General features: G+C 41.7%; 2 long non-coding RNA genes across 4 annotated transcripts; one reads left to right on the plus strand and one right to left on the minus strand.

The window, feature by feature from the left end:
• The first annotated feature begins 16,640 nt into the window (after positions 1–16,640).
• On the plus strand, positions 16,641–27,474 carry LOC118611424. 3 transcript variants are annotated; one of them, XR_004954389.1, is made up of 5 exons: positions 16,641–16,770; positions 20,184–20,281; positions 21,968–22,097; positions 26,321–26,363; positions 26,713–27,474. It is a non-coding gene; the product is annotated as an uncharacterized LOC118611424 (long non-coding RNA). The 3 variants fall into 3 exon arrangements; XR_004954390.1 differs by lacking the exon at positions 16,641–16,770 and adding an exon at positions 17,307–17,525; XR_004954391.1 differs by lacking the exon at positions 26,321–26,363.
• A 9,673-nt stretch (positions 27,475–37,147) lies between these two features.
• Positions 37,148–216,924, minus strand: LOC107511921. The gene is made up of 3 exons (XR_001597173.2): positions 216,104–216,924; positions 197,565–197,827; positions 37,148–37,761 (listed from the first exon to the last, which is right to left on the minus strand). It is a non-coding gene; the product is annotated as an uncharacterized LOC107511921 (long non-coding RNA).
• Positions 216,925–288,358: the final 71,434 nt, after the last annotated feature.

A 288,358-nucleotide genomic window follows, 5' to 3' on the forward strand; every position in this document is an offset into this window, starting at 1 on the left:
ATATAGGGCAGCACTTCCTAACTGGTATCCCATGGCATGCCGGTAGAGTGCAAATGGGTCCCGGTGTGGGAAATAATGGAGAACTCAGGCCACTTGCTAATCTGCCCCCACCCCTATGCCCAGGCTACCTCCTACCTCAGCCACTCTGCACATGGGCTTTTGTGACCTAGGACTCTAATATTTTGGAAAGTATTGATACAGAGTAGGAATTACAAATATGTCCTCTCTAGCCGAACCAGCTGGATATGAATGTCAGTGCCACCATTTACCAGCTAGTGGGATCTTGGAGAAGTGACTTCTAGCTGATAAATAAATTAATACATGTAAGTGCTTAGAACAATGAGAGGTACATGAGAAGTAATAAAAATATTAATTATTATTATCCTTGTATATACATCCACACACTTTTTTACTATTTCAAAGCTGGAATAGTTTCCGATTAGAAGATAGAATGTTACATTTGGGATCTGGAAACTTTCATGTCTCTGTGTGGTCTAGGACAGGGGTCTCCAACCTCCAGGCCCTGGACCAGTACCAGTCTGTAGCCTGTTAGGAACCAGCCCGCAGAGCAGGCAGGAGGTGAGTGGTGGGCCAGCGAGCATCACTTTATCAGCATTTGCAGCCGCTCCCCAGCACTAGCATCACCGCCTCAGCTCCACCTCAGATCATCAGGCATTAGATTCTAACTGAAACACTGTTTCCTGGTGCCAAAAAGGTTGGGGACCACTGGTCTAAGGCACAGTGTCCCAAACAATGTGATGAGACAGTGACTCTTTTGCCCTCAAGATGGTATGGCAATGCCTGAGGGATCAGAGCCCCTGGGCTGACAGCATCTAGTCTTTGATTACTCCAGTCTGCTGAACAAATAGAATCATTTTTTGTTGTGTGCAAAGACTTGTAAAAGGTTGGGAAGCATGGTCATAAGCTTCATGTTTATTTCAGAATTCAGTCAAAGGTACCCTGCCTTTGCAAATTTTGCTTTCCTCCTCTTTTCCCTCAACTCTAAGAACCAATTATTTGGCAAACAATCACATTTAAGCACACTCTTAGCCTGACCTCTGTGTGTAAGAAGAAAGATCGGTTTTCAATAGTAATTTTCTGATGTAACTTCAATAGCATATTGCAATCTAATATGATAATTACCACTTTTTAGAGAAAGAAAAACAAGTTAATAATCCTTTACCTACATATCATGTGACTCTTTTGTTTTCTAATACTTGGCTAGTTCCTGCAGCTTGGGGACATTTGAGGGGTGAATGTGTGATATTGAAAATCATGTGCTGCTAAAACCTGAACGGATATTTAAAACACTGGGGACATTTTTCTGTCTTTAATTTCAGTTGCTATTTCTCCTAGTCTTTAGGTTTCAAAGTTTATAGCCTTCTCCTTTGTGGGTCTGGGTCCCATTTTTGCTCCAGTTTAGCGCAGATACATGTATCAAATTCTGGCTGAAAATCAGCTGTCTTCTCAGTTTTCAGAAGATGGCTCTCCTATTCCTTCCATAAGCTCCTTGAGTCTTTGTTCTTTGGTCCAATCTGTAAGCCATCTGCACCCTTCATTATTAAGAACATATTTACCGAGATTTCACAACTGTTTAATAGATATGTATCTTATTACATGTTTGATACACCTCATTAAACATACGATTCAATTGATATTTATTTAACATTCAGTAAACACTGAGACCCCCTCAGCCTAGACGGGGCCATGGGGGAAGGGGAGGACCCCAGCTCAGCATCAGTGCTTCCCTTTGTCCTGTAGGAGCTGCTCCCGCTGCAGTCTTGTTCTTCGTCTTTAACCCTTCAACACGCCAGCTCAGATGGGCTCGGGCAAAGGATCAAAGTTGGGACTAAAGCCTAAACTGTAGCTTCCAGCTCGAGCTTCCACGGGGGCTACCAGTCTGGACGCAGTCCATGCTCCCCGGTGCCATCTCAGCAACAATGCTAAGTGTGAGCTCTGGGGGAGACTGTCTTTCCAGATCAACAAGTGTGACTGTGATTTTTTTTTTTTAAGTGACTTATGGTGTGACCATCAATACAACTCAACAGGAGGAGGATGCCAAAAACCTCCCAGCTGCTCTCCCAACCCAGACCAGATGCATCAGAAGCTCTATTAAATGAACTCAGGGAACATCAGGATGCTCTGAGTCTATCAGGCTACTTCATCCGTTACTCGCTTCATCTCCGAGAGCCTTGGTTCATGGCGCAGACTGCGCTTCACAGAACCCAGCTCTTTGAGTCTACTTCTCATACACTAAAGCTGCCTTATCTGTTTCAGAAAAATAACGATATATCTGAGTCCTGCACAGGCGGTGGCCAAAGGTAGAAAATGTGGCCAAACACCCAGTTTTTCTTTAAATGGAACTTTTCAGGCATGAGCTTCTCATCCCTGCCAACTTCACTTTCTCTTAAAGCACAGGTTTAGAGAAACATTACTTCATTTAAACATTTGAGGCTTTTATCTTTTTTCAGTTTTCAGGATTCATATATGAAGAAATTCAAAGAAGCTGCAGCAACTCCTCTGTAAGAAAAGTTTTCCTTTAAGAAGGCCACATGTCCTAGCCAAACAACTGATTACAAACTGTAGGACTGAAATGCTTTCTGTGAGGGGGGCAGGAGGCAATTTAGTTCTTAGTTCTTTGCCATAAATAACGGATTAAAAAGCTTAGCTGATGCTATAAATTAAAAATGTGAAACTAATTATACCAGCCCCATAAAAGCGAAACAATCAATTCATAACCCAAGTATGTGATGTGACAGCATCTACCGGGTATACGACAAGAGAAGCAGAGAAGACCCAGTAACCCTACAAGAACCTGTCCTCTAGTCCAGAACCACAGGCCACTTCCATGTTGCAAAGCAAAAACGGTAGTAGCTCTGTTGTTCTCTCTACCCATTTTTCATGACAAGTTTCATCCTCTCTTCCCTTTCCCCACCCCTTCCATGCAGTCCCATTACTCAAATAAAGCCTCACCCATACCAACGAGCACAGCTGCAGCTTTGCCAATTCAAACCAGATGGGTCTGGAAGGCAGCTGCTGCCAAGACTATAATTCAGCCGGGAATTCCTAAATGTTTCAACCAACCATTTAATAATGTTCTAGCTAGAGTTTTCTCCCTGTTCTAAATAAATGGGTGAGGCCAACTTGGCTGGACTATGCACGTTTCGAAAAGTTCTCTGTGCTGCTCAGTGGACTGTTGGCTTCTGCTTTAGATGGACCTACCCAACATATCATAAGCTGCCTATGGTTTCACCATTCCCAGCTAGTCCTTTTTTTGGTGGAGTGGAATAAATCACTGTTTGCAGTTCTTCATGCGCTCTATGTATTAGAATCATACATTTATACCTCTGCCTTGTGATTTTGTGGTCCTTCCACTAAAAGTAGAGTTTATTTCCTCATTGAATTGATGTGTGATCAACCATGTACTTGATTTGGTTAACAGTTGAGTGTGTGTGTATGTGTGTGTGCACGTGTGTATCTATGTGTGTGTGTGTGTGTGTGTGTGTGTGCGCGCGCACGTGCATGTGCATGCTAGCTCAGGGTTGAGGCCTGGAGAGGCACAGCATCTTTCTGTTCCTACTCTTACACTCTGTTGATCTACCATGAGAATGATATGCCCTGGATAGTGACTGGTCTAAGAAGAATGAAAAAACACTTGAAACTGACTTGAACCCATTTCGCAACCTAGAGCTAAGTCTAGCTGATCCCAGCACAAGCACAGCAGAGCTACAGCTGGCCTATAAAAGGGAAAAATAAATGTTTGCCGTTTTAAGATACTGCATTTTGGGAAGGTTTGTTACACAGCAGTACTGTGGCAATAGCTGACTGATATAACTGCCGCCTGAGTTAGCATGTGATTATGTTACACTCTTGCTTTCTGGTTCCTTGCAACTTACAGGGCAAGTCCCAACTCTTTACCATGGCCTTCAGGACCTCCCCCAATCCAGTTCTGGCTTAAGCATCAGTCTCTCTGCAAAAACCCTCCTGAACTGAGTTGATACCTTCTTTTGGGTTTCTAGAGCACTCTCATGATCTGCTACAACAGTACTCATTGTACTGGAGATCACTAGTATTATATCTATCTCCCCAGGAAACTGCAAACTCCAGAGTCAAGAGTTAACCCATCGTCTTTGTAACCCCAACACTAGTGTACAGTAAACAAATTGGATTTGCTTAGCAATGATTACAGCCTGCCTGATTTTGACAGGAAACACCGACAGACCATTTGCTTAGAACAGACTCAAATGTTATCGAACATTTTCAAAAAAGTAACTTAACATTCCCCAGTTTCCTAGTTCGGGAGTCTAGGATTACACAATGATCTGGATTTCGGTAGGGGACAGACAGTGGCGCAAATATCATTGAAAGTCATAAAGATATGAGCCAAAAGCAGGGCCAGGGCCCACTTAAGTTCTCCCTTGGGATTTCAGCCTGATCCTTGTTCTAATGTTGACCCATGGCCATTTCCCAAATAGAGGGAGCTGAAAGCAGGCCGGAGTTTGATTTTCCCAGTTGATTTGGTCACAGTTTTGCCCATAATAATTCTGCTGTTTTCCCTGGGCTGACTGTTGCAGACAAGTCAGATGGAGCTGAGCTATCGCCCTGGGATAGATCAATGCTATCGATCCTCAAGGCACCGTGTCATTTCCAGGGGATTTGCTAAAGAAGCTACTTATGTTCCTTTTTCATTTTCACCAACTCATTACCAGCTGCTGCTGCCTTTGTACATCTCAGCAACACCTGGAGGAGTGGAACATGACCGTCCAATTGGGGTTCGGACACCTTCCTTCAAAATTAAACACAAGACAACACGCGACCCACCAAAACCTGAGCCACAAGAGGAAGTCAGGTCACACTGGCCCACAGGGGTTTGGTATTTTTTGTTTTGTTTTAAAAAGGGCAGCCTGGCCCTACACTAAGCAATTGATCCCCGGGCTTAACTTTTAAATTAAGACCATTGTAAATTTGGGAACTTGAGAGGACAGAGAGAGGACACCCATAATACTTTGCAAATGTCAAGTGCCTCTTGATGTTGGTTACTTTTCAAAGGTAGCTAGGTTACAATGTACTGTGGTAATGAAAAAACCCCGTCAGGCCCACTCTACGGGGTTTTAGTCAATATACATAATATTATTGGGCTTTGCAAGGATTAAAGGTTGTTTCTCTCACAGCCTCACAATAGGGCTGTTTTCGCCACTGAAGGCACAAAGGAAATCTCCCTGTTTACAGAGGAGCCCAGGACATTTTGGGGCCCTAAGGCGGTCCCCCTGCTGGTGGCTTTGTAGTTAACCTAAAAAATCTAATTTCTTTTAACCTATAGATTCCGGGTCTTATAAAAAATGATTTATTGGTGATTTATGTTGGCGTTGAGTCATTTCTAGAGGACAGAAGTTATGGATTCCTCTAGTTTTATTCTGAGAGTGAAAGGCTTTGTGTCACGCCATTCTCCCTTCGACTCTCATGTCTCTTCGATTTTCTCGTATTTAGTGTAGTTTTGGAATCACTCATCCTGCAGAATAGAATGTTCAGGATGAAGTATAACACAGGTATGGCCTTACCTATATTTATAGACATTAGGAGAATAGAGATAGTGCACGAGAAAATTCTGTAATATATCACAACCGTGCCTAAATAAGAGAAAGAAAACTATTCGGTATGCTTGGCCTGCATGATTAAAAGGAATTCCAATTCTAAAACCTCACAACAGAGATGCAGTGACTAATGTGGCCAATGAAACTTTTAGGAAGAGGATTATGAAGAATAATCCTGGGCTGGCTTCAGAGAATGACCCAACTTATTCTTTTAAGCATCTCTACAGTGCCCAGAACTGTCTTAGAATTAGTCTGATTTAAAAAAGTTTTTGTAGTAAAAGCTCATAACATAATATTATTTTAATCATTTTAAAGTATACAATTCAGTGTACTTGTCATTTACAATGTTGTACAACCATCACTACTATCTAATTCCAGAACTTTCTCATCACCCCAAATGGAAAGCCTGTTCTCCCTAGCTCTTGGCAACCGCAAATCTGGTTTTTGTATTTATGGATTTGTCTATTCTGGATGTTTCATAAAAATGAAATTACACAATCGGTGGCCCTTTGTGTCTGGCTTCTTCTACTTAAAGTAGTATCTTCAAGGTTCCTTCATATTGTAGCATATATCAGTATTTCATTCCTTTTTATGGCTGAATAATATTCCATTGTATGGATATACCATGCACTGTTTAGGCATTCTTCTGCTGATGGACATTTTGATTCTTAGATCTGATTTTTGCTTTTCTTCACGGTAACAGAAATTCATATAAACAATGTACATATCTAATGTTGTTGTTATGGTTGTTTTTAACAAGTCACATTAATAACATACTTTATTTGCAGTCAACATGTACCAGCCCTAGAGGCGCTCGATCAATATAGTTTGATAAGTTCTTGTCCTTGTCTCCAAGAGCTCTGATTGGGTAGACCAGAAATAATGAAATAATTAGGGGGTGCTACAGGTAGTCTATGGATGTGCCACACTACAGAACAGGAAGGAGTTGAGACTGGGTATGAGCCACTGACTTTGGCAGAACAGGTACCCAAGACATCCCCAGCTGATAGCCAAGGGCTTGTAAGGCTATTTGTATGAAGGATATTGTGATTTCCTATCACTTTTTAAATAAATGGATGGTGATAAGAGATGCTGAAATAAAGGGACTGGCTCACAAGACAGCGCAGAGAGCGTTGTGGTGGACTGGCCCCGTCCAGAACTTCAGGTTGGTGAGAGCCTGAAGGCTGCCTTCTCCAGTCAGTAGTGTCTGAGGAAATTGGGTAACATTTCCGTTGCAAAATATATTTGGGGGAAAGCTAGGCGAACTATAAACCATTTTTTTTTATTTTAAATGTGGTCTTTGTTGACAAATAGGCCTGAGAATTGTGGTCAAAGGTTAGGTTAAAGGAAGTTAAGTAGGTCCTGGTATCCAGAGCCTTTAAATATACTCATGTATATTCTAAAGTTCCCAGAGGCCAGACACAATATGCAGTATTTTCTAAAATTTTTTGATTATTGTATCTTCAATGTAGCTGTGTTTATTGTGTGGTTTTTGTTTTATACAAAGGTACCTACTGAAGGGAGCTACTGGGAACTGAAATGTATGGGCCTTACACTCCACTTGCCAAATCGAGGGTCTGTGGGGCTGTGCTCACCCAGAAGGGTTGCGTTCTTGTGTTTGTTTGCTTGTTTGTCTTCCCAGAAGAGTCTCCATTTTCCAAATTTCATAAGGATGCTCTGTTGGTAGCAGAATCCTTGAACCCTTTTTGGTGGAGCACTGGGGATGGATGTGTTTATGTGTGTGAAGAATGCAGGGAATAAGAATGCTCTAGGGCATCGCTGGGCATACCTTATATAGGGCAAGGCTGTAGCCCTGAGATGGAGCACTGTCACCAAGAGCAAGGTATTTGTTTTGACTGAATGTTGGTGGCCCCCCAAGTGCATATGCTGAAACCTAAATCCCTTTATGATAGTATCAGAAGATGGTGGCTTTGGAAGGTGCTAGGTAATGAGAGTGGAGTCCTCATGAATGAGATTAGTGCCCTTATAAATGAGACCCCAGAGAGCTCACTTTCTCCTTTTGCCACATGAGGACAGAGTGAAATGAAGACGTCTATGAACCAAGAAGTGGGCCCTGACCAGACACTGAATCTGCCAGTGCCTTGAACTTAGACTTCCCAGCCTCCAGAACTATGAAAGATAAATTTCTGTTGCTATAAGCCACACAGTCCACAGAATTTTGTTATAGCAGCCTGAATAGATGAAGACAGGGGCTCACAGATTTACCCGTGGGGCCACTGCAGCTTAGAATTCACCAGGTGCAAGGATTCTCAGGAAGCACGGCAGGACCCTACTATAACTGAGCCACCATATCTGATGTCCTGGATTTGACTTAATTCTGACCTTCCTAGAAAACTGGGCTTTCCTCCTTGGTCAGGATGAGGGGCCTTGGGGAGTTCAAGATGAGGGTCTAGGAGCCCAGGGGCGGAAAAGAAGCTGACAGAATACGAAAAGATGAGGTAAATACTCTAAAAGCCTAGGAACTCAGAGAGGGATGGATGAACCAAAAAGTCTTCAGGGAAAAGTTGAGCTGGGCATTGAACCGGACACACCTATTAGTGCTCACCTCTGTGTTTTCTCCTTTCAGAGGTCATTGATATTCAAAACAAAAAGACTATTGGGGCTCTAAGGGATGATGAGATTCCCTTTGGATCAATTCAGGAGGATTAAATTATTTTTGATATTGCTTAGCTTCATATATCTATAGTAGAAGTCTCTGAAAACTGGTATTCCATGTGGAATACTTCTCAGAAGACTTGACTAACTGCAACATCCCAAACCACGGCCATGAGCATAACTGAAAATAGGGTTTACTAGATAAACATGAATCTATGATTACAAAATTGGTATCATAAAAGCCAAATGGCACATACATAAAAGTAATTCTGTATGTCAAGTTGATATCTGTTTCTTGCCTTATAATAAACACATACATATATTTATATATCATGTGTTATTTTTTCCTGCTTATAAAAGACATGTGACCATTGTAGAAAATTTGGAAAAAACAAAAAAAGCAAGAAAATAAGGAACACTGTAATACCTGTTTACAGTTATAATTTTGGTATATATATTTTATAGATCTTTATATATAAGTATATATTACATATAAGTATGTAAATAAAATGAGTATACATTTTATTTTAAAAAGTTGCATCTTTTTATATATTAAAAAAATAAAATTTGGATCTCCTATCTATGCTATTTTTTAACTTGTTTTTTAAGAATCATGTATCAATGTATTGTATATACTTTCCATATCTTTAAATATCACTTCACAATATGGCTGCACAGAATATCACTGTATGGACAAACTATATTTTATTTAATATAATAATTGAATATTTAAACATTTTTCTCTATTATATATAACACGGTGATGAATTCTTTTTTATTTCACGTCTGATTTTTTCCCAGAAAGCTCTCACATCTTTTTCTTATATTTCTGTAATACTACAAACTCCAAAATGGTCACCACTGGTGATAATTATTCTCTGAAGATGAACAAGATACTTATCAGGTGTGAATAATATCTCCTCATATGAGTGTCATATACCAAGATCAACAATGCAAAATGGCATGTTGAAAATACTTGGGTTTAAAGTATTTAATTTCTCTTACAACATAAGAAAATATAATATAAAAAGTGGATTTAGCAGCACAATATGTACATGAAATACTGGGAAATTTTTTCTTGTTCAAATCAGCCACATATAGAGCTTCTATATCACTTTTCTGTGGTTGTATGGATTTTCTTGACGTGGAACTTTCCAATGGACAGTCATGGACAGCAGGCCAAGCTCACTTAGGCAAGGCAAATAAGCAGTAGTCCTCAAGTGCTATTTCTAAGTGCTGTACACCGTATTTCTAGGTGTGGCCTATGACGAAGGAAGAGCTTTTGCAGAACTGTGGCCCAAAATCTTATTTATAGGAAAAAGGATTCCACGCTGGCAGACTGATGAGAGGTTGCACCAGCCACCTAGAATTGTTTGCTAAATAGAGGTCTCTCAGGTGTCTTTTTTAAGCCAGGCCTGTAAATGGAAGCCCTAATGCTTCGGTCACATGAACAAAGACAGTAAGGCACAGAAGACAGGCACGAAATCAAGAAGGTGACTTGCTTCACATGAACACAGACTACCTAAGACTTCCAGAATCTTCTGCTCGAAAAGTTTGAATGGTAGAGTGGCTGAATTGTAGAATACTAGAACTCTGAAACCGCTCTTAGAGCTTCAGCTGGCTTTCCTAAACTTCAGTCAATTGACTGTCACCTTCATGACTTTGTCCTACCCCTGTACAACCTGCATTGCGACTTACTATTTTTCTTCCAATAGACTCACAATTTTACTTAAATAGGTTTAGCCTCATCCTAAGAGAAAATATCCATGAAATCATGGTATAAAGTGCTGTTTATATTTTTATATATGCCCAAATGTTAAACTTAAAAAGAATGTTAGTGTACCTTCAAACATGGTCTTCCATATCACTGCGAACATGCATTCCACAAGTTAGCAGATGTGGGTTTCAGAAGAGCTCTTTTAGGACAAATACAGAAACAGGACTGTCTATAATAGAGAGTAAACATTTGAGACTTGCTTTTTTGAATGCCCTTATAGGCTATAAATGAAGCCAGGTTTAAGAAGATTTGAATAAATGTCTGGAGGTCAGAGCCACAACAAGCTGTTCAATTAGGGGTATTCAAAATACTAAGTTGACTCCCTGTGTCAGATGGACCCATTAACCCTGGATTCTACATCGAACAATCCTAGCACAGATTGAATATTGGCTCCCGTGGATCTTTGCTCTGACCCAACACTGCATTTTTTTTTTTTTTTTGTCTCTGGGCTCACCTTTCTGTTTATGGAGTAGAAACTCCTTAAGCATCCTTCCCTAACTGGTCGGACTGACAGTCCCTCTCCATTCTCTTTGGGAGCCCTGCTGCCTGATGCCTGCAGCATCATGTGGTCCCAGGCAATAGCTTACACCCTGGAGCACCTGAACAGTCCTGACCCCACCAGCTGAGCTGTATTCTCCCTAAGAGTCAGATATGTTTGTCCCCAAATCTCTTTATGGAAAGTATTCTTGGAAATGTAATTCATAACTTAATTAGAATGAATAAAAAGCAGAGATAAATGGGTATAAAAAGAGTTGTTTTTATGACAACTCAACTAACTCTGTGGAAACACTCAGGTGAGTTGCTAAAAATTGCCCAGTGGGTAGGGCAACTAGAACTGAAAGATTTTGCACTCTGATGGCCTTCCGGGTGCCTGAAATTCTCCCTTCACTTCAAAGACTGGACAAGCAACATGTCAGTGGTTAATGTGAAAAGATGTAAGCTGTTTTAAGTTTAAAATGCTTAAAGTACATGGCATTATATATATATATTTCTGTGCCCCTTGCTTCAGCCAACTTTTAACATTAACCGACCAACTACTAATCTATTAGAGTTTTCTTGCAGGCATGCGTGATAGCTGTTTTCACTGCTGGGCCTGAAATACTGTTAGTTGTATGTGTCTTGGCTTCGGTGTGTCTCAGGAGGTGTGAGCTTCCCAAGGACAAGGACTCGGTCTTAGCTACCTTTGCTCATTACATGGAGTTAAGGCCTTATAGCTATTGATCAGTATCAGAATTGAAATACAATGCTTATGTTCTCATTAATTTGAATTCCTTCAAGTTGACTATACTTCCAACCCTGATCCTGAGTTATTTTTCTTTATGGCCAAATAACTTCATGTGTCTGAGATGAAGAAGCGCCTGTCATTGAGCTGTCTATTCTGCCAGGATTGGCCAATAAGGAAAAAGCAAAGGAGGCAACTTCTGGCAGTCTGAGCATGACTGAGGTATGGTTTGGCCAATTAAGAACTTCATGCTAGAACATTCCACCAATGCTATAGGATGGTGAAGTAATTCATCACATATATTTAAAGTTGCATTTACCGATATTTTATGGTATTGGATATTATTTCTATTAACATTTTATGCTGAAATTACAGAATGATTCGTGAGTACTGAATTTTTGATTGCTTTTACACTTGCTGGGACACTATTAAACTTGATTTACGTTAATAGCACTGTAAGAAGATATTAACAATGAAATTTCCAAAAGCACTTAGCATCTCATAATTGGAGTTAAATGACAAAGAAAAAATGAGGAGATAATAAAGTAAAGAGAGAAAAGGAGAGAGAAAGTTTTGACAATATTCTTTTCAACCTGTGGTTCTTAATAAGATTTTTGCAAAATTGTTTTAGGTTAGGAAAGAATCAAATCTCCAATCAGGAGAGGTGATGCTGATTTATTAGAGGAGTTTTATAATATGAAATAAAGACCTAACTTAAGGTAGGGAGTACAGAATTTACTACTTCTAAGAGAGAAATTTTCTGATTTCCAGAATAGGGAGGAAACTTCAATTACCACCTTTTTCTCCTGTCCAAGGTGACAAGAAGATAATCTAATTTTTTAAATAAAAGTGATTTAGTCATAGCTTCTGGATTACAGAGAGACAGACATTTAAAGCAAAGACATCAAAGCTAAAACAATAGTATTAATAACAATTATTATAACACATTTAGTTGAGCCCTCATTATATGCAGGCTCTATGCTAAGCGATCTACATCTATAATCTCATTTAATCTCCATAGCGCCCTATGCATCAGGTAGTATTACTAGCTCCATTTTATAGCTAAGAAAAGTGAGATTCAGAGAAATTAGATGACTTTAGCAAGTGGTGGCACCAGGACTTGAATGCACACAATCTGGCTTGTTAACCACCGTGCTCTCTTGAGCAAAAGGACTAAGTTATAGGTAATCTGATTAATGTCAGAGCCACATTATGCATGGCTTGCATTGGCCTGGGTGCTTTTGCTTTTTATAGATCCCTTCCTCCCTTAAAAAAAAAAATCAAACTACTATTTTATGATTCTATTGACATAAAATGAATATATTAACATTACATATTAAAACATCTTCTTTGATCAAAAAGTGTACTTTTTATATGATTTTAATAGAAATTAAAACACTTTTGTGGGCCTCTAAAATTGTTATGGCCCCTACACACTGCACTGAGTCCACTGTGCCTAATGGAGAGGTCAGCCCTGGTTAGCATGACTAAAGAGCCAAGACTAGAACATAGGATCATGTCATCTCATTTCTGATTTACAATCAAATCCAGCAAACTCTGGTGATGGAATGAATGGAAATAACATGAGAATAGGAATGAGGTGGTTTCCAGCTCACTTGTTTTTCTGGAGGACACATGGTTCAGGTCCTTGCAACTCCAGGACTGATGAGGTTTTTACAGACTTTACCTTAATCAATATACTTATGTTTAGGGTTTTTTTTTTTTTTTTCAAAGAACAACTTGAATCTTTAACTGATAATACTGCCTACATTCTAACAAGATACTAGAGATGGCTAGCAACATTACAAACAAGATTAGCTGCTTAGGATTCTGCCTTGGGCTACTACTGTTTGGGAAGCAATTCTCTGAAAACATAGAAAAAACCCCCAGCAAATTTCCCAGTCCTCTCTCATAGCAATAAACTATAGTTTCTTTCCCAATCAGAAATGAGATTCATACATTAACACTTCTCCCCAACACACTAATGTTTTGTTGGATCCATTTTCTTTGGAGCTAAAAAACTAGGGGTTACTCTGAGAAGGTGCTAGATCCTACGTTTGGCCCAGACTTTAATATATTCCAGATAAAAGTAATGAGGAAAGAAAACATGTTTTAGTTTCCAAATTCCTACTCAACCCCAACCTGGATGCAGGGTGAGTCAAAACATATATAATTTCATTACCATTTTAGGGTTTAGTAGTTGTTTTGCTTTATGATAAAAGTAATCTCAAGTTAGGTCCGGGTGAACTGAATCACTTGTATAAAGGTTTCTCAGATATAAGAGCCTGAATGAGATTTAGGTGTAGATGCTTTCTAAAATTCCCCACTTTTAAATCCATGATTTAAAAGGGAGTAAGAATGCACTTTTATTTACAAGGAAAAAGTTCTAGGAGTTTAGAATAAAATATTTTCCTTGTAGTTTTTAATTCATTGAAAATCATGTGATTTTACAGACTTGTTTTGTTTACAAGACTCTTAAACTGGAGAACAGATAACCAGGTATATAGCATTTATAGACTTTATTTGGAATTTGGACATTATTTACCTTAAAAATGATTGAGAATGTGAATTAGGGATTCTGTTAAGATCACAGCTAACAAAAGGCACAAATTAAAAAAAAATAACTGATAAGTAAATAATAGATGACTGAATGGATAGATGCATGAATAGATTAATGAATAGATAGAAAAATAGATAGATGAATAACACAGATGAATGAATTAATAGAGACACAAATGGATAGACAAGTAGATGACAGATAATAGAAAGATATTCATAGATCAATACATGGTTAGAAAATGGATAGCTAGACACACATGGATTAATAGATGACTGGGAAGCAGAATAAATAGTTGATATATAAATGAATATAGCTAGATGAATGGATAGGTAGATGCTAGAGATTAATGTACGTAAGGATAAATTTAGAATGAAATTGTAGATAGATGAAAAGGTACAACAATATCATGAGTGTACCCAAATGAAATGGAATACCAATGAAGATAATGACATTTCTATTCACGGAGCTATTTTAAATAGTTTAACTATTTTGGGGGAGGTATAGGCTGGAGGTAGAAAATTAGTCTCTAAGAGCTCTGAAGTTTCATAATGTCTTAATGATAGGAAGAAAATACATGGGCGTGCCACAATTGAGCCGCTTCTGAATCCTCCATTCTACTCGATTCTGGCCCACTCAGCCTCTTTGATACACACAAGAACAATGAGAGATACGTAGGGTGGAGGATGCACAGAACAGCCTTTGTGAATCCACTATGATTCACAAAAGTCATCCCTTTTTGCCTCTTTAATTCTGAAATTCATGTACACCCTCACCAGTAGACCTACTCGGGAAGGCCTGGTCCTGTAATTAATCCATGTCACAGGAAGATGTAGTATCAGCAAAATTTATGAGTGAGTTTGAGCTGCTGTGATGAGTAGGGGCACCTCAGTCTGTGTGACATAAATTCCTCTGCTAATTGGATTGCTGGAGCTAATCAGAAGCCAGAAAGGGAATAAAAAATCCGCGTTCCTCCTGCTGCTGCTGCTGCCGGCTGATAAAGCGGACAGCTCCTTTCAAGACAGGGGTGCTGGGATTGAATCCTCACGAGGAGGTCTTCCTCTAGATGACTATCTCAAAGGTGACGCATGCCTTCTGTCACCACGCCAGCAGGAGATAGATGGAGCAATGGGAGAAAAGAGTAGAGTGATTCCAAAGAGATTTTACTACCGAATCTCCAAAACAGAGTGAATAGTGGAAAGAAAAACATTTATTAGGCAAAGGGAAGGGGGCCATCCAATGGCCTGAGAGAACTAGAAGCTTTTTTTCTGAAATGAGGAGCCACGCTCTGGGACATGTGAGCATGTCTGACATCCACTTGGGGGCATAACTTTAGGGGGCCTCATCTCCACAGCCAGAACTCGGAGCAGGCAGGAGAAATCCATCTGCAGCTTGTCATTTAACTTAGGACACCCTTGTGCCCACTTCCCTGAAGGTGAACGAGCCACAGGGAGGGTATAAATTCCATTCAGCACTAGGGCAAGAGCAATTCAGGAAATTCAGTTGAACTGCTCGAGCTGTAGGGCACGTGAGGAAAAAAGACCAAGGTGTGAAACTTTTCGCCTGCTGGAAAACCATCTGCGGATAGCAGCCGAGAGCAAACGCCCATCGGCTACCACCTGTTTTTTAGGTTTTAGTTGAGGGCAGAAAAAGCAAGTGTGTGTTCAATGTCCTATGTCCCTTTGCCTTCAAGGATAAACAGTTCGTTCAATCCAGCCCAGAGTGCGAAATGTGCACGCAAGAGTACACCAGGGCACGGGTTAGACGCTGGTGGTCTTTCTCTCCTCTTTGCTTGTCTGAGGTCCTACCACTTCTCCGTAGAGGAAAATGTATCTCAATTGGTTCCACCAAGCTGAGTGCCCTGTAGTTATCTTTAAATTCCTCTTTTTGTCTGTCCGGTGTCCTTTTCTCTCTGTGATTACCACTTCTTTGCCCGTATTTCTTCTGGAGCCCTCTACACACGCTAAATCCTTAGCCATGATGAGTAGGCAGCAAGCCCCTCTCGTACACAACAAAGACTTCTATTTTTTTTTTTCTTTCTTTCTATCTTTTGGGCGACACGATAAAAAATAACCCTGTATTTATGCAAATTGCAAAGTAGCGTGTGATAATGAAAACAAAACAGTGCTGGCCCGCAGCCAAGACATGGCACTGACGGGGGCTCCCGACCATTTGGCTCTTGATTCTTCAGGGAAAGCAGCTGTAGAGAAAGGAGAATGCAGAACACCCTCGTCACACGCGCGCTCCCACGCGCATACCCTCATTCCCACGCATTCCGGTACCGTCACCTCGGAGCCAGCAAGACCTGGGATCCAAATGAAGTTCTGCTTCCGACCGCCGCCAGCCCTTCAGCGTCGTCCCCCACGAGCCTCCCTGCCCCCTGCTCCTGATTCCCTTTCAGGAATTTACAAACATTTTCCGCAGATCAATATCTGTATTGATTATTCATTGTGAGTGAGTCGTGTGTCTTTGGTGATCCAGCTTGCAGAGGTTGCAGCCAAAGCCTGCTGCAGGGGGGTGGGGGGGGGAATAACCGAAGGCGAGAGGGACCCAGCTTCTGCTGGGTCTGAGGCTGTCGGCAACACAGAAAGGAAGAGAAAAAGAGGAAAACGCTGGAAAACGAAGGAACGGACACGGGTGGAAGAGAAAGAGGGAGCAATAGCAAGAAAGACGAGGCGATGGCCGGACATCTCGTCCCAGGGACCTTGGTGGCTTGGAGGGAAGCCTCATCTTGGGTCTGCTGTTCTGTGTAACATGCAAGTGGACTCACTCTGCTCTCGGAGTGAGAAGTGACTCACAGTTTTGGTATCTCCTACGTAAGAGCTTTGGGGGGATTCCTTGGCTTGCTGACAAGGGAAGGCAGAAAGCAGCAGCAGTGAGGTAAAACACCATTGCTTCCAACTGCCTTGCGGAGGATATGCAGTCGCTTGGTTTGCCTGGAACAGCTTGCAGCTCTCTGATGGCACGCGGAGGGAGAATAATTAAAAAGGCCAGCATCACTTACTAAGTGAGTAAACACAAAGCCGTTCCAAACGTGCTCTCCAGCTAATGAGAAGCTGTAATTTCTTATACTTCAAGGCAAAACAAGACAGTGATGGGGCTCAGTGGAGTGTGTGTCTGCGTGGATATGGGAGTGGGGGTGGAGATAAATCGACTAATTGTTGGCAATGTTTAAAAAAGGGATTACTGGAAAAGACAGTGAAATGATGACAGGAAAACATCTTGGATCAGAGCCAAAAAAAAAAAAAAAAATCGAGGCAAATCAAGTCTGCAGCTCCGAGAAACACCCGTCGTTTCTGACGGAGACTCGGATAGGAATTGCCCGGTGCTCCTCAGCTGAATGTGGAATATTGCGTGGGCACCAGGGGATGGGACCAGGGACCACCAGGGTGTCCAGAGGAAGGAACCACGGCATGCCAGGGGACACAGTTATGTCATACTTTGAGAAAACAAAACAAAATAATAAAACCAATCTGTCCTTTCTTTTTAATTGGAGCTCCTGCTCGCTCAAAATTGCTTCGGTCTATTAAATGCAACCCCTAAATGTGCCTTCTGATAATAGGAGCTGCTGATTCTCTGTCTGTTTCCAGGAAGCTACTGCAATGTTACAAAAATGTGCTGGAAGAGAAGGTTGAGGAAATTCAGTTTCCTGTCCATTGGGCTTTGGGCAAAATGTACCAAGTGATTTTGTCTTTGCCATTTGGACCGCCAGGTGGGAGCTAGTTTGGGATTCCGCTTCTGTTGTCACCCAGCTGTGGCTTGGTGAGTCCAAAACCAACCATGAATAGGACTCTTTTAATACAAACGTGCACAATAAGAAATAAAATGAATTGGATCTTCCTTCTTTCTGGGTGTTAATTGAACTATCTGGTTTTCTTTCACATGGATGGAGTTGGGGCATTTTTTTTTTTCCCCCTGGGACTGGAAGGTCAATAGATGAGATGTCTTCCTTTTGACTAAGGTTTTGCTCTTCATTTTTGCTTCTTTATTTCGGATTCCCCAGTACATTGCAAGTTTCCTGAGCAGGAGAAATGTATCTTGCAGATGTGTGCCTTGGAGACTCGGAGGAGGAGGAATTAAGCTAGTCGTGGACGACTTGGGCACCTTACATTGCATTTCTTCAGCATTCACAGAGACCTATGTCTGGAGAGAGAGTGAGAGCGAGAGCAAGCGAGAGAGAGGGAGAGAGAGAGTGAGTGTGAGAGAGTGTGTGTGTGTGTGTGTGTGTGTGTTAGCATTATGTGGAGTGTGTGCTTGCATGTGTGTGGCTCTGTGTCTGTGTGTCTCTCTGAGAGGGAGAAAAAGAGAATGAAGTCAGAGCAGACGGAATGTTTGGGCATTTATGTGATTCATGCAGAGAATGTTCAGTGCTGCAAGGCAGACAGCCACCCATCCCTGGACTCTGCTGCTCTGGAGGGCCTGTACAGACCTGATCTGAATGTTAAATGCAGGAGACGAAATTAGCATACTAACCAAGGATGTCAACCCCTCCTTGCAATCAGTAAATGGCCGTCTCCTCACTTTAAAGCCGGCATTGCCATGTGCGCCAGCCACTTAACCATGTCCTCTGTCAGGTCCTTTTTTGTGTTTGTTTTTTTGTTTTTGTTTTTTGATGAAAGACTGGAAATTCATTAATGAGGAGGGAAGGAAGGGCTTCAAGGGGCTGTAATGAAAACAAATGATCCTCTTTAAACCTCATGACGGCCAAACCCGGGAGGTGGGGGTTGGTTTCTGCTTTGGGGCTGGAGAATAGGAAATTCCACAGACAACAGACCACTTGACTAGAGCCCAAGAATGCATTGCTTGGGAATTTCTTCAATGTGGTGAAGACACGCCATGGCCAGTATGTCTGTGTTAATAAAACTTAGAATGAGCTTTATCTTCCTAACTCTAAAGTGCGGTCAACCAGATGTTTTTCCATTCCATCACAGGTTATCAAAGTTTCTTGACCTTGTGAGGGTAGGAAGAGCCTTCTGGAATCTTTTAGTCAATTGCCCCAGCTTTTGAAGCAATACAAATTTTTCTTTTGGGCTATGCATTAGGTTTCTCCCAAAGGAAGTAGTTGCTTTTATTTTAATCTTTAGCATACAAAGAGACACACAAAGGAAAAGAGTTGACTTCCACTTCTGTAGAGCCAGCCCCACGCTAAAATAGACGGAATGCTGCCTCGGATTTCAGAATCAAGCACTCCACCCCAAGTACCTGGGCTGAAGAACATTTGTTTGCTTTTTCTTTATCTTAGCCACTCTATCTTCAGAAACAAACTTCTTCTCTTCCATTGTATTGTACGGTTTGGCTTTAAACCAGGGGTCATACACTTTGAAATCTCCAGGGACCTGGAGGCACCATGGTGAGAAGGTAATAGGGAGGAGTGGGGCATGGGATGAACTGGAGACGGAGCCACTCAGGGGAATAAAAGCAGTGCTTTGTGTTTCCTGATCTTCTAATGTTCTAAGAGGTGACAGAAATTGCTGTGTTTAAATATATCAATTTTGAAATATTGGCTCATAGTGTTTTTTTTTTTTTTAATAACAATGTATAGGTCAAACAAGAGATATTTGTGAGGAGAATCATAGCCCACAGCATGCCAGTTTGCAATCTTTCTTTTAGTCTAAAATATCTAGCAGAAGTGTTTTTGTTGTTATTTTTAAATCCCGGTCTTTCTGTAAAACATTTTACTTTATTTTAATTAAAAATATAGATATTAGCAACTGCATGGCATACATCACATGTGCTTTGTTGGACCAAGAGGGAAGTGCTAATTTAAAACAATGAAGAGGGGAAGGAAATGGATGTCTGTATGGCCTGCTTGCCTTGTGGTCTCTGGCATCTTAGCACGGCACGGTGCAATATCACCTTTATCTAAGGGAGTGATCGCCACGAAGGTTTTCCCAAAGGTCAAACCTGGGAAGATTAAATATCTAGAAAGAAATATGTTTGGATATTTTTCACATGTATCTCCATCAATTTTTAAAATACGTAATAATTAGTGCTATTTTAACATTTTTAAAGAATTAATTTTTTTCTTATTCATCCACAAAACTCTGTATCTCAAGTGGGTAGGAAAAAAAAATGAGAAACCCCAAGGAGAGATCCTGCTTGCAGTTTGGAAGAACATTTTCCCATAGCACTTGAACTAACTTCCACAGGAAAAGGCACCTCAGCAAATGGCAAAGGGCGGCAAGAAAGCCCTTCTCACACAACGGTACAGGGCTTTCCGATTGCCAAGGTGCTCTTTGCGAACATCGCCCTGTTTAAATCTCACCACAACCAGGCAATACAGATAGTATTCTGCTTATTTTACAGATTAGGACACTCAGGATCAAAGAGGTGATGAAATTACCTAAAGCTGAAAGCTAGTAAGAGGCATTCGCAGGTTTTCTGAATTTTAATCTGATGCCATTTTATTATTCTTTGTAGGTTCTCAGAAAAATATCCTCTACAGCAGGGGTCTCTAACCCCCAGACCACGGATGGAGGACCGGTCTTCCTGTTAGGAACCAGCCCGCACGGCAGGAGGTGAGCAGTGGCCCGGCAAGTGAAGCTTCATAGTGTTTGCCGCAGCTCCCCAATGCATCGCCACCTCGGCTCCACCTCAGATCATCAAGCATTAAATTCTCTTTGGAGCACCAGTCCCTGGTGCCAAAAAAGGTTGGAGACCGCTGCTCTACAGTATCCCTGACCCAAGGCTTCCTCTATTCTCGATCATCTCTCATCTCCCACTGTACTTTCCCACTACGAGGTAGTCATCTTGTAGTGTGTGCAATCCGTAGTCACGTGCAATTTGAAAGTGCTCCCAGTATCCTGCCAGCAATTAAGAACCACCACTCAATTCCAAATGGCAGTGGCGGAAGCCCCCCTTAGCTTTCCATTCCCCACTATTTGCTCCAATCTCCCTCCTTCTGTTGAAAGTCGCATTTATCCACAGGCTGGTCTACATGTGCACGGTCTTTACTTCTTCACCCCCTTTTGCATCTCTGTACAAAGCACTCTGCTTTCACTTCTATTTCCCCATTAAACCTGCTCCAGGTTATTAATGGCCAATTAAATTATGCTTTCCTTCCCTGCATGACCGGATTCCATTGACCACTCCCTCCTCCATGACACTCTTCTCTGTCATATTTGAAACTATTCTGTGTTAGATTTTCTCCTTCACTTACTGGCTGCGTCATCTCAGGCTTTACCTCAGACTTGTCTTCCTTTCACAATTCCTTAAACATTAGTGTTTCTGAAGAGAGTTTCTATTCTCAGCTGTACATAGTTCACTTTACGTAAACACAAACCTTCGACTTCAGTAGTCACCTGTAAACTGATTATCAAATTATCATCTCCGACACAAACTACTTTCCCAAACTCAGCCTCGGGTATCTGGCTGCCTGCTGACCTCTTCTCGGAATGGTCCACGGCACCCCCAACTCAATAAACCCCAAACCGAATTCATCATCATCTGAAAACCTGCTCCTCCTTCCACATCCTTTATCACTCTTCCCTCTTACTGCCAACTACTTTTCAAGCTTTTTTTTTTTTCATTTCTACCTCCCTCATTCCGTGCTAGCCTCTCTCTTTCACTATATTCCTGTTGTTCCTCTTTTGGTTAATTTCCTCAGTGGCTTTCTAACAGCTCAACTGTTCTCTTCACTCTCAGATGCACCCCTAATTGAGCTATAGAAAGTGCAGATATGCTTAGTTTGCTTACCTCTGTGAAATCCTTCAGTGGATTCCATCTCCCTAACTTGGCCTTCAAGGCTCCTCATAGCCTGGGTCTTGCCTCCCCCCAGCCTTCTCTCTTGAAACTCTTCCATTCCCCACTCTTCCCTCTAGGTCATTTTCCATGGCTCTAGGGTTTTACTTGATGTTCCCGCCTCCTGGAATGTTCAACTCTACTATTTTTACTTGGTCAACTTCTTCTCCGTCTTCAAGATGCTGTTCCAGTAAGAAGTATTGCCTACCCCTTAAACCTTCCACTCTGGGTTATGTGCTGCCATAGGCCCTCTACTGCTGCTTCCCTGTCTCGCAGCATTTAGTCCACTTTTACGATAATCAGGTTCTCCAATTTCATTATAAGACACTTAAAGGCTAAGACCTTGCTTTTATCCTTGTGTTCCCAGAACCTGGCGCAGGTTCTGGTATAGACTGGGTGCTTAATCAATTAATATTACTATCTTTATTATGAATATAAGAAATACAATTATTTTTTTTTTTTAGCTAGAAGATTACAGCTGCCTCCTTCCCAACCAAACTGAGGGAAATACAGCAACCATTTCCCACAGTGAAAAAAAAAAAGATTTCCTACAGTGCAATTCTCACTTACATCAGTTTTTTTGACTTCTGTCAGGTGAGAAATGAACACTGGGGTGGTCTTTAGGTGTTTGCTGATGTGGTAGAAACTTTGGAGTTAATTAGAAGCTCTGGCTAAAGCTGAACTTCCTTTGCAGAGTTCCTGGGAGGAAACACTAAATTAACAGTTCAAGGTTACTATTAGAAAAATAGCCTGTTACCCTTAGGTTATGCCTCAGGGAGCTTGTTCTCCCTGCCATTCCTAAGATGTTTCTACTCTCCTTTTGACGTGCCTACATCTGCCACCTTAAGCCTCGCCTTTCCAACAAAGGTGAAATCTCCTGAGCTCAGAGACTACTAAATGCTTCTTTTGCATAAATCCCAGCAGCAGTAGATTCTGGATCACTCAATTAATACTGGTTGAATGAAGTAGTGAGAAAATCTGCCCACCATAGAAGAAAGAATGAGGATGGTTTTGTAAGTCCCCATCTTCATGAAGCAGAACGTGCCATATAGCTCCCTGGCAGTACCAAGAAATATTTCAAGATATCATTAGGAATTCCTAAATTTATAAAAAACAGTTGGTTCTCATCATTCATGATCGTTATACTCTATAAAGTCACCATAGACTCTGAATTGGCAAATAGCGAGCCATTGCTCCTAGGGGAATTACAGAGTTAGGTTCCTTTAAGCCTCTGGTGACAATATTTTTGTCAACTGATAAATACGAAACCTTTTGTGTGTGTGTGTTTCTATTTAAACACACCTTATTTAATATCTATTGTTAATTTATTAGCATTTAACTCATCGCCAACAGCACTGTAAGTCACGCCTGATGGAAACCTCTCTAATGCACGTGTTTTTTCCACAAGGCACAACATCGCCACCTTTGCGAGTTTAAGAACACTCGACGGCACTTTAGCACTGTGCTTGGGAGGCATTTTAAACAGATGAAATGTGAAAAAAATGGCACTAAACAGGCAGTGATGAGAAAGAAAACTTGTTTACAGTGTGAGAGATAAAAAAAAAAAAAGGTATAATGTTGTCTTATTCGATGTCAGCTGGAAATGTGCACATTGGATGACTCAAAATTCTAGCCTTTTTGTACATGTCCACAAATGACCATGAAAGCACTGCCAAGAATTGCTTTTGGGGTTACAAATAAATTTTAAGTGAGTAGGAGGATTTGCAAATGCAAAATCTGTGAATATTGAAGACTATTATAATATATTGATAAAAGAGTAGAACTTTCGCTTATTTCCAAATAGAGACTATGATGACCTTGTTCACGGCACAATTCTGACTTTGAAGTCTGTTCTTTCATTTATACGAAACTTCTTCCTGGCAAAGGATCACTTTCACTTACTTAGACCTCTTTGCATAAGTGACTGCCACTCATTAGAAGTTGTTTGATCGTTGGGTGTCGGGTGGTGCATTTTTCTCAGAGAAACGAAGAGGGCTTGCTGTGATAAGACGCAAAGGCTGGGTGATCAGTTAGACTCCACCACCAGCTGGGAGAAGTCCCTCGCTGCCGGCTCTCCAATGTTTACGATTCGAAGGTGGCCTTGGCAAAATGACAGATGACTCATGTTTCGCATCTTTGCTCACATGAAGAGGATTTTACATGACTGTCTTAAAAGTTATTTTTTCTTTCCGAGCTAAATCTTGCTCTCTTTGAGTCATATCTTCACTTGTACTTCATATTGCAAGTGTTGCTCAGAAATTCACTTTCACTCTTATTGATTCCCATCTGGTGGCAAAGAATGAATGCAGAGCTCTAATACACTATGCTATCCTCTTCGCATAAGCCAAAGACACAGACACACGTGCAGCTTGAAAGTCAGGAAAAATAGGTAAGTCAGAAATTTAGAATGTAAACAAAGGAGAAGCACGGCAAGATTTCGGGCAACGAGAGTGACGAGAGGAGGCTCCGGAAGGTCTTACTATACCTCACTACAAGTGAGTTCAGAGTCGGCGCCAGTAGAACTGGAGTCTATCTGTTATTTATTCACACTGTGAATCTAACACATTGGGTAACCTCTCTGAGAACTGGTCCCTCTTCTGTGAAATGGAGACCATGACACCGCCCTCCAGGAATGACTGTGAGGATTAAATGAGATAATTTTTGGAAAGTGATGAGCTTGAAGTCTGGCAGAAAAGGACTGTGAAAATGGAAGTTGGTAATTAATTATTGCTTTGCTATAATTTTCTAGATTGCTAACTAGCCATCTGCCCTGACTTCTGTAATGCATATTCATGGAAACGCAGAAAATTAGAGCTGAAAGATCTGTTCTAGGTCAACTTCCTCATCGTGTAGAGGAGAAAACTGAGTGGAATTCAACCAGCTTAGCATCGCATAGCTAGTCAGGGCAGAATCAAAAGGAGAACCAGCTCCCTGGAGCTCATTTCACAACTGTGCAGCAAAAGCCCAGATTTCCCTGCTACATCCTCCTTCCTCTCCTGTCAACTGTCTCTCAGCCTCACCTCCCCCACCCCAACAGCCTGGTCACCACTGCTCTGTGGGTTACTATCTTCTTTGGTAGAAAAAGCTAGTGCTAAAAGCATCAACCAAGTAGAATATTTTAGGTCAGAAACCACAGAACAAGAGTTCTCTATGTTTTTTGATGGTAAATATAAATAGCAAGGGCAGATAATATTCACAGCACAATAATGTCAGACAAAGCGAAAAGGATCATAGAAGCTATAGAAGGAATTTTCTTTTTAAGAGCAATCAATTATTTCTGCAGTTCTCTGTAGCAATTTGCAATATACCGCCTTGGAAATGCCCACAGGAAAACGCCACTGGATATGTAAACCCCAAAGCTTATAACTAACTGATCACGCAATGATGGGACAGGAGAGCTGAGCTGGTCGAATGGGATGGAGCTGCTTAATTCACACCAAGCCTGTCTTACTGAGTGGAGCACAGGCTGAAAGCGCGCTGCTCCAGGAGGCAGCAACCATCCCATCAGTGTGGAGGTGTGGCAAGGTGGTCCTGCGGCCCTTGCAGGAACTGGGTGGTGCTATGGGAAGGTGGATTATGTGGCATTCAAGCAAAAAGTTACATCCAGCAGGACAGTGGCAACAGCAAAACAAGCTACGATGTGCACGTGAGTCCCGAAGGTGAAGCTGAAGTCAGGGTCTGGAGTGTGTTGTCAGATGAGAGAGGGGTCTACTACTGTGGTGTTCAGCTAAGGCAGCTGGGTGCCCCGGCTGGCTGCAGAGGCAGCCAGGTCGAGCCAGCATCGCGGCTCCGGCTGCCCAGCCCCTCCCCCGCTGACTTGGGTTAGCTGAAGCAGGTATCACGATTAGGAAGTGGTTAGGCAGGCCTGGTGGGGTCAGGGGACTTTTACCCATTTCATCACCTAAGAGAGAAATGTTTGCCACAAATTGTTTATATTTATCTTTGAGCAGATAACAGCATTTCATAATCAGTCTTGGGAGGCAAATCCTCCTTTTTCTCCTTGGCCGTGCCCCCTCACTCTTATTCCTCACCCATTTTTGTCCTCATTCTACTCGCATCCAATTGAACTGATGAACCACAAAAGCTGATATAAGATGTAACTTCATTAGAATATCCTCCTTGCACAAGATCTGGAACTGTATTTAATCTGCCAAGGTAATAGGTTTAAGTGAAACACAGCTGACACATCCAGCCCACTGAGCTATTATATTTGCATTTTATATTGAGCATGCCTGCAATATTCTTTTGGGTAGATGGAATTGACATTTCCATATGATGGCAAATGCTAAATTGTGAATAGCTTTCATCAGGGTTTTGCTTCAGCAATTCCATTATCCTATAGGCATAGAAAAATACCACAATAAATACGCGTAAGCATCCGACGCATTGTGCTTTTATGGTACGATCTCTTTTGTGGCCTAATTTGGATATATGCAACATCTCACTTATCCAGAATCCACCTATTTAGCAATTACCTGACTTATCTGCAATTAATTAAAAAGAAAAGCTCTATAAAAGCCAGAAAACTTGTCACTGAAGTGACAGGCATGGAAGTTCAGGGATGTTAGAGAGACTTTTAACTTCAGTTTCAGTTGGATGCAGGGCTCCCTTCCGATCCCCTTCCAAGCATCGGGTTTGCATGCTAGGCTGATGGCCAGGACCTCCTGGAGGAAACTGCACCATGCGAGGCTCCCTTCCAACCCCCTTCCTTACTCCTGAGGGTTAATGGGTAGGTCTGTCCCTGTGGGGAATGGGAAGTTAACCATGGGCCCAATAAACGTTGTTGCTCCTGCATCTAATTTTTTTTTTTTTTTTAGTTTCTGAGGACCCTTCCTAATTCAGCTGCCATTTCTTTAGAGGGTACGTGAGAATATATTAATTGAGATGTGAAGGACAAAGTGCTGAAGGAACCCAAAGAATGCCAGGAAATGTTGCCTGTCACACCAACGGAGCTCTAAGATTTAACGGAGGCATCCGCAGGGATTTCCACATCTCTAAGAATGGCTGAAGAGCTGTGGAAAGATCAGCCGGGAGTGTTTCTGAGTGGCAGATGATAGAATCTTTTAGAAAATTATTTGTATTGAGGAGAGGGTCAGGCATATACACTAAAGAAAAATGACATGGTAATCAAAGGGGTGGGAAGATTTGGGGCACAAGGCGCTTTCAACCATGAGGATGATCCTTTTCTCCTCCTTCTTCCTTCCTCCAGGCATACAGGTCTGAGTCCTGGTGACAAGTGAAAGGCTCCGGAACTAGTTTCACACAGAGCTTCTTTAGTAGTGGGACATGACAGCCAGGAGCACTTTGGAACCAAGGCAAGTGAACATGGAACAGAAATTCAGAGAAGAGAGTCTTTCCCTGCAGAGCAGGTGGCGATGGGAAAGGATGAGAGTGGGAAAGAAGTGGGAAATTTCGACCTGAAGGAGACACGGGACTCATGGCCACATCAGCCCCAGCTCTAGCAGGCAGCCCGTAGTGGCTGGCATGGTGACATGGGATATTACCAGCTTTGGCATCAGGGACAAGCTGGAAGGCAGCAATGCCACCAGCTCTGGGAATGACGGGAGGCAGTGCTTTTGCACGGAGAGCGGCCAGGTGCCCCCCACAGCAGCTGTGACGGTGCTGAGGCACATGCACAAAGATCGATGAGTGGCAGAGGACTCAGATCAGTGGGGGCTGAGAGGACTTGAACGAGCACACATGACACCCCCTCTGCGGGTTACCTCCCAGAGCCCCTGGGGAAGATGCTGAGTGAGAACGGAGGTCAGAGATGCTCACATTAAGAAGGCCCTAGTTCCATGCTGCTGCGACCTGGAGAAATCGGTTATCTCAGCAACTCATACCTAAAAACCCTGTGACAAAAGGATGGGTGTCAGGAACGCTACACTGCAGGTGGTCATGCTCTACTCACACGGACACGAAAACTTAATCAGAAGCTTCCATCTCCATTTTCCCCAAAGCTACTAGTAGTTACCTCATTGTTCTTTATTTGCTTGATGTACTTATCTGTATCTTCTCCTGGACTGTAAGCTCCTTGAGGAAAGGAACTATATTTAATTCACCTTTAGATTCCCACTTCTGAACATTGTGCCAGACAAACAGCCGACACTCAAATGTTTGTTGGGTGAATAGATAAATAAACCAAGAGATGTCACAAATGAGAAGGTCGTCTGTGGTGAGGTTATACACATTAATGAAGATTGTGTCCATGTGTCCGGAAAGAAGTGGAAGACCCCACTCGGAGCTCTGCAAGGGCCGAAGGGAGTTGGGGGAATACGTACAGTCCGAAGCTTGCCCCTACATGGGCTCTTTCAGAATCTTCTGGAACCTCACTGGATTGTAGCCCCTAGTGATTATCTAGGTGTTCTAAAACAGGTCCCCATGACTCTGTGAGGAGCAGAGAGGTTGGCATTCCCATACCCCAAATACTTTAAGGACTTGATAATTGAAAAAGTGAAAGAGTAAGAAAAGTAAGGGTCTTGCAAGGTGAGAGGAAATGACTGACAAACTTCTGCTGCCTCTTTAGATCTGTGAGCTTCGAGAGGGCTGAATCCTTGGGCTTAGACCATGACTGGATATACTTTAGTGGGATGCGGGCCTCAGGCAGCTGTGGGGTGGCAGACAGCAGTCAGAGCACGAGGCCGCTCCCTTGTCTCCTCCAAGCACGTACTGAGAAGGCCTGCTCCCCTGTGGGCAGTCCAAGGCTTCCGAGTCAAGGGTCCTGGGTGAAAGTCCTGGTGAGGGTGGTACTTTGGCCAGGTGAGCATCAATGGCTGACAGGTGGTCATTTGTCTCCTGATTCCAAACCCCAGAATTTTGTATTCTATGAGAGCGCTGGTCCATGGTGGTCCACGGAAGCCAGAAGTAAAGTGCTCTGAATACCAGGCCCTACTGGCCGCATTTGGTGACCGCTGGGGTATGGCTTCCTCCTCATGGCCATGTGCCTGGGGGAATAAGGCGTGGGCAGTAAAGGGCTCCTAAGTCACAGGATTGTGGGCCTGTATTCCCAAGAAAGATCTCCCATCTAGGTTGGGAACTGTGAGCACAAGGCCTAGGATAAGAAGTATGGAAGTAAATGAACTGGGAATACAGAATCTAGGCTGACTGGGTCCCTGTGTAACCATCTGGCTCACTGCAACCACTGAGCCCAAAGGTGCTGGAGCCAGGCTTTAGGAAGCAGTTTGAGTAAGCCTCTCATGGAAGGCAGGGTCTTTCCCAGCTAAATGGCTCTCTTGATTAATCTACACTTATTGTTAATTCCATCTTATTTGTTTGATAGTGGGGGTGGATGATGCTTGTATCTTAAAGTAAGTCTATTTATTCTTCAGGTATGACATCCTTAAAGTAAGCAATACTTTGAGGTACATTATTACACTCTTAAAACTTGCAACTGCCCTCAGTTCCTAAAAAAATAAGTTTTACACAAACTAGCAATTCTAAAACGGTTCCTTCATTCTTAACTGGTTGAGAAACTGAGGGTTATAGACTTGTTTGTGATATAACATTTAGTGTTTTCAGAATGGAAGATATGTAGCTTTATACTAAATTGACGTACATGCATCAAGTTTTTCAGGCATAAAGTATGAGTGTGTTGTGCATGTATACGTGTGTATTTAATATGCCTGTGTGTATATGTGCATGTGTATGTATACACACATGTATGTATGCATACACTGCATATGTGTCTGTGTGTACGTTTGTATGCAGGAGGTGTGTGTGTGTGTGTGGAGGTAAACTATGAAAGGTGTCTGTACTACATGTTCAATATGCACTAGAATGAAGTGTCTACTTTTCTGAACCACCCAAGATCAAAGATGTTACAGTCCATCCTTATGTCAAAATAAAATTAAAAAAAAAATTTTATTGAAAACTACATTTTTATTCCAAAAGACTGAGTAGGATGGTACTTTAAAAATAATTCTAGTCATTTAAATTTAAAGCCCTGAAAAAGTCCCATCCATGGTCCAAATCTATTCTCTGGCCCAGAGCCCAAAGTGTTTTCATTAGATTGAGAATTGGATACAATTTCATTCACTTTAAGCTTTTGCTGCTCAGAATTTTGTTCTTCAGAGACAAGCTAACAAGTGTCGATGGCCATGTTGGCCTCAATAATAGGTCTCTTTTCTTTGAATGATCTATTTCAGTTGCATTATTACCATTTAAAGACAGCCTTGTGCTTACAGACACATTTTCACTGAACGTATAAAGAATGCTGATATTTCCTCTACATGGTTTCGTCACTACAGCTAGTAACTTGTTTGGAGAAAAAGTCCTTAATTTATTTTCTATGAATCCATTTGCAAAAGAGAGGCTATCTAAAGAATTCTCTTCTGTACCTTATTCTTGCTATTACTAAAGGAGATTTTGTCCAACTATATAAGATTTAAGTTTTAAAACTAATTAATGAGAATTTTACTTTGGTCTTTTCAGTAAGTAGCAGTGAAATATCAGGAATAAAAAGACAGGTAACCCACCGAAAAATGGGCCAAAGACGAAACTAGGCATATCATAAAAATAGAAATCCAATGGCTAATCAATACTCAAATTCATTGGAAATGTAAATTAAAACCACGATGAGAGACAAATTCCACACCCACTCCTTGGCAAAAATTAAAAAGTATGACAATAACAAATGGTGGCATGGGTGTAAGAGAACAGGACATTCATACACTGTTGGCAGGAGTGTAAAGGCACTACTTTGGAAAATGGTTTTGCATTGCTTTGTAAAGTTAAAAGATGTGTGCCCCTTGCCCCAACAAATCCCTTCCTGTAACTTAAAGCAGTGGTTCTCAAAGTGTGGCCCCCACTCTTGGCTAGCGGCAATTAAGCACCACTTGGGAACTTGTTAGAAATATAAACTCTTTGATTCTACCTCAATTCCACTGAATCAGACACTGAGGGTAGGGACCCTGCCATCTGTGGACCCTCTGGTGATGGAAATGAGCTCTCAAGTAGGAGAGGCACCATCCCAGAGAAATCTGTGTGCATGTGCACAGGAGGCATGATAGTTCACAGGAGCAACTATATATCCATCGACAAGAACACTTTCTATTTGTACAGTGGAATATTACATTGTAATGAAAAATGAATGTAGTTCATGGATAAATCTTACAGTTAGTATATTGAGAGAAAGAAAGCCACAAATAAAAAAAAAATTCCTGAGAAAAAGCATGGAAATGATCATCATAAAATCCAGGAAAATGGTTACATCTATTAGAGAAGGAAGTTATGATCAAGGAGGAAGTCACAATGAGGGCTGGGGTTTCTCAGGTCTGGCAATGTTCCATGCTTTGACCTCAGAGACGATTACACACTCATTTACTTTATGACTATACTTTAAACTGTATATGTATATTTTTTCAAATACGTGTTTCATTTTACATTAAAAACAAACTATACGTATACATATGTTCTTTCAAATATGTTTTGTTTTACATTAAAAACAAACTATAGTATCCGCCAAAGCTTTTCAATGTTGCTACCCAAATCAAAGTTAGCTGAATTATAACCTACCTACCTTCATAAGTCTACTTAATTCTTCCCACTATAACAAGCTGTTCTTAACTCTTGTTTCTCTGCCAACTGGGGAAAAAGAGGAACAGACTCTAAGATGAGTCTGTTCCTATCAGCCAGAGTCTTTGTCCCTCCCTCTCCCTAAATATGTGGGAGCCCAAAAGCAATCAGACCGCTGCATAAGTTCTCAGTGTGTGTGCTTGATGCTGCGTATGTGATTCACATTTCTGCTGCCACTTGCAAGTGACTTTGTTGTTTATTTGCAACTTTCTTTAGTGCTCATTGTTAGATTGATTCATGAAAAGTTAAATGGGGAAAAAACCAACATATTGGTTCTTTTAGGCGTAACAGTGACAATACAGGAGCTGGTTGGCTCATACTTCAGTTGTCTACGTTTAAAGCAGAAGGTACTTTTCAAACAATTTTAAAGCCAGTCCCTGATTTTTCTTTTCTTTCAATTAAGACTTTGTCCACAGGTCTATGGTGATTGCACTGATAGCCATTTATCTGTTCATGTACGATATCGTTTTTTTCATCAACAGTAATAAACACTTTAGTACTAATATATATAAAAAATGCAGCTACATATTATGACACAGTGTGCCAAGCGCAGTGCTTGTACACAGTCGGTACTCAATGAACATTAAGCTGACATAAGCAGATCTGCCACATAAAAAAATTCTGACCTAAAAATATTATTATGAATTGTTATACTTCTTAGCTGTCCAGTTTTTTTGGTGTTTGCCTTTACTATATTTTTTAATGTGTAAAAAGATATGTAATGTAAAATTTGCCATTTTAACCATTTTTAAGTACACAATTAAGTGGCATTAATCATATTCAGTGTTGTGCAAACATCTAGCTGTCCAGGTTTGACCCTCATAGTGATGTCTTTGTTAGAATCAACTTTTATATTTCATATTGCTTCTTAAAAAACAAAACTTCTGTAATATAGCACCTCCTTCTTCCTACATTTTCTCTTTTGCCATCTTTGTCAGGGAGTTGGTCTCATTTACTATCTGACTTGTGAGGAGGACCAGAGATTTTTTCTTATCTCGTGTGGGGGACCTGAGATTTCCCTGTCAACAGGACTTTCTTTCCTTCTTCAGTGCAGTTTATAGTCGTCCAGTAGTAGAAGCTGCTGCATTAAATGATGAAGAGTTAAAACTAAAAAAAAAAAAAAAAGTCCATTCTTACTAAGAAAAAATGTAGACTCTTGCTTTCATGATCCTTTGGGACCCATCATGGGTTATCTAAAGTACCAAAAATTATTAGCCTGATGTCTTAGTGGAAGTACTCAGGATATTAATTCACCAGTTGTGTATAATTCCCAAGTTAGTCTCTTGTGCCAAACATTGAATAATTAAGCTGTAGATAATGTCATGCTGCAAGCGTGATGAAACAATAACGATGATGATAATAACAATAGCTAACGCTGATCACTGTTAGGGGCCCAGCATGGCTCTAAACCTGTTATGTGCATTACTTTATTTAGTCATCATAATGATTCCATGGCGTATGTGTATGTTTATATATATACAGATATATATACAGATATATATAAATATAATTATATATCTATAAATATATATAAATATAATTATAAATATACAGATATATATATACAGATATCTATATGTATATATATATAAAATTATTAGCCTGTTTTATAGATGAAGAAACCAAGGCGCAGAGGGATAACTCACATATCCAAGGTTACAGGACTCAACCCAGGCAGAAGAATCCCACAGCCTTGCTCTTAGTCGCCACGCTATTTACGAGCGGAACCCAACAGAATGCTCTGCTTTCACATCCTTTATGGGAGACTGGTTACTCCAGATGAAAACATACAGGAGTAGGTTAGGAACAAGAATAAAATGCCGCACCAACACACACACCTTTATTCTTTTGGGGGGTCAGAGCAGAGGTTGTGGAGGAGGGAGCTGGGAGAATTAGACAGTTAGTAATCAGTTGGTAATAATTGCTAAAAGAAAGACATTTAGAAAAAAAATATCATGCAGTTTAGTTGGGAGGAGATTATTTTTAGTTACTGGGCAGGAAGGAGTTGAGTACACAATGTAGAGCCATCAAAGGGTTTTCAGCACAAAAGGGACATAATGAAAGCTATGCTTTTAGGAAAATAAAACTTCCATCAGTGCCTATTATGGCCTGGAAGGAGAAAAGACTCAAGGTGGAAAGGCCAATTTAGAGGTGTCTATAGAAACACACAGGACAGGTAGTGGGGGCTGGAGGCAGGGCAGTGACTGTGGGCACGGAGAGTCTGGGAGAGACGGTGGAGGAAGGATGGACGGCAATGCCTACAAAGGGTCAAGCTGACAGCAAGAGCCCAGCCTGAATGCCTGGCAGAATGGGGTCTCATTAAGAGAAATAGAAAAGCTGGGAGGAGAAGAGGGTATGGGCAGAAAGTGCAGGCATGGAATTTGAAGCTTTGGCAAGGCACATGGAGAAAGTGTCCAAGAATTTAAGTTCGAGAGGGGAGTTAGAGTTGGGATCTGGAACTTCTGCAGAGCACTGAGAGTCAAAATCATGAAAATGGGTGAGAATGTGGAGTCGAGGCAAGAGTGATGAAGACGGAATCTTGGGGGAGCATTTCTATTTAGAGGTAATGAGAAAAGCAATCGGAAAAGCTACGATTAGAAATTCAGGAAGAAAGGCGAGAGCAGCGCAACCTGGAAGCCAAGAAAGGAGAAAATGTGGAGAGTGGAGAGGTGACAGACAAGACAAAAGGCCCCAGAAGGTGAGACTCACGATGAGGCGCTGGGTTCAGCAGTACAGACCCATGAGGAAGAGTTCGGCTGGGCAGTGGGGGATGATGTGGGATAAGAATATGAGTGTCCAGTAAGAAGTGGGAGGACACAGCAAGTGTAGAAACATCTTTCAAGTGGTTTTGATGATGACGAAAGGTGAGTATATGAGGATAGCTCAAAGGGGTAGAAGGATCCGGGAAAGTTTGGTTGACGATAAAGGAGCCAATATTCAGAGACCAAGGGGAAGACTCCCCTGGAACGGAGTGAAAGAAAATGCACGAGAAAGAGATGGATGACTAATGTAACCAAAGTAGGTGGGTGGACAGGAAGCAAGTGAGAGTCCAAGGAAGGGCGGGGGGAGGGGGCACTGGAAAGAAGTATCTTTCTTTCTCCAACACTTAAATAGAGGAGGAGATGAAGACAGTACAGATGTGGAGAGGGGGAGAGGAGGAGTGCTCAGGGAGTTCACGTGGGACGGCCATCCAGAAATCAGTGACGATGTGACAGCGTAGAAGGACTTGATGGAGGTAGCGCAGTAACATTTCTTATTGCAATAAACGCAGTAAGAAATGCCACACAGACTCGACAGCAGGAAAGTGAAAGATTACTGAGGCATGGTGAGGGTCGCCTGATGTTGGACGGCGCACACATCGTGGTGGATCTCTTGGCTCTGTTCTATGACTTTCTTTAAGCTGTACTAGGTAGGCAGGGAGCTGATATACAGAAGAAGCAAAGGGTGGAATTCACTCTGGTTTGGGAGTTGGAATAAGAGCCTAACAGAGAGACAAGGGGTCAAGGTTACTAAAGAACTGGATAAAAAGGCAAGAAGACAGAGAAACACATGGCCTGGTATGGTAGCCTAGGATGTATACTGCTCAGCTCTTCCTTTAAGAGAACCATGCTCTGGGAGCCTAGCTGATGGATGACCTCCAGCTGTCTTTGAACATTTGGGTTCACCCAATATTCACTCAAGGCCAGGCTGCTCTCAGGCTGTTCCGGTGATGACCAAGCATGGTTGTGGGGCGGGGGAGATGACTGGGCCATCCTCTCCCATATGGGACTCCTCTAACAGGAAATGTTAGCTCAGGGACTCCTCATTGGCTTGGTTGAGATTTTCTGATGGTGTGCAGTCTGAAGCTCTTTCTACCCAATCCCTCCTCCCCCCTCCGCTTTCACAGGTATTAGAACTACCTGGCACTTCGAGGACTCTCCCCCCAACCCTCCTACCTGCCTCGCACTTTATGCTTCCCAGGCATTTCCCCCAATATGCTCTTTTGCATGTCTAATTCTGATTTGGCTTATGCTTTTTTGGATGCCCTGAAGTGACACACTTCGACTTGCTATTATTAATGGAGGGCCTAGTAACTGGAAGATGTAGGCAGTTAGGTGACTACAAAGATATGAAGGGTGAAGTTCATATGGTTATTTTTTGAGGTAGTTATAGACTCGCAGAAAGCTGCAAAAATAGCAGAGACTCCCCTATACCCTTCATCCCACTTCCTCCAGTATAATTCCTTCTTATGTAATTAAAACCAAGAAATTGACATTGATATAATATTGTTAACAAGTTCACATGACTTTCTGTAATCGGTTTCTCATTATGTTTCTGTCCACCTCATAGATATATTGATCCCATCTTCATCGCAAAAAGCCACTTAAGCAACAGTTCCCTTCTATGTCAGCCAGCTCTTTAACCACAAGGTTTATAAGATGCATAAACAAAACTGTGGGTAGAGGGACAAATAGGAAATGACAGGTGTCCACTGATAAGAGAGCTCTTTATCCATTTATCTATCCATCCGTCCGTCCGTCCGTCCGTCCTTCCGTCCATCTGTCCATCCACCCGTGTTTGCTAAGATTTCCAAAGTGTCAGGAACTATACACTGAGTCTCTTGCATTGGGATACTGACATCAAAATGGTAGAAGCAACTACCACACCTCTATTTGGGCTCGGATGCAATGAGGAACCAGGATATGTGGTTGTGTAGGGCACAAGATATCTGGATCTCTCCTGTGATCACTTCTACATAGGCAATAATTCAACTGGCAGCAACCTTATGCTCAACAGCCAGGATCATGCTTTTTTATGAGTCATTGTAAAGGTCCAAGTGCACTGACATATACTTCATAAATGCTAAATAATAACAAGTCAGTGAACCTAGAAGTATTGGATTCCATATTCGACATTAAATTCACGTTATGCTGTTCTAGAAGCAAGAGAAACAAATAAATCAACCCCCAAATCAAATAAAGCCCACATCCACCCCCGGCCAGCAGTGGGTGTTGTCTGGAACGCTCTTTATGGGTGAGTGGTTCTCTCGTGATGGGGCACTTGTTAGTATTTTACCTGACACATCACACACGATGCCTTGCCTGTGATTTGAAAGGAGAATTTTATATCTGACCCACAGCAGACAACAGCGACACTATGTTCTTAAAGCTCCAATTCTCTTTATTTGATGCCAGAAAATAATATCTGCTGAGGCTCTGGAGAAGAGCAACCGTCACCCCACTGAGCAATTAGACTGATCCTGGCAAGGAGTCTCTGTAGGCAGTGCTGGGAGACCCTGTTTGTATTTCAAAGCCAGGATTTAGTTTTCCTTTAAGATGTAAGTCTCTTTATGGGTGCTTATGATTCCTTGAGGGTTTAGGTACACAATCCTGAAAGCCCAAAATGCCACATATCCTGTATTGGCAAGTGACTACAGCATGGTCTGAACGCTTTTCTGATTCACAGTCCAGACCTCTGAACACTCATCTGGGATCTCTGTACATAGACCCTTCTCTCTCTCAGTCTGCCATCTTGGTTCCTAATACAAACATGGTTTATCTCCAACTACATCCCTTTAGTCATTTTAAGGTGATGATACCCTTGGGAACAAAACCTAACCCTCCATAGCAAAAGACTGACAGCAAAGTCTATTGCACATGAGGAGGTGATGACCATGACATCTCTGGTAGAGACACAGACTGACAAGATTGCAGTCTGAATAGAATCAGAGGAGACTCAATCCTTCAATGACTATTTCCAAAAGGATTTTACCCTCATTCAATTGCAGCCAAGGGGAGGACAGCCAAGGAGCCCAAGCAAGACACCTACATCTGGCCAATGAAATGTTGAGTGCAGGATGGAGTCAAAGGGGAAGTGTGGAACCAAGAAACCAACGATAAAACAGCCACCAGATGCCGACTTTTAAAATTTTTCTATGAATACAAGTGATTCTGGCCAGTTTTCGCCTGGTCCAGACCTAGCTCATCACATTGTACAGAATTGAAAGTACACATGAATAGAATGATGCTTTCAATGCTTAGGGCAATGGTTCTCAAACATTAAAGTGCATCTAATTCACCTGAGGAGTTGGTTAAAAAGGCAGATTTCTGCTCTTCAGCCTCACAGATTCTGACTCGTTAGATCTGGGAAGGAGCTTGGGAAGGTACAGTTTTAGCAGTAACAGAAGCAGATGGATTGCCCATCATACTTCAGAAGGCATTGCTTTAAATCAATGTCTTTCAATCTTTATGTGAGCTGAATATTAAAGAGTTTAGGGAAGTACATTCAAAATAATCCAGTCAAATTTCTCATTTTGCAGATGAAGAAATTGAGGAGTCAAGTAACTTCCCCAAGGTCACTTAGCCAGTTGTAATCAGAAAGTTAGGACTAGGAACAAAGTCTAGTCACGGTGTCTTTTATATTTACTACACCATTTGGTTTGGTGAATCTCCTCTCCTTTCAGTCCTGTGGGACATATATGCACATTAGTAGAAACTAGAATATGTCTGGATTATTTTAATATATTTTTTCTATATCCTTTGAAACAACTGGCGAGAGTTTCAATGTTGTCAAAGCAAGTACTAGAAAAAATGATTTCAGAAAGAAGCGGTACTCACCCTCTCTAAAATCGATGGTGAAGAAAGTAGCAGGGACTCCAAGATATCCTCCAAAAACACCTCAATGTCTGGGTTCCCCAAACCAGTGCCTAGGATAAAGGAAAAAGGAAAAAGTTACAAGGAATTGTATGCATTCCAGGTGCTGTATTAAAAGAACAATAAATGCTTTCCACAAGCTGTGCTAGAAACAAATGGTGAGATTTACGCGTTATAGTTATGCTCATCATCGTTAGGTCAGTTCTTCACTTTACTTTGTGTGGCTGCTTCAGTTTAAGTTGAAAAATTCTGTGCCTTAGCAAATTCTAGAGGTGTCTTGATAAAGGACATTGGAAGATTAGCTCGTCGTCGCTAGAGAACCCCTCTGAGACGGGCTACAAGGCTCTGAGAACTTCTGAGTTGCTGTTTTTGGTTCCTTATATAAGAAAGTGAAAAGAAAATAGGCCCTCATTTCAGGTGAATGAGAAATCAGGGCAGTCATGCCAAGAATAATGACTAGATCTTCATGATTTAAGAGGTTGCGCTCATTCATTAATTGATTGACTAATTCACTCATTCATTCAAGAAATATTTATGAAGACCTTCTATATTCTAGGCAGCTGTTCTGCTCAGTATCATATTAAGTTTTACCCAGTGTAAAGCTGATTGGCTACAGGGTGGATAAATACCCACCACCAATTACTCTAGTTATGAAGTAGAAAGGCCATGGCCTAACAACCTTAGGAGTTATAGGGGTAAGAGCACTGAAATGGGGGTCTTGCAGCTTCTGCTCTCACTCTCTTGGACGCGGCCATTTCAAAAGGCTTAGGCTAGCCTGTGGGAGGACGAGAGGCTGCTTGGAGCAGAGACGTGACATCCCAGTGGAGGCCCTGTGAGATCAACCTGTTGGCTGTCAGACAAGTGAGTGAGACGCTGCCCCTAGATCACCCAGTTCCAGCCATGCCACCAGCACACCACAGAAACTGAGTTGGTCCAGAGCAGAAGAGCTGCCCTAGCTGTCCAGCAATTTCATGGAATCATGAGCTAAATAACAAATGCTCGATGTTCTATGTTGCTAGGTTTCGGAGTGGTGTTTCATATAGCAAAAACTAACTGGCAACAAACCCGATGATGGCCACACTTATAATCCATCTCTAGGATACCTGGGGTGATCGACTCGTCACCTAGATTGACTGTGGCTCCCACCCATGTGTTGCATGGTCCATGTCCCTCTGCTTCCTGGAATGTCCCCTGCCACTGCCTGGCACCCTATCAAGGGGGCAAGGGGGAGGAAGATCCATGTCTTCCAGAGCCACAGACCACAGTTCTGCAGCAACAGCAAGAGAGATCGATTGGCACAGGGCCCGGGGGACTTCAGGCTACGGGGCCCTCCTGTCCCACCTCTTCCTTCATGGAGTCTAGACCCCTGTTACTGGCTATGCGAATGTGCTATTGTTAAATTATTTCTGTAGGAATAAGGGGAAGAGGCTTAGCTGGCACTGGGTGGGAGGTGCTGGGCACCAGTGGAAGTATATCCTGTAAAAATGAGAGCCAGGGAGTGGTTTTCTTTTGTCACATGATCTCAAGTTTTTACTCAGCATCACCCTTTCCCCCCCCATTTCCCTTTTACTTGACTTTCCTTAATAGTTCCACACACGCCACCCCCCGCCCCGTATCCCCATTTCCATTTCCAGAAATAAACTAAGGGTTTCTTGGTTCTCATGAAATTTTATGCTTGTATCCTCCATCCGTTCCCCTTCTTTTCACCTTTAGGCATCTTTTCATTGTTTTCCTTTTACAATTTTCCTTACTGCCCTCATATAGGTTATTCTAGGAATACTAGGCTCCTCACCAAGTCCCTGGGTCCTGCAAATCAGAATCTTAGAGAGTCTTGGCACCTCTGCTACTAGGAGGCCAAGCGCCCATGGCAAAGGAAGAACCTGGCTTTGCGGCAAGGGCAGAATCAGTTGAGGACCCGACAATCACAAGAGGAGGAGAGGCCCAGGAGAGAACATAGGCTGGAGTCAGCTTGGCTGCTGGTCCCTCCTCGCCAAGGCTAGTTCCCTTCCTCCCAGGGTGGTGGTTGCAGCTTTCTGCAGAATTCCATCATCCTTGAGCCACACGACAGTTTTATGTGATGGCATTTCTTCACAGGACTCTTGGAATAAATGGAGGTGCTCTGACCATGCAGGCTGGAGAAGTGGTGACAGCCACTCCCTGTGGGGTATTTGGTACTTTTGAGAAGTAATTTAGAAGAGAGATGCGGAAATCTCTGTGTTATTACCCTGGAAACTCTGGTCTGTAACCTCACCAGCCCTACTGGAATTTCCCTGGTCAGTTTTCTGTTCCAAATGGAGATCATCCACTTTTAATTGAAGTTTCAGGGCATTTGTCTAGAAATGGTTGTGGTGATTTGCAGCATTCTGACTGGCCACCAAAGTAGGTAGTTCTGATTCTGTTCCTCATGGGACTTGATGTTTGCTGGCCAAAGCACAAAAAGGCCTGAAGAGGAAAGCAAGAGTCCTCAAGGGCAATAATGAAAATGCAAATAGCCTCAGGGCCAGGTGTCACATGAGCTACACCATCTTCCAGCAGGAAATTCCCAAACCTGACTGCTTTCTCAATTGCTAACAGAGCAGAGGAAATGTGGCAATTGAGCAGTCAAATTTGAAAACAAACTGCTTACTCTATACAGCAAAGAGACTGAAGTTTTTCAAGAGAAAGATCTAGCTATTCTTCAATTTATCAAAATGTGACAGGGCAGTGATTACAAATGCAAATGCAACCTTTAGGTGCTATAAGCAAAGACAATGTTCAGACTAAACTTGTTTGCCTATGGCCAGTCTGCATCCAGTAGGCAGTTCAAGCAGGGTTCTCTTCCGAATTCCAGTGTGTTTATAAGCCTATTAAAATTTTTGCGTTTTGTGTATGTGTGTGTGTGTGTGTTTAGGAAAAATATAACTACTACTCCTTTTAAAGAATGACTGCATTTCCCTTTCAGAAGCAAGCATACATACGTAATAATATTTACACTTTCCTCTTTGAGTTCAAGAAATATATGAACAGCTATGAGGTGCCAGGCATCACAAGGGGTGTTATTATTACCTTCAATTTTCGCAACGCTTCTGTGAAGGAGAAATACTCATCAGTGTGTTCCCATTTTATCGATGCAAAGACAGACTCCAAGGACGTAAGGGGCCTGGCCATGATTACTTGGTTATTGAGAGCCAGAAAAGAGTCTTGAACTCAAGTGTCTTGAGTCCAATCCCCATATACTTCCGGGACACTTTTGCAGTTGAGTGCATAGTAATGAAAAAAACAAAAACATGATTTGTGGCTTGATTGTATTCTTGTGAGGGACTCAAGAGCATGATGGAGTTGAAGAGGGAACAAATATGCATGGCAGAGGTGCTAATTGGGAAGAGGAGAAAGGAAGAGGAAGGAGAAGGGATTTTGACTGCATCAAGAAACACTTGATTTAATTACCATCTCCCCCTCAACTTCTCATGAAATACCCATTCTTTCTCTGGCACTTTCCCCTCCAGCCAGTAGTTGGGGAAGCGTTGTCTTGCGTCCAGGGGCACGGGATATGAGGGGGTCAACTTGCTTAATTAGGAAACACATGGCTTCAATAAGATCACCCCCTACTGCGATGGGGCAGCTAGGTATCAGTGGGGAGAATAATTCTGACTAGGTTTTTGGGAGAAATAAGGTTTGAGTGTATATAGTAGTCCTTGGTGATAACTAACCAGGCTTAGATTCTGTATTTATCTAGGATACCAACCTTGAAATGGGACATTCACTAAAATATGGAGCTTTCTCATATAAAGCAGATAAGCCCAGATGACATCAGAAGGTGGCTTTGTTGTTACAGGATGCTTTACCCCTCCTGAGCTCTGACCACCTGCCATGACACCTCAGCATTTGGCATCCATCTGCCTGACAAAGTCTCCATCAGACATCTTGGTCCATCCTGGGACAGCTTTGAGGGGTGGCTAGGCTAGACTCTTAGGAGCAGACCTGGTTTACCCTGGTAGATTCTGAAAGACTCAGCACTGCTGTTTCCATTTATCTTTAAGCATATTTTGAGTGAATTTTTCTCTTATTTTGTTTGTTTGTTTTTTTTTCTTCAGAGTTTTATTTTTAACTGTAGGAGAAGTAATTAAGAACCACAAGGAAGGATATTTATTTTTCCGATTCCTGATAGCCCCTCATCACTACCCTGGAGTGTATCTGTCAGTAAAAATGGACAGTGGTATTGGCTCTATTTATTGACTTCTATTACTATACTTGAAAGATTTCAGAAGATTTGGTTTATTGGGTATTTTTTATCTCTATACATCTATAGAGACTGTAAGGAAGCCAAGAAGGAACATAAAGAAGTAGGACACACACAAAATTTTTCCACAATAAATGACACTGAAATCTGTCATTTTTCCTAGACTTGCATTTTTGAAGAAGCCTGGTGTATAAGTTAAACTTGGCCTACAGCTGGCTTTGCTTGTGCGCAGTCATTCTCTTACAGAGGAAATTCCACATACTGCAGAGTTTGGGGGGAGATGCCTTAGAATGTACACATTACTTCCCTAACTTTCTATAAGTATGAAGAATAGCACTGAATACAAGTGCTGAGTGTACTGCAGGGGAGGAAGAAGGGTGTGCGGTTGCCCAGCTACCCAAGCAGAATCATGTGGGAGTCTAGGCTCACTGCCCCCTACCCTACCCACAGGAGACTGACATGCAGACAGACGCGTTCTCAGCCGCCGGCGCAGCGCCCGACGCAGGGCACGGCTCTGAATGGCTTTGGCATCTGTTTTGTCTTGCCTCATGCCCACATACTGGGGCTGCTTGTTTTCATCCAATAGCAATTAGCACCGTGGTAAATGCCGTGTGCCCTGCGTTAATTCAGAAGAATAAGCGTGTCACACTCTGCCAAGAATTATAGCTAATCACAGAGGGCTCTGGGCACACCTGCCGTTTCATTAGGCTTTTGTTTTAAAATGAGAGGTTGGTGTAACCCAAAACATTGCATTCTCCCCTTGGTTAGGGATAACCGTGGAGACCAATGGGAAGCCTGGAGGGTGGCCTGGTTGCTGGCCCAAAGACACGCGTCCTTACAAACAAGGACAGATTGCAGCAGAGAACCCAGGTAGCTACTCCCAGTGGGGTAACTGCCAACAGGGTGGGCCCAGGGAATTCTCCCAGAATGTGGAGAAGCACAGCCTTGAGCAGTGCCCGATCCTGCAGACTGTTCAGAACCAGAATCCACCGCGAACACAATCTATGGCATCGAGTGGAACGGGCCCAGGGTTGAGCCACTAACGACCAAGTCTAGGCTACACACAACACATAAAAATCCTGGGCCTCTCGTCATTCTAAGCAGCAACCACTTCAACCAAATGGGTCGTTTCATTTCCCTCCAAACCAGTCTTCTTGCTTGTAGTTCCCCCCTCTTTCATTGTGCCCCATATGCCATTGTCTTTCTATGCCACCCCCTTGGGTTGGTCACACCTCTGCTCACTCCTCCCTGCTAGCTTTTCCTGGTCTACTAGATAAATTCCGGAGTGCTCCGTAGGACAGCATGACACTGTCAAGAGCGCAGGGCAGACACCTGGGCCTACAATGTAGCCTGGGTTTTGAGTCAGAAGGAACTGGATCAGAATCCCACCTGTGCCACCAACCAGCTTTGGGATGTTGCATTTCAGTTTCTTCGTCTATAAAATGGGAGTGACACCTGGAACAGCCGCAAAGCTTTTGAATGGCGACCAAATGACATGATTATAAAGCACCTGATACAGGCCTGGTACATGGCGAGCACCTGACAGAGGGCAGCGTTCCATCCTAGCCGTCTTAGACCTGCGCACCTTGTAGCCCAGCCTCCCTGCACCTGCCCGCACCCCACCGCACCACCTCCCGTCTCTGACAGCGCCTTTAGGCCTCTCATCCTCCACGTTACTTGTGGGGCATTTTCCCATTACGTGCTTCTCCTCCCAGTTAAACGCTGAGTTCTTCGAGGGCAGAAACGGGGTCTTATGCTTCCTATTACTACTCTCTGTAGTGACAGTTCCGAGACAACAATGTTATTGTCTACAATGATAACAATAGCTCACATTTACTGAATGCTTACTATGTACCCGGCACTGGTAGGCCATTCACATCTGTTACCTCATTTAACCTTCCTAATAACCCCAGAGTCGGTACTATTATTTCCCTGTTTTACGGCCAAGCAACTTGAACCTCAGGAAGGATGCGTAATTGGCCAAGGTCACACAGCCCATGGGATAACATTCGTCTCTGAGGGAACTTTCACCAGAGGCAAACATGAGGAAAAAGGAGTGCTAACTGTATTTACTTAAAGAGTTGGCTTTTATTGAGATTATAGCCTCATTTTTCTTGTTTTGTTTTGATGTTAAATGCCTTTTTGTTAATGGCATGGTAGTAAAAGTAGATTATAGGGATGTGTGTGTGTGCGGATAATTTTTTTGGAGTATGTTTTTTTTTTATCTTTCAATTAGAGCTGACATTCTATATTATTTTATATTTGTTTCAAGTGTACAACATAGTGATTAGACATTTATATAATTTATGAAGTGATCCCCCTGATCACTCTAGTCTCACTTAAAAGATGTTTTTAAATGACTTTATATTACAAAATAAAATATTGGGTATCCTATATTTGTCTTTACCAATTGTTTGGTGAAATGTTATTGGTCTGTGAAGAAGTCTGAGATCCATTACTCTAAAGAAAAGCCATTTATAAAAAGATGTACAATACATATTTGTTAAATCAATAAATATGACACTTCATCATCTAATGCAAACATGTTGCCAGTGGAAGGAAGGAAGAGAAAGTTCATCAGCTTCTAATTTAATTTCTTCCACCACTAGTTATTGAGCTTCTAATTTGTGCTAAGCACTGTGCTGGAGTCTGAAGAAGAACATTAGTCTGAGGAAGAACATAAAACAAATAAAACACAATCACTGCCCACTATGAGCTTAACGCCATTTCCACCAGTTAGTTTGGGGAAAGCAAAAAACAAAATAAAACATATCTGTTAGATGTATTAAGATCATCAGTAAGTTACCAAAATATTCAATCAATATTTGTTATTCCTTTGACCCCCAGGGGAAAACAATCCCACTGGACAGCACACAATATTCCTGTTCCATATCAATACTCCAGCTCCTTGTGAGTCTAAATTGATAAGCGTGTCCTAACATTCACTTGGTCATCTTCTTGGGGTTCACATGCTACAAGGACATAGTGTAGACAGCAATAGATGTAGCAGTTACGAACCACTTGAAAAATATTTATTAAAATACAAAAAACATGAGTTACTATTTAAACCTACTATTTAAATAACCCCTGTTGGAAATGAAAATATAAAGAATTTTATCATAAGATTAGAAAATTCAACTTAAAATAGGAAGACATAAAAATGCGTTTTTGTTCCTCTCAGCAGGCTATTCCCATGTACCTGTTTCAGAGACATTTTCCATGGATATGCAATTGAAATCTATATATAAAATGTACATGATACAGTATACTTAATCCATCCATCTTTTTTGTTTTCACTTAAAGGACTCACACTAAGCCAGATTCCTTTGCACTTTGTTTTTCACTTGACAGTATTATCTTAGGGATGATTCCTTACTGGCCATTCAATCCACCCCCTTTTCAAAAAGACTATCTAGTATTCCATCAAAGGTTATACCATATGTCTTTTAACCTGCTCTCCATTTGGTAGATATTTAGTTTTTTTTTTTTTTTTCTATTTAGAAACAATGCTTCAATGACTGTCTTTGTATATATATTTTGGGGCACTTTTGGGGCTATCCGCAAACTCCGGTAAGTGCAATACAGAATAAAAGAATATATGTATTTAAACACTTTATAGTTATTATCAAGTTATCTCCCAAGTAGTTGCACAAATTTATATTCCTACAAAGAATGGTGTTATACTCTCTTGCTTGGAATTTTTCCCCAAGTGTTTGCATTTTTGCCGCTTCGATAGTTGACTTGATATCACACTGATACTCTACATTGCTTAATTTTGTACTGAGTTGTCCAGCTTTTCTTTACTGGTTTGTAATAGTTAACTTTATCAGTCTTTTCACTCATGGCTTCTAGTCTTAATCCTTTTAGAAAGTGTTCCCACTTCAGGATAATAAGTTCACCTATGCCCTCTTCTGTAACTTTCATGCTTTTGTTATTTGCAAGCCTTTGATCCACCTGAAATATATTGGGTTTATTGAGATCACTTAATTTTTTTGCTCAAATGATTAGCCAGGTGACCCACACTCATCATTAACAATTAGTCTATTCTTTATAGACTTGATATATTATCCTTATTTCATGTTTAGATATATTTCTGGATTCTACCTGAATTCTACCCATCTGTCTATTTCTTAACTACACCAAATTACCTTAATTATTATTGCTTCTTAATCTGTTTTGACGATCTCATAGGGATTATGCACTCCATTATTATTTTACCCTCTTCCTGAAATATCCTAGCTGGCATATATATGTATGTATGTGTGTATATGTATGTGTGTGTATATACATATATATATGTGTGTATGTGTGTGTATATATATATATACATATATATGTGTGTATCCCCACCCCAAATAATCACTAGTATTATTTTCTTAATTTTCTCTACATTCTCCAAATAAAATGACTCAAATGGGAATGCTGTTAAGTATGTTTGATGTATTTTTGATAGATACCCTTTACTGAGCTAGGAAAATGTCCTAGGCATAAGAATTCTTATGCTTAGGTTGCTAAGAATTTTTAAAGTGAATAAAAGTGAATATGAATTTATTTAATTGAACTGATCATATGGTGTTATTCCTTTCATCTGTTAATACTGTAGTTTACATTATTTCATTTTCTGAGTTTGAACCATTTCTATATTCCTAAAATGAACTTTTATTAATATGAATTTTTTATATTTTATATACTACTGAATTTAGTTTGCTAGTTTTTGTTTACTTGCTTGCTTATTTGGGACTCTTGTACTCTTAAGTTTGGTTTCTAATTTTCTTGTTTTGATCTTGATAGATTTTGGGATTATACTAGCTTCTAATATAAATTGGGCAACATTCCTCTTTTATCATTCTTTAAAATACATTGTTAGGGAGTTTTTTTGGTTCCTTAAAGTCTGGTAAAAATTTGTAAAACTTTTCGAATTCAGTGTCTTCTGTGCTATGAGATCTGATTATACACTCAATTTTTAAATTGTTATAATTTCTGTTCTCTCTGGAGACAATGCACTTTATAATTTCTCTTGATAAATATAAATTTCTTCTCAGTTTCAAATTACTGGCATAAAATCATGATTATTAAATATTTTTTAAATTGAATATTTTGGATGGACTATTTTTTTCTAACACAATAGTTTGCATGATATGTATTCTCTGATCTAGTTGGTTGTGCTCTTTGATTTAGAAAACCCAGCACTGGGGCAGTAATTGTTTTTCAATGGCTATGTTTCTTACAGTATGATTACTTACATATTACAGGTTTACATAATATTGCAATCAATAAAATGTAAGGAAATAATACCATCCCTCATTTCTTTCTTTTTCTTTCTTTCTTTTTTTTCCCCAAAGGTTTTATACTCTCACAGGGGAACTAAGAAAAATGCCGAAATTTCCAGACATGTGGGGAAACCTTTGTCTACACAAAGGGAAAGCATGTTTTTGAGATGGCACAAACGTTCCACCTTTATGGACTAAGTCAAGACTTTCCGAAACTGGGACGTCCTTCGGGCAATTCTCTCTCACTCTCCTCTCTCCCCACTTTCCAAGGTTTAGGAGGAATTTCTAATGATTAAAATAAGTCAGATATGTACAAAATACAAAGTGTCTTAATGGAAAGTTTCTTTTCTATAGAAACTAAGAAATTGGTAAAATTACAGAATACATTTTGTTTTTATAAAACATACTGGTCTGATCCTTAAGTGAGTGATTATGCCTCACATTTTTTTTGTTTGTTTTTGTTTTTCTCAAAAAAACTTGCTAACGGCTTGACAAACACTTAAGTTGACTTAGGAAACACGGTTGGTACAATCTCAGCATTTTAATCATGATAAATCTAAGGGCTGACAAATTGCATGTTGATGTCCTTGTTTTCTGTCTAATGAAAATATTTAATTTTCAGAATGAACTGCAAGTCACCCCGGATTTACTTAATACCAACCTCGCCTAACATGATGAATCATTCTCAAGGGCAGCACTGTGGCTCCAGAGTCCCTGAGGAAAGCCACTCTCTGCTTTTAGCTCTAGGTGGCATCCTATTTGTCTTTCTTACTGGGTATATGAAATCTTTATTAAAATCCAAAAGTATGATAATGTTTTCCTAAGGGCCCACCATTTATAGAGGAAAATAACTCCCCAAATTATGAGATGAATTAAATTTTCATGACCTTATTCACTCTGCAGTTGTCGCCCCATGAAAGCATTTCTGTCTGTAGGACACCAATGTGCCTAATAAAAGCTGGGAGAACGAGCCCTGAAGATTTTCTGATTCACTCTCCTTTAAATCCATCTTCCATGCTTACAAGGAAAGAGAGATGTGTCTTTTAATTTTTGTGTCCAAAAGGAACATTCTTGGATGCTTTATTCTTTTCCATTAATTTGATAAATGATCATTTAAACCCAAGAAAGAAGTTTCTCAAAATGAATCATGATAAAAGTATGCATCTTGATATTCTATTCAGTTAAAATAAGGTGTTTGTTATTGTTGGAAATCTCCTGTTAAGCAACTTTGTCATTATCATGTTGTAATTATAGTCTCGTACAGTCAAAATAGTGAGTCAATCCCCGCATGGTTGTTTTTTGGCAAAATGTTCATATTGATGGAGGAAGAAAGATGTGATTGCTTGCTCAGAGCCTGCCTTCAAAGAATTTTCACCTCTTCTACTTTTTTCCTACTGCTAAGTGTGTGTATGAGGGGTGGGGGGCAACCCCACACTTCTCAGTTGATAACACAACTTCCTTTGCTGTCTTAACTCTCTGGTCTGTACATAGTATTTATAATCAAATTAAGATGTGAGTCATTTTACTTCACAGATTTTTTTTTTTTGCCCGCCTTAGAGTTAATTCATTTTGCACAATTTTTAAACTAGGAGAGAAGTCATAACTCCAATGAACCAGTCAAAGGTATTGGTTTTTCCTTTGAAGGAGTTTTTAGAGAACTGAGTCCCAGATAGTAATCACGTTCTTGTTACCAGACATCAAAAGATGTGTATGTGTCTGCCATAAATAAACCTATTGGGTGTTTTATTCTGCTTGGGGTCAGTAGTACACAATGTATTTATACTTTATCACATATTAGTGATCTGGAAGTGATAAACTATAAGAAAGAAAAGAAGAGCTCATAGTCAATGGAACATTGTGTCTTTTACATTGAGAAAATAATTTTAAGACAACGGTGAGGAGCCCAATGGAAACTTGCTACTGAACTTTCTAAGGTATCAGTACTGAGTAATTCCTTTGTTGCTACACCTATTATATGACATAGTAAAAGCCGCCAGATCTTTTAATTCATGTTGTGGGATCTTCTCAACAATGGCATCATACCTTGTAGTTAGAAACTTGGCAGGCACTGGAAGCCATCTCTCCAGCAGTACATGCTCCAGGCATGAGGGCTGGAGTGTAAAGGGGGTGGCATGAAATATTAACCCTACTCCTCTCAGAACAGGGTCCTGCAGCTGAGTCGAAGGAGCAGTCACCAGCGCCACGTATAAGACACTGCAACTAATTAAAAAGTAACTAAGAGGCTCCTGTAAAATGCTGACGATGGCTACGCATGTTAGAAAGCTTGTGGAACAGGTAATCAGAGAATATGAACAGCAGGGCACCAGGAATTTCGAGAGGCAGCTTACCTGGTTAACTGGCCTGATGTAGGACCAGACCTGGAGAAGCCAGCTTTGGAGACAACTGAATGAGAACCCATTGGGCTCCCAACACAATGATGTGTCAAAGAAATTCAAAGACATGCCGAAATGGAACAATACGAACAAAAACCTAATTTTAATTCTAAAGAAAATTTCTGAAGTCCGTAGATTTTGTGTATGTTTTATTTTTCTAAATATATGTTCGTAAACGATAACTAATTAAACTTTCCTTTGTAGTTTTTTTTCCCCTATCCTAGAGTCACATTTTTTCCCTCCAGTACTGAGCAAACATTATCCCATGTCTACTTCAATGAGCGTCACTTTGGCAAAGTCAAAAGGCCTGTCCGATTCCCACTCTATCCTTTTTGCTGGCGACTTGCACTTTAGAGTTTAGAAAAATCTAACATATTTTTGTTTTCAAGATTAAAAATGTAACCAGCATATAACTCAGGGTTAGTATTTCTCTACTAATCTGTAATTTACTTTTTATTTGCAATGTTGTTATTTCTTTATTTTAAGGATTTCTTTTGGCTACTGTATCTTTGAAAAAAAATCATTTATGATGTTCAGAAGCACTGCCCTCACATTGATTACATTTTCTCTTATTCATCTTTTTTCCCCTCTGCACTCACAATGATTAATTTAAGCTTTTTCTTTATAGCAAATTTTATTTTAGCTAGTCATATTTTTGGCTATGCAATTCTAATTTACCTATGAGTTGTATAATCGTATTTTTGTCCTCGACTTCTTTAACTTTGTGGCCTCCCTTCTCTTCTTGTTTTATGTTCTTCGGGCTCCTTTAAAAAACATTTGTATCATGTTCCTTAACAACGTGATACGGTTGCATAGGATTGTCTTCTTTTACTTGGCTTATATTTTCCTCCAGATTAAGTCCTTCATTTGTCATTTGTCATTTTTATGCTGTTTCATTTCTTCGATATTAATTTACTAAGTATCTACTGTTCTTGAAGCTAGAGAGAGAACCATTAGGAAACCAAGTTCTCTGCCTTCATGTTCCAGACAGATAAGTTAGACGATGAATTCCAAATACATAATGAAACATTATGTAAAACTTTCTCTGTAAAGAGCCAGTGAGTAAATAATTTGGGGTTTGTGGGCCATATGATCTCTGTCTCATCTTCTTAACTCTGCCGCTGTAGCTCGAAAACATTCTCATAGACAATATGTAAATGAGCGCTGCTGTGTTCCAATAAAACTTTGCAGATACCTGGTTCAGGGCAACTCTACCAATGCCATTCTCATCCTCTCTCTGGTATTGCTTCCTTGAGGGCATTCTACCTATTTTATGGAAGTGAAGTATAAAGTCATGGGTGGGGCAAGTGAAGAGACAAAAGGTTAATGGCCACCCAGCAAGAAGGAAAGGAAAAAGCGCTAAGAGTGATTCTACGTGGGTTGAGCCCAGTCTCCTTACTCACGAGTATTTCAAGACCAAGGGGAAAGACTCATTTGAGTCACTTCTGGCCAAGGTCCATTTCTGGTTGCCAATGTGATAGGTCTTACAGTTTCGCACTTGTTACTGGTTTCTCCCTGTATCTCTCCAGGCCTGGTCCTGGGGGTGACTACCAAATATGGGGTGGTCAGAGGATAAGAATATGGACACCCACTAATAAATGTTGCCTAAAGGAGTACAAGGATGGAAGATGGATTGCAATGACATCTGCTCGCTTAGTATTTCTTCTGCCTGATTTTTATTTTATGTACAGTAGACCTTAAGCACTTAACCATTGGCTTATTTTCCCATACAGCTAAAATACTTTTAAATATATATTTTATCCTTTATATTAAAAATGTTTTTATTCATTACAGGAACAAATGCAGATAGCCAAAGAAAGTAAAAAATGATGTCAAATTCCTCCTCCAGAGAGAGCCAATGTTAACATTTTGAGGTTTGTTCTTTCAAATATTTTCTATGAGTATGTATGTGTCAAATATAAATATATATTAAATGTACAGGAATTTTATACTGTTATTATATAAAAAATTAAAATGGGCTCATATTGAATATTTAGCACTCTGTGGCCTTCAATAACTAATACATGATGGCAATAACATATGTAATAGAATACAGAATGCTCTTAAATTGGTCTGTTTTGTAACCTGCTTTTTCATTTACTAATACATCATGAAACTTTTCCATGACTCTAAATATTCTTTTTGATGGCTGCATAGTATTCCATTGGATATATGAACATAGCTCATTTAAGGACTCTCTCATTGTTGGAAATTTACTTTGCTGCTATATTTCCAGTATTATAAAGAACACTGGAATGAACATTCTTTCATCTAAATATATGTACATATTATTTTTTCCAGTATGTACTTTGCAGTAGAATTCTTTATAAATATATTTTACCTTGTCTGAACACTTGCCTTTTTTTGTGTGTTAGAAATCTAACTTGCGAACTTCTTGTCCCTTTTGCTAGTTTTGGTTGGTTGGGTGGGTAGAAATAGAAGCAGGCTGCAGGAGCACATGAGAGACATTGTTTACCCATCAACCCCGGATTAGGATTAGGATACTGACGCCCTGTGAGGCAGTACCCACAAGGAGATGCGAGATGAAGGGACCCCCGTAGAGAGTAATTGTGAGAGCCAGAAATCCCACTGTGACCATTTCTACCTAACACCAGGAGAGCGCCATTAAACCATTAAATACTAAAACTGGGCCTGAAAAAAAAAATCCAAAGGGCGTCTCCAACTGACAAAGGGCACAAAATTCATAGTCTGGGTTGACATTTAGCCCTTAACACACCATGACAGCATAAGGCTCCATGGGGTATGTCAGAGCGGGGGATCTGATGGAACTCTTTCCCCTCTTGCCATCTGTAACTTTGCTTCATGTAATAGTACAGACCATAAAATGCTTATTTTTTTGACATACGAAGCCAGGGCTGGTCACGTCCATCAGGGAAATATATACTAAGATGGGTGGGACTTTCCCACCTTATTCATATTTATACTTTTTATTTAAGCCCCCTGCTATTTTCCTGAGAGTCTAGGTTACAGCAGGCTCCTGGGAAATAACTATTGTGAAGCTGGCAGGTAGAAGGGGATTTTGGCTGCTGTTTTTCAAACATATTACACATATTTTTACATTATTAAAAACACACGCACACGCACAACATCATTTCCCCAGAAGCCTCTTCGGCTGACTAGTGTCAAGCCTAGTGATTTATAAGATTGTTTGCATATATTACATTTTAAAACACATATTGCTTTTGTAAAATGTGTATTTATTATACATTTTGGAATTCATAATATGTTCTGGAAAAGCTGCCTCTGCCTCCCTGGATCTGAGATGGTCTGTCATGCACACACATTTCTGGAAGGGGCTGCCATGCACACGCGTCAGACTGAGCCGGCCAATTCTTCCCTTTTCGCAGCACCCGTGCGTGTGCGATCTCCCCCCACTTCTCTCTCTCTCCCTCTCACACACACACCCTTTTTCTCCCTCCTCCTAGATGTCACATCCATACAAATAAATGATAAAAACAGCAGTGAAACAATAGCCCCAGAGGAATGCTCTGGTAGGAATAAACCCGATTTTCCAAGCTGCACAAAAGTCATTAGGCAAAGTAACCTCATGAAAAGCAGCAATACAGAATTCTATAGATTGGGCTGCTGCAAATTAAGGAAATGGCTCTGGGAATCATCCCTGTGAGGTCTGACCCTCAGATAGATTTACTAAGCTGTGACTCTGAGGACAAAAGGCAAATGTGAAATCAAACTGTGTGGTTGGTTTATAGGAGGAGTGGTCCAAACCTTGATCACTTTAATGTATGTGTGTGTAAGCACCAGGTTCATTCAAAGCCCAGAAAAACAAATACCCACATTTGCTAGGAACCCTACTCTGAGGAGCCTTGCTATCCCTTGCCGGTCTCACCCTCTTACACGCAGGACCGAGAACACCCCGCTGAGCACCTGGGCCAGGCAGAGAGGGACTACCTGTGTCCCCACTAATGCTGACCCTGCATGTTTTCTCTTAGATGTTCAATCTCAGCAGGGAGCACAGGAGAAAGATGTGGGTCCAGCTCTTTCATCAGCCTTGCTGCCCACATCTCCTGCCTGCCACCTCATGGAGGGAGAGATGGGGAGCTGGCAATCATGGGGTTAGGGGTGCAGAGGCCAGGAGGGCCTTTGAAAGCATCTAGATTCATTTCCCAATGCAAATCCAACCAGGGGAACACAGGCCTCCCAGGCCCAGACAGAAGCCCGGCTCAGCATCCCTCCACGTGATTCTGTTTCTCCATCCCATCCCGTTAGCGTGGAAAGGAAAAATGAGCCCAGGCGCCCAGACTTCCTTGCTGTTACACACTGCCAGCTCTTTAAAGCTGACACAGAATCCCATAGATCTGCTCCTTCACTGACTGCTGAGGATGCTTTTCTTCACCTACGGAAAATGGATACCAGCTTGAAAAACACAAAGGTGCTGCTGGGTCCAGGAGGCTCTGTGACTCGGTCCTATTTAAAGCTGCTGGCCAGATGTGCCTACTTCGATACTCTGCCTGCTGTCCATAGCAGAGGTAAGTTTCTTTAGCCTTCACGTTATCAAGCCCCCATACTTTGTCACCCACTAGCTCTGTTGCCCCACGGACGTCTGGGTCCACTGCATCTGAGGCTTGCAGCAGCCGCTGCAGCCACGGCCATACACAAAAGGTGGCTCCGGAGCCAAGATTATGTCTCCGGTGCATTACGGGCACATGCAGTGCATATATCTTCGGTAAATAACTGTCCATTTTCACATGGATTATTTAGAATTTCTGATGAAACTGCAGAAATGTCAACGCGGGGTATAAGCCTCCAATCAGAGAGCAGCTCCGTGACCCCTCTCTTCCTCAGTCCGACTGCTATTATCTTCAAGGGGGGGAAAAAAACCCTCCTTGTCTCTTGTTATACCTTTTTTATGATCTAGGATGCTGTTAATAACGACTTTGTGTTACATAAAACAGATCCATTAATGTCACCAGGTCCCCAAAGTACTGAATCAACCCTGCTCCTTCGAAAAGGCAGGCACGCAGTGGGTGGACGGATGGCGAGAGCTGACGTGGCCCCTCGCCTGAGTGGGCCGCAGGGCCGAGGAGGACGATGATGCCCGTGCCTGGCTGAGCACCCCTCCGAAGGGCACACGTGTTCAGTTTTAGTTGGCGCTTAAAGCTTCTTAACCCTAGTATGCACGTATGGTGGCCTCATCAGCAGTTACACAGCCCTTTGGGTGGGAATGTAAGCGGTGATTCGAAACATCTTCAGGAAAACCCAGCTGTTTGATTTCAATGTGGACAAAGCCACGACCCGGCTTCGCCCTCTGTACGCTGTGCCCCAAACGTTCATCTCTAACAAGGCAGGGATGAGGCCATTGGAGCATTTCTTGCAGCTCAGAGGCAGGGCTCTCCCATCCACAGCAAGCGCCATCCCCAGGCTGTGGGTTGGACATGCAGGAGCCACATCTGTCCTTTCCTACTTGCTCTAGAGTTGCCCAGTAAAGCCAGGGTGGCCAGTCTCAGTCTTATGTGTCCATGGGGCTAAAGAGACAATGAGCTACTTACTGGTCATCCTGGGGAGGGTCAGGGGGAACCAAAGAACTTCGCAGGTGAATCAATATGTGGACATATTCCAGGAATAAGGGAGGCAATGTGACAGAGAGGGGCTATACAGAAAGCCTTAGCACCAAGACCTCTGTGCAAAATTATTCAGGATGCTTTGGGGGTGGCCCCTTCTTTGGTTCAGAACTGCTGAGGAAAGGTAGTTTCTGGGCATCAGTTATAGTATAAAGATTACAAAGAAGAAGCTATAGGTATTAATTAGAGTATAAATCATACCTGCACATACACACATACATATAACTATATATGAACGAAAAATATAAGCTCATTTCTGTAAATCATGAGGGTTCCGCAATTATTTATTAAGTGCCTACTGTATGACAGGCACTGTACTAGGCCCAGAGAGAACCAAGGATGAGCCCAAGCAGATTCTATGCCTGCCCTAAAAGAGATTATGGTTCGGTGAAGGAGACAGCCTCTAACCAAAAGATGAAGTGAGTGTAGAATTGCAGAGTGGTTAGCACCATGAGAACCTGAGAAGGAGACTGGTCCTCATCTGAGCTGACAGGAAAGGTTCTCTAAAGAAATGTGATAAAGCTGAGATATAAAAGATGAGTCGGCGTGAAGCAGGTAAAAGGATATTCCAAGCCGAGGGAAGATCCTCTGCAAAGGGCCTGTGGTGGGTAGGAACCTGACGAATACAGTGGGCCCTCTGTATCCGTGGGTGCTCCATCCACAGGTTCAACCAACAACCAGGGATCAGAAATGTTCAAAAAATAATAATTTGCATTGTTGCTGATATGTACTATGCAGTTAGGCCTACAATGGTTGTATCTGTACTGAATATGTACAGACTTTTTTTTTGTAATTATTCTCTAAACAATATGGAATCATGACTATTTACCCAGGACTTACATTGTATTAGGTATTATAAGCAATCTAGAGATGATTTAATTATATGGGAGGGCATACAGGATGTTATATGTAAATACTGTGCCGTTTTATGTTTAGGACTTGAGCATCTGTGGATTTTGGTGTCTGCGGGGGGTCCTGGAACCAATCCACCTGCCGATACTGAGGGATGACTATACACAGGAACAGGGACGCCATGGGGCTCCATGTCAGCTAAAATGTCCAAATCTAAAACAGAAGTTGAGCGTCAGTGCCAAGAGGAAAGGCATCTGCAGTGCTAAAAACCAACTGTCAAGGAAGGTTTCCAGAAGGAATAGAAGTGGACAGGGAAGAAAAGCACACAGGAGCCCCAGCTGGGCACGGGCTCAGAGCGGGGCCAATGGTGACGCTGGGTTTCTTCTAACACGTGACCCATCGCAACAACAGTGCCCAGTGTCCCACTGCTCTAGGGCACTGTCCCCTCCTCCCTGTGCTCTCCAGGTGTCGGGGTGGGTAGAGGAGGTAGGAGAGACCAAATGGCTTCACAGAGCCACTAGCCTCTTTGCCTCTGCTGCCCCGAGTTCCCAGATAGCCTTGGAGCTTAGCTGTGTGCTTGGGAGGAGAGTTAAGGGACCCCGGTTAGTGGAATAAAACACTATTCAAAGCAAACCCAGGAGAACATCATGTATGAGCAAATGGGAACCCAGAATGGAAAGAGCAAGCAGCAGCAATGTGGCATTCGGGAGCAGCCCCCTGGAGAACGACCGACCAGGGCTGAATGACTTCCACAGCTGACTGGGAGAGTGTGAAGGTGTAACACCACCTGCAGGCAATCAGGCTGACCTCTCCCGACACAGCTTACCACACCTGACCAAACCCCACAGCCCAAACGGGCAGCTCATACAACCAGGGGCCACTGCTCTCCAGGCCCTGTAGGGTTACCCCACTCTCCTTCTGACGGTGCCCAGGGTTTCTGCTTCCCAATGTTCAGACCCCAAGGCCCTAGTGTGGTCCACATTAGCCTACATTGGGCTGTACCCCATCTTCCTCCCCACTGATTTCATGGGCTCCCTACTGCAAACCTGGCTCATAGCCGCCACTGAAGGGCAGGCAGGAGACTATAGGCTGGAGTGAGAGCCCCCACCCCAAATGGGAGCAGCTCCCGACATGGAACACAAAAGAGTTTGGGCAGATGCCAGCAAAAGCAAGCTTTCTGAGTTTTCTAGGAGTTAAATTTTCTTCCGAATGAAGGTTTATTGGCTCCTTGCTGGTTATGAGATTATACCCCAGTCCTCCAGGGATAGGTGTGAAGGATAATGCAAATCCTACATTTTGGCAGAAACAGAAAAACACTAATTTTTACATTAGTGACATCTCAACATGGAGTGGTTCAGGAGAGCATCTGCTCATCCCTGATTAGAAAGTCTGAAATGTGGACAGCATCTGCTTGTCTTACCTCTCCCTTTCTCTCTATGATCAGCCCCGCTAAGAGCGTCTGAGCACCTGGTGAGCAGGTGTGTTGACCTTCAAGGAATAGGCAGGTGTCTTTAACTATTCGCATTCTGGAACCAGAATCTATCAAGAGCTATCATGGCCATTTCGTGAAAGCTTGACATACTCTTGTGAAAATGCTTTTTATCGCTCCATCAGAGCTCTGCATGACTCAGCCAAGGTTGACTGGGCTGGGTTGGGTGCTAGTCATTTGTCAAGGTTCTTGCTTTCAGATTTGTTTAATGTTTTATCTACCTATGCAGAAATCATCTTTATAGTGTCCTCTAAACTTTCCTTCTGATCAGGAGAGGGGATGCCTGGAACTGCAGCTAAGTATTGACATAACAAAGGTTCAGAGATGTTGCTTAAGACCCAAGTTTAAGTTTAAGATGCTACTTACTTTACAGATAGTTGTACAAGTTGGGGAGAAAACTAAAAACAAAAATAAATAAAATAAAATAAAAAAACAAATGTAAACATTGCCCACCACCGACTGTAAATCTAGAAGGAGGAGGAAATTTATTATTAATAGCAGAAAGAAGTGGAATCAGCACAGGGTAATAACCTTAGCTGTGATTACCACACGTTACTGAGTACGACACAGGATGCGATCTTTGGGTACAGACATGTCTTGAGGGAGACGCTAAGATGACTCAGACCTGCAGTAGTGGGATTCAGATCCTGCACAGAAGTTCCAGCCTTCCCTATGCCAGGGTAATGGGGCATTGCAGCGTTGGCCACTTGAATTTCTAGCCCAAATCTCAAAAACTTTGCCATTTGTGAATTATAGATATGCCAGTCTTCACTTTAATAGGATGCTTCTAAAATAAAAACTCGAAATATTTAAATTCTGGAGGGAGCAGGGAAGTAATCCAAAAGGGATCATCTTTTATGGCCATCGATTCCTTCCAACTCTACCTTAAGCATCTGAGAGGATCTGCTTGGCTCTTCATTACTTCTGTTGTATGCCTGTGTGTGTTTGTGTGGGGTACACATAAGAAGATGGGCACCCGAGAGGTCACTAGGGAGAATCTGAGGCCATGGGTGGGGCTGGCCACCTAAGCCCAGATTGCTCTGATCCCAAGACACATGAGAGTCATCCTTGTCTGTGCATGGGTTAAAAATAGAAGATATTCCTTCTACTGAACATTTTGGTATATTCAATAGGGGACTGAATTTTGAAAGAGGAAGACACAATAGTCTGTGAGAATTTAAGGAGAACAATTTAAGCTAAAACAATGTAGCTGGAAAGCAGGGATGGTGTCTGACTACCACTGAAGTATGTGATCTCCAGAGAGAAGTCATTTTAACTACCTTGAACAAAAGAGAGACACCAAGTATTGCCTACAAATTAGCCTTAAAAACTAGCTGGTGTTTGTAAACCTACAGAGGTAGACCTATAGAGAGTAAGAACACAGGTTTGGGGAGGGGAGGTGGGGGCAAAGTTAGAATCTTTGAGAAAGAATTCTTGGGTAATATCAGGAGTCATGGCTGGACAGAAGTTTGGCAAATAGTCTATGAAAGACTCAATCCCACTTGGCCTGGAGCCAACTTCTAGAGCCCTTAATTAGGCATGCAATGCCATAGGGTCAAGATAAACTGATTTCCAGGAAGAGACTACTCACATCTTCAGAAAGGAGATTAAGAATGGAAATGAAAGCCTGGCATTACTATACATAGTACTTTTCAGATTTTGGTGCCTGTAATATCCCTATAGTTTAATTAACTACATTCTCTTCTACTCTATTTTCTGCTACTGGTGCCTAAAGGCAACAGTGAGACAATCCCCCAAGAATTTGGAAATGAGGGAAACGAATTAAAGGAATGTGGATTTTAAAGTTTAACTCTTCGTGGGTGGTCCTTTCAAAGAGACAGACTGACACCCAGACCAGCCTGACCGTGCCTACTGGATGTGCCACTGTATGTGGGGGAGGAGAACATTTACCAGAAGCAGCGCTGGTCAGCTGCAGCAGCACTGAGTGAGGAGACTGTCAAGGAGATGAACACGCAATGTCTAGTAAAAGCCATTCATGGGCGCTGGAGTGATGTTAGAGTTTTACTGGCAAAGCCAGTGTGGATACAGGTCCAGTGAGTTTTGTCCAACAGACGTCACACGTGTAGGCTCTTTAGCAAGACCACACATGGCACATTTGCTTAAACTGTCTCACTTTGCTCAGATTCAATGCCCACTAGAAAGTCTTCAAATTACTCCTTGGCTTTCTAAGTAAGTACCTCTATAAGAATGAGGCTCAGCATTTACCACTCTGCAAATTCTGGGACCGTTATTTCTCACTGCATATCAATTATTTCAGTGACAGAAAGAACTGGTTGTGTTGGGATATTTAGTACAATGCATTACATATATTTTTATTGTAAGTTTGTAAACTGTCCTTATTTCACAAATTTGTTTAAGGGAGCTTGTCCCTGGGAGGAGAAGGACCTGTTCCTGGAATGCGGGTAGCATGAGTCCTAGCCCATAAGGTTGAGAACCACATCCGGGAAGGTGACAAAATTGCCCATGATAGATGCCATACCACGAGCCTCAAAGCCTCTTCCCAGATAAGCAGTTTTCCTCCCTACAGTGTTGACATGCTGATCATTCTTATATGTTCTACAAACATCAGCAAGGATTCTTAAAACTAGAAAGGGGGAAGCTGGTTGTGTGCTTCATTTGGAGGATGTAGAATACAGAGAGAAATCACTAAGTAGCATGCTGATTTGCAGTAGGCCTGGGAGCAACAAACCCAAACAGAGCTGTGTTAGCCATGGACGAGGCAGGAGCATGAATCCCTCTGGTTTTCCTTTGTGGATGGGTATTAGTCTAAACATCGCCATGCTCCTCTAGGATGGCTAACTCTCCATTGTCCTGGGATTGAGTCAGCTTGGGGACCACTAAGAAGCTTTGCTTCTCTCTCTTCTAGTATCTAGCTTCCTCACTATTTATCACGTAAGCTAAAGTATGATTGAGAAATGGGCAGAAGACAAAATTCTCCTGTGTCTTGGGTGTCTGCTGTCAACCTGTAGCAGAAGTTTGGAGAAATTATCCAAAGAAAGGTGTGAATTTCTAAAGACTTAACTTGTACACTTATCAAATCCTTTTTTCATGGGTTCTGAGAATTAAGCTCCAACTAAACAACTGAGTTTCAGTATATTTTCTGAATTTCCACAACCTTTTTGCACAGTGTCTGAAATTCTCTCCGAGTAATGTGCCACATTCTTAGGGCTGCCCATTTTCCATTTCCAGAACTAGGTAACAACATTTAGGATATCAGCAAATCCATTTGCTTCTCAGTTAATAGCACAGATGGGAGGCTGCTGTGAAGTGGCCGATGAAGGGTGACTGGGAGGAAATGAGGAGGCTGGGCCTGGATTGGGCAGGGACTGGATGATAAAGCAGTGGCTGCTCTTTCGCACCTGGCCAAAGGCCTGAGGAGTGGTGGGGGCGGGGAGAGAGGTTGGTGGGAGGGAGCAGATGCATAAGCAAGAAGGGTGGGAGGCAGAGGGAGGCAAAAGCCCTGGCTGGGATTCACCCATCAGGGACCTTCTTGGCAGAAACTAGCTTTTTCCAAGCATGGTAGCTGCCTGCAGTTCTTTTCCAGTTTTGTATTGCTCCAGCAGCAGGAATGGCATCCCAGCCACCCTTGTGACTCCCTGAATGGGGTTCTCTGGTTCAGCCACAGTTCATGCATTATTCTCAGAGAGGTTCACAGTTCTAGCCCTTTCATTACAATCCCATGTGTGTGTATGTGTGTGTGTGTGTGTGTGTGTGTGTGTGTTTCAAACCATGGTATCTTGACCTCTGCACATTCTGTTTGGAAATAACTCAGGCAATTGGTTCATATTACCATCTAAATGCTTATGAAATTTCATTTTAAGAGATGTAACTGAAAAAGCATAAAAATGTCCAAATTCTCTCATTTAAAAACATCACTACAAGCCAAGACCTTATATGATAATGTGTAAGTGCAATGTTACAACTGAATTATGAAGACTGCGGAAATAAAGTCCGGGAAGAATCAGAGAACTTTAATGGGCCTTCCATACTCTCAATGTGGGAAATTAATACTAAATGGCCACGTTTCTAAGGCTCACTCTGAAAATACATCCGAGGACAGACAGTACCGTTCTAATGTGAAGATAATATATATGAGCACAATTAGATAATTACTCTCATTTACCATGTTCAAGATTGACTTGTGCATTGGGAGAGCTAACAAATTTACCAAACAATAATTCTGTTAATGGTTTCCTTCTTGCTTCCTACTCCTTTATTTCTCAGTCCATACACAGAGAGATGTACAAATAGAATCCATGCCTTTGATCGGTTACCCAAGATAAACTGTGATGTCCTAGGTCTTGGTTATGGTAGATTCTTTCCATTGGTTTGCCTAGGATACAACACTGCTGATAATGATATAGGCCATGATAATAATAAATACCTATTGAGCACCTACGATGGACTATGCACAATTCAAAATGCTTTATATACATCACCTCATTTACTAGTTTAATAGCCATGTGAAGCAGAAATTGTTATAATCATATTTTAGACCAGGAAACTGAGATTAAGAAAGGCTAGGTAACTACCAAGGTTACTGAGCTAGCAAGCAGTGGAGTCAGGATGCAAACCCAGGTCTTAAAGCCTGAGTGTTTAGTGATGTAGGTATCATCAATTCTAGAGCAAATCCAGGTGAGTGAAAAGAGGCACTGTCATTCCCCAGACAACTGGTATCTTTGGGCAAGTTACGAAACCTCTCTGAGCCTCAGTTCCTTTCTCTGAATAGTGTCTATAATGTAGTGCTGTTCAGAAGAATAAATAAGATGAAATAGCCCTTAACATAATGCCTGGCACGTAGTGAGAACTTAATTAATATTAGACTTTATTTATGTTGTTTCCTACTCCTTCAATCAACAATTTTAAGACAGACTATTGCTGACTGTTATAGCAGACAATTAGGTAGAAAGCTCACAGGATATATTTTAGACTGCTGGGCCTTATCACGTGATTGAAATGGCCAGCTGTGATGTTATTAAACACCAATGCCAATGGATAGAAGCCGGGCTAAGCAAAATCAGCTGACAGGTTTTTATTGAGGACAATCACTCCGATAGGCATGGGGTGGGCAAGCGAGATGCACCAGGTGGAGAAGAAAATAACAATTGGTGAGTGCCCACCACATGCCAGTCACACAGCAAAAATTTGTTTCATTACTTTATTATTATGCCTGAAATAAGACAAGGTCTCCATTTTGCAGAGCTTCAGGTATGACTGGGAATTCACTTTAGTTTGTAAGTGCACAAAAATTAAGACTGGGTATATTTTTAATATCTCAAACAACATCGGTGTCTGTGCAGTCAGGCAGAACTACAAGGAGATAAAGGTCCAGAAAGGAGTGCTATTTTTTTAATACCAGAAAGTCTCAAAAGTGATGAATTTCCCCACAAATATAAATTATGATTATTATTATTTTATAGGCTGGGATCCCTTAGCTAGCCTCTAGGGTCAAATACAGCATCTGGGCCCAAATACTCCAGTCCTTAGACAATCTGGTATGACCTATATACCTTTAAATATATGTTCCTTAATTTATTATTCCAACCAGAAAACAAAATAAATCCCAGTATCAGAATGCTGCTGTTCAATCCCCTGAAGAGAAAGGGTGTTTTCCAGGGACATTTTGCCGGGAGTTCCAGAGATAGAGAGGTACATAACAATAGATTCTCCACCCTCAGCCACCTCCTGACTAGGCAGTTCTACCTCAAACATCAAAGCTGCCACATTAAAATTTAATTTGAATTCAAAATCCCTGACAGGGACCAACACTGGGAAAGCAGGGGTTAACCATGGCGATAATGAGGCTGCTGCTGCCACCGCTGATTCTGTTGACAGTATTGTATCACCTAATGAATGTGGCGATATAAATCTTGATGAGGGGCAGGCTAGAGTCTCGGGGAAAGGTAATGATAATAAGGGGCCAGAGCCCACGCTGCAGATGAAGAAGAAAGCCAATAAAATACCTCAGCCCAGGAGAAGCGGGCTGAGGTTGGGCCTGGAAAGTGTCAACCATTTGGTCCTATGGATGCAGGTTGCCCCATATTCCACCAGGCACATTCTAGGGACTACCAGATTTGTGGGAGCTGAAGGAAGCAAAGGCAAAGTGATAGGCATTCTGTGCTTCTAAATCAGGTCTCCACAGGCCCAACAAAGAATAGAACTATGATAATTACCAAGAATTGGGGTGATCTAATCTCAATCTCTCCCCCAACTCCCAGCACCAGAAGAAAACCGTTTTACAAATCTTAGTTATCTGAAAACTCTGCTTTATTTCGACGATGATGAACCACCATGAATTGCTTTGCCTTTTTGGTTAATGACTTTGGTGTGATTCCTTTGCTATTGTCCCTTCCCAAATATGTCCCAGAGGCCACTGGGTAAGACAAAGGAATGCTCCAAAAGCCTAGAAAACAAAGACTCCAGGAGGCCATTATGGAGGCAAGGTCCTCTGTGTTCCAAGCAGCACACGAGCATTTGAGCAGGCCCCTCTGGACTCCGCCTGGAGAGCACGGAGGGCCAAAGGTAACCTTGGAATGGGCTGCACCACCTCTGGGCCCCAGGGCATGGGGGCTCTAATAGCTGAGAGTTCCCTGCTTTCTCAGACCAAAGATCCAGGTTTTCCCAATTCGGGATGATGAGCCATTAGGAAGAGTTCAACCCAAGCATCCTGGAGCAGAACATGAATCTTAGGCGGAGAAACAAACCATAGGGCTGGAGCACCTGGTAAGACGGAACCCACTGCTCTGCGCAGTGTCAGCCTGGTGGACCGTCCTCCCATTCTAGAACTCGGAAAATAGATTTCTGATTAAAAAGCAATCTTTACGTGCTTTAACATTTGACAGCGTGTTGATGAGACCACCTAACTTTTTCTAGGAGTCTCAAAGCTGGTTGTATATAAGAGTCACCTGGATAAATTTTCAAAATATTGAATTTCGGGCCCCATCCCAGAGAAGTTAGTTTACGATGACTTGAGTGAGTGTGGCCTGAACAAAAAAGCACCCTTGTCTTTCCTTTTTAATTCTCTAGAGGTGACTATCCAGAGGAAATGTCTTAGGTAAAAGTGGGAAGCAAATAAGAGAGAAAAAGTGGGAAATCGTACTTTTTCACAGCTTAGAGTGGGGTCTCCCAACTTTGGCTGTGTTGACATTTCAGCTCAGATCATTCTTTGTTGTGAGGGGCTGACCTGTGCATTGTAGAGTGTTTAGCAGCATCCTTGACCTCTACCCGCTAAATGCCAGTAGCATGCCCCAGTCATGACAATCAAAAAAGTCTCCAGACAATGCTAAATGTCCTCTGGATGGGGATGGAGAGTGCAAAATTGTCCCCATTTGAGAACCACTGGCCTAGAAGGACCCAGAGGACATGTTTTTTTGCAGCCTGGGCATCTTAAGAGGTCTAGGTACTGAATGACAGAGAAAAATCATTGCCAAGTCCCTGATGGCTTATTGCAATGAGCCCATCTTTCACTTTGTGATTATAGTCCCTAGAAATTACATTCTAGTCTTTTTAGTATTTTTTTTTTTTTGTCATTGTTAAGAAGCACTCTTTTAAGATGGGTGGTAGCTCTGAAAGAGTCCTGCAATTTGCATCAGCCTTTCTCATAGCTTTAGTGCGCTCTGGCAAGAGCATTCACAGCCACGGTCCCTCATTTGCAGAGGAGCAGAGATAAAACCAAATGCCTACCAAGGCTCTCCACCAGTGTCGAACTCAAACACGTGCGCCAGTTACACACGTGCACACCCTCTGCTCGTTTCAGTTGGTGCTGACCAGAAAATTAGAAATGCCCTTTCATTAACAAAGGGAGAGCTGAGACTGGAGAAGCACAAAGGTGAAAATCCTTCAAGATTTTTATTAGCAGGAGAAAGTTCCCTTTCTTCCTTCTCTTTTCTTTTCTTTCTTCCCTCTCCCTTTGCCATTGCTCCTCTCTTTCCTCTCTCCCTTCTCTCTTTCTCTCTCATCCCTTCCATCCTCTCTCTTTCCCCCTCTCTCTCTCATTTTGTTCGATTGGCTTGCTAGGAACCTTACAGAAACTTCTCTCAAGAGCAGGCCTATTGAGCCTGGCTCTCAAATTGCCCCCAGAGCCCACTGGATATTCCTTCAGATGTCTAACAAGCGTTGAACACAACTGAGGTTTAGAGAGACACAGAAATCAATACTGCGGCTTCCACCAGTCACGCTGAGGGATTAGTTGTCCCAAGGAAAAGCACAGACGGTTGAATAAGAGAATCATGACTCCGAATACCCTAACAGGTTTATGAACTAGAAAGCAGCCTCTGGCCTTGATAACCTCCAGTTGGCCTAGAGAAAAAGGAGACTGTGAAAACATTCATTTAGCTTTCTCCCCTTTCGTATTAATGAGGTCAAGCGCTGGACCTCAGGGGGTCAACAGTGGTTCTCAGAGGAACGACTGTTCAGGCCAGTGGGCAAGGATGACCATCTGAGCAGTGGTGCTCAGAGGCTCAGAGCATCCTCTTGGATTTGGTAAAGTCAGTGGTCACATCCCTGAGGATAAAGCTTGCGAGGAGGCTGGATCTGGAAGCCAAGTAGAAAAATAACAGTGTGTTGTACTATCTGCTGTGAGCGGGCAGCATTAAACAGTGGCAGGGACTTATATTTTAAAAATCATGGATGGAGAGATGAAGAGAGTATGCAAATGGATATGGGGAGACTAAATGGGCAGGATTCTAAGGGAGCAAAAAGCAACGGATAAATTTCAATAGTTTCTCCACTTTGCCAAGAATATAACTCGAGGAAGCTCATCTCAATAAGTTTAAAAGCTCTCATGTTCCCACTTCCTATAGTTCACATTCTAGAGGTCAACCTTATGAACTAAAATGGACATCCCAAACACCTCACGTATACGGGACCCCTGGTTGGGAGGAACATTTAAAAACAGGTGGCATCAAAGATCTAAATGATGCCAGTTTTAATAGAGAGTCACTTTTTAACTGGACTTACTAGCTTGAATGAAGTGAAGAATTAAGGCTATTATCTGTATAATTCAAACCAAAACCTACCTTTCTGTGAATTTATAGGACAATTTAGGTCCTAGCTGAATAATTCAGAAAAAGATAATCACCTCAATAATTTAGATGACCATCTCATCCCCTTATATATTCCATCTCTCTAACTCAGATGAGGAAAGTTGACAGCAATTAAATCTCTTCACCAAGCCGCCCACAGGAGGCCACAGATTTGGACTATAAATGTTGTGCCCCAGAAACATGAGCAGTAGAAACTGACCCAGATACGCAAATTCATATTGAAGACACTCGTTCTGAATCTGTAAGTGGTGCTTGATCTGATAGAGGTTCCAAAACCCTGGACCCAGGAAAAGGCATGGAGGTCACCGCCCTCTGGCCAGTGTTCTCCTGGCCATGCGTGGACCTCACTGACTCGGGAGAGCAGGACCCAGTGCCCTGCAGCAGCCACCCATCGGTCTCAGCCCCACTGGGCTTGCAGAAGAGCCACTTTTCTGGGCTGTGTCTGGGTGCAGGACATTGACCAGGAATTTATGCATCTGAGGCTGGTTAGCAAGCAGCATGGGGAATGACACTATTTCCATTGGGCTGATGGAGAGCCTGCGAGATTCCTGATCTAGTCAGCAGAGGTTGAGGGGAGAACAGTCCCTCCCATAGGTGACTCCAGTACAATGGGGAGATTAAAATGGTTAGCCTGGCTTCGGCTATTTCTGTCTGGGTGGCGCCTCCAGGTCCCCATGGGTCTGTGTGCTCGTGTGCACGTGGCTGTATGTGTGCAGATGCAGGGTGTCTGCTGTGTCCAGGATGGTGGGTTCGGCATTCCTCTGTGCAAATGTTAATCTTCTCGGTCCTATCCCCCACCCTTCCCCTGCACATTAACCTAAAGCATCGGCGCACACTCTGGTCTTGCCCGTGCCGGCTGCTCCTGTGCCCGCCGTGTCCCTGCCCCCTTCCTCTAGCCCTCTTATCTAAAACAGCATGTCACTGCAATTTTATGGTCAACATTACAGACTCGAGCCCTGCTTTGAACCAATCAAATGGCGCTGAATATGTTAAGGGAATCCAGGCTTTCTGGAAGGAGCCCGCGTCCTGAGCCGCACCGCCTGACCTCTCCAAGAGCAGCCCCCATAAATCTGCCTCACGTGATGTGAGATGGGCTTTTCAGGATCTCTCCGGGTGCTTTGAGGTAGCACTTCTATGAACTCCTTGCCACAATAAATAATGTTACCTGCAATATGTCTTTGGGAGTGTGTCAGCAGCTGCTGTCTTGCCATGAATTTTTATTCTTGTGCCGTCTGGAAGATAGATTCCAGATTCAGCATTTCCCCGCACTTAGTGTCAGATCTCTTTACCCCTTTGCCCCAGCAGAATGACAGAGACCACAAATAAAATAAAAAAATAATAATAATAATTAAAAAAAAGCAGCCTAGCAAAATGGCCCAAGACCAGTGGGAAGGAGCCACGCTCACTCACTACAGCAGAGAAAGCCCCCAGTGTGATAGCAGCGAGCGGTGGGGAGGGGAGGAATAAGCCAGACAATTCGGTGTCCTTGAGAGGAAGCAATTCACCTGGGGTGGCTGGAGAAAGGGGTTTTCTACCAGGGAAAGCTGCTGGATGACAGGAAAGCCCATTCTGAGTCGATAATCCATTATAAGGGAGAGCAACGGAAATCCTTTTTCAAACCTAGTTAGGTGGTCATTGCACTGGTCAGATTCTAGGCAATTGGTCCATGAAAAGAGGACAATGGATTCCGAAATAGCCTAGACATGACATCCAAGGTGAGTTGCTGTGCTCTGAAAGCTAAACATGAGGAAGAAAGGCACGACTATAGCTTGGGAATAACAATCAGTGGATTCCCAAATTTCAGTGACGCGCATGTCTCTGTCTATCTAGAATTGAGCATCCACATGGCTGGGGATATTTTACTAGCTTCTGTTTCTGTAACTTCAGACCTCTCAGCAGTATTGAAGCCAAAACTCACCACTGAGATGCCCAAGCATTTCCCCTTCTTTGAAATGTCCCAAGTCCCAGGAAGTTTCTGCATTACTAACCTGCCAGCCATATTCATTATGGTGGGAGAGAGCACAGGAAAGGAAGAAAACATGGCTTTGATATGTTAACATCTCACAATGGCAAATTACTTGGCTTTATATGCTGTTTCCTCTTCAGAGAGGGTAAAATTCGGTTGGAGTCTTGGCAGGAACGACGTACAGGGCTAGCTTCTGAGTTCTACACAATCTCAGTCTGATAATTGAACCCACAACATCGACCAACTTCAAAATCAAAATTCTGTCAACTGTGAAGTGCACGGGAATTACTTGGGGCTCTTAAAATGTGGATTCTCATTCACCAAGTCAGGGGCAGCGCCCGAGAGTCTGTATTTATAAGAGGTTCTCAGTTACTGCTGACTCTGTAGGACCACATGCTGGCAAGCAAGGCTTTAGGTTTTTACCAGGTTTCTAAGTGCACAATACTGCTCTCCTTCTCTAAACTTTGTTATGTGGGCCCCCCACTTAACACAGGAGAGCTCCCTCTGTTTCTTTGTTCCCATTTTTTCTGTTCTCACTCACTTTATGTGTATATTTATACACATACACAAATATTAAAATAAAGTTTCAAAATTTGTGGTAGTGTGAATACTCACACTTAACACATGAATACTTCTAATTTCTCAAAATGGAATATATCATCTCAATTAGAGATAATGAAACGAGTCCATATTTGAGACTCTGTGGGTGTTAAGATCTGGGCCAGTTGATTTTTAGGTCCAGCAGTGATAGGCTGCTAGGGCCAACCCAAAGGGAATCTGTTTATGCAGAATGTCAACCTTAAATGCTGGCCTCCTAAATACCGTCCTCTCCTGAGTCAATGCCACATTATCATCTCTACCCTCCCAAGGCAGTATGATCAATTTCCCAGCTTGGACAGTACTGCGAGAAGGGTGTAGAGTTAGGTGAAGACTCAATGGAAACCTTTGCTGGTTAAGTTGCCAAGAGCCGACTGATAAATGGGACCATGGGTTCATTCGATATAGCCCACCTCCTCTCTAATACAACAGGAACAGCAAGATCACAAAATTGTCAACCTAAAATGGAGGTGGCCAACAAGGGCATTGACGAATAGATTTTTTAAATGAGAAATTAAAGTTTCTTGTAGTTAACACAGTCTTTGATGTAACAAGTGTGGAAGCCTCTCATATATCCCAACATGTTTAAATAAAATAGCTAAGAATATAGCAGTCCTTGTCAGTCAAGTCACCTGAGGCCAAACATGATCACTCATTTGTAAACTGGGCTTTCTGCCTGCTGAATACCTTTCAAAAACAGAAGCTCTCTCCTAATTGCCTGGGTTGACCTATATTTAGAAACCTGAAATGTGCCGGTATAGTGGAGAAGCCAGAAAAATGTTGGAGTTAATCACTAAATCAATCTGGGCTGACCCCAAGAGGACAGTAAGCACAGAAGGTTGTTGGTCAAGGAGCTTTCGGAGGCTGGACTTAAAAGAACTCTCCTGTTTCTCTGAAACTGGAAAATCTGCTTCTTTCTGCAAAAACATATTCTCGGAATAGAATTTGGTCTGCTCTAGGACAGCCGTTTGAATCTCTCCTGCCAGTAAGCAAGTCAAGGTTAATGTACTCTCTGGGCTCTCCTATGACTGTCAATGGCAATGGGTACCACAGAAGGATAGACAAGAGCAATATGCTCATTCTCAAGAGAAACCTAAGTGTAAAATCTTCCTTTTCTTCCCTTATCACCTTGGCCATCTTTCCTCCTCTTATAGAATACGTTTTTGGTTCTTAGTGTTTCAGATGGTTAAAATTCAGAGTTTAAATTTTCCTTAAACATTTTCATCCCTAGCATGATGAGTGATAATTTCCTATAAGTTCAGAATTTGAAAAATTAAGGGAAACCAAAAGAAGTCCTGGGTATTATTTTCAGTTAAAACAAACTGTGGGATGACATTTAGACATAGGTACAAAGTATCTATAATAGTAGGTACCTACTGGTTAGTTATTACCTTTACAGGAACATGAAACAAAATTTAGAAGGTTCTTGATGCTACAGAGCCGTCATTCATCCTCCTGATTTTTGTAGCTTATGCTAGATGGTGACTTGGCTGTGAATGCTGAAGGATATGAACAGATAAAGGGGTGAGGGTGGTACCTAGAACTATTGCAGATAGTTAGCAATCACTTGATTCCTACAGAAAATACCTGTCAGATAGATGAGTGATAGAAAAATCTGGTACTTTCCCAAGATTTAGGTTTAGATGCCTAAATAGTTAATTTTAAGGTTAAATGAAGATAACTGAATGATACTAACATATTTTTTAATATTTGCATTGAATTTTATAGAGCCAAGCTAGAAAATGAGAAAGTTCAGTAATGTTGAAACAGAAAAACTTATCATCCACTATTTATTGAATATTTACAGACTAATTTTTGAGAAGATATGCAAGTATAAGAGATCTTTGCCTTCAAGAAATTTATATTCTAATTGTCAATATGGGACTAAGTTACAAAAACAATTAGAAATACATAGATCTGTAAATTAAGCACCAAAGGATATGACATATGTTATGAAACAGATCACATTATAAAAATAAGAGTTGAGAGAAGCAGAATATCAATGAGAGATTTGGAATCAAAGAAAGGCTTCCTGTGGGTAGGTTTTGTATAGGAAACAGGAAGGGCATTCCAGGAAATTGTGCAACATACTCGAAGCCAGGAAGTCCAGTGCGTGCTCATGGGGCGGGAAGGAGTTCGGTCTAATGCAGTAGAGGTGGCCTGTCAGGGGATTGTAGGAAATTGAGTTTGATGATCTGGGAAGGGACAGGTTTGTGTTCACACTTGTTAGCAGGAAATGAAGGCAGTGAAAATTGTTTATAAACAAAAAAAGTATTATAATGGAAATATATTTTGGCAAACTAGGGACGGTACCCCAGATCCTCAAGCACATGGTCCCAGAAACCTGGGCGATAACACACCCTAAGAAAAGAAGGAGTTAGACTCCTTGAACTGGATCCAGTAAGGAAATAGTACTTAACAGAGAAACAAGATGATTGTGATTATAGCCGCTCTCTCCTGGCCCTGTCTCCAATAGGTCTGAGATCTGTGAGGATCAGGAAAATAGTGATCAAAAGGACAGATAAAACTCACCCAGAGGGTTTTTGTTAAAATTCTATTAAATTTTGGGGAGCATAAACAGTGTGCTTTGGGGCTTTCTCTGAAAGGGACAATGGTAAACCCATTTGTGGCTACTGGTGGTGGTAGCAGAATTGTACCCTGGCAGGAAGGAGAGAATTTTATTATTGACCTTGTTGGCACATGATGAAAATAGAAAGCAGACCAATTTTTAGTTGGTGTTTTTAAAAGCTCTACTGACAATGTATTCCCTTACTCTCTGCATTTGGGATAGACTGCTCCCACTGTCCTCCTTCCCCTGGACACATTTTAGAGAAAAGATGCCCACTGAAACATTATAACAGCAAAATATTGAAAATAATCTTCATTTAAACAATAGAAGAATGATTAAAGAAATTATAGAACATCCATTTGTCTGTAGGATGTATTTCACAGTCAAGTTTTCGAATATAATTTAACATGTAGGAAATTGCTCACAGTATAATATTAATGGAAAATAATCCAAACTGCATATACAATGCAATCCCAATTTTATAATGAAAAATGCATGTACACACCCATATAAACAAAAAATGCAAGAAACAGGAATGGGAAGAAGTCATCAAAATGCCAGCAATGGTTATCTGTAGATGGTGAGAAATAAACAATATTTACTCTTTGTTTTGCACTTTCTGCATTTCCCAAACATCTTAAAATAAGCACACAAATTAGTTTTCTAATGAAAATATAATTGTTCTGTCAAAATATCTCAGTAGTTTGAAACACAAGCCTAACTTAACAAGATGAAATATAACTGGCCTATGAGACATTTACACATAGGTTCAAAATTTCAACTGTCAAAAGCAGGAGGAAGAGCATTTTGCTTATAACCAGTCCATGCAAAAAGGGTATGAGTCAATTCAAGCTCAAAATAAAACAGAAGAAGCCAGATAGGGTTGCTAAATAGTCACTCCAAACCTAGGATACCTTAATAAATTAATATTATACCAGGAGAGGGTAGATAGCAGTTCTCTGTGGAGCAAGCCTGTCCATCTGGAGTGCTGAATGTAGTCCATATGACAAATTTTAAGACGACCATTGAAAACCTGGAGTAGGTCCAGAGGAATCAATATAGTCAGGGGTTTGGGAATTGTGTTATGTGACAAAAGGGCGAAAGAGTTAGAGATGTTTAGTCTGGTGACAAAAATTCTTAGGAGAGAAGTGAGTGCTGTCTTTAAATATTTGGTGGGCTGTCATATGGAAAAGGGACAAATGTGCTCTGCATGGGCCGAGACCACAGAGCTAGCACTAACCACTGATATTAGCTGATAACTTATCTTCTTTCACTTAATTCCTAAACAAAAAGAGAAAACTTCTAAATGTAAGAGTTGTCCAAAAATGGGGTGGCTAACTTGGGACGTCATATGGTCCTCATCGCTAACTTCACGACAGTGTGTGAGGGTTGCAGACAGAGAGCCGACGGGGAGCTGAGAAAGTGAGAGAGCAGTGTTGCTACCAATGCATATCTGGTGCCTAGTGCTCGAAGTATGAACGAATGCACAGCAGCCAACTTTCGCCGAGTGCTTTCTGTGGGCCATGGGCCAGGAATGGTGCCAAGAGCCTCACATGCTCTGTCTAATTTGTTCTTTGCAGTCACTTCGTGAGGAAGTGCTATCATTTATCAACCCCATTTCCCAGATGAGGAAATGCAGATTTGGGGAAGTTGAGGACCTTGCCTAAACCAACAGCTACTCACTGTATCAGATTCTCTACTAATGCTAATAATAGTAACACTCATTATCATAATAACTGTAGTAGAAAACACTTGTATAATACTTACTATGCATCAAACATAGTTCAAAATGCTATACCGATATCCTCATTTTATAGATGAGGAAATGTCGACTTTGGAAGGTTAAAGACACTGTTCGAGATCACGCATCTCATAAATGGTAGAGCCAGGTTTTGAAAACTGGTATATCAGACTCCATAATGGTATCAGTAACAGTGGTACTAATAATTTTCATGGTCAGTACTGTCATTGTAGTAATTGCATAAACACTTATATAGCCATACAATGCATCCGGCAAACATGACAGCCCTAGGAAGTAGTGTGCTGCTTAATTTTATGATTTTGGATGAGATTAACATTTAAATCAGCAGTCTTTGAGTAAAGCATAATGTGGGTGGGCCTCGCCCAGTCAATTGTAGGCCTAAATTGAACAAAAAGACCAGCCTCCCTAAGCAAGAGGGAATTCTCCAGCAGACTGCTTTCGGATTTTACCTGCACCTTCAGCTCTACCTGCTGGCCTTTGGACTGGAGCTGCACTCACCTCTCCCGGGTCCCAAGCTTAGTGGACTACACTGCAGATTTTGGACTCATTAGCATCAGTAATCATGTGAGCCAATTCCTCACATACAGTAAATATATATACATCCTATTGGTTCCGTTTCTCTGACCGATGCAGGTAGGTACATTTATTATCCTCATTTTAAACATGAGAAAACTGAGACTTAGAGACATCAAATGACTTTCTGAAAGCCACATGACTAACAAATGGCTGAGCCAAGATGAAAACTCTGACCACCTGGTTATATAGTCTGAGCTTTCATGTGGAGTTCTCTGGAGCTCTTTGCTCCCTCAACCGCTGCAAGTTTTACCAACGAGGCGATGTGAACTTAGAAGACTAACAGAGATAAGCTCTTAAAGCAGGAAAAGTTGCTGGCTGGAGAGAAAAGATCACCAAATGGCTGTTTTACTTCCTCAGACAGCCCCTATCGCTTCAGGACACTTCTCAATATTTGACAGGCCAAAGGCAAGAACACCCAATATCTTTGTTTCTCCTGTTATTGTTCAATTCAAGTAAAAAAAGAATTTACCGAACACTGATTTTCACTTTTCAATAAATCAGAGGAAACTGTATTGCTGTCTCCATTCTCCACCTTCATAGGATAATGTGTGTTTCGAATACAGAATATTTAAAGTAATTTGACCACATGAAATTTCTTGGCTTCCACCTGATGCAAAAGCAAAAATGCATGCACTGTTATTTTTTCAATTTTTTAAGTCTTCCCTGAGTTCAGCAATTCCTATGATAAGGTTTCTACCTTTTGGTTTACTGAACACTTCACTGAGAAGAAAAACACTCTTAATAATTTAAATTTCACTTTTGCCAGATTTCTGTTAATAGCAGCATCTCTCTGGACCATCCAAACTGTATTCTCTTTTGGTGGCTCGTCTTTCACAAAATTTCCAAACAAAAAGACAACACAGACAAAAGCAGCACAAAAACATGCCATGGGATCAGGTATTGAAAAAAAAAATGCATTGAAAGAGACCAAAACAGAAATACAATGGTTTTATTATATGAGCCTTCAGCAGTAAAGAAGAAAGAAAAAAGCAAGGTTAGCAAAAGAGGGAAGAAAAGCAAAATGACTAACAAACGCAAAGTGCCTAAGGAAATGGTATTTTCTTTGTATGCATCAACGTATGCTCACGGAATATTTCCCTATGAGAATGTCATTGCCCACTCACTTCCCCTGTGCAGTTATGTGTAAGAGAAGCTTTTAAATCCATTTACAGTCCCCCTGGGAGTTGCAAGGAGGAAGGTGTTGCTGCTAAAGTAGGAGATGCTAAGCCTGAAAGTCAAAGATATGCGAGACACAACCTCATCACCGTCCACAACCCCTGCCCAGACTGTCCCTGTGAGACCCAGCCTCAGGGAGGGCCATAAACAGCCAGCCCACAGTGGACAGTGTACTGTGAGAGGCTCTCGGAAGACAGTCTACTCTTTTCTTGGATGTTTCATTACAAAGAAGGTGGATGCCAAGAGGAAAACAAATTCAGGAGCTTCTAGTCTCAACAAAAATATCAGTGTTTTTATCTGAGACAGCAGTTTCTCACCCAAGGGGAAATTTCCCATTGTGAACTTATTTCCCATGGCTTTATAACCCTGAGCATCAGCAAACGTCACTGAGGATAGCCAAACTGAATATGGAGAAAAAGCGAGGTCTTAAGCACTAAAATCAAAAGGCAGCAGGACACTGGGCTTTTTATAAAGGCACATGCTGTCTCTTTCTTGCAGTACCAGCCCCTCCATTTCTAGCTTCCTATATCAACCCCCACACTCCACCCCCAACACCCTTTACTATCTACCTACCTCAAGGGTCATTGCTGGCACTGGGTAGTCCTCAGCCCCCAAGGACCAGTCCTTTATCTGACCTCAGAGGGCTCACATAGTCTCTACCACTCAACTCCATACTCAGGAGATGCTATTTGGTATTCCTCTCAAATGATTTTATACATATAGGGTCCATATAATACTCTATGTGCCTTAAAGGAAAGGACCTTGTCATATACTGGTTGGAGATTCCCCACCCTTAGCAGGTCTAATACTTTGGTGATCTGATAAATTCTTGCTGATAAACTGCTTAATTTGTATCACTTCCATGTACCTTCAAACAGTGCTACGTATAGGCCTCCACATTCATGCTGCCTTCCCGACCAATAAATAAAAACACCCAAAGCATAAACTTGCATAAAAATTTGATCTAGGTGGAGAAAGAAACTGTCATTGCTAAATGTTCTTCATTTATATTTTGGTCTAAGAGTTGGGAAAAGCTTGCAAGGATCTTCTGGCTGATGTGGGTATTGGGCTGTTGGCCCTTTTGTCAGAAGAGCACAGACATTTCGTTCAATCTGTGAGAATTTTTGACACAGAAAGAGGAACCTTGACAATAGCCAGGCCTCTTTTAAATAAACACAGTGCAGTTGTGAGATGAGCAGGTCCAGGGTGATGAGAAGAGGTGATACTGAATTTCATTTCTCAGCTACATGCTATGGAATGAAGTGTATTCTTGGGGTGTGTGTGGGGGGGTGCACCCTGGAAACAACATCCAACTACATTGATGGGGGGTCTGATTGTTTAATACTGCTGAGGTTCAATAAGATCCCAAGGTGAGATTTCTAGGTTTCAGGGTTGTTATCCCTTTAAACAGAAGCCAGGAGGTATTGCTCTGGTTTCAGCATTAATCATGCTTCCTTTCCACATGCACCTGCCCACGCTACCTGGCAGAGTCATAGCCATTGCCCAGCCCCCTTCCCCCCTCCAAGTTTATTTATTATGGCTATTTTACCAGCTATTGGCTCAACACACTCCACTCGAATATTCATCATTTAGCTCTCTGGGTAAATCGTATTTAATCAGCACAGGAGAGAAAATAGCATAATTATAGATGCCGGATGCCATTACACTCAGAAGAAATTAAACCCTGTCTCAAGCCTACCAGCGGCTGCTGTGATTGCATCACCACTGGGGTTACAGAGAGGTTAGTGGCCTTTCGGGGCCAGCGCTACCTTGTAGGACCCCTGATCCAGATGAACCGTAAGGGGACACACCCATGTGCACGCATGTCCTCGGCATCAAAAACTCATCAAACTGCAGCCAGTAAATTAATCTTTTATTGTTCTGAGAGTGTGATGAATGAGAGCATAATAAAGCAGGGTGCATGCAGGGAGGTGTAAGGATGGTAAATAAATGGGTTCCGAGAATTCCAGTCCTACAAGCGTTTGGAGGGATTTCCCATTTCCAGTCTTCTCCAGGGTACTTTCTGCCAGGTAGCCAGAGTGATACTGACAATTAAAGGAAAGGAACCTTTTCAGCGAAGGAAAAGCATCCACTGGGGGCATGTGAGTCATAACTGGAAATCCTCACATCTGTGGAAGGTGGAAAAGAAAAAGCCAAACCAGAACTGCATGAGCCATGGTCCTCACCATAAGAAGATTTTTTTCTCATGTGCAAAAGTTTCCATGCTCAGTATTGCTAATGAGGTGTTTTGTTTGGGCAAACGAATAAGGGGGAAAGTTTTTTTTTTTTTTTTTTTTTTTTTAAACAAACCGATACTATAACATCAGAGCCCTACCTGCTTTCCACCTGCTGAAAGTGCCTCCAGGAAAAGGCCAGAAACTTGGAGTCAGCTTCCTGCTAGCCGTTCACGCCAAGCCTCTTCCCATACAAATCCAGGGCCACTTGAGCTTGTCCAAGTTACACAATAAGATTCGCCTTTAATCTTACAAGGCTTTCTCTCCCCTGGACCTAAACCCTGGGTCAGCAGCCCATCCACTTTGGAGCACTGTTTGTACAAATTCAAAACGTTCGAAGATGCAATTAGGCTTTACTTATTACTATTGGGTGACTGTTTTTGCTTCCCCTGCCCCCCTCCGTTATTCTATTTTCTTTTGGCTAATAATGCTTCTGAGGTTTGGATAAGTAACTAAGAGGAAGGAGATCTCCTTCTAGTCCATCCTGCTGCCGACAATTAAGAAACCTCAAAGTAATTTTTGAAAATGTCAGCGTCTCATTTAGCAAAAGGATAAATAATAAATGAAGCATAATCACTGTCCTGTGCTGGTGGTACAGCTTCGCGGTGTCATTAGTAAACTAACGGTATAATATCTTTGTGTCACAGTTTAATTATATCTTGTAATTAGTTTCAGCAATGGATTGCATAGAGTCAGGCCCCCTGAGCTAAACAAAAGGTAATAGAACTTTCAGCGCCCCTGCATAAATCAATTATGAAAGTGTCCTGTGTTATTTGAAGCTTGTTTGCTATAATGTTATGCACAAAGCTGAACTGGTCCTTCTTGCCCATGAAGGGCAGCTCACCCCACCCAAACCTCGCCTGCAGCTCAGCCTTTGGTTGGGCCTGCACATAGCCTGGACTGCCCAGTGCATTTGTCCCTACATGCTCAGCAGTAAAAGCCACGGAAGGGGCGGAAGGGACGAGGGATAGAAGGGGAGGGGAGTTTTGGAGGGTGGCGGGTAGGGGAGGCACAAGGACCTGAGCAGGTAATAGATGCGCATGCACAAGAGAGCAGGGGATAAAATGGGAAAAGATGTGAGGCCCTGGAAGAATGATTCTTTATGCTTCCCCGAACAAAGATGAGAAGGTTAGGAGCATCAAAGGCCAAGCAACGCTGATGAATATGGGCAGGCAGACGCGACACATGTCCCTTTATCATTTGTCCTTTCAACATTCCTGCTCTCCCCACGCGGTTGGAATTGGAACCAGCACAGGATATCTGGCAATAGGAAACAGGGAAGGAGAATCCACGTCTTTAATTGGGTCTAATTCAGGTCCTACTGAGCTCAGAAACTGCAAAGGGCTGCCGAGTGTAGTTGAGGGCTTAGCTGTGGTCACCAGGCCCATGCAGGAGAGTCACGGAGTCCCTGCTGGGGGAAGCTAAGAAGAAACTCGGGGGCGGGGGGTTGGTTAAGTCCAAATGCCACCAATATGTGTGATCGTCCCTTTTTTGATCAAACTGCAAGGCATGGCAGAGAGTGGGGGTGGGGTCCACATTCAAAGTCCTCATCAAGTCGTCTTTGAAAGTAAGTCTAGTGCCACGCTGGCCTTTCTGTTTATACAACAATTTACAGGTTTAAACGAAACCCTGCTTGAAAAAGCAGACTGAATCTTCCTATTGTGAGCACTTCAGCAAATTTAACAAAAGAAAGAGCCCAGGCGAGGGAGAGAGAGAGAGAGGGTGAAAAAAAAAGGTCCAGTCCTCAGACTGGTGTGCTGCAATCTGGCTGGTTGCTATGGTGACGTGATGGCTTGTTCACATGGCAACATACCTTAGGTCCACTATTAAAATGATGAGAATGAACTCGGTTGCATTAAGGAGAGCATGCTGTATGCTAAAGCAAGTCTTTATCTCCAGAGAGAGCTGGACAGAGACTAGCAACCAGTACAAATAAGGGAGAAAAGGAAGAGGAGGAAAAGGTTGGAGGTCTGGAAAAGAGAAAAACTGCAGGGATACAATAAATATGAAAAGAAAGATCTTCAGCTCTATGTCTAAATTGAGGGGCTGAGACTCAGAAGATGGACAATGATTTTTTTATATATATATGGAATTTATTATCCAAATTGGCCCATCCGGTGAATGGCCCCTTATGCAAAAAACACCTCCTAAATGAACTTGCTGAACCTTGGCTGCAGAAAACAGCAACAGTGAACTAAACCAAACCCACGAGCTGCTGCCATGACGAATAGCCCAGCTACTGCTACTTTAATAAAATACCCTGATAATGATGAAGGTGGCAAATTACACAGCATTTATTTATTGAATATAAAAGTCCACTGACAGCCACAGATCCACATCATATTGAATCAGAGCGGGTGAGGAGCGTTTTCCTTGGAAACCTGGTTTCATGTTTCCTTTAACATAGTGACAGTTTTCCCCACACTGACATTGAGGGGGTGGTGATAATTCTGCAGATATTATCCCAACAACCCTTCCTACCCACCCATGCTTGATTTCTCTCTGCTGTTTAGCAAGCACTGCTGTGGCATACACATAAGAGACGGCCAGGAATTATGGAGCTACATAATCCTGCTGCGGGCTCCGAGGAAGATCATAAACCATCTGTGGGATGCCTGAGCCCCCAAATTCCTGTGTCCCTCACTTACTCTGCCCCCTTCCCACCTCTCTATGGCTGGCCGTGCTCTACTTAAAAATCATATTATCGTAAAGTGAAGGCCTCACAAGCCACAAAGGTCTCCAGCTTTGGCGACGAGACATGGCAGAACATGACTTGTGCATTGTCACATTTTTTTGATGACAAGTGCACTATATAGTTTGAGGGCTCAGCTCCAAATGTCAGCCACTGACGGGCACCTACTTTATGGCCATGCTCTAGATGCATGGTGCCAACAGAGGGGACGTGGGACCCAGAAGCACTCGTCTTGGCAGAGAAGTGGTGACATGGAGCTCTGAAACCAGCAGACGGGGCTGAGCACCAGGACGGAGGGCAAAGCCAAATGCCACTCACGAATTTCCTTTTCTCCATTCTGAATGCCATGTTTCTCCTGAGTCGTAGGCCAAGAACACTGTTCTCTAATATTTCCTAGGATTCTAGAACACGCTTTGGCTACCTCATAAATCTCTACAGACAATGCAAGGAGACAGGACGGCCAGTCACTGTCTAGCTGGATGACCTCTCGAAGCCTCAGTTTTCTCATCTGAAAAGCGGGGGGATAACAGTACCTGATCTCCTCAGACTGTTGGGAGAATTTAAATTAGGAAATAGTTGTGCCTGGATATGCTCAATCTAGGGCATTTGCATTTTGTTAATTATTGTTATTTCCTGTTGACCTAGCAATCTGTGCTAAGCAGTGTTATTTCCATTGCTATTTTGATAACAGAGAAAAGCATGATTTTCAGATGATAAGCTCTTGAACAATAGGCCAATTGCCTTTTTTTTTTTTTTTTTACTTGTTTTGGAAGATTCCAGTGTAGGACACAACTTGGACATATTTGTTCTAGAATTATTATTTTCTTCCCTAGACGCCCCCTGAGAGGCAGTTCCACTTGCCTTCCTCTGTTAGATGCCTTTCTTTTGGTTTCATATTTTGACTACTGACAAAGTACCAGCTTTGTCCCTCTCCCCCAAATGGTGAGTGAACATCTCCTCATAAGCATGATAAACTGTATGCAGAAAAAAAAAAGAGAGAGAGAGAGAGAGAGAGAGAGAGAGAGAGGGAAACCTTCTGGTGTCTATCAACCGTCCATGACAGCTGCACTCATGTTCCCTCCTGAGGACCAAAATAACTACAAAGTGTACGAAATCGTTAAGCACATAAAATTCCCGGAGGTAGAGGCTGGGAATAAAACTTGTGATTTCCCAACCAAAAGGCATCAAAGCCCAGCCCTCACGGCTCATTTGCTTCCCTCCGCGCGGCGCAGGCAGGTCTGACTCCGCTCGGCAAAGCAGGCAGCGTTGGCGGTGCGCGCGCGCGCGCAGCAGCTCGAGCGGGAGGAAGGCTGCTGACCTGCTGGTTGACCAGCCCAGTGCGCATAATAAAGACATGGAGGTGCAAGGGGAGCCAGACACAGACGAAATCTGTCAGAAAGCACTGGAAAGAGGGCAGGCATCTGAATCCTCATGACTGTTTTTTCGCAGCTTATGATATACTTTTCACACATTTAATGGCGAGGCAGCTAGGTTTAGAGAAACTTTCCCATTTAAATGTGCCATAACAGAATAATAAGGTTATGTAGCATGTCTTGATGTATGGTCCCATCAGGTAGAATGGTGATAGGGAGATGCTGCAATATCGAAATCTGAATAGGAAATTTGGAAAGAGATGTCCCTCTGCCACTGCAGAGCAAGCCCAGGAAAGTGGTGTGGCTTCTTGTCGTGTAGGAAGTCTTGTTCTCGGTTTCCCATCTTCTCCAACAGCCTTTGATTTGGGAAGTGTTTTCAGAAAGAATTGCAACATAAGATATTGAAGGTACTCTGGGAGCTCTGCTGGGAGCTGCCAGTATGCGGCACCTGACCATACAGACCATAGGAAGGCCTGTCTCCACCCCTCAGGATACTCATTCACCCCGTGCTCAACACCTACCCATGCCTACAGGATCTCACTACTGCATTTCAAAGTCCTAAGAGGTAGGAGAAACTGTCTACCTCAAAGGAGTTAAGAATTTGGTGGGAAAATAAGATGTTCATTTGTGAAAAGTAACAAGTTACTTAAAAGAGTAAGGCTAGAAATGGCCTACATCAGAGGTTGGTAAATTACAACCTACGGGCCCAAACTGGATTTTCACCTGTTTTTGTAAATAAAGTTTTAGTGAAACATGGCCATGCCCTTTCATTTATATCTTCTTTATGGATGCTTTCTCCCTACGATGGCAGAGATGAGTTGTGGTGAGAGAGATCACATGGCCTGCCTAAAATATTTACCGTCTGGTCCTTTACTAAAAGAGTTTGCTGACCGCTGATCTCGATGTTCTAGGTTCAGAAGGAGAGTATGTGAAAGGATTCAGGGAAAGAATGGCCCTTTGCAGGGCTTGGTGGGATCTGAACAGCCTTAGAGGAGTAGAGAAGACATTCTTGGTGGCAGGAATGACAGCAAGGGCAAAAATACAGAGGAAAAAAAAAATCAGCATTGCTGTTTGAAGGACAGAAGAAGAACCATTTAGGCAGGCTGGCCAGTTTCATTCCAGAGTAGTCAGCAGGAAGGATGGTCAGAGCAGCAGGGAAGTATGTCAGCAGAATGTGGGGTTCCCAAAGCCAAGGAGGAAGTGGATTTGTGAGAAGTGAAAGAGCAGGAGAAGCAAAGAGGACCCAGTCTATCACTCAGCAGAATAAGAGTGTGAGAAGCAGAAAAGGAAAATAGAGAGCTAGAAGTGGTGAAAACAGACTACTTGCTTGGGAAATTTGACCCCCCCCCCCCCGCAAATGATAGAGGACACAGGTTGACAACTTGAGTAAATGGCAAAGTTGAGTGCAGAATTTGCCAGGGTGGGAGAGACTATGAATACCTTAAGATAAAGGAGGAAGCAGTGTATAGAGGGTCTGAGGAGTTAGGAACTAGGAAAAAAAGAGGAGAAAGAAGTGGGAGGGGTGGGTAAGCCGGGCCATGCTCCCAGTGGTCTCACTCATGTCTGGCATGCCGTCAAGAGGATGAGGAAAGTGAACACAGTATCTGTTCGGGAGCTACAAAGTTCCTTTAAAGTGTCATAGCATCCCTCTGAGGGAGGCCACACCCACTTGGCCGGATGACTTTCCTTAGCAGGGATCTGTGGTTTGGGTCCAAGTAAGTGGTAGAGGCGAATCAGGTTAATGCTAAACCAGGAGAAAGTCCAATGGATGGTTACATGTAACATGAATGAAAAGGGACTAGAGTGTCTGACAAGAGCTTTGGATTGGGCAAGGAGCCAAGTGTCTAGACTGGACCTAATGGAACTGGTGAACAGGAGGTGATTAATATTCACAATAGCAATTGAGTCACAGAGATTCTGAAATTCACCGAGGGATCAGGGTGTGATATTGCTGGATTCATTTTACCCACTAAAGCATTCTCAGAGGGGAAGAGGCTCAGTCAGGGACCAGTTTTTAATCACCATGGATAAATTGACAGTGGTTTGCTTTCCGTTGTAGGTTTGTAATATTGATCTTTGAGTGTGTTCGGCATTACTATAATTTACCAATATTCATTCTCCTCCACTACTGGGCACTTGAAGGGTTGTACTCCTCACCTGCCTTAAAGTAAGGCATGCCCATATGATATGGTTTGGCCAATAAAATGAGAATGAACGTGACTCATGCCACTTCTTGGCTAGATCATTTAATTTCCACTGTGAGACACTCAAGAACTCTCTAACCACGGTGTGGTAATCATGGAAGAGAACATCTCATGCAATGGTAAGAACATGGATTTTTAAGAATAGAGGGCAACAGCCCTGGATTGTTACCTGGACTCTCAGCAGATTTTGGATGAGGGAGATATATTGGCAGAATTGTGTTGTCAAAATTCATGTGTTGAAGTCCTTACCCCGACACCTCAGAGTTTGACCGTACTTGGAGATAGGGCCTTAAAGAAGTGATTAATTTAAAGTGAGGCTGCTTGAGTGAGCCCTAACCCCATGCGACTGGTCTCCTTACAAGGAAAGGGGATTCGGACACATAAAGAGATACCAGAGATGTGCGTGCACAGGGCAAAGACCATGTGAGAAGACAGATATCGGCAAGCCAAGCAGAGAGGTCTCAGGAGAAACCAAACTTGTTGACACCTTGACCCATGACATCCAGCTACAGACTATGAGAAAATAAATTTCTGTTGTTTAAGCCACCTAGTCTGGGATATTTTGTTATGGCAGCCATATTAAAATGATATAGGAGAGAAACTTTTTTTTCCCCCACTAAACCACTAAGATATTGGGGCTGCTTGTTACCACAGCAAAATCTCACTCAGCCTAATATAGTGGGATATTTAGGTTGGGTGGCAGAAACAGGCTCCCTGAGGAGATGATATTTAATCTGAGAACTGAATGGCAAGCAAGAGAGAGCTGTGGGAGAGTCTGGAAGAAGAACGTTCCATACAAAAGGAGCAGACAGTACAAAGCCCTGGCTTTGCCTGTGGCAGGGAAGAGAAGTAAAACATAAGGTGGAGGCCAAGGCCAGACCATGTAGAGGTCACAGGCTAGGTCAGGGAGTCTGGACTCGATTCTGTTTGCTCTGGGGAAACTATGTGTGATTTTAAGCAAGGAAGTGATAAGATCTGATTCATTTTTTGTTTGTTTTAGGATCATTAGAATCCTGTGTGGAGAACGAGCTATAGAAGGGAAGAACAGAACCAGGAAGGCGTTTGCAGTAGTCCCGGTAAGAGATATGATGGTGCCTTAATTTAGGATGGAGAGAAATGGAAGGATTTGGGCATTTTGATTCTAGCAGCTTCTTTTTTGGGAAGCTATAAATGTTGAAGTCTCCATATACTGGCAATTTCGTACTTCTATTTACAGTGTTTATCATGGGAAGATGCCAACATTTTCAGCAGGAGAAAGAATAAGGTCAGTTTTGTGGGAAGATTATGGATGGAATAAGTTTTATGGTAGCTTCCCCAAAGGAAACAGGATAAATCAAGAGGGCCTCGGAGCTTTCTCGTAGCATAATAGAGACAGAGAGAAGAGAATGCAACGGTGAAGGTGGGTGGAAGGAAACTGTCCTACTGGTTTCAGGATGGGAATGACATAAACTGCTACTCTCAAAGTTACACGCAGTAGGGAAGGCCATTGGTAGAAGGTGGAGACATGAGCGAGGCTTCACCTGAACTCTGTGGTTTCAGGGCCCCTGGCAGGGATTATAGAATTTTCAGAACAGATACCCATGGATACTGCAAGGATGACAGGAGAATTTCCAGGCTCCGGGTGTGAAGCACAAGGCCCGAGAAAACAATCATGCTCCCTGCAGTTCTCAGTCTGTTTTGTGACAGCCCAGAATGCTTCCAATTATCTCAGGGGATCCAACACTTACCCTTTCTCTTGATCACTTTTATTCTAAAAATCAAAATCAGACAGGCATAAAATTAAACAATTAAAACACTATATGTGTGTATTGCTATCAGAATTTGCAAATCTCTTTCATGTATATTAGGTCTCATTTGCAACCTTCACAACCTCTGGCTTCTGGCTGGGGCAGGGGTTGTATATAGGAAGGACGAGGGAAAAGAAACTTGGAGTAGTCTAGGCAAGAGGTAATATGGTTGTCCAGTCTAGGATGGTGACAAGAGGTTGGAAAGAGGTAATTTGAGGTCAATTCTCTCAAATTAATTAATTTGTAAGTTTAATAAACATTTATGGGGATCTACTGTGGCCCTGACATGTGACAGATTTGAGGTGCTGTCTATTAAGATTGCCTAAGGTTTGGTGTGGGAGGTGCTGAGGCAGATATGGAAACAAATTATTATGGCACAATAAGATAATGACTAAACGAAGTATGAATTAAGTGCCCTAGGATCTGGGGGTGAGTCTGATAATTGCCTGGGGAATTTAGAGGCATTTCCATAGGGGAATGGGATGTCTGAGGAGGGTCTAGGAGAATGAGAAGAGATTTTTCCGGGGAATAAAAAGGCAGGAGGGCATGCCAGGTGAGGGGAGCAGCATACACAGAGGTGTATGTATGGTGGAATTAGGGAGTTAGGTCCAACACTACAGACGCACAGAAAAGATGGTGCTGAAAAGGTGAGCTGAGACCAAATGGTGGTAACCTTATATGACCCTTCTAAGAAGTCAGCATTTGGCTCTCGAGCTGTGGGGTGCTGGTGGAGGGTAGAGGACTGGGAGAGGCTTGGGCACTTTAAAGATGAGACAAGCTGAGAGGCTGAGTGACATGCCCATGGTCTGCAGCGGGAGGAGCAGCAGGAAGGTGCAGATCACCTCGCTCCTGGCTCAGACCTTGTTCTTGTCCATGCCCAGCTCCTTAAAGTCTTATTACATTTATACAATGTGTATTTATTTTTTCTGAAAGCAATTTTCCATGAAAAAAAAAAAGTTCACAAAATCCAGAATACTGAGACTAGCCAATGTAATCACTTTTTACAAAACATTTTTTTTCTTTGATGACACCTTATATTTCCTACCACAGATATATTATATATATATAAAAAATAACATCTCATATCCTATGCATGGGTCATTCGAGAATTTCGGAATCCAGAAAGAATCTAAACGGCAGACCAGAAAATAAATGAACTGCATATCCAAAGTCCAATAATAGGCTAATGTCCAAAAGTCAGTGGGACAAATACATTTTGACCTCATGTTCCAGCTTTCTGTGCAATGGACAGTGTGTGCATATGAGTTTTAAAACTGAAACTATATAAGTACAAAGCACTGATACATGTGAAATGTGGATGAACCTTGAAAATGTTATGCTAAGTGGAAGAAACCATTCGATAAAGATCACATACTGTATGATTCCGTTTATAGGAAATATCTAGAATAGATAAAGCCATTGAGACAAAAAAAAAAATAGATTAGTGATTTTCAAAGGCTGGGGGAGAGGACAGAACAGGGAGTGACTGCCTCATTTCGAGGCGGTAAAATAGTCTCAACTTAGATGGTGGTAATGGTTGCACAACTCTGCAAATTCACTAAACGTTCTAGATCACATACTTGAAACGGGTGAATTTTATGGTATATGAATTATATTCAGTTAAAAAACTGAAGTTAGTCTCCATTTGAGTGTTTCACCTTAAGTAACCTATTAAAACACCTAACACCGACCTACCTTGGAGACGTTGCAATTGATTTCTTTGTCAAATTCACAGAACTCTGTATTTTGACATCTGAAATAGTCCTCAATATATGTTAGTGGTTCTAAAGAACTACAGTGGGATTTCAATACTCTCAGGGAAAGAAGACGACCCACTCCTGAGAAGACCACATATCCCAAAGGTTCTTTCAAAGGCTTTGTCTAAATAACACGGAACAGAATATTTGGCTGGAAAGAAGCTTGAACAAATGGTCATGAGTCTTAATGCTCAAACTATTTTTGGTTTTCACTTGTTAGCAGAGCAGTGTTCGGATAAGCCTTTTGGCTTACTTGTTCTTGAGTTCTGTGTATGTCTCATATTCCTCTTATCCACTTGAAACAGGATGAAGCAATCCATGGCACGCAAACTGGTTTTAAGACCCACACAGACTATTTTCTAGGGCTATTCCTACCTATCACTGCAGTGACTGCTGTTTAATGTCTCGATTACTCCATGAGATCAAGCAAGTATGGTGACTCATTCCCTAACTCCATTCCTACCCCTCAAAGAATCAGTGGTCAAACACACAACCCTCTTCTTTCTCTTCCCCAACTTCCCCAGAAGGAAACCAGGGCCCACCATTTTGAAAACATTGACTGGATTAAAATACTGGTCCCTTCTCCTAGGATAGCCATATTTACTAAAATGCTTCCTTCCAAAGGTGGCACCTGGCAGATGGATGAATGATTCTCCAAGGAGAACCTAGACTGTCTTCTCTTTGTTGAAAATCCGAAAGAGAATAATGAGATTCACCAAGTATCTTATTACTCAAGAATCCTTTATGTCAGCCTTAGATCTGGCAGGCTGGTATGTCAACTGTTGAACAACCCTGAAATAGAATCCTTATGATTGATCACTACTGCAATCTCACACACTGTCCATGTGTGCTTAACTAAATTCTGTGCACCATGGACAGTTTTCTTTCTGTCATTTGCCCCTGGGGGACTCTTAGTGCCCTGATGATCTTGCTGGCATGGAATGCCCCTATCTTCCTTGGATTTTATAAGACCCAAAGAACGCATTGTGCAAGGACAGAGTGAGCATAGATACTAGCATTTAATTTTTTTTTCCTGGTCAGCAACCTTTTAGCTCAGAATAAGGGAGGGACACCATCAAGAATGCTAAGCCTATTTTTACCATTTTAATACGCTTTTTTCTTTTTAAAAGACAGAGTGCCTCAGGGTCTTTTTAACAATGGTGGCTTAATAAATTATTTAAAAAAGAAAGTTGGGCTCCAGGTCCATTTGTAGTACATATTATTATCAATTGAAGGTACTAGATCTTCGATGGGAAGTAGAAATGGAATAGACACTGGAGAGGTGGTGGTCACATTGTAATCTATTTTAAAGGCCTTTTTAAAATCCACACTTTAGGTGAGGTAAATGTGTAGGTAAATCTAGTCAATTATAGGAAACAAGTATTCCCTGTATTTGGTCACTGAAACACAACACTTGACAAGACCACACTCCACAAAATATTAATAGTAGCCGTTGTTTTTGAGAGTCTACTGCATGTGTTAAGGATTTGGTGTGGATTGACTCGATCTTCTTAAATCATCGGTGAGTTAAGTATTATTTTTATCCCCACTTCAGAGATGGGGAAAAGGAAATTTAGACAAGTCCCATAACTTGCCTTCATTCTAGAAAAGAATGAAGCTGGTATAAGCGTCTAGATGCATCTGAATCCTGAGTCCTCACTATCAGTCATTATTCTATCCTGCTTCCCAATGAAACATACGAGCAAACCAAATAATAAGTGGAAACTTACAACAGAATTAAAGATAAGTGCTCAGAAGAATAAAAGTGGGGGTTACTGTTGTAATTGCTATTCTTTATGAAAATATTCCATTTGTTTCCTTTTTGAAATAGACTAATAAAGGGTAGGCTGCAAGCAAACAAGAGCTGGCAGAGACTTTATCCTTCTGATCTACCTGAAGCCCTTCCCAAGTGGACAGTGTGTGAACCATGCTGCTTTTTCCTTCTCCTCCTCCTCAGCCAATTAGTACTCTGACGGACCACTCTGGTCTTCTGATGTTTGCAAAGCTACATTAGCTTGTTCGTTTCCTCGAGGACTCTTGGTAACAGTTACATTCAGACTTCACTACCCACCTCTCATTTGCATCCTCCCTTCTTGAAATCCACCGCATCAGAAACTTGTGAGCAAGTGTAGAGTTAAAACAAAACCTTTTCAAAGGGCAGAAGAGTAGGTTTTGCTCTGCTGTTTTGATTTCTAAATTTAAGGGTGAAGAACTAGATTCACCTGTGAATTTCATTGTGGATTCCACAATTCATCACACTTTTAGCAAGTGGTTGTGCTTCACACAGGGGGATTTCAAGGATTTTAGGTAGAGTGGGCGGTGTTGATGAAACAGCTTCCCACCCTTTCCACCCTCTTGCTTGTGTCGACTATATTTTCGAGATTCACTCAATGATGGAGTTGTTTCTTAGCGTCCTGTGCGCTTAGCCATTTAATTAAAGCAATCCATATTGAATTCATGTCCAGATGCCTTGACCGGCAGAGCCAGATCCTCATTGGCATGCCAGCTGCTCAAAGAGGAACACGGCCCCTTGCATACTAATCAGGAGAGGAGGCAGTGATTCATCAGCCCATGATACTGCTCCAGCATCTACAAGCACTTATGACATGTAATTGGTGGTGCATAAGCAAGCCAGGCCACATTAAAAACCCTACAGATAGTCAGAGATAAAAATTAATGACTTTTGCTTTGTGTAATCCTGCATGCATTGGTGGGAAAGGGAGGGGGGTTAGGATTAATGGGCAAATCTAAGTAGGCACCAAGGAACAAAGGCTTCCCTGGCCTTGTTTACATATCGAACAATAAAAAACACAAGTGACAAGTTATGGGAAAGGCGAGTGTGAATTTTCGGCACGAGTGAGTTGAAAGACTGCTTGCAGTTTATTACAGATTCCAAATTTCCATATTCATTATTCCAAAACAAACGTCCTTAGTGGGCTCTTCTGGGACTGGCTAGAGCAGTTGTTATTATTCATCTTTCACTGGGGCTGAGGTTGTCACGATTAGGGCTGGGCAATGCTCACTCTTCGTGGCATGCCCCAGCTACTCAGGGACACAATGCAAACCTTTGACTAGCCCAGAGGAATGTAACAGGGATCAAGTAGGGTCATCCTAAGCAGCCGCTCTAAGAGCACAAGCACACATTTAGGGCAGGAAGGGGGAAGAGAGAGGAGAGAGTCTTGAGCCACCTACTGATGGACAAGGAAATAGCCCAGGTGGTAGCTAACAACCAGGAAGGAGGAAAGGAAAGTGGAAGAGTGGAAGAATAGGACTTCATAATTAATCTGGGCAGGTTAAATCATACAGGTATTGGAGGGATGCCATTCAGGGTCTGGTTAATATAAATATTAGAAAGGGGACTGATTACAGGTGTGGTGAAGGGTAAAGCATCTGCTAGTAGACAATGCAAAGTGGAGGCATCGTACGTATATGTTGGGAAATGGTCTATTATATTGACTGTCACATGGAGAATGTGATAGAGACAAACGTCAGTGTCTCGTAGTCATGAACTGCTTTGGTTGTTATTTAAGGACTTTCTCTAAGACACAGATGGCCTGGCTGAATTCTGAAAATGGGCTCGAGCAGGGAAGAGCTTGCAGGCTCATGGGTGGATGTGGATACATTTAGGTGATTTGATCACAGAATAAAGGAGTGGCGAGGGCTTGCTGGTGTCAGAGAGGATGAGTCAGTATTAAATATTAATGACTGTGATTTGGTGAAGAGGAGAGAGATAACTAAAAGACAGATACCAACACAATAGGCTTAAGACACCGTGGTTTTCCTCATTGTCTATTGTTTGATGATATTCTTCTGAAAGGAAGAGCACCATCAGACTCATACTCATTTGTGCTTCCTTTTTCTTCACTTTGGTCTTATTCTTAGGAATTCTTACACTTCTATTTTCCTGGCTGACCACAGATTATCTCAGCTATCCTTGCTGGGAAAGCCATGGGCAGCATTTATAGAAAGAGCATTGCAAGAACAGAAAATGTGCGCACGAGATGACTGGAAAGTTGTGTCTGGCACGCCCCGGTGTGGCAGGAGCCGGCCTCTGATTTGAGCCATCGCCTGGAGTCCTTTGTTCTTCTTTTGCCATAGAATAAAACCACTCTACCTGGTCTGGACGGGGTGGGGAGGCACATCTACAGCTTTAGTCTCACGGGGGTCATGATCTACCTGCGAGATGCGGTTAAGAGGCGTGAACTCTTCAACTCATTTCAGAATACCTAGAAGTCTTGGCACTTTCTGTGGAAGGACAGAGACTGTTGATGTAACATTTTAGAATAACGAATATACACATTTTGCTACATTTACAGTGACTGGAACTTGAGGCTAGCACAGAGAAGATGTCAAAATTTAAGAACAATGTGTGTGAAGGTGTAGATTTGAAGTCATGACATTTCAATAACTTGTGTTTGGGAGTTGGGAAAAGACTTCCATAACTAAATCTCAGCAGTGGTACCCTTGATATGAAAGAGAGAAACCAGGGTCACATGGGAGTGGAGTCTGGGAATCAGTAGTTAAAGGTGCTGTATCAAATACCAGCAGAAAAAGCAATAAAACCTGAAATGCCCTTATCCGCATACAACTCTGTGTCTTTTGGTAAGTGGTTTAGAACAACAGGCATTTTATAGAGTCCTTCTCAGAGAAGGGCTGGCTAGGAGATACTTCTGGTATCCTGAAAAAGTTGGCTATGCAATCAAGTCAGATGATAAAAATCAAATTTGGGGAAAATTGGAGCAATTAAATAAGTAGAAAGTCATTTGTAGGAGGTAGGGAATGTAAACGGAGACATAAATTATATAACCCACTCTATCTGTTATCAAGGGGTAGGAAAGAGCCTGTTCACGAGTGAGTAAGTCACCGAGATAACAGTGCAGAGCCCTAAGCCGCCTTTTCTCCCCACGAGGATGAACCAGGAAACTTGGCTTGCCTATTTCTACTGGCTGCAAATGCTCTGGAGTATCTGAAGTCACAAAGGATTGTGTATCTTCCCCGTAACACAGACCTTTGGTTAAACTACTACCCAGAAAAAAACCTACTAATTGTCTTTTTGCCTCTTTCAACTTTATTTACCAAACACACTTTTGAAGTTCTCTCAAAACTTTTATCTGGTTAGGAAGAGAAACTAAATCTTCTGCTGGTGTTTAAGAATATAACTCTACAGGAGGGAAGTAGATCATTTGGAAAGCAAACGCGTTTTTGACCTGAGACTAATCAAAACACACAACAGTGATGAGGCACTGGTATTAACAAGCGCATAACTGACTCTTTCCATGAAGGGTTTGTGGAGCCCTCGAGGTTGTCAACGAAGAATATATTCTATGCAACAACAGTGGTGATAAGATTTTCACAATTTTCAAGAGGGAAACTGAGGTATAGGGAAGGTCAGTAATTTTTCTAGAGGTCAAATTAATAACAAATACAGAAATAAATCTATGGTTGGTGACTTGTAGTTCCTTCTTTTCTTCCTTCCTTCCTTTTTTCTTTGCTTCCTCCCTCCCTAGTCATCCACCCATCCGTCCATCCTCCCATCCTCCCCTCCCCTTTTATTTACTACATACTTTTAGGGGAGAAAGAGATTAAATATATGTACATGATGGCTACTGCTGTCCTAATCACGGCCTTATTTTAGGAGTATTCATTTGATGGGGGTAGGGGGCATAGGATGAGTTGACAAGAAGCAATAAAGAAGGTGTATGTGTGGGGGAAGACATTGGAAAGTATTTGAATTTTCCAGGGGTAATGATGGCTTTGAACTAAGAGTAAAGGGCAAAGGGAATGCAAAAGGAGAGAATGAGAGAGAGATGCTTAAAACGGAAGCAGGGGGACTCGTCAACAAATTAGATGTGGGATGAGAATGAACAGGAGGTCAGAGGAGGTTTTTATTCCAAGTGACCAAAAAACAGGGTACCTTTATAAGAAAAAAGGTACACAAGAAGAGGGATAGGTTAAGGGCAGGCTGCTACCTTCCCACTTTTATCTAGCAAGTTTAATGTCCTGACACTCATACAGGTGAAATGTTTAGAAGGTGAAGTCTCAACTATATTAAAGCTGGAAATGCTGATTTGAAAATAGATGATGCACACAGAAGTGAACGGGGTAGAATGTCCAGGACGAAACCAGAATGAGAAGCCAAAAGGGCCAAGGACGTGTCTTTGGGGAAGAGCGGATGCTCTGAAAGGAGGAGGAGACAGAGGAGAGGAGCTAACACGAGAGGCAGCAGCACCAGGAAGGCAGTCTCGAGAGCCGAGAGCCGGAGCAGGAGAGGCTGCGGAGAAAGCAGCAGGCCGGGGAGCGTCGTCCTCTTCATCTCTGCCTGTGCCGAGGATAAGCCGCACAGGCTAAGAAGGGAGGAGAGGCTGTTGAGTTTGTTGACCTATGGTGGGGACAGAGGGCAGACTGCAGGGGGTTATGGAGGGAGGGGATGGTAAAGGCAGAAAGACAGCAAGGGCAAAAAACTCATTAACTATCCTCAGTGCTGAGGACAGATAGAATAAAACTTATAAGCAAGAATGGAGTACAGTCTTGCCTACAGGAGACCACTTCAGTTCTCAGAAGGAAATGGGGCTCAGTGCCTTCACTGCTGTCAACTTCCTGTCCCCTTCAGGCCCAGGGGGTGGCAGAGAGCCCATTGTTTCGCCTGCTCCTCAAAGGACTGCTGGCTGAGTGGCCACTCACAGTCGCTCTCCTTTGTGCTTGGAGAGATTAGAAACAAGTTGCTGCCAGCTCAAGAGGCTCTGAGACAGAAGCCAGGGGCAAGTGGCAAGGTTCAGAGTTGTCGCCAAGTTTGAGTCTGGCCCCTCCTCCTCACAGTCCTATGATCTCCCATTAAATTGGATAAGGGGATCCCTTTTCCTCCTTTTCTTTCTTATTCCTTTTTGGAAAATGAAAGCTTTCTGAATCTGCTTGACATAATAACTCTCTTTGTTCCACCCTAATGTTGATGGCTTGTTTTGTTCTTGAGTTTCCCTGCTTCTCACAAAGAAATAAACCTAAACTGAACTAAACTTGGCAGCTCTATTCACAATAAAGTTTAAAACATTTAAAGGTAAATTCAATTAGCAAATGTGGAACCAATATTATGTGACAAAACTATGGTTTTAAATATCCCAAATGCGATTATTTTTTCAGGAAAACCAAGGAATACATTATGCGTTTCATTTTTTCTAGGTTAATAAGGTAAATTTAAGTAAGAAAAGCTGCCAAACTATTATAGTGATAACAGTAATAATAATAATATTTACCAAGTGTCATGTGCTAGGTTCTGTGTTTTCTCCCAGGAAACAAAGGAATCAAATACATGAAGGCAAGTTTCTTTTCCTGATAACTTCAAATGTTCCAAAATTTTAAAACTCTGAATTCAAAGAACACTGGACTAAATTGGAGATGAAAAGATAAAGTGGTAAAGAACTCCACACAGGACTTATTTTTTATTCTGTATAACTCTTTTGAATCTATCTAATATTACCAGTAGCAAAGTTTCAGCCATGGAATATTTTTATCCTTTAATTGATGTAACCATCTATACCTGTATAGTTAAAACTATCAAAACAAACTCAAATACAATTCTGATAGCTATTTCTACTGTTGGTTGCCAATGAAGACTCAAGATCAGGGTACTGACTGCATTTGTTCTGGCTAAATTTCATGCACTTACGATGATGCCCCTAAATATACCAAAGGTTTTGCCATTTGATTCTCTCAATAGCTGGGCTCAATATCATCAGCTTTTGCAACTGTCTTGAAATGCCTGGGTCACATTTCTACAAACTGCACATTATAGATTCCTTTTCTTCTAACTCAATGCCCAATTCTGCCTCTAGCTATTTGTAGCAGAGGCTGTGTTTTCAGTTGTTTTAACAGCTGGAGATGGATCTATACTGATCCACACCCTGACTCCCACTAGTCCTGTGGGGTCCACCTGCATGCATCTGGAGAAGTTGGAGGTGATGGAAGGTAGTGGAAAGGGAGAGAACTAACCCTATCCACCTACTAAGCCAAGGGTCTGTAATTATCTCATGGGTGGTAGCTATCTCACTTAACCTTCCTAACAAATTCGGGGTCCAAATTCTCTGGCATCTTGGTGACCTCATCTCCTCTGCTAAAGGTTTATTAGCCCTTACCAAATGTACAATGGCGCCAGGTTCCTTTCCATCCTCCTGTCATTCCCCCCGCCCCAAGCTTCCTCCGTTCCTCCTTAAAAGCTCCCTACCTAGCTATAACGTCACTAACAGAAAGCTTTCAGGCAGGCCCACAGCATTTCTTGGCCTCCGGTCTCATCACTGTTTCCCATCACCACCGCCTGCCTGAGGGCTCTCCCAAGAATGAGGGGTAACTCAGAACGTTCCCTTAAAAGACAATAAGGCTCAATACCGCCATGTTTTACATCCCTCTTTACCTCAGTTTACTTATAAGTCCAAGACTCCAAGTTATCCATATATTCCCAGATGCTCCTCCCCATGGCTGTGCACTCCTAATCTGACCCAATCCTCTGTTCTTCCCTAACCCCACCCCCACATTTTTATGCCACATTTCTGGAACCCATGGTCTCTTAGGATCAAAGTCCTCTACCACCTGAACCTCTCCCCTGAACGTGTCCTTCACCGTCGTGCGTCAGCACTCTCCTGAGGCCACTGCTTCTTCAGCAGTCCCCTTAAGTGGTGACCTTTTTCTTCCCACATCCCTGGTGCCACAGAACCAGAAGGTTGATGGATTTCTTCAATGCCCCTCATTGTTGCTTCTGGGCTACTTTTATTTTCTCCTCCAAAACTTCCTTCGAGACGCATGCCATCACACTGTGCCACCCAATACCCACCTCAGGGCAGGCGCGGTCACCTTGCCCGGCACATCTGCTGATTCACGGGATGTTTTCATGCCTGGCTTACTGCCTTTGTCTTCATCAGTCCCTGTCACTATTCTTGATGGCATCGCTATCCACCTGAACAACCCATCTGACACGCCTGGCCTCTCGGTTGCTCGGCCCTCTCGCTTCTAACACGCTTTGCCCTGCCCCACTGTGTCATCACTCTCGTGGTCATACCCGAGGCCTTGTCATTGCCAGCAACTTCATCGCCAATAAAATTCTGTTTGGAGCAGCCCATTCCTTTTACCGTCCACCTTCCCGCCTCGCTCTAGGATTCCAGCTTCAACGGTCTCCGATCTCTTTTGGGGCTCCTCGCCCCTCTTCCGTACCCTTCATCTGCCTTGTGCGTCACTTCCCTCCTCACTCATTTTAGATTCCGAGGTTTAGAACTAAGGCCACTCTCTTGTGTGTATCCTCGCCCTCCCTGCAACCTTCTTATCATCCACTGTCCTTGCTTGTCACAACCCTACTCTGCTTAAACCTAAATATTTAACATCCTAACCTGCAGGTGAGCAGTAGAATGTAAAGAAAACGACATAGCCAGGCAGGCTGACTGATTTCACTTTAAAATTATTGCCATGAGTGTCACGTGGATCTCAGCACTACCCAGCAATCCCACCACGCTTTGCTAATCAGTTCACTAGCCCGTTCTCCAAGATGACAGCTTCGTATTCCCTGCTCTCTCCTGGAACTTCTGGCACCGGCTCCTCCATCCTAATTCGCACTTTACCTCTTATTTAAGAAAATAAAAACAATAAGAACTTCCTTATCCTCCTACTGCGCAATCAATGAATTCTGCATCTCCATCCTTCACTCTGTATCCCCATTAAATGGACAAAAAGCCCAAGGTCCTACGTTGGCCTAACATCTCCTCTTGTGCTTTCGACCTCACCTCCCTCCCCATCAACATGTTCTCCCTCATTTTGATCATTCTTAGACTCCACGTCCAACCCACCCCCCAACAAATACCATTCTCTTTTTCTGTTCCTCTTTATTGAAAATGTCCTAAAAAGATTGGTCTATATTTTCTATTTTCATTTCTTACCTTCCATTCTCTCCTCAGATCCCCCTCCCATCACCAGCTCCACTACAGCACTGAAGCTGTCTGGCAAAGTCATCAATGTCTCCTCCTTGCTAATTTTCTTGTCAATTCTCTGTCCTCATCATATGTGACCTCTCGGCAGCACTGACACAGCTGGTCATCCCCTCTTCTCTGAAATGTTTTTTTGCATGGCTTCCTGGTAACCACACTCTTCTTTTTCTCTTCTCTTACTGGCCCCTCCTTTCAAGTCTCCTTTTCTCATTCTTCCTTCTCTTTGTTGCTTGTAAACACTGACCTTCACAGAGCTTAGTTATCAAACTCCTCCTTTCCTCTGTCTACCCCAGCGTCTAAGTGTTTCATTAAGGTTCAGTGCTTTCAATGCAGCTATAAATTGGTGACTCCCAAATTTAGACCTCTTTTTTGAGGCCCTGTGCCCCACTGACTGCTCATTCTCTTTATTTTGATGTCTTCTGGGCGTACCAAATTCTCAATTCCAAATCAGAAACCTTGATTTTCTATGCAAAGTCTACTCCGTCCTCTGACTTGGAAATGGCGGTCACCCCTTTATTCCTTATTCCTGTGTCTCATTCCTTGACAACTTCTGTTGGCTCTGTGTTAAAGTTTATTCAGACTCTGACCACTTCTCACCACCCCCACCACATCAGTTCTCTTCCTTTCTTATACCCTTTCTGCAGAGGAGACAGATAAACTTTAAAAAGTCATCTCTCCAAACTCAAAACCCAGCACGCTTGAAATAAAACCAAACTCCTTGCGATGAATGGTCTTGCCTCGCCCCTCTATCACACGTCTTACTGGTTGCCCCATTTCTCTCATTCGGTCCAGCCATCCTGGCTTTATAGCTGATCCTCAAATGCTCCGTGCTGGTACTCAGCACAAGGCATCTGTACTTGCTGTTCTTTCTCCCTGGGACTCCCTTCCTTCAGGTCTTCCCATGCTTCCTCCCTGACGTCATTCAAATCTCTGCTCCAATGTCACCTTCTCCAACAGCCCTTCTCTGAGTATCCTCTGGGAACGCAATCTCCCCACCCTCCCCAGGTCGCTTACCACTCTCTGCCATCATGTATTAATTTATTGCCTCTCTCTTTGCATTAGAGATGGCGCCCGTCTTGTCCTTTGCTGTGTCTCCAGCTCCTGGAACATGGTTCATCTCACGACTGGTGCTCAGGAAATACTTGTGGAATGAATGAATGAATAGATGGGGCTCACTGGGAGCCTCCCAGTTCTGAGTGGGCATCTTAGAGACTTTCAGTTGGCCTTGTCTCCCTTGCCTTTACTTTGATCCAGTCACAATCCCTGGGGTCAATTCCCTTTCTGCAATGGCTCTCACTTCCATCCTTTCTACGGACTAGCATATCTATGCTTTAGCCCCTGAGTGGTCTTCTTCCCCACAGTGCACCCTGCTTCCAGCCCACCATGCACATTTCTGCCTCAATTATCTTTCTGAAACATGGCTCTGTTTTCTGAGCTCCCCAACCAGAAAGGCTGGGCACATCACAGGGATTTCACAGATATTTAATAAATAAGTAATTAAATGAATCTCACTAAATAAAAGTCAAATTCTTTATCTTCAACTTGGTCTCCCGTACAGGATCTTGTACCTCCTCTAAATTAGTGTATTAATTCTACTAGATCTGCGACCAGGCTACAGCGTCCTTACACGTGACGTGATACCTTGGATCGTAGGCACTTGCCAGTGTGTGACCGCTTTGACCTACGAAATGATCACTTCATATGATTCAATTCAGTATATGTCTCTGCTTCTGTTTTCTTCTGCATTCTCATAGCACATTGCGACCCTCCTTTTTCTCATTTGTTCCTGTTTGCCTTGTAATGACACAGTTTGTGCTTCTCTCTCTCTCCTCCCACTCTCTCCTTCAGTTATGAGTGAACTCCTGGAGGGCAGGATCTTGTCTTATTCATCTCTGAGTCCTTCACGGGTTCTACTACAATGCTTTTCACAGAGTGGCCGCTCACCAGATATTTGTCGAATAGACTCAAATAGTGGTTAACTGTCCCTAGCAAATAACCTTAATTTCTACCTTATAACAGTAGGAAAAAAAAAAAAAAACAGGTTTACAAAAGTCTGCAACTATTTCTTCAAAAAAAAAATAGATAGTTAGCAAATATAAATATATTTTCCAATTAGATATTTTGCTACAATGCCAAGAGTAGAAAAAAAAAATTCATTTGGGGTGGGGGTGGAGGGCTGCTTTTCCAACCCTTGCAAGATATATCGACTCTTCAACCAGGGTGAGTAGGTGGTATGTGATGATAATCTTTCTCCTGGCCCATGTGACATCTTTAAGACATGAACTGACCTACGAGGGCTTATGCTTTGGATTTTCCACAGATAAAGTCTCTGTTCTGAGCATCAGCAGCTACTTCATTTGCTCTAAACAATAGGTGAAAGAAGGAAAGTAGCTGATGCTTCAGCTGATGATGATGATGACAAAAATGATAATGGCATTTACATGATTCTGCAGTGCTTGACAAACTCAGCAAATTACTTGTAAAGTCGGCAGTCAGGGCTGTCAATGAGAGAGAGTCACCTCTGGGCCTTAAAGCAGCAACCACATTTGCATAAAAGTAGAGAGCTTATAGCACCTGACAACTCCGAGGGAGGTGTACAAGGATAGCTCCGTGTGCACAGGAACTCAGAAGAAAGGGGCTTAAGTTGTAGTAGCACAGATTGAAGCACAGATACAAGGAAGGACTTCCTGAAGGCTAAGGTCTTAGCGAAAGAACAGATCCCCGAGGTTGTTGCAATTGCTCAAAAGGAATAAAACAGCATGGCTAAATTGATGGCCAAAGAAACAGACCAGTGGAAGAGAATAGAAAGTATGGGAAGAGACCCACGCACGTGTGAAAATTTAGAATATCTTAAATATAAAAGTGGCATTGGAAAGCACTGGGGTTCAGACGATCTTTTTAACAAGTGGTGCTAGGACAAGTGGGTAGCCATTTAGTAAAGATGGACTCCTATTTCCAGCCGCACTCAAGAACATACTCTGAAATGGATCAGAGAGATATATGAAAAAAATGAACTCTGCAAGTACTGAAGAAAAAGTGGGAGTATTTCTGGATGTAGAAAAGGAATTTCTAACTTGAATCAATATCCAGAGACAATAAAAGAAAAGATTGATAAATTTGATTAAATAAAAAAATTTAAACTTTGCATGAAAAAAAAAATACCATAAGTAAAATCAAAAGACAAATGGGAGAAAATGGTTGTAATATGTATCACAGATAAAAAGCTAATTTTTGCAATATAAAATGGCCTCTTAAAAACTGAGGTGAACAACCCAACAACCCAATAGAAAAAAGGGCAAAGCACATGAATAGGTAATTTGAAGAAATATATAAAAATAGCCTTAACAAATTAGAAAAAAGTTCAATTTTACTCATAAGTGAAAGGCAAATTAAAACCATATTAGAAATTCTGGTAGTTTCTCAAACAATTAAACAGAGTGCTCATGTGACCTAGCAATTCTATTCTTAGGTATATAACCCAAGAGAAGTAAAATCATATTTTCATACACAAAATAACATGCAAATGTTTATAGTAGAATTTTTCTTAATAGTCAAATGATGGAAATAACCCAAATGACCATTACCAGGTGAATAGGTAAACAAAATGAAATATAATTTGGCCATACAATGAAGTCTTATTTGGTCATAAAAAGGAATGAAGTTCTGATAATGTAATAACATGTGTGAACCTTAAAAACGTGCTAAGTGAAAGAAGCCAGTCACCAAACGCCACATAATGTATGATACCATTCATACAGAATGTCCGGAATGGGCAAATCTATAGACAGAAAGTAGATTAGTGGTTGCTTGGGGCTGGGGGATAGAGTAGAAGAAGAGTAAAGCTAAAGGATAAAGCTAAAATGACCTTGGTGATGGTTGCAGATACCAGTGAATATACTAAAAGTGGGTGAACTGTAATGGTATATGAACAAGATCCGAATAAAGCTGTTTTAAAAATGACATTAAAATATTATTTCTCACCTATCACTAGGCTGTGGAAAAACAGGTCCTTTCATAGCTGGTTAGAGGGACTACAAATTGGAAGAAAAGTTAAGGAGGGGGATTTTGCAATATCTAACAAAAAGTATATATTTGTATACCCAGTGATCCAGCAGTCTCACTTCTAGAAATTCGCTCTGAAGATAAGTGCCCAACTCTATGAACATAAATATATACAAGGTTATATACTGAAGCACTGTTTTAACTACAAGATGCTGCAAACAATCTCGATGTCCACAAATAGGTGACTGGTTGGATAAACTGTGGTACAATCCCACAATGCAGTATCATTCAGCGAGAGAGAGAGAGAGAGAGAGAGAGAGAGAGAGAGAGAGAGAGAGAGAGAGGGAGGGAGGGAGGGAGGGAGGGAGGGAGGGAGGGAGGGAAGAGCTCTATGAGCTGATAGGGAGTGATTTTTAGGAAGCATTGTTAAAGGAAAAGAGCCAAGTGCAAAATGTAATTTATAGTATGTTCTCTTTTCCATAAGAAATAAGAGGAAATAAACTGTACATGTATGTACTTATTTTAGAAAACCATGTTGGGAAGAAACCCAGAAATAAATGACACTACCTGCAAGGGGTGGGTGGCCACAAAGAGGAAGGGTTGGGGGGGGGGTGTTGGACACTTCTCTGAATAAGCTTTTTTTAGTTTTGAGATACGTGTATGTCAAATACATATATATTTGACGTGTGTGTGCGTGTGTGTGTGCGTGCGTGCGTGTGTGTGTGTGTGTGTGTGTGTGTGTAACCCCACAAGGATGGGAAGAAAGCCCCTAATGGAAACAAATGAATCAAACTTTATTTCAATGAATAGCATAACCACACTGAACAAGGGGTGGAGGGAGAACTCTTTCGAGTAACTTTTGAAGGCAGTGTTTGGATTACGCACTGTCATCTCAGGACAAAAAGAGGTATAGAGAAATATTAAACTCTAGTTAATAGTTTTGTTTTTCATAATGGTATGTGTGAACAATTAGAAAACTACTTCTTATGTATTTTAGGATTGAGCAAAGAATAAATATATTGAGAAAAATGGAGCTAGATGTCTCGCTATTGGGGAAGTAGGGCCTTTTTCCCCCCAGAATATACAAAAAAGGTAACCTCAGAATGCTGTAGGATTAGAATTGAGAGCATCACTATATTTTAAAATTAGATACAGATTCTAGCTCTCGCCATGGAGAGACTCTAGAAAAAAATGAGACCCCAGTAGCCCTCATGCCCAGAACTTGATGCCCGGATCTTGATTTTTAAATTCCTTTCTCCACAAAGACATTCAGCACCTCTTGCAGAGACGGCTGATTACAGGGCAGGTAAGGTACAGCATAAGCCTGAACATCAATAAACGAACAGGACATCTCAAAAGGACAGAAAGGACTCCCATTGTCCAACTCTGGGACAATTTAAATGTGACAAAATATAGCAATAGTAATGGATTACAACACATTGTATAATGTATAACAATATTTTGAATTCATACTGATACAAATGAATGAACAAATAGATAAATGTGGAGTAGGGAAGGTGCTTCATTGCAGTTCAATTGAACTAATACATGTAGGAAAATGATGGAATCAGAAAAATCACCATTTGGCAAATATAGTAATAACTGATTCAGGAAAGAATGATCAATGGACGCTAAAATGAGCAGGTGAAAGTTTGATGAGAATTGGATAGTTACATAACCTCAGAATACCTCCTTATCATTTCCTTATTAACCACAATGGGAAAGATAACGATGGATAGTGGGGGAAGCTGACACATACCACCTTGGCCGAATGATCAAAGATAACATCGCCAACAGTGGCACCAGCGGAACGTTGCATCCCTCTGGCTGGATGCAGCAAGGAAGACGCGACATTACTTCTGGGATGTTTCTGCCAAAAATTCATCACCCAGATCTAATCACGAGGAAACATCAGACAAACCCAAATCGAGTAAACTTCTACAAAATAAATGGCCTGTACTCTTCAAAAATGTCAAGGTTAAAGAAAGAAAAAGATCAGTTGAAGATAAAGAATGACTAGAACTATCCTAGTTCAAAAGAAACAAAAGAGATGTGACAACAAAAGGCAAGACATGTCCCCAGGTAAAGCACGTTAATGGAAAAATGGACAAAATTTGAAATCAAACTGTGGATCAGTTGATGATTTTGTATAAATATTTAATTTTCTAATCTAGATAATTGTACTATAATAATATAAAATAGTGTCCTTGTTCTTAAGAACGATACACTGCAGTGTTTAGGGATAAGGGGGCACAATGTCAGCAAATTACTCTCAAATGATTGAGAAAAATGACAGATATATATATATATATATATATACACATCATATGCCACATCTCAATTTAAACATTTCCTCAGAAACCTGGGTCGCTTGAATCTTTGTTTTCCAAGCTAGACCAACATGCCATTATTCCCCATCTTGTTTGTGGAACTACTCAGCCCTACTCTTAGCTTAAAAAGTGCAAACGTGATCTGTTTGGGAAAAAAACTCCATTCTCGGTTAACATTATTTTTTTTTAAAGTCATGGATTTAAATCCTTTTAATTGAAAAAAAAAAGCATATTATCCAATTAGACTCAGCTATTTTCAAATATGATGTTAATCTGTGAGTGACAAGTGCCCAAAGCTACTCCAAAGCTGCTGTACCCTCCACGACTCCAGCTGGGGTCCCTGCCTCCCTTCTGGGTACAGAGAGGCTGCAGCCTTGGAGGCTACTGGGATTTGGAACATCTTGGTGCTGAGCCATAAAGAAAATGGGATTCTCTACTGAGCCCTCCTGTGTTCTGGGGAGGTCTCCTAGGCCAGGACGAAGGTGTTGTAACTCTGTCACAGATCCTCTCACCCTAGTTTCTTTCCCAGAGGGTTCAGCGACCCTGCAGCACCCAGTTATTACTAATTGGTGGACCTTCTGCCTGCCTTTTGGAACTTTACTAGTCTTCAGGTAAACACTGTTATAGCACAGGGCACTGGCCCCTGGCTTTTAAATCTTCACACGCCTTAGACCCTCTGGCTTCTCCTGCCATCTGCCACCTTGCCCTCGCTGTATGCACATGTCCCATGTCTGGAAGAGCTCAAAGAGGATACAGACCGCTTCCATTGACTTAGCCAAGCCCTATGATATCTGTGGCAGAGAGAACCCACTGATTGGCTGAACGGCTATGGAGAGTGACAAAGCCATGGAACCGGCCACCTTGGTTATGAACTTGAGCTTAGAAATGGGAACCATAGCCCTAGCCAAAGAGACCCATAGCTTAAAGAGCCCAAGCAGAGATAGGGGCCTCTCCTCTCCCCCATCCCAGATCATGAAATTAAACATTTACTAGCCATTATGATTAATAATAATAATAATAATTATTATTATTACTATTGTAAGTAATTATTATTTAAGAATGATGATGACAATGACGATGATTCCAATTTACCCTCATGCTCATAAACTGCAAGGAGGTACCAACAATCCCATCTTATAGGGGAAGAAAACAGAAGCTCCATGGGGTGTAATAACCGGCACCAAGTCACACAGCTGTTAGATGCAAAAACCTGGTTTTAAATCTGCGTCTTTGTGATACCAGTTATTTAAAAGAGACCTACTCAAATCCATGTTTGCTCTTTCAAACGACTGCAAAGTCCAAGTTTACCAGTTAAGTATGCAATTCATATCACTCCAAACTTCTTCCAACCTACTTCCTGACACACTAAGACTCACAACTGCCATCACTCCTCTCCTGGAACAACTTCAACTCCAAGGGAACCACCTCCTTTTCCATACTTGACTCCCATCCCCGCTTCAGGCCTCGATACCCAGAATCGAGTATTTCTGAAACTTGGAATGGCCTCAAAGTAGAATACCAGTGCACACTGGTACATCAGCATCTGCTCCACGTGAAAACACTAAGGAGTCAGACTTTCTCACGTGCACTGTCCTTGCTCAGTGGGTGTTTCTGTGCCATCCTCACTCTTCTCAGAGCTGGGTACCAGCTACCAAGGATTCAGGGGCTCAGACAGAGAGAGTCCTCTGCAGGTGGCTGAGCCAACTTAGAGGTATTGGCTGTGTTTAAGCATGAGTGCTGTGGTAAAACATTTGCTCTGAGAACTGCACTATTTATCTGCTACAGTAGTTAATTTCATCTGTTTTTCAGAAATATTTACTAAGGGTGAGTGACGGAGGCAGGGAGCTGGGGCTGCATCCACTGTAACCATATGGTTTATCTACAACCAGGACTCCATGGTGCAGAGATAGCTCAAAGAGGATTAAATTATACTTTGTAGATTAAAGTCTTGAACACTATAAAACTCATAAGCCTTTGTATGTTAAGCAAGAACTTTTACTCCCTTCGGGTTTTAAGCTGATATTTTGCACGCACAGAAAAGAGTGAAAACTTTTGATATTTAAGTATTTTCTCAAAAAGCTGGCAGAATATCAAGCTTGTTCCTTAGGCAGTAGACTGGTTAAGAAGGGGACAGGGAGCAGCTTCACAAACACCTTTTAAAGGACCAGTGTGGCTGGTTTCAATCTCACTATAAACAAGGACTCTCCATCTCTGTTTACTAATCTCCTTGAACTTGGGCAGGCTGCCTGCTTAAAAGGAAACTGCCCCCGACCTGCCAAAGCCATGGTTTATTTTCCGCTGGCAGCCAAGGCATACCCCATGTAATTACACCTCAAGCACTCACTACTCCAAGTTTACTTGAAGTTGGTTAGAAAATAGGTCTGAAGGAGAAGCTCAACATTGTTCCATTCTTCCATGGAACTGGGATCAGCTCAGTAAGTTCCTGCAACGGGTTGTTAATCACCTCTCTGGAAGGGTCCTTCACCCTCAGGGTGTGCCACCCTCCCCCCCAACCCCAAGCCCCAACCCCAGCCTCCATCCTCTTCAGACCCTGAAAGAATTCGGTTCAATTTAGCCTTCTCCTTGATCTTTAAAGTTCTGCTCTCAGTCACTTTCCACTTGAAGCCGCGTTTGATGTTTCCACGAGCATTTCTACTGATGGGCTTCACCCAGAGTGCTTTGTGGTTGACTTTGAGAGTCTGGCGTTCAGAGGACGGACTGATCTTTGCAGGTGTTATTTTCTGCACACAGTGCAATTAGCCACACAAACCAAATTGGCACAAGCAATGCACTCAAATGTCTTCTCATCGAACCCATGGTGCTCATTGGGAGGCTCCTGTGGGATCCACATTCCCAGGGAAGGATAGGAAAATCCCTGTGGATGACCAGCCAAGTCATCTACCAGAACTCCAGGGAATTCTCTATCACTGATGCAAGGCCGACGTGTTTATGTAGGAAGAATCAGAGATCTTGTGGCAATAAAATTCGATCGGTAGAGAAGCAATGACTTCATTAAAACGCAGTGGGAAAATACATGTTTTTAAAAATATGGAGCAAGAATGGGAGTGGTTTCATGATCCTGTCAGGATCTTGCATTTCTTGGCTTTCCTTTTAGAGCATCAATAACAGAGATCAAAGCAAAATTGATTCTCAGGGAGTAGTTTTAATCTTTTACAGCCAGGGATCCCCTCAAGGTTGCTCCCAAGGCTCGCCAGTGCCTCTACATCTTCATTCTGCCACAGCAATGGCATGGGAAATCTTACAATCTGGGAAGGATGCAGAGGAAGGCTGGGAGGCTCCGCTGTCATTGCTGCTAACACACTTTCTTGGAATTCCCCCAGAAGCTCTTTACACACCTTTCGCCTCTCCTTTACCCTGGAGTCACACTGGAATCCTGACACCTGATCTAACTGATCAGAAGAATTACCTTGAGCCAAGTGCACAGTCATCATCAGACAGAATCTGTGAGATCCTGTACAGTGGTTAGTGTTGTCCTGTAGGAGGTTTGATTAGCAGCTGTGTTAATAAAAGGTGATTGCATCGTATCTTTCAAGCACAGGATCTTGTTTAATTTCCACAATCATTTCAAGAGATAAGGAGCACAGATGTTATCAATCACTTTGTGTATGTGAGGAAGCTTGGGTAGAGAGCGAGTTTATCTCTCTTCCTACATCTTTCCTCTCCCCCTCCCTTTTTCCTTCCTCCCTCCCTTCTTTATATTTTTTTCCTTTCTTCCCTCCTCCCTCCCTCTCTCCCTTCCTGCCTTCCCGCCTTCCTTTCCTTCCTCCCTCCCTTCCTTTCCTTTCCCTTTTCCTTTCTTTCCTTCCTACCTTCCTCTCTCTCCCTTTATCCCACTTTCTCTCCCCTCCTCTCACACCCCTTTTCTTCTCCTCCCCTGTTCCAGTAGATTACTGAGAGTTCAGGCCTGATCCCTATCCATGGCTTCTGTCTTCTCCACTATTCATCTCAGAAGCCATCTTGCCTTTCTCCACACACACAAAAAGACTATTTTCTTTTAAGCATACAGTTAGAAGGGGATGCTGAGTCCCCATCAGCCCAGATTCCAATTATAAGGGACCTATAGCTGCACTGATATCACATCTGATTTATTCAAACCCTTTCCCCTGATGATTACCTTCTCCATTTGGGACAAGAATATCTGCTCTTTCTGGGTGAAGGAGCAGCCTGATTATAGCTTCATTAGAAAATGGGGCCGCTCGCTCTTGCAGTCTAATTGGTTGACAGGGTTTGGAAGACGGAAATGTAAATCACTGACAGTATGCATGGCCCTACTTTTATCACAGTGAAATCCTCAGCTGTCAAAGTGAGTGGATATGTGGAGCGGTTAATTTTATGTGTCATTAAAGGAACCATAATTGCGGCAATAAGTCTTTCCTGGATTCTTTCAAGAGGTGTGTGCGGGATTCCCTGGGCTTCTCAATGTCTTCCTGACACCCCACACCGCTTCAGGTGTGGTGGCGGTTGTTGCAGTTCCTGGTAGCGAAGACTCAACCAAGAGAGTTGGCCCCATGCGGGGTTTCCCAGACCTCTCATGGGCATCCTCTTCAGTCCCATGTCTCCTGCATCCTAACCCTTCCATCGAAGGCTGCAATGCTCCAGAGGCCTGGAGGCAGCTGCTGTCTATGGTCCTAGTGGCCAGGTGGTGCTCTCACTCAGGGGACTTTGGTTGGTGAGCAGGTTTGAGTGTTTTCAAGCCAACGACTACATCTTGGGAGTGATTACTTTGGAAGGAACCGGAGTGTTTAAGGGGAAGTTTGTGTTACCCCTTTGGGTCTGCGTTCTGCTTCTGGCGAAGTGACCTGCAGGCTTGCATACCATGAGCTCCTCAAGAACACACAGCCTGGCTCTCCTGGATCTCAACCCATTTACTGCTATAACCAGTGACCTGAAAAATGCAGGTGTCAGCATCAGATGACCTTCCCCACGTAGGAAAAGGAAGTGACACTGGTGGCATTAAGCGTTAACTGTCTGAGAATACATAAGGATGGCAAGTTAAACAGTAATCACTAGGTAACCATCTCAGACAGATAGAAAGAGAGGGGAAAAAAACCAAGAGTAGCTATCTTTAAAGAGAACAAGCAGATCTGAGTAATCCAATTTAGGGAAGATAAGAGCCTGCTGCTAGTACTGTCCTTTAACTGGACAAACGCCTTCGTTCAAGTGTCAACCCCAATCCGGAAGAGGTCACCGCACTAGGCCTGCTGCCTAATATACTCCTGAATTGGCTGAGTGGCTTTCCGAACAAACACACTGGTCCAACAGAATTGATTTTCAACAGGCCGTATTGGTCCCTAACGTAATTATCCAGCAGTGAGTCAGTTCACAGCAGCCCCTGCATTTAAACGCTGCTGGTCAGCCCTGGATCAGGTACGGCTAGCACTGAGGTGCCTTCTCCAAATACCACTTGGGAAACCATTTTTTCCCCAGATGCTTTTCTCCTACATTCCTAAATAATTTAACAAGCATAAGGATTTTGCTCGGCTCCATCTTAAGTGGGCATTGTCCTGTTCCTGTTGAGGGGTTGCTGCAGAAACATTGGTCTCATGTGCCAATGAACATCAAGTCCTGGCTGTTTGATTGGTGAATTCAATTTACCAAAAAGAATCAAATGGAATCCTTTAAAAATATTACCATGCTTAACCACTTCCCTTCTCCAAAGGCTTCTCGGAAGCACAGTTCCAGTGACCTCTGTGTGTCAAGCTAGCAAGGCGCATTCCATGGGTGTGACCTCCCAGTACAGTGCACTCCCCCAAAAGACTCTCACTCAGGTCACACTAGGTCCAGGTTCTAGTTCATTAAACTTAGCATGACCTTTGAACTTCCAGTTGAATATTATAAAATCTAACCCTCGAGGAGTCCCCAAAGCTGGGAGGCCTGCTCTGTGCTGTATGATAACTTTTACACCCCTGCCAGGGTATTCAAGCAAAATGCCTTCTCCCTTGCTGCAGGAATAGTATCAAGCCCAAAAGACCACAATTTTTCTCTCCACTCGCTACTGCCTCATCGCTTGAGAAACTTACATATTTTGCTGGGTCTGGAGAACCATGATACTGCTACGATCTATCTTACACACTTTTCTTTAGTCTGTGCCTCTAGCTCACAGAGAGGGCAGGAATGGAGCCTGAGGTGTCCTTGAGCACCGAGCACCTAGTGCACTGAATTCTCTAAAGTAGTACTAGGCAACTGTTGTGGAGTCCCATTCACATGATCTGTAATGATAAAAGGATCATCCACTTGCTGTGTGAGGTTGGGCAATAGCTTAACCTCTCTGAACCCGTAGTTCTTCATCTGTGTGCTGCAGAGGACAATAGTTCCTGTCGCATCAAGTTGTTATGAAGATAAATGGAGTTAATATTTGTTAAGCTTTTGGAACTGGGCGTGGCACCTGTAAAAACGTTAAGTAAAGGACATGATCGCCTGGGCTACTTAGGGGTAGGTACAAGGAGAGAACAATAGTATCGGCCCACCTGAATCTTTCCTCATCTGGGACCTCATCTACTGTAAAATCCACAGCCCACTGATCAGTTAGAAGTGCTCTCCGGCCTGGCCTCCCTAGACTGGCTTGGTCAGGACAAGCGTTCCCAGCCTGTGTGCGTGCCTGAGTTTGGCTGTTTCCCCAGAAGCTGTGTGGTCCAAAGTTGAAGCCGGGCACCAAAGAGATGGTCCCACCTGCCCTGACCTCATTCCAGGGAGGAATCCACACAGGCTGTGGCAAGGGGGTCACAGTAGCAGTGGACGTCAGAGAAATAGATCATCTAAGTTCTCAAGAAACACTGTTCATTCACAATCGACCTGCTGGGAGCCTCTGCTCTGGCAAAGGCTCACTTAGAGCTGGTCTGCGAGAGACACGGAAAATGTTCTCATTTGGTTCAAACACTGAAACCACCCAGGGGCTCATCTCCCCAAAGGCATTCTGGTTTCTACTTCTGTCTGAGCTCCTCTGGCTGGACTGGAACTGTGAAAACCAAAACGAGGACCTGCACCCATTGACTCACTCCCTCGGACGAACCAGCATCCAGCTTGGCTCAAGTGACCGGACTGAAATGAACATTTCCCACATTATTTCCAGGGGAATCCACACTAACACACAAGTGTTATTAGTAATAATAGTAATGATATGCTGGCCACTATTTGAAGTGCCCCCCTTACGTGGCTTCCTTTAATTGGCATGCCACATTACTGCTGTTTCGTATAACGAAACTGAGGCATGAACAAGTTAAAGATCACGGCCGGGACTACAGAATTAGCATCTTGAGCCAACTCATGGCCACATATCCATCCTTTCTCTCTTCTAGGGGGAAGATGGACAGAGATGCTGTAGTTTACAAAATAACATGAATGCTGTTAGTAGAGACCCAACTTGCAGTGAAAAACGGAAGGAATTTGGGGGAAAAAAGAGGCAAGAGGAGAATGAGAAGAAGGAAAGAGGTTGGAGATAAGGGATAAGAGGAGATAGAAAAAAGGGAAATAAATGCATTATTAACATTTAACATTATTATGTTCGTTTGTCAAATAAATCCTGTTCGCTAGAGTCACAGGTAACATTCACAGAGAACATAAAATGTACCAGGCACTGCATTGTCTGAAGTGCTATGTATTCACTTATTTCATTTATTTGCACAATGAAACAATCAGTTACCACTGTGAGACTCATTCAAAGAGAAGGAAACTGAGATGCAGAGTTCTAACTCAGTAAGAAGGGGTAAAAATCGAACCACAATACGGCTGTGGGATTTAGTAAGTAAAAATACAGGATGGCCAGTTAAATTTGAATTTCAAAGAAATACTAAATCATTTGGGACATACTTATACTAAAGCAACAAATAATTTAGGATATACTTGTCCTAAAAATATTATTTGTTTATCGGAAATTCATATTGAACTAGGCATCCTGTATTTTATCTGGCAACCCTAAATGGAGGCACTATTAGGTTGTCTCAAGTCTATAGTTTTAAGCTGGAATAAACTTTTAATTTAAGGTCCCAAGTGTATTCTCATGGTCAGATTCTCAGGGCATCTGTACAGATGCCAGCGCAATCCGAATTCTTGATGGGCTTCAAATTCTTGATGGGATTCTGCCTGAGGAGAATCTCAGGGGTGCACAATGACCAGTTCTGTGGTTTGGAGCATATATGGGGTCATGTCACAGGACTCCCTTCCATACCCTGGTCACCTGCAGACTTTCACCCTGACTTCCTGACCACTTGCATTCTGCCTCTTGCCCAGCTCAGCATTCGTTTGCAATCAAGCCTTTTCTGCCCCAAACAGGATGCCAAGGCTTTCTCCACTTCAAGTGTGCACAGCTGCCTGGCAGATAAAGATAGCACGCGCATTCACCCTTCCTCCTGCCTGTCCTTCCTCTAAAGTACTCCTGAATAGGGTCAGCTTCTGGCTGCATTTTTCAGTCTCTAATTAGCAGATTCCAATTCATCACCCTGAGTATCTCCTGGCATCAGCCCTGAGATTCCCTCCTCTCGCCTGGTGAATCGGTCTTCATTTAAAACCCTCTCTCTTAGCCCTAAATGGAAATCAATTCTGCAAGTTTAGCAAATAGTTAATTACTCCACAAAGGGGATTGATTGGCCTTTGATCACCAGAAAGCTCTGCAGTGCTATTAGTCTCTTTCATCTGTGATTAAACCACAGAGAGAAAGAAACAAAAACTAAATTAGGCTTCTCCTGTTATCCTACAAATATTTAATGACGGGCTAATCTCCTAGAGGTGTGTTCAGGGGATATGCGTTCCATCAGGAGCCGGTTTCCATTCAACCTTGAACCCAGATTCCATCTTTGTGGAGAGCACAGCAAAGAACTTTACAGAGGAACAGAGCTGGGCTCAAAGAAACCCTTTGTAGGACACACTCTTGTCTGCCTTTTCTTCTCTCTTCTTCTAATGTATGTTTTAATGCAGATAAAGATTTTCCCAGTGGACTCCTGGCATGAATAATAATAATAAAAAGGAAGCCTGGCCTAAAAAAAAATTTCCTTTTGGGTTTTGCTAACTCTCCAGCCAGAACCCAAGAGTGTCCCATTGATCTACAGCTGCTGATGAGCCTCAAGTGATAGACACCTTCACTTGGTGCAAAAGAGGTTCAGTGCTGGAGTGTTCTGGGGTTACTGCTTCCTAAACAGGGGTGCTGAACAGCAGGGCAGGAGATGGGGTACTATGCTTTATCCAACGGTCTCCATTAATGTGTACAGAAAATTATACTTTTAAAAAGGCACTCTGTATACATTTGATATGATAGTCCTCTTAAGCACATACAGAAATTGAGGCACAGCAAGGGAGTAAAGAGTGAGGATGCTGGATTCGGACAGAACTGAGTTCCAGTGCTTCTCTGCTTGATAGCTAGGTGGCCTTGGGCAAGCTGTTTAATGTCTCAGACTTCTGTGCAAAGGGCATGTCTACTTTACATGACCTTTGCATTGATCAACTGTAATAGATCATGAAGTTGCCAAGGACAGCGCATGACACATGGCAGGGGTGTTAGATGTTAAGTGCGCTCCTCCCTCTCTTACTCAGGGTCATGTAGCTAGTTAGGGAGAGAGCCAAGCCTGGAGCCACGGTCCTTCTCAAGTCCAGTGGATTTTCTCCTCCATACCTACATCGCCTCTGCAGCTACCTTTCTGTTCCATGGTTGCCATTCTGTTTAGAATCTGCTCTAGAGATTTTTGAAATAACATCCTTGCCCCAAATAAAAGAAGAGATTATGGCCCAGAATAGATACAAACAAAGAATCAACCAGCTGTTACTAGAGTGGCCCTTTCTGAATGGTAGATTCCCCCCATAACCAATGAGATAAGGTAGTTTGTCTCCAGAACCAAAGATGAGATAATGCCTAATGGATTAGTTTTCAATCTGGTATTTTTGGTTAGATAGAGACAGTCGGTATATGCTTTTTATCACGCTCATTTGTTCTTCCAGGACTCTTGTGTACACCTTTAGAAGTCATTCTGGGGTTTTCTTGATCAGAATTTTATCAAACAAACCCTGCTATAATTGGGCTGACCCAGAGCAAGATGATGATGTTGGCCAAGTCAGTTCTCTGTATTACACCTTCCACCTTTCTCCCCAATTTGTCTCCACAGCTGAGGCAGGACCTCTCATTTTGGTGACACATTCCTTGCTTTTCAGTCTAAAGATCAATGGACTCAGCACCGATGACCTGGTGGGAGCCCCAGCTCTGGCCTTTACAAACTGAACAACATTGGAGAATACAGCGGCAGCACTAACAAGTTTAATTAACATTCATCGAGCACCTTCATGTGTTAAGGCCTGAGCTAACATACCTGTGAGGATGAAAACGACTGATTATATACAGGTATTTTAGCTATTACTTTACCTTAGGTTTTTAAAAATAATTTAAAAAATTTTTGTCCATTATAGTTGACATACAATAGTATTTTGGTTTTGGGTGTACAACATAGTGTTTAGACATTTATATAACTTACAAAGTGATCACCCCAATCAATCTAGTACCCATGTGACAGCCTACACAGTTATTACAATATTATCAACTATGTTCCCTATGCTATACTTTACACCCTCATGATAATTTTGCAACTGCCAATTTGTACTTCTCGATCCCTTCCCCCTTTTCACCCAACCCCCAAGCCCCTCTCATCTGTCAACCATCAAGATGTTCTCTGTATCTCTGACACCATACCTAGTTATTATATGTGCATCCATACGTTCATTGACTATTATTTACAATAGCCAAGTTATGGAGGCAACCTGGGTGTCCATCAATGGATGAATGTATAAAGAAGAGGTGGTACATATATACAATGGAGTATTAGTCAGCCATAAAAAAGAATGAAATTTTGGTCATCTGCAACAACATAGTTGTACCTAGAGGGTACTGTGTTGAGAGGAGTAAGTCTGACATAGAAAGACAAATGCTATATTACATTAGGTTTTGTTAAGCTCTACTCATATCCTCTCAATACACCCTGCACATGAAGGCTGCTGGCTGAAAAGACCTGTCATCCCCTCCTGGGGGCTTTCTTTTCTGGCGATGGGACTCCCCAGCCTGTGCTGGGACATGCCAAAGAGCCAAGAGGGCAGGAATCAGTCAAGCATCGGCGAACCAGGGTGGGACAAGTCTGAATGTCTGTTCTGCACCATGTCTTGCAGTGGCCCAGCAGGTTGAAGGTCCAGCTTTTCACAGTGAAAATATCCTCAGTAATATACACATTATGGGCTCCTTTCCCTTCCCCACTGGAATGGATCTAATGTTTCCTGGAATTACCTCCCAAATAGGTAATTTCTCTGATTCTATTCTGAGAAAACTGAAACTAAGGAATAAGAGTTGATGACAATCATGCTAAACACTGTGAGAGAGGGTGAGGGTGAGGGACGGGGAGAGTGACAGAATGAGAACGAGAACACGGGGAACAGATCCACGGAGGCCCACGTGTGGAGCACACACGCAGGCCTATGCTGATGGGCCACCTCCATGTCAGCGTGGTTCTACCAGGAAACAAGAGGATTTGCCCTTTTTGTCTAAAAGATTTTAAAAGAGCTAAGGATGACAGTTTCGCCCAGCAGACAGAAGGGTGGAGAGAATCAAATCACACCTGGCAGGAACTTTTTAGTACTTCAGAATTTGGACAGTCCTTTGCCTTGGACAGTGAATTGGTTGAGTGTATTTTTCATCCAAATTATATCCCAAATTCATCACAGCTTTTGCTCTTCTGCTATAATAGCTTCCACCACCCCTCCCCCCCCCCCGCCCCACACCCGCCACCTGTCACCCACCCTCTTCCACTCCTGTCTTCTCTAAGGCATTCTCCATTCCCATGTCCCGCTTTGTAAAACCCTTCAGGGACTTCTCACTGGTCTCTGGAGGATGATTGTGGACCTCCCCGCAGGGCCTGCCCCAGCTTCATCTTGGGTCCCTTTCCCCCGTAACTTCACACTTGAGTCTCATGGAGTGTCTTGCTGTTCCTTGATCCAGCTTACCTCCTTCCAGGGCCTCCCACAATCTCTTGCCTCTGTCTTTCCCCACCTCATGCATACAACTTGACCAACTCTTATTCATCCATTTGGGGTTAGGCTGCTTTTATGGACTGTGGTAGACAGATTATGAAATGGCTTCTAGTAATTTCCACCTCCTCGTATTCATACCCCTGTGTGATCAACTCCTCTAGAGTAGGGCTGGACCTAGTGACCTGCTTCTCGTGAATGCACTAGGGTAAAGTGATGGGACATCACTTCTAGGATTAGGTTACAAAGACTGGGACTTCTGTCTCATTTGCACTCTTCTTTCTCGGGCATGCTTTGATGAAGGAAATTGTGAGCTGCACTATGAAGAGGCTAAAAGGCGAGGCACTGAGGGCAGTCTCTAGTCGAGTCCTTGAGTAAGTGAATCTTGCCAATGACCTGGTATGTGAGGTTGAAGCGAATCTTCCCCAGTCAAGCCTTGAGATGACGGACACTTTGCAGGCTTAGGAGGGACCCAGAACCAGAGGCCCCTGGCCAAGTTCTGGCAGGATTTCTGACCCATAGAAGCTAAGATGATAAATATTATTTTACGCCACTAGATTTTAGGGTTATTTGCTACAGAGCAACAGAGAAACAAACCCAGATTATATTTCATCATTATAAGTGGTCACTCCATAGAGTCAATGACAATGTATACTTTAGAGAACAATTTCACAACAGGTATTGATTATAAACAACTCTGTGTTTAGCTAAAGGAGGTCTAGTGGCTAAGAACACACCCTCTGGTCAGACTACCAGGATTTAAATTCTGGCTTCACTGAGAGCCACCTAGATGACTTGGTGTCAGATATCTGACCTCTGAGCTTGGTTCTTCGCTTGTGAATCGGAGGTAATAATGAGCCATCTTATAAAGCAGCTGTTAAGATTAAACAAGATAACACTTAAATTGCTTAAAACACTACCTGGTACTTAGTAAGCACTTAATAAATGCTATTATTATTCTTACTAAGATTATGAAAGAAGATATAAAACAATTTTTGGAAACTGAGGTCCTTGCTTTCTGCCTGGGGAGATACCAGAGCTCATGAAGGAAGACAATAGAAGGTAATAGACAGTTAAATGCTAAATCATGTTCTTTAGACTTGAAGAACTAAAAGTTTAGAAGAGGTAAATAAAAAAAAAAATGGGTGGACTCTTCTGGACTGTTTCATGGGGAAACTTTAATAAGGCATAAAAGATTATTAGACTCCAAGCGGGCATAAATGGAAGATGTAGGGAATTGTAGCAAGGAACCCTGGCGAAAGCACGGAGTGAGAAGTTCGGGCAATAGGAGACTAGGAGAGCAAGGGGCTGGGATGGAGGATGAGCACTGGGAAGTAAATGACATGAATTGATACAGAAATCTCTACAGCTGTGACAAGTATAAGACTCCATCCTGTGGGATAAAGGAAAACTTTGTGGCTTGCTAAGTGTTTGTGAAAAATGCTGAGGACAGGAGGGTTTAGAGAGGGGAGAACTGTAAGGCTGAGAGGCCTCCTATTATTATGACGCGGTTTAGGATAAGTGGAGACCAGAGGCCTTCTGGACGTGTACTGTGTACCCAGAGACATTCGGAGACACCCCAGGTCTTGGGAGAAGGGAAGGGAAGGCCTTGGGGTGGGGGCCATGATTGCTGGGCTCCCTGGGGGCTGTGGTGGCATGGTTTATCCAGAGCTGCATTCTCACTGGGCTGAAGTGCATGTGTCTGAGAGTGGCTCCCGCTACCCACGGAAGCCCCGAGGCATGAGTATTTGCAAGTTGGTACGTGTTTAAGGTCAAGAGAACATTGATTTCTGCCCTGGGTTGTGGTGGAAGCTGCTAATTTGATAAGACAGAGCATTAAAGATTCAGCGTGGATGGGTATTGATCATGGGGCAGGTCTTGTTAGATGGGATTTTTTCTTTTTAATGATCAAACAACTATTGGTAGAAAACTAAACAAGGATCACTCACCAGAACCTACCTTGTTTGAGGGGCTGCAAACCTGAGTAAGATATCATGTAGTGATTGAGTGCATAGCTTTGAAGTCAGAGAGAATCCTTGTCCTGTCAGGTTTGAATACTGGGTTTACCACATAATAGCTGTGTGGCTTAGAATGAGTTTCTCAACTTCTCTGTGCCTCAGTTTCCTGATAGGTATACGGAGAGAGATAATCTCTGCAACATGAGGTCAGTAGGAGAACTGAGCAGGTGATGATGATGATAACCACCACCACATTGGATAATTTTACTTGAACTATTGAACTAATTTAATCCTCACAACCCCTCAGTGAGGAAACTGAGGCACAGAAGCTTGCCAAAGGTTACAATGTGTGTAGCCAACATCTGATACCAGGTGGTCTCTGTCCAGAGCTGGCACTGTTAACCCCTGAGATTATGGCTTTAGTGTATGCACAGCAGTGTTTGGTGTGTAGGTGCTGAATAACAGAGCCATGTCATTGATGGAGGGCCCTTCAAACAAGTGGAAAAGAAAGGAAGAGGCAGTGGAAAAGCAAGTATAAGAGCAAATGAGGAAATGTGGGCAGTTTGGGCAGTTTGAATTTGAGATCTAGGAAAGATCACTAGAGCTTGGAAACTGCCACATAACGTGCCCTGTGCCCAAGAGAATCTTGTGGTCTGGAATAACTGAAGGACTACTGTAGGCTGTTACACTGGGGGCCACCAATGAGCCACACCTCCTGGGATTCATGCCATTGTTTGGCCCACCCACACTGACTCCACTGATGTCAGATCACAACTCTGGCTAATGAGACAATAGTGCTCCATGAAAGTAGAGGCTTAATAAGTGCTTGCACTTGGGCTTGTCCCCTTAGAAGCCAGCCACCATCCTGCAAAGAAGCGTTAACTTGAGTGAAGAAAGAATGTGAACAGAGACCCTGGAGCTCTGGCTTAGCTGATGGTTCAGTGAAGCCACGTGATGATCCCAGCTATCACACAAGGAGTAGAAGTGCCCATATGGCACTGTGAGAAAGAACACATTGTTACGGTTGTGCGCCACTGAGTCTTGAGGAGATAGACAGCAGAAGTGACTTTCCTTATTTTCTCTTCCAAATTTAATTGCATGATATATGTATATACAGTAATCTGTTCATTTTTTTAAAGAATAGAATACCACAGATAAAGCTGAAATTCATTTTGATTATCATCCTTAATTCTGGGCTCCTTCCCTTTTTGTAGAAGTAAGCAATTTAGGGTTTTGGTATCCATCCATCAAAAAAAAAGTTTTTCTTTAATTTTTACATATACAGATACATACTCATAGATAATACATTCATTTCTGGGACTACTTTCTCCTGCAGTACTTTGAGGCAGTAGTAAAGTGATGATATTTTTTATCTGAAGATGAGGGTGACAATTCTCCCCCATAACGAATGTCAATAGCTCAGCCAATGGGAGAGATTTCTCTTCTTTAATACTGACTCGGAAAGAAAATTAACTTGCTTCTAACCATGTCACCCATCCCTCTGCTGCTGTGCTTGTAACTAACCGTAACCCTTGTGTTGATTCCCTTTCTAATCATCCTCAGAGAAGGCTGTGCTTCCAGAGGGCCTTAGTAGCAACTTTCATTTATTTATATCCTCATGGAGGAGAAACCCCTCCCAGATAACTTGTTTCAGCATGATTTAGGAGAATGAGGGCAGCCAAACGGTTTGGCTTTCCATCCTGGACTACATGCTTCCTTGTCTTCCTTGGCTTCCCAGGACTTCCGTTCCCTACCACACTCCCCATTTAAGATAGATTTCCATCTGAGGAAAGGAATCAGCAGAAGCTCAGATCTCTGAGATTACCGTGTTTTGTCAGTTTGCAAGCAGGACGCAGAAGCTGCCACAGTTCCCTACTGTTACCTGCTTTGGAATCTCCTTCTCCTTGGGCAGCTGAGGTCAGGCTTGCTGCCTAGAAACTTGGTCTGACTTGGGATGGCCCGGGAACAGAGTCAGGAGGCCAGATGAACAGTCAAAAGTGTGTCTATCTAATTCACACCTTGGCACCAGCTCACGGGGCTGGAGCGTCCAATTTAAAGCAGGAATGTCTAATGGGTGTCAGGCCTCACCAGACACACATAGCACACTTCATAGAGTATTCAGAAGGATCACTGCATACCCTCCAAATGAGTCACAAAGAAACATCCAGAACCACAGATGAGTTCATCAAATATTTCAGTATCTGGAATATGACCAAGACATGTGGCTTGATGCAAGATGTTGCAGGGCAAACAGGGCCTCAACCACCAGCCAGTGGTACTGCCCACACGAGTTCATGGCGATGAAGCCATTTTGGCCTCCTAGAGGCAAAGATGAACAACAGCATTACCCTAGTGTGGGCTCAGAGGGAGAGCAGACAGGCTGTCAAAATTAAGAAATCTGAAGTAGTTAACGAAGAATTGCCAAATAAAATCCTGGCAGCTCTGTACCTCTTTAAGTATCACGCTTAGTTTACATACAAGTGAGAACTACTAAAGTAAGACATTAAGCCTTAAACAATGTTCTGGTAAATACGTGTGGAAACCCAAAGATATTGAAAGAAGGGTCTCAAAGAGATATTTGCACACCCAGGTTTACGGCAGCATTGTTCACAATAGCCAAACCATGCAAGCAACCCAAGTATCCATTTGAAGGGTGAATAATAAGCAAAACGTGATATATACATAAAACAGAATATTACTCAGCCTTAAAAACAGAGGAAATTCTCACACATTATACAACATGAATGAACCTTGAGGACGTTATGCTAAGTGAAATAAGTCGCCAAAAAAAGACGAAGTATGATTACACTTACATAAGATGCTTAGAGTAGTCAAAATCCTAGAGACAGAAAGTAGAATGGTGGTTGCCAGGGACTGGGGGGAGGGGAGTTACTGTTCAGTGGGCATAGGCTTCAATTTTAAGAGATGAATTCTGGAGATGGATGGTGATGATGGCTGCATAACACTCTGAATGTACTTAATGCCAGTGGAAAGTACACTTAAAAATGGTTAAGATAGTAAATTTTATGTTACGTGAATGTTGTCACAATAAGAAATATATATTGTGGTAGATTAAAAAAGAAAAAACAACAATCACAATACTTCGTATCTCATTCTATCAAGATGTGAAGTCTATTTCTCCACCACTTGGATTGAATCTGGCTTTGTGCCTTTCTTTGACCAAAACAATGCAGCAGAGTTATATTGTGTGAGTTCCAGTGGCTAGGCTTTAAGAGACCATGCAGCCTCTATTTTCAAGCTCTTGGAGCCCTGAGACCTCCATGTGAGCAAGTCTCAGCTAGCCTACTGAAGAATGAGGCCATGTGGAACAGAACTGGGGCATTCCATCTGAGAGTGAGCCAGCCAGCCCCCCTAGCCAAACCAGCAGCTCACTGCAGATGCTGGAATGAGCCCCAGCCCAGATCGGTTGAGCCTGACCCACTTTCGCAGAATTGCCCAGATGAGATCAGATAATTTGCTGACCCAGAGAATCACAAATTTAAAAAAATGGTTGTTTTAAAATACAAAGTTTTGGGGTGGTTTGTTATGCAGCAGAAGCTAACTGCTACATATTTTAAAAATTGCTCTAAATTCTATTAACTTGTTTAGCCAACATATTTTCAATATTTTAAAATCCATGTAGATATTGAGAACTATCTTTTCTTCCATTATACTTAATCTTGTGAAAAGCATGAAGTATGCACTTAATAAATATTTGTTGAGTAAAAAATAGTGTTCAATGATCTTATCTTGGTGGTGCCTCAATTTTTTTTTTCCTCTAAATGAGGCAGGGAATGATAAATGCAAGATAAATAAAATACAAAGAAAAAACACAGACTATGTCTTAATTATCCAATATTCTTAATTAATGGGGCATGGATTGATGAATTTTAAAGCATCTGCCGGCTCCTTCTATCCACCCTTTAACAAATATTTATTTAGTACATAATTTGTGCTATGTACTATGCTAACCTCTAGGATACAATAGATAAACAAGACGGATAGCATCCCTGGCCTCAAAGAGCTGTAGAAATTTATACCATTAATTTGGTGTAACACAGAAAATAATTTCAGTTTACAACTGTAAGGTAGAAATTACAAGTAAGGTTGTGGATAGGTATAGCCATAATAAATGCAATCTCATCCTGGTACAAGGTGTTTTCTTTCTTGTAAGTTGATTTTTGTTGGCTTATTTATTCATATTCATTTACATTTTATAATTCATTCATCCACTCAACAAATATTTATGTGTGCTCTGTGCCCAGTAGTGGGTATATTTAAGATGAACTAGACCAAAGTAGTCTCTGATCTCATAAAGCTTTCAGTCTGGTCAGGGAGATTATGTAAGAAACTATATGTATAATCATGCTAATACACAAGTAATTACAATTAGCCAAGTGTCATCAAGGAAAAGCTCAGGGTGCAATCACAGGGGTGTATGACCTAGTCTGGGTGGGGGATGACTGGGGAACTCCTGGGCATGTCAAGCAGCCTGGCACAGCATCATTAAAACGAGCTGGGGAGTTGTAGGACATTCTTGATCTGTGTAGATTTAGATTTGGGACTGAGTTTTAAGGAGTTTATGAACATTAGCTTATGAGCACTCTGAGTCTATGTGGTTTTATCTCCCTCTTGCTCTGTCTCACACTTGCCATAGGGTAGGCATTTTTCCATTTACAGGAGCACCACAGACAAAGCACAGCTAGACCCTAAGACTGCAGATGTGTGAATGAGCCCCAGACGAAATTAACTGAGCCTGACCCAGGTCAGCAGAACTCTTCGGATGAGCCCAGACCAGAAAAAGGTCCTGAGTGTGTTCCCTGTGCCCCCCTGGCAGCAGGTGAGCCACTGAAATCCCCTCGGGTTGCCTTTCCACCTGTAGAATAAGGACAGGCACTTCCTTCGCCCTCACCTTCCTTTCTCATCATCCACCCTCCTTTACCATGTGCCTACAGGGCATGTGGCGAGCTACGCTGCACTTTCACTCCTCACATGCGTGTGACAATCCCTGAGATGATGTCTATGGAGAGCCATGCCACATGTTCCAAGAAGAGAGACAGACACTCTCCCAAAAGAACAGGAGGGATCATAATTATTATTGTGCCTCTGTAGAGAGGCCACGGGGACTTGGCATGGTGCCACCACCTTCCTTAGAGACAGCTGCTGGCTGGCCGTGTGCGCACTTACAATCTCAGATGTTTTTGCTTCATATTGAGGTGGCCCTGGACTGTAGCAGGCGCTGCCTGTTCATCTGCCCAGCTGTGAGGAGCAAGGACACAGATGAGGGCCACTGCCTACATCTTGGAGTTATCAGTCAATGTTTATTCATTTAGCAAATATTTATTGAGTTTCTACTCTGAGCCAAACATCAGGCTAGACATTGCTGGGTGATGAAGGCTTGTAACAGAGGAGAGAGACCACTTATGAAATACAAGCTGTGGGGATCAGCACCAGGCCAAATAATATCTCATTAATCCTTTTCAGATGAAGAAACCAGTGTTTAGCAACGTATATAGGGTCACGGAGTTAGTAAATGGCAAAGCTGAGACTAGATTCAATATCAGCCCAATTCTAAACACCAGTATACTCTTTCAAGTACACTGCCTGCTTCGGGAACTTACAAAGATTCCCACAATCTCCATCTCTCCAGAGACTGATATCCTTAACCATGGGCACAAAGCCACATCAGCCCTTTAGCCCCAGCTTACTGTAATATACCGTCCTCACAGGAAGTCACATTTTCCCCCTTCCTAGCCTGGAGTCATTTTGTTAGGCAATGTCTCTTCTCAGTCCAATGCTTGGTAGAAACTCCCACATGCAGGTAGGAGGGAAGACTATTCCAGGCAGAGGAACTGGCTCATGCAAATGTGTGGAGGCAAGAGATATTTAGATAAGGAGAACCTGGGCATCCCTGGTGAAAGGGAAAAATGAAAAGTACAAGAGAATAAAAGGAATAACTGATGGTGGAATGATGAGATGGAATCAAGCATCCAGTAGAATAGGTACAGATGAGAGGCACTGCTTCCTGGTCAGGCAGGAAGAACAGATTCAAGTACACACACATCAAGGAAATGAAAATGATGACCACCATGACACTTTGAGAGAATGAAAAAAGTTTGGCAGCTTAGGTGAGGAATGGGAAATGCTGGTGGTAAACTGTTCGCTGAAATGTTAGTTAAATTAGCCCCAAATTGGAAGCTGTTTCAGTATCCAACAACGAGGGAATGCTTAAGAAAATTCCGAGACTAATACTGGATGGACTATCTTGTAGCTGTTGAAAATGATTATTGGAAGATTTCGTATCAACATGGAAAAGGGATTAAAATATAACTAAAAAAAAAAAAAAAAAACAAACAAACAGAAAGTAAAATCTTGCCTTGTTTTGACTCCTTAAGTGGAACAAGTGACAAAAGGAGATAGATGGAAAAAGAAAGACATTTGCCTTGGAGACTTGAGACAGGAAAGACTTATACAGAGCAGTAGTTCTAAAGGGCAACACACAGGTTTCACGAGTTACTTAATATTGCTTACAAAACTGTGTGTGTGTACTGCATGTGTAAATTTTTTTTCTGGGATGAGGTGAGGGCTCCAAGATTCCATTATTTCTTACGTCAAGACTACAGAGTTCAAATTACTGTATCTCAAACTACCTTCCGGTTGGGACTATCCTTTTGGTTGGGATTCTAAAGTTCTTTGATGTAACTGAAAAGATTCTCATCTAACATCTTTCTCCCAACGTTCTGAGGACCCAGCTGGGAACCCTCATTATGGATAATTTGCATGCAGGGGCCATGTCTTCCCTCTGCCAGTGAATAATTTTCATCCAGTCTCCCAGGCCCCAAGGATCTCACCAGGGAACAATTCTGAGGGGCAGAGATTTTTTTTTCACTAAAATCATTTCTGTGACCTTGCATGGTTTTACAAAATATTAAGTTCCCTTCCAGTGAACGGTCACTGGGAGAATCGAACTCCATGGCTTCGGAGTCAAGTCTGAGACACGTAAGACAGAAAGGGAATCTGTGAGAGTGTTGAACCAAGATGGCTAACTGCCCAGAAGACCACACGCCCTTAAATCAAGCTGGCGCATTTCATGGTGTGGAGGAGGAAGAACAATGTCCAATAAAGAAAAGAAAAATGGCCACTTAGAAAAACAAATGTTTCACAGCTTTTGAATAATTCAAAACAATGGTGCATTTGACTGGATCATGTGTTCAAATCAGTTCATGTGGTCATTAAAACATTCTGGTGTTCTTCTGATCCAGCTCACACTCCTTCATTCACTAAATATTTACTGACCACCTTCCTTATGCCTGACCTCGTCCTCCTCAACAAAGAGCACAAAGAACATGTGTCTGTGGGAGTGCAAAGAATGAGAGGATCTTAAGAAGTATGGGTTCTGGCCAGCCCACCCTGAGTCTGAATCTCCTTCCATGAAGCGAATTAGTTCTACCCACTGAGCCCCTCATCTGTATAATGTGGGTCGTATTATGTCATGCAGATTGTATGATACAGGCCTCTGGTGGGCATATATGGAAGAGATAATTTAAGATGGCCTTAATGCCACCACCTCCCCTTTCTACTACTTAGGTTGTCAGGTGGCTCAAGTATGTCAGGTGTATGAAGTATAGAATAACTGCAAAAAAAAAAAAAAAAAGGTGAAATGTTATAGGATATCATAAATAGGAGTAAAGCCCGTAGCCTATGCCTTTTCCTCTTCTGGCTGTGAAGCTGCCTGGTTTCCCCAAATGTCAGAGGCTCTCCATTTTACTTATGGTTTTTTCTCATCTCTGAGAGCATGTGACTTCAGTTGCTCTAGTCAGCTTTTTTTCTAGGCTCTAGCTGAGCTTTGGATGAGCTTTTACTACACTGAGGGTCAATGTGTCCCCAGACAGAATAGTATTTTAATTCAACAGCATTCAGTAGTTATTAAACTATGATAAATGCTAAAGTGGGAAAGATTACACTTAGACATAAGAAGTGTCACTTGAATCACTTAAAAATATTATAATGTATGGCTAATTGCACCTTGACTATATTATCCAGATCTATGAAAACACTTCAGATCCTTAAGTAAGGTACCATTTAAATACCTATTTCAATATGTAACGGGTAATATTCTTGAGTGCAAAGGTTGTTGAAAGCCCCAACATTCACTGAGTATTTGTTATGTGCTCGGCACTTTGTCCGTATTAACTCATTTAATCCTCAAAACAATTCTCTGAAGCAATTATCATCACCCCCATTTCACTGGCTGAGAAATTAAAATTCAGAGATGTCAAGTAACTTGCCAAAGGTCACACAGCTAATAGGGGAGAGAGAGCTGAGATTTGAGTTCAGAATCCAGTGTCGTCACTGACATTTACAATCATATTCAACATGATCTCTGCTTTTATACTTAACTTCTCTGTGCCTCAGATTCCTCATTTATCAATGGTGACAATAATTAAACCATGTTGTTATATGGATTTAGTGATATGATTTATGAAGAGCTCACAACACGGTGCTTGGTAAATGGCAATATTATTATACATTGTTATTACTATCTCTTAAGTTGCCATTCTAGCACAGTTAAGCTAACAACTCTAGAGCTGGGATTCACATGGAGAGAAACACTCCCTATTTCCCAGCACAAACTTAATAGTTGAAGCAACACAGTGTAGTGGTCCACACAACGGTACCGGCTGCATGCCTTGCGTGGCCCAGTGCAAAATGAAAACGTGCCCTTGTTCAAAACTTATTAAGAATTTCAAGATGGCATCCGCAGAGCTTTAAACCAAGCAGGGGCCCCTACATGCCAGATCCCATGCAAGCGCGCAGGTTGTGTGTCCACGCAGACGGTGCCAGCGGCGGGAGCCCAGGCTGCTCATCAGCTCTGTGGCCTTGAGCAAAGCACCGGCACTTTTTGACTCTCTCTCTGATTTCTCACCAATAAAATGGAGACCGTCCCTGCCTCACAGGTTGTAGGGAGAACCAAGTGATACGACGGGTGAAAACGTCCTGGCTTAACTGCGAAGTACCTTGTCAGTGACCCTCGGTCATGACCGCGCAGCAGAACCGCCTGTGAGCCGCTAAACGGGCAGAAGAAATGCAGATGCTGGCAGTTCCTGAAGATTCAGACCCAGGAGAAGAAATGCAGATGCTGGCAGTTCCTGAAGATTCAGACCCAGGAGCTCTGCTCTGTGCATCTCATTAACAAGCTGCAGGCGATTTGGAGGCATGGCCAGGATCGAGCAGCAACGCACTATCAAGCAAAGGATAATATTTAGTATGGCAACATCCAGGTTAGCTTCTTAGCATCAGGACGGTCCTTTCTTAGTGTTGAGATTATAGTCATGGCATATCTGAGGCTTCAAGTCCCTCAAAGCTCACTCTACGAAATCATTTCAATATGTCATTTGGTCAATCTGTCAGTGATAATGGCTCTAGGCTACACGCAAGATTCTTTGTATGTCACTAAGCAAGGAATTATTCCCCACTTGAAACTATAACTTTAAGGCCAAAGTTCCCACACTGAGCTCCCAGCTTCCCACCCCAACCTCCTGGCTTCTCCTGTCATGTAACTGGAAAAGACCATTGCCAGTGAGAACGGATGTGCGACAGCAGCCTTTCTTTGGAGATGCTTCGAATCCAGGCAGAAAGGTGATCGTATGGTGATAGCTTTCATGCCACCTGGCACGCGTCCATGTAACTTAGCTGAATTCTCACCTGAGTGACTGCTTTAAGGAATGACAGAAAGGCTACATTTGACAAGTCTCATGCATCCTCTCATCAAAGCTATTTGATTTTTTTTTCTTAAACAGATTGTGTTCTGCCTGAATGGGAGTATTAATTAAAGTTCCATTATATGGGAAGGCAGGTTGGAGGTACTTAAGAACTGCAGGGTAGTGGTGACATGGCTAAGCCAGTGCATGTGTGCAGCCATTAATGGAGTGTTAATTGGGTGGTACATGTACATAAATAGGAAGCTCAAAGGTGCCTGGTGTTGTTAGCTGGTACACAGGAAAGCCCACGTGCTAACTCCGTAACATGATGCAGGCTCAACTTAAATTTCCTGTAATTCTCCCTCACATACACACACATATTGAGGCCAGGGCTCTCGACGTGACTGCCACGTTATTAGGGTCAACTGGAAGAGGGTTCCATCCCAGCGCAGCCCTGCACAGCACAGCCACGCCAAGTCAAGGGGCGATCTTGGGCTGGGATGGAGACTGCTGGCTTTTCTCCTGGTACTAACTGCTGTGAAGCTCAATGTCTAGATGCCTCACCAGCCACAGGAAAGCCTAAGTCTTTCTCTTTCTTTGTCTAGCCATCTCAGAGCTAATGGGCCCCTTCCGTGTTTTTTGCACAGTCTGGAGTGGATGCATGGGTAGCTGGCTGCCCAGAACTCAGGCAAGATGCCCGAGAATGAAGAAAGGATAACAAGCTCTTCGGAATAATGTTCTATGTATTAGAATCCTTTGAGGAAGTCCAGCTCTTCCCTCTTGTATACCATTGTTGAATTGTAGAATGTTACATCTGCCAAGGTTCTTGAGGTCAGCCATCACAATCATCTACTCCGTGGGTGAAGAAATTGAAGCCTGGAGAAGTTATATGAGTTGCCCAAGGTCACATAATGTGAAGTGCCAAAAGAGAGACTGGAAGCTCCATCTGCCAGCAGAAACCAGTGTGCTTTCTGCAACCCCGCATCACCCATCTTGGTGTGTGTAGCAGACACTAGCGAGGCCCACAGTCTCTCTTAAAAAGTAGTTATCCTTTATCGTGCTTCCTTTAAATATGATTTCTTCACTCTCATGCTGAGCCCACTTTCCATACTTTGCTCCAGTTCTTGAATTATTGCTGTCTGGTTAGGGGCTCTGAAGTCAATGTCACTGGCAAATAGTTCAAAGTCTCCCTTGCTGATCTTGATGCCCTTTCCCTCCCATCCAAAGTCTCAGTCCAGCCCCTCCAGCGAGCAGTTAAGATTTTCAGTGGCTACGAACCCCCTTCCCAGACCTCTTCACTCTTTTTCAAGCCTAAACATCAGTGCCGCGTTCACATGCACGTGTCACACAAATTTTTCTACTCTTTCCACTTCCAACATAGCTTCTATTTCCAAGGAGTCAAAGGGCTTTTCAGAGTCCATAAAAGTCTATGTACACAATGGCATTTTATACTCAGCAGTCTTCCCTGGGACTTTTTCATTTTCTGCAGGTGATCCTGAGTTGAGAAATGACTTCTAAATCCTCCCTACTCTGGTGGCTGATTAAAGTCGAGAAGTCCCTGTAGTCTGCCCACCAGTACTTTTGTGAAGATTTTGCATAACTACTGAAAACAGTTTAAAAGATCATGTCTATGATCTATTAAACGAGATTTTTTTAAAGGGAGATAAAGGGTTTTAAAGAACACATAAAACAGAAATGGCTGGATTCTGCTTATTATATGTTAGAAATTATAAGAATAACCCACTTACTGCTAATTAAGGGAGTCGTTTATCATGAAGCATTTGCCAAAAAAATATGTCTGAATTCCCCAAAATTCAAATAAAGAATTAATGAGTAAATAATTTACGGTCAAGTAATTATTTGCAAGACTAAATTTAAACTAGAATTTAGTGAAAGTAATTCAGAGATTTTACTCCTTGCATCATGTAATTAAGTTGTTGTTTAATTAGAATGACAACTTGCTCCTCTAGGTAAAAGGGAAGGGAAATGGGAAATTCAGAGGTGATTCTCTCTGGCTGCTCAGAATGATCCAGTCAAAATGGTTCTGAGGAAGGATGGTGCTTCGGATGATTCCAATAACATAGGAGAGAAGCACACCATTTCTAGATGAATCAGACTCAGGGGCCTGGGGGCACTTTTTCAGTAGGAACAACACAAAACAAAAATAGTAATAAAACTCTCAGAAAAACTCACACCCATCCCTAACACACACAAACTCATGACACCTACATCTAAAACATACACCCTCACATGCAGACACCTTCACACACACCTCTTCCTGGCTAAAATAAGTAACAGTGCCAATCCCACCCCTAATGACAAAACACGTCCGAGATGCTGTCAGATTGCTTTCACAGAGTTTAATGAGTTGAGCATCCAGAGACAGACTTGTACTTGCTGCCTGTCCTTAGGCTTCTAACTTTTCCAGTGTGAAGAATTAGAGACCCTTGGGCCTGGGGACTTAAATATGTGGGACTGGGAGGTTTCCAAAGTCTCCAGATTCATTTTCTTTAATTTAAGAGAGAGAAATTGTCAAATTGCGTCTCAGCTTCCATTTCTCACCAGTTGGGCGACTATTTATTCTAAGGACCCTTGGCTTAGCTGTATCGTCTTTTACGAAGCATAGGTCTCGGGTCAGGAATTTTGAGTGAGATGGATTACATGAGCAGAATCCAACTATATCCTAGGAACCAAAGAGGCCCTTACTGGGCAGTATGGAAGAGCCTTTTATCTTAATATTGTCTTGTACAAGAGAGATTCCTTCAGGGGTGATACCCAAGAGTCTTAGGGAACCAGGATGTGGAAACAACATGGGGTCTGATCGTTTTTACCCCTCTGATTCATTCTTGTTAGCCAGAAAATCAAGCCACTACCAGCTCAACTAAACGGCTGATGGCAAAACTAAAGCAAAAAGTGTGGATTCTGCTGAGGATGAGGACACAAGATTATTCAAGCTCAAAGAACAAAACGAGGCAGCACATGGTGAAATTTTCCTTCTGTGCCTCAAGCCATGCCTCTGAATATTTCTGTGGTCTAGAAATTTATAAAGAGAGCTTCACGAACTTCAATCTCTGTCACTACTACAATATGAGATTTCCCTATATAATAAAGTACAACTGAAAAATTTAAGTTAATCCTTCAGACTATTAATGATTGTGTAAACTTTGGACAACAATGACTTACAAAGCTACTGAAAGAAATTATGCTGCTCAAATAAACCCTACTTTACATAATATTACTGCACATGAGATTGATAGGATCTGAAAAATCAAAGCTATGCAGTATATGCACTCTTGGGATGAGAATGGGGCTGGAACGTGGCATGTACAGGGCAAGCTGGGGGAGAGCAGGTTAGCCGGATCCTCTAGCCCTTCTGACAGTCCATCAGAATTGCTTATGGTAGCAGAAACAAAGAAAACAGTTAACAGAGCCTGCAATGGGCAAAATGTGTAGCATGAGAAGGTGGGGTAGGCTAATTCTTAAAGAATAATGTGTTTTGAATTGTAATATATATCATATGAGATTATGTAAATTATGTATTTAAAAAATTTTATTACGGAAAATACGTCTATCAGGTAGCTTCAACAACGATCACCTTATGGCCAGTCTTGGTTCACCTGTCAACCCCACTCCCTCCTACCTTGTTATTTTGAAGCCAATCTCAGACACATCATTTCACCTGTAACTATTTCAGCATGCATCTCTAAAAGATAATGAGGTATGCTAAAAATACAACAATAATACCATTATCTCACTCAAAAATATTTCCTTAATGTCAGCAGACTGAATAGTTAGTATCTAAGTTTCCCTGTCTTACAGATTTTACTTTTTAAAAGTCTGAAGCAGGATCCCATAAGCTCCATACCATGGTGGATAGGTCTCTGAAGTCTTTTTAATCAATGAGGTTCTCTTTCAATATCTTTTTTGTCCTTGGTAGTTTATTGTTGTTGCTGCTGAGGAAATTGACTTATGGGTTCTGCAGAGTTTCAAACGGTCTGGATTTTGCTGATTGCATTCTCGTGGTGGTGCGCACATGTTCTCCCGTCCTCTTTATCTCTGGGGAACCGGCATGTGGATCCAGAGGCTTCATTAGATTCACTTCTTTGGAAAGACTTCTTCATAGGCAGTGCTGTTTTTTGTCTCTTTCGAGGGTGTTTAATGTCTAATTAGCTCTCTTTCCCAGATAGGAACAGCCAGTGATGATCATGGCCTCGATCTATTATTTCTTCAAGGATTACAAAATGAAGATTTTTTAATTGTAATTCCAACTTCTTCTTCCTTCTTTTTAAAATAAAGCTGGAATACTTCTATAGTGATGAATTTTTCCTCATTTGGTTTCCCTGATTTTTATTTTTTCTGTTTGTTTGCCTGTTTGTTGTGAATCATTATGAACTCATGAATCTAAACCTATTTGATTTATTGTATTTCAATACATTGAAATTCATTGCGGTTTGTATTATATTGCTAATACATTGGGTCATCTTCAAGTTGGCTTGTGAGTCTTTGCTTTCTGCTGGGACAAAATGTTCCAGGCTTATCATATATATTTCCTGCCCAGACATGACAATAGCCATTTCTCCAAGGAGCCCTGGATCCTTCTAGTGAGAAGTAATATTTAAAGCCTACAATCTAGATGCTAGGGTTAGTCACTGCTAATGGGTTAATCACTGTTTTTCAGCCTTTCCAGTGAACACAGCAAGAAAACACACACATATACACACATTATATAAGCATACATGTTATATAAAGACACATACATTATATAATATATAAAATTATGTAAAATATATAAGCATGTATATATAAGATAAAATGCATTATAAGTTAATACTGATACTCTGCTCAAGTCCTGAATTATAAGATTTTAATTTAACTTCATTGATCTTTCAGGTCTATCTCCTATTTTCCACGCTAAAAATCTCAATGGCACTAATCTAAATACTTATTTGCTTTCTCCTATACTATACACCTACTAGTCCCAGAATAACAATGACACTAAAACTGTCCACAATATTATTACTGAAAACAGCTCAATATTTTTTGCAGTTCTCTTTGTCCTTAATGATGTAGGTCAAATTATTAAATCCTTTAGAAAAGTCCTTCTCTGTGGTCATGCCACCCATTGGAAGCATAGCTGAATCCATTTATTTCATTTTGATTTTTAAGAATGGCTTTTTAAATTTTACTTTTGTTTTACAGTTATACAAAAATTTACACAGTTTAAAGTCTAATGTACAAAACAAGGTATGTTCCAAGAAGTGTAACTCCTGGCACTCATCAGAGTCCTCTTCACTGTGTCCCCTCCCCTCCTTCCCAGTATAGGTAACTTAAAAAAAAAAAAAGTCATGGTTGATACTTCATTTGGATTCTTTTTAAAGATAACATGCAGCTTCCCTTTAACCTTACACTTCACATAATTTTTTAGACAGACCCAATGAATTAACTATGCTCTTGCTGGATCGTAATTACTGAAGGTACAGTTTTAAATAGTAGAACAGTTCAAATTTAAGAGGGTCATTACTGACTTGTTGTAATTCTTTAATATTGTAGAAAACTCCTGAAAAATTATTTTAGGTCTTGGACCATTTTCTCTCCCTGACCTTCAATCAGCTCTTCTGTAGAATGTTTCAGCTATGTCAGCAAGGCTTTCACCACCTTCTTGTTAAATTTTAATTCATTTCGTTTTCATGGCAGGAAGAAAACCCTTTGGAATCATTTATTAGCTCTCCTAAAAAAGCGCGAGCATTTGGGATTTCTTAATGTTTGTTGCACGAGCAGCAGTGTTGTGCTTCTCTCGCCACTGGCTTTGCGTTGATGTTGAAGTCTTAATTCATGGTGTTCATAATGGCAGCGACTGCACAAAGTGATTCACACTTTCTGGAAAACGTGGTTGAGAGACTGATGGAATGTAGTAGTGGGGGAGGAATATGTGCTTCCTTTGTACCTAGACACATAAATGGAGGACATGGTGGGCGACCCAGGGGACACAGAGTTTTAAATTCAGATTCCTGCTCAGCAACAGATCTCCTTGATTATAAAACTGGTCCAAAATCTAAGATATTGTATGAATCTGTCAATCTATGGTATAAGAAGTTCTAAATAGTGCCTTTTAATATCATGGGCTACGTAGAGCATTAGAGTGACTTTGATATTTTTCAGAAACATTTTCACTGCCACCTCTACTTTCGGCTACTGCAACAGTGTTCAATTGGTCTCCTGCATGAACTTTGTCCTTCACCCAAAATTCTTCTCCACTTAGGCAGCCAGTCAGGGGAATTAGACCTATCAGGCGTTAAGATTTGTTATAAAGCTATAGTGATTAAGACAGTGTGGTATCAGCATTAAGACAGATGAATAGGCCAATGGAACAGAAGAGACAGCCCAGAGACAGACTCTTGCAAACTTAGATTGCTTTATGACTTAGGTAGTCCTAGAAACCAAAAGGAAGGTATGAACACACTGTCTCATAATCATCTTTTCATCTCAGCTGCTATTTAAAGACATCATTTTTAATAACTGCAGGGTATTCCATTGTATGAACATATCATCAATGTACCATCAAGTATGTTACCAATCCCCTAACATTTCATTTGCTCCTATTTTTTGTTATTATAAACAGTGTGGTAATGGAGATTTTGGCATCTAAAATTTTAAACATAGACTTATTATTTCCTTATGATTAATTCTTCAGATGGAGATACTAGGTCAAAGTGTTTGGATATTTTAAGAATCTTGGTCCACGTTTCTAAATTCTTCCTTAAAATGTCTTATATGCCCAATAACAGCATATGAAAGAGTCAAGGTCACTTCCTCTGATAACACTGAATATCATACTTTAAAATCTTTTTCCATTCAAGGGGTGAAAAAGGGTATTTTATAGTTGTTTTAATTTGCATTTACTTAACGAAGGAAGCTAACTATATTTTTCAAGTGCTTATTGGTCCTTTAAAGTTTTTCTTCTATGAAATGGTTTTGTTCTTGTGCTCTTGTGCCAGTTACTAATCTCTCTCTCTCCCTCCCTCCCTTGCTCTCCCCTCCCTCTTCTCTCTCTCTTACCATTCTAACCCACCATAACCCACAGAACCATTGTGAAATTAGTGTCTCTAAGCCACTATTATGAACCTGTTACCTCTGTTTTACTACCTTTAAATGCTCCTTGCTGCCCACAAGGTCCAAAATCTTTAACCAGAGCATGATCTGAACCAAAATAGTTCCTGCCTTACTGTCCATTATAATTCCTCTCATGCAAACCCTTATCCCTGACCTACTTAGTCTTCCCCCTGCCCTTTCATGATGCGATATAGCCCCCTCTTCATGCTTTGGTTCTCATTGCTTTCATTTTATAATTTCCTTCTCACTTTCTGAGTTTCTTATCTCCCTTTAGCCTAGCTCAAGTGCATTATCTCCTGAAATCTTTCCTTGGAAGAACATTTCTGACCTCCTGAGACACTTACTATGCTATCTACCTTTTAAAAATGCTTCCTTTGGGAGCACGTGTCCTAATGGTGGTGTAAACTCTCAAGGAGGACAACAGTACACCTTGCAGTTCTTTACACCAGTGTCTCTACATTCCCAAGAACCAGTGTGTGGAAGATTTCCATGAGCCTGTGGAGGGTCTGTCAATGGCAAATTGGGAAAGATCAGATTTTTTATATTCTTATGTCTATGTAACCTTCAAACCTTGTTATGAAAGATTTTTACTGAACTTTCAGATGTTTAACAATAATATCTGATTTCTAAGCCATGGAGGAGTACAGGTGCTAAGCTCAAGTAAAGGTTATAGTGGTATGACTCATTGCCAGTGGTGAAGTTGGTAAAACAGCCATCATCGGGTTACTTTGAATCACTTCCACTTTCTGACTCTATCACCGCAGCCCCAATCTCAACACAGGAGGCGAGGGACTAGTGGACTTTGGAGAGGAGGAAAGCAGTGTATGGAGTAAAACAAAATGAAAGCTAAGTTTCATCTTTGTATAAACATGAGAAAAAATAAAATCAGGCATGTCCAGGACTATAAGGGACAAAGGGCTGGGACTGTGTTTGGAAGCTATTATTAAAAGACTTATCCTCCTTGGTAAAGCACTAATTGAAGTGCCATTTTAGGGGTGAACTAGTATGGAAAGAGCAGAATGTGTGGGCAATGCTTGCTTCTGACTGAACTCAGCATCCAGTGTTACTGAGACACACTGCAAACAACCACCGCAGGTGTGAGGGTCTCAAAACACATCACTATAGTAACTTCTGGAGAGAGGCGAGAGTGATAGTTACATTATTTGGCACTACAATGAGAAACTGAGACAGAAGAGTTAAAACGGAAAGTAGAAAAAGAGCAACCAGGCAAAAAAGCATATAAAAGTAGCAATATGGGTTTCAGAAAAGGTGGACTTTAAGGTTAAAGGTACAGAACAGAATGAAAATAACAATATGAAAAAGCACAATTTATAAAGGAGATAAACCTGTATGCACCATACAACACAACGGCTAAATATATAAAGAAAAAGGCCATTAAACATAAAAAACTTTTGTTCAATGAGTTGGAGATATCCATATATATATATATATCTCATAATCGAATATATCTAAGAGACAAAAATTGAGTAAGAACAGAGGAAATTTAACAAAAAAAAACTCAATAGAATAGATAAGTTGCTAAAGTTAACATTATCTAAGGAACTAGTAAGTGCACTGAGGCAGGAAAATGAAATCACTGATATCAATATTGAGAAAACTAGATAAAATTATCTCTTTTGTGCTGATATGTTTAAATACCTAGAAAAACCAAGAGACTCTAATGAAACACTAGTCAAATAAATGAGACAATTTAGTAAAGATAGTAAAGATAAATATACAAAAATCAATAGTTTCACTCTCTAATAGCAATAAGCACCTAGAAATGAGAATGGGAAAAATGACAATAGGGATAAAAAAAAACAACTATAAAAAGATATAAGAACAAATTTAACATCAAAGGAATGTGGACCCCAGCTATATTTTCCTGTGGTGGCTACACCCTCTCCAGTGATGTCTGAATTTCAGCCTTGCATTCTGGTGGGGGTGGAAGTAGGGGCGTGGGGTCCCTCTTCCAAGTTCTTTGTTCAATCCTTGTGTTCTTTCCTTCAGCCCAGGAATAGTAGCTGCTTCCTGCATTTGATATTTTTGTATTCCTTAGAGTCTTCTTTTAACCCTTTTAGAAGTTAACTACCTTTCACTAGTTAATTAATCTTTATAAATATTCCATGTTCAAATTACTGGCATGGTTTCTTGGTTTCCGTCTCTGACCAGACCTTGACTAATACAGATCTATATGAATAAAATGATAAAATCTTATTAAAAGACCACAAATAAAAACTAAAAAGATAGAAAGATATTTTCTTAGATAGGAAGACAATATTATAAGAATAGCCATTCTTCCTAAAATACATATATAAACTTAATGTAATCCTAATTAAAATTCCAATGAAGTTTTCCTTTTTGGGGAAATAGATAAATATCTTAAGTTATAATGGAAGGGTAATCATATGAGGACAGACACAAAAAGCATAAAAAATAAGAATTATGAGGAGGGACATGCCCTGCCAGATAGAATGTCACAGTAATCAAATCTAAGTGGTATTGGCAGAGAGACAGACAAAAAGATCAGTGGAACAGAATGAAAACTTCAGGAAAAGATCCTAAGATACATTAGAATTTCATATATGACAAAGGCAGAATTCTATTTCAGAGAGCAGATAATGGTTTATTTAACAAATCATGCTGGAACAAACGGTTAGCCATCTAAAGCAAGAGTGGTCAAATTTTTCTGTAAAGATTAAGATATTAAATATTTTAGGTTTTGTGGCCCTTATCGTCTTTGCCACAACAACACAGTCTGGCCATTATAGTTCAAGAGCAGCCATAGACTACATGTAAATGAGTAGCTATGGCTATGTTCTAATAAAACGTTACTTACAAACACAGGCACTTAGCCTGTGGGCCATAGTTTGCCAACCTCTGGTCTAGAGGAAAATAAAGTTAGCTCCTTTGTCTCTGACTGAATACAAAAAGATATTCTAATGGACTAAAGACTTAAATAAAAATATAAATCATGAAAAACTCTTAGAAGAAAAACTCAGATGGACTACAGGTATGAACATGTGAAGAAGGGAATCCATCTTAATCAAGAAACCGAGAAGCCATAAAAGAAAAGTTGGACATAACTGACTATATAAAAATGTAAAATTTTATATGACAAACAATGCCATAAACAAAGTCTAAAGACAAAATGATAGATTCAAGAAAAATGCACCAGAGAGGACTGATAATTCATCTATGAAGTGTTCTTACTAATTTGCAAGAAAAAAGACCAAAAACTCCATAGAAAAAAAAAAGGAAAGGGTATGGATTTTAGTTTAAGTACAACTGGAAGCCTTTGGTTTCTCTGGAGGTTTTGAGCAGGAGAGAGACAGGATCTGTGTTTTAAAAAGACCACTCAGGCTGCTATGTTGAGGGTGGACTGCAGGGGACCAGGGGCAATCATGTAACCATGGGATGGGATGTTTTTACAGACTCCCTGGAGAAGGCTTAATAGGTGTTCAATAAACGTGGGCTGTTTTTTCGTAAAAACATCTGTGCCATGCTGCCCATGACATCTAGGCCAAGGGGTCCTGAGCTAACTCCTGGATCCTTTCTTTGAGGGAAGGTGAGGTTCAGAATGTAGTATGACTCTTTTCAGCTTTTCCAGGTAAGTAAATGTCCGTCCAGGGTGATCCTGGAGGTGATCCTGCCTTCCTGGCTCACCTGATTCTGGCTGTCCTTTTTTAGCTCTGGTTATGGGGAGGGGAGGATAGACAGGACTTGTTACAATCCTGGGGAATTGGTGAATTCTTGTCCTAATCAGTCCAGGTGTGGGAGGAAGGGGATGAGACTGAGAAGGAAGCAGGAAGATTGACAAGGGACTGAACATGTGCCTGCAACCCGTCTGGGTCAAGACTGCACCAAATAATTTCTTTTCTGCTCTTGAGGTGTGGATACTCAACAACCTGGTTATGAGTCATTTTTTCCACATGTGAAGCCAAGAGTTTTCATCTGATAAGTGGTCAGAGTGAAATAACAACATGCTTTACAGCCAGGAAGTGGGTTAGACCCACCTAGCAGCAGGACGGCCTGCTGAAGTGACAGCTCAAAGGAGTGTCTGCCCTCCCTGTGCAAGGTTTAGGGAGCCTGAGACAAAAATACGAGGCTGCCCAGCAGTGTTGGGCCTGGAGCCTGTAACTCAGGCTCTGTGCAGTGCCTCTGCTTTTTCAAATGTAAAATAAAAAAACATCCTGGACAGAAAGGATCTCTAGTGAAAAATGAAAGAATGCATACAGAAGTGAGCTGCTGCAGGAGAGGCGGTGGAACTGACATTTGCTGCAAAAGGAAGAGAATAGCATCTCCTCAGAGGGACCCTGCAGCCAGTGACAGAGCTCTGTGTGGCTTATCTTTGTGTTGGCCTCTCTGTTGCACTCAGTCCCTTGTGGAGGAAGCAAAGGAAAGTGGATCTGAAGGAACTGAGGGATGGGGGTGGACATTATCAGCTCTTCTGCAAATCTGCATCTCACAGCCACCTATGCGCACATAGAGATGTTCTATTCTCCGTAACTGACCCTGTGTCTGGTTCCCCAAGGAGATGGGCACAAAGCATCACACTTGTCAAACATGTTGGTCTTTGACAAAACAGCTGTGCCTTGCACTGTGCACAAGCACACATTTCTGGACACTGGGAAGAGTGCGTGCCTTCTGGAGAGTACCGCCACATTGTAGGCACTCAGGAAGTTCTGAATCCCTTCAATCATTTTTGCATTGTTGAAAACGTCTCCCAAATAGTGTAGCAACACATAAATGAATGAGATTATTTTCGAGTCCTGTTTTAATAATCCATCTGGATATGTAAACGCAAAACAGGGATGAAAACCAGGGGACTTTGATCCCTGACATGAAGTCTGATCCTCTAGGCAAGAAACTGGCTAACTACAGACAGAAGACCAAATCTGGCCTAAAGCCTATTTTTGTAAATAAAGCTTTATTGGAACACAGCCACACCATTTTGTATGGGTCCCTTTTGAACACCAATAGCAGATAGACTTGATTAGTTACAACAGAGATAAATGTCCTGCAAAGCTGAAATATTTAGTCTCTGGCCCTTTATAGAAAAATTTGCCAGTCCATGTGCTAGGCCACTTCCTAGATTCAGCAGGTCTGAGACACGGTCGAGGATTCCAAGTTTCTAAGAGACTTCCAGGTGATGCAGATGCTAATCTGTGAGCCACTCTTTGAATAGCAAGGTTCTAGAACACTCTTTTCCCAAACAAAAGTACGATGAACTAGTAAACATCAAGGACCAACCATGTACAAGGCATGTATTTGGCTCTGCATATAACCTGAGCATATCGCAATCAAAAAAAGTCTTGGGCATCCATTTTCCTTGCTTCACTGGCTTTGCTTACTGATGCAAGCCTAGTAACATACACCAAAGACAGGTACTAGAACATATCACTTAGTTCATCCACATGTTTGCAGCTAGTCAAAAAGCTGCTGTGGATATTTATTGCCTTTCGATCCTGAGCATCAATTCTTCCTTTTCCTGAGGGCAGCCATTTTGAGATACACCTTTCCTTCCATTTCTGTACACTTGGTTTGGGTGGGGCTAACTCCAGGGATACAGGCCTAACCCAGTCAGCATGCTGCATTCCCCCTGGGTCACCATAATTGACTGAGGGATGGGCATGTGACCCAGTAGGTTCCCATAGGACTCTTGCAAGGACTTCTGTGAAAAAGATGTTTCTGCTTTCCCAGAGCATGTGTAGTAAGAGAACATAGGATCTGGGCTGTTGTGACCATTTCATGACACTGAGAGGAAATTAGTATGGAGGAGACAGCTCCAAGTGACAGGGGGAGAGAAGAAGCTGGTGACCTGGTTTGAGACTCTAATCAAACTCTACGTCTGACTTGCCTACCTATCTAAGTGGACCTTCCCATGGGTTTTTCAGTTACATGAACCCAAACATCCCCTTTTGCTTCTGCCATTTGGAGTGGGGTTATCTGTGCCTTGCAATTGGAGAAAAAAAATGTATTCTGATGGGAAAAGTTACCAAACCTGTGCTTTTGGCTATGGTTGAACATCTAGATCAGAGTGTACTCTGTCCACACATACATGGTGCCTTCCTTGAAACTACATGTTTTAACACACTTTGGCACATCTTCAGAAGAACATATAAAAACAGTTGTTCATCTCGAAGCTGGGCCACCGGCTATGCTGGCCATTACCAAGATTGCCACTGCTTTTAGACTCTGGCAGCTCAATCTCTCCAACTATAAAACAGCTCATGTCACAACATTCCCTCAGTTTCCAGAAGGTGGATCCTAGGCAAAGGCCTCAGGAATCCTGACTCAAGTTAACTGAGCAAAGAACTATCTAAGGGCAAGTCACCCTAGGCAAAACTACATCAGATAATATTTTCTTCAGTACCATTCCATGTTCAAATAACATCTTTGCAATCTTAAATTAATGTGTTCATTTTCTCTCCCTTTTCCCTCTTTTTTCTCCTCTCTTATCAAAATGGCTTTCAGCTAGTAAACAATTGGAAAGGGTCTTCTTATATAACCCATGGGAATCAGGGTTATCAGTTTTCAAATCGTCTAGATCTGGATTTGAACCCCAAGCCCGCCACTTACCAGGAGTGTGAGTATGAATAAAAAGTTCGAACTTTCTAAATCTCTGCTTTCTTATTTTTAACATATTTTCTTTGTGTTGTTATAGCACAGGGAAATGAGATAATGCATATAGTGATTATCTGTAAGATTATAACTAAAAAGTAAAAATGTTACAGTTGTAATATTAATATTGTTTTAGCTTCTCAGAGGTATTTACATTTTCATAAGGAACAATTCCTTCTTAAAGTCCAATTTATCCAATCAATATTAGGGACTCTGTAAGAATTTTGGTTACAGCAATAGAGCTTGTTCCTAAGTTTAGTCTGGAAGGTGTTCACTTAATGAAGGTACACAAGAGGAGTGCAAGGTCCTTGTGCAATGGTTTTGAGAATTAGAAACACAGGCCACATACGTGGAAGTCAAAAGAGGAATGTCAGAGATTGGAGTGGCCATTGGGTGACACTCAGCCCTTAAAATATCTAGTTTGGGGAGGTCATCATCATTGAATTCTGATGAACTGCCCTGGAATTGGTAGTTCTATTTGGTCAAAGATGGCATCATCTAGTGAGTGACTCAAAAAGATCTCCTTCACATAAACTAGGAATAACCACAGAATCAATTTTTCCAGTAGCCAGGAGGAAGAGCCCACTAGCAAAGAGAAGTAGTTTTTTTAACTCCAAGAACAGTCATCCCAAGACTCTTGCTTAACTAACAGAAGAGAGGGAACTTCAGGCAGTCAGCACCTTCCTGGTATTTCCATTACATATGACAGCATATTACACGAGATTGTGTGAATCCCGCTTCTTTGGTATACTAATAATCCATGGTACATGCATTATTTGAGCAAATGACAGGTCCTGAAGTTAAGACTCATTAACGCTGAGTGTGGTACCCAGTGGATTCGTGCAATGCAAGCAAATCCTTATCATTTCCCATTTTGGAAATTTCCCATTACATTCTGCTTCGTGAATTCAACAGCTCCATGGTAATATAGGTTAACATTTTGAAAAAAATAACAAATAATATTCTGCTTGGGGGAATTTTAGGCATTAGGCTTCTGATAAGAAAAGAAGGCTAATGTTGAAGAATTCAGGAAAACATATTATCTTGGAGAATAAAAAGCCTTTCATTATTCTCATTCCCCAAGACTGTGAAAATTATTTAAAGATTATTTTCATAACTTTGAGTACAATTAATTTCTATAAAACCCATGGACAATTTTCCTATTTTTAATGATTTCTCTCCTCATCTTTTCCCCCAAGAGCCTTTGAACTGGACAAAATTTTTCTTTTCAATTAAAAAAAAAAAAATTGAATGGATGTGCCTCAAGAGGGCTGGCAGTATTTTCCAGAGCCAGTAATAATGTATTCAGGTCCATATATAGTAATATATCTTTACACACATTTCACAGAAACAGGCTGCATACACCCACTGCTCTCTGGTGTGGTACTGTTCCTTGGTGGGAACACACAGGAAACTTCAATATATCACAGATCACTTATGACAGCCCTATCTTCTGTGTAAAAGGTCATCTCCCAGCAAAAGAATAGCTCGCCTAGTTAAAGGGACGCCAATTTTTAAGCGCTCTGCCAAGCTGGAGACGGAGGGAATGAGTGAGAGAGGAAGATGTCGGATTTCAAATGCAGAGCACGCTCATTGCCCGCTCGGGTGCTGAGCTGGTAGGAGGGAGAAGAAAAGCCTCTATTTAGTGATGATTGGAGAAAAAATCAGCCCTACACAGCACGCTTCAGGAGGAAGCTGGGGAGCCGTTCTGCGCCTCACTTCAGAAGCGACAAAATGGCCGCCGTGGGAACCGGAAGCAGCAGCAAATGGCGGCGGCGGCGCTTCCGGAGGAGGTGTGTGTACACCCCGAGTCCCGCACAGGGGCTAGCAGGCTCTTAAAGTGCAGTTGGGAAAAAGGGATGCAGGTGGAAGGGCGGTCAGCAAGGTAAGTGGTGAGAGAACAGCAAAGGGCAATGATCTGGCAGCAGCGAACCACCTGGAAAGTATGTTGACGCCAAGAAACAGGATTTGCAACTGTTTTAACCCCTTGAACTATAACCATGCCAAGATGATCAAGGACCCCAGAATGTCCTAGTCTCTGCAAATGCTCCTCGGCTGCTTAAAAATATCTGTTTAAAAGGACCCCAACACTGCTCCGGATCAGTGGGCAGGGGACTGGAGGCACAAATGGGGTGTAATCACTAAGCAAACCTGCAAGGCAAGCGGCGCAGATCCATGCCTTCACCTACTTACTCTTTCTGCTCCCTGGCTACCTTCCTTCCAGATTTGAGGACTTCCCTGCCGGTCCTGGTTGTACCAGACACCAATCAGGCTAGATCTCCGTATCATATTTGAAGGCCCATGGAACAACCAGCCAACCTGACAGAACAATCTAGGCAACTGTTTCCCTCCAGAACAGAATTACATTTAGGTAGGCGGTTTCCTTCACAAGGAGATGCCCAAAGCAAAAAGAGTGAAGCAGTAGGAATGTCAGACACTGTGTATAACTCCCCTTGGCGTACCTCTGGGGTTGGAGCCTTTGTATCACTGTGACAGAGAACTGGTCTTTACAGACCTAACCAGTACATCTTACAAGTTTTACCTCTCTATGTGCAGATGTGTGTTCTGTATCCTTCTCTCCGTGTCATTCCCCGAACCACATTCAAGGAAATGCACATCCCCATACACAAAGATACACATATGTGTGCTGAATACTCGTAGTGTTAGCATAGACTTTTTATCCCTTGGACTTCTCAGTACCGTCTAAAATGGGGCAACATATAGCTCATGGGCCAAATTTGGCTTACTACTTGTTTTGTCAATAAAGTTTTGTTGGAATACAGACACACTTGTTGATGTATTGTCTATTTGTGTATTGTTTTTTGCAGTATAATAGGGTTGAGTAGTCACAACAAATAATATAGTCCACAAAGTCTAAAATATTTACTTTCTGGCCCTTTCAGAAAAAGTTTGCTAATCTCCAAAGTAGCACCTCATATCTAGAAAATATATTTTTTTAATTTTCAAAAGGTCTTACCCTTATTTTAAAAGTAATTCATGAACACCCACCTCTTAGATTCATAGAACACTATAATTAAAAGGCATATTTTAGATTATTAGTCCTACCTAAAGCCTAGTTTGGGATTCTCCTCTGGAATGTCTGTGGATGTCCCATCTCTCTCGATGCTTCAAATAAAAAGAAATACAGTTGCTCACAAGGAAACCTGTGATGTTTCCCAACAACTCTGTGGGAAAGTTCTTTCTTTATCTAGAATGAAAATCTGATTTCCTATCATTTTTACCCATTATTCTCATTCTGCCTTTTGGACCCAGTCAGGAAGAGGGGGAACAATCCCTTTTAAATAACACCTCAAGTATTTGGGGACGATTCATAAGCCTTACCTTTGATTTTTTTCCTTCTTCAGATTTAATGTCCCCAGTCCCTTTATTATTCCTTATGTGCTGTGGTGTAAGCTCTCTGCCTCCCCTGTCACTGTTCATGGATGCCTGTGTCCTTTTTATACTTACAAGGCTGTAAAGAGATCAGGTCCCTCCTCAAGTGGGTTATACATTTATGGCCATAGTTCTGTTAGCTCACCAGGGGAGTTTCTAAAGGGTAAAAAGCAGAGGCTGGCAACTCTCTTTCCGGAGTCCCAGGTATAGGGTAGCGCTTGGTCTGAACAGGCCCCATGGTGCCCTCTGAGAGTGGTCACACCAAGCCTTTGTGCTTGCGCTAGAGGCCTAGCAGGGATTCCACTGGAAAGCTGGTTCTAGAGAATGGTATATTTTGAATTAACCACTCAACAAATCATAAAATGGGATTGTCAGGTTCATTATGAAAAAGGCTGTGCTGAATATAATGCTTTAAGTACGTGTTGTGGCTGCTGGGGATACAACTAGCATTAGTGGCTTAAGGGGCTCAGAAAATTTCCGTGAGACCATAACAAAGGAACAGCCAGCTTCTGGTGAGAACAATGGAGGATGGACCCTTTTTCTTACATTGATGAAAGGAGAGCTTTCTTATTATTTAAAAATTTGCGACTCCAAACACCCACTTCCCCCCTGGTGTACCATGTCAGAGCTACTGAGGTTTTAAAAAAAAGAAACAGAAAAAGAAAAAAAAATCATTAAACAACCCCCCAAAAAGAGGGCTCAATGAGGTCTCGTTCCGTGGTAATGAGCTCCAATTTAACACGATCATTATTTCTGACATTAAAGGCCTGAGAATAGTGTCACATGCCCGGAAGCTATTTTTTTTTTTTTTTTTGGTACCTGCTAATCCCAGAAATAAGATGCTGCCATTAGGAACAGTGAGTCGGGGGCCGTAAAAGTGTTTTAAAATAGGGATGTTTCAATAGACTGACTTGAACATGGGAAGCACAGTCTATACCAGGCCCTTAGCTGCCTGTGGTACCTCCAGCTCCTGCCATCCTAGCCGATCTCTCAGCCAGTATGGCTAAAGGTTGTGCTGTGACTGTTCAGTGAGTAATTAAAGGCACGGTGTCAAATGGATTCTGGATCTGAGGCCTGGCTGTGCCACTAGTGCCAAAGCCATATGCATTTAGTAAATTTTACTTAAGTTCCTCATGTCTCGGTTTGGCTCATCACAAACTAGAACTAATAATAGTATTTACTATCAAGTATGGATTAAATGAAGTGGAATGCAGAAAACAGAGACTCCAATGTACCAAAGGAGTCCCCACCCCCCGCCCCCAGATGATAGGGAGGAACATCCTGAGGCAAAAGATGGGCTCCAGGCTTACAGATCAACCAGTCTTGATGGGACCAGGTCAGAAAGTTCTGAGAGAATTATTATAAGAAGATAAAATTGATATAACACCCAATATATATGAACATATTGAGAAGAGATGTACAAAGCTGGAGAAGAGTTTACAGACATGTCCATAATAATTACATAGAAAAAGTAAAAAAAAAAAAGAGCCAATAAAAACAGAATTATGAAGGAAAGGAAGCATAACATAGTATACTACATGACTCAGCTAGGCTGATCTAATGATAATAATAATATTACAATATTGGGATGATGGGAATTTTATGTTTTTTTTTTTAAAGGCTTTAAAAGTGAGCTGGGCCCTCATTTTCCACAGTAGGAAGTCAAAGATAATATCTAGAAGTAAAAATCAAGAAAAAGAAATTTTAAAAATGATATTTAGAGATGTGGAGATAAATTCCTACAGAATCAGTTAAAAGAATTCAAAGTTTGTCTCTAGGCAGTAGGCACTGGGTAGGAGACTTTCAGGGGAGATTGTGTGTGTGTGTTTTAAATAAGTCTGGTAGGACTATATGAATCTAAAAGCTATGGATATGAGTAATTTTCATAATAGTAAAATGCAAAGAATTAAAATTCATATTGAAATGTGCCCCACCAATTGATTTCATCACCAGTTCTGGATTTGTTAGAATTAAGTCCAGAATTAGCAATTACTCTTGTTTTTCTCAACTTTCTAGTAGATGAAATGTTAAACGAGGGAGGTCAAGAATGTTTCAAGAAGTGGGAGGGTTAACAAACCCTGAGAATGGTGCATTCTGCATATGTGAAGTTCATAATCATGGGTAGCGAAGCATGAGCCAAGTGATCTGTCTGACTGGGTGGTCTGAAGTATATTTCCACAAGGAGGGCACTCTATATTTTTTTTCTGTTTATCCAGATGTACACAGTCTCCACCCACATTTCAATCCACTGGCTCAAGGATTCCCCATCTTGTCATTCAATTATTGGGATTTCTCAGAGTCTCTTCATATCTGCATTCTTAAACTTTCAAGTTCACTTTGATTCTCAGTCACATAGGTACACTGGGCTATAGATAACTGGGGCACAAAGGCTATCTGATTATTGTTCCTGTATCTTTTCTTTAAAGTATCAGAGGATGTCTATTATTATTGTGTTTTTTTCATAATCTTCCACCATATATAATTTTTTAAAAATACATTTTGCTGGATATTTTTCCCTACCATCCCTACAATTTAAGTTTAACATTCCCTGATGAAATCAGCATGTCACTTGTCAATATATTCTTGTCAGTCCCAATAGTCTGATGATTGGTCCTAATGATCCCTGCCCCCTGCCCATGATCATTAACAGCGTTTCACCATCACGATACTGCAATTCCTGGTTCTCCCCCTTCCTCCATAAAACTTTAAATTCAGTACTACTAATCTGGCCAGCTGTTCACATGCCAATTCCTTTGTTACCAAAGTTATGATCTTGAATTTAAAGCAGAGATGAACACATACCTAAAGTAATTGGTGCTATTCACAAGTCATTAGAGATAAAATCCAGTTTCCACTGAAATTAAGCATTCATTCTCATATGAATCTTTCTTCTGATGCTTTGTGCTGTTTCTCAGCTCTAAGTACAATGAATCAGCTAAGGAAAGTTGGGACCCAATTTCTGGAAAGAGAGGACAATAATACATGCAGAAAAACATACAGTCTTGGGAGTTACCATAATATCTTGTGGGTCAAAGAACTGTTGCAAAGGAAAGTGCTAGAAAATACTGAATTGTTAATTAAGAACAAGAATTCTTTAGTAGTTTTCATCTCTGTGCCACCAACACCACTGATGTCCTATTTAATATTTTAAACAATAAATGGAGACAGAAGGATACCGACATGCCTATAATGACACACAAAACCCTGTTGAAATCATAAGAACCGACATGATAAATAACTGTCCAGATTTTATATTAACTGAAGCTTTTTCATGGATCCAGAGCAAATCAAACTTCATACCTTTTAGATAGCATTTCTAGAGCACTTCTATGTGCTAAACACTGAGCTAAGCATCCTACATGCATATCTTATCCTCTTATTAACTCATTTGATGGATCAGGAAACCAAGGCCCAGAAAGGTAAAGCAATTTTCCTAGGGTTTTAAAGCTAACGGTTGGCAGAACCAGGACTTACACTCAGATCTTATCTCAATGACTATGCTCTTCCCTACTAAAGCACTGGTTCTTAATAATGGTGATTTTACCGCCACAGGACATCTGGGAATATCTAGTGACATTTTTACTTGTCACACCTGGGGGATGGGGGTTCTGTTTTCTAGTAGGTATAGGTCAGTGCATAGGACGACCCACACAGAAAAGAATCATGTGGCCCCAAATACCAACAGAGTCAAGGGTGAAAAACCTTGTACTATGCTATATTTGCTTTTCTTTAAGACATTCTGAATTAATTGCCCATTGCCTTATCCCCAGCACCTAGAATAGTGCCTGGCACATAGTTGCTATTAATGGTCTTATAACTATTACCAGATGATTTTTCTGAAATTATTAAAGCCCCTATACTGCTACATAAAGGACACCAACTGTTTTTCTTTCATTATGTGACTAATACTTTTAAAAGGCCTATACACTGGATTTCACTGCAGATGCTCAAAATAGGGGACCTGATGTACAAAACTCACTACAGAAGAGTACAGAAATCCCACTTATAAACTCCAGTTTCCCACATTAAGAGTAGATGTATAAGATGTCTACAGATTTGTTCTCGTACCTACTACCAGCTGTCCCACAGGACTTTGTTAAATATGCTCACATGCACATCTTAGGTAGAGTTAGAATTTTAATAAGGCTTAGAAGAAAACAATGGCTTACTATAAAATTCTTGTTTTTTCTTTATTCTTTCATAATCATTGCCCTACCTGGAATAAATAGGACAGGCCCTTAGAGGAATGCAATATTCTGTTGAAGCTGGGGAAAAGTGACTGAGAGGTCTAAGTAGAGAATAGGGAGTTAAAAAATAGAAAAGACATCATATTCTCCATGAGCCTCCAAGTGGACATCTTTCTCCATTCCTTTCTTGTTTGTATGATGGGTACAGGCTTACAGGGAGGAGAGGATGGAGAACTTGGTCAGGCTCATGGTAACTGAAGATTGGCTTATCTATAAATGCCTTTCATGGTGTAAGTGTGCCATGTAGAGCCAAACTAGAGGAGGCTGTATTTTACCTTCCTAACCTCCTTTTGCAGCTTTGATGGTTTTTCTAAAGGAGAACCAAAATATTTGCATGATAAACTAGAAGATTCATTCTTCTTTCATTCATTCAATAAGTACTAAGTTCCAGGGTATCTTTCTGGGCACATTTAGGTTACCTTTCCCAGCCTCATGTGTAGTTATGTGTAGTCATGTGGTTGAATCTCACCAATGACAGATGAGTGGCAGAGATGTGAGCCATGTCTGTGCCTAGACCTTTAGACACTGGGCATGCTACTGCCTCCTTGACCCCTTTCCATTGTGAGGAACCTGTGGGCACTTGGCTTTGATCCTGCAGATGGCGGCAATGCTCTGAAAGACAGCAGAGTGACATGAAGGAAGGAACCTGAAGAGTTCTCTTGTGAGCAAGAAATAAACTTCTTTGTCCTTTTAGTTGCTCTGTTGTTAGGCCTCTTTGTCATAGCCTTTGTTATATATGCCTAATACTGGTCTATTCTTTCATGGAACATACATTCTAGACAGACAACAAATACCAAAGGTAATTAGGGAAGGTGTCTCTAAGGAGATGCCATTTATAATGAGACATGAATGATAAGGATAGTCAGGGCTGTAAAGATCTGGGGACTCAGGCAGATGGAAAACCAAATGCAGAAGCTGAAGCTAACTTGTGCCTGAGGAATAGAAGAATAATGCATCTGGAGTGTGGTTACTAGGGTAACAGTACTGGGTGAGGTTGGAGAGGAGGCAAAATAAGAAGTCTGGAGGCAATTCTAAGTGTGATACAAAGCCATCAGTGTCTTAGAGTGGGTATAGGTATGTGCGTATACGTAGAGAGAGGCAAACAGAGAGAAAGAGATATCATTTGCTTGGAATATTGGAGATTACTTTGGGTATGAAAAACAGGTTTCAGGGGTCAAAAATAGAATGGAAAAGAACAGAGAAGATATAATTGCAGAGGTTCAGTGAATGATGACGGTGGCTTAGACCAGGATATTAGTAGTGGGGATGAAGAAAGCATTGGATTAAGGATGTGTTTTGAAGGGAAAGTCGATAGTTCTTCCTGATATATTGGATGTACACTGTGAAAGAGTTTTTTTTTACCTTGAGTAACTGGGCAGTGATGCCATTTGTTGAGTTGAGCAAGACTGGAAGAGAAAATTTTATTTGGGGGGGGGGGCGGTGAGAACATCAAGAGGCTTGTTGTTAAAGTGCTAAGTGAAGAATCTGGGGTTCAGGGGAGATAATTTAGGGATTCTTCATCAAATAGATGGAATTTAAAGTCATGGGCCCAGATGTGTCCTCCTGGGGAATGGGGATGGAGAGAGAAAAAGGGGTTCAGGAAAATGCAGAATTGGCCTAACAGACATTTAACATTTTCCCACTATTCTCTCAGCTAAACGACCCATCAGATTTCTAGGGAGAGGAGGATAGCCATGCCGCTGCTGGTACTTCCAGTTACATTACAGGAATCCCTTTCAGTGGGAGTCCTGGGGCTGGCCTGTTGGCTCATGAGAGCTGGTTGCTAATGTTCAGGAATCATGCGAACTAGTTGTTAATGGCAGCCATTATTGTAGGTGTCATGGTGGGAACATTTATACCATGGAAATCAGTATATGTTCCAAATCAAGGCCTTTTATAAAATTTGAGAGCCGATTTATCAGCACACCACTGATCCCTTCTCACTTTGCGGGGCAGGGGCAAAGGATTCAAACTTGTCAGAGGATTGGCATGAGATGCCAAGAAGCCACCTGTTTACACTCACAGGACCTCATTCTTACATGAGCTGACCTGTGTGGCACATAATTTACAGCACACGGTGGCAGAGTTCCATCAGCCAGGAACCCCTGTAACATTCCGATCTTGGTCCACTGTCGCTCCTTTGCCATCACAGGATGGATGATAACTGGTAGTGGGTCTTACACAGCCGTGGGAAAAAGTCAAAGGGAAGGTTTGGAATCTGAGTATCCAGCTTTTTTGGGAATGAGTCCTTACAAAGGTAAGAGAATATCATTTCTACTAAAGAGTGGTTGCAAAAGAACTGAGGACTTGGGGAGTTTCTTCTCTCTGGAGCGTCGGTGAAAACACTGAGATGGACACACAGCCCAGGGCAAGAAGGTAGAGAGAACTCCAGTCTCCTGGGTGTCTGTCTTTCCAACCTTGCTCCAAGTTCCTGACCACACAGTGTGCCCCTTCCCTTTGGAAAAGCAACAAGTTTGTTCTTTGTAATCCTTCTCTTTTATCTTTTTCCTCTACTCGATGTTGGTACTGTCTTTCCCACACCTATTTTATTGGCTCCAAGATGCATGTTTCACGAAGGTGCAAATGGTTCGATTAGTTTATTAGGGGGTATTGACATGCTACTGTGCACTGGAGCACGCAGACAATCTCCCAGAATCTCCCTGCACTCTTGAGTGAGCTGTGGTTACTTTGACTGCCTCCAACAGGAATCGTGTGCTGGTTTGCACTGGCAGTAGGGGTTTGAGAGATGTGTCATTGCAGCATCACTCAAATTATGACTTTCAGGACATACAGCCGTCTGGATGTAACAGGGCCATCAGAAGCACATGGATAGATGGGAAGAAGATAGCAGAGAGCACACCCATGGAGCCTGAGCTCAGGGGAGAACAAAACGGAGTCCTTACATTATCTGCTGTGCATAGCAGGGGCACGTGTGCACAGATGCACACACACGTGCCCACGCAAAACCCATGAGCCTTCCTGAGGAAGGTTTTCATTTAGAAATAAATTCACTGAATTGGGGAATGTTGAGTTTTTAAGGAATCACAAAGGTCATCGAATCCAAAGCTTCATGTTTTTCAGATGAGAAAAATGAGGCCCAGAGACATTAGGAGATTTCCCTGAGGAAACACAGCTAATCAGAGCGAAGGAGAGACTCTGCCTTCCTTGCACCCAACTCTCGCGCTCTTTTCCCCCATAAACAAGATACCGAGTCTAAGTTCTAAAGCCTCCTCTCCGCGTGTGTGATTGCATGTGAGTGTGTGCGTGCATGCGTGCTTGCACGTAGAGCTATTGGTGTGTGGCGGGAGTTTGCGGGGGATATTCTCTCCTTGCTACATGCTTTCACATCTCCCACAAGACAGGAATTAGCAGGAAGGAAAAGCTGAAATGTTCCCTCAGGCAAGCAGATCTGTGGAAAAACAAAGAGTCGGTAGCTCAGTCTCCAAGGGGTCAGGCTGACTTCCTTCTCTCAGAAGCATCAGGGCTACTTTTTTATCTCTACCATGTTCCAATCTTGCATAATCTATAATAATGTGATTGCAAATACATTTTAGCAAATGCAAGACGGAACGGGACTCTCTCAGCTCCAACGGAATATCTGATCTGCAAAACCCACAAGGAACAGCAGTGGAAAGTTCACTAAGAAAAAATATAGACAGCTGCTCGTGTTGTGGAAAGCTTCTTCCAAGTTGGTGGCTCACAGTTATTTTTGTTATTGTTCTTAAAAAAGGGATGGCGCTAAGGAGTTGGAGGCTCACCTTTTGCTCTTGTATTTAATTGCTGCAAAAGCCATTTACTATCTTGTGTTCTTCCCCAGAGGGAACATGATCCTCCACAGCAACCAAGCCTGGCTATGCCTGGCTCATTTCACTGCCCGGAAATGATCCTATCACCTCTGCGTAATTCTGGGTCAGCTCTCTCTATCATCACGTCTGTCCATCTTCAGTTCAGGAAAACCCTCGTGAAAGGAAGAAGGACAGGAACTGGGATTTCTTTCCTTCTTTGAATTTTGCATAAAACCTACTCCCAGCTCAAATAATGAGAAAACATGAATCATCCGTCTTTCCCTAGAATGTCGGAGGGCATCCCAGCCCGTTCTGTCCTGCTCATCTGTACACAGGCAGGGCTTGCAAAATTGCTTTCCCTCAGAAAAATATGTTCATTTCTACCTTCCTTGGATGGCTCTAACAAATGAAAGTGCTTTGTCATTTTTAATGCCCAGTGTTCCCTTTCTTCCTGTTGCCTCCAGTCACAATCCAGCCAATAAAACCTGCAGGTATTTTGGTTTTAAAAAAATGCCCTGAAAGCCCAGAGGACAGTCGGAATCCACTAGTGTCCTCTTGCAGGTTACACGATGCAAAAATGACTGCAAGGAGAGGTTCTTTCTGTTTCCTTGGGAACTTCTCGGGCCTTGGTCAGCATTTGGATGGACACCCAGAAACAGTGGAGCGAATGAGTGTAGATGACAGATGCCTGCCCTAAAATGGAGGTGTGTAATAAGCCATGCCTGGTCTCTCTTGATGGCTAGCTTTGAGCATCCAGGGACTTAACAGAGGTGAACATGCTTTGCAAATCAGAAAGTGCACTAAAAATGCAAGCTATTATTTCTAAACTCTCTCCAGCCTGCAATTTGTCATAGGCACCTATCATTCTACTTAGATAACCAGGTAATTGTTCCTCATGCCGGAGGGAACAAAAGTCTCTCTTTGAAACATCTGAACATTTGTGTGGAGGCTCAAGCACATAGAACCCTGTAATAAGGTTTGGACTCCATGGAGATTTCCAAGTGCCAAAGGACTAACAATATCCTCTTCCCCAAAATAAATGTATTGAGCTTTTAATAAGCTAGTTAGTAGGATAACTTGATTCCAGTGCATAAGTCATCTTCTAGAATATGGATAAGGGATCAACATTCTTGTATACAAGGTAGCTTTACATGATAAATTTGTTGCCCAAAAGGTATTCCAAAAGAGAAGTTTTACATAATGTGATTATTTCTAGCATATCTACATTTAAACAATACTGGGTTTTTCAGATCTCTCTTTAGATACGTATTAGCTTTAACATTTCCTGCCCTTTCTTAACCACACTATCCTCTCAAGGAGTTAAAAATCTGCAAACAAACATTTAATTGCACCTCAATAATCTAATTATTCAGAGGAACCCCTTGCTTCTTTAGGTAAACCTGAACATCTCCCTGATGATGGAGAACTTGCTTCTTAAGTTATTTGTGGCAAAGGACAACTTGTTGTTATTGTTGTTAACACCCAAAAATATATATTTAATATATATATATTTAAATATATAATATATATTTAAAAACGAATTAATAGAAAAATAAAATGTTACTTGAATGTTACAGCATGTCAGATTGCTATAAGTTTCTAAACTCTAACTCTGAATTTCTCTGTATTTAATAACTCTGTACTTAAGGTGTTGAGGACTTCTAACAAATGGCTCACAGATTAGGAGTGCCTTGCAGCCCATACTTTGAGTACCACTGATGTAGAGGCAATTAACTGTTTTGCTATCTTACAATGGCTCAAATTCCAATTATGCAACTTCTCACTCCTTATAATAGTTTGTAAATCTGATGTTTTAATAGTAGTTTTATTTAAGCAAGGATAGGTCTTTATACAAAGACTCTAAGCTAAGTAATCACAGGGATATATCTTTGCACAAAGACTCTAAGCTAAGCAATCAATTGATAACTAGGATGGAGGGCACAGTTAATACCAATATGAGTCACATAAGGCACTGCCCAAGAACAAATCAGGAGTTACCCTAATATATGGTAGAGGGAGGGGATGGTTTGGAGCTGCATGCAGTATAAAAAGAAGCTAAAAAGAAAAAAAATCAAAGTGCTTCTTAATCTGTATTCCACATGATAGTAGATGAAGGGGATACAGAGTTAGATAAAACCAGGCTGGACCAAAGTACAGAAAGTTTGTGAAAGCTGTGAGACAGAGAGTATACCCAAGGGTATACATATGTGTGACCATGTGTATGTACATAGTCTACCTGGTGGGAAGGCTGAATGGAGCTCAGTAAGAACAGGCAAAAAAAAAAAAAAAAAAAAAAAAAAAAAAGGTTGAAGGAGCACTTTCAGAAAAGGGGTCCAATTTATATCCGTTGCTGTAATTGGTTTGTTTGTGTAGAACAGGAAGATGGCGGCAGTGGGGGGAACGCGATGAGTGAAACACCGAGGCCTGCTGTTCCCTTGCCTGATGAGTTGGAGGGGAATTGTTAGTAACCAAGACCGGTCCCACAGGGGTTCATTAAGTGACTGGCCCTCCACAATCTCCTGTCATTTTCAACCTGGATGCATCAACATTAGCCAGCTTTGCAGTATGCAATTGTGTGGTGTGCGCGGGTGTGCAAAGGCATGGGAGTGTCTGCTGGCTGGGTTTGTGTGTGTGCTTCTGCCCTGTCTTAGGATGCTGTGAAGTTTTCCATGAGAATTAGAATCATGAAGGCCACATGCAATTAAAAAAAAGGGAAAAGGCAAAAGGTGATTTCTTATTGGAAACACAAATTCGCTCTGACACTTAAAAAGTACCGTGGAGTCAAAGACTAGGGAAATCAAGAAAGGATTTGAACTGGGGGAGTAGGGGCCACTGGGAAACTGAAAGGAAGCCAGTAGCCAAAACATCCAAATGGGAACTTCTTAAACCACCTCTGAAAAAAAGAGCTTGCAGCATATATTTCCAGATTGTGAGGCTGTCAGCCCCCTTGGGAGAGGGGGGCAGAAACTAGAGTTATAGGGTAGAGCGAGGAAGGGATAAGGGGGGAATGAGCCAAACAAACAAAGTGCTCAAATGATTTGGTGCTGGTGGCATGAGGAGTCATTGCAGCTTTGGCTGTGGATCTCGAGATGTTCCTTTCCAGGCAAAGAAGGAAGAAAAACTCCTGTGAGGAGTTTTAAGGGAGTAGGAGTCCGTTTGGAGACCCTGCAAATCAGCTTTTAGAAAAGCACCATGGGGAAAGAAAAAACCCAAATGCTTCCTGCACCACTGGGAACTCTCAGGATTCAGTCTCAGAGGCACTCTGTCTGTTGGGAGCAGCCAAGAAGCCAGCATTAAGGGCTGGGGAAAGCTAAGGCCACCTGAGGGAAGCCCCTAACCTTCCTACTCCCTCACTCCATCAGCTTGACCTTGGGCAAAGCCGGCCGTTAGTCTCTGGACAGATAGATGATCCTGCATCCAGTGTAAAAGGAGGCTTGATTTCAACCTGCATTCTGTGGTTTGTAATGGTTTCCTGGAACTAACTACGAAAATGTAAGACCTGCAAAGCATAAAAGCAGCTGTCCTTCAGTTCTTTCCCTCTTCCTAAAACATGTGTTTACCATATCTGCAGGGAAGGAAAAACAATTCCATCTCCTCAGATGAACCTTGGCTCAAACCTGTGCTGTGGGTCCTAATACTCCACCATTAGCAAACCATCAGTAGGAGGAGCCACAAAGCAACTATTAAATCACATTACCTAAGTGTTTGCAAATTACAGGTATTACTGCTGGTGCTGTTAATAGCTGCCATCCATTGAGTACTTTACACTTCACATTGTCCCATTGTCATCATCATAATAAGTGTGTAAGAGAGTAAGGTGGGTACTGTTATTGCCCCCATTTTTTATAGCTTATTGAGATATAATTAACATATAACATCATGTAAGTTTAAGGTGTACAACATGTTGAGTTGATATACTTATATTGCAAAATGATCACCATCAGAGTGTTAGCTAACACTTCCATCACATGACATGACTACATTTCTTTTTTTGTGGTGATCTATTCTCTTAACAGCAATTACTGTTATTTCACACGTGAGAAAACTAAGTCTCTGAGGCCTGGATGTCCCACCTAGCCCCACAGCATCTGAGTCCACAGCCATGCTCCTGATTTCTCGCTCTCCTGCCTCCTTCAAATCCTGTTGCCATTTTCTGAGTGTCCCCAAGGTGCACAACCATTCTAAGCACTTTGTGTACATTATCTAATTATCTCACTTGGTCCTCAGAGCCGCAAATCAAGGTAAGCAGAGACTGCCCAACCTCTAAGCATTTATAAGCTGGCTACTCCCACAGACTTGCATCTTCCTCAGGCCATCTGAAATGGTCTCAGGTGGCAAAGAAACCACTCGTGGGCATGAATGTGGTCATTCAAGATGGCCATGGTGGGACTTTGGTCTCTTGTACTTTTAGGGCGATAGAAGCCTCTAGATAACATGGCGGGAAAACTTTCAACCCTCATCTTTCCTCCCATCTATGCTGTTCTCGGTATCGGTGACCAAACAGGAAATAAGGAAAGACTTTCAGAGCAATGTTTACTTTGCAATTAATGGAAGGCAAATGGGGCTTTCTTGATTTTCTTTTTAACTTTAGGAAGCCAGTATTGAAATAAATCCCAATGTTTTAATACAAATATTTTATTTTTCTATGTTTACTAAGAAGGATGAAGCTTAGCTGTATTCTTTATACTGTCTGGATTTTTTTTTTTCCAAAAAAAAAAAAAAGCAACATAAAATTAAAAAAGAAGACTAGGGTACTCACCAAATAGAACCCAGGGGATTTTGGAGTTGTTTATATAGGATGTCTCTTTATCTGTATAAAGCGAAGAACCTCTCTAGGTATTTTCAGTGGATTGATCTCATCAAGAAGCAGATTTATTAAAAAGAAATACAGATAGAGGGAAACAGGCCACTGTAATTATACATTAGGTTTTTTTTTAAAATAAAAACTGACTTCAGGATTTTTGAAATGGGCCCTGCACATCATGTATGTGATGTAATGACAGCTTCAGACAGGAGATGCTTTTGATGCATTATTAACTATAAAAAAAAGACATTAAATACCAGACTTGAATGCCATGGGGATGCATATTTCACTAGGAATTATTTTTACATGTATGCTTAAAGTTTATTTTGGTAAACAGATGACTGGAGGCTGTCAGAGCTAGGATGAGACTTACGTTCTTTTGGAATCTTCTTGAAAAGAGAGGAAATGACTGGGACCTGTTGGACACTGACAGCAAAATGTAAATCTTTTCCTGGCTCCAGGGAGGTTGGAAAGTGCCACACAAGCAAGTCCTCCTAGGAATGTGGTTTCCAAGAGGCATCAGTGCAGATGCCTGCTGGGCACACCGTGAGGAGGGTGTGGAGGGGACACACATTCCATTTTCTCTGGGAGGAGGCGGCAGAGCAACAACATCTGGACTGGAAAGCTGGCTTCGGGATTCCCCGCCAGACGCCTTGTTGAAAGGCTGCTTGCTGCCAAGAGCACCTTGAAGTAACTGCTTCCTCCCAGAGTCAAGCCCAGTGGGCACCCAAGGCTGTTTCTTACTGTACCAACTAGTTATTACTGGTGATTTGAGTTTGAAACATGGAATTTATTGACCATACAGGTTCTCTGATCCTGGGTAAACAATGGAGATGCCTCTGTATGTGTCTACTGTAACCTTCCTTGGGGTCTCCGCAGCCAGAAGAGCTAGCACAGAAATTCAGTCAAGGCAGGACCAGCAGGGATCTTGCTGGATCTGAAGACGATTTCAGATAAACATAGCTAATAGTGTCCACCTTTAGGGTCTGCTCCTGCCTTTTTTCTATTTGACACTTTAAAATCTCATCCTAAAAACATATCCATTTTGGCAGATACCGATAGCTTAATGTAGCTGCTCCAGGCTCATACATTCATATAGAATGCAATAAATTCTGTTTAACACTTGTTATCGACACTTAACTACAGATCCAGAGCCAAATGGGCACACCTAGCCCATAGGAGTCTGTAAAATACTTTCCTGCTCACATCCTGCCTGTGCCTGAAAAATTCTGAGTGCCCAGCAGATGTTACCACAACCCTAGGCCTATAGGGTGGTCTTCAACAAGTCAATGATTTGTACTAACAGGATATTAGCGGCATGGAGAATGCCGCACAACAACAGAGAATGGCCTAGGAATATATTTTCTTTTTGCAGGCTTATCTTCTTGAACTTATGTTGGGACTGGTTTATATTCTCTGATGACATTCCAGTTCTTGCATAGAGCACTGAATTAGCCCATGCATTTGTGTCTCAGTTTCTCAGAGTAACAGTTAAGTGGATCACGGTTTTTCGTGATGTCTCCTCAAAGGCAGTCGTACTCCTGCAGCGAACATCTGACAATGTTTTAGAGACATTTTTGATTGTCGCAACTTGAGGGTGTTATAGGTATCTAGTGAGTAGAGGCCTTGGTGCTGCCAAGCATCCAACAATGGACGGCAACCCTTCCGCCACAAAGAATGACCTAGCCCAAAGTGTCAGCCATGCTGAGGTTAGAAACCTTGTTCTAGGGGATGCAAAGGTAGCTACTATGCGTGGTGACTAGAAGCACCTGGGACTACAGTTCAGTTCATTTTCAAAGACAAGACTGTCCAAAATTGATTGCCTTTCATAAGGAAGGAGGGACCCAAATGCTGATTTTCCCCTAAAGGAGATTCACACCTTATATCCTGCATAAAATGTCTAGTGCTATAATGATGTCATCACTACTCTGAGACCCACAGGGCGCAGCTGAAGACATAACAGTAGTCCAAGTAGGTGTCATTATGCTTATTCTATGGTTAATGAAATGAAGGCACGGGCTAGTTCAGTGACTTGCCAGATGTCATCTTATGAAGAATCTGCAGGGTCAGGAAGAGACCCCCAACCTTTCCCTCTTTAGTGTCCGTCTCCTGGCCTGATGTTAGAACCAGGAGAACTCGCAGAACACACACACTCCCTTTCTCTTCCGTATACAGAGATATAGCAAAATGCAGGTTAAGTTGCCTTTAATCTTTAATTCATACACAAGGACGTGCTGCACAGAGTGAAATAAAGAGTAAACTCCAGAGGCAGCAAGTTCTGTAGGTTTGGCCAGATCTTCATTTTCAAAGACAGGCAGCCTGGGGAATCGTACGGATGGCCTTCCATTGCCCTCTTAGATTCTTTTTATGGCAAAATGCTTGCTTTTATCAATTTCTACCCCAACCTCTGATTCCCACAGGCAGGAGAAAAGCAAACAGCAGTTGAGGGAAGTACACCTACCCTTTCCTCTGATGGAAACGGAGAACTCGGGCTGCTGGGGAGGTGGCCAAGAATGGGAGTGGGAAGGTTGCTGGGGGAGGGAGGAGGAGCTCCAGATGCAGAAGCCCAGGGAGCTGCTTTTTCTGCTGAGGGGGAGGGGTCTGGCCTGGACCTATGAGGACATCATTCATTCCAAGGCCCATGTAGGCACTGTTACAGGTGGGGCAAATACAAAGGAAAGAGAAAACTGTCATGTTGATCGTAAACATAGATGTGTGGAGACAATAATCTTGGAGCAGAAATGACTAGAGAGGGTAAACTTGGGGAAGGACAGGACAAGCCTGAGTCCCCAACAGGGCCTTGAGGTCTAAAGCCAATGGGGTGACAGAACGGGGGATTTGGATGCCAATAACTCTAACCAGCAGCAGGCACAGCTGCTAGTGGTTCCTCATTGACACATCTGCCCTTCCTTTTCACCCCCAGTGTAGTCCAGCCAAGAAATAAGGGGAGGTCGGGATCCCAACAGCTGAGAGGGCTATGGTTCAGTGTGTGGTGTCTGGAAGCCTCTCGGCTGGGAATACTCACTCCTTTGGGAATGAGAGGAGCACAAGAAGAGCAGAGCTTTGGAAATCTGGTTTCCAACTAGCTGACCTTGGGGTCCTCTAGCCTTGAAGTCAGGGCAGCGGTGACCTTGATGGTCCCACTGGGTGGACCAGTGGGTCAGGCCTTTGGCCTAGATGCTGCTGTGTGTCAGGGTCTGAGGAATAGCTCAGCCTCTGCTTAGAAAGGAGGCAGGGATGGCCTCCCACAGAGTTGATTTATTTTCCAAATTATCCCTTGAGAGAGGACCATGAGCTATATCAAAGCCAGCTGGGACGACCAGAGTTGTCCCCATCTGCCGTACTGGGTTGAAGTTTACAGACGTGAGCCCTATGGATCCCCAAAGGTGTTAGCTCTCTCCCCATTCATTTCAACATGGTTTTGTGAAGGAATTTTTGCTGTTCCTTTAAACATATTTCCCTGTATTCAGTACAGAGATTCTTTCATTTGGTCAGAGCCAGCTATAGCAAATGAAAGTGTTAATTCATCCCCTAGATGAGTATTTCACCCAAAATGAGTAGTTTCCTTGCTGAAAAAGCAACTTAATAAGTATCTTTTTGTTTGTAGTGCCAAACTGGGCACTGTAGACAACAAGACAGAAGAATATGTTATGTCCTCTAAAAGCATCTTCTTTCCTGGAGAGCCCAATGATGTGTCTGAGTAAGAAGAAGCCTCCTCGTGGCTGCATCATCAATCCTGAATATGCCCAGAAACAAGAGAAAATAGCTACATTTGGTCTGGAGACAACTATGCCCTGGATAAAGTGGTAAGAAATCTTGACTCATGAAACACACCAGCACCTTTCATTTTAAGGAGAAGTGTCTCCAATTTGAACTGACAGCATAGGTGGGTGCTGACCCATCTCCTTCCTGCTCCTTGACCTGCTTGATGGAAGAAGACTAACAAAAAGGCTGCATCCTCTGGTGATGCTAAGGATATTACTAAGAATGAATGCTCACAGTGGTTGCCATCTACTGAGTATAAAATTTGGGGCTCTACACAAGCATGATCTCATCTCATTCCCCATAACAGCCCATAGGGTAGGTACCTACTTGGTGATGTGGATGCTAAAGTACAAAGAGTTTAAGTGACTTGCCCAGGTTCACAGTGGCAGCTCTAGAGCTAGCATCCTACAGTTAAATTTAGGTGAGATGCCATGCTTTTGAGTTCCATCTGTCCCTCACAAAGATATAGCATAGAGTTCTTCTGACATATGGACTAGAGCTGCTTTTGTTTTGTTTTTATTTTTGTTTTATATGGACGCTGATTGCATTGAGGTCTTCATGATACATCTCTGATGGCCACCAAAAGAACAGCTTTCACATTGGTGAGATGCTTCCAAAGGGTGAACAGATCATAGCTAGGGATTTATAGGACCCTGGACTCTGGGTGAGTGACTCTAGTGGCTACTGAAGAAAGACAGAATTTTCGAGAGTGTCCTGTGACTCTGCAGAGAACAGGAAAGATCAGGTGCAAAAGCTGAGTTCAGAAATGTCGACAGGAGTTTCTGTCTAAAAGTACTCAGTTGAAAACTTCCTTAGTTTTCTGAGTTATTTCACTCTGGATTTTAGGGGTGTTAGCAATTAAATTTAATGGAGATTAATGTATTATTAAAATTTTATCAGAAATTGGCACTTGCCCCTTGAAATATGTAAACAAACTATTCCCTGAGGTATAATCTTTAAGTGTGCTGCTGAACAGAAGCCTTTTTCTATAGAAATACATCTCTGAAATTTTACTATCAAATGAAATATATGAATCTACCTACAAAAATTCTATTTATAATTCTTCATTTTTTTTAGGACCACATTAAGTGAAACATGGCTGTATACAGCAAAGATTTTATGGGTGGGACCCATAAATGTGTGTGTGTTTACCTTATGTAATGTTTAAAAATTTTTAAATTAACTGTCAGCATAAAATCCAGGGATAGTACATAAGTTCAGATTGGTGACTTCTGTTGAAAAAGTTGACTCTTTTGAACCCTGTGCGAACACTTGAAGCCAGCGGAAGCTTCTGCCTTCTGATGGAGTGCGTGCGCTGCAGGTTGCCACCATCCCCAGCATCCTTCCTCCTTCTGAGTCATGCACTTCCATGCCTGCCTGGCCCCTTAGGTGTTTCAGTTTGTGGCCTCCAGTCTAAATCATAGCAGGTGCCTCCATGTGTTGAAGTAACTCTTCCCTTGGTTTCTTTGTTGATCTACTTAGTTTCTACTGTGGTTAAAACTAAAGGAAGAACAATCAAAAACCTCCAAGACAGGCATAGGCAGGTAGCCTTCCACAGACTTTCTAACAGAAGCAAATGTCAGAACATATTTAATCCCCAAGTCCCACGCATTGGCTCATGCTGTACCCATTACAAAGGAATGGCCATTGCGGACCAGATGGCCCAGCTCAGCTTCTCATGGTCACTTCCCTTCTATTTTTCCTCATTCCTGCTCAATCCTTCCCTCTCCTCCTCCCTCTTTCTCCTCCATCACCCAAAGCTGCTGGAGACTGCCCTTATCCCATTCCATCCCTGACTCATACTTTGCCTCAGGGCAAGGTCTGAAGTGTTAAGACTGGCAATGGCCTGAGAGAAGAGGCCGATGAGCCCCTGGGGCTGCTATTAGTATCGGACTTTAGATACATTACAAGTTAAATAGGCTTTTGTGGGCTAGCTGGGAGACACAACCACTACACAGAACACTGTTTCTAAGAGAAAATTTAACCCAGGTTTTCAACAACAGACTGAGAAATGAACTTCTGCAACATAGCCCATTAGTAAATTGGATGCTTCTAAATTCTAGAAGATAATTGGGCTTCCTATTTGGAGCTTAGGCTTTCTTAGGATGAGACCTGTGCTTCTATGCGCTTCTCCATTGAAAAGCAATAATTCAGACACACTTACAGATCTTAAACAGAGTGCTCAACTCACCAAATATCAGCCCACTGCATGCAAGGAGTGGAGCTAAGTACTGAAGACAAAAAAAAAAAAAAAAGAGTAAAATGCAGGAGTTTACAGTTCAGTGTGTGTCTGGTGGGGGTGGGGTAAGGCAGAAAAGATGTAAATGGAACAAACTAAGTACTAGGTAACTATGAGTGATATAAGAGAATGCCATGGAGATTCAGAAAATAGCAGGATTCGAGATATTCTCATGAAGGAGAGGGTTGGAAATGAAAATGAAAAATAGGTAATATTTCAAGAGGCCCTCTCCACAAATTATGAAGGATTCCCCGGGCATTCCAGACAGAAGAAACAGCACACATAACAGCATGGGAGTGAAAAATTTCTGAACGTATTCAGGAAAGTGGGGGAGGCTGGTGCAGGTGGAATGGAATGCAGCCTGCACATAAAGGGATGAGGGAAGATTAGGCTGGTGGGTGAGCTGAAATCATGCACCCAGTTCATGACTGCCATGTGACTGATGACTGACTGACTGACTGACTGACACAGAGGCCTGTCAGGGCCCAGACACGATGGACTGTGCGGCGGCAGAATGTGGAAGGACTAGTTTAAAAATGGCTATAATAACAGGTACTAAGCAGCTTTAAGGGAGGGGAAAGAGAGTGACAATGGAAATAGCAAAAAATGTAACACATGAGAATGTGGTTTGGGGAAATCTCAACAATTCTCTGAGATATTGGTAACAATTATGTTATCCCTATATCATTTATCTAACAATATTATTCTCATATAGCAATTCATTCATTCATTCATTTGCTGAACAAGTATTTGAATGCCTGGGGACATTTTTACATGTTATACACTTGATTCACACATAAGTAATTAGTCCAAAGTCAAAGGTAGAAGAAACCAAATGTTACAGGATAATTTACCTAAACAAAATGCTCTGTGCATTATCGATGTTTCCCAAATTGCTCATTTGAACATTAATATAAAAGATGCTCCAATAGAAAAAAAAAAAAGATTTAGAAGTTAAATGCTTAATGGCTTTCTTGGTAGGCCCAACACCCATTAAAAGTATCAAAGACTCTGGTAAGTCCTGCAGTTCAAAACAACAACAAAAGAGAAACTATTTAACTTGCATGTTCAAATTTTGACCACAGAATCCTTTTATTGAATAATATTTATTAACTTTCAAAAGTGAACTTTGAAAAATGTTGTAAGTATTACATAAATACTAGGTATAGACCTCCATATGCTGTTATTCCTGTTAGATCACCTTCAACATATAACCATCACCTAAGAGTAAATGGAAGGGGCTATAGCTCACAGTACAATGCACACAAATATAATTTCTATAATCAACTATTTATTCACGTATCATAGATTTACTGAGCACCTACTATGGGCCAGGCACTGTGCTTGGCATTAGAGATACAGTAGTGACTTAGAGAAATGTATCCCTGTGTGTAAGAAACTGAACTCACGGTTTAATCAATAACACAGAATCCTCACAGTAATTTGTGACAAGTTGACTACTCATTCTTGCACCCTCACTTTCCCTGTGATTTTTCCAAATTATATTTACAGCAGGCAACTTTATAATAAAACTTCAAAAGCTCCTTATTAAAAATAGGGAATGAAGAGGTATAATTCTAAAGCAGTGCATTCCTCTATTTGCCAGCAGATCTGAGAACAGGCCATTTGGGCAAAGGAGTTTAACAAGTACTGGCTCAAATGAAAGGAGATGGGGATTAGTTTTGATTTTACCCCTCTCTGGAATCCTCTCTCACTGTAACAGAGAAGACCACTGCCCATGGTCAGCTCCTGGGTGTCTTGCCTTGTTCAATATTCACGGTTAACTCTGGGAGCCAATCCCCCCTTTTATCGTCGCAAATGTTTCTCCCTCTGTCTTTTATTCCCCAATTATGTCTGATGTTCTAACATTTTTAAACGATGGTTGATGTCTGATGTACCTAAAAGATAGGCAAAATAAACTGTAATTTCTAACTGTATATTGAAAATATCAATAAAAATTGACTCTTGGTTGAAAATCAGTAGAAATAGACTTAGCTTATAAGAGATTAGGAGAATTTTTTAGTCTTGAGGCCAGGATGTTTTGTGAGCTTTACAGAGAGAAGAAGAGTGAAACTTCAGTGTTTGAACTATCCTGTTAAAAATTATATTTTACATCCAGTGTAATTCCACAACCATTAAGGCTTAAATGGGTATTAAGCCTGATGCAAAGTAATGAAACAGACTGTGGAAACACACACTACGAATTCTTCAATCTGAGGAGAAAGGGCTGATTCATCTGTTTCACAGGCCAGGAAAAGATAAAAGACCTCATCCCAAATGGGGCTGCCTCCTCCCCAAACCTTAGCATTCCCCCACTGTGTTCCTCAGTGTGGAAAGTATTATTAATGTCAGTATCACCAGAGCTTGTAAAAGATTCATGGACCATTTCCTCCCCTTCTCCTTGAATTCCCCTGTCTGTGGCTGTTACTACCCTGTGTTTGTTCCTCTTACTGTTGGGTAGTTTGGTGATACCAGCTCAGATTCTGTCACAACCCAACCTCTTGTCATAGAATCATAGTGTTTTAGAGCTGGAAGTCTTAGTGATGGCATTTTAAGAATAGAAAACTGAAGCTCAAAGGCAGACAGTAACTTGTTTAAAGTCATATGGTAAACCCAGACTAGAGTCCTCCTATGCTCTTTTATTCCTTTGTCATTTTTCCTCCACTTTCTTCGATTAAAAAAAAAATCTATATATCTATATATCTCTAGAGTCCTTTATAGGGACTAGAGTGTGAGGCTAGACAAAATCCTACAATGTGAGGATACAAATTCTCTGGATTATCAGATAAAAGGTCTTGGGAGTTCCAATTAATCAATGTAAAAGGAATGGGAGAAGTAGATAATTGCCATTAGAACACGACAGTGATAATTGTGGCAGGCAAGATCTATGTTACTACAGATGCTAAAATTAGCAGACCGAAGTCTGAAGAGAAACAGGATATTAGTATAGTCTCAAAGCATTTTCCCCAAGGTTTTTATTAATTATAAAGGGGGAAATAGTAACTTTATGGTGGGGACACTCAGCAGACACCATCTTAACCAAGTCATCAAAGTTAATATCGATAACGAGACAGATGGACATCACGGACTCCGACATGACACACAGAGAAAAGCACGTCGCCTCTGGGATAGTCTCGCACAAAAGGACTTTCCTCATTCTAATCATGAGAAAACATCAGGCAGCGCCGGGATAGAGGGACATTCTATAAAATAACTGGGCAATACTTTTCAAAAGTGTCAAGGTCATGAAAGGCAAGAGAAGACCGAGGAACTGTCAGAGATTAAAAGAGACTAAAGAGACAATTAAATGCATCGTGGGATCCTGGCTTGAATCCTAGAACAGAAAAAGGACATTAGTGTGAAAACTGAAAAAAAAAAAAAAAAGACTGCAATTTAGTTAATAATGCTGTACCGATATTAACTTGTAGTGTTGATCATTGTATTACGGTTATATATGATGTTAACATTAGGGATATCAGGGGAAACCCTGAACTATTTTTGTAACTTTTCCATTACAAACCACAGAACGCAGGTTGAAATCCCTCCCCGATTATCCACACTCAGTAATGGGATAGAGACGTAGCGCAGCAGCAGACTGTTCCTTCTAGAATCAACTACAACTCAAAGCCACTGGGAATTTGCCATTCCCCACTTAGGTTAATCTGAATTTGTATGTTATTGCAGTTATAATGTAAGTTAAATAAACTTCTAAGTCCCTGGGTGTGGAAGGGATTACCGAAGATTCTGATATCATCGGCTGCAGTTGGTGGCTAGTGGAGCAGGAAGCAATGTCAAGTGTCTTTAGGGCAGGCTGGGGTCTGAGGCCAGTCACCCTAAAGACTGCACTCCTGGAGGCTCACCTGGCTTAGTCACCTGGAACAGGGAATCTCATCATTTCAGGACAAGATGGGAAGGGAGTAGCCAGCCAAGGGCGGGGAGAAAAAGACACCTTTGCCCACAGTGTTTACGTTATGTGTATGTGTTTCTGATATTGAAACGGGTTCTTGGAAACATCCTCCTCATTTACAGACATATCACTGAGGAGTGTGTGTGTGAGAGACATGTCAGAATCCCAAGGAAAACAGCTTAGCCCTGCATTCCATTACATATACAAAGCTCAGAATACGTTATGATAAATTTGCAGAAGGAGTGGGAATGTGGTTTTGTTGGTATTTCCAAATGCAAAACAGGTCTCCCTTCCCCTCTGCTTAGTTGTTGCTGTTTTTTAACAGAATGAAAATGCCAGCATTCAAGACATGTTGCCAGAAACTTGTTTGACAAAACATTTCAATTCTTTCGTATAAAAAAATGAGCATTTCTCCCAATGAATGCTTTCCCACGTTTGTTCTCCCCAATTCCCGTAATAATAATGGCCACATTTGGCTCTAGATCTGTGGACATGGTAGAAAAAGCCACCTCCAGATTTCAGACCCTTAAATCTCATGGAAGATTAACATGCATGTCAAACTGACGTTGCCAATTTAAGGAGTTTAAACATTCGGCTTTAGAGTAAACAAAACCCAGTGGCAAGGTTTAGACAACTTCAGCGATGTCCAACAATACAACCCAGATGTTAGGGAATGCCGACTTCGTAAATGTATGCTTTCCATTGCATTTTTCATGAGAAAAATGTAAGTGGGACAGACTAGGGTGTAAAGGGAAGAAGAACTAGTAATTATTGGATGACTTTAATGGGACAGGTACTACACCAGGTGCTTTATATACACCATCTTACTTAAGATTTGCAATGAGGTAAATATTATTTCCATCTCACCAACAGGTCAGGAGGCTCAGACTATACAGTTTGCCTAGGTAACCCAATGGGTGAGTGGCAAAGTCGGGATTACCTATGTAGGTATGACTTTAAAATCTTTTCTCTTCAAAAGTCATCACTGACTATAAAAAACATTTTCTTGCTTAAAACCTTCCAATTTCTTATATTACCACTAGGTCAGTTAACATCTTAACTAACTTTTGATGTCTTGGTAATGGCATCTGCCCTCTTTTCTGCCTTGCATTCTGCCATACAAAATGAAAATCAAGTCATCCAAGGTCAGGGCTCTCCCACAAACACATAAAGTTTCCAGAGCACCCTCCACCCTGCCCATTTGCCAGCATTTATTCAATTCTGTGTGATTCTTCATTCATAGGTCTGCCATCTGCTGCCCATGATGGTGCTGATACTCAGTATCTAGTGAAACTCCATGCTCTGTGTTTAATACTTGTTTGCCAAATAAACAGATGAATGAATGAATAGATGGGTGAGAAAGAGGATGTTTCAAAAACTTCAGTAATAAATATTTTTCAAATTTTATGTAACATTCTATGTAAGTACTATGAATGTTATAACTCTTTGTGCATAATTCACTAAAGCAGGATTCTTAAAGCTACTATTCAATGATTTTATTTCAATGGTTCTAAACCAGGGTGATTCTGGTCCCCCTACCCAGAGGGGGGGCCATTTTGGTTGTCACTGTTGGAGGATGAGGGGGGCCACTGGCATCTAGTGAGTAGATGCCAGGGATATTGCTAAACATTCTTCAATGCACGGGTCAGTCTCGCAACCCCCACGAAGAATGCCAAGAGTGCCTCAGTTGAGAAACCCTGCTTTATTTAATTTAATGGCATATACTTGAAAGCAATAAAACTATGGCTTGTTTTTTTCTGCTTTAATTCAGATATTTGGCCAGCCAGGCTGGCTTTCATTGCCTCAATTTGTCACACCAAGGAATGTTAAAATTTTCCTGGGGATATGCTTCTGGAAAGGTCAGAAACACTTTGGTTGTCTCACACTCTTGCTCCATAGCAATGATTTTCACACATTTGTTAACTATCAACTGCTCATTGTCTACAACTGAAACTGTATAATGGATCCAGTACATAAATTATTTACCCAGATTTAATTCCAGCGACTGTTGTCTTTGCATTTTCCTTTTGCTAGCTAATCTGGCTCACTGCATTGGAATTTTGGTCATGCCCATTCTCCTTCCACACTAAATTATCTCCTTAACGTAGTATAAACAGAACAAGCTTGTGTGTGATATGCTTAACTGTTAATTTACCTAATTAAACTAATTCAATTAAGTCATTTACATCTTTTTGGTATCATGCCAGTTGATACCACTGCAGAAGGGGGATGTTTTAGAAGATGATTGTTCAGCAATTGAATGGAAAAAAATAATGGAACGCAAAATGAAACAACAGTCCAAGTCTCTTGGCCTGAAAATTAAATGATACTGAAAAAAAAATTCTGCTTTCACAGGGTACTGTGATTAGCTATTTTTCTGAAATCAATTTTCTCTAGAAATTGGTATTGTAACATAGTGATCATAATTTATTGTGTAAGATATTTTAAACACTATTTATGCGTTCACATATTTGGTATGTTTAAGTAATGTGTGTTCGTTCCCACATGATTAGTAAAATGTTTTGTGGTGCTAGCAAGACATGAACTGAGAAGATTCTTTTGAACAAACCTGAAAAATAATTTTGCTAAATTACATAAATATCTTTAAGATGCATACATATTTCATTTACAGTCATCATCCCTGTCACAGTGATAAATGGGCAAAAGTAAATAGAAACATTTTATGCCAATAAAAATCAACAGGAAAAAAAGACAAGAAATTCTAGGCAGGAAAACCTAAATAAATTGTCATCTTTAGAAATCTGTCATAAATCCTACTTTTGAACTTGGCTGATACAAAATTTGCATTTGGGTGGGAGTCTGGATGCCCTAGGTTTGCTAATAGATGAGCTACCATAGCTTTATCTCTCCAGGGCTTTAGGTTGGCAGGGGAGGAATGCTGGGCAGGAATTAGTTTCTCTCTCCAGGAGCACGTATACTCATGGCAAGACTTGAGACACTGCTCTGCCTCGACTTACTCTGGCTAAACAAAGCCCTAGGTTTAGTAGAACTTCAGAAAAGTCACAAATGAAACCAACCCAGAGTCCTTCCACCAGATCAATCTCCTGTAGTCCACCAGGAAAACCTGTGAGATCCCAGGATGAATCACAGATGTGCAATAAGGCCTGCCACCTGTCGGGGGTTTCCTGGTCAGTAAAGCATATTTCCTCTACCATGCTTTGGGGGTAGGAGGTAAATAGGTGGCATCTTTTGTCTCCTGGGATCCCTTGCTTTCTATTTATTTCTACTTCGAATCCAAGCATCTTTTCCTCTCCATTTAGGAAGTACAAGGAGATAATTCATGGAAATAAAACAGAATGTTTTAAGAAGATGGCTTTTTTCAATATGTATATTCAGGAGGGGCACTCTGCAGATGTTTTCCTTTGCTCAACCCTAGGATGGAGCCATCTGTCTTTACCAATAGTGATGACTTTAGCACATCATAAACTCTGACGATGTTGTTTTGGGGGCTGGCGGTTGGATATCTGATGTTAAACTTCCCCACACCTCTCACGCTCAACTCATTCTCTTTGAGTAGAGGCCAGTTTCCCGAAGCCAGGGGTCACACTATCCTTCTTCATTGCCCTGGCACAGTGACTGACACAGAGGAAATATATGAATTATTTAGTTCATAGTTACCAAAGAGTAAAGAGACCACTCCTCCGATCAAACTCATCTTTCTACCCAAAGCAACTTTCCTTTTCAACTGCACAGTAGGCTGGTAATGCTGTGAATGTTCCCAGCACTCAGCTCTCCTCTTAAATGCCTGATGAATCCACGTGCCAAAGCACATTCGCCTTTCCTATCTAATACTCATATGCAGTCCTTCCTCCGCATCTTCCCTTTACCTCTTCGCAGCCATCTTTCTAAACTCCCTCTACCTTCCCTGTCATTCCCAATCTCCAATGGATACTATGGATGTGAAGGACCACTGCAAAACTGACATCCTTCTGCATTAGTTTCCCAGGGCTGCCCTAACAAAGTAGCACAGACTGGGTGGCTTACCAACAGACATTTATTTTCTCATATTTCTAGAGGCTAGAAGTCTGAGATCAAGGCATCCAGTAGGATTGCCTCTTCTGAGGGCTCTCTCCTAGGCTTGTAAATGGCCATCTTCTCCCAGTGTCAAAACACGGTCTTTCCTCTGTGCCTGTATCTGTATCCTAGTCACCTCTTCTTAGGAGGACACCAGTCTTTTTGTATGAGGGCCCATCCTGATAACCTAATTTTAATCTAATTACCACTTTAAAGACCCTATCTCCAAATACAGTCGCATTCTGAGACACCGGGGAATAGAACTTCAACATATGGATTTGGGGAGGACACATTAGTCTATCACACCTCCCTTTCTTATTCAAGAGTTGTTAGGAAAAAATATTCAGAAGTCCTACAACTTTGATAAGTACTAGACAGACACTATTTTATAGATATAAGACTAACTTCTCTTTTACTATCAGAAAGTTTTGGAATGCTGGCTATGGCTGACAATGTGAAATGCCTGCAAACTTCCAGTTTCCCCTTCCTCCTTCAGATTCTGCCCATTTTCAACCTTCACAACGCTGTATTGGATGCTGACCAGTCTGGGCTGCCTTGGTTATCCCATTTACTTGTCAGTGATTGGTTTAGATCTGGTCATGTGACCCAAATCTGGCTAAGATTTGCTATTAAGAAACCTAGAAACTGATGTTTCCTTTTTACCTGTGGACCACGTTGGGTCTGAGTGCAACACCTGGAATTTCTGTGCCTACATTGCAATCTCAAGGGGACCTGAAGTAAACATAAGTTAACATATGGACAGAATTATTTGGGAGAGATTGAAAAAGTCTAGATCTTAAATGACATCATGGAGCCACCAAATCCACCCAACATATAGCCTGCCCTACTGTTAAATTTGTTAGGTAAAATGATACTTTTTCTTATTTAAGCCAGTTTCAAACAGTTTTACCACTTTCAGCCAAAAACATCCTAACCAATATAATTGCTTTAGGCTACTTACTAATCACTCACTAGTCACTCTTAGTGCCTCAGTTCCTTTATTTGTAAAATAGAGATAATAATGCTTGCACCCTGGCATTATTTTAACTTAAGTGAGAATAGTCATGTCAAGTATTTAATGCACTGCCTTGCACCTAGCAAGTGCTCAATATACAAGTGCCTTTATTAACTTTCACTCCTCGAAGGACCTCTGGTATCTTAGAAATAGCTGTCTTGTCCTTCACACATGTGTGCTCACAAGCAGAGTGGCCCAACAATTCAGACTATCAATATTTTTGTACACAGATTATAATCAAATTCATCAAGTTTGTTTGCTATTTCAGGGGACTTAGCAACCAGCTTGTTTGTCAAGTAGCGTGAACTACTGACCCAAAAGTCCATCATCTTTTTAAGCAAAACAGTGTAAGAATTCTGTAGGAATCTCCCTTTTCTGAAATGGTTCACTGGGTGGGAGTACCATATCTGGAGCTTTCTCCCTCTCTAATCCACATGGTGGTATTATAACTGGGGTCTTGTGACTGTATCCTGCCTATTTACAACCTCTTCCATGCTTGGTTTCCTTCGCTGCCCTGTCCCATGGCACCTAATAGAGTGCTTCCCACTAATAATGATTAATAAGTGCTTACTGAACAAATGCTTGGCTGTGGACATCATTGTAACAAAGGTTGCGGAGGGACTGGTGATAGGAAGAGGATGGGGAAGCATATTCCTGGGAACTGAACTGTGGGGCATATGTCCTAGCGTTCGACTCCCTGACTGGACTATGGCTCAGGGTGCACGCCTACGCAGGGTCCACTTGGGGGCGCCCGAATGGCCCGGCCAGGACAGAGTATTTATATATAAGTAGATATACGTGCCTTACATACCTCGTGATTTACTGATTGCTTAATCTATGCCAGGCACAGTGCCTCAGGTTCTATGGTCTCATTTAATAACCGCCATTCTCAGAATACGAAGCCCATTTTATAGATGGGGACACTGAGCACGCAAAAGGCAAAGTGACTTGCCCGAGGCCCTGCAGCTGATGAGTGAAAAAGCCAGAATTCAAACCAGAGCCCACGTTTTTACTTCCAGGAGTCAAAAAGTTTGGGGACTGTCCATGCTGAAGGACAAGAGTGTGGCAGGATCGTGTCATCCTGGTGGGTGGCCTCCTGTGTGCGGTATAACAAAAAAAGCACTGCAGATGAGGTCTAATCGCCACTCCCAGGACGGCCCTGGGCACATCACAGAGACCACGACTCAGTTTCCCCATCTGAAAAATCTGGCATATGCATATCGGCCATGCCTTTTTCTTGAGGTCATTGCAAAAATCAGATGGGCAAAGTCTATCAAAAACATTTCAAACAGCATCAACAGTTTCTAGCACCAGATTAAGGAACCACGTTGTATTCATTCCTGGCACCCAGTAGGTACTTAATAAATGTTGGAGAATCAGTTAAAGCGAAACAGAACCATCTTCTTCACCTTTTAAGAAAATATTTCTGCTTCTCATCTGTCAATCATGATCCTCTTTTTCCACTTTTCCTTCCTTCTCTCCCACTACCTGCGCCCCTCATGTGCCATCTTCCCAGGCAGCACAAGACCATCGTCAGTTCTAAGCTTCCTTTTGTTCCCCACCCCCTCCTGGTTTCCAGCCAGCCATAGCATTCACCCTTGGGCCCCGGCCAGCCACACCTCACTGGGTACTAACTGGCTAGTCCCAGCTGGTGTGCACGGGGCAGCCCACAAGCCCTGGGCAGCCTGCTTGTGATGGCCAGAGCTGGGTGGGTGACAAATGGGCTCTCTGTGTCAGTGACCTAGTGGGGCTAATTAATCACCGGGAGGCGCTCTTTCTGCATATGTATGGCTGAGAGCATCCCTGACCTACAGTTAGAGACAGGGAGCCTGAAGGTTTAGAAATGGGTAGTTTGAGAGAGACCGAAAAAGGACTCAAGGAGAGAAAGGGAAAATGGGATATGAAGGGTGATGAGTGGTCTTAGCCAGACAGTGGCTATCCTGTCTGGCCTTAGGAAATCACTTAAATGGGGATCAGTAAGGAATTTAGGTCAGAATTATGAAAAACATTCTTATAGACAAAAAGTTTGGACACAGCTCTGTAGCCAGAAGCATCCACAAATGTTTTCAAATCATATTCACAGCGTGTGTGTGTGTGTGCGCGCGCATGAGGGTGAGAGCCACTCATGTGTACCTGTACTGATGAAGAAATATGCGTGTGTGGGATGTTTGCAGGAAAAAAAAAATATGGCTGTGCTGCCTGAGCTGCATATAAAGCAACACACTATTGAGAGACACTCATTATATCTGTTTTTATCACAAAACATAAACGAGGAAAAAGGTCAGAGTACTAACAAGACACACCTTGAAGATTCTCTCCATGTCCTCAAAAAGTACCAGAATCTGCTGGAAGTGAGATCTCAGAGAAATCCAAGAAAGCGCCTTTCACTTGCCTGCGACCTGCCCACATGCATAAAGATGTCAGCGTGTTGATTATTCTGATTAGTCTTTAGTGTAATTTACGGGGTCCAGCCATTGTGCCTGGGTGTCTGGCCTGCACTCGCTGCCCTGACGATGCCATTTTTAAAATGTCAGCTCAGCCATGATTCATGGCTGATGCTAGTGACATTGCTGCTGACCTGAAAGAGTTAGGCAGCAATATTTAATTAAAAAGAAGAAAAAAAGCAAAAGGAAGAGGAACCAGCCTAAGGAAAGTCGAGGGCAAAATCTAAAAGAACCAAATTCATCACTGGGAAGATCAGCATCTCAAAACAAGGAAAAGGCACTGAGAGTCCAATGCGTTTTCATTTATTTGTGGGGCTACGTGTCGACCTGTCACTTGGAGTGGGAAGGTCATCCTTAATGAGGGAGACAGTCGCTTAGATCCCACTCACTGTCACTGGACCAGCTCCCACTCCGTCTCTCTGTGCGGAGACCCTGGAAGGTGGAGCCATCACTTTTAGCCTTTGCCACATGTGGGTCAGCCTGCCTGCTCTCCAGCCCACTGACTACAAACACACCTGGGCTCTTGCTACCTGCCCCCCTCAGACAGCCTCTTCCCAGCTTGCAAAAGACCATCCTCAGTTCTAAGCTCCCAGGCCCAGGGTGCTGTGCAGGCTTCAGGGTGAAATGGATGTTGTGGAATCTGTGTTCTGTTTGTGGAGGGTATAAATCCAGCCCTCCCTCTCCCCACGCCCCCACCACCAACAGGAGCCAAGTACCAGCATTGAGAACAAAGGACCTTCCCAGCCTTTGTGAAGTTAGCAGCTGAAGTAGGAGAACAATTATCCCTTAAAACACACGCACTCACACATATGTAGACACACACACCCACACACCTTAGCAGGGAGGCCTAATAAGCCAGTCCCTTTTCAGAAGAGGAAGGACAGAATTTCTCATTAATGGGAAGCTGCAGTGAGTTGAGGTTTGAGAACTAGGGCCGGCCTTTGTCCAGGCCTGCGGGAGCCAGGCTATTGTCTTCCAGGCTCCCCTTCCCAGGCGACCCCAGGGTCGGGGGCACACATGCTGGCCTTGAACTCTCCGTCTGTCTCCCCCACCATATTAATTACTATTCCCTTTGGTCAGGCTAGGAAAACAGCCTCGACTGCATTAGTGCTAATTAAGAAGAGTGAGCTCGCCATCCTGGCAGCCTCCATCGGTCGGTTCAGGCCCGGAAGGGGCCCTGACAATCTTATTACCGGAGAAAATACCTCCCTCTGCCCCCTCCTGATCGGGTGAGCGGGCAACGCCCTCCTGCCAACCCACAGTGGTGGGTTCTCCCCTTCCATTACGAATGCATCTGCCCCCAGTGACCAGTGACCAGCGAGGACAGCTGGGTCAGCCAGCCATGCAGGGCAGGGGAACAGCTACGTTTCCTTAAGCCAGGGGGAGTGAGCAGAGCAAATGAGGTGGGGGCTCATGCCCATTTCTAACTCCATCTGCTGTCTTCTTCCTCTTCCAAACACCATAAATAAAACAGATACACAGATACATTGAATAAATGTGGATCACTGCACGTCATCATCCCCTAAATCTGCCATTCTCTCCATCTAAACTCACAAGGTGACAACTGGCTCATGAGGGGACCCAGTGCTCTGGAAGCACGTGGGTCCCCCCACAAGGCTGTGAAGAATAATTATCTAAGCTATCCCCGACAGTGCATCCTCCCCGTCATCTTCACTGCCCTGATCTACCACGGTGGCTTCCACTCTGACTCTGGTCACTGTCTGCTCCAATCCACCTCCGCGAGGTCACCAGAGTTACACTCTAAAGGACATGCAAGTGTGCCACTTCCCTGGTTTACGAAACACCCACTTGATCCCTCTGTCTATAGAGGAGAACCTGTGAGCAGGTTCTCGGGCCCTTGACAACCTAGGCAGGGCCTTACTTCCTTCGTCATCTTTTGTCAACCACTCTAGACCAGAGGTAGCAGTCCCCCCAGTCACCCTACACTGGGGTAGCAGTTCTCCCAATCACTCGCATACAGAGGCTTGTATATTCTAGGAGGAGAGAATATATGTCTAAAGCCAGCACTAGGAGAGCTCAGATTATCTCTCCTCACTCCCACAAAAAGAACAACTATTACTCACTTTCAATTGGAAATAAGGTGTGTGTGTGTGTGTGTGTGTGTGTACATATATGAAATTAGCCAAATTTTAAATGTTGATAACTAATTAAAATTAGAAGGCCAAACAAATCATGCCCAGCTGAGGACTCTGCTCCTCGCTCTAGTCGGAGCATGCTGCCTACAGTTCCTGGGATGAACCATGCATCTTCACCCCGCCAGGCCGTGCTCTGACTCTGCCTTGTCTTGTGCACGTGGTGAAGGCCTTCTCATCTTCTATCAATTAAACTCAGTACCAACCTGCCACCAGACGCACAGCTCAGGGTTTCCAGGTGTACCAGGGTTCCCACTACAACTTGAATTTCATTTAAAGAATAATTTTTAATCACGTCCTAAATATTACATTGGACTAATTCTAACTAAAATGTAATAATTCTTTACCTGAAATTTAAAAGTAACTGGGTATCCTTTATTTTTTCTGCTAAATCTGGCATCCCACTTTGCCTATAGTCCACCCACCCTTCATTCTTGCCAGGCACTGTTCTAGGTGCTAGAGACACAGCAGGAAACAAAATGGATTGAAACAAGCAAACAACAACTCCTTCCGCATGGAGCTTACATTCTATAGTCAGAATCAACGGTTTCTTCTTCTATTTCAACATCAATTTGGCTCCAGAGTTATACTAGAAGTAAATACAGGCAGTTTGGTATTTGAGTCCTGGCCCTACCACCTGCCAACTAGCTTTAGAGGTGTCATTGTCTGCATTTCACGAATGAGGTGATGCCTTTGTTTCAGGCTGATGTGAACATGTGAGGTGACATATACAGGTATTGTCCTAGAATGATGCTTGGCACTAAGTAGGGGGCAATGGATTGTAACAGGCGATAGCGGTACTAACCTTTAACTGTCCACATTTCTACAACCCTTTTAGTCCAAAACGTCCCTCTAATGAAGCAACAACATCCTAATTATCTTTGTGCTTCTAGTGCCTAGCACATTGTTGGCACATGGTAGGGACTCAGTGGGTCAGGTTAAGGGGGCCACAATTATAGTGGCTTACACAGTAAAGCATGGATTTTGACTGTCTCCATGCAAGCAAAGAGAAATGGAAATTTTAAACAGGTTTCCTGATGAAGAAGGCCAAATACCTAATTGCAGAGAGAATTGGGCTCTTTCTAGCCTGAATGATACAATTTGTATATTAACACCAAGTGGATATTATCAGAAAATTCACTTTATTTTGCCTTTATAGATATTCCAAGACAGACTGTTCCCAGAAATTTGGTACAGAGATACCCTTAAAAAAAAAGCACCCTAATTTTTATGGGAGCCTGGACTTTTTTTAAAACATGTTTCCTGATTATAAAAGTAATTTGTAAAATAAAGTCACAAAAGGCCTCCAAACTCACCCATAATCCTTCCATTCAGGGATATCCCCTGTCAACGTTTGGTGTATCCTTCTATCCTTTTTTGTCGTGTGTGTGTGTGTGTGTGTGTGTGTGTGTGTGTGTGTCTCTCTCCCCTTCAGGTATATACAATAATTTGGAATCCTATTTTATGTAAATTTGTATTCTGTTTCTTTGACCTCATAGTCTTCCAAAACATTCATATTCTTAAGAAAAATAAAGGTCTTTAGAAGTCTCATAATATTCTGTATGCATGTTTATATACACATACATATAAAATCCATAAATGTTCCATTATTTATAAATCCAATTACTTATTGTTAGCCTTTTAGTTAATCTCGGTGTTTTCATTATTTGGAATAATGATGTGATGAACATTTTTTTTTTATTTACAATTCGTGATTTATTTCCTTGGGAGAGAAAATCCCAGGAGTTTGGTCAGGGGAAAGAACTTTGGTAGTTGAAATGACCTCTCAGAATCATTGTAACCAAATGCAAGGAAATACCCTACAGCCTTGATGAGACAAGTTGGGACCTCAAACAATGTCAGTGGAGATGTTTCTCCACAAGGGAGACGAAACTAGACCTTGGGATCCTGATCTCATCTCCAAGATTGTCCTCTGTTTGGCAGTTGAGAAGGTGGTTGGTTTCCTTACCCCAAGACCATGTTAAGAACTGCTGAGCTGATAATGCATTACCTTGAGCATTTTATGAAGTTCATCATTAAAAGCAAAATGTATCTTTACCTAGGTTTGGATGAAGTTTACTATCTAAATGCAAGAAAGTGCATTTTCATAGATGGTCTTCAAACTTTCAAAACTCTCAGAATCCTTTCTTTAAAAAGCGCCGACACTGGGGCTAGGAAATGCATGGTTTTATACGCCATTACCCTCTAGTCCTGTGCCTGCTGATTATAGCCCTCTTTTTAAAAGATCCTGGATTTGGCCTTAGGGTCCTCATCATAGCGATTTAGGTAGCCCATAATAGTGGACTGGAGTTAGCACATAATTCCATTTTATGGTCTGGATATAGAAATACACAACATAAAACAAATCAATTGGAGCTAGACTGTTTTACGGAGGGGTGAGGAGTTCAGAACCCAACCACTCCCTTCCTTCAGAAAAGACATTTTCGAGTTCCTTTGGATGGCCACTGAGCCAGGCGATCTGTTCTGATCCCTCCAAATCCTAATATTTCAGGATTCTTGCACCCTGTTATTCACATAACAAGAGATCAGTTTTTAATGTAAAAGATCTCATTTGACGCCTTGCTTGCCCTCTTTACCATATGATTCCATTCGCTGGGGAGAGCTGTGAACGGTAATGGCTGAGATGTGGGAGGCCCATCCCCGCCTTCACAACAGTATCAGCAATGGGAACTGAGAAGCAAACATGAATTTTTGATAGTAATATTGTCTTGGATGGAATCGTTCTGATTTTTTTCCAATTTGGGCTGTAAGAGGCTACAAGAGGCTTTGGACAGGTTTTACTTAAGTCATCTTTCAACTCTCTCCAACTGACCTTATATAAGGACAGTCTTGAATCATCTGATTAAATGCAGATCATTGCGCTACCAATGATGCCGAGGCTGAGGCTGATCACTCCACTAGTGCCCACTGAACTGGAGTCCTGACGAGACTAATACCTGGGCAAGCCACTAGAAAGGACAGGCTGGTGGCTCTGCCACTGTCCGAAGAGTCCCGTCACATCCCCCGGTCCCTCTCCTTCTGGCTGGATTGAAGGGGGGGCGGGCAGGGCTGTTTACTCAGCTCCAGGGCCTCCACGGGGCGGAGCACCTGGGCAGGTCAGGGGCACTGCCACGGAGCTGCCACTCACTATTACTATCATTCCCAACAGCAGCACATCCCCTGAAAAGAGAGATTTCAAACCCCACCAGCTCAACCCCTCCATTCCCTTATTCTCCCAGCCTTATAAAAATAGAAAGAACACATGTTCCCATTAGTCACTTGCTTGAGGGTTGCTGTGGGGTATATGCAAGCAGCCTGTACACTGGAACCAAATTTGAATATCATTTGCATCTTCCAGGTAGACAATGGGTACTGCATCAAACGCAGGGGCACAGCCCCCCTCCTCTTCCCCTCACAAAGCACCAAGGAAGGCAACTAGATGACATTTCCTGGGAACAAGGCCTATCGTTTGTGTGTTTTCACATCCACTTGATAAGGCCCCTCCTGGGGAACGAGGCCCACCCCAGCTGGAGAGGCATTCTGAGAGGCTTTTAATTAAACTTCTGCTTGCCAAGAGTGGTTTGCATATGCACAGAAGAGACAGCACTCCTGGGGGAAGCCATAAAGACAGCCACTTCCTTAACCTAACACAGCTTCTGTGTGTCCTTAACTCTCTGAGGTCATGGGGCAGCAGCGCGGCCTGTGCTGGCAACCACTTTTGGAAGAGCATCTGTAGTGGGATGCAGAGGAGCTCAAGGTGCCTCCTTTCCCTTGCTGGTTGAGTCCTGGCTACATTGGCACCTGTGGGACTCCAAGGGCAGCAGCACTGAGAGTAAAAGCAAGAGAGGAAGGGGCTGCTCTGACGGGAGTTAGGTCAGAGTTAGGTCGCAGCACAGCCAGAAGGAAGGAGACTGGAAAAGCCTCCAGACCCTACAGGTGGCTTAGTTATTGAACTGCGCATCCCTATGGGAGGGAAACAGGCTCCAGGAGCAGGAGGCGTTCTTTGTGGCTCTGACCTGCCTTGACCCGACCTTTGTAACTCTATCAGGACTAGTGGTCAGTAGTTATCAACTGTCAATAAACCGCCAAAACACACACTTTAATTCAGAATACGGGAAGGGCCATCTATTTGCTGATCGATCTTGGCCTTGCAAGTTGACAAAATGCAGAGTCCCTTGTCTTCTTATCATAATATTGAAAATATGTGCTGCGACAAATTGAATGATCTACACCTCTCATGCCGCACTCCTGGGGCCCTTAGTAAATACAAGGCGATTGATTGAGATAAAAGGTGAATGGGAGGGGTGTAGTGTTCCTCTAAAGAAACCAACACTACATACCAGGAGCTAGAGGACTAATTAGTCCACATCATTAAGTTTGTCTACTAAAATCCTATGGAGACAGGCAGGGCTACCCTGCCCCACTTATCTGGGTAATTTAAAAACAATCTGTATGTGTTTGACTAATTGAGGCAAAAACAGACTTTGGGGGGCTTTTAATAGATACTAGGAGTCACTAGATTTTTGCCGGCCCCTTGGCATGTGACTTTGTGCTGTGTTGATTTGTCTGTGGCTTTGCAATTTCTGTTTCCCCCCCGCAGAAAACAATAATGTGTTTTTGGAGGTGGTGAAATCGCATCTCTGGGGCTGATCTCGAGATGCAGAGCAGGCGTGTGACAGAACTGTGCCCACTTCCATGTCCCAGTTGTTGGGTGGTGGTAGAGATAAGTGAGGTCAATGTCTTCAATGGTCACTCCTGCATGGACATTGTGCCGGAGGTGACTGACCAAACAAGCAGTTTGACTAACACTTTTCCAGTAAATTGCCAACATAGCTATTTATATTGTGTGTAAGTTGTGGATAAGAATCATTCTTCCTAGAGTTTTGATGTGGATTAAATGAGTGAATTTCTGTGAAACACTTAAAACAATCCTGTAGGTAGTAGATAGGACTCAATACATGTTATTTCTTATTAGTGATGTTATTTATGTTATTATGATCATAGAACATCCTCATTATTTGATTGACTGGTATATGTCACATATGCAAGTTCTCAGTAGAGAGAGGTGGAATCTATATTTGGTGTTGTCACTATTGATATTGATAAAAATGACCAGATCAGTCTTTGTTGGGTGTGTGTGTCCTGTATGTTGCAGAATTTGTGTCCTCTATCCATTAGATGCCAGTTTCACTCCCTTCCCCATGGTTGTGACAACTGAAAATGTCTCCAGGCATTGTCAAATGTCCCTGAAGGGCAAATTGCCCTAGATGAGAACCACCGAGACAAAGTCACGGTCATAAGTTACACCTCCCAGGCTCCTGCCCTCACGTGCTGTCACAGAGCCCCCATCTCTGCTCAAGTCTCTCCCGTGGCTAGGTTGGTTCTCAGAGGCACTCACAAATGAATCACCACAGCAACCTTAGCCATCTGCCATTTGTCTCTCGGGCTGTTCCAGCCCATCAGCGATATCTACTGCTGAAGTCTGGGCCACCCCTGCAGACCTCGAGAATGCCTTCCCAGCACTGGGGTCCACACCAGGTGTACCTGCTGCTGTTCTGGCTCCTGCAGCCCAGAGCGCTGGGCGATGGGTGCTCACCACTGTGGCTCCTGTGGCTATGAGGGCCCCACCTGCCTAGCTCACTGTGTCATCCGAGATGTTGATGCAGTGAAACCAGGTGATATCCTGGTTGAAGTGGGGGGAATGGCTCCCTCCCTGATCATCTGCCCTCAGTAAGTGAATAGTACAGCAATCTAAACTTCTCTTTAGGCAGCACAGTACTTCCTGAAAATAACTCTTTGGATTCATATGAGAGCCTCTGAAAGGCTGGCCCAAATCACATATCCTGGCTCTCCTGAGTTCCAAACCACGCCTTTCCTTCCCGCAGAGATGCCTTACAATTCCTTCAAGGCTGGTCTAGCTTCTCTCAGACTGAAGCTTCCTCAGCCTCTTGGCCAAACGGCTTCTGAGGGAGCCTGGAATCTACCACTTGCCTGAGAGGATCAAATGCAATGACTGCTATGTGAGAATCATAGGGGTTTTAACAAATAGTAGAAACTTAATTTTGGAGTTACACCTTATTCTGCGGATGAAAAAAAACTAAGAACCAGAGAGATTAAGTGACTAGTTCAAGGTCACATAGCTAATCAGTAACAAAGGCAAGGACAAGATGCTTAATCACTTCCTGGTGATCATCTTTAACTCATAAACTGCAAAGAGTGTTGTAGAAATTAATGCATAAATTTTAGCAAAGGGATTTTGCACAATAGTGCCTTTTCCCCCAGCATTAAAATGAGAAATTTTTATGTATGAACATGGTGGGAAATTGAAGCTTATGCCTTCAAGCATCAAAATATTGTTTTCACTTTAAATATTTTAATATATTTCTAAAATATATCAAATAAAAATATGCTAAAGATTTTAACCTAACTAGTATTAGCGTGTACATTTTGTGTTATATATTTTTTCTCTAGAAGGCTTATTCCCACCTATTACTTTGAGTTTTTTAAATTTTGTTCCAAATAGTCAATCTTAGAGTATGTAATTTTGAATAAATGAGTTCATCTATTATTAGTATTTCACCAACAAGTCTATGTTTACCAGTTTTTGGAGGATAAAACCATTTCCAAGTGGGAAATATTTAAAAAGTCAGAAATCACTATTTCCTATGTTTGTCCTATTTGCAATTTTTATTCACTAAGCATTAATGCTTGTTAATTTTCCAAAATATTTGCAGACCAAAGTGGTCCTTGCAAATTCTCTTGTCTTTTTCAACATTACACCACTCTCTTAAACCAAGGTATACCAAAAAAACCCTAAAAGCAAGGGTAATGTTCTCTTTTAACATAAATGTCCAACTTTCTTTTGGGTTCCCTTTCTTGAGTTGGATATTCTAAATGAGCTTGAACAAGTGGTTCTGGGATTGCCCTTAACCTAAAAAATGACAAATGTGCATCCATCAATTTTACATCTGAGGCAAGGGAACGTCAAAAGTGTATTTGTCTAATTCCATGGTCCCAGTTTATCGCTTTCTCCCACGCTGTAACTCTCAACTCTAGAGAATTTCAGTTCATCCAGAAAAAGTACAGAGTAAGGCTTGATGACATTATCACAAAGTCAGATTAACAACAAACGGGGGGAATGAAAAATTGGATCTTCGCTAGTAAAGACGTTTTCCTTGCAGAAGGGTAGATGCTAAGAATATAGTCCTTGGTATAAGTCCGTCAGTCACTAGGAACTCATAATGGCTCGAAGGCAGTACTGGCCATTAGAACAAAGACACAAAAGTCATGAAAGAAGAGGGTATGAAGCAAATTACAAAATGCACATAACTAGGTGTAAGAAATAATCATCCAAATGTACTTTAAGTTCCAGTGGATTAGTAATTTTCTATGTTGACAGGAAAAAATAATATTGAATGCAAATCATCTTATTTATACATGTATTTGCCTCTGGGTTGTACAAAATTAAGTAAAAAAAAATTCCTTGTTTATAAAGAAGAAAAAAAATGTATCAATGATAACCCTTAATTATTATCATCACATTTGTGTTAAATTGCAATTTTCAGAGCCTCAAATTCTTTCCATATTTCCAGCTTGCTCTTGAAAATTTGAGAATAAAATGTGTGGTAATGCCTTTGACAACTGTAGCACAAATGACCTGTTCGTGGAAACTTCCCACCTACCTAAAATGTGATGCTGTTTTCCACTCTAGAAGAAATAAGAGTCACAAAAGGAAGTGGTGGCCAGGATCAGAGGCAGAGGTGAGAGAGGCTCAGAGCAGTGAAGCCAGTGGTGGTGTTTGCTGAGTGAGAGACAGAATGCTGAAAAGGGAAGCAAAAGGACAGGGAGAAGAGAAGCACGTTTGTCTCCTACCAGCGGAGACACAATCTCTGGGGTTTTTTGCCCTCCTCTCCAAACTGAAGGAAATGGATAGAATCCAGCTTTCTCATCCTTGGAAAAGGGTCTAGTATCAGCCATAGAGGCAGAGTAAGAAATCCACCAGCTTCCTAATTTGCTAGAAAGTTTGTGAAGTCAGTCAGCAGAAGGGCACAGCTGACCAGCCTCTTGGGTTCACTACACTTCTTCATGATTAAATGCAGTTTGGAATATTAAAAGGGCCACCTGGGAGAGGAATTACTGGCCCTGTTTCTCATGCCAGCTTTGTTCATCTCACTTTGCTACCTTTGTGCACAGAGTACAATTGCAACTGACCTTCATCTTCAGATAATGAGCATTAGAGATTTACGAGAGATAGAATCCTCAGACCTGGTACATTTGGACTTTTACTCATGCCCTAGGACTACTAAATGCAAAAGGCATGTGTATGGAGGAGGATAACCACTGACTACTTCCCGGGGCTACATTACTTCAATCCCTGTGTGATGCATGGAAAGCGACTTGGAATGATACAATTAGATTGAACACACACTTTCCCCATTAGCGTTTATTTTTGTCACCAGACATGTTGCTTTCTGGAAAATGCAAGTTATTAGTCTATGTGGCTCATCCTTCCTTCCTTCTTTTAAGACATTTTGCTGATCTGCTTTGATTTCTTTTTTAGTAGCCTGTTGATTCTTCTCTTTAAGGATACTCCTTGGAATCTGAGGGGCTCAGAGGTGTGTGGATTGCTGAAATTGAACTTATGTGGCATGTTTACCTTGAAAAGCTGAGGCTTGTGTAAAGAGGCCCCTGGCAGCTGACTGCCAGTGGGGCAGGGAGAGGAAAAAAAAAAAAAAAAAAACAAAGAAGAGGGATGAGTTGTCAGAGAAAGGCTAACTAACTCCTGAACATGAGGCTGGGAGAGGAACAAAGGACAGTAGTTAGGAGTCAATCGTTTCAAATGTGTTGTTCCTAAGTGCATAGGATCTAAGTGAGAGGATGCTGAGGGGAATGTGACACAGTTCAGTGGAATAACCACGGAGTGTTTACTGAACTGCCAAACTGCCTGGCAGCAACCCATCTGACCATCCAATGAGCTGCCCAGCAGCACAAATCAGAAAGTCAATAAGACACCACCAGTTTCCAAATTCTATCTCATCGCACATAAACCGAAAGTCTCAACAATCAATAACATGTTACTGTATTACAATCAGAATTCAGTGTAGCAATACCTCAATGAGCAAGTACGTCCGAGAGGTATTTGACTCAATGAGTGAACTCCAAAAATTTTAAATGGGATAAGGTGATCAGATCATAACTTTTGGGAGCAACATCTTAAAGACAGAATGTGAGGGAAGTGCTAGAGAAATTAAGTAAAAATAAGAAAAAGAGAGGCTGCTTTTGAAAAAATGGTCCAGTTCAGTACTAACTAACCATTCTTGTTTCTCTACACTCACCATGGGAAACCTGTATCATCTCTGAGTTTGTGCTAATTTCCTCAACTTCATTTGCAACTGATTGAGAGCGGAATTTCTAAAGCTACTGTTGATTCATGGCTGGGCCCCTACCTACCTCACTAACAGTTCTAAGGAGATCCACAAGGCTAATTCCAACTCACTAACCACTGTTTGGTAGTAGATGAATATTTTCAGGACCTAGGGGAACTATCAAGGCTGGCCTTTCAAATGGTTTTGAAAAAAAAATTCATCAGTTTCTCAAAATCTGTTTAGCTGAACAAATTGCCACGGATCCCATGTGTATAAACACCACCACCCCACTTTCCCTATCATCTGCCTCCTTCCCCTTTATTGCTCTCATATTAGTAGATTAAAAGATCAGAAGTGCCAGCTTTTAGCAAAGAGATTCATCTTTAGTCACAGATTTCCATGAGAATGAACACAAAGTTATTAGAGGAGAGAGATAAGTACATTACATATTTTAAGCTTGCTGTCTGATTTCTGTTAGGCATGCCCTGATTTCTTTTAAGCACTGGGAACACGTTCAATTTCCAGTTTATACGGAGGATCTTACGTATCTAGAGTGCCATTTAGAGGATTACTAATTTACTAAATGGTACCCCAGTGCCCCTGAAAGAGTTAATTCTCTTCCAAGAGATAAGCAATTTATTTTCTATTTAGCAGCAGGATAAGGCCCACTGATTTCAAATGACTATGAGCCCCTGAGAGAGATAGAGAGAGAGGGAGAGGGAGGGAGGGAGGAAAAGAGAGAGAGAGAAGAAGGGAGAGAGGGAGAGGAGATGAGAGGAGAGCAGAGGAGAGGGAGAAAGGTAGGGGGAAAGGGAGAGAAAGCTATATAAATACAGGGTATAATCATTATAATTATTGTAATATAATGTCAATTCATGGTATTATTTTTATATATGCCCTTTCCTAACCTTTGTTTAGAAAGACCAAATTAACATTGTGAGAGTCCTGTCACTTCTGCATATATCTTTGGAAAACTGAATGCCAAGAGATGTGTTAAATTCTCTGGTTAAAAAAAAAAAAAAGTCCATTTAACCAATCAATGAATGTTCCTTAAACACCATAACTAAACAGAAAGCACAGCCTAGAACCCACCTCCCCAGAGCTTCCAATTTGGTTGGGGTAATAATGATTCATGAGCAAACACCTAGCCAGAGGTAAAAATACAGTTATTGTTTATATTAGTTATGACCGTTATTTCACTAAACATTTGGGCCCATAGAAAGATCACGAAAGTCCAGTTCAGAGGAGAGAGAAGTCAGCCACACTGCAGAGCAGCCATCACTGACCATCTGCACTGGAAGTCAGTGACAATGCTTATCTTCACATTGGTTCAAATTCCAGCTCTGCTCTTTACTAACTGTGTAATTTTGATCAAGTTACCTTATCTCACTGAGTATTAAGGTCTTTAAGAACCACTGACTTGAAACGTGGGGAGAATTAAGCAAAGTTATATATGTGAAAATACTTTGCAAACTGTGATACGCCATGTAAACACAAATACAAAAGTTTCTCTAAAATATGCCCCTTTGAAAAAGTAGAAATGATGGAAGGCAACATCTTGTGTGCATGAAAATTTGCTCAATGGTCAGTCGTAGGAGTAACAATATTTTCTCTCCTAATAAGGCTCCGGGTCTAATTCTCATTGATGGGGGCCATCAATAAGAAATGACACGTCTCAGTGAAAATATATCACTAGGAACCTGAAGAAGGAAGGATGAAGTGTGTTCTAAAGATGACTAAAAGGGAAAGAAATGTTAGCAAGCCTAGGCAGGTCGTCCAAGAGAAGGCAAAGGGAAAGGCGAGATGATGAACAGGGAGGACATCTGTGTGTGTCTGCTGGGGCTGACATAACAAATGACCACAGACTGAGTGGCTCAAATGATGGAAAGGTATTATTTCATAGTTCTGGAACCTAGAAGTCTGAAATTGAGGTGCCAGCAGGTTGGTTTCTCCTGAGGCCTCTCTCCTTAAGTTGCAGATGGCTGTCTTCTCCCTGCGGTTTCCCATTGTCTTCTTGTATGCGTCTGTGTCCAAACTTCCTTTTGTTGTAAGGACATCGGTTGTCTTGAATTAGGGCCCATTCTAATGACCTCGTTTTAATCTGAATTCCTCTTTAAAGTCCCTATCTTCAAACAGTCACATTTTTAGGCACTGGGGTTGAGGGGGGTTAGGACTTCAACATATGAATTTGGGGTGAGGGACACGATTCAGCCTTTAACAATATGTAAATACACAGATAAATTTGGAGCTTTACTTAATGCAATAATAAAACATAGAAAGTGGACAAAACAAATTTGAAAGCATATGGAACAGTCCAAATGTTTAGTGAAATAGCTGTAAAGATTTGGAGACCATGGAATTTGATGAAACAAATGGTTTTATGGAGGGAAGTTGGCTTTTGTGTGTATATTTCCCTAAAACAATAGGCAAAACCCTTTCAGAGAATAATCAGGCTTCTGGGTATTCTAATAATGTTCAAACTCTGGTCTGAATTTTTCACATAAACCTTTCATAAGTGATAGTAGTTTCTTCCTTAAAAAACTTCAAAAGTAAGTACTTCACAAGATCGCTTAGATATCCGCTCTGATGATTTATCTCCTTGGCCTAAGAAGAAGTTATTTCTTATGTCGGACCAAAATCTCCAGCTAATGGTAGACAAAGTTCAGCATTTCAATGTTTCACGACTTTGGTGAGTTCATTCTCTTTCACATTCCCTGCTAGTCTGATAGTCTTAGTCTCTCCCCCCTTCTCTCTCTTCTTCCCTCTATGTATATGGAGAATAATTATACAGAAATATCCACAGAAAATTCTACCATATATTTGAATAGTTTAAGTTACTCCTTGGTTTTCTCTTATGTCAGCCAAATAAATATCAAACATTCTCCCCTCCCCGACCTGACATCCTAGATTTAGCTTTTCTTTGTTAAAACATGAGCTAGAACCCTCAGGAATTTTTAATTAAGGATTTCCAGTACAGATAATTTTGTCAAGTGCCATGAAGTGAGCTAGTTGGTATTCTTTATAACATGAATATATATACACCTTTAATCCCTTGAGTGGGACTGCTAAAGTATACTTGCCTTTTGAAATATAATATTCTGTATATATACTTTACATACAAAATAGCTGATTGGAATTTTCCAACTTGCTGGTATTTCATATGGTCATTTTCTTCCTACCTTAATCAATGAGCTTGCAGATCCTTTTAGCTTATCCCCCTTTGATTTAATGTGACTCACCACTTTGTCACTGCTAGGTTAGACAGTTCGCACAGAGGGAAATGGATGGATTTTGTGGGACTCCATTCCAACATATGACACGTATAGCAGTGAAAAGCCATGCGCATTCTAAAACTGAAATCGGTATGATACCTTTATAAAAGGTATTACTTAAAGGTAGAATTGTGGGTGAGTGGGCTTATGTGGTGGCCTCTGTAAAAACAACACGACCCCTTCCCTGTTAGATAGGAACTGATGAGAACTTAGCAGCACTGCTGGTGCTCTCAGATGATGCGTGCACATGGCATTCATGCAATGTACATCACATATATTTATTTTGCATGTGTCACCTCACCCTATGCTCAACTCTTATAAAAATATTTTCATATATATAATGAATATAAAATGTGTATACTTATATAATTCAACATGTGTACATATATAACTATGTGTGTGTGTGTATATATATATATATGTATATACATGAACACACACACACGATATATATGTACTTTATGTGTAATTCTAAAAAGTACCCAGAGTTTTAGCCAACTTTATTGACTAAAATAGCTTCCTTCACCTGTTTTTAGGCTTAGCAAGACATAGGTGCATCCGTTAAGTTTGAAGAGATGTTATAACAATATAAATTACAAGGGACCATTGCTCAAGGTCTATACTTGGTATTAAATAACGATCACCCAAGTAGTACCATTTGAGCGGCACTGGGATGATCCTCCTTCCTCCTGGTTTTGCTCTACCCAAGTCCCAAGGTACCTGACATTCACAGTCACAGTGTGCTATGGCCATCTTCCCTTGGATTTTACCATTTCAGGGCATGACAGCCCAACGTCTAGAGTCCACATCTTATTTAGATCTTTCCTTGACCACCTGCTGCACTGCCTGTGCATGTGGTAGGCAGGAAACGAAAAGGGAATTACAACGAATAACAGGAGTTAGTGTGTAAATACACCAGCTCTCTCTTCCCTTGGTTGGAATAACTGTGAAGTGTGTGTGCTCTAAAACTCTTCCCTGAGTTTTCCCAGAGAAATTAAACTCCAGTTGCCCACAATGGCAACTTGCTTGCTAATATAGTCTTTATTAACATCTTTTTTCTCCACTGCTTTGCTTCCCCACATTTTTTCCAGTTCCTAGGAGCACCATACAGGTACAAATAACCTATCTTTACTTGTCTCAGGGTCTATTTCTGAGAGGACTCAAAAGAAGAACCCAAATGAATTCATATGGTTGTTCATTTGACATACCATCAATACCACTAAGGTGTCTTCTATTAAAATGCAGAATCTTAGATTTGGGGGGAATATGGTAAAGTGAATTTGGATCACAGAATCTCCCTGCTCCAATATCTAATAAAAAGGAAAAGTGGTGAAAAGTCAGCAAGATGCTCACCAGCAATAGTCAAAGAGTTGGTATAACCTCAAGCCATAAACTTCAAAAATTATCAGCTGGGAAGAGAAGGAAAATTATTGTAATATGCCTCAATGTTGCCTTTAAACTGTACCCTGAATTTCAGAATGGGTAGGAAAAAGTAGAGAAAATAACAGACTTTTCCCTGAATACCTCACAGCTTGGGAGATAAATGAGCTGAAGTTGTGGATAGGCATCTTGGGTTGACTCAGACAAGCAATTTCAAGAATAAAAGCCTTCTACCTATCTCTGTAAAACCACAGTCTTATTAGGGGCAGAAAACACTTTCTGGGCTCAATATTTTAGAAGTAGGGCTCCAGGATAATTCAATACGTTTCCCAACTAGGTGAAGGAACCATGAAGAACACTTCACAAAAACTCAGGAGGAGAAGTAGAACCCCTGGTTCTCTGAGACAAAGCCCATCAGAATATTTCCTCATTCAAAGAACTCAGGATATAGACAACAGAATAGAACACATTAGCTGCTGGTGAGAGGAAAGACAGGTCTCAGATAAAGTAGGAGGAGGTCAAGAAGAATTTACCCAACATCTATCAGCGTGGGCATAAGATCTCCATACGTCTTCCCATATTAAGTAAGAATAAGACGAATGAATGAATAGTAAAAAAAAAAAAAACGAAGGAACTTCCACCTTCAATAATGGCAAACTAATTCTTTAGACTAGACCTCTGCTGAAAACAATTTTATATACTGAATAAAACAAAACACCTTAAAAGCACTGAAGACCCGATGAGAGATCAAGGAGCCGGTCAAAGTAAAGCAACTTCCAGAACTGTGAAAGGAAAGTGGAATAGGAGAGACGCTCTCTATCCCACAGGTGCCTGTCAATAAGGATATTTGCCAAATCTTCAAATTCGGATTTTGGTTTTGACCGTCTTGCTGTGTGTGAAGTGGGACAGATATCGATATGCCCAGAGCCCATCCAGGGTTCTAAATCTAACAAGAGACCTTCCCACAGTAAGCCAGGATCTCAAAAGATTACATTTTAAGAAAAAGAATATTAAAAAGGGAAATAAGATGTGCAAAGGAGAAATGGAAAACCCATCTAGAAGAAAATACAACTTAAAGAAAAACCCCAAAATTTCTTTTTGAGTACTTAATGCTATGGAACATTTTAATAGGTACAGATTTATGAAAATAGTTGCTATGTGGTAAGCTATTAAAATAACATAATGACATAAAAAAAATGAGACTGTGGAGTTTAGGAGACAAACTGAGGATCAAAACATCTTTATATAACTAACAAATAATTTAGCACAGGTAGAATAGAGTAGACATGACTGAAAAGAGAATTCCTGGCATAAGAGAAAGGCTAGAGATAATCTTAGTGAATAAGAAGGAAAAGAAAAAAAATAATGAAAATAATAGAAAAGGAAAGAATCAATGTCCCTGGAGCAGAGAATGCAACAAATGGGGGAAGAAATCAGATATACAAGAAAAAATGTATAAAAAATAGATATATCAATCTAAGGGCACAGTATATTCTAGGAAAAATAGATACAAATTGATGCTGAGCATATCTTGTTTGATGAGTTTAGTTGATGAGTTTAAAGAATAAAGAAAAAATTCATTAGTTTTAAGTAAAAAAAATCAAATTCTCTATAAACAGAAAAATTAGCTGAGACTCAATCTTCTCTAGCATTTAATCCCAGAAGGAAGAAACAATATTTACCAGGTTCTAAATAAAAAAAAAGTATGTTCTGTAGAAATATCATATTTAGTCAACCTGATGTTCAGATACAATTACAGCAGTGAGTCTCAAATATGAAGGAACTCAGAGTACAGAGTCCATGATCCCATTTACCAATTGAACAAAACATATATGACAATTCTGTGGTTAAAGGACAGTACTCAGTGCCAGGAGACAATGACAAAGGTCTACAAATTTCTGAGGGAAAGAAAGTATAGCCTAAAAATTTTACAGCCAGCTAAATTATCCGTTCAATTATTCATTTATTGTTTATTTATGTTTTACTTTTTGTGCCTTTATATAGTACTTTGAATATAAAGGCAATAGATATTCTAAAGTTTGCAAAAACTTAGAATAAGCTTCTAAAAAAGCTTTTAAAAGTCTTTAAAAATAAAATTCATCTGACAAAAAATCAAAATTTAAAAACACAAGAATGAGAACACTAAAAACCTGGAGTTGAGCATTGAATTGTTATTCAAATATAAAAATATGGCAAAATAAATGTAGAATTTGTGGTTTCAGAACAAGACGACAAATGTTACAAACTATAACAAAGTAAAACAATAACCAATAAATATCAGGAGGCAGGGAAGGAAATTAGGTAACTGTGTGCTAATTTTCTCATATTTTAAGCAAGGTGTCAACCAGTAAAATACCTACACATGAAGTTAAAAAAGAATAATGGATCTAGACAAAGTTTTTTCCTAATCTTTTTTCTTAATCAAAGATAGATCATTTAATAACTATAATCTAATAAAAATATTTTCTAAGGATGAGAAGTTCCTTCAGTTTCAGTTTCATACTTTTTTTTTTGTTAAATTCTCATGTAATGAAGTCTAGTAGCATTACATTTAATACTTCTTATTGTTGTTATACATAATCCCTTTCTTTAAATCTGTTTTTCTCAGTCTCTTTGAGTCTTTCATTCTCTTTCTGTCTCCGACTCTGTCTCCCTCGCCCTTCTCTTTTTCTTTTTATATATACAAGATAAACAATTGCTTGGGAACATGGTTTCCATATTTGAAAGATGACTATTTTTGAGTAGTAAAATATTTAGAGAAATTCTGCTTTCTTCTTTTTACTTCACTATTTATTTTATAAAGTTAATATGTATAATTTTTACAAAAACAAGTCATTTTATAAAAGAAAAATACAGGTTTCTACCATCTTGTGAATGTTTAAATTTTCTACATAATAGAAAAAGGAACATAGAAGCTGGAAGATGCAAAGAGTCAGAGAACTTGAGGCATAAAAAAAAGAGGAAGAAAATGATAACAGAAGTATCATATCATCTTTATTATTTTTTTAAATGAAAGTGGCCGTCATCTAACTTTACTATATTATTTATTCTATTTACTTTAGAAGATCTAGCCTCTTAGGGAGCTGATGCTCCTTTCTTCTTAATGGTACCAGATCCCTAATTCTAACTCTCTCAGATATTTTAATCCTCAAGATTTTCCGAGCTTTCAGAGGACTCGCCAATGCCTGCATATATTTGCAGATTAACAGCTTTCGCCATTAGCAAATTGGAAATTTTTTCCCTCATCCCTCTTATAGTGAGAGTCTTTCTCTTAATAGTACTATGGTTCCCATTTCTTCATCTTCCTTATTAAAGAAGCCTATAAAGCATTTCTCCTTTCTTGGCTGCTTCAACCATCTGTTGAATTTCAAGAATACGAAATGGATGGCTAATCTGAGGGAACAAAGCAAAGACTCTATCTTCAACTAATGGCAACACTGATCCTTAATACAGAAGACAAACATTGGTAAGCAACGACACATGTGTTATGCTTTGTGTTCTACTAAGTCATGGAGTTCTCATGAGGTCACAGAGTAGATACCTGGACAAATAATTTTGCCACGGTGGGTGAGATGAGATCAAGAGAGTCCATAGTTTCTGACTTGGGGATGTGAAATATGACCCAAATGTGACCCAAATTTTCAACATAAACATTTTAGATCCACTAGGAATATACTAGACCTTGATAAGTGGAAGGAGGCAGACCAGATCCATCACATAATACTTTAGACCAGAAGGCACTACTATGAGAACCCCTACCATTCAATTCCTTTAGACTACTTGCTACTTGAATTCAGTAGTTGTACCAAGTAATTAAAAAAAAAAAACCCTCCCAGTATTTTGCAAAATCTGTGGGTTCTCTTATGTCCAGTACCTAATGGCATCTAATCACTACATTAAATAGCCTGTTAATAATAAGCAGCATTCCTATTTATAATTACAAAATGAATGTAAGGAGGCATTCTTGTTTAAGGAAGCATCAGTATTTTTGCCATTAACAACAATTAACGTAGTAGAAAGAAAGAGCCATGTTCAGTCTGGATGTTTCAAGCATTTTCTATATAAATTATAATATATATATTATAAAATGATCATTCTAATACTAACATATATATTATATATATTATATAGGAGAACATTTTATATTTTAGGAGAGAATCATTTTATATGACAAACCCAACATCTTCATTTTAAAAGCCCAACTATCTGCTTGAAAAATATCAAAGCTTTAATTTAAGTTGCCATGGGGCAGAGTTATGTACAATTCAGAATCATTTGGAGATGTGGGGTATGTACTCTGTATTTAACTTTCAAAACACAGTGGATAGAAAGAATAAGCTCAATAACTACACAAAGAGCTCAGGGTTTCTGGGATAAACACATGGGAACCAGGGTTGGTGTGAGTGGTAGAAAAAGGAAACTGAAAATTACAAAATTCAGTCACATTCAAAATTTTCTGCTACAATAATTCACTTTATGTAGAATTAATGTGGCTGATTGAACGTTTGTGCTGTAATTTACTTATAATTAACATTTTATGGTGAACAGATTTCACCATCTCCTTCATGCTGTGAACTCTAAGCCATAGGTCAAAAATAGAGATGAAACAGATAAGCAGAAAATATTCACACTGAAATATTAATGAGATTTTAATTTACTGCTTTAAAAACACATCTTTCATCAATGTCTGTATATAAAAATCGCCATTTTATTTTAATTTTTTAATCGCATTAAAAATAAAATGAACTCTTCTAGCTGGTAGAAAAAAACTAAAAAGTCTAAGGCAGTACAAGATAGGTAAGAGTCTGTTTCCACTTCTCCAGGTGCCAGAAATACTGTTACATGAAGAGGCAGTGCTTGAATCCCATGCAGGCAAGAATCTATTCTCAATTAAACAGTATTGAGCCCTAAACGCCATGGAGTAGAGACAGAATATCCCCACTGTGCCTTATCCAAATTCTTGACCCACACAATCACGAACATAATAAACTCATTGTTGTTTAGGGTGCTGCAACAATAGAAAACTGGAACATCCTAGGAGAGGCTATAACACGCTACCACCATGCCTTTGACACTATCTCAAATACCTGTGACTTATATTCTAGAGACAAAGTCCTTATTCAACCAGGAATTGTTTTACAGATGAGATGAAGATGGTTCTTAGAAGCAAACTCAGCAGACTTAATAAAACTGGTAGGAATTTTGAACCTGATAACAATCCAAAAATAATAAATACCTCATGAGGATTTTACATCTGTTCTTTGAATTATTAAAAACAGTAATGGAACCATTAGACCTACTGAATTCAGCAGTTTCTCCAGAAATGTTACTCAGGTTAGTTGGCAATTACTGAGACACTTTCTCTTCACTCTCACAGCCAAATTTCTAGAAAGAGCCATTTACGCATCTCAATTTCTTCACCTCTTATTCATGTCTCAACCCACTCAAAGCTTCACAATTACTGTTTCCTTTACCAAGTTTGAATGTCATCCCCCTGCCCTGCCCCCACTGAAAAAATGGGAGGTTGTGGCTAAGGAAGTGGACTGAAAAGTAACTATAAACACACATGAAAAAATATATCTGGTTTGCATAAGTAACCGTCCTATCCTTTCAGTCACAAATCTTCTATAATGTTATGCAAATATTCAAGATTTTTCCATCATTTATAATAACGGTGTTGGGAGAGCTAGGACATTAGAGCGTCAGGCAGTAAAACAAACAAACAAACAAACAAACAAAAAACTGCTATAGAAAACTAACCTGGGCCTTGATTTATCTTTGCCAAGGTCATACCAAATGAGAATTACACATTTTATGCCAAGAACATGCTACTTATTTTTTTAATGATTTATGAATGGGTGCTTATCATTACAAATTCTGACTTGCCTGCCTTTTTTAAACCATTATGGCATTGTTTGGTGCCCATCACAGATGGGGTAGCTCATAAAATTAGAGCATGGCCTCCTGATAGGAAACAAGATCCACACAGTTAACATTTGCTTTTCGAACAAAGGTGAATGTGTTAGTCCATAAAAATAGCATCTCTGATCTAAGAGGTCCAAACACTTCCCAGAAACTTTGCCCTTATATTCTTAGAGGAGAATTTCTTGGGAAAAAGATAATTCTTCCAATTCATTCGTGCATGAAAGGAATGTGCAAACTAATAGGTAGAAAATACAGGTCTAGGTGGCTGCGTGAATGGAACACACGTGATGGTTCTACACACTCACTTCTTCCACTCCATATTTGTTTTATCGTCCATATCAACTCAACAACGTTCCACGGAAAGAAAGGTGACACTGAAGAGAGACCTACGACATCCGTAAAGCAGCCTGTAAAACTCACAATTCAATGAAGACATTTCTTTTACTTTCTAACAAGCTCCAACCCATTCAAAGGACTTATTATAATTTCAAATGAAAAGCTGAATACTATGAGCATTGTAAATCAGCTGTAAACAGCTTTTTAAATTGTGTCAAGAGAAAATACACATGTAATTTTCTTCTTCTTTTTTTAATAGTGCGATTTTTTTTGCCCGTAAAGTTTTGTTTGTTAAGCAGGTACCAATTCATGTTTACAGAGGGAACCCGTTTGGAGAAGAAGCAAGGAGGCCCAACTGGAGAAATCTTTTAACCCAGGTGGCAGGGGTTCCCAAGTGCTACTTCCACTTGTAGCACATACAATACCACCCAAGGGGTGGGTGCCCCATCACAAACTACAATGTGATGCTTTTTTATTCTTCATACTTCTTAGAAACTGAAATAGGAGCATCACTTACCTGGGAAAGACTGCTAGTCAGACTTCTCTAGTCCAGGAAACCACATTTGCTGCCTTTGAATGGTCCAGAGAAGATCAGGATGTTAGAGTTGTTCTCCCTCCGGTGAGGGTGTGGGAGGATGGTGTTCTTTCCAAGGATCAAGAGCCTTGCACCTCTTTTCTAGGATGTGCCACAGCTTTGCAGATGTTCATTTCCCTGAGACTGTGGCAGGGTCATGAAATAGGGACACTTTATAGTTGTTTCTTATTTCCTTTTTCAAATCCCTGCAAAGAAGAGGAAACAAACAAACAAAAAAAGAGCTTTCTCAATTTTCCAAGTTCTTAAAGTAGCTAGAGGCTGGAACTAATTTCCAAATTGAGGAGATTCCTTCCTTCCTTTCTTCTTTACCTTCTGCAGCATAGGAAGGTCCGTGTGGTAATACAGATCACCTTCCGCACAACACAAAGCAAATAAATAAAGTCAAACCAAAGTGTCACAGGGGCTACCATCTCTAGAACACATCCATAATTGATCTCCTTGGAAAAAGCTACTTTCTTGACAGAGGTCACTTACCACTAGAGACTGTGAAACCATGGGACAATATATTCTGATAGAAAAGACTGCAGTTAGCTATGGTAGAAAGCAGGTGCCACTCAAAAATCACAACCTTTTGTCTCTTCTGTTTAGGTTCTAAAAGTAGCTGCCTCGACATCAAAATGAAAATTACAACCTCGAAATGAATGAAGAGCTGTTCTGAGGCCTGGAGAATGGAGTCCAGATGTCATTCTACCTTCTATCTGGATGGAAAGATTGAATCAAGCTGCATTTGATTATTTATTTAACCAAGAATTACTAAGCATCAACTACTGAAAACCATATGCACACACTTTAAATACTGATTATTCTCTGCCTACCTCCCCTTAAAGTTTCGTAATTACCTTTCAGGCAAAAGTACTTGAATGGTCAGAGGGTTGCCCCGTAAGTTCAGCATGGTGTCATGAAAAAACCCTGGGCCCCAGGATCAGACTAGAGATGACATTCAGGATGAAGGGAATCTACTGATTGCTTTAGGTTAAAGACAGAGGGGGAAATACCACGTGTGGAGGGTGGCTGAACCTTGTGTTTCTGAGTAGACTGGACACCCGCCGCTCTCCCTCTTCTGCATCCTCTCTCCACAACTAATAGCCCTTTTCCAATTTTGGAGGATTTTCACTGAGGCAACTGATAGTTTCCTTCCATGGGGTAGCAGCTCCCTTATAATCAGCCTACTGAGTCAAGAGGTAATGATGAGAGACCTCATGGGAGTGGAAATCCTGGGTCCCAGAGATGCGGACAATGAGGTCTGACCTCTCCTTTCATGGAATGTCCCCCGCCAGTGGCAGTCCTGAAGCACCTGGCTTTGACGGCACTGTGGGAGCTGGAGAGTTTCCTTCCATGTGGATCTGCTGCTTATTAGCTGAATTACCTTGGACAAGCTACTTAACCTCTCTGAACCTCACTCAGTCACCTATAAAATGAGAGTAATACCTGCATCATGGTGATGCCTAAATGAAAGAAAGCGCAGAAAGTTCTTAGCACACAGCCTACCTCAGAAGATACATCTTAGTCTGGTTGTAGTTTCCTTCCATCCCAGCTCCTCCTGGGAAGACTGTGACATTAGTTGAAGAATGGGGCGCTTAAACTCAGTTGTTTAAAAGGTTTCTCTGGGTATCTGGAGATTCGAGATGGCGTAGAAGGTAGTGGCCGTGCATCTCTCCTCTAGCGACCACACCAAAATTATAACAAAACTACAGAGCAACCAGTACACAGAGTCACCAGAGGTATGGCTGAATAGAAGCTCTACAACTAGGTCACTTCAAGCAACAGGTCACATCAAAACAGTAGGAGGGGCGGAGACACAAAACAGCCGCTCCCACAACGGGCGTGTAGGGGTGGAGAATTGGGAGGGTTATTTTGGCTGCTGAGCCACCTCCCTCACTGAGGAACAAGGGGTCCAGGCCGCACACTGGGCTCCCCAGCCCTGGGTTCCAGGGCCGGGAAGAAAAGTCCCCACAACCTCTGGCGACGAAAACCAGTGAGATGAGTGAGACGGAGGGCTGCAGAAAGTGGAGACGTTCCTCTTAAAGGGCCCATGCCTGACCTTACTCGCCGACAACTCACTCACTGAGCTCCAGTGCCAGGGCTGCTTCTAGGGGGCGCCTGGGACATACGGGAAGGCGCTGAGCTGTGGGCTTCAGAGCAAGGGCTGAAGGAGCGGCTGGCTCCCGCACAGAGGTGCAGGCAGAAGCCATTGTTCCCTTGTTGAGCCTTCTTCACTCCTAATGTGCAGACACAGGTGCCATTATCCTAGGTAACATAGGTCACTCTGCCCAGGGGATTCCCTGAGACTTCACCTCTCCCAACTTGTGGGCTCACCCAAGCCACTTTCAGTGATTTATTCCATGCAAACAGGCTGTTTTGGCTCCTGCTGTGAACTTTCACAAAATCTCTCAAAGGCTTATAAAACCCAGAGAAGCAGCATCTAGCCTCGATGTGCCTTGGACCTCTTTCTTGCTGAGCAGCCCCAAGCCCTGCACCAGGGGCTGCCAGCCTCAGTTTCTGACTTGGCCTTTCAAGGCACCTATAAGCCCAGCATGGATGGCAGCCATATGTGGATTGCTTGGTGACTCTTACCAGGTGGCCCCAGATGTGCACAGGCAGCAGATGAAGTTGGCCTGTTAGCTGGAGCCCTCCCAGGCCTATGCCAAGGGGCTCCACAGCACACCTACCACATAAAGCCACTCTACTAATACTGGGAAACTTAGGTGCCCTAATACATAGAAACAGACACAGGGAGGCAGCCAAAACGGGGAGACAAAGAAGCATGTCCCACATGAAAGAATAGAACAAAGCGCCAGAAAAAGAATTCACCAAAATGGAGACGAGCAAACTACCAGATGCAGAGTTTAAAACACTGGTTATAAGGATGCTCAAGGAACTTAGGGGAAGAGTAGATGAACTCAGTGAGAACTTTAACAAAGAGAAAAATAAAACATAAAAAGAGAGATGGAAAATGTAATAGAGAGCCAGTCAGAAATGAAGGATATAACATCTGAGATGAAGAGTACATTAGAGGGAATCAACAGAGTGGATGAAATGAAGGATCGAATCAGTAACAGAGAGGATGGGGTAGCAGAGGACACCCAATCGGACCAGCGACAAGAAAAAAGAAGCCAAAAAAGAAAATAGTTTAAGGAGCCTCTATGACAAAGTCAAACATAACAACATTCTCCTCATTGGTGTACCAGGAGGAGGAGAGAGGGATTGAAAACCTGTTTGAAGAAATAATGACAAAAAACTCCCCTGACCTGATGAGGGAAATAGACATCCAAGCCCAGGAAGTTCAGAGTGTCCAAAATGAACCCAAAGAGGCCCACACCAAGACACATCAAAAGTTAAAGACAGAGAATCCTAAAAGCAAGAGAAAGGCAATTAGTTACCTACAAGGTAGCTCCCAAAGACTGTCAGCTGATTTCTCAACAGAAATTTTACAGCCCCGAAGGGTTTAGCACAAAGTATTCAAAGTGATGAAAACCCAGGACCTACAACCAAGATTACCTTACCCAGCAGTTATCACTTAGAATCGAAAGATGGATAAAGAGCTTCCCAGACAAGAAAAAGCTAAAGGAGTTCATACCACCAAGCCAGTATTACAGGAAATGTTGGAGGGACTTCTTTGAGAAAAAGAAAAAAAATGTGCACAAGAATCTCTCCTATTGCCCTTTTATAACCACACCTACTTTCCTCCCATCCTCACTCTCTACATAACACTTGGCAACTATTAATCTGTTCTCCATTCCTATAATTTTGTCAATTCAAGAATGTTATGTAGATAAATCATACGGTATGTAACCTTTTGGGATTGTTTTTTTTTTTTCCACTCGGTATAATTCTCTGGTGATTACTTCAGGCTGTTAAATCAGTAGTTTGTCCTTTTTTATTGCTGGATAGAACTTCATGGGATGGATGCACCACACTTGTTTAAACATTGACCCACTGAAGGATATCTGCTTCCAGTTTTTTTCTATTACAAATAAAATTGTTATAGACATTCATGTCTAACATTTTAGTGTAACCTAACTTTTCCTTTTTCTGGTATGTACTCCAGGAGTACAACTAACCGTGTTGTATAACTGCATGTTTACTTTTAATTTTTAAAGAAACTCTCAAACTGTTTTCTAGAGCAGTTACATCATTTTACATTTCTATCAGCAATGTATGAATGATTGGATTTCTCTGCATCCTTGCCAGTATTTGGTGTTGTCTCTATTTTTTTTTTCAATCTAATAGTTATATGATGATACCTCATGGTGGTTTTAACTCCTACTTCCCAAATTGTTAATGATATTGGATATCTTTCCAGGTACTTACTTACCATTTGTATATAATCTGTAGTAAATGTCTCTTCCTGTCATTTGCCCATTTTTAAATTGGATTCTTTGCTTTTTTACTGTTGAGTTTTTAGCATTACTTATATTGACTAGAAACTAGTCCTTTTTTGGATATGTGCTTTGCAAATATTTTCTCCCAGTCTGCAGCTTGTCTTTTCATCCTCCTAAAAAGGCCTTTCACAAAGCAAAAGTTTCAATTTTGTTGAATTAATTTATCAAGTTTTCCTTATATGGATTGGCTTTTAGTGTCAAGTTTAAGAAACCTTTGCCTAACCCTAAAGCCTGAAGATTTTCTCCAGAAAGTTTTATGGTTTTATGATTTATCTTCAACTCTGCAACACACTTAATTTTTGTGTACGGTGTGAACTTAACTTGAAGTTCATTTTTGTTTGCCCATAGATGTCCAATAGTACCATCAACATTTGCTGAAGGCTATCTTTCCTCCATTGAATTGCTTTTATATCTTTGTCAAAAATCATTTGGACATATTTATGCGAGTCTCTTTCTGGGTTCTCTATTCTTCTCAATTGATCTGTGTGACAATACCACACAGCATTGATTACTGTAGCCATATAAAAAAATCTTTAAATTGAGCAGATTTTTCTCTCACTTTATTCTTTTTTCAATAGTTTTAGCTAATCTAGTTTCTTTGAATTTCCATTTAAATTTTTGAATAATTTTACCTATATTAAAAAAAAAATCTTGCCGGTATTTTAGTAGGAATTATGTTGAGCCTGCTTATCAATTCAAAAATTGACATCTTTACTGCATTCAGTATTCCAAACTATGAACATAGTATTTATTTATTTAGATCTTCTGATTTCTCTCATCAGCATTTTGTAGTTTTCAACATACAAATCCTATATGTTTTGTTAAATTTATAATAAGTATTCATTTTTTAGCTATTATAAATGGTAGTATAATTTCAATTTTGATTTTTTAATGTACATATTGTTAGTATACAGCATATATTTGATTTTTGCATGTTTATCTTACATTCTGAGACTTTGCCGAATTTGCTTATTCGTGCAGCAAGGTTTAATATCTGCTCTACTGAAGTTCTCCTGAGATCTGATTTCTCTTTCAGAAGACCAGGATGTACGGTGCTGACAGAAAGCATATATCTGAGTCTGAGTCACATCCATGGCTTTTTGTTGTGTTTGCTTTCTCTGTACATACACATCTTTTCCTTGTTTTCTCTTTTCTCTGCCCGCTGAGGATTTTTGCCCTGGACTTCTCTATCTAAATGCCCCCTTACTTCCCTATTGAGTTGTATGCAGTGGGAAAGTAAGCCATACCAACTAATGGGTCTCCTTTCGGATTCATTGCCCCTACATAAGTAAAAAACAGGCAGAAGGACAAGAACAAACCCTGGTTGGGGAGGTGGCAGGATGGACCTTGCAACATGCTAAATAAAAGGCATGTTCATTAGAATGAGAGCAAGTGGGGACATGTTGGGGCCAGCAAACATAAACATTAAAAAGCAGAATAAAATGGTACAGTTACTCAGAGAAGTCATCTCTCTTGCTGTTTTTATTTTGCTCATTTTGGGATCAGTCCATTTATTTATTAAAATGTCTACTATGTCTTAAGAAACAGTATGAATGTATTAAAATAAAGAATACTTTGGATGCAGAAATGAACATTTAACAAGATACAGCCCAGATCCATTCACATTCTGTCTGTCTCTCTGTGTCTGTCTCTCTCTCTATCTCTGTTTGTCTGTCTGTCTGTCTCCCTCTCTGTCCCTCTCTCCCTGTTTCTGTCTCTCTGTCTCTCTCTCCCCATGTGTGTGTGAGAATGTGTGTTTCTTTCCCCTGAGTGCCTTTGCTTGGTAAAACCCATCAAATATCAGTAGGAATTATTACTAATTTTTTTGAACAGCCCTGAAGAATTAAAGAGAGAGAGAGTAAGAGAGAAAAGAATAAGAGGAAGAGAGAGAGAAAGAGAGAGGTTAAGCTCAAAGGCAGAGAGAGCGAAATGGACCAGATTATACAAAATTAAAAAGCAAATACGAGCAGACAATTTGTGCCGAGTGATTGCAAGCAATTACAGTCCGGCTTTTCTGGAGGGAAGATGGGGGAAGGGGGTTATTTCAGCTTAAAAGGAGACTTTATTCATCCCTGATCAGCTTCTCCTACCATTCTCCCTTTTATTCTTGGATATCAAGTTAAAAAAAAAAAAAAAATCCGAGTTCAGATGTTCCATGTCCACCCCTGCAAATCCACCCCTGGGCAGACAGGGAGAATTTAAGCTTCCAATCGGTGCTTTCTATAGCCCTGAAAACCAATTTGTTCATAAAGAATAAAATAAGGAGGGGGCGGGGGGAGCACAACAAGAGCATGTGTTTCTTTTAGAGGAGAGCTTCAATTTTACTATAATTGTCTAAAGACGAGGCTGCTTTGATCTGAAGAATTATTATTGTGCCTCAAATGCCGGCTGCTAATGTCACAGCTGTGCTGGAGCTGGTCACGCCAAGGGGCTTAGGGACCAACTTAGTCCCTGACCCGCCTCTGGGTCCCTCTCTCCTTAGCTTTCCTTTGTCCACATGGGAAAGTTTGCTTTCTTGGTACCTTGCTCGGCCAGCAAAGTCCACTGCTCTGTTGGTTTAGCTCAGGTTCCCTGGAAGGTGGGCACGTAATGGCAGGGACATACCAGGGGGACGCCGAGGTGGGGCAGGAGTGGGAGCTGTCACCGTCGCAGTGGCAGGCAGGGCGGACGTGAACGTGCCCAAGGGGGCTGGCGCGTTCACTAGTCAGAGTGCGCTAGGCCCAGCGCAGGCAATGGCAGTGCAGAGGGGGTTCCATGCTTGTGAGAAACAGAACCAGTCACCACATTTCTGATTTCAGTTCTCCGAGTTAATGGTTATTTTCCCTTTCTCCAGCTTGTGCTGCACCAAAGCAAAGAGCAGCAAAAGAAGCAGAATTAAACAATTTTCTTTCAAAAGAAGAAGGGCGAAAAACTATATTGAGGGTACGAGAACTGAGCCATCGTCAGCGCTGCTGTTTTCCTTCTCGCGGCACAGGGACAGAACCAAAGGGTCTCTCGCCCATGTCACTCCCCTGAGGGCTGGGCAGGATGGGCTGAGGGCTGCTGGAATTGGCCCGGCCACCTCTCGCCTCGCTCCCTCCCATCTCAGAAGTCGCCTTGCCTGTTTCTGCCGGGCGCCTCTGAGGTTTCACTGGAGACTGTAACCCTAGCGAGGTCTTCCTTCTGTTCCTGCTCTGGCTCCCTGTTGCCAACAGCACCCTCCAGACTCCCCAGCTTGGCATTCAAGGCTCTACAGATAAGTTGTTCACGGGCCTTACTGCAGCTACAATCCCACTCAGTCCTGCCACCCCCAGGGGATGAGCCGACCGCTGCTCTACAAAGCTCCAGTGGATTCTTGCCTCTGGGTCTTTGTTTATGCCTTTCCCTTTCCTAAGATACAACCTCACCCTTCTCTCCCTTTCTCCTTTTTCAGCTCCATTTCAACCCAAAATGCAGATGAGATGGATAAGAAAATTACTCCAACCATCCTGTGAAACAAAGTTTCTGAGACAGAGCCACCTAAATGGCCTGAATTACAGTCTATGGCCATGACAATAGAGACAGGACAGACTGGGAGGGACAGAGCCCACTCCTGGCCTCCCGCGCTTCTCAGACTAAAAGACCGCACAGAGCTCTTTAGAAGAAAATGTAGTAAAACACAAGAGTGTTCATGAACCCTCAAGGTCTCAAGATTCTAGTCTGAAACACACTGCCTTGAGAAACAAACAAAAACCCAGCAACCTGAAAATATAAACATAATTGTAGCACTACAAAGCATTAGGTTCAACATCCCCACAAAAATCATTCTTTCTAACCTGACCTTTCCTGGTACAAAAAAAATTATATCTAGAAGACTTTTATTAGCTGTGCAAGTGTGGGCCAGATACTTAACTTCTCTGTGCTCACTTCTTCACCTATAAAAGGAAGCAACATAAAAACACCTACCTCAAAGTGTTATTGGAGGGATAAAATGAGGCAATATACATGTACACGAAGTGCTCAGATGATCCCTGACACATTGTTCTTGACCAGTGGCAGCATTTATCAAACTAAACCCTCTAGGTACTTGTCTTGTTACTAGAAAACTCAGTGACGGAATACTGAATTCTTCATTCCCTCTTCAGCTCCAGGAGGTCTGATATTCTGGGGTTTCCAGAGCGTGGGAGGGAGGATGCTCAGGAGACTGAGGCTTTGATGAGGCCTGAGTTGCAACCGTAGGAATCACTAAGACAGGAAGCATATATCAAAACATGAACTGTTCTGTTTTGGAGGGCGGGGTGGGGGGAGTGACATGGGTAGGGCCTGACAGATACAAAACACCTAACCGGATGCCCTAAGAATGGGACTAAGGGAGGCAGCAGAGCTTAAGGAAGAGAATGGAGAAGATTCTGGTTGATGGGGCATGATCTTTGTATCTCAGTAAGTCATGACAGGAAAGAGCAGCAGTCAGGCAAGGAGGAAGACCTACGGGCTCAAGGAAGTCTAGACAACAACCCTGGAGCAAATTTAAGAGTGAGAATGAAGAGGCACGATAGCTCCAAGACAATATCTGTCTGACTTTGGAAGCTACTTCCATTAACTACATGGTACCTTCAGGTGCTGGGAGAGACAACATCTACGCAGGTCTCTAGGTCCTGGAGCTCCTGCGCTCCTTCCTTATAGGGATATAGACTCCAACAGGAGCAGAGAAAAATTTGTAAAAAATGAACTAAATTTAGGTAGTAGGGAAATATTCAGAGGGAAGTGTACTGCTGCCTGCAACTTACTTTGCAGTACAATTTTTAAAAATATGAATTGATTGTCTACACCCTGAACATGCCCGATCCTGTCTGATCTCGGAAGCTGAGCAGAGTTGGGGCTGGTTAGTACTTGGATGGGAGACCTCCTAGGAAGACTGGGTGCTGAGGCATTTAAAAATAATATGAATTGATGGGTGGGTTTAGGGACAAAAAGAGGGACAACCTGTGATAAAGTGTGTTCCAATGCTAACAGCTAAATGTAGGTTGTGAGTATACGAGTGTTCACTGTAAATGTTTTTTCTTTGTATTTCCAGTTTTCATAATAAAAGAAAAAGGGGAAAAAATTAGGTAACAGTAATCAACTCATGTCCTTATGGGCCCAAGACAAATACCAAAAGAGTGGTTGGCAGAATGATGAAAGGTGGATTTTCCTCAACTCTCTCCCTTTGCCATTTAGGGCCTTACCGCTGTCCACACGTCTTCTCAGCCCTGGACAACCTGCTAAGAATGCTGCTTGTAAAGATTTAAGTTATGAGACTATCCTATACAATCTGTATTTTATCAGATCTTTCCTGATGAGTGACACAAGTCTTTAACTTTCAAAGAAATAAATCTTCAGAAGTGGAATGTAGAACTTTAGGTGGTATATCAGTTGAGATTACATTCAGTTACAAGTGTCAGACGGGCCAAAACAACTGTGACTTCGACAAGATGAAAGTTCATTTCGTGCTCATGTAAACAAAGTCCAAATGGAAGTGGCCCAATACTCTGCATCTCAAACATCTCAAAAACTCCGGTCCTTTCCCGCTTACTGCTCCAACATCCCTAAGGGATGGTGCCTCTTTTCAGGGTCCAAGATGGCTGCAACTATATTCCAAGCAGCAGGATGGAAGGAACAAAGAAGAAGGGGCGCAAGAGTATGTACAACCTGTCTCTTAAGGAAGGTTCCTGAAAATCGACTTGCAAACTTAGTCATATGTTTACATTTAGCTGCAAAGAAGACTGGGAAATGCAGTTCTTACTCTCAGCAGCATTGTGCTCAGAAGAGAAATTATATTACTATGAAAGAGGGGAAAAAGGACTTGGGTGGACAACTAATGGTCTCTCTCAAAGGTGGGGAGAATGTCTCCTTAGCATGCTCCAATCACGAATCCAGTTTTCTACTTAGTCTGCCTTCCTTCTTCATTGGCCTCCATATCAGTGGTCTCCTTTCTGGCCTGATCACAGTGTGAGGAGGAGAAGGAAATAAGAGGCCACTGTTCAAGTGCATGGGGGTGCAGAGCAGTGCTCCACTCTCCCTCACTACCCAGCTTCTTGACCTTCATTAGATAACCAAAACCATGAAAAGCATAGAGGCTGCCCAAGAGCAGAGGGACTCTAACCATGCGATCTCACCTGGAGGGGGAAACAAGCAACAAAAGCCAGGAATGGACTTCAGGAAGGCAGCGGAACACTGGGCCAAGAAAGATCAGCCAAGGATTCTCGCGTGGTTGGAGGTTCTAGGAGAAGGCTAGACATGGGTATAAAGAGGAGTGGGGAGGATTGTCAGAGGGAGGTGTCCAGGTTGGTGTGGATCACCTGTATGCATACGGTGGTCTCAGATCTACTCCAAGTATTAGAATATGAGTTCTCAAAATCCTGGAAGGATTTTAAGTTAATCTAGTGTCACAATCTTCTTGATCAGAGGTTCTCAAATTTGACTGCCTACTGAAATCACGTGGGTCTTTTGAAAACATGCTAATGCCTAGTCCCAATCCCTAAGATTCTGATTTTATTAGTCTAGGGTAAGGCCTGGCTATTAGGATTGTTCCAATCTCCTAACAAGACTCTAATATGCAGCAAAGTTGGAGAATCACTAAGGCAGGAGCCTCAAACTTAATATGCTTATCCATCACCTTAGGATTATGTAAAAATGCAGATTCTTACTCACTGGGTCCAGGATGGGGCCCAAGACTGCATTTTATTAAGTTCCCAGGTGATGCTGATGCTGATGCTGTCTATCTTTGAGCCATACTTGACCTTGAATAGAAAATTTGACTCTTTCATTTTTCCTACAGATAACATGCACTTTTGCTGTCTTCATGGGGCTCTGATGCACTGCCTACTTATAGAAGCCTGTCTCGAGGCCTGTAATGAAACCCTCTCTGACAGGATCTAGGCCTGCACTTTGCTGCTTCATCTACATCTGCCCTTACATTTAACTTGTCGCCCACTGAGCTGATGATCTAGAACGGACTATGCTGGACATACCAGAGAGCAGACTGCTGGTGCTCAATGTAGCTCTTACTATTAATAATTAATGCTTAGTGCTAATGAGTAACCAATGACAAACAGCAATAATGACATCGAGAAAACAGTGATAGACCTACATGGTACAATCCCCTCGGCTCCACCTCCCCCCACCAAATTATAGTTCTAAATGAGCTTCCAGAATCTTGTTTTGACAGGTATAACCTCATACACATTCACTTAATAAGACAGCTCTATGGAGTGAAATTCCACTTTCAATGGATGTATTTTCAGTGTGGCATACAGGAAATTAAATGAGAAAGTGTCATTAACATGGAAGTTGAATTTAATTCCCTACACAAGGTGCTGACAAACTGAGATTGTTTATCTATTTCTCATCATGGCTATGTGTGCCTATGAGATCCAGTGAATTTCTTGGAATTCCAAGTCCTTTGCCCCCTTTTTGAATGAACATCTACTTGTAGCTTCAAATTTTATCCTCAAAGATACATTCTCAGAAGCCAAAGCAGCTAACGGGAGCACACCACTATGGAAAATGTAATTCCACAGTGTGGTTTGCCATTGCTAAGGACGGGCACTCGGGGCTGATTCAGGACATAAAATTTTTTTGTATGTAGTTTCCTTAAATATCTCTTCTTAGAGGAAGTAATGTAGCACTTAACGTCTAATGACATCTATTAAAGAATTCATTAAAGAAAAACTGATAACAAGATATGTTATCATAGTCAACAATTAACTGTACCATGTAGAATCTTGATTGCTCTTAGGACGTGTGACTGGCACAGCTGTTGGGGCTGTTCTTACAGTGTCGAGAGCAGCAGCTTGAAGTGCCTCTTTCTGAGGGCTGATTTTGACCACTGGGAAACCTGCAAGTCCAAGTCACAGTCAGAGAGATGGGCCAGGGTCAACTATTCTTACCCTACTTTTGTTACATGCAGGCAAGAGAGACCTCCACTTAAAGACTCTCTCAATGTCATTTGTCTTCAGGCCGACCCTTTACTGCAGGTCCAACTGATTTAGATGATAGTGGTAAAAAGAGATCTCAGGAGACCCCTTATAGGTTCTGATACCCTTGGGGACTGGGTTGCAAGGAACTATAGGAAAAGCATTTTACTAGCAACCTCCCTTGATAGGAGCTCACGTAAGGGACACTCAAGTGGCTCTATTCTCCTGGGTGGAGAAGGGGCAAGTTAAGGAATTGCCTGAATCTCTACCATTAGTCTTAGTCTGGGAAAGACCCTGAAGCAAGCTGAGACATCTGAGCGTATCTAAGATTTTAAGCATGTGAGCTAGCCTGCTTCATGGTAATAAATGACTGACCCATCTTCTAACTCTGACAACGAACAATGAGATGCCCAGTGGGTCCAGTGGCCTGAGCATTTCAAGGCATCCTCCTGCTTCTCCATATGCTCGTGTCTGAGGATGGTGCAGACACTCACCTGCCTGGTAGTCTTTTGGTTTAATTTAAAGACCTACCGAATGCTAGAGCCAAAAGAGATTTAAACCAGTTTTTTTTTAACACAACTTCCACACTTCATAGATGAGAAAACACCCAGAGAGGATTACACACAGCCACCTAGGACAGAAGCCCAGGTTTTCTGACTCCCAGTTCAGGATTCTATTTTGAAAATCTCTAAGCATTGGCAAATCTAAAGACTCAAAGAAATAGCTCTTGGATTATCTTGTCTCTGGCGGCGCAATGTGAAGTCACATTTAGCTGGCTTGTAGGCTGTTGTCTATGGCGTGGATACTGATGGAGACGCAAAACTTCTAGTTTGCTGCCAGAAGCTCCACCACACAGTAAGGCACACTTTCTACTTCCGCCAGCAATGCCAGACACAGCATACTGCATTTTGGACAGATCATAACTGTCTGAGTCAGGAGGATGTTCGAAAGTATGGGGCGTACTGATTACTCTATTTGCCTTTCCAGACCACCTCCCACCCTCCATTCCTTCTCCACCCAGTTGTGCCCCAGGAGACTGACCTCAACAGACTGCATCACCTGGATTCCCATTTCCCCCAGCTCACAGTGGGTGGACCACCAGGAAGGCCCAGGAGGAGGCCAGAGGACAGGTAATTGGTTATTCTGGCTCTCTCCCTGCCTTACCATAGGTAAAGTGACACGGCCACTGCCAAAACCGTGGCGAGGCAGAAAGGGAGCCAGCTCTCTCACAGCCCCAGGCTTCCCCAGGGACCAGAAATACTGTTCTTTCTTCTTGCTATTTCAGTTCTCTGTGGTGCTTCATCATTCCTTGTCAGTTCCCTTTTCACCCCTGTGAATAGTTCCATAATTAAACTCTCTTCATTAAATTACCACATCGACCATGCTGTCTTTTCCCTGCTAGGACCCGATGGCAAGGGCCGTGCCTATAGGTTGGGCACTCCTCAGGCCTCTTGGGTACCCTCGGGTGGAACTGTATCATGTTACAATAGCCTACATTACCTGACTTGTGTTTGGGTCACTTGCATTTGTTGGGGGGCAGAGGGCAATAATAAGGTGGGAGATATATGGGAAACCAACAGTTTTGGCAAAATCAGCTTGACATCTGAGATTCTCATGGCCTACTGTAGATCATCCCACTCAAGTTAAATGAGTTCACAGTAGAATAACAAGGTTCCACTTCCAGTGCCACCGGTGATTTATTCTGTGGAATTAGACAGGTCTCTGCTCCCGTGTCTCTAAATCGGTCACTTGATTCTATTCCCTTGTACGCCTGTTAACTATAATGTGTCACTATCTGCAATATCCAAACTCTACCAACTCATGGTAAGCTGTCTTAAATGCTAAAACAAACACAAATTGAACTGGTTTTCCCATCTGTTTCTTTAACAAATGGGAGCTTAAGCCCATAGGGAAACTGTGTGGGTCAGGGAAACATCAAATGAACACTTCTGAACAAAAACAAATGTTTCTGAAGATCTCAAGATATTTTAAACATAGCACTCCATTGGCCAGGCCTAGCCCTTCAACGCCTGCACAAGATCCCAATGACAGCATTATTTGCTGGAACTAGGTTTGTTTCTGTGTCCAGAAAAACACATGAGGAACCTGGAGCAGGAAACAGCTACTAGGTCCTAAAAGTCTTCCCAGGACACTGTCTGAGACCAGACAGGAATGAAACGGCAGTTGGAAGCCACACTAAGGAAACAAAGAAACTCATTCTTGGGGATCTATGTTATTGCTCTTCTTTTGCTATTGAAAACATCAAGAGCAAAGAGCAGTTGCTTGCATTCTGACACAAAACCCCTCCAGGTGAGACAGCATTGGGGGAGGGGCGGGGTGGGGGGGGGAGAAGTAGGGGAAGGAGGATGAAAAGTACTCAACAAATGCTTCTTGGTTGATTGAGTTAATGAATTAATGAATGACTGGGTGAATAAGAGATGAATCGAGGAATGGAAGACTCAACAACTCTTAGTATGGTCTGTCTAGCTAATAAATTACTTCTTTCAGAAAGGGGATGAGTACTTGCCATCAGAGAAACTATATTATGAAGTGCTCTTGGGTGGAAATGAATCAGATAACAGTAGCCTACATTAGCTGACTTGTTAATGGTGTCACTTCCACATGAATAAGGGGAAAGGGCAAAAGTGAGGTAGGAAATATATGGGAAACCAACAGTACTGGCACAATCTGCCTGACACTTGAGTCTCCTGGCCTGCACCAGGGTCACGAGGCGGGACCTCTCCCTGAGCGGCGTGCCATGCTCCAGCCCCTGGCGGCTCCCCATCTCCCTTTCTGTCTCACCGCCTCCTCTTGTACTTCCACGGTCTCGGCTCCTGTTCCCTCCTCTACTCTCTGACCTTTTGATCCATTTTCTCTCTCTTTTCTTGCCAAATATTTCTTCAGTTTTCATTCCTATTGGGGAGGTCACATAATTTATCAACCAAATGAGGATATTGCTGAAAGTAAATCGGGGTGCTAGGAATAATACAAATTTTGCAATTTAAAATATTAACTTATTGACCAAATACATTGATTTTATTTATATTGGTGGAATTATCAGTTTTACTTAAAATCTCTTCTGAAAATGAAATTATTTCTGCCAAGTCAATATATCTGTGTTGATTAAAGCAAACTAAAAGTAACTTATTTTGTTCAATCTATTATTCAAAAAACAATACAATTAGCAGAATAATGATGCTTGGCATATATTCATATATTTTAATGTATTTTTAGTCACATTTATTTCTAATATTATTATATCATGGTATTTTCCAAAAGAATATTTTTAACATGGATTTATTTTTTAATATTTTTGTTTCATAAAAATGCATATAATCTTCAAAGTTTAATTTTTAAAGCTTTTTGAAGGATTATATACTGAAAAGTGTTAAAGTTGCATTTTATTGTTAATAAATTTGAAACTGACATCCTCATTTGAATCTTCTCTGTAGATTATATTATCTTTAATTGAGAAAAACATTTTCTCCAAAGTTACTAATATGTCTTGTAAGTTCAGATCAAATTCTACTAAAGTATATTTCAATTCCATTTTTCATATTAAAATGTGTTAATATTTTAGCCTAAATATTTTCTCAGGTACTTTTTTATCTACCATGTACTTCTTTCAGGTATTTTTTTCAATGAAAAACTCTTCATATAAGTTGTCGCTATGATCCCAAATCATAAGCCTTTCAGTTTCATGCGATTAAAAATGGAAATGCCATCAAAAGTCTTCCAATAGATCAAGATATTCCACAGAGCAATTCAATTTTGTAAATTACAAATCTATAATTTTTTAGCTACCAATATTTAATTTGTTCACTTCTTTTTTCTTTCTGGTCTAGTGATAAATTTCATTATTTTCCTGTTTGCAAGTATTGTTTCCAAAAATTCTAATTGGCGAAAAGTCTTAAAATGAAGTCTTTTTGAAGATTCCATTGTTTGGAGACTTAGGTTAAAGTTATCCAACTGATGTTGAATACAATGCAACCAAAATTTATAACTTTGCTTACAAAATAAGTTCAATACCATAGAAAAATGTGTAGGTTGATTTACAAAGTAATTCTTCAAAGATACAAAAATCTTTAAAAATTCTTTTGGTGGTGGGCAACAAAGAGACAGTGTATACTGACTGCCCCAGTAAAGTATTTTTTAATATCCAACATCAGCTTCATCAGAAAAATTTTGTGGTCTGAATACTCTAACAGGACACACAAAAATATTTGTAAATTTAAACCACTATAACTTTTATTTCATTTGCTCCAACATTGCAGCTTAGTGGGAGGAAAGTATGAATTATATGAACACCAAAACAAATCCCAAGCCTACTTCTGCCTCATAAGTTTCTTAATTTTCTAATAACATTGCTTTTACCATGAAGCTGTGCTTCATCAAAATTTGAATGCGTATTATCACTATAAACAATAATGAATATTAAACTAAAAAGTTCATCTAAAAATGAATTTGACACTTGTATAAGATATTTCACCTTTAGAATGAACTTCCAGAAACTGATTTCCTCAACTGGAAGTGATAATTTGCCCCAATTATTAAAACTAACTGATTTTCTTTGTAAAGTATCTAACAGCACTAATAAAATCAATAACCTTGGACTATTTGCAGTTTTTCTTCTGCTTAAAGTGCCAACATTTCATATTTTGCACATGTAAGAAGACTTGGAATAAAACGAGTGAAATTAAAAAAAAAGTCATTTGGTATAAGCGAAAAATCATACTTTGCAGAAGGATCTGTAAACCCATCTTCTGCAGATTCATATGTGAATTCGCCTACAAGAGAGTCTTTTAAAATAACTACCAATTTTCAAAATTAGGTGCTGATGTTTTGCTAGCAACTTTTGTCTTCTGTTTTTCATGTACTCATTTGCTACAGTAGATGGTAAACGCTATTAAATATTTTGTGCAAGTTACACGTTCATCAACTTTGGTAAGGAATGGGAACTCAGTAATTAATTTTCATTAAGCATGTACTCTTGTTTTTTGAGCTTACTGCTGCCAAAAGGGTTTATATTGAAATAAAAAATATTATCAAATAATAAAATAAATAGATTTAAATTATAATAAATGACAAAACTGCTATTATAAGTGCATTCTACATTCTGTTAGGGCTGCTCAGACTGTTTCCTGCAAGGGATCAATATCCTCCTAATATATCTACCCTATAGTTTTCCACAGTTTGCCCAGACCCTGCCAACAGGCATCATAGTGGCTTGCTGCACTTAGAGCTGCCCATGCTGGCTACAGCACAGGTAGCCAGCTGGGGCAGCAGCATCGGCCACTTGTTTCTGCCACTGGAGTCCAGGAGGTTATTGAACCCCAAGGCTCACAGCTGAGCACACTCTGAATCATCAGCAAGAATCCTGCGTGCTGCACTAATTGAAGAGGACATCAATTACCCTGTGCCTTGAACAAAGTGGGAAAAGAGAGACTGGTTATCCCTGGTAGTTTTCGGCCTTAACCACAAGTTAAAATGCGCACTCTACCTACTGAACATGCATTTTACACACAACTAGATGAAAACCTTGGCAGGAGCCAGCGGAGCAAGACCGAGGTCCACCTGGCCCCTCCTGGCTTATTTTAATCCAACAATTAATAATGGCAAACTTTGTTAAAAATAATAAAAGTAAAATCCGGATAAATGCTAAGCTGCATGAGATGCTGAGACAACAGGCATACACCGTGACTCCCCTGGGGAAATTGGGATGTGCAGTTACCTAATGTTCTAGAACTCTTGGGTTTTATTTTCACTGCAACAAATCTCTAAATTTCATATTGTTTTCTCTAAGCATTTTTCTGTGTACCCGTCTGTCCCTTAGGATTCCTAGCCCTTTCATAAAACAGAAAGATGAGGTGCCAATATTTGATAGTGTGTGGATGCAAGATAAATGCAAATCTCATCAAGATAATGGTCACAGACCACACCTGCGATAAATCCATACTCCCTCATACGTCGGAAAAGGCTGTGCTCAAGCCTGCTTGGTGCCTGTGCCATGTCTGTACTACCTTTCTTCCTTACCAGTGAGGTGAACCTGAAGATGGAAGCCACTTGCTAAGGATGGTGGCTCAGAAAAATAAAAGGATCCTGGGTTGCTGTTGACTGGCAAGCCTCCACAATGATAAACTGCAACTGAGTATAATTCTTGACTTACCCAAAGGCCTGTTGGTACCGTCTCTGCTTCCCACTCCAGGCTCCTCCCTCTGTCTTCACTCTGCCCTTTGGGCCTCAAATCCTTTGCCGCAGAGTCTTCTTGACGTTCTCTAAACTCAACCCTCTCGTATTTCGTACGTGCTGTTCCCTTAGCCGAGGTGCTTTCCCAGCCTTAACACCCAGCCTCTTCACCCTTGTGCTAGAAACAAGCTCAGTCATCATCTCCTTCAGGAAAGCTGTCTGGGCCGCGCTCCCCAGGCATCCCATGCTTCCTCACTCTGTGTTAGAATCACCTGTTCACTTCCCTGCCCCCTTCAACCAGGGATCAACCTGAGGGAGGGGGCGGTATGCTTTCCTCGTTTTGTCATCATGCGCCACACCTGGCATAAAGCAGGCACAACTCACGTGAAATGAATGAATGTTAAAACTCAGCACAAAAGGGGAAGAGTCCCCCAAAGGTCTTCGGGAGGACACCTGCATGGCCTCTAAAGGCAGAGGTCACAAAATGGCAGTTACTCATTCTGCATCAGCAGGATCAGGTCTCCATTATCCTATTATACCTCCTCAGGGACCTGGGGGTAAGAGGACACGCCTATTAGTAACCCCAGTTTATAGTTGGGCAAGTGGAGGCACAGGAGGTTAAAAGCCGCAGGTCAGCCCAGGAGTTGGTGATGGACCTGTGATTGGCAATCACGGCAAGGCAGTACACGTGTGTCTGACGGGTCCCGGTCCTCCGCGCCCCTGCCTCCAAAGACCCATCAGTTCTTTTTCTTTTTCTTTTTCTTTTTTTTAAGTACAATCCAAAAACTCTTCTCTCCCGATTAAGTCATCCTTGCTTCAAATATCGAAAGCAGCTAGTTTTTTTTTTTTTCCTTCAGCATTTGAAATGTTTTTAAGGGTTTATTTCAAACACCTTTTTCTTTGAACCGATTGTTCAGAACTTTCATTCCACTTTGTCAGTGTTTTTTGTAGTTGGCTCCGATTTCTAAAAGGTTTTTATTTCTTCTCTATTAGCAGCCACCACCTGCTTACTGTTTGGATGGGGTGTGCTGTATTTTCTTTGCTTTCATCTATTGAAATGGATGAGAGGGAACTTAGATAATGAACCTTGTTTCCAGTTTTCCCCCTAGCCTCCCCTATTTTTAACTCCTCCTGCCACTGCTAAGGATGAGGAAAAGAACGGAAATTCTCAGGGTGTTGATAAGTCTATGGGACTCTCCCTGTCCTCCTTTCTCCCCAGGCACAGAGGAGTGGCAGGCGGAAGAGGTTAGAAGTGTGCCTGGAATGGCGCAGGTGCCCTGGCTGTCTCTGGGACTAGCCGGACATCCTGCTTAGCCACAGCTGGATCCTCTGTGGCCTTAATGGTGGTCCTACTGAGAATGAAAAGGTGCCTTTCTTCATTCTAATGGTGACCTGTGGGCTGCATCAGGGGATGCTGGCATCAATGGCCATCACTGAGGCCCCACCCTGATGGACACTACCTTGTCTCATTTGGGGCTAATCTGCACACACTGGCCCTTATGGGAGCAGCCTCACATCTAAATATATAAATATTTTACCACTATCCTGCCCTCAGGGTATCGAGTTTAATGAACTAAACACCCTCCATTAATCACCCAGCAGAACGTTACTTAATTCAAGCAGCAGGGCAAAGATGAGTTGAGAGCTCTGCACAACCCTTCCCTGCGTTGTGTCTTCTCAAACCTTCAAGAACAAAGTCCTAAATCCAAAAGTTCCAAAGCCCGGTGGACACCTCCCACCACTGCCCTTGCTCCCTATTCCCACATTTCAGATACCAACTTTCTCACCCACCTTTGGTCACCTTTAATATAAGGTATTCTCCCCCCATATCTGCCCAGGCCAGAAATGCAAGGCCATGAGATAATTCAGCCCAGGGAGGTAAAAGAAGATCTTGAATTCTTTTCTCATGATAACCCCGTGAGTCAAGTACACTGTGGCATTGAGAATATGTAGCTGAAGTGGGTACAATACCAGAGGCCCTTTGATGTCTCTGAAGATCCTTGGGAGATAACATGTCACCCGGCTTAGAGCTGTTACAGCCACTCAGTGCAAGTATATAAAGTTCAGGAACGAAGGAAGGAAAGGACAGAGGGAAGGAAGTGGTGCTTGCGTTGGTAGGCGGAAGGCAGGCTCGGGGAGGTTACATGGTGGCGCCTACATTGAGCAAAACCTTTTCATCCTGGGGGGCCCTGGTCCCTACTCCTACAGACACGAAGGCAAGACTTGGAAGCTGACACCTCACTTCTTATTGGGAACATGATGTCCTCCTATACATTCCAACTCCACTGACATCTAGGGATTGGCGGGGAGCAGCCATCCCAGCACAGAAAATGCTATAAGCCAGAGAGCGTCTGAAATGCCTTTTGCCCTTTGTTTCCATTCTTTTGCAGGGCTGACCACAGCCTCACCCACTCCCGACTCGCGGGGCAGGGCCCCTCCCGACAACATATCCAGGGCATCCTGCCTTTGGCCAGAGGTCTAGCAAAGCCTCTCCCAGGCTGTGCACTGCTTTAGCCCAACACTAATTAGTAATGCAATCCAGCAAAGAGTGAAGCTGCCTGCCACCTCCCCTCACTCATAGTGATTTATGTTCAATTTGTACAAATGGAGAAAATGAGATTTCAAATTTCAATGCCATTTCTGCAATGAGGTGATTAAAAGAGAGAGAGGTATCGCCTTCCACTGTATAGAATATTGATCCCAGTGCTATTTTCCTTTGCAATAACCATTAGCTCAGTATTATTTGCAAACCTCTAATGTGAACCTGGAGATGTAATTTACATTTGTGCCTCACTTATTTGCTTTAACAAAACAACACAAAAGCTTTGGGTCTTTCAATCTATCCATATTGTCAATAAAATTAGCAGCTTGAAGGGGGAAAAATTATATTCAAAACTATAACTTCCCATTAACTACCGCAAGACACAACACATTGTTCTAAAGGAGAGCGCCGGTGGTGGTGAAGCCCCTTTCTCGTTCTACGCCTTCCCACTTTCCTCCACTCCATTGGAGCTAAGCTTCAACAAGAAAACTTAAAAAACGAAGCATCCCCCCTCCTGATGTGGGTCAGCCCGGGCGGTCTGGGCTGGCCAGCACGCCCCAGGCCTGATTGCTCGGAGTGTGTCCCCAGTGCCAAGTGCCGGCACACGCCTCTCCCAGAAGTCGAGGCCGGGCTTCCTAGAAAAAGCCTACCCGTAGACACGTGTGGGGCCGTCACTGACTCTCGGAGAAGCTTCGCAAAAGAGAGGGGGGAGCCCGGGCCGGGCTGGAGGGGGTGGAAGAAAAGAAGAGGAGGTAATCACAAATAAAAGCACAGGGCCGCGTTAGCACAATTCGAGTGGCAGTCCGTCAGCCTCCGACTCTTCATAAATAGGCTACGCAGCTCCGCTCTCGGTTCTTGTCTCTGCAAATCCGTCAGCTGCCTACCACTGCCTACCAGACCCTGGAAGATGAGAACAAGAAAGGGGGGGGGGCTAGCTAATGACCCATAATTGCCATGATAGTGGGAGAGGGGCCAGGCAGCTGTTTTACATTCCTGGTATGTATAGTATGCAAATATCCACAAAGACTCGACACAGTTTCGCTATTGTGGATCCGGAGGGTAACCAAATTAGCCTTTGGCAGCCATGGTAATTGGGAGGTGCTGTTCCCATTAGGAGTCCTGCAAATTATGAAGAAAAATGGACCCAGGGCTTTGTCACAAATAATAATACCAAGAAGAAAAGAGCAGGCGGCTGTCTTTTCTTTTCTCCCCCAACTCCTCACCCTCAGCCTTTCTTTCTTTTTCTTTTTCTTTCTTTTTTTTTTTTTAATTTCTGCATTGTGTTGTTAATACCTCTCCATTTAGTAATAAGAAAACAGTTTGAAATCCCTCACTAGACAGTGCAGACTTGATTGCAAGAATGTCAGGGTTGCCAGGGGAAAGAACAGGGGTTCCAGTGAGGAGACCTGTTCTGTGCCCGAGCCCGGGGCCTGCAGGTAAGAAGGGTGCAGAGGTCTTGAGCAAACACTGTGGCAGGGTCTGTCCAGACAGGGAACAGCCAACCCATGCTTCCCTGTGCAGCCTCCCCCAGCCCTGGATGAGGATGGCTTTGGAAGCAAGGTGTCCAAGAAACCCATCTTTCTGAGGAGCGTCCTCTCCTTAATCCAGCTGTCAGGAGGACCCGACCTCCTGGGCCATAGCTGGGTTTTGTCCTACATCTCACTCCCAACGAGTCTAAGGTTCTGGCTGGCTGGACCGTTTTAACAATTCAGTTATCAGCCTAACACCTTCCAATTATGATGCATTAAGCCCCAAACTCATGTGGAAAAGGTTTGGAGACTTTAGCTCTGGGCAGCCCTTTGAGACGGCCTAATTTTACATCCCCAAGAGTGACCAGATGGGCCACTGGAATATCGGATGACACTGGGATGAGCTCACCCCTTTGTGTGGCATGGGTGAGTGCAGCAAAATGGTCAGCTTGGGGCCAAATGGCCCCAGATGAGAGGCAGGGCATCAGAGGGACAGCTAAAACTATGTTCCAAAAGCTAAAATGTGAAGAACCATACTTCCAAAAGCACCCTCTCCTTTAAAGCAATCAATTTCCAATGTCCCTTTATTTTAGCATCTGTTTGTTCTGCCAGAGGAATGCCTTCAATGGAAAAGTCCTCTCTGGAACGACAGTGTCTTTCATTTATTTTCCTCCGGTGACATAGGAACATTTCATGCATTGCTTTGGCACTTTATTTTTATTTTACTTTTCCTAAAGATGTGCAATGTATACATGGAAAAGAATAGGAATCTTCCACTTGGATAAATGGAGACAGCTGCATACACGTCTTTAAAATCAGACAAACAAACAAAAAAAAATTGTATAAGGTTTGAAGTATCCTCAGAGACACAGCTACAAACGAATCCTGCCAATTTTGTCCTCCAAAGGGTAGAGAAAGAACTAATGGCTAGTTGTACACATTTGGAAAATTAACGAAAACATAAGAAAGACTAAAAATAGATCAGGTCATAGCAAAGTCAAAAAGAGGGTTGAAAATGGGTAAGAGGAATTGATAACTTGCTTGCACAGTGTCTCTGCAGATGTGACCGACGGATGATCTAGGGAGCGGAGCTGAGTGGAGAGGGAGGCCCACGAGCACACAGAACAGTGGCCCATGTTCCTTTATGCAGCCTCTCCCAGCCCCCGATTCCTAACTAGTTTCAAATGAAGAACACTCAACTGTTAGGTATAAACCATTTTTCAAGTCTCTTTGGAGAGGAACTTGAGAGCAGAAAAAACTTTAGCATTTGCAAATTTTTGTTTTCTAGGAAACAATTTTTCTGGTAGAAACGTGCTTACATTTCGTGACTATGCCTAGGCTTTTGTTCGACTTCTGCCCCTTGCCATGCTTGACAAGGCCTGCAGCATCCAGGCTTCCCAGTCGCTCTCATTAACTTCCTCAGAATTTCAACCACACTAAATGTTTCAGAATTATAAAACCAACACAGGAGGTGCTTCCTCTCACCTCCTACTTTTGCACGAACTACTCCCTCTGCTTGCAGGGCTGCCCCTGTGTGCTGCCACACTCTTGTCACCCACGCACTTGCATGGATACGCACAGACACGTGCACAAATGCACAGGCACAAACACACCCCCGTCAGGCTGACCTGTGGTCTCTTCTGCAGCTCCGTTTTGATGCTCCGTCCTCCGGCAGCCTTCTCTGACCTCCCAAGTCTGGGGTAAGCCCCCTTCTACTTGCTCCACAGTCCTCGGTGCCAGAAATTATTACGAAGTTCTTTAAAGGTCTGTCCATTTCTCCAGGGCTGTGAGCTCCTTGAGAGCAGGGACTGCCTCTCTCTTGTTCATGATTGTGCCCCCCAGGACCTAACATGATACCTGGCAAATAGTAGTTGAGCCATACATGTTTGGAATGAATGTCATCTGATTATCCCAAAGCCTTGCTGAGGTCCTGAAGAATCACTTGATAACACTTCTCCACCACTGTTTTTACACTGGGGAATCCTGCTTGCCAGGAAACGCCTACGAATTCCAGAATTCTAGTGAGCCCTAACATAAAGATGGACCAGCAAATATTCCAAATACCATATTAACTTAATGGTGCCTGTTGATCTCATGGGTTTTGTCATGCAGTTTTCATTCTACTTCCTGCTGAATCTAGGGTCTCTCTTCTCTATTTTTCTCTTCACAAATAGAATTCGTTCATGTCTGCAAATGTTGCAAAGAATATATCTTTCAATATGCTGTGCTCTGTTCTGCACACTTCACGATCTCAGGCTTTACCCATAACCCAGAACAAGACCACTTCAGCCCTTGCAGGGAATTCACAAACACTAAGGCAAATTCCTTTCACCGTAAGCCCCATCCAATCAGGTTACTGAGTATTTATATCTTAGGCATACATGTATTAGAGCATCAAACATACTTGGAAAAACAAGGCTATAAAATAGCAATAGGAGAAATGAAATGATGGGGAATGGGACTAGAGATTGGAGTATGGTAGAAGAGTGTTCCTTAAGCTGCAATAGCTTGCTAGTTAGAAATAGCAAGGGTTTGACCTTGAGGAAATGGGAAGGGACAGTGAATAGGGAGAATATTCCTGAAAAGATTTATAAAAATATAATTTGGGAAGAAAGACACATTGGTGAGAGCCTTAAATATAAAATGAAAGAGTTTAGTTGATGGTGAACAGTTTGGGTGTGGCATTGTAGGACAGAGTCACTCCAACATCCTCTGAACCACTTCTAGGACTTTTATTAAGGTCTGTTATAGCACAGGCTCAATGGATCACCTCTCTCTGTATCCATGTGATTATATAGTCCCTACCACATTAACTCTGGTCTTGGCCATGTGACTTGCTTTGGTCAATGGGACTTCAGTAAATGTGATGCACGTAGAAGTTTGAAGAGTGCTCATGCATTGGAGTTTGTCTTCTCTTGTTGCTTGCTGGGAATCCTTCCTGCACCATGTGAAAAAAGCTTGGGATAGCCTCCTTGAGGATGAGAGACCAAATGGAGAGAGGTTCAGCTCTCCTAGTTGACCCAACTGAGGTCCCAGACATATAAGTGAGCTCAGCCCACACTATGTGGAGCAGAAATGAGCCATCCCACCTGAGCCTAAATGGTCACAGACAGATGAGTGGGCAAATATATTAAGCTTCTGGTTTTGATGAGGGGTTGGTGATTTGTCACTCAGCAATAGGTAACCGATACAAGTTCCTCAAGAGAGGAGCCCAGAAGAACATGAGAGAACAAGGCCACATTTTTGGGAAAGCTAAAAAAAAAAAAAAAAAAAAAAAAATGGGGCCGTTTTTTTAGGGCTCCTGCTCAGAGCTGTAACAATCCCACAGCAGGTTGGGAAGAGCCGCCATGAGGGAGGCAGAGGAAGGAGGTAAAGCCCAACATGGTGGTGATGAGAAGAGCAGCATGGGCCAGCACAGGCTAGAGTGGGGGTGAGGGAAGGCCAGAATGATGGAACGAATGACAGGAGCCTACACCAGCTGGAATCCCATGGCCATATGGCAGGCCGTGGCAAGGTCAGTCCATCCTGTGGAACTGCAGGGATAAGGGAGTAGGTGTTGGTATTGACATGGATGGACATAGCAGGTGAATGAATCTTAATGGCTGCCTCCTAGGAACCGGGCGGTGATTTAGGGAAGCATGAGATGCCCAGAAAACGAAGCTGGATATCAGGGCATACAAAACCCAGCAAAAGCTGTCTGTCAGTCCAGATATTATTTTTGTTATTACCATCACTCTGGATCCACTATTGAAGTTGGTATCTAATTGTATGTCCAGTTGCTGGAGGTCAAGGCAAGAGTGGTGATTAAGGACATTTGTTCTAAAATCAAATGTCAGCTGAATCACCTACTGGCTGATGGCCTTGGGCGACATCAGTTTCCTCATCTGTAAAATGAATAGTACTTCCTATCTCACATGGTTGTGATGATGAAATAAAATCATGCATTCAAAGTGTTTAGCACAGTATACAGTACATACTATATAGCAAACTCCAAATATTATTATCACTATTTTCAATAGTTATTTAGACCTCCACATTTTCTCAAGGTTCTGAGTAATTTCCCGGGATTATCCAGAAAGATTTCACCATTTGAATACCATCAAGACCTTCTGTGAAACCTGAAATATATTAATTAGGGAAAATGGACTCTTGATTACAGCATTTGAATCTGGCAGGGAGAGAAGAAAGTTCTGTCCTTTCCTTATGTTTGGGATGCTAATGTATTCCTGATGAAAATCTATATGCACATTCAACTATATTTGATCTTTATTTCTATCCCATCCAGCTAGCAAGTTCTCATTAAGATATGATTTAAGAACTGAAAGTTCATTAAAAAGATCATTTTATGACAAAGTGAGATGAGCAACGTAGAAATGATTCCATATCTTCTCCAGATCATCCCATTTAGGGCTTTTTTCCAACTGAATCCAGCATAATTTATAGAAGCACTGAGATTTGCCTTTCAAAGCTCTGGAATAATTCAACAATTAACATCATACACCCTTGTTAGCTGATGCATCAGATCTAAACCGCAACAAATACTACTGCCAGCAATTTCCTTTCTTTAAGCAGTATTATCTTAGAAATCTTTCTTCTCTATTCAGTTCTAAGGAAAAATATTCACAAATAATTTCTGGTTTCAATATAGTTTCCCCTTGCTTTCTTAAAAATAGAATTGGGGGCGGGGCACTTTACATTAAGGAAGAAAGTTCTGATTCAGAATGCTTAAAACAATATTTTCAATTTTTTTGAACTGAATAAAACAAAGCTCATTGTAATTGCAGCATTATTATCATTCTTTTAAGAGCAAGGATCAGATCATCTTCCACAATGTCAAAATTTGCCTGAACCACACTTCAATAAAATCACAACATGATAACAATATTTCTATTCTGCTATGTAAATATGAAAAACATATCAAGTGTAAAAATCACAACATGATAACAGTATTTCTATTCTGCTATGTAAATATGAAAAACATATCAAGTGTAAAAACAATTTGTGTAATTATTACAAATTTCTGTTCTACAATCAATTCTCACAGAATTCTACTGCAGTTATTCAAATCCTTGTGGAAGAATATCTTAAAACCTTTAGATTTTTTACCTTAAAGTTAACTTACTGGAAGTACCACCAGCTGACATGCTAACGATTCTAACAAGAATTTCACTGTAGCTCAGAATAGAGAAATAACATCAGTTATCACATCTAGTGAGCTATCCAGTTCCAGAATCAACACATTAATTCCAGTACTTCCAAAAATATATTTTTCAAAGATAGACAGTTTCTCATATTTTTAATAACACAGAGTTATGAAGCATTGACCAATTCCTATTGTAAAATGGTGAGCACCAACTGTTTTTGGCACAGACTTTAAAATAAAATTGTATAATTTATTTTGAACATGTCTCAAAAGATTTCAAACTATAAGCAAGTAACTAGTGCCAAGACGTTCAGAAATATTTAGCATTATTATTACTTCGTATCCAAATATCAGAGTTATTTTCGTTGTGTCTATTATTACAAGCATAGCACTGATCCCCATTGACAGGAAAAGTAGCACAGGTGTACATATCATGATATAGCATGATATGCATGCTTATAGTGAGTCTTATGGACTAGAATAAATTTGTTTGGTCTACCTCAGTGGCTTTTCAACTGGGGGGAACTTATTTGCAATTTTTACAGACTTACTGTGTATAGAGATTCTCTAGCACAATTCCTGGGTACATATAGGTGCTCAATATGTTTCACTATTATTTGCTATTGTTATTATTATATCACTTTTAAAACCATCTTTAACATTAAACTATTTCCATTCGTAAGGATTAAGCTTTCACTGATGATGCATTAAGCCTTTGATAATCTGCTCCTAGACAATTGTTGTGAGACTATAAACTACTTGGTCAGCAACCACGTCTGTATCATTTCTCACTATACCCACAACACTTTGACTACACAGTAGGTAGTCAATAAGTACACGTGAAATAAATGAATACCAAACTAATAAATAAATGTACATTTAATAATATAAATATTTGATAAAATAAATGTGTTGTCTGTGTTTAAACCAGGATTTTTCTTTCAGTTTCTAAGGGCTTCCTACTCTAATATAATCCTTCTTATCTACCCACATCCACCTCTCTGTCCTCAACTAATCACTCCTCTCTATTCTGTTCTAACTTTCAATCTTTTCTTGAGTCACCTGTTGTTTTGCAGCTGTTAGCCTGGTCTGCTTCTAACAGACCATACATTCTTTTTTATTGCCAGGATCCTATTTGGTTCACCTTTATCAATATTGCCCCCACTCCAATACACAAACACACACACACACACACACACACACACACACACACACACACACAGATTCATACATATCAGTTGAACTGACAGATTTTTCTTATGTATTTTTCCTGAAAACTTCCATGGCTACATGCCCAAGAAACCTCTTCACTTGCATATCCCGCCTTCTAAGTTTTATTACATAATATTCTAAGGAAAAGCTTCATGTCACAGAAGAGCAGACACCCATTTCCAAGGTGGCTGGAGGAAAACAACAACAACAAAAGTTTCTACTGCAAGGAAGTGAGAAGCAGCTAATGATATAACAGTCAGATTGGGTTAGAAATGAATGACCACTTCTGGCATAGTCAGGGAACTAGTCAGAGCTGGGCTGACCTGCTGTGCCTAAGAAAAACTAGCTCCCCTGGTCCTCAGCCTCAACCACACCAGGACCAGCCCTGACCTCTCAGGGTCAGTGCTGGTCATTCTTCCCAAGGCCTTTGCCAGTTCTACTCAGGTCATTTCCTGTACTGAGACGACAATTAACTCAAAAGCCACTGTTCCTGATGCCTGGCAGCCTGATGGGCAGGTATACATGCAACTAATCCTTGACCTGTTGAGATTTCTCTGATCTGAGTTCATCTCCCATGTCATCTGACACTCAGTCTCCCAGTCTTTAGAGCTGCTGGAATGGAGGATAAAAAGCCAAATTAATGAAAGTTGTATCAAGTGCACCCTGGACTGTCGTGTCCATGTGGCTTTTGACATTGCCTTACTTCCTGTCCTGAATGCCTTCTTCCTTTCCGCCTTGGGCTGCTCTTCTTGAAACCTTCAGACTTGCTGCCTCACCCACAGGTCTGCATGCCTTCCTCCCAGGTCCCCTGGGGACCTCTTGAAGCTGGCAGCCAGAGTCACTTCCCGGTAGGTGCAGCTGGCACGCCTGCAAGTGTACTTAAACTTTGTGTCTGATCAAGTTATGTGTATTGGATCTGAAACCAGTTAGTCAATTCGTTCAGGTCCCTAAGTGGCGATTTGTGGTAATGTCTACATCAATACGAACAGAGCGGTTTGCTAGCTGGTTTACGTAAAGCAAATGGCTACAGGAAAGAGAGAGGGGCTGCCTCCAGCGTTCTCTCTGCTAATGAAGATATGGCTGGAAAAGATAGGAAAACGAATAGAAACAAAAGTGGGAATCCATAGTGCATAAATACTAAGGTGAGGTCCGTTTTCTGGGCTGAATCAATTTGCCACTTCCACCCCTTGTTTCTTCCTCCCCAACGGCTGTTTTTGTTGATGCCTATATGTAATTATTAGTGTTATAATCGAAATCTGTGTATATTAAAGCCCCAAATCCAAGGCTGATCTGTGTTTTTAAGAGAAAAACTAGGGTGCTGATACAAACTCTACGTGGAGACTTACAGGAATGACTAAAACGAGAAAAAAAACTGTGTGGTGTAGAATTCCATCTCTCAGCGTTTCTCTTTTGTATAAACAGTTTCTGTATTTGCCTGGGTAAGGGAGGAAACAGCCAGTCTAAGAGGGAATTTATTTAGTGTGTGTCTACATATTGGCTGTATCTCTTCACTACTGCAGAGCACATTGTTTCTAATAATTGTGATGGATTGATACTTATGACTGGCTGGCAGAATTCCTTTAGCATGTTAAAATATTACCTTTGATTCCTTGATCTAATGCCTAACCTGATGTTTCAGTCGGGTTTCAAATGTAATAAACAAACTTTTAAAGCAAATATCCCTAAAGAAAAGGAAGATGCTTTGTATCTGGGTGTCTTCCCTTTGAAATCACTGCCCTCTACCAGCCAAGGGAACTACTTAGCAGGCTCATTCCTTAGCTCTGGTACATTCACGACTTCTCTGAGTTTGATACAAGGGAAGAAATCTGTGTGCATAAAATACACTAAAATCTGTGTGACAAAAATCATTCGGCCAGAATGGAGAAGCTGAAATCCACCTTGTTCTGGTGTGGTAAGCTAGGCAGGAAAAAGCAAAATTCCTGACTCAAGGCTGAGAAGTGCTTCCTTGAGTCCCACTTCTGTCTTCAACTGCTGGTGGGAAATCTGGTTTCTGAAAATGGCAGTTTTGCTCTTACAATCTTATCTCCATGTGCTGGCCCCTAAGACCCTCTGGAAATTTTACCCCACAACCCCAAAGGCGTTAAGGCTCAGAAGCTTACCACCATCGCCTCTGATCCAGCAACAATCCTCGGGGCCCTGACAAGGGGCACATTTGACATGGCAAGGATAGGTTGTGGCTTAGCAGCCAAGTGGCTAAATGCAGACTGAATACTTGATTTCTTTCCCCTAATCAATGCACATTTCTGAAATAAGCGGCTTTAAATTGCGGGTCACATGAATTTTTATTTCATTTTGTTTTCTTGGATTTTAATTTCCATTCTTTTGTATTGTTGGTTACATCGCTTTTCATCATGGTTGTGCTGCAGAAATGTAGAGCACAATTTATGGAGCCTTAACATAAATATCATGCTAGACAGAAAAAAAGCGACATATTAGTTTAGAATTTGCAGACTCTCACACACGGAGCGCACATCACTGATTTATGAAACTGAGATAGCTTGTAAATCCTAAAGTAAGGCGCTGCATCCATAAGCTCCCAAGCAGCAAGAGACAGAGCCCCTCAGCACAGCCTCCGGCTGCAAGTCCCTGGGCCTTGAAAACAAAGGCACAGTAAATGTTTAGCTTTTCGCTTTCCTTAGAAGCACATCTTAAAAAATTAGCACTGCACCAAAGTGGTAGGAAGGTTTTCTCTGCATCAGTCAGTCAGGGATGGGGAATGCAGTCAGTTGGTCATTGGTCTGTTTGCTATCAGATCCAAAAGCTCCCCTCCCCCATTCTGCTCCGTCTTCCAGAGGACTGCCCTGCACAAACTCTTATTTCCTAAGAGCTCTTTTGCCAAGTGGCTTCTAGTTGGCATCAGCCAATGGGGAGGCACTGGCAGGAGCCGAGAGGACGGGAGTAAGGGGAGAAGCCAGGTATTTCTCTCCCTTCCTCTCTCTTTTTGCCTGTGGTTTGGGTGGTCCCACTTAAGCTGCTATTTCTCCTCCATACTCTGGCTTCTGTCAGACAGGCCTCTTACGATTCTAGCTTTCTCTAGATAGTCTTGGTTCCTGGGCTCTAGACCTCCACCACCTCCCTCTGTTCCTCTAGGCTAAGAGGTAGGAAAAGCATCCTGCTGTGCTAATCTCTGTCTTGCCTCCCCATGCCCTTTTGGCACTTCTGAAACTAGACCCCATGTTAACTTCCCTGTATAAAGTGCAGAGGCTCCCTTTTCCTGGCTGGGACCTCACTGATTCAGGGGGGAAGCCTCAAGACCATACCACCATCTCCAACTGACTAGCACGTGGATGAGGAGCAAATTACTAATCTGCTTCCAGCCTCACCCAGTCCTCAGTCACTTGAGGACAATCTGACAAATTTGCCACAACCACATTATTACACAATACCTTTATTGCCTCTTCCCCCTGGAGAAAGAAAGCCTTGACTGTGAATCTTCAAATGCATTGGAAGATGTGAGACTGAACGGTGAAGCACCCCAAAAGATATGGTCAGAAAAAGGGAGGGAGCTTCAACAGCACAAGGGAAAGAAGAATTATAAGGATTACCTGGTAATACCTTGTAAAATGTATGACTCCTTGAGAAAACAGAACAAAACAAAGGACAATGTATCCACATCTTAAATTGCTTATCCTAATTTAACTTCAAAATCAAAGCTGAATGATGTCTCCAACTCCAACCTAACCATCTTGCTAAGTTACAAATAATTTGACATCTTGGTTCTGCAGCGCTTTGCAACCATTTCTCTGCAAACTATAAATGCCTATTCGGTTATACATGTGCACAATATTATTAACAATGTCATTGCTTATACTTTTAAGTGCTTTATATAAATATTAAGTTGTGAGTTTTTCCCTTGTGTGTACTGCTCCTGAAATGTTTTTAATGCCTCTTAAAAGCGTAACAGAAATGGTGACTCCTCCACTAGTACTACGCTGCAAAGACAGTGAATGAAAGGTAGAAACTCAAAATGCACAAAATAGTCATTTTCAAATTAATTAATGTAGGAATAAGTTGGAATGATACTGGGTTTTGGTGGAAGAACCCTACATGGGGGGCTGGGGGTGCTTCCTGGGACACTGGACATTCTGACATACTGTTATGGGTTTGGCTACGTGAGTATGTACACATGTAAAAATCAACCTGTGAGCAGTACACTCAAGATCTGCGTTCTTTACTATATGTATGTACACAGCAATAAAAAAGGTACAAATAATCATTTTTTGAAAGACCTGCAGCCTCTAATTCTGAACATTCCTTTTCAGAAGAACGATGGCTATATCACCTCTTAAAAAGATGAGCATTTTCATGGAGTTCGGTAGACACACAAGTTAGCTCCAGGAATAACTACTTGGTAAGCAGGGGGCCAAGGACATCACACTATATCTCTCAGGTCTCAGGGTTGTCTGGGAAGGCCTGCAGTTGCCTCTAGAGCATCACACTGAAGGTCTTAATAGGGATAGGTCTTCAGTATGGAGACTCTCTGAGGGATATTTTCATGCACAAAGTTTATTGAGGAGTGTGCTTGGGATCGACAGCACCTTCAATGGGGTGAAGGAAGCAGGATTGGGTTGGTGAAGAAGTTGAACTGTGGTGTAGATAAAACCAAGGGCTCATCTTAGGGGGTGCTCCAGAGCTGAGAAAGGGGGTTTATTAATCTGGCACAATTATTCGAGAGAGGACTCTGTTAAAGGCTGTCAGCTTCTAACATTTCCAACAGGTAGGGCAATGAATGCTTTTGTTCTGAAGTGGAGGATCAGTCTGGATGGTGTTAGAAGATTCCACTACGGGGTGGGCAGGCAAGAAGTACCCCTACCAGTGCCTCACTCTCCAATATGTGTGAGCTATGTGCTTATGAGACCTGTAGTTGGAGTAATGGACGAAACTACAGAACTAATTCATTTAAATAAAGATTCCCTTTGGCTTTCTAGGTAACAGGATAGCAAGCTAATACTATACAGCTAAGAGAAATGGAAGACCTGCAGGATGAACTCAGAGGTACCTTCCCCATCCCTCATGCCCATGACCTCCTCTGTTGGGTCACAGCCCAGGCAGACAACCAGAGTGGCAGGCGTATCCACCCATGGGGCACTTTCCCGAATGCTGCCGTGCTAGAGAGAAAACATCATTGTGCATGTTACAAATGAATTTGCATGAAGGGGCATGAGTTAATTAGTACACTCGGGTTTAGGAAGTTGGTGACAAGCTGCCAATTTACATTTGGCGATTCCATCTCTGAACAGGTGGCAACTGACTGACAGGCACTCTCTGAAGTGGAGGAGGACATCTGTGTTTTCCACACTGTGGGATACTGGATCTTTCCAAGTTACACATTTGGGAAAACAGCTGAATTGCCTTCTAAGTTCCGCATGTTATGATATAAATATCCACCCGATGCACAAACAAACATGAGAGTCACAGCTTTATGCCAAAACCAACTGAATCATGTCTGCGAAAATACAGATAGGAGCTTGATGACTGAAGACTATAGATATAAGAGGAGATCTCAGCAATTAAAACAAGAAAATGTGGAAACAGCAAAAATATACCATGGTCACAAAAGTCTACAATAAAAGTTTTCAATGTTTTGTTTCCCCTTAAACACACACCCACATACACCACTCGCAATTCAAGACTCTGGAAAGGACCTGTCCCCAGCATGAAATAAGCCAAGTGTTTTAGTAGAAGAGCTATTCCAGTAACTCACAAGAAAAAACTGTATCATATATAAGCTCTTTAATTCCAGAACATTTAAATAGCAGTCTCTGTCCTCCCTCTCTGAACTGTGTTGGGAATGCTTATGATTTATAGGTCACCATTGATAATCAAAGCCATCACTGGATAGAAACTGACAATCAGATCAGGCATCTAAATTAAACAGGAATGTGAGTTTCTTTCGAAGGATCCATCACACTGAAAGAATTCTACTACAGACACCAAGACATTTACTGAGGACACCTCAGAGCAGGACTCAAACTGTGAACAAAATGGAAAATGTCTCGAAGAGCTCTCCGAATTAATTTTAAAAAATTAAAAGAAAACTGAAAGAAAAGCTGCTGTGTGAGGAAGGTGGAGGTTCAGAGAGTCGGTCTATGCCTGTGGTAGAAAGTCACGCCCCGCATGGCAGACTGCACCCAATATCTCTGCTGTGAGGACATGAAGAGACACTTCTTTCCTTACGGCTCTGGGGACAGACTCTATGGAAAAAGGTTTAGTTGCTGTTATATAGGACTTAAAAAAAAAAAAAAGAGCCATTTGTTTACTCTGATAAACTGCCTCCCATAGCAGCAGGTTATCTCTCTTTTCCGTTTCTTTCTACTAGGAGGTAAACTCACTGAAAAGTGGTTGAAGTTACGGCATTAAAAGTCACTGATAGGGCAGAAAAGGGCGATAGATCAAGAAATGTGTGATTCATTCATTTTGAATATAAATGGGAACTTCTAAAAGGCCATTAAGGAAAGCAGCCTGGAAAATGCAATTTTTGGAGGGTGGGGTGATTCTTTGATAAAGCCTTGTGTCCAGTGCCAACGAGACCCGCCAGGCAATGTTAAGTCAAGGAATCTGGGACATTTGACGATCAAAGGTATTGACTGAGAAACCCAGGGTGTCCACCATGCCCATGTACCTTTTTGAAGCCATGACTCCTTAGTACTTCATGGCTCCCAAAACTGACCACAATTAATAGGGTCACAGATGGGCTCCTGATCCTAAGACAATCATTGACATTGGGCAGTGGCCTAAGAAGTGGCCTGGCTTAAGAAGCTGCTCTATGCTGCATGGAGACTAACCACTCAGTTCTCGACCATGGGGAATGTAGACTTTAGACTTATCAAGATGGCAGGTGGTGCAGAAGCTAAGAACCCCGCAGAAGGAAGGTAGCAGCCATGGGGGAGGAGAATACAGAGAATTGGTGTCAGTGGGAGAAACAACGGAAGAAAACAAAGAGATTAGTGGAACTCTTGGCCCCCCAGTCTAAGACTTGATGTATTTGCTAGAGTAGAAGCAAAAGGTGTCAGCGGCTGAAGGACAGAAAAGATGACCGGGTAACCCCATGAAGTGAAGATGGGCTGTTGAACCACCAGAACTACTTAATGTCCCCAAGTGATGTTTCAGCGCTTTCTGATCCTTAGCTGTGTGCTCATGAAATGGCTTCCTTCTCTTGTTATGTACCTGGGTATTACTAAAATAGACTATTACTTGAGGTAAACTCAGATAGTCTTGGCTCCGTGTAACCCCAAAGCATCTCCCTGATACACTAGCATAATAGTGTTAAACAAGATGGCGAACACTGTTCATGGTACATTCACTGGTGTGTCCAATGGCTCCATGGACTGGGATGATCAAGCCCACTGTGTCGTATTCACTTGGAACTGCTGGTTCCTTTTACCACGTTCTCAGGGCACTTTCTAATCAGAGCTAGATGATGCAGACCTAAAATGGGAGTCAGCTTGCACACCACAGGGCCTTGGGCCTATGGATAACCACAGTCTCATCTGGGAGGTATTTGTAGCCATGGTGATGAGGTAAAGGCACTTGTCTATGTATTTATACTTAGCTGTTTATTAGCCTCATGTTCCAGGGTGTGAGTGTTACAGCCACTTAGGTAAACGGCATTAGTAGCCCACGGTAAATCTACAGGTACCTTTTTCTCTGAGGATGTCCGGGATGGTGGGCACATTGACAACTCAGGACTTCCTTTTGCTTCAGGTCACACTGTTCACATGTATGGGACCCGCCTGAGAAATGTCACACGGCTCGACATGAGGCCTGTCTGCGAAAGGCACTGACTGCAATGTCTGCTCTGGGTAGTGGTGGTGGTGGCTGCACAGTGGCACCTACTTCATGAGATTCACAGTCGCATGGTCATTCTCCTCTGCCCCCAAACCAACTCCAGTGGCTTTCGATTACCGCTGTATCAATTACAGACAATGGGAGTGGGAAAAAAGGAATGGGGAGCTGCCCCTGCAGAGTGAAGATGCTGCATTGTATCTACGTGAGACACAATGTCAAAGAGAGACGGGAGATGCTTCCTCCATTTTGGGAAAATGTAACCAACTGAATTGGCCCAATTTCAGACTAAAGCCAATGGATATACACAATTGGCATTTTTGATAATGTTTTTGACCTGTATCTTCCTAAAAGAAAAATAAGAAACCCTGAATGAATAAACTGGGGAGAAAGAAATGAGGGTGATACTTGTTCATTTCCTCATTAAAAAAAAAACAAACCCACCAATTTTACTTTGGAAACTGCTCTTTATCCCCAAAACAATACCAAAAGGTGTGTGTAGGGGTGGGGGGGCAGGGGGAGTCAATAATGGGAAATATGCTTGTTATTTGAGTCAATGACGGAATTCACGAAAGTCTGTTTAATAAACAGACAGAAATGGAAAAAATATAACACTTTTTTAATAATGTATATTCCAACCATTTTTCTTTCTTTTTCTTTTACTCCCTTTTTTTTCTTTCTCTTTTACATATCCCTGCCTTACCCCCAAATCCCAGCTTTGGAAAGAAAGTATAATTTTTTAATTTTAATGTTTTCTGTAATATCTATAGAATAAACAGCGGCAGAATGATAAACAGAGGGGAGGAAAGAAACGAGTGAACTCAAATCACAGGATTCTCACCAGCCTTTTTGAAAGCGGGAAAAGCAAAAATATCCATCTTAAATTTCAACCTCCTTATTTTCCCCAAACTGTCTTATCCTTTATTTGCTCCTGCATAAAAGTCTGCCTAGGTTTCAAAACCAATTTCTCCTTTTTTCTAGAACCAACCAAGTATTGAATGTGTGCAAGAACATGATAGCTTAAAAATAAATAAATAAAAGAAAGAAAGAACGATAATTATCAGAGTAAAGGAGAAGGGAGGAGAAAGAAAGAAAATAAAGAGATATGACACGAGGGAACTGGGCCAAATGAAGACAAAGCAATGCACTTAACCCACCTGGAGAGCAAATCGGACCAGCAAGGCGCGCTCAGCCAATCGCCTGGGTCTGCGGCAGGGAGGAGAGTCGGCATGGGTTCATTTGGCCGAGGAGTGTGTTTCATAAACCTTACAGTGCAGCTATGAAAGCTATCAGGATCTTCCCACGTTTCCTGTCATTCCGTGGAGATTGGCTGCTGGAGTGTTGGGGGGGGGGGGTGCGGGTTGGCTGTGAGGAGTGGAGGTGGAGGGGAGAAGAGGGTGCTTGGGGTGTCGAAGGGGGACTGGTTCGGGTGGGAAGCGGAATCACACAGGAATCTATTTTAAGTGCATATACAAACTGAAATGAGGGGAAAAAATCCAGTGTGCTCCTTTTGGGTCATGTGAGGGAGCCACTGGCAAAGATAATAATATACGAGGGTGGGGGAGAGAGAGAGAGAGAGAGAGAGAGAGAGAGAGAGGGGGGAAGAGAGAGAGGCAAAGGCTTTCTATTATTCGGGACACCGGTGAAGCACACTGAGGCAGCTGGAAGATTAAATTAAGTATTATATCTGCTGACCCCATTGCCATGGTTACCGGACAGCGGAAAATATTAATCAACCCAAGCCTTTTCAGATGAATGTGCTTGAAAAAATACAATAAATATAAATATATGTGTATATCCTCCCTGCTCTCCTGTCTAAAAGCAGGAGGCAGCGGCATACCACCTGATAGTGAAGATAAACAAATAAAAAAAAAGTCTTGCCTTTCTGAGGAGGTTTACGTCACTTATGGGAGGCAGGGCACGAACGGTGAGGCTGACCACTTGCTCACTTTCTCTTTAACCAGTCTCTTCCCTTACTCCCCTCAATAGTGAACTCTAATGTCTGGCTTGATTACAAAATCAAAGAGCTGTCTCCTTATTCCTAGGAACTTCATCCGCTAATTCCCTAGCCCTAACCCTAACCCTAACCCTTATGCGTTAACTAAAGCTGAAGCACACTGAAAGGGGGAAGAAAAAAAGCAAAACAACAACAACAACAACAACAACAACAAACAAACAAAAAAACACCATATAAATAAAAATCAGAAGCCCGGTAAGTCAAGCTAAGAAAGAAGAGATTCCAGTCCATTTGTGTGTGGGTCTAAATGGACCTTTCAACCTTTACTTCTCATATGGGCTATAAGTCTCAGTAGTTGCACCTGGTCATCTCTGAATCCTAGATTTTGCCTCTCACTCTACTCCCAGCAGCTGATACTGGGAGACTTTCCTGCTTGCCTTGAAATGTACTTGTCACTGTTGCCATGATAGAAAACTCGAGAAACTGCAGAGCAGAACCAAGGAGCATGGCCACATTAATGCAAATGGGCTCATTGGAGCAGAATCTTTTCTGCTTGACACTCAAGGATTGCTTGTCACTCTGCCACTAGGTGTTTTCTTCTCTTCCAGTCAATATTTTCTGAGTTCCTACCATGCGCAAGCCCCGTTGCTGGACAGTGCATGCAGGATAAGGAGGCAGCAAACATGGAGCAGCTTGTATGGATGGGGATGGGGAAGCAGGGCCCTGGAAGTACATCTTGTTCAAACTTCACCATTTTGCAGATGAAGAGGCTAGAAACCCCAGTGGATGATGGATTTGCTTCAAGTCCCCAGCTGTGCTGTTGTAGACTGGATCTTGCAGAGAATCTCCTAAGCCTTGGGCCTGATCTGATGTGAAACGCAAAAATTTTTAACAGCACGTTTATCTATATTTTCATGCAATGCTTCTAGTTCCAAAACCCCCACAGTGTCACTTTGCCTGGACTTGTTCCAGATATTTAGGGATGCCTAAGAAATCTAACGCACAGGTTAGCTCCTATTTTCTGTCTCACTTCCCTCTGCATCCATGCCTTCCTAACTCTGTTCCCCCTCAAATGAAGAGCATATTGTGGACATGTAGACTTGGTTTTGAGATTTCCTCCTCCTGCTGAATACTCACATTCTTAGGTTAACACAGAGTCCCAAGAAAATGCTCCGAAGGTTAGCGCAGACCTGCTAACAGAATGTCCATGCATATTAACCAGAATGAGCCTACGCTATGACACCAAAGTAGGCCTCCATGTCAGGCCTGGCTCTGACACCCCCTCACCAGGAGCCATGGGGGTTCAGGTGGCTTTTCTCCTAGTTAAGCCTTCACCACATGTATCCCTGACCGAGACCAATCAGCCTTCTCCTTCTGCTGAGGTGCAATTTTACACAGTAGGTGACATTAACTCGGTAGCTGAGTCCCCACACGCAGCCACGGCAACCACAGGGTCCCAGCAGATGACAGGAGGCAGCGGGTTGTATGATCGTGTAAATTATTTCCCCATAGTAACGGCAAGATTACACACGTTAATATGCATGCGGCCTCAGAGAGCCCTCCCGTTGGCTGAACCAAGGTGATACTGCGTACTTTGTCCAGAAATCCTTTCTAAACTGTGCTGTGTGGAGCAGGCAGCATTTCCTAAAGGATTCTGACATGACCCATCTCACCTGGCCCCTTCCATGGACTCACACAGGATGTGCTTCTTCCTGCTCAGTCTCCCTTTAACTCTAGGTTTTCCGATTTTATATCCAAGCTCAGGACAGATTCAAGACCCTTTTCAGTTTTAGGAGGCCTTTTTGTTCTAATGTTGCCTACCGCTTTTTTTGTTGTTGTTCCTTTAGATGGAAACAATCTGATTTGGGTGTTCTCTTTGGGGGGGAAGAAAAGAGAAATGGTTTCAGTAAAGAGGGAAGGGTAATAAAAGAGAAAAACAAGGTGGTGTAGAGGATCCAGAATGGACTGTGACTACTGTATACTTAATAAATCCTGGGTATATGGGCTGAAGGCCATATTCCTTTCAGTTCAACACAAAATCCCCTTCGCCCTGTGGTAACTCCTAGAAGAACGACTAAAGCCAGACAGTCCATTCATACCCTTGCATCAGACACAGTAGAAAGAGCAGTGGATTCAGTGGCAGAGGGTGAGCATGAAATTCGGCTCTGCTACTTTTTACTTTTAAGATGATAGACAATAACATGTTTAATCCTCAGCCACCCCATTAATAAAATAAAATCATTATAATGAGCTTATAAAATTCTGTAATTATATTAGTACCAAGGCATAATAGATGCTCAACAAATGTTAGCACCAAGGCGGGGGTGGAGGGGGGGAGGGTAGCAAGGAAAATATATGCAGTCCTCTGCAAATGCTTAATGATGATCATTTGGTTTTGAAATTAAGTGACTTTCCCCAAATGCCCATTGATCCTACTAGCTGACCAGATGCCTTACAATCCACATGGAGCTCTGGGAATATTTATCAAGGCTCCCAGGGTTTAGTGAATTCATTCTGCTGTTAGCACGCTGAATCATTTCTCCTAGGCCTCAATTCCTGCATCTGTGAAGTGGGTCCACATGGAAGGGTCAGGTTTAGTTTAATTTTAAGTGCTTTAGGGTAAATGTCTACATTCTATGAAAAAAGTTAGATCTGTTAGTGAGGGCTGTTTTTGTCCCTCTTCATATATCTTAACCAAAAAAAAAAAGGGGGGGGGAGGGAGCACATTCCAGGGAAAAGGATCTGAGTATGCTCCTGTGGAATGCTCCAGGTATAAGGGTATCATGCCTCAAGCACAGACACGCAGTGCTTCAGCGCTATCATTACACACGTGTGAGTTAGGCAGAGCAGAGCATAACAACAAAGCTTTCATTTTATCACATGGAATCAGTTAAGGGAAATAGCGTGAGCTGAACTTTGGACAACCCTGAATCATACTCAATTTATTCTCCATCATCCAACAAGTCATCATCGAAAACAGACAAAACACAGTCCAGGGAGAATAGTACACACTGGAAATGTACACAGATGTAATGGTATATTATTGCCCAGGCATGAATGAAAACTGCGGCTCAGTGAGACTCAGGCCTTAAATGGCACAGATACAACAGTGTGTCTCTCTTCTCCTTTGTCAAAGAAGGCTGTGTGTCTTTGACACTTCTACCAAAATAAGATCTCGACTGAGTGAGGGTCTGTGATGTCTTCTGAATAAATCTTGGGACAAAAGAGCCCTGTACTGATTGTACAAAGGCTCAAATATGAACCATCAAAGCAACTTTTAGATTAACAATTTAGTGCCATGAATCAAATCGATTACAAATGCAGTTTCATAAAGAAATACATGCTCACATAGTTGATAGTAATTAATTAAATATTTTCAAGGTCTTCCCTCCTCTGGTAGAGCTACCTTAACTTTGGCCTTAATTTTCATGGGTACAAGTTAGTTGTAAGGGTAGCTACTGGAATGGAATGTCCTCATATTTGGGCTTTGTCAATTCTGTTCCTCCTTTTAAAAATACCCTTCCTTCTTCCCCATCTGAAGAACTTCTACATATTCGTTAAAACCCAGATCTCCCCCACACTGTTTTGTAAATGGCACGACTGTACTACCATGTACCTGCTTCTCATCTCTTCTTCACTGGACTCCCTGCTCCACCGATCCACCCGCCAGTCCTTTCAGTGACCAGAGCAGAAAGGCCACAGTGCACAGTCCTACGTGATCTGGGCTCTGACTACCTCCACCACTCCTTTTCTTTCTACTCCTATCTTGGTCTAGACAGTCTTTCTCTCCCTTTCTCGAGATCTTTCTACTAGCTGTTCCCTCTCCCTAGAATGCTGTTTTCCTATGAGCTTATTATAACCAGCTCCTTCTTGTCATTCTGATCTTGGCTATAATGTCACTTCTTCTGAGAAGACATCCTGACCAACAAATCTAAAGTCACTATCTAGATACTTGTGTTATATCACTCTCTTTAGTTTTTCTCATAGCATTTATCATTACTTTGTTTATTCATTGTCTACTTTTCTCCCCACCAGAATGAAAGCTCCACGTGAGCAGGGACTGTGTCTGTCTTATCACTGTATCTGCAGCACCTAGATAGTGAGTGCTTAATAAATTTGTGTTGCATTAATTTCCCAACTTCCAAACCCCACATAATTCATTACTTGCTACTCTGTATTCCTATAGCATTTCATATAGACCACGATTATAACACCAATAATATAGTATCCTAATTGTGTATTATGACTAACCATGGAATCTGAAGGGTAGAGACTGCATCTTGTTCGCTTGGGACTACTTACTACAAAGTTAGGAAGATCGCCCAGAGTTACCATGTACTGACATGAAGAAGAAGATATATTGGACAACTCCAAGGGAAGCAATCTGCATCGTGGTGATGTGAACGGCAAGCCATGGAGTTGTGCGGTAGCCAATCTGAACAACCATAAATGGCAGCTCAGATTTCTCCTTATCGGGAAGAGAAATCAGGAAAACTTCATCTTTTCTTTCGCTTCGCCCTCTAGGAAGATATTCAGTACCTAATACACTTGCCCTGGCCAACTTCTCCCTCAGTCCATACCTTAGCGTCTAGAAAGGCCTTTAGAGGTAGACCTCAGCAGGGTCTTGCGTAAGGCAACTCACGTGTACCACTTCACATGTTCTCTGCCACCATCTACTCTGGCAATTAACGTGATGACCAGTTATGCAAAAAAACTCTTTGACCAGATCTTTGCAGGTGCCACGCAGTGCTTTGCTTTGGGATATGAATCATACCTTGGCTTTTGTCTCATGCTTCTCTGATGTTGTGAAACGAGATACCTGTAGGAACCTGCTCAAAATTCAGGCATGTCCACCTCAAAATCAGCCTACTAGGAAGAAAAGTTAATGAAAAATTACATCTACCTTTTATATTCCAGGCAGACCACTCTGAGTCCTATTTCAGAAAGTTCCTAAGAACCTTCAGGTGGGATTAAGTGCCAAGTGATTATAGCAGTGATCAACTCGACAATGTACCCTTTTAATGGCTTCCCCTTATTCCATGCATTTTTCCTACAGTCCCCTCATTTCTACTCTTTAAGGTCACTTCCAAATACTCCTCTCCCCTACTCTTCTTTCTGAGGAAACCCAAGCCAAAGCAGTTGGTAACAGGAGTGGTGACAACAATGACATCGTTAGCATCACAATTACTCAGACTCTCACCTGAGATAAAGGGCAAGCAGAAGGTGAACCATGAGGACATTTGCATGGCCTTGGAAAATGATAATTACAAACATTACAGACTTGAACGACTTTAGTTAACCATTTTGGAAACCTTCAAAAAATTAGAAACTTGGATTAGACAACTATCAATCGAAAGCAGCCATGAAAACCAGGGGTTTCTAAGGCAACATTTGACGAGACCCTCATCTCCTACAGTCACATGGCTGATAGAGCTGAAAATCAGGTCAAGGATATAATTTTGAGGATGGAAGAACTACAAAGGAGATTAAAGGCATAGTCTCAATGGGTCTCCTATGCCAAAGTCAGAGCTTTGATAGAAAAAGGTTGGGATTTTTAAAAACTGAAATTTAATAATTTGGATGGATGATCCTAAGAATCTTGAATTTCTGGACTCCTCTGAGTCCTCACAGTCAACAGAAGCAGCTCCATTCCCTTTGCTGAAAGAGAGCAGTCTCCCCTCACCTGAACTCACCTGCAAAGACCTCACTTAAGGCAGGCTCTTTTTAAGAAAAAAGAACTTAATGGTACGCAGGCTTCACTGGCACCTCCCCTTACTGCCTATAGCCTGAGAACCACAGTTAGATCTCAGGAGGAGTCAAGTGGGGAAAGGAAGTATCTGCTCTATGAGGAAATAGCTTATATACTGAAGGAACTGCAAATTTGTAGCGGAACACAGAACATCCATGAAAATGGATAAAAAGAATGTTAGAACAATAGAGTTGGAAAACGGGACAGCTAGGGGAAGAATTTAATGGAATAAGACTCTCTTATGATCTGGTGAAGATACCTGGAGCCAGTCTTAAGAGTTGCTGGCCTAGTTCCCAAAAGCTTGGGCATGGTGATGGCCTATAGCAAACAGGGTATAGAAGTAGAAATGCTAGACACTGTGTTCAGGAAAGGGTCAGAGGGTCAGGAGGTAGAAATGTTAGAGACAATTTGTTATCTGAGACTGTAGAATTCATTACCTGATTATGCTGGCAGAGAAGGCCCAAGGAACACTTCCTTCACTAAATCAGTAAAGAGCATACTAGTCAGACTAGCACTGACATCTCTGTGAAACTCACTGGTGGCTGTCTCCTCAGGGTGGACAAAAGGAAATGCCATCATGGAACAGGGTTCCTTAATTTCAATGAGGATGGCAGGATTCTGAAATGGCACAGGTCAGACAGTGGTACTTAACCACTGAAGGCAGAATGGTTATAATTACTCAGCAGCAGGCTGAGCTGGCAATCAGAGATCCGTGGAAATGGCTAAAAATCATGTTGTTCTGATGGGTGAGATAAACGCACAGCTCTTTGAAAAGCAGGCCCTGGTGTGTAGCTGAGCCATAGCAGTGACTGAGAGCCTGATCACAGACTCTAGAAGACTGTGTATCTGGAGCTGTTCAGCACGAGTTGGGAATTAGTAGACTCACTGAGTCATAAGGTTGGATAGGCAGACCAATACACCATCTATAATGGAAATGGTAGGGATCTTCAGGATCAGGCCTGGGAAGGTCCGGAGCTACATGAATAGGTGGCCAGAATCTCCATGTCAACTAAATCTGTTGCACTGATACCTCAGCTCAATCTACACTATTTGCCTCATGGTAAAGGGATTTCACTATAACCAACAGATGAAAGAACTTAGAATTAGTTCATGGATGTGTTGGATATTTTGGTGTAAACTATAAATGATCCGATAGCCTCACTTAAGAGTGGCCGCATGACAGTGGTAATGGGTCATTCTCCCATGAAGCACTGCTCTGAGTAGTACATCTGATCATTGATTTTGAGAGAAAGATGAAATAATGGTCTGATATAAGATATACAAACGCTCATGAAAAATTGCAAATGCCTGGATGGTCAGGACCCTAGATGTGGCAACATCTAGGACTGAAAACAAGCAGAGTGAGTCTTAGAAGAGATGTATGAACAGACCAATAAGAATGAGCATAAAGTAGGTGGGTCTTTTACTCAGGCCCACCTCAGGGGTGTCAGCAAATAAGCACGAGGATTCATCCTGTGGGTGTCAGGCATTCTCTCTCCTTGGCTATGTCAGGTGATTTGTTCTGTAGAAGCAGGAGGGATTGACAATGAAGGGGAGAGTTTCACACAGGAAGTAATATTTTAGCCATAATGAAGAATGAATTTGTACTTGGTAGGTGATGATTACTACTATGACTGTGAGTATGACTACGACTACTACTACTACTAATAATGTTGAATACTATTTATTGACGGTTTATAATGTACCAAATGCTATACTAAGAATTTTATACCTATCTTTAAATTTATTCTTCATAATAACTATGAATTAGGTCCTATTAGTATGAATTACCACTTTATATATGATGAATATTATAAACTATTATTTTTATTGTCATTATTTTATACTTCCACGAATGACACTGACAACCATTGGTTAGAACAAACTTTGCATCTATCATCTCATTTAATCATCAATAACCCAATAGGATAAGTAGTATTATCCCTGTTTTACAAGAAACTGGAGCTCAAAGAAGCTGAACATCTATCTGCCCTAGTTACCAAGATCTGAGACTACCTTCTGCCTAAGTATTTTATGTCACTCCTATTGCTGCCTAGAATTCAGAAATGGAAGTCTGGTGACAGGGGCCACTGGGCTTGTTCAAATTGTTATGAGTGAATGAATGAATGAATGAATGAGCTCAGATGAACTGCCAATGCTCTCGATCTACCTAAAGATTGCTGCCCCTCCCTGCCTTCCTTCGCCCTTCTTTCTTCTTTCTCACATATGCGATGATGGACAAAATATGATGACAACTGAGCTGGTCTTAGTTATCTTTACAATCTTGACATTTTATTCCAATTTCTTTTTTCCCTCATAAACAAAACTGGTTTTGAAAAATAAATAAAGAAAACTACAGTCTATTCATTGTAAGGTATACATCTCAAATGCTTTTCAGAGGCTTTTCCATGTGACTTCCTAGAATACTTTGAATCTTACACAGGCCAGGAAATCTGCTTTCTGAAGGCCCCCTTTCCATGCCTTTATCTACATAACTCTCATTGACCTAAATCCGATTTGTGTGTGCAGAAGGGCAGCACAATTGAGGCTCGGCAAGTCTTGTCGTCTTTTTGTTAAGCTTCCCAGGCTGCCAATTACCAATTCTGTGCACTCAGGGATGTGCAGGACACAGCACATTAAATTGGAACAGAATGTACTGGCTAATGATAACCAAGTCAAATATGTAAAGGGATTCCTGGGTAACGAAGATGGAGTGGAGGTCTGAACACAATAAGATAGGGCTTAAACTAGGATGGAAAAACAAAAGAAAGGAGAAGTGAGAAGAGACAGAGAATGGCAGAGAGAGGGGGAGGGAAAGAGAGGAAGGGGAGAAAAGAGAGAAAGAAGAGAAAGTAGAGGGAGAACAAAAATGAGAATCTGAGGATTTAGTTTCTTTAGAAGTACGTAATGGAGAAGGGGCTGGAAAATAATCCCTTGAAATGATTTATGGCTAGAGGGAATCTGGGACCATTTAAAATCTGTCATGGAGGAATCTGGGACTCTATTCGAGAGACATTTCTTTGAGCTATATCTATGTCTTACCATTTTGATCATCTGACCAGCTGTTTAAACGGAATAATTGTGTGGCTGGACTGATGGGCTAAATCAGTCAAACAAGCCCATCTGGAAAATGATGTAGATTCAGTCAAAATATTACATTCTCTGTGCAAATGCAAACACATTGTTTCCATTGGTCATTTGCCATTCATGGGATATAACGTGGAACTAAGTGATCCCTGTGAAATAAATTTATATTCAAAGACAGAAAGCAGGGGAAAACATGTCAGCACTTCCATTGCTAACTCTTTGCCGTCATTGTTAAACACTAACCCATGGGTTCTTTTAAGAATACAATGCCATGACCTATATGAGCACATTTTGAAGAGTTAAACAAGTCACAAAAAATCCTAACACTAAATATGATCACTGCCAGAAAAGGTAACAGCATTAAATTGCCTCGTATAGCAGGGGCTGTACAGAGGGAGTTAAAGCAGCATGTCCTCTTTGATAATCAGGGCTTACATTTACCATGGTTGATATCCACAGCTATGTGGTTAGAAAAGAAAATACTTGTGTGTGTGCGCACATGCACACACACGTGTGTATGTATATACACATGTATATATATAACTGTACACAACAAATATACATACTCACACGTATGCAAAAATATATTCAAGTACCCAAAGTTTATCATCATTATACCATAGGCAAATTTAATTGTTTAAATGTACTAACACGTGACACATAGATGTGACAAGGTAGTGGATAGAAGTTTCAAATGCCACCTCTTTGCAGGTAACGTTCAGATATAACTTTAGCTCAGCGCTTTCTCTGGAATGACAAATTCAAAGTTCCTGTAGAATGTCAGGATTTTTCATTTAAAAATTGTACCTTAGAGCCAATATATCTAAAAATAAAATCATCATCTCCCCCAAACAATATCCCCCTTTTCTGTTAACCATTATTGTCATTATGGGAATTCCAATGGGGCATGGAGTGAACAATTTTCTTAAAACTGTAGTCCCAAGGCCCAGCACGGTGTTTGAAACAGTAAGTATTCAGTAACTGTGTGGCAAATAATTTGGGGGGTGGCTAGATGGATGGAACACTGACGTGGCTATCCTCCCCACTTTGGGGCTCATCTCCAATACTTTATTTCCAGTTAGACACCAAGCCCTGTAATATATCATTCTTCGAATGCTTCTTTGCATTCATTTCCCTCATTGGGTTGGTGGTGAATAAAATGAGACTGAGAATGTGGAGATGCTTAATAAACTGCACAACACCATACACACTTCAGGTAATTAATCCTTTCAACTTCTGCTTGCTAGCCCCCAAGTTGAGAACTTCTCACAGCAAATTTAACAGGCTGAACTGTCCTGCTTTCTTTCAGAGTTCCCCTTCATGTCGTCCCCACATTCCCATGAAAGTAACACCTCCTAAAACTCTTGTGATTATGTTCTGCCATCCAATACCTTCAACGAGAAGCTCTCTGTGGCCTGTAAGGTTCCAAAACTACTGAGATCATCCATATTTGGGGACCACGTATCTGTCCAGCTGAGTCTCCCACTCAAGTCCTTTACTCTAAAATTACTTGTCATCTCGTGTTCCTCTAACAGCCATCGTCATCTCTGCCTTTACAATTACAGGTGAATGTTCCTTCCCATCTACCTTTCAAATGCCATGTGTAACCCTACAGCCTTCCCTGTCTACCTGAGTATGAGTTAGTAGTCTCAGCATATGAGACAAGAAATCTGAGAGCATATAGTTTATTCGGGAAGAACAAGGATAACCAGCAAATGGGCTATGGTAAGCGACTGTGGTAAAAATATTGAAAATGATGCAAAACATGCACCTATGAGCTATCTCGCCTGTGAGTCGAGGGAGCTGGGGTATTTATATACCAACTCCTGAAAGTTATTGGTTATAAATTATTGGAAGAATTCCCAACTATTTCCATCTGACACAACTCCAGAACAGACTCTCACATGTAGAGATGTAGATCCTAAAATACCTCAAGTCTAAGCAGTGCTGTTCAACAGAAATGTAAAGTCGGTCTCACATGTAACCTACATAAGTAATTTCAAGTTTTCTACTAGCCACATTTGAAAAGGTAAAAAGAAACAGGTAAAATTAACTTCGTAATATATGTCATCATACTTTAATATTATATAATTTATTCAACTCAATCTATTACCCAAAAATTATCATTTGAGCACATAACATAAATTATTGAGATTATTTGACATTTTTGGTAATAAATCTTTGAAATTTAGTATGCATTTTTATACTTAAAACACATCTCAATTAGGACTAGTCACATTTCATATGCTTAGTAGCAACTTGCGGATAGTGGCTGCCATTATTGGACAGAGTAGGCCACTTAGAATGTCTGTTACACATAATTTCTAGTCACCGAGACTATCTTCTTTTGATTGATTATTTAAAGTACTGATCAAAGAATCAGCCTATATTGTTTAGAATTATTATTATTATTATTATTATTATTATTATTATTATTATTATTTTATGTAGTTAGGTCTTATTTCTCTGAATAGAGAAGAATACTTGTAAGGGGCTTCTGGCCAAGATGGTGGAGTAGGTAAATGCTGTGTGCATCTTCTCTCACAACCACAACAAAATTACAGCAAAACTACAGAACAGCCATTATTGGGAGTCACCTGAAATCTAGCTGAATGGAACATACAGAATAGGCCACCTCGAAACTGGTAGAAGGGGCAGAGACATGGAATGGGCTGGTCCCACAACCGCATGTGGCGGCTGCAAATCGGGAGGGCGATCTCGGCTATAGAGGTCCCCTCAGAGGAGCGAGGGGTCCCGGCCCCACACCAGGCTCCCCAGCCCAGGGTTCCAGTGACGAGAAGAGAAGTCCTCACAACTTATGGCTGTGAAAACCAGCAAAGCAGAAACTGTGTCTGAATGGGACAGAAGGCGGCTGGAGTTGCCGACATTTCTCTTAACGGCCGCGCGCGGACTTACTCAGTGACGGACGCGCTCGCTCTGAGCTCCAGCACGGGCGGCAGCTTGAAAGGAGCCAGGGACAAGTGGGGAGGAAGTGAACTGTCTGCCTTCAGGGCAAGGGCGGGAAGAGTAGCTTTCTCCCAGACAGAAGTGCTTGTGGAGGCCGCTGTTCCTTTTTGAGCTCTTTTACCTCCCGGAGTGCAGACTCAGGCCGCCATATTTGATTCTCCTTCAATATGGCCGACAGGGGTCGCTCTGCCCAGGTGAACCCTTCAGACCCCGCCCACCCAAGCCGCTTCCAGTGGCTTTTCCATACAAATGGCCTGTCTTGGCTCATACTGCAAACTTTCCTAAAAATTCTCAAAGATTTGCAAAACCCCAAAAAACAGCACCTGGCTCCATACCTGTTGCTGAGCAGCCTCAAGCCTGGCAGTAGCAGCAGCTGGCTTCAGTTTGCGATTTAGCCTCTTGAGGCACCTCCCACCTCAGCGCAGGTGGCAGACATCTGCAAATTGCGTGATGACTCTTGCCAAGTGGCTCTAGGCAGGACACAGGCTATGGCTGAACTTGGCCCATGGCAGGGTCCCTTCAGGAGGCACTGGGGGGCTAGTTTTCCAGGAGGTTAGCTTGGACAAAACTGGAGAACCACCTGGGTCTGCATCTAAGGACACTTACCCAAAGGGCAGACTGAGCAGGCACCAGAGCTCTGCTAAAGGGAATCTTGCTCCATAGGGTCAACCCTTCACTGGTCAGTACTCACAATCAATCAGCCCGAGGGTCAATCCCTTCCCTTAATGAGCAAATAGCAGCCAAGGCTCAACTACAACAGGAGGACACATACATCCTACATAAGGACATATGTGTTGCCCTCAGCTTGGTGTCAGGGAAATTGTGCCCCTAGGCCCCACAGGACACCTACTACATAAAGCCACTCTCCTAAGACTGGGATACACAGCAGCCCTACCTAATACATAGAAACAAATACAGGAGGCAGCCAAAATGGGGAGACAATGAAACATGTCCCAAATGAAAGAACAGAACAGATGCAAAGTTCAAAATACTGGCTATAAGGATGAACTTGGGGGGGAGAGTAAATGAACTTCGTGAGACAGAAAACCTAAAAGTGGAGATAGAAAACAAAAAAGAAGCAGTCAGAAATGAAAAATACATTACAGGGTATCAACAGTAAATTAGATAAAGCAGAGGATTGAATCAATGATTTAGTAGATAAGGTAGCAGAAAACACCCAATCAGAATAGCAACAACAACAAAAAAGAATCCAAAAAAAAAAAAAAAAAAAAACTGAGGATAATTTAAAGGGCCTCTGGGACAACATTAAGAGTACCAATATTTACATCACAGGGGTATCAGAAGGAGAAGAGAGAGAGCAAGGAATTGAAAACCTATTTCAAGAAATAATGATGAAAAACTTCCCCTAACTGGTCAAGGAAATAGATATATAAGCCCAGAAAGTGCAGAGCATCCCAAACAAGATGAACCTAAAGAGGCCCACACCATGACACATCATAATTAAAGTGCTAAAGGTTAAAGACAGAGAATCTTAAAAGCAGCAAGAAAAAGCAGTTACCTACAAGGGAGCTCCCAGAAGACTATTAGCTGACTTCTTAACAGAAATTCTGCAGGCCAGAAAGGATTGGCACAAAATAGTCAAAGTAATGAAAAGCATGGACCTACAACCAAGATTACTCTACTCAGCAAAGCTATCATTTAGAATTGGAAGACAGACAAAGAGCTTTCCAGACAAGAAAAAGCTAAAAGAGTTCATCAACACCAAGCCAATATTACAAGAAATGTTAGAGAGAGTACCCTAAGAAGAAAAAGAAAAAAGATTAAAAATATGAGTAATAAAATGGCACTAACTACATATCTATCAATAATCACTTTAAATGTAAATGGATTAAATGCTCCAACCAAAAGATATAGGGTGCCTGAATGGATAAGAAAGCAAAACGCTTATATATGCTGCCTATTTACTTTAGATGGAAAGACACACACGAATTGAAAGTAAAGGGATAGAAAAAAATACTTTGTGAAAATGGAAATGAAAAGAAAAAAAAAAAAGCCAGGGAAGCAGTACTTATATCAGAGAAAATAAATTTTAAAACAAAGGCTATAATAAGAGATCAGGAAGAACCTTGTAATCATACTTCTGGATATTTAACCAAAGAAACCCAAAACACTACTTTAAATGATCAGATGAGTCCATATGTTCATTGTGGCATTATTTACAATAGCCAAGATATGGCAGAAACCTGAGTGTCCATCGGTAGATAAATGGATAAAGAAGAGGTGGTATATATTTATAATAGAATATTTCTCAGCCATAAAAAAGAATGAAATCCTGCCATATGCAACAAGATGGATGAACCTAGAGGGTATTTTGCTGAGTGGAGTAAGTCAGACAGAGAAAAACAAATGCCATATGATTTTGCTTACATGTGGAATTTAAGAAACAAAATAAACAATCAAACAAAGCAGCAAAAAACGCACAGATACAGAGAACATTTAATGGCTGCCAAATGGGAGGGAGGTTGGGGAGCAGGTGAAAAGGTAGGAGGGATTAAGAGGTATAAATTGGCAGTTATAAAATAGTCACGGGGATGTAAAGTATAGCATAAGGAATATAGTCAGTAATATTGTACTAACTGTGTATGGCGTGATAACATCATAAGATATATAAATGTCTAATCACCTGTAACTAATATGTTGTATGTGAATTGCAATTGAAAAATTAAAATAAATGAAGTATGCTTCTAGGATTAGTTCCTTTTTGATTGCCTTTTCGATCAAAATGAGCTTTTGCCAAATGATTGAGTCTCAGAAGTCACCTATCCACAGATCCCTAACTTCTGCAAAGAAAAAGTACTGTTAATTTCCCATCGGCGGAGTAAGGGGCGATCTGCCAGCTCAGATCTCAGTAAAGGGGTACAGTCAGCTTGGGGCTGAGAGCCGGGAGACCATGTCCTGAGCAAGATATAGTCAACCGCTTCACAGAGACAAGGATTTTAAATATTTCCATGAAGGGAGATGCAGGAAACCCCTCCAATAACAAACTTAAGTGTTTAAATAGATTTTGCTATGTGAAAAAAATTTTCCATTTATCTAACCTAAATTATGCTTAAGCTGTTTTTGTTTTCCCTTTTCTGACCTATTGATTGCCTTCATTTCTGATTCCAAAGAGGTCTTTGAAAAGCATAGGTCTTTGAAAAGCATGGTGACTAGTTTGCAGTTAAATGGTTACCATGTCTTCCTAACTAAAAACAAAGGCCATTATGCCACAGAGCAAATAGCACTGAAGATTCATGGCATGCAAGAGGCAAAGCAGCTAAAGGAAAGAGATTTTGCAAAGTTCAAGAAAGTCTGAAAGGCACTCTGTGGTGTTCACTGTCCTCTAATAGAAAATATGAATTTCCTAGGTCTCATTTAAGTAAGCAGATAAATATAAACATTTCCAAACCAATCAACTTCTTAGGGAAAAAAAGGGCAATCTGCTGAATTCCTGAGGATTAAAATAACCCATCTTTGACCTCAAGTCTAAACATTTTTTCAGTATCTCTAACTAAATGTTATTTTTGATAGTCAAACCATAGGTAAATCAAAAGATGAAAAGTTTTCATTGTAAAAAAAGACATTTTCTCCATTATTGGTTATTATTATCAAGACTGTAGACACATTTCTTTCCTTCTTCATTTATTTAAGATTAAATGTTCAATGTTTAATCAGTCTCTTTATAAGATTTTCCATGAATTTTCTTTTCTAAATCCTTTTTTTTTATTTCTCTAAAATCATATTTATTTTGAAATTATCATTTGCCTTTCTTTTTAAATACTTTTTCCTAATTCTTTTCCATTACTCTCTGCTTTGGGCCTATTATTCATTCTCATTTGTAAATTGTCCTACTTTTAGAAACATGTACCTTTGGGCTTTTTACCTTGGTCAACTGGAATTTCTTTCCTTTTCATTTTCTACCTTAAAAATGAGACCACATTGTTCCGCTCCTGGTTCTTCCTTGTCATGTGTCACCTGTCTCGTTTTTCTGTCCTTCCTTTACCAGAGTCTCTCTTTCCAGGGATTTTGTTAGTTGAAGTGGTCAGAGGGCAGACTCAGTACCTCTCTGCATTCCTGTAGGGTAGTATGAAGTGCTGGTTCCACTACACCTTGGTCTGCTTTTTTTACCAGGACTTATTTGACACTAACAAATGATTTGAGTAATAAACTGGTACTGTTCATACGCTACTAAAAATTAAGGCTATTTCATTTTCAAAAGAAAAGTTTATAGGAAAAGAAGTAAGCTTCTAGTTGTTTAGAAATTAAAATTTTGGTATTTTAGGGATAAGGCAAATCACATATTTAAAGATAAAAGAGTATGGAAACTGCTGTCATTTGGGTTGGTTTACATAGACTCATTGTATATATATATATACTCATTGTATATATCTATGGAGTTAAATGCAAATTTAGACAAAATCAATTTAATTTAACAAATATTAATTTAGTACATACTGTTTACACACACACACACACACACGATGACTATGAAGTCAGTTTCTAAAGGAGTTCATAAAATATTACAGGGGAAAGGACAGAAATAATAACGTACTGGAATGACATTGATTATATGTTGGCACAAGCTAATATGCCTGAAAAGAAGAGAGACAACTAAGTTTTGAGGGGCCAGAAAAACCGTCACAAAACACAACACACAAAATAATATGTGGGCCCTTACGAGTTTCAGAATACCAGATACAGTACTTCAGAATATCATAGTAGAAAAAATTAAACAAAACAAACAAACAAATCTCACATAGCTCCCTGCTTTTCAAATCAGTTAGGGAATCAATTATCAGTCTTAAACTAGGTCTTCTCGTTATGGGTTGGTTGGATACTGAACAGGAGATTAGAAAGCAGGTATAACAGTGGCTCTGCCACCTTCAAGTTGGGAAATCTCATCAATAAAACACAGAAAACAGTACCTACCTTAAAGGGTTTTTGTGATGAGTTTAGAATGAAGTTTGGTACATAACCAAGCTCAATTAACTTTTATTTAAATTAATAACTCCTAGTGACGGGATGGGGGAGGGGCGATATCTCTGGCTCACATGGAACCCCATACTTGTTCTATCCCCAGTCTCCATCTCAGCCCCCTCTCCTCTGGTTACTCTTGTGGAAGCCACTGAAAATGTAGTGAAAGGAGAGAAAGGTAGAAATCTGAAAACTGGGAAATCTCTAGGAATACATTCCCCTATTAGCTGGAACCTTGCTCAGGATGGTGGACTTTCAAACTGATGGATTTTTTTTGTTGTTGTTTTTACTTCTCATTATAGAGCTTAAAATACCATCAGTAAAAGCAATGGCTTCCAGCACCGGGTCCTTGGAATCATGAGTCTGCAAAGGTAGTATTTTCCCATAATAAAAAAGATTCCTTAAGCCTTGATAAACATGCTAAGTTCCTTCCCACTGACTAAAATTATAGTAAGTTTGCATGAAAGTCTTGGTTATCTAATGATTTGCAGAAGTTCTGATTGTCAGTGTGTGTGTGTGTGTGTGTGTGTGTGTGTGTGTGTGTGTATCTGTACTCAGTAAATATAGGAAGAAGATTTCATTATTATTCAATCAATGAAGATTGGCATCAGAGCATAAATGTTCATTATTTTTTAGCATAACAAATATACATGACTTCCTATGAAATGATTTGAGATTACTGACAATTTGAAAAAAAAAAATAAGGCTAAACAAGCAAGAAAACACGAAAGCTCTTTAGCAAAGGACTTTTGGACACAGTACCTGCTTGGTAAAATGAGATCTCTTATCACTCAAGTTTAAGCCCTAATACTAAGTGGTTTTCAAACTTTTGAACGTATGTGCCCTCCCTGGATTTGCACACTCTGCTAACAGCCTCTGTGATGCCACCAGAGGGGCAGGGTTGTGCTGTCCGTCCCATGGGCAGAGTTCACTGACATATTTGGGGGCATGCTCCACACTCCTGGCATTTTCTCACATGCCCCGGTGACACAGCCAGCCTTGCAAACGGCCACTCACATTGGATGTGTGGCACATTTCACTGCAATTTGTGTGGTGCTGGGGGGAAGAAAGCTCAGTTTTTTCATGTGTATATTATGAAGAAAGGGATGACAAAGAAAATAAGAAAGGAGATGGATATAGGTTTTTTTCCACCTCTTCCTGAAGTTTCCTCTCCTTGTTTTTGCCTTGCCTCTTGTGTGGCCCTCACAAAGAAGACATTACCGTCTCAAAGAAACTCTATCCTTTATCAAAAGAAACAACCAACCAAACCTATAATATTTAGATGTAGCAATTAAGTCACTGGAAATACAGAAGAATGGATGGTTAAATAAAAATCTAGTCCAGCCAATTCACTGACAGTACAAAAGGCACGATCAATTGATTTTGAAAACACAGATAAAAAAACAAATGAAGCTTTCCAAATCGCCATCATTTCAGTTTGTAAACTCTTCAGGTAAATAGTAGCCTCATCACTAAAATTATATATTAGAAAAATGATATTCTGGCCTTCTGCCAGGAGCTGTGGTAAGTAGTTGAAGTAAACGTCTAAGCGAGGGAAGGACAGAAAGCTGAGGATGAACATGGATTTAAGCTGAGTTTCTGGCATCTAACTCCTTCCACAAAGCAGTTCCAGCCACCTTTATGGGCACCTACTCTGTGCACGGCACACGAGCAATCCTGACCATTTTTTATACACATTCTCTTCCTATGACTTGGCTTTCTCTCCCAGAAAGTGACAGGCAGTCCTCTAGAATTACAGAAATGTCGTGCTGGGAAGAACCATAAAGATTAACAAGTCCAACCCCTTCATTTAAGATTTATAGACTCTGATGCTCCCAGAGAAGGGATGGCTTGGAAAGCTGACACTCGAGTGAGTGACCAGGACTGGAAGCAGGGCCTCTGGATTTCAGTTGCGCCCTTTCCATCAGAACATATTCATGCTGTGGAAACAGTAAGACAAAAGAGTAAGAATAACTTTCATGGCAATAAGTTCTGTCCCATTTCCGACAGAGCTGAAGACCCAGCTTGACCCAGGTGTTCTGATCATGGAATGAATTAATTAATCTCATCACTTAATACATCTTTTTCCTTTTCTTTACTGCCTACTATATGTGACCCACTTTACTTGGTGCAGTAAAGAATTCAAAGATAAAAACTTCCATGAGATCCTCACCCCCCCTTTAAAGGGCAAGCATCTTGATGCAAATCTTATTAGGATCAGCATGCATTCTATTAATCTGCCTTTATCTATACTTGCGTTGTCAGAAGTCTTGGTTTTCCACATTTGTACACAGTCTTTCCCCAGCTGGGCTCAGGGCAGAATGAACATTTGCCCTGTTTTCATGGAGGGCCAGTGTGCTTCAGCAATAAGACAGACAGTCTCCTCATTTCCCCCTCCCTTTCACCAACCACTCTATGCAATGTGATCACATAACGATGTCCCCCAAGATGGAGGGGGAGCTGTGACCTGCAGAACCTCCCATGCCATACAGACCCCAGTAAAAGGAATGTTCCCTGTGGATGGAAGGCATTGTCTAATAATGATAAACAGGCCAGGTGCCGAGCCAGGAGCCACCAAGATGAAGGAATAACAACTTAGGTTATATAAACATTTATCTCTCTCCCCACCTCTGCAGGTTCCTGTTGATGATTTCTTTGAAGTTTTAGCACATATATTTAATGGTAACTAGTGAGTGTCCATATATAAGAGAAAAATCTAGGACAAATCAGATCTATGCCATTGTATTTCTAAAACTTCACACACAAAACCCAGTAACTGTAGCTTGAGCTATGCAAAGGCATGCTATTTATTTGGTGAATTCCGGGTAATAGGAAGAATCGCCCTCTTAATTCTTTTGCAAATCTAACCACGGTATAGTAAAACAATGAAAAACACTTTCTCACAGGAAAAAAGCTCTTAAAATTCCCTCAGTTTCAAGAAGAGCAAACAAAAAGAGAAGGGGGTACACAGACTCTGAGCGGACAACAGACACATGGTGGTTAATTTCAGGCGCGGATTACATTTATCCTGTTATGAGGTATGAGGGTACAATTTTAGCTGCACACCAGAGCACCCCAAGATACCACTAAGTCTAAATAGACCACTATAAAAGATAAAAGATGAAAGTCCCTATCCTTGCCGATTCCCCTCAGGACCAGCAGCCAATATCTCCCTGACCTCCTAGAAAGACCCAGAAAGGGTTCAGGCTTAATCACTTGTACACAATACACCCTTTGCAGCCTTTTAATATTTCCAGTAATTTTTTCTTATGAGTTTTGAGCCAATATAATTCTCAAGACACTTCCCTTTTAAGCCTTACATCAGCAGAGACGAAAGCAGTGTGCTCGGAGACAAAGCAGGGGACAGCCAGACACACGATTTTCCCCAAGCTTTTGGCTCTTGGTGGCCTTAATGACAAAGCTTTTAACTTTGTACAATCCTTGCCTCTCAAACAAAGACGTGATTAAAAGAAGGTGGGGGGGAGGGGAAATAATATAAAGATGGAGATGTACAGGAGGCCAGCCTGGTCCCTGTCCGGCACACAATCCATCCGCGGCCAGGAAAATGACTGCGGCACAATGGCCAGTCTGGCCAGCCCAGGGCAGCTGTGAGATATAAATTGTCAGCAATGACCATAAGCACTCAGAGAAACAATTTAATTCCTCACTTCCGCCATCATGGGCTGATATATTCTTTCAAGGTCATTACCCAAGGCTAGAAGGGTCGCTTGATTAACGAGTGACAGGCCCAATGAGGGCCAGTGTGCTCAAGCAAGGCCTTATATTAATTAGACAGAAGCTCAGGAAAATAAATGTTACGGAGAAAGGAGGGGCCAAGTCTTTGGCATGAGCTGTGACCTCGCCACCCCCACCCCGTTCACCCCACAAAAGATAACACCCTGACCTTGATCCTTGATGCTATACTTTAGCTTTGTTTTAAAACCTATAAAATACAAAACATAAACCATGCTTCGTTTCATATTCTAAATGACCCAGGCTCTGGCCTCCAGTTTTGACACTGCCTTTGTCTAACCCTTTCTCACTTAGTTATTCTAATTTATTGGTTAATTCTAAGTGGAGATGAAGAGAACTGCTTGCTATGAACTTCACATCTCAAACGCAGCTTAAACCATGTTGATCCGAGCCAAGGGAAGCAGGAGAATGATGACACTTTGGTGTTTTAAGCCCAGTGGCTAATAATCTAGCAATTGCTCTTTAATAAAATGTCATTATCTTGCTTAAGGAGTTAAAGAGATTTGGCAAGAACAGTGGACTTTCGGGGCAAATGACCATTTGAAGCAAAAGGGGCTTTAAACACACCCTCGGCTCCTCATCCAGTACACTGCATCTCTTTGATTATATCTATGCTGAAAGGCTCACTTGAAAAGACACAAAGGAATAAATTCCTAGGGGATTTTAGTCAATTCCAAGCATTCATTTCTAACACAAGAGACAACGGATTTCAGAGGAGAGTTTCACTTCCACCAACCAAGGGGAAGGATTTTTTCTTCCTCTACCCACACGCTCACTGTTCTGACCACTGATCCCGTTGAGGAGGCAATCCTGCCGTCTCGGAGAGTCCCAGCCTAAAGTGTTCCCTGTGGATGATGGCAAGTCTCTACGCTTGTTTGAATTTCCCAGAAATCCATTACTATCTATTAAAGTGAGCTCAGGCAGTGAAGGTAAGCGGCTTGGGTGCCATTCAGGATGTGAGAGGTTGTTGGTGGAACTTTCCAGCAAGAAGCCTAATCTACCTTTGCATTCTGTCAAAATGGAGAAAAGAGATTTCACTTTTGAAGCAGGCTGCTTCTGTGATCTCCTGTTTGGCACCACCTTCTAATCCAACGCTGTGAGTACACTCAGGCAAGAGGCAGCTCACAGTTGTTCCTTCTGTGAGCTTTGGGGCCCACTGTGGTCAACAGTGTCTGAGATGTCTCCCATTGTTCCCTATATCATCCACTCCCCTTGAGTAGAGGTGACTCACTTCTATCAAACAGAATAAGTGAATGCGATGGGTGTCACTTCTGAGATTAGGTTGCAAAAAAGACTATGACTTCTTGCTTGCCTGGGCTCACTCTACCCTGGAGCCTTCAGTCCAGAGGGAATAAGCTGCCCCATGGAGCCCAAGGCCTGGAGTTGAATGGCTTGGAATGGATTTTCCCCAGGCTGGCTTTGAGATGACAGCAGCCCTAGCTGTCCTCTTAACAGCAGCCTTATAACAGACTCTGAGTCAGAGGTATCCAGCTAAACTGCACCCAAATTCCTGACCCAGGAAAACTAAATGATAATAAATAAATGATAATAAGTGAGATAATAAATGTTTGTTGCCTGAAGCTACTAACTGTTGGGGTCACTTCTTTTGTATTAATAGATAACTAACATACCAACTAATTCCACTGATCCTTCTATGTATTGCATGGTATTATATAAAGCAATCCAACTGTTCTGTGTTTCAGTTTCTTTTTCTCTAAAATGGCAGCAATCTCCCAGAGAGGATTTAGATATGAATTAAATACCTACAAGGATTCTGCTGGCGGGAAGGGAGACTCTATGCATTATCAGATAATATGAGTAATCAATGTACACTACCTTATCAGATTGATCAGTTTTGTGGAAGATGTAGTATCATTATCAGGCATGATATCAGGCATGATTATTACACTATATTTTACATCTCTGAGCTATCTGTCCTTGACAGATATCAATAGATACACCAGCCAACAAATTTGCAAAAACAACTTACACACTTATTCATTCATCCATTTCTCCAACTATCCATCCTTCTATCCATTCTTTTAACAAATATTTATTGAGCATACAAGAGCATTGTAGGAGATATAAAAATGTATTCAATAGGATTTATGTCTTCGAGGAGTTTAGAATCCAGCAGGGAGGACAATACATGGACACTAATTACTGGAATCTAAAGTAAAATGTGATAAGTTTCATGAGAGCAGACAATCGTGGCGAGAATTCAGAGGGAGAATTCAGCTTTGGCTGGGGGTGGCTCGAAGAAGGAACTGACATACACACAAGCTCTAAGGAGTGTGCCGTGAGTCCCTGTTCCTGAAGCATCGATGACGTGTTGGTCATAGCCTCTTCTTCAGTCCTGCTTTGACTAACACCACACATCTGAGGTGCAGGATCAGAATGGAGTCACAGTCTGCAGCCAGAGAGCCAAGGTAACTGGCACCCTGGGAATCACACCCAGGACCTCAGCTTCATTACACCTGCTACATTATAATGATACATTGTTGAACATCAACCTCCTGGATATAGGACAGGCATCTGGCCGTCCAGCCTTCTAAATTCAGAACAGCATGTAATGAATCCCCAGTTCCTTAACATGTTTAACAATTAATAAGCCAGGGTTTCCTTAAGGACAGCAAAGAATAAAATATGAGCATACCAAGGAAGGGGTCACACAGCATAAACGCGCTGTATGAAAACGACACGTGTGACAAAGCTGCGGGGCGAGTAACTTTTCCTCTACTTTGAAAATGGAGTGAAATGTATCCGAGGTCTAAATTAGCTGGACATGTGGGGGTTTTGTATTTCATTCTGCCATTCAGATCTCCTGTATGTAAATGACAATTTTGCCCATTGGACAGAATAGCCACTAAGAGAAAAGCATCCCTGGTCAAAAGATATGCTATTAATTTCGGGTAAACTCATAAGAAAGCCTGTAATGGGGAAGGAAAAGATCAAGGGGTTTGGCGCCAAGAAACAGGATTAATAAAAAATATTCTGGCCTTTCTAGAGAAGCCAAATCAGCAGGTTTCTCTCATGTGATGTGTCTGACCAGCTTCTCACTGAGAGAAACAGCATGGCGCCTACCCGGTGGGGAGCGGTGGCGGCACTCTGAGAAAGCACATACCGCTTTGGCCCCTCCTGCCTCCTCGAAGCCTGCCGAAGTCAGCCGACAGGCATGATGAGCGTGCTCTCTGTCCCCTGCCCAGCATCCGAGTGAAAAATGGGAAAGTGCCCATCGAAATCTACAGCAAAACTCCAGAACGAAATATGCTTCTGAGGCAGTCAACGGCACCGTAACTTTATGCCTTCGCCTAGATAGTAATTCACTGGGAAATAATTTTCGCACTTTAAAATTCTGATTTCAAGTGCTGGGAATAATGGTAGGAGTTGCGATTTGTTGCTGTTACATCCCCGCTGATGTACCTGCTTCTTAGTGGCTTAATTAGGTGATCTTAGGCTATGTGATGACACACAGCAACTGGGCAAAAGAAACTTCTTGGAAAATAATTCCCCTCATATCCAAGATTCAGCTCTCTGAGGGAGTTTTCAGGGAGGGTGGAAAACTGCCTCATGTCTGGCGGTCAAAATGGATCTCTTCTGTCTCAGGTCATTTTCCCTAAGCTATTCAGCTCAGATGCAACTAGAACATCCAGAGATGTGTTGGCGTGGTTGGAAATCCGCTTCCGGAAGTTAGGGCAGGCTTTTAAGTCTTCTAGTCCAGAACTTCTCAGACCGTAATGTGCACAAAAAACTGCCCAAATGATATCAATGCTACTGGTGTGTGTCCGTCGCTTTTTGTAGAGAAAGTTTCTTAACTGTGATTTTAATGCTCTCGACATCTCCAGATGTTTCTGGAAGCTTCTGTTGATTAAGATAAGCTCATTATGGCTTTCGCGATGCCACCTTCTACACATTTTGCTGTCCGTGCACTTGCACTCTGCACAATGACTGTTCGCTGATCTATTTTATTTCTTTGCTATGAACTTTATGAGGCCAGGCCTGCATTTTCTTCGTCTCCACAACCCCAATGGGTGGCCCAGAAAATGCCCGACAACCAGGTGTGGACCTGAACTGAACTCCGTTCCTTGGTAAAGGCTAAACGTCCGGTCCCCAACCGGGAGAACTCTACCCGGGAGAAACACACCGACATGCTGAGACTCTAAAAGCTGTTTCAAAGCTGCTGATTAACAGGAAAGAGATGTTATAATTATTTTTGGTCTGATATGCCAAATAGCTTTTATGCCAAACCACCATTATTTGTTTGGAAACAAACTGTACCGCTTTTGCGACACTTAAGCTATCTTGCCTTTTCTAACAGGAATCTTCGTTTCAGGCATAATTGGTGTGGGGGTCAGGCCTGGCATGGCCCGGCCACCCCTCTCTGCCCTTTGGCGCTGCTTCGCAGATCTCCAGTGCTCAGTGTGTCTATACTGGTCTCTTCCTACCTCCTACTATTTAAATGCTTTTGAAAACCTTTCGATAATAACTTCCTTTTCAAAAAACACTACTCCAGCACTTAACTTTGCTGCTTTTCTTATCTGACAGTTTGTATATAGGACTTGCTTTGTCTTTTTAATTAAGGCTATTATCTTTGACGAATCTGAATTGTGGATTTGCTATATTCTACATACAGAATGCTGTTATTTTAGTAGTCATTATAAGGTGTAAAATCACAGGCATTCATTAACTAACTCTAAAGCACATCTCGTGGCACTCACGAGGAAGGATTCCAGAGTCAGACTGCCTAAATTCAAATCCTGACTCTACCACTTACTAGCTGTGTGACCTTAGGCAGGTAACTTAACCTCTCTGAGCTTAGGTTTCCTCATTGTCATAGAAAAATAATAATTGTACCCATATCACGACCATGAATCTAAAGTGGACCTTTCATGTTGCCCAGAAATTATACAGTACTTTTATAGTTCATTTACCATCTCATTTTCCAAGATGGCTTGTGACATTTTCTCCTTTCACTTCAAACCATCAGAGCCTTCTTCCCCATCCTCACTCTTAGCTGACGACAATGATTCCTACTTCACCAAGAAAAGTGAAGCAATCGGATGTGAATTCCCAAAGGCTCCTGGCTACCACACCCGCCCATCAGTCAGCATCTGTATTTTTATGTTCTGCTGTCTTGTTACCGTGAACTACTCACACTCTTATCTAAAGCCTGTCCCTTCACTTAGTACCAGATCTTACCCCTCCTGTCTACTAAAGGTTATCTACTCCAGCTAGAGTCCCTTCCTCTCTTACATCATCAATTTTTCTCTCTTTGGGTCATTATCCTCACTGTCTTGGTGACCACATCCAGTTTTGTGGCTTTAAATGCCATCTATTCCCAAGAACTCCTGCATTTGTATCTCTAGCTCAGATTTCCCTTGTAAAATCCAAACTTCAATATCTAATGAATGGCTCAACAGCTTCACTTGAATTTTTAACAGCCATCTGAAAATCGACTCAACCAAACTATTTTTCTTCTGTAAATCTGTCCATCCCTCAGCCTTTACTACCTTAGTTGATGGCAACTTCATCCTTCTGATTGCTCGAGACAAAAGCCCTGGAGTCATCCTTGAATAATATTCTCTCTCTCTCTCTCTCTCTCTCTCTCTCTCTCTCTTTTTCTCCCCCCACCCCATAGCCTTCATTGAAACCATCAGAAAATCTTCTCAGCCCCGCCTTCAAAATGCACACAGAATCTGACCCCCAACCTTCTCATGACCCCAGGGCTACTGCCCTGGTCAAAGCTAACTTAGCTGCTCACCTGGACTACAGCCCCTTGCCTGGCTCTGTCTTTGGTTTATTCCACTGCATACATCACCTCCCACTGTACTCTATAATGTGTAACTTTATTATGAGTATTGTTTGTCCATATGCCCCAGGCAGAATGTAAACACTAGGGGTCTCTGTGTTTTGACTTGATGTATCTTATGTGTGTAGAATAGAACCTGGCACATTTTAGGTGCATGGCAAATTTTTGTTGAATTAAAATGAGCTCAGTCTGAATGACAGGTGTTCTGAGAATCATCTAAGATCGTGTGGACAAAATGTCTTAAACAGTGCTCAACGTGTTAACTGACATCATCACCACAGTTACCAAATAATAATGGCGCTTAGCTTTTTCTCATGGCATTTCGTAGTATAAAGTACATAAACAAACAGATAAGCACCAAGATATTCACTTTGTTCCAAAGCATAGCATTTATATTGGGTGCGTAGAGTCCAGCTTATAGGAAGGGCCATTTCCCTGGCCCTTCCCTGGCCACCTGGAGTGAATACACTCAGTGGTGTGCTCATAGACGTTTAACAACCAGCTCTCCACAAAACGACAAATGCCACCTTGATTTCTAGTGTTGCCCAAATTCTGTGGTGTAAATGCTGCCACCACGGCTGATTTCAAGCCTCCAACACGGTATCACTGAACTGAGTACTGAGATGTACAGTAATGCACCATTATACTGTACTTCCGATATATAAAGAACCTCGAGAACATAAATAATAGTAAAAATGTAGTAAAGTGATTAGTTTTGAGGAATCATTGCATTTTAAAATGTACTTTATTTAACAGTAAGTTTAAATAATTTACTTTTCAATAATGGTCACATCGAACAACCTGCTCACCAAAATTCCTGAAATTTTAACAATCGGCCCGCAGGAGCTGGTACGAGCAAGCTGCAGTGCACCGCTGATGAAATCAGTGTGGACAGCTGATCCAAGCAGGGCCAACCAGAGCCTCGCCCCCAAGGACGGGGAACTGGAGCTGAAAGAGCTAGTCCTTCACATGGCTGCAATATGAACCTGGGAACTGTGGACAACCACCCTTCTTCATCTTTCATGAGGACAGGGTGACTGGAAAAGACAGTCTACTGAGAGAGAATAAAGATCTGCAATGAGAACTATGGCAAGAAACCAAGAGAAAATTCTCCCTAGGGTGCTGGTCACCAAATTCCAGCATACCTGATGCTGGCTGGCCCTCGGATTTCATGAGATGTCCCTATATATTTAAGATAAATTTTCCACTATTGGGCAAACTTGAGGTGGTTTCCGATACTTGCAAACAACTGCCTGAAGGACATTATTATTCTTAGTTGATTGGGATTTGCTGGAGTTATACCAAATTGGTCAGTAATACTGACTACTTTATGCCTATCTATGGGTATAGACATTTGTAAATAGAAAAATGAATTATTACATAATGAGTGCATTTGTGTAATCTAAAAAAAAATTCAAAATATAAAATTTACATTAGGAAAAAATGATAACACAGGTTCTTGGAGGTTAAAAAAAAAAAAACTGCGAGCTACCACCTTAGTTTATACTGGCCAATGTTGTTACCCCAAGAGTTGTCATTTGCCAACTTCGGACATTCTGTACCACTTTTATGATTCTTGCCATAACTGTATATCATCAAAGTCAATGTACCTCAGAAACTAAATGCAATTCATTCAATTTGTATAAAGTGTAATCTCTTTTCATTGCAACCTAAGCCAAAATATCTATAAAATCATGAATTTAGTGTCTTGATATTTTAATATACTTCGGATTAAATATTATTAAGAAATACTGCTATGCATGGCACCTAAAGCAGTACCCAGGACATACCTGGGGAAACACTGCTTAGGCTGATTCTCTAAAACTGTCCCCATCCTCACATGGTTTTCTTCAAGTCACTTCTGCATAGCCCACAAGATTCTGGGTTCGTCTGAAGACTACGTTTTGAGGATTCATGACAGGAAGAACTAATCTGCTGTTGTGAAAATGAAAGCAATAAATGGGAACATTTAACTAAGGGATCAGTGTTTTATTATTTGGTAAGATATATTTGCATAGGTTAATTCAATGACATTCTTTATTAGAAAAAGAAAGAAACTCGTGCCATGAGCATCTGCCAACTCCATTTTTTAAAGTCATGTTAATTTGCCTTAGTGTTTATCTAACCTGGGCATCCAAAAGACATCGGCAATAAGGTTATCTATCTCATCACATGCTGGGTGAATAAGAGGCCTGACTCAGTTACAACCAATTGAATTTAACTCAACACAGAGTATCCAAGCCCTGAGTAGTATGATGATGCTTCTGGCTGATGTTTATCTTCAAAACTTAAGTAGCTGATGGCCTAGAGTTCAACATCATCAATATTACTTTCAGGCCTAAGAGAAGAAAGCCCTGGAGTGTTTTCCTGTGTTTTGATTCCTGCTCTAAAGTCACTCCTTAATGACTTAAAGGGGTAGCCTCTGAGACTTGCAAATAGGGAGGTCACAAATATGCTTAATGGGAAAGCAATGTCCGAGGGCCCTGAAACCAGCCAGTCCAAGCTGGTCACAGCTCAGCCACTCTTCAGGAACCCCGTGAAATGAGGTAGGTGTATAACTGGCCTTCTCTGACACATTACCAGGAAAAACTGACATGTGATGAAGGGCCCAAAGCTGACCAGGAAGCATCTTGGCTTTTTGAAATCCATGGATTTTCAAGCCACAAATCAGTATGTTGAATCTGCACAAGAGTCTGGGATTTGCTAACACAGTATTGAAAACACTGTTGTTTAAAGCAGCTTTTCTCCCTGCTTATTTCTTTTCGGAGGGGTGGTCTGAGTAAACTGGGAATAAAAGAAACGAAGTAGCCAAGTGATCACATGAGAAAATTCTGAGGGTTAAATGAGAGCAGTCCATTATACCTGGCAACATGTACGCGTCACATTAACAACTGCCGAACTACTGTCTTATTTTTTATTTTCTCACTAACCAGACTAAACTAAAACATGGAAAAGCCTTCATGTCACTGCCTCCAGGTTTTCATCTTATGCCTTCTTCTATTTCCTCTGCTGTAAAGGGTTTGGAAAAAATTTCACCAAGGAGTATCGGAATAAAATTTAAATAAAAATCCACGAAAAAGGAAAAAAGTTACCCTCCCTTTGAAGACTGAACCCAAACTCCAGGTCTGAAGGTATCCCAACAACAAGTGCATACTGACTGCATTCCAGTAACAAAAACCCCAGTATTTGTTTCCAAAATCGCATCTCTCTGAAAGAGTCATATAAGTTTTCTCTCCTTTCCAAGGAAATAACCCTACTTCTCATCAAAGCAAGGATCAGAACAGATGTCTGGACAGCAAACGAAATGCACAAGCGCCATCGTCTTTTACGCAGGTGGCCTTGTTCCACACACAGCCTCTACCTCCTCGCTCCCTGGCACACATCTGTCTGCTAACAGAGCAGGGACATGACAGTTTAGAATTATCACGTTGATTAGCCTGACACCCCACATCAAAGCCGTCGGGAAAAATAAACAAGCAGGTCTGCCTTTCCTGATCACTGAACAAACTCCGAACAACACAGCGCCTCCTTCCGCTATGCTTCTCAGTGACGATATCATTTTGGGCAGATACGCGTTGCGAGCATACGGAGTGGGCACTGGTGACCTCAGTAAACCGACAACGTCTGTCGACTCCAAAGCCACCAAGACTTCTTACTCGAAGAAACATCGTGACAGATGAAGCAGGGCGCATGTGCAGTGCGGTCTGCCTGAGATGTGTGATCCGATGGGAAAGGTTGTGCGCATGTGAGAAATGACAGCGTCGAATTTCAAATTCCCATCAGAAACGGAAACCACTAACCTATATTATCAAACAGTTTATTATTATTATTATTATTATTATTATTATTATTATTATTTCCTCTTTGAAAACTGAGTTGATCGAGTGTACCTGTGGCTTTCCAAATGTTTCTTATGTGACCGTGTGACCCTCAGACACATGGCATACGCCTCTCCCGCGTTCAAGCGAGGGTGTAAATAAGTGTGTGAAGGTCCGCAATTCTATTTTATGTTTTTATTACGTGAAACTGACTTTACATCCTTGCTTACGCACCCCCACCTCTTCCTGCAACCTCCCCCCCCCCCCAGAACCCCTGAACATCTCCCAACTCCCTTGTTGCTATGGCTGCTTCTCTCTTTCTCCTTTTTTCTTTTTTATTTTTTAAGGCCTCTGGCCTTGCACTGCTGTTTATCACCTAAGGCAAACTCTCTCTCTCACTCCTTTTCCCTCTCTGTTTCTTTAAATCTCTAAACCACAAAGCAGCATGTGAGCAACACCGTGGGTCAAGATATCAAAAGAGGGAACTTTTATAGGTTTCCTCGATAACATGGACAATAAAAGGCGAAGAAGCACAAGCAGCATTACTGACCTTATTTGATGCTGTGCAGTAAAGAGAGACGGCTCTTCCACAGTCTGCCCATGTGGGTCTGGGCCGCTGGTGTGTGACAAGAAAGCTCTGGATCAACACTTGGTTTGGATTTCCTATACTCTTACGCCAAAGCTTTCCAACAGTTTTCAGCAAATAATACCCAAAATAAACAGAAGGTTACTGAATACATTAAACTCACTGCAGCAAGAAATTGCTTTTTGACACCCAGTACATACAGACACTGTTTTTCTCCACGCACTCACACACATGAATAGAAGTAGGAATTCACAGACTACGCGACAGAAATCCAGGCTTTGAAAGCTCAGGCCTATGTTCCCAATATTATGGATGTTAATAATATTGGGATGTTAATAATATGGATGTTAATGACCTCTGCTTATGCAGCTACAAGCTGCGCATTTCAGTGACTCACATTAGGGTGAGGTTTTTGGAGCTCACCGTCATAATTTATAAGGTAGACACATTGCATTTAGACACGATGCATTTTTCTTTGGTGTGACATGGTTACTGGCTTCCATGCGACATGGGCCCAAGAGGACAAAGGCTTCAGCAGCCCTCAGGAACAACTGTTTCCAAGGCCGTTTGGCCTAGTTAAACTCCTAGCTGAGTAAAAATGAAACAAAACATATTTGCTTTATAGGTACAACCTTTTTTTTTTTTTTTTCTTAATAGTTAAGGTCACTTTTGTAATCTACTTTCAGGGAAGAAATGTTTTCTCTTAGAATAAACTCTGTGAAGGAGATAACCCCTTTTTGCTTTAGGGCCTTGAAGATCTAAAATTCTACCTTTTTGTCTGACCAAAATTCTTTGAGAAGATAGTCCTACTCTTTTACCTTCCTATCTTAACAGAGAAAAAGGGTCCATCATTTCCTTATCAGTCAAGGGGCGGGGGTGGGGGATGGTACATGGGGAAGAATAGTTATTTTCTTATTTGGAGAAAATTCGTTTCCCAACTCCCAAGAAGTCACACACACACTTTCCCTTCCTTTTCCTTTGGCACCTGTCTGTTGGCCATCAGCTCTTTTCCCTCGTTAAGAAACATCGTTCCAGAAGTCACCTTATCAGCCATCACCTTCACGGTTTTCTAAATCAAATACCATGCTTGTTGGTGAGCATACATCTTAACTGTGACCAACACTAGGAGCACCATGTGCACACTTTTCCAGAATCCGTCAATGTGCTCCCTGTCTGAGGCCACAGCAGACGCTGGTGTGAAGCTGGCTGAGCCCGCGTGCATGTGCAGGTGTGGGTGTGCACTGCTCTGCCTATGCTTCACGAAGGTAGGGGATTTGGTTCCAGGCGAATGAGCTGCTATTTTGGAATAGAAGGTGGCCATCATCTCAAAGACCATATTTCCTCTGCTCTTTCCAGAAATGACAGCACTGCCCCCTGCCCATCAGGCAGGAGTTATCCAAAAGCATCAGGTCACCCTGACCCTTACTCTCTACTCACCCGTCTACATCATGAAATACATTCTCATCTTTAGGAATATTTATATTTTGCCCAGCAAACTTATATGAGATTTGACATGTCTCTCCACCCTATACAAAGTGTTAAAAATATGCAGTCAGAAACACAAATAGAAATATAATTCTTCTATTTACTTGGCAGACTAAATACAGGCTACGAACATCCCTCTGACTTCCTGGCCGAGAGCAAGAATGAGGACCCTGCATGCTGAGAGTGCGGCCGGGGCCTGCCATCCTCCCCTTCCCTTGAGCGGGGCACTTCAAGCACGAAGGCTGCTCATAGCGTGGCTGGCGATGCACGTGCACATGTGCTTCTCTCTCCACCGTCTGCCTCCTCTCCTGACCCTGGACTCCTGCTCTCCTATTTGCTGGCTTTCGTAGCTTAATGTGGTGACATCACAGGTACCCGAGTGAGGTCAAGTCCTGAGCATGGAAGCAGAATACATTATCCCCTCCCCTCTAAGCACTTTGCAGGAACGGGATCTAGTGTTCCACACTGGACCAGGAGATTCGGGGCTGTGTGGGGGCTGCACAGGGCTGTGTACACACGCCTCAGATGCAGACTGGGCGGGACTGGGCCCATACACGGGGACCACGAGAAAATGACAGCGCGGCTAACGTGTGTAAACGGGGTTGGAGATCTTTTTATCCAGAGTCCTTATTTTCATATGACTGAAATAAATGGGCAGACACCTGCCCACTGTAACCTCTTGAATTGGTGGAGTTTACACGTCAAGACTGAATAAATGGCTCTTGACAGAGTGGGGCATCTGTACACAGTGTGACAGCTTACATTCCTGTCACAAGCTAGACCCAAAAATATCCAAATAAATCCTTTTATAATTATGTGTTGTTTAAGTGACTTCAAATCATTGCTACCCTCACCTCTTTGCAGGAAATATCTGAATTTAAGAGGAATCTACATAGGGTTGCCAGGCTTAGCAAGAAAAAAAGGATATAGGATACCCAGTTCAATTTGAATTTTAAATAAACAACAAATAATTTTTTAGTACAAGTATGTCCCATGCAATATTTGAGACATGCTTATACTATAAAACTATTCTTTACTTCTCTAAAGTTCAAAATGAACTGGCATCCTGTATTTTATCTGGGAACCCTAAAAATGCAGAGAGTGCATGTGCATGTGGGGGGAGAGGTTTGGAAGCGGGGTGTGCAATGTAATTGCACTCTGTCGTGTAAATTTTGGGGGAAATGCATTTTTGACCCCTGACTCCTTGCCTGGATAGAAATACGGTCACTGGAGAGAAGATCAGATGAGCTTTGTAGTTTTTAGCCATGTATTTCCAGGTGCCTGGGGACCTCTGAAGAAAAGAAGAGTTCCAAGTGCAATCCTGAATTACCACGTCAGGAGGAAGCTCAGCTTGGGTACGCAGGTTTTCAGCACGATGCTAACGGAGCACACACAGGTGATTAACATTCTTCTGCTGAGGTTTACGACTTTATTAGAATATTTCTCATCGTAATTGAATAGGTAAGAATACCTGGCTATTAAATACAAGCCTACCCCTTAGGATGACCAGATTATCACTTGAATTTAAAATCTTTTTGAATTTTTAATAAGGCATAACAAATATGATTATTTATGCACTTTCTTCCAGTACTCAAACTTGCCAGGCCTATAATTATTTGGAACGCGCTTGGTTTTGATGGGAGGGATTAAATCAAGCTGTGCTGCTCCTTCTGTCTCTCTCCCCAATCCTTCTAAAATACTTAGTCAACAGGTCCCCCTTTTTCTTTTGACCTAGATGAAGCCCATCCAGAATCCTTTGGGGTCCCTGGCAGGGCCTGCCTCTGTGTTATTTAGAAAATCCTCGCAATTAGCAGCAGGAAGATGCAAGGAGCTGGGGTGTAAAGGGAACAGCTGAGAATCCATAAAGCTGGCTGAGGATAAAGTCAAGTGGAGGCCTGCCTGGCTGAAACCTCTTCAATAGATCTGTAATCTGGACTTGAACTCTGCCCTCTCACCTCAGGGTCCACTATGTCTTTCTTTTCCTTTTCTTCTTCCTCCTGCCTTAACCTTCTCTTCTCTCAGCTTCTCTATCAAGAAGTGATGTACTCAGACTGTTGAATAAATGTGAGTGAGTGACCCCCACCTATCCCTGAGCCTTATGCTGGAGAAGGGGGGGGGGGTGGAGGAGGGAGAGAGGAAGAGGCAGGAGGGGGTGGAGAGAGAGACAGAGACAGAGACAGAGAAGGAGGAAGTGGAGGGAAGGGAGAAAGAGAGAGGGGAAAAAAAAGAGGGTCCCCGACTTCCTCACAGGTAATTAAAGGGACTGTTTTCAAGGTTGCATGGACAAAAGACAATTCAGCCCTAATGAAGCATCGATCGACTGGCACTAAGGTAGAAAGGAGCTGACATTCATTCAAAGGTACCTTTAACTGATGTAAGACACTGCGCCAGGAATTATTCGTTCTCTGCTGTCATTGCTGAGGACCTGGGATAGAAAGAAAAGGAGGGAGGAGCTCGTTTTAAATTTATTTTATTTCCACATTGCCACAAATACATGTGCTGGGCTTTGTTTTCTTTATTTTCTTATAAAACATATAATGCATCAGGGCACATTCTATGTGGTTGTAGGGAGGGGGGCCCTCCTCCGCGGCCCCCGCCCAGGGTACCTTTTCTTCATTAGCCATGTTTAAAAGCCCACCAGTCAGGCCCGCCCACGCGGGATTCATGAGGTCAGTGATGGCAAAGCAAGGACTCCTGGGGTAGGTAGCGAAGCTGCTGCCTGTTTGGAAACCCAAAACCATTTCACTCTGCGGCTTTGGCCACTACCTACTTTGTGGTGATGTTTGCTATTTCACGGCAAAAACAGAGACCTCTAGGGAAAAGGGGACCGGGGAGGGGGCCAGACCACCAGGCGGGAGGCTAGTGAAGATGTGTGATGGGGATGGCATGAGAAAAGGATGAAGGATGCCGGCTAGGACAAGGTCTTCTGTAACACAAGCACAGAGATGCGGTTTTCAAAGTAGGAACAAAAGCCAGGCAAGAGCCCCAGGTAAAGGCGTGGGAAATAAGTGAAGCCAGCATCATCTCCCAGCCCACCTGAGGGAAGGCTTTTTGGGTGCTTCCGCTGCACTGGACATGTCCTAGACATGGGTTCTGGTTTGTGTCACTAAGCTCTAAAATTGTTTGCATTTGGAGAACAGCTGGATGATAATCAAAGATATGAAAATGCTACTCGTGCCAAGTAAATTGGTGTGGATAACGGGAGGAGGGGCAGCACTGATTCCAAAACAAGTTGAGTGTTATCTGAAGAGGCCTCGCCCACAGCCCACAGCCCGCAGCCCGCAGCTCCCTGGTCTTACAAGAGGCCCCGCATTCAACAATAGCAGGTCCCTTCAGAACAAGAAACACAAAGGGAATTTGCTCTGGTTCAGTCCCCACAGTGAGGCCCTTCGGAAGCTGAAGAGAGTCACTTTTTCTTCCCCCCTGCTAAAAATAAGGGGGTAAAAAGAATTCTCTTGTATACATTCCCATATAGACACGCAGGGTACAATGAAGTGAAGAAAAAGGGCCCTTTGACAGGACATTTCAAATCACAGGCTCTTTCTCACATTTTCTTTCTTTCTTTCTTTCTTCGCAGAATTTACCCTTGTTTCTAGGCTTTGCTCTTAATTTTGCTTTGCTTTTGGAGGGAGGGGGTGGCAGGATATATTATTTAACTTGATAAACAGCATTAGTGCACTGCCTCCCTGCCTCCCTCCCTCAGCCTCTCCTATTTATTCATTTATGTTTACATTTCTAAGACATCCCTTTAGCTGAAGGAGGACACTTCCCACATATTGCAGTATTGGCCATTAATGCAAAGGGATAATTTATTGGTTGCACAGTCTCCGAAGTTGAATTTTTTCAAGGAAAAATTGGAGCCCAGTTTTCTTGGGTTTGTTGCATTCATATGTAGTTGGTTTGTACCTTTCTCTCCTTTATCTTGGAAACAGTTTGTAACATTCTATTTATCAATTTAATGCTATTTCATCGTGGCTTTTATTTTATTTTATTTTATTTTATTTTATTTAAGCCAAAGAACAGGTCAGGAAACAGGCAGAAATTTCATGGAACACCTGCTGAAATAATAATAATAATAATAATAATAATAATAATAATAATAAAAGTTTTCTCCTAAAAAGGGCTAAACTGTAGCCCAGTCGATCCTATCTGCATTAATTTGGCTGAACAACAAGATATTGCAGGGGACAAACTCTGAATAAAGCAGTTCTGAGTTCCCAGAATTGGCACAGCTCAGCCTAAACAATGGCTGCTTCCTATTCACCTTAACCCAGCTTTTCAAAAGAACATCCCCAGAAACACAAAGCATCAGCGGGAAATGGCAATTTTATGAATCCTAATCAATCAAAGGGCTTATTAACTCAATGTGAAGCCAGATTAAAATCTTTAATTATAAATCGTGCTAAAAGGAAAAACAAAATGTACTTATGGTACATTGAAAATTCCGGATATTAACATAGTTGCTATTATCTCTTGCAATATTAAATTCCCCCCCCACCCCCCACCCCAACAACCTCACCTTTTTCTATTACTAAAGAACAGGGCTACAGGACCCAAATCATTTTTCCCCTCGATTTATTAAAATGTATTCTTTTTCTCCCCCTGTGCATTCAATAGGCTGCTGGGAAGCTGCGTTGGTGGTTGTAGGAAGGGGTATGAGAAATCCCATTACTGAGCCCCAGGCGCCTGGGGCTTCCGTGTGATGCTGGGGGTAGTTTGGGAAGCTGTTTATTAAGGGGGCAGAGTTGGTGCGATAGGGCTGGTAGTTTGGGTTTTTTTCTTTTTTTTTTTCTTTCTTTCTTTTTAGGGGGTTGGGGGAGGGCAGCAATCAGATTTGGGGCATTTTCACTAATGAAAGCGGCATGCATGTCCGTGCTGGTAGGACTGACTGGCAGGACTAGGAGGTCGCCAGCTCCAGGAAGGGCCCTTGCGGTGTGAGAAAAGGCTCTGGGTGCTGCTGCTGCTGCTGCTGCTGCTTCTCTTCTTCTGGTTTTTCTTTTCTTTTCTTTCTTTCTTTCTTCTTCTTCTTCTTCTTTTTTTTTTTAATCAGGCAGACATTTGGGAAATGACCACAGCAAATTTAATCACAGTTGGGGGGTGAGGGAGGAGGGAGGTAGAGCAGAGACTGTGATTCACATGTTTTATTTATTTGTTCAGAGTCACGGCCATCCTATTGTGTGTCCCTCATTCTGTCATTTCAGGCCCCTTGGACCCACCCCCTACCCCTGCCCCCATTGTTAATGTAAGAGGCAGAGAATATAACCACATTTTATAATAATAACGTATCCAACACTGCAAAAGCAGGAACCTCATCTTTAGAGGGGGTCCTTTTCTTATATTGAAATGATTTTTTAAAAAAGAAAGAAAGGAAATCTTTCTGTCCTAATGACAACGTAGGATGCAGAGATTTGTTCTTTGTGTAAAAAATTCAGTGATCTTCGTAGCTAGGGTACATGCCCCCTTTCCTCCCCTCCTGCACATGGACTATTGTACTATCCTATTTTTATATTTACAGAACAAGCCCCATGTTACCAAATTGGCTTTAAATTAAAAATAGAAAGAATGCGTGAAAAGAAGAAAGAAACTGCAATGTCTTATGTACAATCAAAGCTAATAGAAAGAAAGTAATACCCTGGTTTAAATTAAATCCTACTTCTTTTTTTTTTGTTGTTGTTCAAAGTTCAGACTTTCTTTCTCTCAGTCCCTCTCCTGAATCAATCCCTTTCTTTGGCTTTATTCCTTTAGCTCCAGGTACAAGAAGCCCTCACTCCAAAATTAAGCCTCCTAAGATCCCTGTCATTTTCCTTCCTAACCCTAGAACCAGGTTTTATCCATGGACAGAAGAGGAGAACAGAGGGAGGGTAAGGAAGGGGAGCAAGAGCTCTTGCTGATGATCTTGATAAGTGAATAGCGCTTGATTTTCATAATACAAGGTTGGCTTTGTGCGCCTTTCATCCAACACTACATCTAAACTGCCTTACTTAAGCCTGAATCAAGACGGGGACTTGTAGATGGAGACAAACCACGCCTGCCCTGGTGGCATGTCCTGGCTCCATGCTTCGCTTAGGCTCTGATATATTCATTTCACACCATATTCTTGTAGCTACTACTCTTTCTAAGGTGCAGTAAGAATATGGTTTTTGATTGATTACTTTGGAACTTCTGGACGCAGACAATGCCCAATGTTGCTTTAAAACCATTTACAAACATCTTCATGTGCTCTGAGCAAATGGAGATACACCCAAATGCTGCTTTAGCATCTGGACACTTACGGACTCTTATTCTGGTGGCCAGCTCTGCAACCACACCTGCATGCTCCTCACTGTAAACAGAGGGGTCTGATTTTTCTATCGCTAAGATGTACAATTTCTGTTTAGCTCTATCCCTCCTTGATTTTTCTACCTTTGCCGACTGATAATTTTATAGTTATCTAACTGTACAAATATAGCTGGAGGACAAAAAGTGAGTAAAAGGTCCTAAATCAGTTTTCATGGCTAAAGTGCACACGGAATCCATTTTGGCAAAAAGCACTCAAATTCTCAGAATTCCTCTAAATCCTTAAATGCCACACGGCTGTGATATTCCTTTGAAGACGAGCATTGGACCTAATAAACCGAATACTGGAGGCACAGATCTCGTCTTCTTTAGTTCTTGCATCAGCTTTTCACTAAATTCAAAAAAGGCCTTTTGTGTTTAACTGAGTTTTCATTTCATTGCTTTTAAATTTGTTAAGCTTGACTTTTGACACTTGGGATGTTTAGCCCTTTTTTTTTTTTACGTGCAATTATATAATAAATGTTTGTGCCTCCCAAAAGGAAGATGTTAATCTCTATACAAAGTTAATACTAGTATACAAAGAATAAAATGTACTTCGATCTTTTGTTATAAATAACCCATATAAATATGTACATTTTTAAAACATCATCTTTAAGCAGAAGTATTAACTATTTTTGAAATTACAATTTGAAATGTGTATATATGTTGTATACATAATATATTTACTCCATTCCACTAAAAGGTGTAAAAAAAATAGAAAAAAAGAATAACAAAACCAAAAAGGAAAGATAACTTACATAAATAATTTTGTAACTAAAATGTGCCTTTGAATTGTTATTTAAACAAATTAGACATCAAATGATAAAAAGCACTTCAAAATTATAATTCTGTATCAAAAAATAAAACTATTTGATGCTTTTCCCATTGCTCTACATTCCCAGTTCACTTTAGCAAATGGAAAAAATATATATATATGAAAGGAAACAGCTCTTGTCAGCCAAAAAGTGAAAATAAGAATTTGTTTAAAAAAAATGTATATGGAATTTTAGTTACTTCTCAAAAATTACAAAAGGGACACTTAGAAATTGTTCAAAAGGTAATGCTCAGAAATAAAATTTTCTCCTGATATACTTTTGGCTTTTAAATATGCAGAAGTAATCATACTATTAGATGAGGAGTGTAAGTCTCAGTCTAATAGGAATTTTTTTTCTTTTCTGCCTAAAGGAAAATGATTTTAAAATTATTTCACACAGAAATATTACATTAAAATCAATATAAAATGACATTATCATTAATAAATGGAACATAATTCTTTAAACATTTTAATCCACTTATTTCAAGTATTCCAAATACATTTAAAATATTTTTCATATATACTTTTATACACTTCACAATTCTTACTTGGGCATTATTACAGGTTTGTTTTTTCTTTTATGTCATGAAGAAAATGACATTCGTGATAGCTAGAGAATATGTACATTTTTCTATCTTCTTTAGTTTTGTTTCAAATCCAAATAAATAGGAATGTAAAAATGGTTTAAATGGTTATTCTAGATCTCTGCAGGGAATTTTCTTTTTAAAAGTATTTCAAGCCTTTTCTAAAGATTTCTCACATTAGTATTATGTTGTTGGTTTCCTTTTGAAAAGTACTCTGCTTTTAAAAGAACCTTATAATTTAAATTTCCTATGCATATGGTTTTGTCAAAATCCCAATCCAAACACAGAAAATGCCCTGTGTCTCCTTAACACCTACAAAGCTAATGTTTATAGGACAGCTTAAATCTGAGAAGAAAATATTCGCCACAACTCCAGGCTTTTTTTCCCCTCCCCCTTGGATCAGTCAAGCTCCACATTTGATATACAGACTGATTTTTCTCCCCATCAAAATTACATGAGAGGCAAAAGGCTGGAATCTAAGACTCTCGACAAACTGGGCGGTTCTCCTCACTCCTCCCGTCTTTTCTGTGTCAGACTCTATGTTTAGATAAAACAATTTATCTTTATCATTTTCAAGCTGGTCAGACGGGCTAGGGGATAGGAGGTACAAAGGGGTGGAGGGGTGAGGGAAAAGGTGATTGTTTCACTTGTTGTCAGAGAGCATTGATCAGCCCTGCTGTCTGCTGGTCTCTGAGGTGAGGCCATGTCCCCCAGGAGCACTTCGGGGCTGGGCCGTGTCAGTGCAAAGCTGTATTGAGTCATGACCCAAATGACGGCTTATTGAGGGAAACGGGTATTGGCGTCCAAATCATTCTGAGACACCCTCAGTAACACTTAAACCAGTCCACTCTGTTAATGTCAGGTCACGGGGGACACATTTAGGCCCCTCTGCTGACCATTAGGCCCTTTGATGGAGTGGACGATAAACTTGACGGGACAAGCTGGACCCTGCTCTTGAGCCTGCCTCTGTTGACAGCAGGACCAGTAGAGAGCTGCCTTTTGGAGAAAGCAAGGGGTCTCTGTGGTCAGGCCCTCTAGGGATTCTGTCCCTTTTACACCAAACAGGAAAAAAAATATGTACCTCAAACTTGTTTTAATGTTACAGTGTCAAAGGGAGAAAAATCTAGCCACTGTGATGCTTCACAAAATTTTTCAACAATGAGGTCAGACACAAATTGTAGATAAACTGGACAGGCTCTACCATTTTGTAATTTTTATTTCTTGCTTTGATTTTTTCTCTTTCTTCTAAGCACTGCTGATATAGTGCAGGTATTTCGAAATCCATTTGTTATACCTTGTATGGCAAAGAACAAAAAGAATTCCTTATTGTTTCCCAGGGAAGTGGAGAAGAATTGGATAAAAATTCACTCTGTTGTCATCACAACGTTTGCAAGGCAGTATTCTGGAAGGGAATTATTTTATTTTGTATTACCAAACATCAGATATATTGGGGGTGGGCAGTGGGGAGTTGAAAGCTAAAGTTAATTACATTTCCCATCAATGGCAGCATTAGCCTAAAACAAACTTCAGCTTGAAAATGAATCAAAAGCACAAACTAACAAAAACCAGGTCTTTGTTAACATTCGAAGGGTGAATTAATAATCATTATTGCTACTATTTAAACAAATTATACCTAAATCTTCCGTTACACAAGAGATCGCTACTGTTTACTTTTTCTGCTTTCCCACCAGCAAAGCGGCCTTTGGTTTGACAGAGCAGATTTTCTGGTATTACAATGCTTTTATCCCAGTTTTAACACCTTGTCTAGATTCCTCTTGAGAATCAACTGATATTGCATTAGAAGGGAAAATAAGAGGGAATTTTTAAGTGGCCCCCACAATCGAAAACTGAAATCAACAGAAACAGTCCTCCTTTCTTTGAACACTAGTGGGTAATACACAATTAGAAAAAAAAAAAGTACAAATGGGCTAATAATTTGACCAAATTATACATCTGTTTTGTCTTAAAAGTAGAAATCTAATTAAAAAGATAATCTATTTACAGAACTATTAACTACCCTTCAGATAAACGAGGAAGCAGCTGTGGGACATGTTTAACCAAGAGTGAGAGGGGTGGAGCCAGCGTCTGGCTCTCATTGTCTGCTTCGCATCATTCAGACCTGAGAGACTGTTCCCGAGTTCATATGTTTTGTCTTCTAATGCAGTTTGGCATCCTTAGAGCTTGCTGAACTTCAGAATTATTTTTTCTAAAAAGAGTGAGTTTATCAAACTATGCAGGTTACATCTCATTTTCATACTGATTTCAGAGAAACTGGATAAATTAAACACACACACACACACACACACACACACACACACACACACACACACACACACCCCTTGTATCATCATATGCTGTTCCTCGAACTCAGAAGTAAGATTTTTGTGGATTCAGAGACTTCAAATGATTTCAGGGGGTTTATGCATTGGTATGCTTTTTGGAAGAGGAGTTATAGTAGCTCATTTTATTCTAATGTACAATTCATATTGTGTATATACTGTGTACATATGCACAACTATCATCAACATTTGCTAATTCTACCTTGATGTTTTATGTTGAGAGGATATAAATAATCCCAGCACAGATACATCTGCGAATATGTCTGTGACTGAATGAGTGTGTGTGAGTGTGCAGGGAGGAGAGTACACACACATGGTCATGCCTCTTTAACTCATCTCATCCAGATAGACTGCTAACTAGAGCCCTAACTCGAGAAATAAATTGCATTGATCTGGTATTTATAATGAGTCAATCTTGAGTTTTTAGTGGGACGAGATACCAAAGGGAAATTACATCATTGCCAGTAACCTCTCTCCACCCTGCTTTCGGTAATTTTTCCCACCTCTTCCTTTCAACTCGCAAAGCCAAGAAAGTGCACAATTAAGAGAAATATATATCTACTGTGACCAATACATCTTCTTAGCACCTAATAAGTATACCATTAGTAACTTAAAAATTAGTCATGAAATCCATATTGACTAACATTCTGCCATTTCATTCAGAAATCATTCTATTCTGATCCGAATGTAAATTTCTGAGGCAGAAGCTGAAACTGCCTAAGACATGGAATCAACTAAATTATATAAAACCGACCTGACTTTTAAAACAATTAGGAACCGTAAGTCCACATTTATATTTTAATTTTATTAATGCAGTTGGAATTCCAATGAAACAATTAATAGAGTTAAGGTGGGTTCTGCATGACTCCAGTATCTTAGATATTTTTCTGAGAACTAAAAGACTAAATTTTCTCTTAACTCTGTTCTCTGAATAAGTGAGACAAGAAAGGCATTTTGTCCAGTAGCAAAAGAATATCAGATACCTGTTTGAAATGCTGCATTTATATTCCTTTTTATGTATTAAAAGAGAAAAAAAACTTAAATTTTCTGTTCTAGAGTGATCTATCTATAAGATTTTTGGAAAATAATACACCAGTCGGCATGCGCATCTGAAGGCAGCTAATTCTGAATTCGATTCTCTTTGCTTGTGATTTACGTCTCCTTCTCATGATTCCCATTTGTGTCCCCAAGCCTGAGTATTTCAGGAAGACTTTGTTCTTGAAGCACCCTTTGTCACATGTCTCAGTTCTGTATTAACTGCCCCCAGCATATCACCTGTGAATCTGACTGAAGGGGTGACAAGTGCAGGATTTCCACTCATTCACTGGCCCAGGGAAGCACCAAACATGGAAATTTTATCCCAATAAAATAATGCTTCCAAATGTTTTAAATTGATACCCAGAAAAGAAGTCTTAAGAGCCTCGTTTTTTTCTCAAAGATTGCTGATGAAAAGTATTCCTTGTTTTTAATTTGTTTTGGATTTCACTTAAATCTCGATGCATTTAGAAATAGCCATTGAGCTTCATTCTTGGTGCTGTATGTCACTAGAGGCCACAACAAGGTCACTAGGCTATTCTCGGAAAACACTACACAATATAAAAATGTATGGATTCCATAGTTTCAACATTGTCATCAGGAACTCCAGCCCCCAACCTGAGTACATGACAGCACAAAAGCCCCCTTCCCCATCTAAAGCAACCTAGGAGTCTAGACCAAGGCTCTGGCCTTTCCTTTGAAATAGTCCCTGGTCCCTGTGAGGAAAGTGACAAAACTCTGGTATATCAGAGCCATTTTTAATATAGCCCAAACCAAGTGGCCACCTCCAGTATCACTTGCAATACACACGCGTGTGCACGCGCGCGCACGCACACACACACACACACACGGCAGTTCGTTAGACTGTAATCTGTCTCGCATAGTCTGGTCATGTTAACCAATTTATAATGACTTAACGGCAAGCTAACGTGCAAAGCAAACTTGAGGACTAGATGGTGGCAGAGTGTCCGGAGGAACTGAGGATCCAACCTGGCTAGATGGCAGAGCAGACCCCAGGCTCCTCACCAAGTATGTGGTGGGCAGGTGGAGCATTTGCTGTTTCTAGGGGCAGGCCTGGGCTTTTTCCACGTGGAGGGCCTGAGACGGACTAGATTTTCTCTCTCCATACACCGTGCTTCCTCATCTGGTCACTGAAATACTTAATATGAGTTTTCAGAAAAAATAGAGCCAGATGATCAGAAAAAGTGATAACTGAGGGCCTGCATTTCACACAGTTGTTTATAACAAACTAAGTCTAAACTACTGCACCAGGAGTCAGAGTACGAGGGGGGGAAATGTATGCAGGCAACAGGGAGTTAAGTAAATAAATTTTTTCTTTTCTTTGTCGATGTGTTTAGTTCTCTTCCTGCCAAGATTCATCTCACTCTGCTATCTTGTGAGAGACACATATGGTGCAGTGAAATTGCCATCCAAGAAAGCATGTCCCAGCCTGTTGAGACATCATCAAATAAGATTAAAGCAAAGTAAAAATAAAAAGATAGAACGATTTTTTTCTTTTCCTTGTACGGAGAACATCTGATGAAAGCCACCGAGGTACTTGAATTGCTTCTAAAGGTTTTGCAGCCATTTCTCTACTTTGGGTGGTTAAGAAAAAGCCAGGAATAACATGACAATATCTTCTTTTCTTTCTCCAACTTAGTGAAAAAAAAAAAAAGTGTGCTTTATAATAAACCAGATGTATATGAATAAAATACAATATTGCCTTCGGCACTTCTGTTGCAAATAGCACTTAAACATGCTGTAGACAGCCTTCAGTTTTCACTTTCATTCCTTCTGTCTGAATTCTGTGGATTAAAAATTTCATCACAGTGTCCAATAAAACTTCTATTTTTTATGTTAGTTATTATATCCAGATTCTTTTTATGGCAAAGTATTGTTAATTTCTTGCTTTTCAGACCTCGACATAGGAAAGAATGAGTTTCCTTGTCGCCCAACTGGTGGTCAGATTCCCCTCCTATTGCTGACACTCAGGAGATGTGGACTATACAGGTAACTGACTACTCCTCACCAGAACCTCCTGGAGAAGCCCACGAGGGACAGTGCTGGCCTATGGAAGCATGGGCTCTCCTCTTCTCATCAGCAGCACACGTGATGTTCCATGTCCAAAATGCCAGGGAATTATAAAAGTGCCCACCCTCCGCCAGAGTGTCCCTGGTCCCTGGCAACATCCAGATGGTACAGTGATGAGTTGGCTACATCAATATCATAGCTGCTTCTGGAAGCCTGCACCCAGATCCTTCCCAAGTGAAGACCGATGATAATGCCAAACTACTTTCCCTGTTCACTTTTACTTCAAGAGCCTGCTGGCTCTGGGTAAATTTATGATGGGAGTAAGAAGAGAGAACATCCACATGCCACCCCTTTAAGTCTCTTTTCTCGAACATGCAAAGTATTTCTTATTTTTCAGGGGCTTTCTTCCCCTTTCCTCTCTGAGTGGGATTTCAGGAAGTACTATAAATTCTTTGAAAAGATGCAATTAGGAGGTAAACAATACCATGTTTCACATCAGAGTTGGGGCCCCAAACCAGGCTTTGAAATTAAAATAAATTTTTTCAGTGACTGGAGAGGAAAGGTGGCAAGCAGCAAAAGACAGGCATGTCCCTTTCCTCAGTGCAGACATACTGTTCTGTGTGACGTAAAATCTGTTTGCGTTCAGAAGCAGAAATGAGGAAGCAGTCTGTGCATCTGTTTGCAAACCGTCCTAGGTAAGGAGCCTTAGGTTTACGAGATCTTGTTTCGGATGCACCGGCTTAATTGGACCTCTGGAAAGCAACAATGCATCAGTAGAAGAGATTATCACTGGCCTTAATAAGCTGTTGTTGGCTTTCATAACAGCCACAGACTAAAATGAGGCACATTGAGCCCAGAGACGATCTCACCAATTGCCTGGAGCAAGGATTAAAAAAACAAGGATCCGAAGGACAGAAAGAAAGAAGTAGGGAGGGGGCAGCGCAAGAAACAGGGGCTAATGTAAAATCGTTTCCATATTAACCTTCTTCCCTTCTGACAATGGTCAAGTTCTGATTCAAAATACAAATTATCTCCAATTACTTCAAAAGAGGCAGTCAGGGAGCTGTCATTTAACCTTCACCATCTGTTTGCCTCAAAAGAAAGCCGTACAGCCTGCCACACTGACCTCAACTTTCCCTCAGAGCTCTGGACCAGCACCAAAGACGGAGGCATATTGTTCTCTGGAGAGAAACCTATTGGGGTTTTATTGGGGAAGAAGGAGGAGGTGGTTCGGAAAGAAGGCAGAAAGAAAGGAAACGTTGATATCTAGGGATGAGAGGGAGACATTCTGAGAGGTGACTTAATTCACACTGGGTTGATGTCTCCTGTTGAATGGCTGGGCTTACCCACCCTCTGGACCCTTTTTTGCTCAACACCCTCCGTTGGAGGGTTTGTTTTAAATCTAGACTGGCTTTAGAAAGGGCTTGCTCAACTGAGACAGCTGATGTCTCAAGGATGGGCAGGGCGAAGTAGGGCCCATGGCGCAGCCAACCCTCTCGCCTGGTCAGCTAGAGCTGAGGCCAACCATCAGAAACCCAGATGCGATGATGCTGCCCAGAAGGTAGAGAACACCGGGGAACAAAGGCTTCCCGACACAATCAAAGAAGCAAGACCGGAAGGCAGAGAGAAACGGGGCTTTGGGAAAATAAACAATATGTTAGTACTGTACTGTCTGATAGACAATTTGTGAGCCGGAAAAAAAAACAAAACTTAGCCACCGTACAGAAAAAAACAAAAAACAAAAAACAAAATCACGCCACTCAGGATGGCCAGGTAGAGACGAAAGCCCATCTGGAGTCTCTCAGTGGAGACATGACGTGTCAGTCCACATCCACGCAATTATAACTAGGAAAACCAAATTTAATCATCCAAAGTGGTTCTAAATGGGAATTCCCTCCTTTGGGAAGCTGAGAGTTAAAGGAGTAGGGAATATCAATTTATGAAGATGTCTCAGAACAAGGCCAAAAGAACCGACAGAACAGCTTCCTAACAGGCCACGGTGAAATAATAGGGTGAAAATTTCTAAATGCCTTACATTTTATGAGAGCATTCTAATGTTTCTACCCAGATATATTATATTATTTCCACTACCTCTGATCTTTATTTCCCATTTTACAGCCCAGTGAGTAACAGGTTTCTTCAAGAGGGAAAGAAAGAAAGCAGACCCCCTATAAACGAGGACAACTTTGCCTCATAAATGGTTTGTGTGTTCAGAGAGCAAAGGCACCTGGAACTTTCTAAAGGAAAGCACCTCCGAATCCCAGCACCATGCGGTAGGAGGGCAATTCTTTCCTTTGTCAAATAATATTGAAGCTTGAGATTTTTACCACGATGCCTGGAATAACTGCCGGGGCCTCTTATTTCTCATTGCAAAAGCAAATGGGAAACAAGTTGATTAAATACAGAAAGCTGTGGGTGTGAGAACGAGCTGGTGGCTGGAGAGACCACTGTGAGGGGGACAAACCGAAACTTCCGAGGATGAGCTCTGCACTGGCCACCCCACCTCCGGCACAGGGGAGAACACTTCTACTCCTATTATCCTCTTCTCCCTTCTCTGCCTCCTGCCCTCCCCCAGCCCTGTTTCCAAATATAAGTCAAGGGTTTCTTTGGCAGGTCACTGAAGGAGGTAGCTGTGTGACACTGGGCTTTGATAAAGTCACCCTCTTTCAGATCGTCCCTCAAGTGTGCGCACACTTCCAAGTTTAAGGAGATGGTGGGTTACCTAATGAGTTGTTGGAAGAGTGAAGAATGGAAATGAAGACACACATGCTTCCCTCTGGTCTAATTTAAGCAGCTGTGTCTGATGGGCATCTTCCCTCCCATTCACGCTTCTTCGTTGGATGGTACACATGCTCCATGTTTGAAACAAACAATTATAAAGAAAGCATGGCAGAATTGCTCAGAATAAAACAGCCTTTGGTAGAAGCTGGCTTACTCCAACCTCTCTCCTGCCACCATTCTCTCCATGCTAAGGGACGCAGGGACAGTGAGAAAACCATTTGGAAGGAGCCTCTGGATCTGATGAATTGATGAGCTGGAGCATCTGCAAACTTGTCAGGCCTGAGCCCAAGACAAAGTCCTGTGAGCAGGTCTGTGTTCAGGAAGGGAACCGGCTGTTATGCTTCATAAAACAAATATCTGTTCCTCTTCCAGGATGCTCGTTATTAAAAGCTGGATTTAATAGAAGAATTACAAGGGCTTGTTTCATTTGACATTTCATCCACAGAAGACCTTGGTGGAGCGAGGGGCATGATGGATGGAAGACCAAGAGCCATAAGGATCGGAGCTTGTCTGTCAAGTTTTACCCTGTTTTGCTTTCACTTGTTTCCTATTGACTGGTTTTTGCACCCAATGTTAAAGAAGTCACAAGATGCTGATGATTTCCCAGTTAGGGACATCTTTTTGTGGCCTATTTCAGGGACCGCGGATGTGTAAAAGATTTTCAGTAACTAACATAAAAAAACAAGATACCCTTCTTCCCCCTCCTACATAGATGTAGCAGAGGAAACAAAAGCAGAACCCATTATCAGACCCATCAGTGCCACAACCGGCTGCAAAATTCTTTCGCAAGTCAACACTATTTTACCATAAAGATACTGACCAGGGCGATTTCTTAAATGCTTTTTGGATGCCACAATTCCCACCGATTTCATGCTTGCTCTTTACATTAATGGCTCTAGTTCTTATGTTACCCCATCAAGTCAGTCCTTCATAAAGCCTGAACCATCATCGTTGTCATCTTAATTGCCAGGCAGGGGTGTGAAGTGAGTCCAGGTCAGAATGATCAACTCCCTGCGGAATTCTGAGGAGCCAAGGAGTGGCCCTGGTGGGGACTCAGTAGCAGTCTCTACTTGAATTCTACTTGGATCAACAGCACATGGTGCATATGGACACTATCTGCCATTTAAAAATAAGGTCCCATAACAAAGAGATGAAATGGTGATATGTATGTGATCTGTGATAGAGCTTCTGAAATTTCATTTGGGTTAGTTGTTTGTACTTCATGGTTCATCAGGTCAGAGACAGGTCAAGTTAAAATACTCCATGAGACTGGGAGGTATTATATTACTCTGTTCCTTATTTAAAATACAGAGACCTTAGAACGTTTAATTAAATAGGCAAAAGAGAAAAAGGAATAAATACAATCTAAATTTCTTGCTAATTAGAGTGACCAGATAAAATACAGATGTACTATTAAAAAAAAAACAAATATTTAAGTACATTTAGTATGTCTAAATATGGGACATACACTAAAACAAAAAAAGGGGGTTGTTATTATTTACCCAAAATTCAAATTTATTTAGGTGTTCTGTGTTTTTCTATGCTAAATCTGAAAACCTATAACAAATTTGAACCCATATGATTTTCAGAGGCAAGAGACTGGAGTTCTAGATTTTTCTATTGACCATAGACCAAAGCAGGTAACACGTTTCAGTTTCCATACATGTGCAGTTGGTAAGTATGTGATACGGTCATTCTTCACACAACATTTGAATTTTAGAATTGTTTTATATGGTAAAAAAAAAAAATCAGTTTTTGCCATTTTTACCATATATATAATACGCAAATACCAAAAATAAAAGAACTCTAGGTGAAAGACCTTAGAAAAGATATAGATAACAATTGTTAAACACTTGTATATCACAATTAATTAGATTAAACCCTTAAAAATAGAACAGTTACTTCAGTTTACAAATGCTCCATCATATTTTGTCATAGTCTATATTTACACACTTAGTGCAAAGGTAACAAAAACCTAAAATGTCTCCTAACCAGGTCACGTTATTTAGAACATCTCAAATTCAAAATAATTAGGGTTTGTAATTCTTGTATTTTACCCAAGACAACTAATTTTCCCCCAGTGATTGCTTTTCCCTTCAGATTACAACAAAACCTCATTATCTAAAATAGGCTTATTCATGAAAAGGAAACAAAAATACCAAGTTCTATGACGCTAATTCTAATCAGAAGTTCCAGCCCTCCCAGGGTATTCGACCCATCTTTGTGGGCTTTGGGATGACTGAACTGGGCTACGTGGGCCTCCTCTGTACCATGAGGCAGGTTTGCACTTCAACTTTGAGAAATGAAAAACAAGGCTCCTAATTTATCTGAGTTTCCACCCATTTCCTTGGATTTGGAGAGGGCCCAGGTCATTTTGAAGATGAGAGAAAAGAGCCAATATAAATGAATAAATGAATACATACATAATGAAAAAGTAAAAGAACAAGATAAAAATCTATAGAACTCTTTTGATGAGAGTCGACACATTTGTAAACATCCAAATGGGAAATGACCCTTAATGTTCTCTTCCAAAAACAGTTTTGCAAATTTATCTACTGAAGCAGAACACTCCAGAATTGGGGGATCTATGTGGGATCTAAATATTTCCTAGGATCTACCAGGTTAGCACCTGTCTTAGGAATTTCTCTGTCAAAGTCGTCACTAAAATACTCTAGGATGAAGGCTGTGTCACACAGTTCTGAATTGCAAAGTGCCAGGACAAGATGCGTCTCAGAAGAGGCTATGAGAAGCATCTTTGTTCACTTACCAGAGAAGACAGAAAAGATATCTCCTTTTTCAAAGATGGCTTTAAAATGATGAGAGGGTCAAAAAACAACAAACAGAATGATATCTGCTTTTTAAAAGTACAAGCAAATCCAATGCTTTTGTATTTTTAAAAGCCTTTCTATGAAACTGGTTCTATTTATTAGTGGTGAAATACAAACCATGTTATCGAGAATCTTAAGAAAATAGATTTCTGTTAAGTGATACTTCAGAATCCACCCCCTAGCAAAGCTACTGCACCATTACAGGAAGATAAGCAGAAAATCCTTGCCTCCATTAAAGAAGACCTTTGCCTGAAATACTATAAACCATTAAGCTATGGTTCCAATGCCAGCGATTCAAAATATTGCTCTGAAAAATCTCAGTTAACTACTGGTACCAAATCTTTACAAATGAAGGCAAAGACTGAGACTTGGTTGATGGAGGGAATGTTAAAGAGGGTGATTAGCCTCTGGATGTGTGGTCTTAAAGGTCCAATTTCCACATGCATTAACTTGACACATGATAATCTACAGTATTAGAGGTTGTGATTGGTTGCAGCCTGGCTCCATGTTGAGTGAAACAGCAATAATCTAAGTATAATATCACCCCCTACCCTCCTCTCACTCTCCATCCTGCTCTCCCCAGCTCCTAGCTGCAGAAAGCAACTGATTGCCCCCTAGAAGAGGTCATGTGTCCAGGCTTCAATTCTTAGTCTGTTTTGTTTTTGAGTCATAGGATTGGTTTTGTCAAAGTGAAAAAAAAAATTAAAGGTATAGATACAATCCTTTAAAGAATTTACAGTCTAGGTAGGAAGATTAGGGAAATATTATAACATTGTGGCAGACAAAAAACCTAAATTAAATCCTCAAGTGACTCATATCATTTCTCTTTATAATAAAAAAGCTAGTGGATGAGTTCTTCAAAGATGATTTTAATTATAATTCAAAACAGGACATGTACTAGTGATAGGCCAAAGGCAAAGTCTAATATCAAATTCATAAGTCAGAGCACGGTTTTGTAACTTGGTCATGCCCAGGATGATGGTGAGTCAAATACATACTTTTTATCTGGTCACAAATCCTCGTCTAGAAGTTTAGAAGACCTGTAACGTCCAGATTCAATCTTCCCCCATTTGGGATAGAAACCTGGCATGTGTCATGATTTCCGTCCTCTCTCCACAATAATGCAGCTTCCCTGGACCAAGTTCTGGTGC

The sequence above is a fragment of the Rousettus aegyptiacus genome, unplaced genomic scaffold, assembly GCF_014176215.1.
Source record: "Rousettus aegyptiacus isolate mRouAeg1 unplaced genomic scaffold, mRouAeg1.p scaffold_m13_p_14, whole genome shotgun sequence".
Lineage (NCBI taxonomy): Eukaryota > Metazoa > Chordata > Mammalia > Chiroptera > Pteropodidae > Rousettus > Rousettus aegyptiacus.